The sequence below is a fragment of the Heterocephalus glaber genome, unplaced genomic scaffold (assembly GCF_053883595.1).
Source record: "Heterocephalus glaber isolate CG9 unplaced genomic scaffold, H.glaber_assembly_v1.0 deba00001444, whole genome shotgun sequence".
In the NCBI taxonomy this organism is placed as follows: domain Eukaryota; kingdom Metazoa; phylum Chordata; class Mammalia; order Rodentia; family Bathyergidae; genus Heterocephalus; species Heterocephalus glaber.
This window is the reverse complement of record NW_028258297.1, coordinates 4172089-4421767: the sequence shown is the minus strand read 5'-3', so window position 1 is coordinate 4421767 and position 249679 is coordinate 4172089. Positions and strand designations below refer to the sequence as shown.

The 249679-nt window shown below is 47.7% G+C and overlaps 5 protein-coding genes and 1 long non-coding RNA gene across 23 annotated transcripts; 4 read left to right on the top strand and 2 right to left on the bottom strand.

Annotated features, from left to right (window-relative positions):
- The first annotated feature begins 2625 nt into the window (after nt 1-2625).
- On the top strand, nt 2626-9216 carry Upk3a (uroplakin 3A). Its single transcript, XM_004845406.3, has 6 exons — nt 2626-2776; nt 3716-3871; nt 4916-5195; nt 7267-7349; nt 8348-8480; nt 8895-9216. The coding sequence occupies exons 1-6, from the start codon at nt 2725-2727 to the stop codon at nt 9052-9054; spliced, it is 864 nt and encodes a 287-aa protein (XP_004845463.1). The 5' UTR covers nt 2626-2724; the 3' UTR covers nt 9055-9216.
- Nucleotides 9217-18617: 9401 nt separating this feature from the next.
- Siral2 (SIR2 antiphage like 2) lies at nt 18618-63015 on the top strand. 10 transcript variants are annotated; one of them, XM_087213709.1, is made up of 9 exons: nt 18618-18810; nt 28963-29018; nt 29541-29796; nt 31720-31941; nt 34197-34325; nt 35383-35668; nt 37242-37274; nt 38087-38170; nt 62085-63015. In XM_087213709.1, the coding sequence occupies exons 2-9, from the start codon at nt 28972-28974 to the stop codon at nt 62282-62284; spliced, it is 1257 nt and encodes a 418-aa protein (XP_087069835.1). In that variant the 5' UTR covers nt 18618-18810; nt 28963-28971; the 3' UTR covers nt 62285-63015. The 10 variants fall into 10 exon arrangements, with proteins under 10 accessions (XP_087069835.1, XP_087069836.1, XP_004845461.1 ...); XM_087213710.1 differs by having other exon boundaries at nt 18619-18810; nt 29544-29796; XM_004845404.4 differs by lacking the exon at nt 62085-63015 and adding an exon at nt 40831-42077 and having other exon boundaries at nt 18623-18810; nt 29544-29796.
- Nucleotides 43891-107938, bottom strand: Smc1b (structural maintenance of chromosomes 1B). 2 transcript variants are annotated; one of them, XM_004845405.3, is made up of 25 exons: nt 107764-107938; nt 98529-98717; nt 96582-96694; nt 96288-96491; nt 93619-93857; nt 90890-91148; nt 89907-90047; nt 87832-87914; nt 87060-87267; nt 84026-84211; nt 83136-83315; nt 74526-74672; nt 70310-70447; nt 69923-70039; nt 67814-67920; nt 62655-62796; nt 61746-61891; nt 60278-60431; nt 54492-54590; nt 52133-52289; nt 51266-51420; nt 50121-50272; nt 48348-48417; nt 45386-45496; nt 43891-44453 (listed from the first exon to the last, which is right to left on the bottom strand). In XM_004845405.3, the coding sequence occupies exons 1-25, from the start codon at nt 107870-107872 to the stop codon at nt 44346-44348; spliced, it is 3714 nt and encodes a 1237-aa protein (XP_004845462.2). In that variant the 5' UTR covers nt 107873-107938; the 3' UTR covers nt 43891-44345. The 2 variants fall into 2 exon arrangements, with proteins under 2 accessions (XP_004845462.2, XP_021114465.2); XM_021258806.2 differs by having other exon boundaries at nt 50160-50272.
- A 58-nt stretch (nt 107939-107996) lies between these two features.
- Ribc2 (RIB43A domain with coiled-coils 2) lies at nt 107997-122104 on the top strand. 5 transcript variants are annotated; one of them, XM_087213711.1, is made up of 7 exons: nt 107997-108382; nt 109095-109176; nt 110185-110310; nt 114602-114720; nt 120490-120717; nt 121654-121835; nt 121980-122104. In XM_087213711.1, the coding sequence occupies exons 1-7, from the start codon at nt 108269-108271 to the stop codon at nt 122056-122058; spliced, it is 930 nt and encodes a 309-aa protein (XP_087069837.1). In that variant the 5' UTR covers nt 107997-108268; the 3' UTR covers nt 122059-122104. The 5 variants fall into 5 exon arrangements, 3 of the variants coding, with proteins under 3 accessions (XP_087069837.1, XP_021114467.1, XP_004845457.1); XM_021258808.2 differs by having other exon boundaries at nt 107999-108382; nt 110185-110529; XM_004845400.4 differs by having other exon boundaries at nt 108000-108382; nt 110185-110529; nt 121654-121820.
- Nucleotides 122105-164663: 42559 nt separating this feature from the next.
- Nucleotides 164664-173342, bottom strand: LOC110349346 (uncharacterized). The gene is made up of 3 exons (XR_002395216.2): nt 172974-173342; nt 167435-167569; nt 164664-165367 (listed from the first exon to the last, which is right to left on the bottom strand). It is a non-coding gene; the product is annotated as an uncharacterized LOC110349346 (long non-coding RNA).
- A 29-nt stretch (nt 173343-173371) lies between these two features.
- Fbln1 (fibulin 1) lies at nt 173372-248265 on the top strand. 4 transcript variants are annotated; one of them, XM_087213702.1, is made up of 18 exons: nt 173454-173617; nt 184202-184307; nt 191157-191292; nt 192223-192406; nt 194181-194240; nt 195357-195458; nt 195785-195922; nt 197009-197146; nt 201064-201207; nt 201847-201975; nt 202747-202872; nt 212918-213037; nt 213472-213507; nt 214654-214785; nt 216588-216711; nt 230828-230970; nt 232868-232999; nt 246656-248265. In XM_087213702.1, exons 1-18 carry the CDS (start codon nt 173548-173550, stop codon nt 246793-246795), a joined length of 2160 nt encoding a protein of 719 aa, XP_087069828.1. In that variant the 5' UTR covers nt 173454-173547; the 3' UTR covers nt 246796-248265. The 4 variants fall into 4 exon arrangements, with proteins under 4 accessions (XP_004845455.1, XP_087069828.1, XP_087069829.1 ...); XM_004845397.3 differs by lacking the exon at nt 213472-213507 and having other exon boundaries at nt 173455-173617; XM_087213703.1 differs by lacking the exons at nt 230828-230970; nt 232868-232999; nt 246656-248265 and adding an exon at nt 221908-222350.
- Nucleotides 248266-249679: the final 1414 nt, after the last annotated feature.

The following is a 249679-nucleotide window of genomic DNA, read 5'->3' as shown; positions in this document are numbered from 1 at the left end:
AAAAATTTAAAAAAAAATTTCCCCTAAAAACATTTTGCAGTGTTCACATAGAGCCCTGGGCTGCAGTTACGCGCGTTCTTTATGTGTGTGACGAGGCCAGCTCCCAGGGCCTCGTGCCTGTTAGTCAAGCACTCACCACTGATCTGGGCTGGAACTTGCCCTCCTCCTGCCTCAGCCTCCCAGAGGGCTGGGATTACAGGGGTGCACCACCAGGCCCAGGTTTAGAGGTCCTCTCCTGGCCCCCAGTTTCCCCTCCACTGATCCCACACTCTAAGCGAATGTGCCCTTTCCCAAACTTCTCTCCTCTTCAGAATATGCTAAAAAGTCAGTAAGCTTTGAAGTGGAGATTTGTTTAAAAATTCGAGATGTTTTTGTTTTGGAGCACATTTTTTGGTCACTTGCAGATTGTTATTTTAACATTTTCTCCCAAACTTTCTCTCCATATTGGGACAAAGCAAGAGATGAGAGGACTTTCTGTTTTTCTCATAAGAAACGGCAGTGTCTTGGGGCAGCACCTGGTTCCCAAGCCTGGTCCCACTTGCGAGTGACCCAACATCCCCTGCGATCAAGCTGGTGGCCTCGATAAAGCCCAGGGTCATAATGGTGGCTGGACAAGAAATGTCACTCCTTAAACACTTGCTGAGCCGCCCCTGGCAGGAGCCCCTTATCACTGTGTGCCTCAAAGAAGCACCTGAGCCACCCTCTGTGTGGAAGAGGAGACCAAACGCCCCACTTCAGCCCCACACACCAGGCAGTGAACTCAGGACCTTGCACTTGCCAGGCAGGTGCGGTGCCACTGAGCTACATCCTGGGCCCACCCCACCCCCATTTCACAGCGGGGACGCTCAGGCCCAGGGGGGGCGGAGCATAGAACCCCTCCCCTCAGGCTTTGATTTTTTAATTTCAGTGCTGGGAATCAATTTCAGAACCTCACGAATGCTAGGCAAGCAGTCTACCACTGAGCTACATCCCCAGTCCTCTTTTCAAAATTTTGAGACAGGGTCTCCTTAAATTGCCCAGGCTAGGCTTGAGTTGCCAGTCTTCCTGCCTCAGCCTCCCAGAGTACTGGGATTACAGGTGTGCACCACCATATTCTGGCTTGTTTCTCTTTCTCCATACATAAAGTGACACTTTGCCCAAGTGGCCCCAAGGGCACCCCCTTTTATCTAGCTGTACTACAACCACCATGCTCCCCAAATTAAACATCTAATCACCATTGCTATCCAGCACACATTCCACAGTTCAAATTTCTCTCATTGTCATACTAACCCTAATAGCGTACATTATAGGTTGCTCATTTTTATCTGAGACTTAATCAAAGTCCCTTGGTGCATTTAGTGGCCACAGCTGTTTCAGTCTTCTCCAATAAGCAGTTCTCACCCTTTGCTTCATTTGGGTGTTGTCTTTGTCTTTCTCAACATGGACATTTTCCAAGCAGCTGGGCTAGCTGCTTTTCAGAAAGCTGCTCAGTTTGAATCTGACTGCTTCCTGGTGAGGACACCCAGGTTACATGTTTTAGACAGGAAAGTACACAGGTGGCCTGGGGTGCTGGTGCCTCTAGGCCTTTTTCGTGGTCAGAGGTAAAAAGTTGGGTTTTTATCGTAAATGCCACAATTAAAAGTGAAAACAAACAAACACCAGCGAGCTCTTCCCCTCCCTCCTTCGTCTCCCCATTCTGTAGTGAGAACCTCTAGGTCCCGACCTTTGCTCCCATGAGTCTCTGGGACCTCGCTCAGGCCCCTCTGTCCTGGGAGTTTCCTCCCCACTGGAGTGGGCCAGAGAACCCGTTCCAAGGTCACCTTTCTTTAGTGTTGTGTCGTGCATGTTGTACACGGGCCACCCATCCTTGCTGGTTTTCCATTTCAGTTTCCCCTCATCCCTGATTTACTTTTATATCTTAAACATACAATTGACTTAAGGTGTCTTAGGAGATGTGGGAATTCCAAGTGAGGACCATGTCACTGTCTCCGAACTCCCCCTCCGGAAGCAGCCCTCTCCCATCCATTTTCCTTAACCTCCCTGGGGCTGAGGATCCAACCCAGGGCCTTCACACTGGCCTACCTCCCGAGCCCTTTTTTAGTTTATACTTTGAGACATGGTCACACTAGGTCACTAAGCTGCCCGGGCTGGGCTGGAACTTGCAGTGATCCTTCTGCCTCAGCCTCCCCTAGTTCTGGGATTACAGGAGCATGTCATCATACCCAGCTCTTCTTCCATCCCTTTGGAAGCAGCCCTGGGCTGGGCAGCAGGGCCTCTGGTTCCAGCGGCCCCGGTGTTACCAAGGAGGCCATGTGTGGCCTTGCAAGTCCCTGCCCCTTCAGGGCTCCCCTGGCCTTGCACTTGGAAACTAAAAGTCACACTAGCAGCGTCAGATAATTCACAGACCTAACACTTTATTTCTTCATGCTGGCAGTTTTCCAGGGTCTTGAATACAGCAGGGGCTCCCTAGCAGTAGGAATTAGTGTCCCTATTTTGCAGGGCTCCAAAAGGGGACGGGTCGCCCCCAAGGTCCCATTAAGGGGGACATCTCTCCCAGGGGTCTGCACCGCCTCTTCCAAGCGCAGAGTGGACGCTTTGGTTAATTTGCCGGGGCGGGGTTTATGCAAATAGCCTTTGGGCGAGGCCGCGGATTGGCCGGGGCGCGGGAGGGGTCGGGGCGTGAGGAAGACACAGGCCAGGCGAGCGCAAGGCTGAACCGCATTCCAGCCACTGCTGCCTCCGGCGATGCCTCCGCTCTGGACACTGCTGGCGCTTGGCTGCCTGCGGAGTGGCTCGAGTAAGCAGGGGATGGGAGATGGGAGGAGGCGCGACCCTGGCCCTGTCTCTTCCCGGGGAGGCCCGAGGGGAGCCTGGATAGGAAGCGGCACCGGGACGTCACTTAATCAGTCCAGGAATGGGCACGGATTCCCCGCGCTGGGTACTCATATCGTAGTAGCAGCCAACATTATGAGCTTCCTCTGTGGAATCCAAGGTCTCATGGGTGGCTTCTGCCCTGTGATGGGTTACGAGAGACCAAGATACAGGGGGCTGCGGGAGGGCAGAGAAGGGGCCGGACCAGACTCACGGGGACTGCTGGACCGGGAGAGATAGAGGACAGATCCAGCCAAGAGGCAGCCTGGGCGAGTTCAGGAGAGAGGCTGTGCACCCTGCGGCCAGAGCATGGAGTGGGGCGTTGGTGGGTGAGGTTGGAGGTCTGAGTGAAAGGCAGGAGGGGCACAGAAGGGCCCTAGTCGGGGGCACAGGATCAGGTTGGCATGGTACAGAGTAGAAGGCGCCTGTTACTTGGGTCCAGGTGAAGAAGGAGGGGTGGAGGGCACAAGAGCCCATGGGGCAGAGATACCCTGGGGAGTGGCAGTGGGGCTCTTGGTGACTGAATATCTGCAGGGGCAAGCCAGGCATGGTGGTCAAAGCCTGTAATACCAGCTCTGTAGGAGGCTGAGGCAGGAGGATTGCAAGTTCAAGATCTGAGACCCTGGGTTCAATTCCCAGTATCACCAAAGAAGAAGGAAAAAAGAAAAATTTGCAGAGGGAGAGGGTTTCTGGCCAGGATGACCAGCAGTGTGGGGCCAAGGGTGCCCCCTGTGTCTGAGACAAGTTCAGGAGGTGGCCCACGGCAGGGTGAAGCCCAGTGCCCAGCACAGGGCAGGTAATGGGTAGGGAGTGCCACAGTGTGGGCAGTCTGTCGGGTCAGCGCCCGTCTGTGTTCCTCCTCCAGCTGTTGACCTCCAGCCCCAGCTGGCCAGCATAACCTTTGCCACCAACAACCCCACGCTCACCACCGTGGCCCTGGAAAAGCCCCTCTGCATGTTTGACAGCACAGAGCCACTCACCGGTACCTACAAGGTCTACCTCTACGTCATGGTAGACTCGGGTAAGGATCCTGCTTCCCTCCCGCTGCTCCGAAAGGGGTCCGACCTGTCCCCAGAAGAGGAAGCAGGCAGAGAGGGGCACTCCATCCCCAAAGTCGCATCGCTAAACTCACCCATGCCCTTCTCCAACAGGCACTGGTGTCCGCTGTGGCAGCCTAGGGTGGCTGCAGGCACAGACCTGGCCCTGGCACCCAGCACCAACTACTGTGTACCCACCTAGCCCAGGTCCTTCCTGAGACTCCCCAGGGCTCAGGGTTGGGAGGCGAAGCCAAGCATTGGGACCTGCTGGGACCTGCCTGACCCTCGGCCCTTCGTGGGCAGAAGCCCTGGCTTTCCCAGGGAAGGGACCCAGGGACAGCCACTGTCATTTGTAGAAGCCAGTCATTTACAATAGCTCATGCGGGCAATCATTTTATTCTCTCAGCAAACATTTTCTGACTGCCGACCTGTGCCCAGTCTGTGGGCACCGTGGTGTATTTTGGGACCATTTCACTGAAGTCAGGCTGGGATCCAGAGAGGCAGAGTTGTCCAAGATCACTCAGCAGTGAGGAAGAGACTGCGGATCCCATGTGGGTCATCTGCCTCCATGTCCTGCGCTGTCCCACAGGACCCTCTTTCTTATTTCATGGAAGAGAGAATCCGGGGCTGTTGTGACAGGTGTACAGGTCTGCTGGGATGGGGATGGCAGGAGTGTTACAAGATAAGGTGGGGAAGCTGGGCTTGATGAAGCATGCCTGTGATCCCAGTACTCAGGAGGCTGAGGCAGGAGGATCACTGCAAACTCTAGGCCAGCCTCAACTGCACAGCGAGTTCCTGCCTTATAAAAGAAAAGAAAACAAAAAACAAATTAAAAAACAATAAGATAAGATAGGGAGAGTGGGATACAGCACCCAAAGCTGAGAGGTGCTCCTCGTCTTTCTCCCCTTCTGCAATGGGAGGGCCCAGCACACGGCTACAGCAGATCAGAGGCTCAGGCCAATTAATGACTGAGTGAGTGTGCTGAGCTACCATGGCCAGGATCCTCACTCCCGGCTCTGCCTCTTCAGCCAGCTCCAGGAATACTTCCGTGCAGGACAGCAACAAGAGCCCCCTGAGATCCACATTCTGGCAAACCATGGGCGGGAGGACGAGGCCCTACAGAGCTGCCGCCTTTGACCTGACCCCTTGTGGTGACTTGCCCAGCCTGGACACCGTCGGGGATGTGAACCAGGCTGCAGAGATCCTGGATGTGTACCTGGTCAGGGTGGGGGACAATGGGACCTGCCTGAGGGATCCCAACTTCCGGGGCCTCTGCAACCCCCCGCTGTCAGCTGCCACAGCATACAGGTGGGTGTGAGAAGCCACAGGAGGAGGCCTATTGGGGTGGGGACAGAATGGAGGAAGCCACATTCTCCAGAGTTTGGCTGCTTGGACCGCCCAGGTCTCAGGCAGGGCTGGCTTCCTGGGCCCACACAGAGCAGAGTCCAGGGCTCAGAAGGCCCCACTTGGCTCTGTGATCAGTCTCCCAAACTTCTTCATTTTGGAACAAGGGGCCACATTTTCATTGTGTGCCAGGCCCCACCAGTTACACACAGGTCTTGGCCCATCACAGAGAAACAAACTACAGTCCAGAGAGGTAAGGTTGCCTAGCAACCTGTCCTTCCATGTACCCCCCCCCATCCCCAAGAGCTAGAGCCAGGTGGGCTGCTTTCCCTCCACACCTCCCTCCTGCCTCCAAGCTCAGTCTTCACCCTCAGAGCTGGGGCTCTGACCTGTTGTCAAACCTCGGGATATGCCGACTTCGGTCACCATGGAGACACATAGGTTGGGGTCTCCAAAGCTGCTGAGCCTGTTTGGGACCCAGAGCACTGATCACCTGCCATCCTCACAGAGAACTTGGACCCTGCCTCTGCCTCCCTCGGTCCTCTTCCCCAGCCCAATCCCTCTTACCTGTATTTCCGATGGGAACACCTCTCCCTCCTCCACAGTCCCCTCTGACTGCCAGTGCAAGCCCATCCTGCCTCAGGGGCACAGGGCAGGCACACAGCCCTACCCAGGAATGCTCACCTTGAAACAGAGGCATGGGGTCTACCAAAACTCTGGATGAGCAGAGATTTTTTTGTTGTGGTTTGGTTTGGTTTTGTGAGACAGTGTCTCACTGTGTAGCCCAGACTGGCTTTGAACTCTCGGTGATCTTCCTGGCTCAGCCTCCAGGTGCTGGGATCACAGATGTATGCCACCCAGCTTCTCAGAGCCCCCCCCCCCCCCCCCGCATAACCAGGGATTGGATGCTGAACCTTACGCTTGCCAGGCAGGCATGGTGCCACTGAGCTGCATCCCCAGCCCCTCTCAGATCTTTTTTTTAAAAAAGTTTATTTTTCCTAATTTTGAGACAGGGTCTCACTAAATTACTAAATTGTCAGGCTGGGTTCAAACTTGCAATCCTTTTGCCTCTGCCTCCCAGAATGCATTTTTTTAAGTGTTAAAAACCACAGGCTATACACATCACAGTCCACAAACCATCCATCGCGTTTGACTGACTGTGTGTGAGCCCCAAAGTAGGCTGTGGATATCTGTACTCTTGCAACATTTCTTAGGGGTTCCTGAGCCTGGAATGCAGCTCCGACCCAAGGGCAGTGGGGTCAGCAATCAGTATTACCCCAGTTTGTTTTTCAGTTTCCCTTGTGATCCCAAGGAGTGGGCTTGAAGTAGCGGAGGGCACAGCTGCCAGAAGACGTGTGGGATATGCCTAGCATGTGTGCCCTGTGAGCAACACGAAGTAAACATGTGTCCTGTAGAGGGGGCACCAAGGCTTCCCAGAGGAAGCTTGGGAGGTGTCTTAGTAACTTTCTTGTTGCTGAGACAAAATACCCACAAGTTAAAGGAGGAAAAGTTTATTTTGGCTCACACTTTGCAGAGGTTTCAGTCCATAGTCGGCTGGCTCCAAGTCAGGACAGCATGGCAGAGGGGAAAGTCCATGGCAGGCCAGGCAGGAAGCGGCAGCAACAACCTGCCTTCTTCCTGTCCCTTAATGTTCCATCCGGGCTAAAAGCCCATTGATTGGTGCCACCCACACCCAGGGTAGAGCTTCCATTATCCACGCCCAGAAGTATGTTAATTCCAATCAGTGGACTAATTTAGTACCACACACCCTTAATCCCAGTATCACAAGCCCTAGATCCAGCCAGCTTTGAAAAGCCCCACCTACGAGCCCATGAGGCTTTAGGGGACATCTAGACACAAGTTATGACAGGAGGGTGTGGGGGTGACAGATGGCCAAGTCCTGCCCCCTCCTGTTGCCCTACACCTGCCCAGTGGCTGTCCCCTGGGAGTCCCCTCTGCAGCAATGCCCCTCCCTCTGGTTCCCTGCAGCTGGGACATACAGGATGCTGGAAATCACTCTGGCTGTGTCTCCTAGGTTCAAGTATGTCCTGGTCAACATGTCCACGGGCCTGGTGCAGGACGAGAGCCTGTGGTCGGGCCCCATCCACACTAACCAGCGTAAGTAGGGGTGATGCCCCAGGGCCAGGCTTGGGGTATCTCCCAGGCATACCAGCCAGCCAAGGGGCTGAGGAGTAACAGCCTCTTAAAAGTTTAACTTGAAGCCAGACATGGCTGTGCATGCCTGTAATCCCAGCACCTAGGAGGCTGAGGCAGGAGAATGGGCAGAAATTCAAGGTCAGCCTGAACTTCATAGTGAGTCCCTGTCTCAAAAAAACAAAAAACCAGTTTATCCTGCAATGTGCCCTCCCTGCCTTCTGCTCTCGAGGGCCAGGACAAGAGGGAGGGCTTGCTGAGGCTGGGGAGACCCGTGAAGCAGCTGAGGTCAAGGTCACAGTCTTTCTGGCCAGCAGTGTACTCTCCCTGGGCCCCTCGGGGACATCCCTGCACCAGGTCCCACTGAGCCAGCTGGTAGCCCTCACACTACCCTGCAGGACCCAGGTCTCCTTGGGGAGAAGAACCGAGGTTCACCTGGGAATCCCGACAGAAGCCCAGGCCCTGCACTTTTGGGCCAGACCCAAGCGCCAGGCTGCAGGGACAAGGTGCACCTGGGGCCACACATGGATCCCTGGTTGTCTGTGAGGGCTCAGACTCCCGGAGTTGAGGAGAGGTCTTCAGAGTGGGGGTCTCTGGGAACCTGGCTGGGACAAGCCCAGAGTGGCCAGAGCATGGGAGGACCCATGTGTAGACCCCAAAGGGTGACTGAAGCCAGAAGAGGGCGAGAACTGCAGCCCTCCTGGCCTCTTGCTCAGCACCCTTGCTCAGCTTTAGTTACAGTTTCTGCCCCATCTGCTCACTGTTAGACTTGAGTCAGTTTATAACAGAAAATCATGGAAGGAAGGAGAGGCCAGGAAGTTGGGAAATGGGAGGAGACCATCACTGTCTTCCTGTCCCGTTCACCTTTGGACCCTGGGCATCCAGGCAGGGGGGCACCTGCCTGTCCTTCGAGGAGACTGAGGTGTCCATTGTCTGGGGAGTAACCGGCCGGTCCTCCGCAGCCACCCCCTATACGGCCATCGACACGTGGCCCGGCAGGCGCAGCGGGGGCATGATTGTCATCACCTCCATCCTGGGCTCTCTGCCCTTCTTCTTGCTAGTGGGCTTCGCTAGCGCCATCGTCCTCAGCTTCGTGTGAGTACCCAGGACACCCCTGTGTGGGTTAGGACTGGAGGCCACCCCCGAGAGAGGGGGTTCCCGAGCAGTCACAGGCTGCGATGCACGCAAACCACCGGCAGAGGGCGCCCCCACGTTGTTGTTGTTGTTGAATTAACAAAGCAAGAACCGGCCTAATTCAGCCTCGGGATATGGGGACAGTGGGCTCTAATTGTCCAGCGGACAGTGAGACCGGAAACTGCTGGTTCACATGGTTCCCAGCGGGTGGCACTTTCCTCATTCCCGAGGAATGCTTCAGAAATAATGGGCGTGGAACAAAGGCTTGAGGCAACATCTGTGAACACAATGTCTACGTGTTAAAGCACCCTGACTGGCTGAGCTTGAGTTTGCTCTGCTCCCTAATCCTGACTCTTGTGCCATCCCCTTGTCCAGGGACATGGGCAGCTCTGATGGGGAGATGACCCACGACTCCCAGATCACACAGGAAGCTGTCCCCAAGTCCCTGGGGACCTCGGAGTCGTCCTACACGTCTGTGAACCTTGGGCCACCCCTGAACCGGGCGGAAGTGTTCTCCAGCAAGCTGCAGGACTGAGCTGGGCGGGCCGGGTCTGCGCTCTCCTCCTCCTCCTCCTCTCGGTGGGGGCTGGGGTCGGGCTGGAAGCAGGGCGGGTTGGTCCAGCCTTGCGGAAACCTAAGAGGCCCTGACATGTGAAGGCCAGAAACAGAGTACAGAATAAATGGGTAACTGAAGGGGTGGGTGAGTCGTGTCCTACTGAGGGCTTGGACTCTGTCCCTTACTGGTCAAAACTATGCTGGTGAAGGTGAGTCAGAACATGGAAGTTAAGAAGATATAGCCAGGCATGATGGCACAGGCCTGTAATGTAGGCACTCAGGAGTCTGTAGGCGGGAGGAACACAAGTCCAAACCCAGCCTGGGCAGTTGAAGGACTTAAGTGAGACTTTCGTTAATAAATAAATAAATGGCTGGCGTTCTAGCTCAGTGTGAAGGCCCTGGGGTCAATTCCCAGTACTACAATTTAAACAAATAAAAATAAAAGCTGTGCGTGGTGGCACATGCTGAGGCTGAAGTAGGAGGAATCTGAATCCAGCCTGGGCTACGTAGCAAGACCTTGTCTCAGAACCAAAACCAGAGCAAATAAACAAGAAGCAACATGGGCCAGGTGTGGTGGCACACACCTGTAGTCCCAGCACTCGGGAGGCTGAGCCGGGAGGACTGGAGCGAGTTTGAGGCCAGCCTGGCCTACATAGTGAGTTTAAGTCCACCCTGAACTACATTGTGAGAACCTGTCTCAGAAAGAAAGAAAGTGGAAGTTACTTGCCCCTGGCCCCTGAGCCTTGGCTGCAGTGAGCAAGCCTTCCTCAAGGGATGCCGTGTGAACCCCTGCAGCACCCCAGGTTCAGGTGTTGAAAGCCTAACAGTAGGTGGGGGCACACAGGCCTCCTAGCTGGAGTCTCAGGGCCGGGTGCTCCCTTGGGAGGCCGGAGCTCCCACCCTCCCCAGGTCCACGCCTGCGTTCTCCCCTGGTGCCGGCAGCCCCAGGAGCATAAGAGACGTCAGCTGCTGATCATGCGTCACCCACATCCATGGTACTGGAGGTGCAGACCCACAACCACAGCCAGTCTCTCAGAGGGAGAGGGAGGCCGGAGGGCAAGCAGGGACCTGGCTGGCCAGAGGCAAGAGGGGGAGCCATGGGTGTGGTTCCAAGAGGTCCCATCCCCCAACCCAACCTTCTGTCCCCTGAGGGTGGAGTCTCCACTTCCCTGTCCCTGTACCCTTTCCTGGAGCTGCCTCTTCCCCAGAGACTTCCTGCACGGCCCCGCAGGACCCCCAGCTACACCCTACAAGACACCGCTGTTACAGTTCCCGCTCTGTTGCATCCCATTCTGTCTGATCACAGGCCTGCATTTATTTTACTACCTAATTGAGGTGAAGTTCACACAACATAAATTAACCTTTCTTATTTCAAAAATAATAAAACAGTGCTGGGGATCGAACCCAGGGCCTCCTGCATCCTCAATACATGCCATACCCTCAGCTCCAAATTAACCTTTTCAGAGCACACAATGTAGCCAAGATTAATCCACTCACAACTTCCGGTTCCCAGACACTCCCCAAAGGAAACTCATGGCCTACTAAGCAGCCACGCCCCTCTCTGGCTCCCCAAGCCCTGGCAATCACCTATCCCATCCGCACTGGTCTGTTCTGGACATTTTACATAGAAGGAATTGGACAGTGCAGTGGTGCAGGCCTGTAATCCCAGCGCTCAGGAGGCTGAGTCAGGAGGACCACAAGTCCAGCACAGCCCGGGCACCTTAGTGCCTTAGTAAGACTATATCTCAAAATTAAAGAATAAAAAGGGGCTGATTCAATGCCAGGGTGGGGGGTGTAAAGTAACCAAATTGCTTGGCACAGATGAGCAAACCTGTCCCAGGCCGAGAGTTACAGCCCCTCCATCCCTCACCCTGGTGATGTGCCTTGGCCACCCCAGGGAGTCTGGTCCCCCTCCTTTGTGCCCAGTAAGAGAGAGGCTGCTGGTCTGGAGAGGAAAGCAGAGGTTGGATTGCACAAGTTTGACCAACACATTCACCATGGGCCTTAGGTGAGGACATTTGCCTCTGGATCCCTCAGTTTCCCTATGTGTATTTGATTTTTTGTTTGGCTTTTCTTTTTTTTTTGGTACCGGGGATGGAACTCAGGACCTTGTGCTTGTGAGGCAGCCTCGGCACCACTGGCTTTTGAGACAGGGTCTCGCTATATAGTTCAAACTGACCTCAAACACACTATGTAATCCAGGCAGACCTTGAACTCACAGTGATCCTCCTGCCTCAACCTCCCAAGTGCTGGGATTACAGGCATGCGCCACCACGCCCAGCCGTTTCCCTGTTTGTAAATCGGGGGCCATGAAGGGAACCCACCCACAGTGAATCTGGAGTGGAAGAGGATCTTTGTCTCTGTGTCTCCTTCATCCTAGCTTCCTGGCCTTGGCTCGTGGTGGCCCATGGCAGGCCTGGGGCCCTGGAGAGCAGGTGAAGGTTGGTCCCTTCCTGTGGGCCCCCCCCCTGCACTGCCTGGGGAGGGAGGGTCCAGCAGTGACCATTCCCAGAAGCATTTACTGTCCTCTTGCTAGGGCTCGTGCTTCATGGAGAGATGACACATGGGCAACGGCTGACCTTTGTCACATTCAAGGCCAATGAGAGGGTGCAGCCTGGTGCTGGGAAGACAGCTAGGGAGACAAGGTCAGGCATGGTGGAGCCTTGGGGCCACGGTGGGAGGCTGGCTTTGGTTCTGAGTAGAACGTGCAGCCTGCGGACAGCCCAGTGTGCTGGAAGGGACCGTGGTAGGGTCTGCCTGGCCACTGTGGGAAAGGCGAGCTGGGCTGGGGGCACTGCTGAATTGACTCAGGGCTCTGCAGTGGTCCAGGCCAGAGGTGGGGGAGGCGCAGCAGGGGTGGGGACAGCAGCTAGGAGGGTCGCTTTATGGGAAGCTAAAGAATGATGTCCAGCCACGGGAGAAGGAAGAGGACAGCTGGCCAGGGCCACTGCATGCGTGGTGGTGCCCTTGACCCAAAATGAGGCGAGCAGTTTGGGTTGGGGGCCATCAAGAATTTGGGGGAACAAACTGCGCACGGTGGTGCACACTTGTAATCCCAGCACTCCGGAGGCTGAGGCAGGTGGAACACTGCGTGTTTCAGGTCAGCCCGGGGTACATAGTGAGTTCAAGGCCAGCCTGTACTGCATAGCAAGAGTCAAAAAAAGAAAAAGAAAAAGAATTTGGGCTCCTTGGGAGCCCTGGATGGTTCCACTACTGCCTGCATCCTGCCACCAGGGGGCATTGCCCCTCATGGGGCTGCTCAGCAGGAAATAGACCTGGAGGTTCTAGGCCACTGAGCTCTTAGGGCTGCCAGCCAGGCCTGTGCTGGTGGCCTGGTGCCCTGGGACAGGTCCTTAGGGGCAGGATGGTGTCTTGCTTCTCAGATGGTGTCATCCAGCCTCTCATGTTTCAGGGTCACTCCCGAGGGGTGAAGGATGAAGGGAGGTGGCATCCTTGTTCATTTCTCTGTTGCTGACTCCAACAAGGACTCTTTGATTTTTATTATTTTGGCCTTTTGAGATAGAGTCTTGCTATGTAGCCCAGGCTGGCCTCAGACTCTCAGTGATCCTCCTGCCTCAGCCTCCCCAGTGCTAAGATTACAGATGTGCACCATCACGCCCAGCTCCAACAGGTGGCTCGAACCAGCAGAGATCACTCAGGAGCAGGGCTGGGGATACAGCAGAGGCGAGGGAGAGGGTGGGGGAGCCCAGGCCTGGCGGGAGACCAAGGAGCAGGGAGAAAACTCCCTGGAAAGCCGAGCCTGACCTCCAACATCCTCGGTGGCCGCCAGCAGCCTCCCTGCCACTGCAGCAGCCACGGTGCTGCTCTCGGTGTCCCTGACCCACACACTGCTCAGCACCCCCGGTCTGATTACCCTTGGAGGCTGTGGCCTACCCCAGGAAGAGAGTGTGGATGCTGGGTCAGACAGAGCTGCTCAGACAGCTTGCACCCAACCCCTCCACCGAGTTCCTCTGAGCAGAGCGACCCACGCAGTGGCCAGAGGATGGGTGCTGTCAAGCTTGGTGTGCAGGTTCCGGGCTGGATTTGGGCTTCTCTGACATTCCTAATAATAAATACAGCTCAGTGTGGTGGCACACACCTGTCATCCCAGCACTCAGGAGGCTGAGGCAGGAGGATCGCTGCAAGTTCGAGGTCAGCCTGGGCTACATAGTAAGTTCAAGGCCAGTGTGGACTACATAGTGAGACCCTGTCTCAAAAAATCAAAATAAAGAAAGAGTTGTCCCATCCACACAAAGTCCCCTTTACAGCCAACCCACACATCCCCCAACCCCCCAAACCTAAAACAGATCTGCGCTTCATTCCTCTGAATGTGTTATTTTAAAATCATTCTATAAATGGAATCCTGAAGTGTGCAACTTTCAAGATTGTTACTTTTCATGCAGCTTTATATCCTTGAGGCCTATCCCAGTCAACGCCCGTGCCCATAATGGTCTCCTTTTATTGCTGGGTCCCGTACCCTCTGTATCGATATGTCATGGCTGTTCACCCACGGAAGGACCTCAGGGCTTCTGGCTTTCAGCTGATTGATTATGATCCAGCTGCCAGGAGCGTTTGCAAACAGGTGTTTAAGTGAATGTAACTTTCGTTTCCCCAGGATAAAAACCCAAGGGTGGCCTTGCTTGGTTGTAGGCTAAGCAAGTGTCTGAGAAGAAATGCCAGAATGTTTTCCAGAAAGCTGCTCCAGTTCACGTTCCTACCAGCAAAGTCCGGGAGCTACACTTTGTATCCAGAGTGTCTCCCAAGCCCCATGGCTCGGCCCCCAGCTTGGTGTCATTGATTTTTGTTTTTTGTATTTTGAGACAGGGTCTCACTATGTAATTCAGGCTGGCCTTGAACTCGCAGTGATCCTCCTGCCTCAGCCTCCCAGGTGCTGGGATTACAGGCTACCATACCCAGCTAGTTTGGTGTGACTGGGGGCGGTGGGAACTCTAGGTGGTGAAATTTAGGAAGTCTGAAGGACACATCTGCACTGCATCAGACGAGCTGGCCAGGAACCCCTCTCTTTCCCCTTTCCCCTTTCACTTCTTCGCCCTGAGCTAACGGGTTTTGGTCATCACAGGCTCCCCCATGACCCTCTGGGCCTTCACCAGAACCTGAAAGGAGTTGGCTGCCTGGTCACCCACTGGCTCTGAGGTTGAGGGCTGAGACCACATCTTCGCTCCCTCCCCGTCAGACTTCCCCAGGAATCAGGCCAAGCAGGTTTTCTTTCAGTTCTGTGAGTTTGGTGGTCAGGGGCCTGGCTGCAACTGCTCCACCCTGAGCCTGGGGATACCTCAGGAATTGCAGGAATTGCACAGGGGAGCTAACCAAGGACAGCCCAGCTGAGGGCAGGGCAACCTTTGCCCTTGAGGTCTAGAGAACTGAAGGTCATCTCATGCATCAAAGTTGGCCTCGAACCTCCACTGGGAGCCCTCCTGAGTCTGGGGCTACCAGTGTCCTATGGAACCCAGTGTCCAAGATGGCCCTTGGGCTGCCATCTTCTGGGAGTCTAGAGCAGCCTACTGAAATTCTTCTCCACCACAACTGTGCCACTTCACTAATTGGCTTTGGTCAGGAGGTGAGCTGTGCACAGTAACATAACTGTTAACACTCTTGAGCCCCCAGGTGTGGTGGTGTATGCCTGCAATCCCAGCACTGGGAAGGCTGAGGCAGGAGGATTGCTTGGGGTACATAGTGAGTTCCAGGTGAGCCTGAACTACACAGGGAGACCCTGTCTCAACAACCAAAGAGAAAACAACAACAACAACCTCCTGAGCCACAATAAACTATCTTCAGAAGTTGATTATCTCAGGGATTTGTTACAGTAAAGAAACAACGAGCCATCAGAACAATGGAGAATGTGCCACACTCCGAGCCAGATTTGAGTCCATTTATTAATTAAAGCTGGCGGCCAAGGGGGGATAATGCCTGGAGAGTTCTCTCGGCAACAGGGGGTAGTTTGATTTCTCCTTTGAAATCATGCTTTCAGTTGGGGAGGGCTCAGGGGAGAGCAAGCTGAATCTTACAGAAGCAGAACCATGCCAGGTTAGTGGAGGACACAAGGAAGTTTCACACACTAGGTGAACTACAAAAACATCCTGCAACTGCAGCAAGTTTATTGCCAAACAGGATACGGGCATTTTGGGTGCTTTGTCCAAGCACAAGCACTTTGTCTAAGCACAGGTACAAGCTGATGTTGAGGCTCAAGACGGAGTTGGGTTGGCTATCACACATTCCCACCAGCGGTGGGTAAAAACCACTCTTCCACGTCCTCGCCAACACTTGGTGTGGTGAGTTTTTTGAATTTTGCCCACTCTAATGGTGTGTAGTGGTCTCTCCGTGTGGCCCTGATTTGTATTTCCCTAATGAATAATAATGTTGAGCACTGTTTCAGGTGCTCATTTGCCATTTGTATAACTTCTTGGAAGAAGCATTCCTTAAATCTTTTGCTCATGTTTAGAAGTTTTTTGTTTTTCTGCTGTAGTTCTTTTGGGTTTTTGTTCATTTTTGTGTTTTTGGTGCTGGGGATGGAACCTAGGGCCTATGCACATAGTAGGCAAGTACTGTAGCTTTGAGCTACATCTTCAGCCCTATTCTTTTAATTTTCTTTTACAGATATATTTTGATCAGCCATTTATTTATTGGTAATTTTGAGACAGAGTTTTGCTGTAGTCAGGTTGTCCTCGAACTCACTATGTAGCCAGGTTGGCCTCAAATTCCCAGAGATCCTCCTGCCTCAGCCTCCTGAGTGGTGGGACTGTAGGCATGCTTTGATTAGCTTTTAAAGTTGGGTTGTTTACCTTTATTATTGTGCTCCAGAGTTCCTTACATATTCTAGACTAGACCCTTTGTCCTGTATCTTTTACAAGTCTCCCCCAGTGTATGTCCCACCCCATACAACTGCTTTTCTCCATAGCTTGTCAGCCCTAATACTGGGATTTATTGTCTGTTTCTCTAACAAGGTGACCACACTGCTTTTCCCACTGTGACCTCAGCACCTAGGAGGGTGGTTGTAACGCATATTTGTTCAGTGGTTCTCTTGTCCCCATGTCACAGCTGCTGGAGACGAGATGTGGACAGGTGAGGGAACCTCAGTAGGAGCTGAGCGGGGCACAGCTGGGGTCTGGGTGAGGTGGGCAGAGCCCATGGTGAGGTCCAGAGAGCCTTTCGGAGGGGCCAGCGTGCTCCTCCCTCACAGGAGCAAAGCTATACCCACCTGCTGCTGTCCTTCCTGCTAGCCTTGGAGCAGCCAGGGGCTGGGAGCTCTGCGGCTGCGGCTGGGGGATGGGGTGATCCCAAATACGTAGCTCGCTTCTTTCCAGTGGTGTGCACAGCACATCTGCGACACACACGGCGTGAGGTTTAGCGTGCCGTAAGTGCACTGTCTGCATAGCGTTTGGTCCGAGGGCACAGGATCAGTGTCTGTCCAGCTGTACACCGTGCAGGGCATCAGGGCTCAGGGATACGAGTCCCTTCATGCAACACAGCAACAGCTTTGGGCCCAGGAGGGAAGGACTGGTATGTGGATCCCTTTATCTTTTCTGCCCCCTCTTTGGCCAGAGAGCCCGGAGCAGCAATTCCGAGGAGGTGCCCCCTTCAGGGGGGACCAGTTACCTTCCATCTTCTGAATCTGCTTTTCAGCGTGTGCACGGCTGAGTGCTCCAGGAGCTGTGCTTAAGAAGAGTTTAGCAGAGTGCAGCAGACAGAGCAGGTGCTCAGGGGACAGTGATACACGTACACGCACGCACTCGCGTCTCACTGGGCAGCCCTGCTGCTTCCCACAGAGCACTGTCAGTACAGAAGCAAATCAGGTCTGCTCTGCAGAATCTGGAGCTGAGACTCGTTTCACACACACGTTCACTCGTTTGTTCCACACACTTGAACGAGACCTGCTCCTGCTGGCCAGACACAGACGTGTGTAGTGCCAGTGACCTGTCACAGGCAGGCACCACACTGGGCCCTGGCCATGTCTCTCCCCTTATCTATGTGGAAGGGACACAATGGCCAATGGGCAGTGCCCCTCAGCAATGTGGATATGGGGGGCATTGTGCCAAATAATAAGGAAATAATGCACAGCAGGGTAGGCTTTGGACTGTTCCCATGCCCCTGCCCCATGTTTTGCCGTAAGATGTTCTGTTAAAGCAATGTAACTGTTGGAGTCAGAGGTTGTTTCTACCAGATGTTTGAAGAATGTTCTGTTAACTCCACCCTTCCACTTCTATGAGCATGCTCGCCCCACACATAGGCCCAGCCCTCTATATAAGGCTGCTTCCATCTCAGCTTGAGGCTCAGACTTTGGAGTACGGACTCCTCTGAGCCTGCTGGCGTAATACATATTCCTCCATCTCTCCGAGTGCCGGCCTTGGTTTCTTCTTCTCTGGAGACCTTCGAATAGCTGTAACACTGGGCTGTAACACTTGGCTATAACGCTGAGCTGTTGCACTTTGCTATAATACTAAGACACCCATCTGCCAGCTTGGTCCACCTACAGGAAGTATAGTTTGAAATGCGATGCAATTCTGGGGCCAGCCTGGTTCTTACAAAAGCCTCACCCGTCTGGTGTTATGGGCAGAGGGGCTGAGACTTCTGGCCTGTCCTCCACGTGGCTGGGCTGCAGGGATATGATAACCTGCCCCCTCTTCAACCTGGGGGATGCCCAAAGGGAACCCCTCTGCACACTCACTTAAGCCCCTGGGTCCCATTTGTCAAGCACAGAAGCAGGTGCTCAGAAACTGAGTTTCATCACATTTATGGAGCATTTTGGAGGGTGTTAAACTCTGTACTTTGCCTTATTTGCTGGGGAGCGAATTGAAGGCCTCACCTATGCCAGGCAACCTTTCTACTGAGCTACATGGCCAGCCCCAAAATTTCGTCACATTGAAATTGTACATCCACATCCAGTGGCTGGGGAGCCTGGTGTGCAGGTGGTCAAATGCAGCACTGAGATAACCGGGGTGACCTCCAGGGGCCTCAGTTTCCCCTTCTGTTAAACTGGAATGATAGTGATGGAGTCTTCCTGGTTGGGCTATTGAGGGCTGCCTGAGGGCTCAGGCAGGAGCCCTACCACAGGCCTTTTTCATTCCAGTGTTGGGACTCTGGTTTTTTTTGAGACAGGGTCTCACTATGTAGTTTAGGCTGAGGCTGGCGTTGAACTTGCAAGGATCCTCCTGTCTCGGCCTCTGAGTGCTGGGACTGCAGCCTTTAACAGCCAACTTTAAAATCAAACATAAAAAGGTGCTAAGGAGAGAGGAAGTAATAATTAACTGTGTTTTAGGCAGGGTGGGGAGGAGAGTTGGGGAAGCTTGGGACAAGGAAGTGGCTTCTGACCGGATTGGATTTCAGGGAAAGCAAAGACCTTCAACATACTGGATTAGCGGGGAAAGGGACTCAGGCTCCGGAGCCCGCGCTTCCCGCAAACTCGACTGCGCCTGCGCCGAGACTCCAAGCGGGGGTGGGGGTGGGGGGGATGACGGAGGGGCGTGGCAGGCGTCCTGACCCCTCCCTTCCTCGGGGCGGGACGTCGGGCCGCCGCGCGACCGTTGGTTTGGGGCGGAACCTTTGCGTGGTAAAGGCGCGCGCCGGGGAAGGTTTTGCCGGCAGTCGCAGGCGCGGCGTGCAGCGTCTTCGTACTGCGCCGGCCCCCGCGCACGGAGACCCTTTCTGCAGCCCGGCCCGGCCTGAGGGCTCGCGGCGAAGAGAGCGGATACGCTGTCGTCCGCGTGCGAGCTGGAGGCAGGTGAGGGGGCGGGGCGGGGCGGCTGCCAGAGCCCGGGACCGCTCCTCGGTCTCTAGCTCTTTCCCAGCATTTTCGGGCACCCTAGACCCCCAACCCCCCCCCCCCAAGACCTCTGGGTCCCCGGCACCCTTCGCCCCCGACGGCCTTCCGGACCCTGGGACCCCAGAGACCCCAAGATCCCTCGATCCCTCCCTTGACTCCCAAGGCTCCCTGAGGACCTCGGCGGCTCCAGGGCAGAGCCCCCATCTTCTGTTTCAGGAACCCTCAGCCTCTCAAGAGCCCTCAGGCCTCCTTGGGGCCGCCTCTGCCTGCCCTGTGGGCTCCGCCACTTCACCTGGGTGGAGGGTTCCCTGCCACCTCTCCTTTAGCCCCTGGAGATCCCCGGGATCTCCTCCCACCACCCTCGAGGTTCCTCCCTCCGCTGGTTTCTGCCACCTGCCCGAAGGCTTCTGTCCCCTGTGTCTCCCCTCTCTTCCTCTGTGAAACCTGAGGTCCGGGGAGCATCCAAGAAAGTATTCCCGAGGTTTGTAAAAATGATGTAAGAAGTAGAAACACATAACCAGTTACTTGAGGAGCACTTTAATTAGTTAACTAATTATTAATTTTTGGAGACAAGTTCTCACTATGTAGCCCAGGCTGGCCTTTAACTCCCAGCCATCCTCTTGGCTCAGCCTCGAAAGTGCTTAAGGACCACTTTATACCGAACAAGGGGTGTGCTCTGGGCCCCCCCGTGTGTGTTTTTCGTTGTTGCAGAGCCTAGAGCAGGCAGTGTTTATAACTTAATGTCGCCTTGGGACTCACAAGAGTGGAGGGGCACGGCACAGGGAGTTGGGCGAATCAGGGTACTTTACATGGTCTCCTTGCTTTGTATTGTAGAACTAGTATTGGTCTGGGTCGTGTGTGGTGTGTGTGTGTTTATCCCTGCCAGCTTTGATTTGAATTCCTAATGGGCTCTGTCAGCCTTACACGGGACTGAGGCAGGGTGGTGGTTGGAAAAGGACTTTATTATAGTGACTTTGCTGATGGAGAGATGCAGGCTAAAGCGCTGCCCTCTCCCCAGGAGGCTGATTTGAGGCGATTTACATAGCAGATAGGTGATCGCAAGCGGTTGACACCTCCCCACCAGTAGGCTTGTTGCCAAACGGTGCCCCTCGGATTCTCATAAAAAAAGGCCTTTCGAGTCTGCGATCTCAGGGACTAAGATCATCTTTTCTGTGGGCCTTTCCTGTTACTGACTATCTTGCCTGGAGCGGTTCCTGCCTGTTACACAATGGGCAGCCTAGAGGGAGCAGCTAGCTTCCTTGGGTGGCAAAAGAAGACAGACTTGCCTGATTGTTGTGTAGACCAGTGTCAGGTGAGGAGTGGGCGCACGCCCTGGCCTCTATGCTCTTGCCTCGCTGTCCTGGGCGGACGCAGTCCCTGTTGCAGGGCTGGGTTGGGGGGTGGCGATCCAGGCAGGTCCTTTTCCCATGCAGGTCAGGTGGGGTGGCTTGAGAGCAGCTTGGGTGGGGGTTAATGAAGGCAGATTTGGGACACCTGAGATGTGCCTGGGCCGGGCCCCATCCTGAGGGGTGGGTGCTGTGGTCGTGTTGGCTCCCTTTACTGGGTGGGTAGGGCCTCTGGTGTGAGAGGAAGGGGAAAGGGGAAAAGCAGTGCCCTTTCTGGAGTAGGTGATGATTCTGGAAGGAAGGTAGCCTGCGCTTGGTGGGGAGCGTGAGGATGGTGTCCCAGTAGCTGGAATGGGAGAGAATGGGAATTGTGCAGAGCACAGCATTGGAGTCAGGTGTGGCGGGGAAGGGGGTCTGAGAGCTACGCCATGACCTAGGCACAGGCGCCTCCGAGGCTGAGCACACGTTGGCACATGGGAGTGGGAGGTGAAGGGTCTGAGGATGAAGTGGCCTGTGTGTGTCTGAGTGGTCTCCCTGGTCTTAGTAAAGTCACCCCTGGACCAGGGTGGTGGCGGTGGTGACCACAGCCTCCTCATGAGGGTTTCAATGTGTCTGCTGTCCACACAGGAAGTGGATGCCGGGGGATTTAGCTCAGTGGTTCCACTGCCTGTCTCGAAAGCGCAAGGTCCCGAGTTTTATCCCCAGTACCAAAAAAAAAATCGTCAGTAAAGAAGTGCACACGTCACACTGTGGGGCAGGATGAAGGGGGCTGATGGGCAGGGGTCGGCCAGGTTCCTGCTGGGCTGTCAGCAACATCACTCTGAGACAGGGGGACCACACATAGGAGGCATCCGTGTCCAGGTAAACTGTGAGGGCTTCAAGGCAGCCGCAGATGGTATGCAGTAGAGAGATTATCAGGAGGATCTGCAAGGCTTCCTTTTGTGCAGAGGGGCTTCCATAGGGAAGGAAGAGGAGCCTGGGTGAGCCCTGTGCAGTACAACTTCCTGTGATGACGACAGTGGGCTGTATGTCTGCCGTCCAGCGCAGCAGCCCCACGTGACCAGTGTGACAGAGGAGCTGAAGTCTTTGTTTTAATGAGTCCTAAGAAGGCTCCCCCATCATACACCTGGGGTGTTGTGGGAGGCACACTGCTCCAGGATTTGTTCTTTTTTGTGTTTTTGAGACAAGGCCTCGCTACGTAGCCCAGCTTGGCCTGGAGCTTGTAGTGATCCTTCTGCCTCAGCCTTCTGAGTGCTGGAATTACAGGTACCACTGTGCTGTCTCAGGCTTTGTTCTTTTAAATGTTATCCAATTTAATGCTTCCAGCCACCTTTGGAGGTGATGGTATTGTTTCTTTTCACAGGGAAAGGGACCAGAGGCTCAGAAAGAGTTGCCCGGTCCCTGTTGGCAGGGCTTGGCTGGGCATTTCCTGCTGTACTCTGCTTCCTTCCCCCAAGGAGCCTAGAGTCCAGAAGATGTCATGATGGCATTGTTTCCTGGTTTAGCCCTACTTATGTGTTCCCTGCTAAAGTGAACATGGACAGTTGTGTGACAAGCCAGCAAAGACCAAACAGAAAACTTGTGAACTGCTGGCCTGCCCAGGCCTCCCAAGGGGCGGCCAGGGGTTGCAGGGGGCATTTCTGGGAAGGAGCACGGTGAGACATCAGGAGAAACCACAGAAGGCCAGGCCTGTGCCCTGCTGTGTGTGGAGGCATGGGTAGGAGGTGGAGCTCGTGCCTGAGATGGAGTTTTGGGGTCACAGTGGACCAGACAGTGCCTAGGAGAGCAGCGGGAGTCTGGGACATGAGCCAGAGGTGAGTTTATACCTTGCTGTACTCCTCAGACACTGGCCAGGTCACCAGCTCTCAAGAGTTTTGGTTTTCACTTCAGGAAAAAAAAAACAACCCCAAGGATATTTGGTGTCATAGACCTTTAAGATCCTTCCAGCTCTAAAATTCTGTGAGTTTCATCAGATTACTTTCTAGGATGTCTCTCTTTGTTATCGAAATGGAGTCTCACTGTGTAGCCCAGGCTGCCTTCGAACTTGTGGTGATCCTTCTGCCGCAGCCTCCTAAGTACTGGGATTATAGCCTAGAGCATGTTTTTTGGATCCTCAGCTTGGGTAAATGCCAGAGGTTCAGTGCTCTGGCCTCCTTTTTGGTGCTTTCCCATTACTGGCCTATCTGTAAGCAACGCAGCTTCTTGAGCTGCATGATGTGGCCCATCTAAGGGACATACTGTAAACAGCACATGCTTCAGTGCACCGCAGGGTCTTGGGACAACATCAGGTGGATCTGTTTGCCATTCCAGGCTGCACCAGGGTTAGAACAGGTGCAGCACTATACCACGCTGTTGGCTTCTTAAAGAACAAGGGGGTTAGTGTCATCCAGACCTGGTGGCGGTGAAAGCATTGTCCACTTCGCTGGGTTATTGAGAGGTTTGAATGAGACAACTCATGTAAAGTGCTTAGTGTTGTCCTTTGAATTGAATAAAGGCTGTACAAGTGCCAGTAATTAATGTTGGCTTGACTTTTTTTTTTTTTTTTTTGAGGTGCTGGTGATGCAACCCAGGCCTTTACCACTGAGCTGCATCCCCACCTCTTAAGGTTTTTTTTTTTTTTTTTTTTTTTTGTACCGGGGAATCGAACTCGGGTCCTTGCGCTTGTGCAGCAGGCGGCGAAACCACTGAGCTAAATCCCAGCCCCCTTAAGTTTTTTTAGCCTCCTCCTTCCTGGTAGCTTTAGCCGTTTTCCTGGTTTGTGCCCCTATGCCACACAGCTCTGTATGGGGCTCTGGTTTCAGGAAGCCAGTTAACACATTTGATCATTACAAGATGGGCAGTTTTTCTCTGCTGTACTTCATTCAGCTGAATAAAAATGGACTGATTGAGTAGGGTGTATTCATATTAAGGGTCTGTATTTTCTGCAAATTGAAGAAAGCAGTTCATCCTGAAGATCCTCATTATTGATAATGGCTGAGGTTAGGCTTTACCAGCACCATTGGTTAAATTTCGGCTTGGATGTGGGTCTGCCCTGGAAAAGCCGTGCTGAATTGAAGCCCTCGGATGCTGAGGCAGCTGTCTGTAATGGGTGAGCATCGTCCAGCTGATGAGTGTCTTCCAATTACTCCTCACTCCACTCTGCAGCAGGCCAGCCAGGCGAGTGGTGGCTCTCTCATTTAACGGGGGAAACCCAGGTCGGGAGAAGTGTCCTGGTGTGGAGTTGGCAGCCTCCCCTGACCCCAGGTCTGTTTTCTCTGCCAGGTCCCAGTGCAGCTTTGGTGCCTGAGCCTGTCCCCTGTGGCTCTGGAAGCTCGCATTTTTGGCCATTAGTGACTTGCTTTCCTTTCAGGAGGATCTAGCAGTGCTACCCAGAATTTCGAGACATGTCTGTCAGTGGGCCTGGATGTTTGCTTGTGGTTAGAAACGTGGCTTCTGGGTGGACTGGACACTTGCTCTTGTTGCCTCCCTACTCTAACCCACCTACTAAGGTCCACCCTGGAAGCCAGCTGCTGTGACAGAGGAAGACTGCAGGGATCAGGAAAGGGAGAGGGCGACATTAGTGCCAGCTGGTCCCGGCACCCAGGCAGCAGGCTGGAGGGCACTGACTTTCAGGCTCGTGGCTGCCCACACCTGCGCTGTCATGTTTGGAAGGTGACTGGCAGGTGTGGCTTCCTGGGAGGACGTGGCATGCCACAGGGTCCACCTCGGTTACACAGATTAAGCTCAGTTGTCCCAGCCTGCTGTCTCCTGAGTAACACATTTCTACGCCATTCTGTGTGGTGATTTTGCTAACAGTAGCAGTGGTGGCTATAGTGATACTTCTGGTCATTGCTTGCTCTGTTGCCTGGCTGTCTCTGCACGTTCTGGGACTGTCATACTCCCTCTCTTTTGGTATATGTGCCACCGAAGCAAGCACACCCCCTCTTTTGGGACCAGCTGCAGTTGAGTCAGAGGCTGGCACTTGGAAGTGCTGCTGGGTGTGTGCGGCACCTGTGTGACCCTGCCCTTCCAGCTATGTGCGCTTCTGCTGCCGGCCCTCTATACTGACAGGCGCTGTACAGCCTGTGGTGCCTCTCCCTGTTGTTTACACCGTGTAAAGCCATGTGACCCTGTTGCTTTTCAGGTACTGGAGAGTGGATGCAGGGATGCTCTGAGCTGTATACCCAGCTGCTTTTAATTATTTATTTTCTTGCGGTACTGGGCCTTCACACTGAGTTACATCCCCAGCCCATATTTTATTTTTTATTTTGAGAAAGGGCCTCACTAAGTTGCCCAGGTTTTGAGCTTGGGATCCGTCTCCTCAGCCTCCCAGGGTGCTGGGATTTCAGGCATGTGCTACCACTTCTGGCTGGGTTTTTTTTTGTTGTTGTTTTTTTCTTCAAGACAGGTCCTTGTTGAACTGCCCAGGCTGGCCTCAGACTTGCAATCCTCCTGCCTTAGCTTCTTCAGTAGTTGGGATTACAGGTATGTGTCATTGTACCCAGCTTATAATTAATTTATGGAAAGAAGTTGACATTTTTTAAAAATAATTTTTTTTTTGATACCTGAAGATTGAATTTGGGACCTTGCGCTTTCGAGGCAGGTGACGGCACTACTGAGCTAAATCTCCAGCCTTAAAATAATTTTTAAAGGCTCTTTCCCTTGAATTTTTCTAATTCACAGTACTTGTTAAGTGAAAGTGCAGCTTGTATAGTAATCGAAGGTGAACACTAGATTTTTGTTATACTACTTTTAATAATTATTGTTGGTAACAGACACTGGCCCCGTTGCCTTGGAATCTTTCTGGCCTTCTCATCTGTGGCAGTGTAGAGTGGTGGTGGCTGCAGTGAGCTGCTGCTTGGTACTGGGGTGCTTACACAGTGGCAGCCACCTGCCTGGGTAGGGCTGAGTGGCTGAAGGCAGCGTATGTGCGCCCCCTGTAGCTTTCTTTCTTCCAGGAGGCTGCACTGTCAGAGTGCAGACCAGCTTCAGCTGCGTCTCACTGCCTGATGGGTCGGTGTGCAGAGCAGTCACGTGGCAAAGGCCAGCGGCAGTTCTGAGGTTTGGCTACTAGGAGGCCTCACGGGACACCAGCAGTCTGCTGCAGCAGCCTAGTGACCAGGGGGAGGTTTGCTTTGCTAGCTCAATGAAGATAAGCTCATTTTTGAAGTTTATCATATTTGAATTACACTCTGTTTAATGAGCATTTATGTAGTACTGGGTGCTGAGTCTCAGAGCCAGAATAAAGTAGTGTTCAGCTGTCGTGTAGCTAGTTTATAAAACATTTGTGACTTTGTATTCTAAGCAGGAAACATCCTGCTAATACTTTTATTAGAGGCTTTGGATGAAAAGGAGAGGAAATGCTTATAAGAATCTGCATTGGGGCTGATTTTGTTTCCAGAAAATGCTGATAGATCTTTGTAATAGAGTGAGTTGCTGGATGACTTGGCTTTGGGCCAAAAACAGGTGACTAGACATGATCACCAAGGAGACCAAAAGATGCAGCCTGTAAGAGGCCTCCAAAGGGTTTTGTTCCTGTGATCTGGAATCCCATTGGCTCGGAGGTGTGGCAGTGGGCAGGAGCCCTGGTGTCAGGCTGGGTCCCCTTGGAAACTTCTGGGGTTGGGCTGTGCAGCTCTCCCCCTGGAGCTTGGTAGAAAACCAGGGGAGATTTGGGGGTAATCTCCAGGTTGTTGTGAGATTTGGCTCTGATCTTTATGCTGCTGCACAACAGGAAATGAGGCAATGTCTTTAAACACGCAGTGTTTATGCAGAACTGTAAATGCCTAAATATGGGTAGCTCTGCAGTTCGCCCTGCTGTGCTGAGGCCTGAGGCCAAGGCTCCTTCCTCTGTTGGCTCTTTGATGCTTAGAGGTCCGTGCTGATCTTAGCATTGGGAGCCCCTGTGCCTATCCAGTGGGGAGCTGTGTGACTGTTGGAAGGGCCCTTGGAGGAGCTGGCTGCATACCTTGCAGGGGGGCTGAGGACGGCTCAGAGCCAGGCCAGCAGCAGCCTGCCTGGAGTGCCAGCTCTCACCTGTTCTGGAAGTGTTGTGAGGAGACTTGGTCTCTCGGGGAAGTTGGAAATCACTTCATGACATGTTAAATACAGCCTGCAAATGTTTAATTTGTTCATGCCTTTTTGCAGGTATATAAATACAATATTTAGGTTTTGAATTTGTAACTATGATCTATCTATATGTGGAAAAACATAAGCAGTTGAACAGTAAAGGAATTGGAGACAGGGTCTTGCTGTGTAGTCCATCCTGGGCTTGAAAATGTGATCTTTTTGCTTTAGGCTCCCTAGTACTGGAGTTATGGGTGTGTGCCACCATCCCTGGGGATTAAACCCGGAGCCTTCAGATTGAGCTACACCCCACCCCCGGTTATTTTGAGACAGGGTCTCACTAAGTTTCTGTGTTGCCCAGGCTGGGCTCCAACTTTTAATCCTTCTGCCTCAGCCTCCCAGTGTACTGGGATTACAAGGATGTGCCACTATGCACTGCTTGAACTAGAGATGACATGTACCAGTGCCATGATGAATGTAATTATTATGTACTGCAAACATGTACTGAGAATAAAAAAAATTTTAAGAAAGCTCTTCCACAATAACAGTCATTTACTTCAGATTCTCTGCACCTCTCCGTCGGATTTAAAAAGCATCCCATAATGTGTGAAGAAGCTGAGACAACTCCTCCCCATGCGGTGAAGGAGCACTGATCCTGCAGTGGTGTGGGTAGTTTAGGGCTCAGGTGGTGTGTAGGATTAGTCAGCTGATGAGTATCTTGTATTACCCTGCAACTGGACTGAGCCCCAGAGGTCCAGAGTCCTGCAGAGAGGGTGGCAAAGGAAGGCTAGGGGAGCCTCAACCCCAGGTCCCTGCTGAACTCCCTGACCCAGGAGTCCGAACACATTGTGCACCTGCATTTTCGAGCACCAAGCCTTGGAGACACAGCCAGTTAGTAGGAAACTGTATTTTGTAGTCAGTACAGCTGAGGGTGAACAGTCAAGCCAGTCACTGAAAGCTCAGGGCTGAGACCCGAGGTTGCTCCTATTCTGCAGTGGAGGGATCATGTCATGTAGTGGAGAACATCAGCCTGTTACTTCTCCTTGGAAAAGTCCCCCAAGTGGACTTGACCTTGGATGACTACTGACTGCAAAGAGAAGAAGTAGGAGTCGGCAGTGGCAGGCTCATCCCTCTGGCAGGTGACTGCATCCCGTTGAGCCTCATGTTCTTGGCCCGTGGACTCAGGTGGAAGCTGGGACCTCTCCGCCAGGGAAGTGAGTTTGTGCATGCTCAGTGGTGACCTCAGGATGCCCGTTAGCTCTCCAGCCTCGAGGTACTTGTGTTCTTGCCCTGGAAAATTGGTCTTGGTGACCTGCTTCTAATTGAGGTAAGAAAAGATCACACATTCAGACAAGCGGCTTTCAGTCATGCTGCTTCGGCTGCAGCTAAGCCAGCACCTCCTGCTCTGCCCACAGTGGGTGTGGAGCAGTGGCTGGGTATGCAGCGTGTGGTGGTGCCTGTTCTTGAGTGCGGCAGCTCTGCTGCTCCGCAGCCTCTTCCAGGTGGACTGGTTTCAGTGATGTGGATCTGGGTGCTCGGCTTGTCATCAGTGTCACTCCACTGTGTGCAGCAGGGCATCAGTGGGGTACAGATGGCATAGGATGCTGGGGTTCTTTGTGTGGCTGTTGATCTCATGGGGGAACTGCTTTATCAGAGTGCAGGAGAAAGGACCCTCATGAACTTTGCTGTAAAAACTGTAAAGTTTAGACAGGAACATAAAGTAGGAATACCTGGTGCTCAGTGAGCGGGATGATCTGCCCCTTGTTTACAGTAAATAATTAGCTGTAGAATTGAGGGAAAAGGTGATCTGAGAAAAGTTGTGGAGTATGAGATAACCAGGTGGATAGAGACCTCACTGGGGTGAGGTTCTTGTTCTATGCAGTCAGGAGCCGACCTTGACTTTCTGGCTTCTCTGGATGGGGTTCAGTTAGCCGAGGATAGGCAGGGCCTGACACTTGAATGTGGTGCTGGCGAAAGAGCCCTGCCTCTCGGCCCCGGGAACCGTCCTGTGTGGAACTGCCCTCCTCCTGTGAGCAGTCATCGGGGATGCATCCACTGGGAGCCCTCTGGGGTGGTGTCTAAAAGAGACTCCATAGTGTGGAGCCCATGAGCTCACTGCACCCTCTGTGCTCCGTCCTTCCGTTCAGCTCAGTGACGACTGAGCAGCTGACCAATCTGATGAGCCACATGAGATAGCAGTAGTGGTTTAGGAAACATTTTGTGGGTGGTTTTGTTTTCAGGTACATAGGATCTCACTGTGTAGTTCAGGCTGGCCTTGAACTGCATTTGGTCTGCCTGCCTCAGCCACTTGAGTTTGGGTGTATGCTTTTTGTATATGGTGTTTTTCAAATATTCTACTTTAAATGGAGATCTGGGGCCTTTTTTTTTTGGTACTGGGGATTGAACTCAGGACTTTGTGCTTGCCAGGCAGGTGAGGTGCCACTGAGCTACATCCCCAGCCCTGGGGCCTTTAATTCTAGACTTAATTCTTGTCCAGGATACTAATAAAAACTTTTGAGCCAGGCATGGTGGCACATAGCTGTAATCTTGGCAGTTGGGAAGCTGAGGCAGGAGGAGGGCTGGGGCTGTAGCTTAGTGTGAAATCCTGGGTTCAGTCTCCAGTATTATGTGTGTATGCACATGCGTGCGCACACGCACACACACCATACAGCTTTTATCTGGGAAATATAAGTTGCTCCTGATTATTTTTTCTCTTTAGGATTCACAGATGGAGTCAGTGGAAAAGACGACAAATAAAAGTGAACAAAAATCAAGGTAAATAAACTCAGGTCTACCTTCAGGAGGGTTTTTTGTTCTCATGGAGAATCTGTCACGAGGCTGCAAAGACAAAAGTGAAATATGAAGTCGGGGCAGGCTGGACCCTTCCAAGCCTGGTTACACGGGCAGTCTGGGAGGGGAGAGCATGCCTGCGGGCGGGTGGGCCGCCAGGCTGTTGTAGAGTGGTGGGAGAAGGGCTGGCTACTCAGCAGGCAGTGGCGTCTTAGCTGTAGCTGCCAGCAGGGATTCTTTTGTTTTGATGAGCAGCTTGAGGAGGAAGGGAGGCCCAACTGCCCGAGTCCTTAGCCTCCTTAGCAGAGCGAGGGTAGAGCAGCAGAGTAAACCCCCAGAGCAGGAAACACACAGGCTTTGTCTGCTGCTAGGGTACAGAGAGGACAGAGGGGATGGATTGTGTGCATCAGGGCTGCTGGCTTTGACCTGAACATTACAACTGTTTCCAGACTTGGGGTCACAGTGCTTCTGTGTTGATTCTTAGTCTTCCTGTCCCTTATGTTGAAGCAGAAAGTTTTTAAAAAGCCTTGTCCGGAAGCAGCCCCAGGAGCTGCTGCTGGTCATTGGGACTGGTGTCAGCGCAGCAGTGGCCCCGGGCATCCCTGCCCTATGCTCGTGGCGCAGCTGCATCGAGGCCGTTATCGAGGCTGCAGAGCAACTGGAGGTGCTGCACCCTGGGGATGTCGCCGAGTTCCGGAGAAAGGTGATGAAGGACCGGGACCTGCTGGTTGTGGCCCATGATTTGATCCGGAAGATGTCACCTGTGAGTCTCAGACGAGGACTTTAGAGCCCATGGGAACAGCTTGGGTCTGGACCAGGCTGGGGGAACACATAGGGTTCATTCCACAGCATAGTTGGGCTGGTGCAGGATGTCACCGTTTTCCCATGTTGGTGTCAGGTGGCCCCTGTGGCTCCAAAGCAGCCCACAGTGAGTGGCACTCCGCTGGCTCAGGGTGCTGTCACACATGTGTGCTGAGATTTACTCAGCACCAGGTGTCCTGTGGCTGGTCACGTGTCAGGCCAGCCACATTTCTTCAGGTGGCAGCTGCTCGCTCAACATGGAGAAGGCAGCATCTGCCTCCTGAGCTGGCAGCAAGGAGTGCAGTTGGTGACACCGGGATAGTCACTGAGCGGTGTCCTTGAATTGGGTCTGGGCGGGGCGTGGGCTGGGCCTCAGGCCACAGTTGTCATGGGCCAGCCCTGGTGGCGGGAGGCAAGTGCTGGGAAGCCAGGCCATGTGTGTGTGGTAGAGGCTGGTGCCAGTGTCTCCTTATTGCCCGTGTCTGGCCGAGGAGCCTGTGGGTTGGGTAGATAGGGACAGGGACAGGGACAGGGATGGCTGGGGAGTGAGGGCTGCTGCATGGACCCCAGAGCTGTGGCTTCAGCGTGATAGCGATTCAGTTCTCACGTGGAAATTCAGGCAGCACGGGGGGTAGAGCCTGGTGGTGTTGGGGACCTAGGCTCCCCCTTGCTCTGCCGTCTTCAGCCTGAGCTCCCACCTTGTGCCCAAGGTTAGCTGCCCTGCCCCTGCCGTGCATGTGTGCGTGTTCCTGCCTGTGGGCAGGGAGGGTGACAGGGCTGTGGTGGGAGTCAGCCCCACCCATTTCCATCCCAGTCTAACCCTGCCCTTAACAGTCTGGGAAAGGCTGTCAGGTAACCAGGGCAAACACAGTGTCCTGTTACTCAGGGTTGACCACCGTCACTGGGCAGGGCTTGGCACGTACAGCTGGGGCCAAGCCTGGAGTGCCACCTGCTTTTGTGAAGCAGGTTCTGCTGGCACATGGCCACACCCTTCTGGTGACACTTTGTCTTGCCTGCTTTGGTGCCCAGTGGCAGAGCTGAGTAGCTGTAAGAGACTGCAGCTCATAGGCCTGATGTGTTTCCTCTCTGGTCCTTGGTAGACAGAGTGCTGGCCCTGATCACAGGAAGAGGAGGGAAACAGCTAATGGGCCAGGGCAGCTGGTGGGATGGCTGGGCATGAAAGGCCCTTGTCCTTCATCTGCAGAGAGGCCAGCTGCCTGCTATAGGGCAGGGATGGTGAACCTGTGGCACATGTGCTGTAGTGGCTGTCTGTATCACTGAAAGCTCTAAAAGGTTTGCCATCACTGCTCTAGGAGATGTTCTTTATGTTTTTGCAAACCTGTCAGGAAGAGTTAAGGTGTGGGTGGTCAGCAGGGTTGGGGACAGGCTGGAGGACTGGCTTCCTTGGGGAGTCGCAGTGACCTCAGTGAGCAGGAGAGGCGAGACTTGAGGGGTGAGCAGCGTGTGTGGGGTCCTGGTGTGTGGCCTCAGCGGGGTTTCCCGCCTTCCCAGCTAGAGGCACAGATTGAAGGGAGGCTGGCCAGAGGTTCCAGAAATGACCCTGCTCTAGTCCTGCTGAGGGCTGGTGTGGATGGCTGAGGCGGGTGCAGACATGTTGGGGAAGACCGATGGGAAGGAATTTCTGGGCCAAAGTGCAGAGCACATGCACATGGCCTCAGAGTCTCCAGGAATGAGGACAGAAGTGTGGCTGGGGAGACTCAGTGGGAGCCAGGGGCCATCCCGTCCTCCCTGCCCTCCAGTGTGTGGGGAGCACACCTAGGGAGGCCCCAGTTGTTATAAACTCTTTTTTGAACTACTGAGCCTGCAGCACCCAGTGTAGTTCCACCTGGTAGAAACAGTCATGACTCTGTTCCCTCTCCCGCAGCGCACAGGCGACACCAAGCCCACCTTCTTCCAGGACTGCCTGATGGAGGTGTTTGACAGCCTAGAGCAGCACATCCAGAACCCACTGGTGCTGCAGTCCATTCTCAGCCTCATGGACAGGGGCACCATGGTGCTCACCACCAACTACGACAACCTGCTGGAGCTCTTCGGGCAGCAGCAGAACAGGCCCATGGAGTCACTGGACCTGAAGGACAAGACAAAGGTGGGACAGGCAGCGAGAGGGCTGGCACCCAGCAGTGACTCTGGGATGAGGAAATGTCCCTGACGCCCACAGGGAACAAGACACCGAGTTTGTCCAGAAGGCCATGCCAGCCACCTCCGGCAGCCGGGCCAGGAGGGTTGTGCCCTTCACCTCTGCACTGCTCCACTCCTCTTCCTGCCAGCTCTCACTTTCTTTCATGCTCTGGCCTGGAGGGCTTTGAGGCCCACCTGCATGTTTTCATTACAGCCACCCTGGGAGATGTGGGGAATAAAGTAACTAATAAGGAAGAGCAAAACAACCCAGCCCTATTGCTGCAAAAGCAAAACACCCCAACTCTATTGCTGTCATTTTTTTTTTTTTTTTGGTGGTACTGGGGATTGAACCTAGGGTCTTCACACTGAACTACATCTCAGCCCTTTTTATTTTTTCATTTTGAGACAGGGTCTCACCAAGTCACTGAGTTGCCCAGGCTGGGCTCAAGTTTGCAATCCTCCTGCCTCAGCTTCCCAGAGTGCTGACATTATAGATGTGTGTCACCATGCCTGGTCATATTTTTTCTTTAACAATCTAGCATTTTTTCTTCAACAGTCCTGTAATCCCAGCACTTGGGAGGCTGAGGCAGGAGGATCACCATAAGTTCCAGGCCAGCCTAGGCTACACAGTGAGTTCAAGGCCAGCCTGAACTGCACAGCAAGACCCTGTCTGGAAAAAAAGAAAAAAGAAAAAAAACAAAGCCGAACAGAACAAATTTGGATTGCAATTTATGCAGTTTTTTAGTTCTAATTTTTTCCTTATTATACTGGGCATATTCCTGTCACTAAGCTGTTTTCAAAAGTGTGATTTTTAAATGGCAGTAGGAGTCTAAGACTAAATTATAATTGTTCCCCTTCCTTTGTTCTTGTTAGTATATTTTTTGCTGGTATAAATAACACTGCAATGGAAATCTTTAAATTTTTATGTTCCCAGGTTTATTTTTTCAGGATAAACTCCTAGTAGTGTTTCCTGGTCAAAGGGTATGGTGTTTTAGAGACTGCTGGTATGAATTACCTAGCTGTCTTCCAGGATTACCAGCTACACACCCACAGCTGTGTATGGGAGTGTCCATTTCCTGTCACTTGGTCAACATTCTGTATCATGAAAAAAGTGAAGGGCTGGGGATTTAGCTCAGTGGTTCCGCCACCTGCCTCGCAAGCGCAAGGTCCCAAGTTCAGTCCCTGGTACCAAAAAAAAAAAGTGAAATATTCTGCTGGGCACAGTGGCACATGCTTGCAATCCCAGCACTTGGGAGGCTGAGGCCGGAAGATCGACATGAGTTGGAGGCCAGCCTGGGCTACGTAAGAAGATCCTGTCTCAAAAATATTCTTCACCCATTTGATAGGTGGAAATCTAAAATTTTTCTTTTTACTACTGAGGTTGAACACAGTCTCATTGACCATTTTTTTTTTTTTCTTTTCTTTTTTTTCTGGTACTGGGGATCGAACTCGGGACCTTGTGCTTGCCAGGCAGGCGGTGGAGCCACTGAGCTAAATCCCCGGTCCTTATTGACAATTTTCTTTGTGGACATGTTTGAGTCCTTTGTGTATTTGCTTATTTTCTGTCATTGCCACTGGTGCTGTCTGTCACTCAGCTGCAGCTCCATGTGCTTCCCTTCACGGCAGCCTCTCCCAGAGTGGCCTTGGCCCCAGCTGCCCGTCGCAGAGGCATGCATGGGCCATGGCTCTGGCAGGAGCACTGTGGGGGTGTGGCCCTCTGGGGAAGTCAGTGGCTCCATGTGAATATCAGGCAGCGACACAAACGCCCACTACTCCTCTGCCTGTCCCTGTCCCCCAGCAGGCTGTGAAGTCCTCATGCCCAGAGAAGATCACACAGACCTGTGCATCTTGTAAAGTGCTTTGCTTTGTGTCTTGAACTGAGATGGATATAGTTGGCCATTTGCTGAATACGTTTCTGTCCATATATACTTGCCCTTGATGTAAAAAGAACACTTAAGCGAAATGAAAAGGCAGTATAGAACTTAGAGGGTTCCCACCCCTTTCCCAGCAAGCCCTCCTACCTGAGACAGCAGGCTGCCAGGAAGTTCTCACGTGCTGTGCCAGGAATAACGTGCCCACAGCGGAGTGTTGGGAAGATATACTTAGCATGGAGACATCTCACTCTCCAAGGTGGGCTGCAGAAGCTGAGTTAGATGTTCGCTTTTCCTGTCCATTTGAAGTAACACCAGGCAGTGTGTCTTCATCTTGGCTTGGCTTTGCTAGGTCCTCCAGTGGGCGAGAGGCCACATCAAGTATGGAGTTCTCCACATCCATGGCTTATACACTGATCCCTGCGGGATGGTGCTAGACCCATCAGGATACAAAGACGTCACTCAGGATCCGGAAGTCATGGTACGGCCCCTCTTCCTTAAGGCCTCCTTGCATCCACTGGGGAATCTGGTGGCCACCAGCCCTTTGGCTGCAATCTGCGTGGTTGCCTGGTCCTTGTAGCAGGCCCGCTCATGATTGGGGACAGGGCCGTGTCTCCTGTTCTGGCTGCATCTCTGCCCTGGTGAGGTGCCTGCGTGTAGAATGTGCTCTGTACACACTTGCTCAGGAAAGGAACGTGTGACTTGAGGGCCTGGGTCTGTCGCCCCTCAGTGCCATATGTCCACCCCTCTCTGTGTAGGCAGGCAGCCAGCTGTCAGGAATCCTCTGCTTAGGGTGCCTATCGGGCTCTTCAGCTTCTAGAACTGGCTTCAAAGCACCATTGTCTGTGAGGCTCTCTTGCTGCCTCCCCGGAACAGAGCGTATTAGAGCCATGTGTCTGGCTCCTTCCCAGTGCTTCCATCCTGCCACTTCACTTGGGCCTGTGGGCCTCCTTGGCGCTCCTCCAGTTGTGGCATGGGGACAGGCACATGTGGCACATGGGCGGCAGGCTGGGTAGGAAGCCCTGTGCTACAGCTGGAACCTCACCGAGATGTGTGGGGGCCTGAATCTGACTGTCCACTGCTCACAGAGCGAGCCCTCTGCTCTGTGCGTCCCTGTGCCACCCCTGGTGTCACAGGCACTGCTGCCCTCCTCAGCTCTCCTGCCCTACTTCCCCAAACCCTGTCCACTCTTCCCTAGGGACAGGTTCCCGTCTGATCACTGAGGCAGATGTAGTTTCCAGTGTAACTCTAGAGGAGTGGGGCCCGGTGGCTGGCCATGCTGTAAGGCGCATTCGGCAGCTGCTGATTGGTCACTGCCCTGGCTCGGCTGGGCAGAGGCCCCTAGTGCTCCGAGAACTGGTCACCACAGATGGCTGCCTGGGGTGTGTCTGAGTGCTGCGGCCAGAGTACACTCCTTTCTATCCCCATTCCTCAGGGTGGCCCTTACTGCCGAAAGCACCTATGTGTAACTTTGTGTCAGTCGGAAGTGCCCAGTCTCTCATCCCTCTCGTCACCCCATTTCCTTCCCGGCCTCACAGGAAGTCCTGCAGAACCTGTACTGCACCAAGTCCTTTCTGTTTGTGGGCTGTGGAGAGACCCTTCGAGACCAGATATTCCAGGCCCTCTTTCTTTACTCGGTGCCGAACAAGGTGGACTTGGAGCACTACATGGTGGTGCTCAAGGACAACGAGGACCACTTCTACAAGCACCAGGCAGACATGCTTTTGCACGGGATTAAAGTTGTGTCCTACGGGAACCACTTTGACCTCTTTCCGGGATATGTGCAAGACCTCGCCACTCAGATCTGCAAGCAGCACAGTCCTGGTATGGAGTTTGTCTGCACTTTCCAAGTTCAGAGTCACGGTGTCCTAGTCGTCTTTGAACATATCATCACCATACCCTAAATTCCTCAATCTTGTACTTACTGTGCTTTATAAGTGCCTCTGTGAAATTTAAAATTAGAAGGCTGGGCTACATGGTGTGATAGGAACAGAATTCAGAATTTAATTTTGTTTTTCATTTGAGACAGAGTCTCACTGTGTAGTTCAGGCTGCCCTTGATCTCATTGTGTAGCCCAGGTGGGCCTTGAACTTACAGCGATCTTCCTGCCTCAGCCTCCCGACTACTGGGATTACAGGTGTGGCCACCACAGCTGGCACAGAATTTAAAAGTTTATAGCTGTGGACACAAAACCTGTGCACACAATACATTTGTTCATGTGTCAGGTTACCTTAACAAAGAAAGGAAGCCTCCAGGCCAGTTTTATCAGTTGTGACTCTTCAAGCACAGATCTCTTATTACTTTAATCGTGTCACTGTGTCTTCAAGATTACAATTTGCAGAGTACAGAGTGATTTTCTGAAGACTGATTTGTCCATTTTCCCTGTTCCAAATTACACTCCCTGTCCTTTCACCTGGGGATTGTTCATCTGCCAGGAATACTTCGCAGACCCAGGTGTCTAGACAAGAGGGAGTTAATGGCTTTTGAGTTCGGGGTCATAAAACGTGGATATCAGCCAGCATGGAAAGTTGTCCTGCTTGTCCTTTCATGGCAACAGGAAACGGGATGGAGGAGGAGAGCCTGGAGACCAGTTGGGACAGGAAGACAAGTGCAGACATTGGTTTTACTGCAGGCATCTGCATCTCAGTGGCTAATGATAGCACAGGGCTGATTTCCATTGCCTAAGTTTTTGGGGGGCAGTTGTCAGTTCTTCCTGGGGTGGAAAAGGAGCCTTGCTCGTTGAGCTCCTGTGTGTCACATCCTTGCCCTTGCTGGGTTTCTGTTAGTAGCAGTAGCGGATGATTTAGAGATGGAGAGACAAGCTCAGGGAGGGGAAGAACTTGGCCCGTGGGTGCCCAGGCCCTACACAGAGCAAATGCACTGTTGAGTGTTCCCGGGTACCAGTCGGGGTGCAGCTCTGCAGAGAGGAAGGGAGTGGTCCTCACTTTTGCTTGCCACTGCCACCAATGCCTCTGTACCTGTGACCAGGAGCCCCTCTGATCCCTCACTGAGACCTTTTCCAGGCCCCTGTAGCTGAGTGCTTTCCAAAGCTGCATAGAACTGGAAGGCCACTGGGAGTTTTAGTCTGTTGCCATGTAGTATAGTCCCTCTCCTGGCAGGAAACACCTGGTGACCTTGACAGTGATGTTTGTGATGCTGGGTATGATGTGGTGTTCCTGTGTGCCACCTGGAGTCACCAAGTCCTCACATCAGCCCTGCGAGGTGGACAAGAGGGAAGTGACTGGCCCAGGGTGCCAGGGGAGTGCGTGCTTCAGCTGGCACGGAAGCCTGCTCAGCCCGTGGCTGACCTCAGAGCGGCCTCACCATGGTCCCCACTGGCTGGAGCAGGAGTGCTACTGAACCACTCTCGGTTCTGCTGACTTTTCTTTCTTCCCAGATGCCGAGCGAGTGGACAGCACCACATTACTGGGTAAGGAGATCTTCATTTTTGTCAGCCTGTTTTTGCTTCCGCATTCCCTTGTGTCTTCCTGCCCCTACTTATAAAATTGTGAAAGTGTTTGTCACATTAAATAAGAAGCCTGCACTGAACAGCCCTGATAGAGGATGCACTGTACAGCACAGCGGAGGGACCCACATCTACCCCTTCCTGGGGAAGCACAGCTTGGTTATGCAGGGTCTGTGTGCTGGCACCTGACAATAAGTTCCGTCCTAGAACCCAGAATCCAGGACTTGGAACGAGGCTCCGCTCAGCTTGGGCCATTCAACACAAGGCTCGGGAACCTCAAGTGACCTGGCCCTTTAGATATCCGAATTGCAAGGGTCCAAGCTTTCCTGTAAACATTTTCCAGTTGTGCTTGCTTGAAATGGGAATGTTTTTGGGGCTCAACTCTTGCCTATTCATAATTGAAGACTCAGCAGTCCTGGTGTCTCTTGGGGATGCTGGGCAGCAGGTATCTCCAGGTCCTACACCAGGGGTTGGGAGGGGCTCTGCACCCCTGCCCAGCCTGTGGGCAGCATCTGCACGCACATGTGTGTTTGGTTCAGCCCAGGAATCAAAGCAGCTGTGCTTGGCTTACCTTCTCCACCCTACTTCATGAGAAGGCTCTAGTTTTTCCTTAAATGTGGCTCAAAATATTTTTTTAAAGCAGTAACTCAATGGTTACAATCTGTAGTGTATGGCAGAGATCATTTGCCAGTGCTTCAGGAAGGTAGGATTTAGAAGTGGGCCCTTGGGGTGGATTCTAGAACAGAGTAGCTTTTTAATAAGTTGTTGCCTTTCAGGAAATGCATGTCAGGACTGTGCGAAGAGGAGGATGGAAAAGAATGGAATGGAAGCTCCCAAAAAACTCAGACAACCAGATACAGGTATTGGGTGGTGGTGTTTGGGAACCTGTCTCCAGTTTGTCTTGCTGGTCAGTGTTTTCAGTTACAAAGCTTCTCTTTAATGATCCTGGTCCCTTGATGGGAGGAATGGCACACACTGGGTCAGAATCAGTGCACAGGGAGGGTTGGAATGGATCCTGACCGCTCACACCAGATGCTGAGAGGCCCCTGGTGTCTGTGTTATCACAGGAGCATGCACTGAGAAAGTGAGGTTTGCGGGACAGGTTGGCGATTGTCACAAATGAAGATGCCCCAGGGTCACAGCCGCTTGCAGCACTGTCCACTTGTGTCCTTAGCTGCTAGAGAAAACCAGATCATTGAGACCGCTGTCACTAAGTTTTACTTCAACTATTTTCAATTTCTTTGAACTGTTTGCTTCAGCAGACTCCCTCTGCTGACACTAGGAAAGATGACCTGACTCCCTCCGGCTGTTCCCCTTCTGCTCTCCTCCTTCCTGGGCCGTGTGTTGTTCTGAGCCCCTCAGCACTGGGAGGTCCAGTTGCCCTGCCTTCCCACAGCGCCCCCTCTGCCACTTGCGGACCCTGGCCCATGCACTGTGTGTCCCTCACATGGTTACAGGACAGAGGAAGGAGGACGCCTTTCTGTCTGGAGGTCAATTGTGAATGTTGGAAAATAAGCACTTCCTTGGTTAGAGTGTGCATGTTCATCCCCGTGGGAGCTGTGTGTTGTGTTAGGGCCTGGCCAGGCCTCCGCCAGGTGCAGGATAACACTCAAGGTCAAGGTCAGCCGTGGCTTCTCCTTTACATTCCATTTTGCCATTCTTCATTGTTTGATGTGGAGACCTGGATTATCTCTTCGATCTTCAATGTTCTGTCTTCCAAGAATTCATAATAGAGTCTCCTGAGTTATTTCCACCATCTTTTTTTTCTTGACTCTTAATTTTCATTTTTCTCCCCTTTTTTTTTTTTTGGTACCGGTGACCGAACTCGGGTCCTGGCGCTTGCGCAGCAGGCGGCGAAACCACTGAGCTAAATCCCCGGCCCTAGACAGTGTGATTTTAAATGTGAGAGGCTTTGTTTTCTGATTAAATGTTTATCCCACTAGCATTTGTTGTTTAGAACTGCAGTGTCTTTCAGATCTCTGGAGAGCCAGAGACTACCCTGGTCACCTGACTCCATTCCTGAAAACACTGGCCAGAGGACCTTCAGAGAAGAGTTGTTCATGTTTTACCAATCAATTTTTGTAGGAAAACCTCAACAGGATGCCTTTCAACACTTGTATAACAAGCCACCAAGGATCCGTAGGGCTTTGAAACATTTAATGTTGTTGGTGGCTTACTTGAACATTCCAAGGTGCTCCTCCCAGGCTGTGTTCGAGGAGCACTGAGATAATGGTTGAAGATTCCTAATCTGAAGTCCTTCAGAATCTGAAACTTTGTAAGCATCAGATCAGAGTTCAGAGTTTGAGATTTTGGAACATTTTGGATTTCAGCTTTTCAGATTAGGGAGGTTCGTCTCCTTAAAGTCCGCAAATTTTCCAAAAGCTGAAAAAGTCAAACCTGAAACATTTCTGGTTCCAAGCATTTTGGATAAGGGCTACTCAGTCTGTACTACATTTCCCTTTTTTTTTTTTTTTCCTTTCGGTACCAGAGATCAAACTCAGGACCTTGCACTTTTGAGGCAGGTGCAGCATCTCTGAGCTAAATCCCTGGCCCACTACATTTCCCTTTTATGCCAGAAGGAGCACACACAATTGAGGTAACCTGTTAATAGAGCCAAAGTGAATGCAAATAACAGAGTGAAATAAAAGAAATGAGGTCATCTGTTAAAACAGTCCCCTGCAGCACGAGTTGTTGCTGGTGAGGGTTGGTGGCAGGCATCCAAGGCCGTAGTGTCCTGCTGTGCAATTATGAATGAAGTAAGGGTCTGAGGACACTGTGTAGACCTTATGTCCCTGGAGGGTGAATTCATTTTTTGATAGTATTTTGGATAAAATTCTTGGAAATCTTTTAGCAGATGTTTGGATTGTGCGTTCAGCTGGTAAGGACATCGGTAACTCGAGAGAAACTAATGCTCTTTGTGTCCTCAGGGCAGGTGGCTCTTTTTTTGCAGTCCCTTTCCTGTTGTTCTCATTGCCGGGGCTCCCCGTTGGCTGCTAAGGTGAACGGTGTGGGCAGAGGTTATTATACCACTGTAGCCTGTTCCTGAGCAGTGTGGCTTCAGATGGTGGGGCCTCTTGCCTGGCAAATGTTGCTATGGAGCAGTGGACAGGGATGCCCTTCGAAAATACCAGGACCCACACTCCCAGGCAGTTGTGCCTAGGGAAAGCCTTGGGCCTCTGTTGTGCAGGCCACACCTCAGCCTTCAAGGCAGGTGCAACACCACCTGTTTGGTGTGCTGCACAAGCCTTCATTCTTCCCCACCCTCCGGCCACCAGGAAAATAGCATCCATGTGTTAAAAGATTGCCACCGATTTTACACACCTGTGTCATTATTTTCAGGTCCTGATGGTATTTATAACACGCAGGCCCACTTCTGCACCATGGCTACTATTTCCATTAGGGAGGGTTTGCAGAATCTTTAGCTCATAAGACACATTGTGAACTGGTTTCTGATAGCAGTCTTCTTGCGAGTATAGTACTTTTTTAGCTGAATTTTAGCTTTTGGTATTTCTTTTAACAGACAATGCTGGAGGGTCTTGAGATCTTTAAGACCAGTTAAAACCTGCAGCTTGAGAACCAGCCTTCTGTAACCAGTGCCATGCCTAAGCAGTGAGGAGCATTCCAAGGCCTGCACCCAGATCGAGTCCTAAGCCGTCACGTGCCTCCAGAGCCACATGGATGCGTGGCCTTCAAGGCTGGGTGTAGAGCTGTGTGCTTAGCTGCTGGGAGGTGACATGGACACACTTCAGGTACACTCTAAGGACTGATGAATGGCTACCTCAGGGACCAACTTGTGGGAAGGGATGTACCTGACATCCAGTTCCCGTTTGATCTGCTGTCTGCATCAGGATGGTGTTTTTGCTGATATAGGGGAGAGTAAAGATCATCCAAGCAACAGTTGTTGCCAAAGAGAAAGGAAGAACTGCACAGACACCTCTATTTGACAAGTTTCCATGTGGAAAGATGTTACTACAGAAAGCATCTTAAACATGTTTGTTACATTGGTAATAGTAAAGAGGCACTGAATCTGTTGAAAATGGTTTTTAGCAGAATGACACAATCAGTAGGGCCCTGGAGTCACATCGTCTCGTACCACTGCTCCAGGGGAGGGCAGGCCTGGGATTGCTAAGGAGCCTGAGTGCAGAGCCAGGGCCTCTGCGGCAGCTGTCAGTGCTGTGCACTCCCACTGTGGAGCTGAGGCTGGGGAGGTGCAAGTGGGCACAGACAAGGTTTTAGATTTAGATTGTAGATTCTGAGCTTTCTGAGTCTTCATTTTTTGGGGCAAGGTCCCACCTTTTTGTTCTTCTCTCAACTTCTCTCCCTTCTCTTCCTCAAGCCAAGGGGATTTGCACAGAGCAAGGTAGGCAAGCCTTGTAAAGGGCCCGCCATGCTTGAGGCATCTTCAGGGCTCACCCTGGGGAGGCAGCTGTGCTGGGTGCTGCGGTTACGCAGGGAGGCCCCTGCTGGAGACCAGGCGGAGGCTCACATGGCACGCACACAGCAGGGCATTAAAGTGAAGCCTCTCTCGAAGTAAGCAAGCCCTACACAGGTTCTGTTGTCTGCTCATCTTCCCTGGCACACTCCCAGAGATGGCATGGTTGTTCCCACGGCCACCGGGAAAATGAAGAACAAGAAATGGGAGGTTGGGCCGTACAGAGGTGAGAGAAGCCAGAGACAAACCGGAGACCTTTCTCCCTCCTTCCCCTTTTGAAGCATGGAAAGAAATCTGTGTCACTCTGGTCATAAATACAATTTTAATGGAAACCCTGTTTGGTCAACTTTTTTTCAGTCATGACAAGGCTTGGCATACTGCAGTTAATGAGAACTTTAGCTGGAGTTGCCACTCAGTTATGAAGTTGAGTCAGTGATTACTTCTGAATATTTAAATTTTTAAAAAGCCAAACAGTTACTTTTTAAGACACATTTGCAAACTGCAGTCAGGGATAGAGATCTGAATTGGAAAGTTGGCACACACATGAAGGCGTTGTGCAGGGCAAGTGAAACTCAGAGAAGATGGCAGTGCCCAGCAGAGAAGCTCCGAGTGAGGGGCCTGGACCACTGCAGGGAATGAACAGATCCCGAGTCAGTTCTGGTGTCAGTGCGTGTTCTGAAGTGCAGGTTTATTCTAATACGGTTGATGGATTAGAACCACCCTGGGCTGGGGATGGAGCTCAGTGACTGCACGCTTGCCTTGGAAGCATGAGGCCCATGGCTTCAGTCCCCAGGACCATAATCAAGACAAATATCTGAGTACCACGGATTAATGTGTACTTTTGTCAGGGCCAAGTGCCATTTTACCAAAGCTCCTTGAAGCCTCATCAGCCAGAATGTTTAGCCTTGCCCTCCGACAAGTTGGCCGCTCCCTGTCATAGGTATGTGTTAAAGCCCACAAAGCTCACCAGCTCCTTGCTTCCCACACTTTCCGAGCCTCATCCCCGGGATACGTTCACAGAGATGGCAGGGCTTTTAAGATAAAGTGCTGTATTCGTAGTTGTATTTGTGTATTTCTTAACCATGTGATGTTTCTAAAACCAGCTTTTGTTTTTGTTTTTTAATCTTGTTTTTTTTTTTTTTTTTTTGGTACCAGCGATCGAACTCGGGTCCTTCCGCTTGCGAGGCAGGCGGCGGAACCACTGAGCTAAATCCCCAGCCCTATCAGGTTTTGTTTTTTGCCATACTAGTGACTGAACTCAGGCCTTCACACTGAATTATATCCCTGGCTCCCTGCCTGTTTTTTGGGTACCGGGGACCAAACTCGGGACCTTGCGCTTTTGAAGCAGGTGGTGGAACCACTGAGCTAAATCCCTGGCCCCCAGCCCCCTTTTTTGAGATAGTCTCCCTACATTGCCTAGGCTGGGCTTGAGTTTGTAATCTTCCTGCCTCAGCCTCCCAGAGGGCTGGGATTACAGGCTCTGCCCACTTTATTGATTATGGTACTCAGGCCCATACTTTCATAGCCCTGTGGTTTTGGCTGTGCTTTTGCACAGCATAGTAGGGCATGTTTTGACTGTACACAGAGGGACTGTTGATAGTAGGCATGGTGAATGGACAGCCCGAGGCAGAGGAGAGGAGCTGCACTGAGTTCATGCAGCACCGACATGGACGACTTGGCCTCAAGGGCTGTGGCTTTTGTGGCAGAGGAAGCAGCAGCTGACTGACTGGACCTAACGTCAGTGCCGAGAGGAGGGGCTCCTTGGGCTGGAGCTGGAGCCGCTCCTGGGACTCCTCAGAGTTCGTCCTGTGTTGAAGACAGGCATCTGCACTTCAGGAGGCTTCAGGGTCAGCACTGGCCCAAAGCAGGCTCACAGAGGAGCCCTAGGTTTGGCTGGTCTTGACTGGAGATGGGATGAATGAAGTGCAGGACTTTTGTTTCCACATGGAGCCCTGTATTTACACAAAGTCAGTGAAAGCCTGTGTTCTTCAGTACTTCCTTAACAGAAACTATATTCAGAAACATTCAGACTGCATTAAAACAGACATAATTCAGTTTCATCACAAATTTGTTTTGTTTTGTTTTGTTTTTGGCTTCTAAAACTACACTGAAGACATCTGAAATTAATTATTTTTATTTATATTTTCAAAAGTAACATACAGGCGGCTCTCTGAGGTGATTTTCCACAAGAGCTGAGCTCAAGTCACACCCGTTAACTCGTGTATCTGAAAACCCTGTGTTCCGGGCAGGGGTGCACTCAGCACACACCAGACCCGGGTTTGATCCCAGCACTGTGGACTAGAGCTAGTGTTTCCCTCACACATACCCTCAAAGTGCAGGGCGAGACCACAGTGAAGATGAAGCTTAGCTGAGCATTTTGATGACAAACTTATTTCAGAAGAGAAGTTAGGATTATGCTACTCGGTGCAACTTAAGAAAAACCAACACTAACTGTCCTAGGAAACTTGATGCCAGAGTGGGGCCGGTTTGGTCCTTAGTGGCAGTGGCTCACCCAGTGGGCAGCAGGGCCTGCTGACTCCAGAACTAGAGGAGGATAGTTGACAGATGGCTCCCACACCTGGGCTGTTCGCAGCACCCTCGTCCTACTGGGGCTGGGGCTCTCGGCGTCCTCTGCTGCCCTGTCCTTCTTCCTTGTCTGGGTAGGGACGCAGATCTAGGGTCAGCACTTGGCTGAACAAGACTCCGTCGTGCTGGAGGGGAGATAGGAATTTGAGTCAGTCTGCTGACGAGGGAAGAGTATGAAAGTAAAGGTGGTAGGCAAGTAGGTTTCAAAAGAAACCTGCTTAGGCTTGAAAGGGTGTCAGTTACCTGCTTTTGTACCAGTTTTGTATTTTAATTTTAATTTTCTGGTATGAGAATTATTTGGGGGGGGTAGTAGTTGCCATACTGGGGACTGAACCCAAGGCCTTGGTACTGACCTACATCCCCAGCACTTTTTATTTTGGGATGGCCTTGCTAAGTTGCCCAAGCTGGGCTTGAATTTGTAATCCTCCTGCTTCAGCCTCCCAGAGTGCTGGGATTATAGGCATGTACCACCATGCCTGGCTGGAATTTCCATTTCTCAGCGTATTTCTAGGTGATCTAATTTTCTGTGGGTACAGGAAGGTAAATTAACTCTTAAAGTTCAGGAAATAAAACCTAACCGTCCAAAGGCCAAATGTCTTGAATTAGTTGCTCTACTTTTAGCTCAGGTAGTATCTGAGTGGCTTGAAGGTATGTTCCACATCTAAGTTCCTGTACCACTGGGAGCTTCCAGTGGATTCCTTTGATTTACCTCAGGGATAGTGATACAGTACATTTGTTTTTGCTTAAAATAATCAGACATTACAGAAACATGAAATACAGGATAAGTCTGCTGTGCGTATGTTAACATCCACTATTTTATAAAATTCTCATTCTGCTCTGCAGTTTTTAATTTGCTTCTTTCACTTGAAATATCTGTGTACTATCACAGAAAAATATGAGTAGCTACTCTGACTCAAAAAATGACTTGGCCTGTGTTTATCATCTGTGGCCATCTAACAGCATCTCTGAATGCCTCCTGGAGCTGCTGACTGGAAGAAAGCTCCTTGGCTGTCATCGTGAGGGGCTTAGAGGGACCTCCCCCCGAAGCATGCTTTACCTCTGGGTAGACGCCTATCAATGCATCGGCTCTGGAATAGAGCTCTTCTTTTAGGGAGATGATTATCATCTGGAACTGTTCTTGAGTCTGCTCTCTGATGTAACTGGAGACCTGGCAGGAAATAAAAAGCACACATTCTCACCGGGAGGAAAGGCCTGGCTGGGGCTCTGGGGACTGGTTCTGCATGGCTGACTCTGCCACTGTAGGGGACAAGGCACTCACTTGCCTGTCTGGTAATCAGCAAATCCCCTCTCAACTGCAGCAACAGAAAGAACTTCTCCAGTAAGAGGGACGTAAGAAAAATCCATGCTACCTGTGATCTAAGCTTGAACAATTCTGTTTGTGGTGCTGGGGATATCGAACCACCAAGCTCCATCCTAGTCCTAAGAGTATTTTAAAGAATCAAGCTTGAACTTGACATACTATCATGGGAAAATGCACTGGGTCATTCAAATGAGAGGGTGGTCAGGTGTGTTGTGAGGGTGAAGAATGGCTGGTAGCGTCCTGCAGTGCAAGTCAAAGCCTGATGATGGGGGAAACACAGCTACTGTATTTGTGATCACAGTCAAGTCCTTCCCATAGAGGTGACCTTTGGCTCCTTTTGGAAGCTCAATTCCCAGGAAATGAACAACAAAACACTCTGGATAAAAATGAGTCTTGGTGAATGAACTACTCACAACTTGGAGATTGATGTTGAAGAACCTAACTCGAACCATCAAGAATTTAACAAGGTATTACTTGCTTATGCCCTATATTTTTGTGGACCCTGAGAGGGTCTCTGTATGTCTGGGTTGTGACTATGTGACTAACATCAGGCAGGAGCTATGGAAGCAGCAATGCCAGTTTCGGGTGAGGGATGGGTCAGGAAAATGCTCGTCTATGAGGCTGAATTTACAGAGCTCTGGCATCAGAGGCCATGGTGGCAGCCACTCTGATGCAGGACCAAGAGCCTTGGGGTAGTGATAGGAAAAGAAAGGCGATAGGAGAGTGATATGGTCTGTACATGAAATGTCCCCAAAGGCCCATCTGTTGAAGGCTTGGTCCCAAGCCTGTGGGACTACTGGGAGGTAAGGGAGCATTTAAGAAGTGGTGCCTCTCTGGGAGTTAGGTCACTGGGGTGAGCTTCTGAAAAGGCTGTCGGAGCCCTGGCCCCTTCCTGTCTTTGCTTCCTGGCTTCCATCATGATGAACAGCTCACCACAGGCCCCAGAGCAGTCAGCCAGTTGGGCATGGACTGAAACCTCCCACAGAGGGAGGCAGAATAAACCTTTCCTACTTTTAATAACAGCCAGCAGTTGCAAAGATGGACAGTGTGCTTTCTGCTCGGAAAGCTACCTGCTGTAAATTCTGGACACCCTGAGCCCGACAGGAAGTGGAGGCTCCTTCATGGTTATGCACTCCACACAGCACACTCAACATGGCAGTGATCTTGAAGGCATCATGGGAATTCTAAGTTTCTGATACACAGGCTGGATATTAACAGGAGTTTGAGACCTACTCCTTAGAATGCAGACATCAAGTACAATCAAGAAAACAGGTAGTCCACACAGACTGCCTCTGTGTCTGTCTGTCCTTCTGAGGGCAGATAGGTGCTGAGTGAGTCAGGCCCTGGAGTCCAGGCAGCTGGCCTAGGAGACAAAAGTCAAGGCTCTGTTTCTGTGTTTTCTTGTGCTTCCTCTGGCTGTGGTGCAGACTTTGTGGCTGGCAGCTGAGATGTTCTTGTGTATCCTGTGGCATGTTAAAAAGCAGGGGCCCTGAGAGACACCGGGAAGTGCTGAGAGACACCTTCGTGCCCCTAGGAGCCACCTCGGCCAAAGTTCCACAGCATCCCTGACTTGCCCTGGCATCAAACAAGAGGCTGAACTGAGAAATCAGGGAGGTCTGCTTCACAGGCACAGAACTGCCCAGCGGCACCCAAGTCTGAAAACATCTCTTAGGGTGGGCTCAGCCTACTCACAAAACTGGGTTATAAGCTGGAACGCCATTTACACATACATACTGAGAAGTGTATCTGTCGGCAGGAACAGAGCAACCTCCTATAAGCAGCCATGAATGCAAGGCGCAGCACCTCTGGAAGACAGGCTAAGATTCAGAACCAGAAGAGTTTGTCTCCAAAATGGGGAGACTGCAGGGTGTTGCTCTCCCTCCTCTGGGCAGGGACCAATTCTGCCATTGTCTGCTCTATCCCAGTTCATGTCCTGCAGCTGATCTGGGTCATGTCTGAGGTGTGGGTTGTGAGTGCCTCAAAGCCTCCTCCATGGACAAGTCCACTGACCTTGCTGACTGAAGTTAACTCAGAGTAAAACTGCTCTCCTAGTTCTCTCCTCTCAAATAATGCAAACAGAATTGTGCACAGTACAACAAAGGGTTGGATACATTTTGGTAAAATTGGGGAGGTACATTTTTTTTGTGTGTGTGATACTCGGGATTGAACTAAGGACCTTGCGCTTGTGAGGCAGGCCTAGCACCACTAAGCTAAATCCCCAGCCCCGGGGAGGTACATTTTTGAACTTTAGTTCCTTTGGAATGTTTTTTAGACATGTTATTCTTGGACTTTAGCAAACAACTCACTTGGAACAGGAAACCACAGCAATCTGCCTGGCCTAGTGCTGCTGCCAGGGGCATGCTCATTCCTAGTGCCTGGACTTGGGGAGCAGCGAGCTATGTTGGGAGTGGTGGTGCTCATAGAGAAGCAACAGCTCTCGGTGTTGCATTCCCTAAACCGAGAGTGGAAATCCTTGGAAGCGCCTTGTTTTAAGATATGTAACTTAGACTTTAAAAGTACTCCAGGTGGAGGCCGTGGGTCCAAGCCTCGGTACCACAAATAACAACAAACAAAAGCCGACTAATCAGCAACACCCGCTGGCCCCACCCTGTGTGTTGAGGTACGCTGTCTTCTGACCACACCATGAACCTGGAATTGCAGACATCAGAATGAAAACTAAAAGCAGAAAGCAGCTTACTTTGCCGATGTTAGTATTGTCCAGGGCTGCATCTATTTCATCCAGAACAAAGAATGGAGCAGGCCGGAAGCTGGAAAAAAAATATCCCCTATTGAGTTACAGCTTCCTATTTGTTTTGCAAGACTTGGGGTAGAAGATGAACAGTATTCAGGATGAACAGGATACTTCCTTCTGGAAACCCGTCTAGGACACTGGTGACCCCTGCGCTGCTGAGTCTGTACTCACCAGGCCACGGCCTGTGTGGTCTACACTGGGAGCACTGGGGCTCGTCACATCCACTGGGACCTTCTGGCACCTGTCGGGTGCATCCTCCCACCTGTTCCCTTCCTGAGGGGCTGTGGCCTCTCTGATCCTAACTCCTCACCACTTCAGTGCCTCTGGGCTGGTGCTCAGACGCCAGTGTCTCACTTGCTCCCCACGCCTCATTGTTAAGTTCCCTGCTTAACAATTCCTGACCTGCACCTAATGAGCACCTCAGAGCCCTCACTGTCCCCTTCCAACCTGTCCCCTCCTGTGTCTCAGGTACTGACATCTCTCATCTCTGTACTTGCTGAGGCTGAACTCAGAATCCTCCCGACTCTTCCTACCCCACATGCTATCTGTTAGCAACCCCTGGCTCTTAGCCTCCTCCAACTCACCAACATCTTTCACCTTGCTGTTATAGTAACTTGTAGTCCTGTGCCTGCCCATGTGTACTCTACAGATGCCTGGCTCACTCTGGCCTCAGGGCCTTTGCATTTGCTGCTCCTCACATCTAGAACATTCTTTCCTTGGCTAGCTGTTAATGTTCCCTGCTCCTACTTCAAGTCTTCAACTGGAATGGTAGCTTCTCAAACAGACCTCCTCAGTGACTCCTTAATGCTGCAAACTCTTCCCTGCCCCCACTGTCTTCAGTCCCTGCTTGAGTTTTTTCTTTATGACTGTCATTTTTGAACATCCTTTCACAGAATGAGTCTGCTAATATACCTTATTTCCCAACTAAAATGAAACATGGGAGGCGGATACTTTATTTTGTTCACAGCGCTCTCCCAGGGTGAACACACTGGTCCTGGCAGTTTTAGTATTTGCTGAGCAAATGGGTGGGTGCCACCTCATGCCAGTCTTCCTCAGCTGAGTGCTCCCCTCTCAGCTCTTCCTCTCCTGGTGGAGACAGCCCCCTTTCCAGCTGCCAGGCTCCGTGTGCTCAGGTCCTGGGCAGGAGTAGAGAGGCAGCAGCACTTACACCATGGATCCTCACCTGTGGCTTTCCATGTGGAAGCTGTTCACTGATTTAATTTTAGCTAACATTTTGTTCCTTGATTTACATTACAAAGAAACAGTGCCAAAGAGATGAGATTAAAGACTTTCTTTTAATAACCAGGAATCGAACTCAGGGCCTCGTGCTTGCCAGGCAGGTGCAGTGTTGCTGAGCTACATCCCTGGCAGATTAAAGGCTTTTTAAGGCAAAATACTTCACTTTTTAACATCCATTACTAATAGAGCTCTGAGGCAGAGACTAAGAAAATAATATGCAAGTTGAGTTTTCTTGTTTTTGGTATCTTGATGTCATCAAAATTTTTTTCTATAAAGCTGGAAATTTATTAGCTATTGATAATTAAATCTGTCAAAGACTGAACTCAGAGATGTGCTGTCTGAATTGCTGTAGTCCTAAAACATAAATTCTGTGGCTGAGGCAAACAGTTTTATATACATTTGCTAGGAATTCAGAAAAATGAAGAGTTCCAGCTCTTGTGTAGAGAGTCCCACTGGATTTCGCTGGACAGGAGCCCTCACCTGTGCACAGCAAACAGGAGGGCCAGGGCCGCCACGCACCTCTCTCCCCCTGACAGGTTGTCCATAGGCATGAACCGCTTGCCCGGGGCCACACAGTTGTAGCTAATTCCCTCCAAGTAAGGTTCTTCAGGGTTCTCTGGGCTAAGAAATGCCTGAAACACATGTTATTTATTTAGCAATATCAAAATACTAGTAAATTTCAATCCATGGTGGCGATAGTAAATGCAAAATATTCTACAGGTTGGGTGCTCCATTTGGATGGAAAAGTACCAGTGCCTGTAAATAACGTACTTACTTGTGCATCTAGTTACAGACAACAGGATTGTCTGGTCAAGGGGAGAAAGGAAGTAGGGCAACACATCCAGGGACCAGGACTAGACACCAGACTGCCAGTCCCATGGCAGCAGCAGGTGAGTGTCTCTCAACTCACCCATTTGCCCGAAACTCACTCAGCACTTCCTATGGTCAGGGACTGTGCAGAGAGGCGTTCTGCTCTCCAGGAGTCGGTGGGCGTGCTTTATCTTACTTTACTGAAAATAAGTCTTTTTCAGTTACATGCTAGAAATCTCATCAAGGATCCCTCAGTCAGGAAAGAACATGAACTGAGAGTAGAAGAGGGGTCCATGCCCAGGCCCATGTTTTTATTCCACACCCAGTCCAGAGTATTTGCTCTGGGCACTAATAATGGAGCAGGGGTGGTTTACAGACATAAGGCTGTCTGCACTTGGTCTGTGCCTTTAATTCTTCCCTTCTCCTCTGATATTCAGTCAACTCCATAGATGAGCTGGTTCCCCAGGATGCCCCACACTGACCCTCCCTTTCCCCAGAGTTCTACAAAGCCCGATTAGTGCCCGAGAGCAGCAGTTCAGCATTGAGGGGAACATGGAAACCAAATGGTCTAACCACTTGCTTCCAGTGGAGATCAGGACCGGAGCAGTGCTGAGGTGTGCAGGCTGTCAGTGTGGTCGTGAGTGGGATTAAGAACACAGGTCATTAGGTGGCCAGTCTGGCCCTGACTGAGTCACTCCAATAATATAGAGTGGTTAGTTAATCACAGACAGTAGAGCTGTCTGGGGCAGGTTTAGGAAAACCACCAGCAATATTTCCAAAGTTCCCATCAAGAGTCAGGGTTGACAAATACGTACTTGGGCACTGTGGTTTCGGCAGAGCTTCTTGTAGATGTGATCAATTGAGACTGAGACGTGCTCAAAACACTGGTTGAAAAGATCGTATCTCCTTTTTTTCACCTGTTCAAATTCTTGCCTACACATCCTGGCTTCCTTTCTGCTGGCCTCAAAAGCTAAGAGAGAATTAATGTTCTTTAATTTGGAGACCACTGAGGGACTTCCCTTGTTTAAAGTAAAAAAATTAGATTTTGAATTTGGTTGTTAAGTAAAAATTACCTTTAAGATACCTCAGTGTTATTAATTCCAAGGATATAGCTCTTACAATTTCCTGATAGAGCTAATTTCTAAATTTTATTTTGTTTTGTTTTGAGACAGGGTCTCCCTATGTAGTTCAGGCTGGCTTTCAACTCACTATGTAGCACAGGCTGGCCTTGAATTCACAGTGATTCTCTTGCCTCAGCCTCCCCAGTACTGGGATTACAGATGTGCACCACCACACCTGGCATAATCCCTAAATAACATTGACAGTTCTGACAGAGTAATTTTTTTTCTGGCATGAAAAATTAAATATTATCTAAAGTAACCAATAAGCTTGTTTTCAAATTAAAGCAGGACATTTTTCTTTTTTTTTTGGTACCGGGGATCGAACTTGGGTCCTTGCGCTTGCGCAGCAGGCAGCGAAACCACTGAGCTAAATCCCTGGCCCATCAGGACATTTTTCATAATGGAAGCAATTAGTGACTCAGTATTGACAGAATACATGAACATAAGACAACAGAGGAAAATGTGTTCTAAGAAAGGCATAATCCTGGGAGGATTGTGCACATATACCAGCAATGGGAACCCCATGCACCTGATCCTGCCAACAACTGAGCTCAGCCTCACCATCTGTGGACTCCTGGAACTTGTCCCTGACTGTCTTCAGTTTCTGTAGGGCTCGCAGGTTCGGGGCTGCTGTCTTTAGCAAGTTTTCTTCCTGGGATGCCACTTGCTGCACAAGGAGCACAAGGCGGGCCTCCACTTCCTTATCTGACAGCAGAGCCTGTGAGTGGCAAAGACAACACTGTCTGATGCACCTGTTGCTTCAAACACTGCAGTGAGGCCTAAGCCTAGGCCAGCACATCTGCCCCTGCTGCTGCCTCCCATCCCCTCAGAAGCCACTGAGCCTGGAGCTGCAGTCACCCATGGGCTCTGTGGCACCCCCAGCAGCTGCACCTTTGCGGCTCTAGTGCTGTATGTGATGCTCTGGGGACACATTTCCCTCCTTGGCCTATAATCTGGCTAAAAAACAACAACTCATATATCACCTTCATGTCCTCATTCATTAAAAACTACCGATCATCTACAAATTAAACAATGAGGATTCAATAATGGAAACTATTCAGTCTCTTTTTAAAGAGCTCACAGGGAAGTCAGAAATGTAAACACCTCCCAACAAGGCCCCCACAAGAGCTCCACAGCAGAGCAGGATCTGAGGCAGCTAGGTAAGTAGTACTTCCCCTGACCTGAGAGAGACAGAACTCACTTGAGTGAGAAGGAGGAAGGGGGCAAGTGGAGCCAGGCCCTTCCAGGAAAACTTTCTTGACTCCAGAGGGGGTGAATACATGATAGAAGTGATATTTTCATTCACTGCAAAAAGAACTATTTGTCAATGAAACAAGAAAGCTATAAACACCAAGACAGTACGTATAAACATTTACTGGGAAATGAGATGGAAAGGACTTGGTAAACACAAAAGCAAATAGAGAAAGCACTAAACAGAAAACCACAGAGAAGAAAAAAGGCTACTTTCTGACTGCCAAAAGATGGCACAAATAGAGTGCAAAAAATTTCAAGTCTGTTAACCACATATGAAATTCAAAGACATAGTGAGTGCTGGTACTCAGCACCCATCCCCGTTTCTTCCACCCTAATTCAGCCCACATGGGGTAAAAGGGTGCCCAGAGGTGTGGCCTTCCAAGCTCTGATGAAGTCCACACCTCCCTGCCCCGTGACCGGCTCCAGAATGAACAAGTGACCTCCACCCAGCCACTGTGATGCTGGACGGCTGCTGGGGCTCCGTAGGAAAACCCTCCTTCAATGTCCTCTGAAGGTGGTAGCTGTAGGCTGGAAAGCCCGGATGGCAAAGGTCACTATGTCCTCTTTGTGAGAGATGCAGCCTGATGACAATGCCTGAGAAGTGTGTGGCTTCAGGGCTGACTGAGCTAGTGCTTGAGCTGCAGTAAGAGGGAGGAGGTGCTACATTCCAGGCTGTAACCTGCAGCCTAGACCATCTGCCTCCCTCCGCTGGGAGAAGCCCAAGGCTACTGCAGGAACAGCACTGGGACACTGACATGGTAAACTCAGGCATGGGAGTAAGGGCCACATTTATTTATGCGGGAGTTTGCAAGACTTAAGTATTCAGTCTGACCTCACAAGAAGCAGAGTTAGCCCCAGAAACTGACTGGACATTCCACGGTACTGAATACAGTGATTAAACACACTAATAGAAATTTTTTTTGGAGACAGGGTCTCACTATGTAGTTTAGGCTGTCCTCAAACTATGTAGCCCCGACTGGCCACCATGCCCAGCTGATATAAACATTTTTTAGTAGCCTATTTACTGCTGTTTTGTGATATAAGAAATGTGTATGTGGCCTTCATCCTGGTTCCTGGTTCCTGGCCCAGAGATCCTAAAATCCTGAATGGGAGGGGTGAGAGAAGCATCTTTTGTTATTGAGAAGAAGCCTCTTCCACCCAACCTGAGTTCCTGCTCGTGGCTGACTTTTGAGAAGAGGACTGGTTGCCAGAGGCTTGGAACATTTAGCCTCTGCTCTCTAGGGAATGGACCGAGGCTAGAGATGGAGGTTTTAATCAGACACACCAGGGAGGGCATCTGGGTAGGTGAGCTCATGGAGCCCCTGGGAGGTGCTGCTCTGCATCTCTCCCACCTGGCTCTTCCTGAGTTGTATCCTTCATAACAAGCTAGTGAACATAAAGTGTTCCCCAGAGTCTCCAAGTGCAGCAGTGTGGACTGTGCCCTCAGCTTGTGCATCCCAGGAGCCTCAGGCAGCGTGCAGAGAGCTGAACTTCGTGGGAGGGAAGACCCACATGTCTGGTGTCAGTATTGTCGATATAGGAAAGTGTTTTTCCACTGTATGGTTCTTTTTAAAAAAACACTCTACCATCTAAAAATGTTTCTGCAGTGTCTGAATATTCAACATTGATGTGAGTTAGTAAAAATCAACAGAAATCTTTCCATTACCTTCAAATCCTCCTGTAGAGGGCTGTAGTCCACTTCCATAGCAGCTTCTTTTTCATAGATATCAGTTGTTGCCTGTGTACTTTCTGTCTCAGTTCCCAACTGAAAAACATGTAAAACTCTCTTATTGTCTCTGATGGTGACCCGTACTACCTGTACACACGAGGCCTCCAAGTGCCTGTCACCTCCTTCAGACAAGCCAGCAAGGCCACAGTAACCTGGCCTCGGCAACCCTCTCACAGCTGTCAGTGTTCTGAGGTCAGTCATTCTGCCGCAACTGTGCAGCCTCCATGACCACAGTGGGTGCCACTCTCCAGGCAGGCATGGCCCCCCAAAGTGTCTGACTTCACCCGTCACCTCCTCAGTCACCAGCCACCTTTGCTCTGGCCACCCCTCCATCACCACTTCTTCTCTTCTGCTTTACTGTTTTATTAGTGTGGGTCAACACCTCATGTAAGTATTTCGCCTACCTATGCCTGCTTGTCTCTATCCCACTAGGATGTAAAGAACACCTGATTTTTGGCTGTTGTATTCCCAGGGCCTCGTGGAATGACTGACTTACATTTCAATTTCAATGTGAAATGGTTGGCCTTTGGTATCATGCTGATCAAAACCAAGACACATATTAAGAAAAAAATGCCAAACTTGGGTGAGTGTGGTGGCAAACAATAATCCCAGCACTTGGGAGACTGAGGCAGGAGAATCACCAGGAGTTCCAAGCTACCTGGGCTACACAGTAAGTTCAGGACCAGCCTAACTACATACCAAGACCATGTCTCAAAAAAATGCCAAATTCTGCCTTTGTAGATGTTCTCAGCTGAACAAACTCAATCATACTACTTTCGGAATTAAGTTTTAATGTAATACATATGTGTTAAAACAGCTCAGAGAGAAATTGGACTTGAATAAAGTGTAATGCTGACACTAAATCTCATGATTCCTGCATGTGATTTGATAGCACTGCATTCAGCTTCTGTGTAAGTCATCTGCTGCTCGCTACTCCAGGTGTGGCCATGGGCCAGCAACAACAGGGAACACAGATGCTTAGGCAGTAGGATCCTCAGCTGCTTTCTCCACACATATGATCTGGGAAGCAATAATCTGGAAGTACCCACCCAAAGATTCGTTAAGAATTTTCCCAGAGAGCCCTGGCAGGCAGAGACAATTTACTGTACCTCTCTGAACAGCTGCCCTGGAAGGGAAGTCTCAGACTCCGCCTCACCAGTGTGGACAGTTACTGCCACAGCAAGAGGTGTGAAACAATTACTTCTACCCAGTAGCTCCTTTTCAACCCTCAGGAGAGAGATGACTCCTATAACCTTTTTTCTGTTGCCTTCTTTTCTTTTCTTTTTTGGTACCAGGAAGGGGATCAAACTCAGGACCCTGTGCTTTTGAGGCAGGCACAGTGCCATGAGCTAAATCCCTGGTCCATCTACTGCCTTTTCTATTCTGGGTTTTAGCACCACATTACCTGGTCACGACTAGATCTACTTATAAAATGCCAGCCAGGGACACACCCCCAGAGGCCAGCCCTCTTCCTCCTAGTGTTCTTTCACAAGAGACATTTGGCTCAGAGGCCTAGCATGCCCCATAGGACCAGAAAAGAGCATGCAAGCCATGTGAGCAACTGTCGTCTATTGCAAGAGAATGATCAGCATCCCCATGTTTTCCCCTCCCAGCATGACGTCGTCTGGGCCTTCTGGACTCTCTTGGACAATTTACTCTCAGGAAGGGTGATGCTTTAAAAAGTGAACGCAATATTCCAGTGTAGCCCGACTAGCACAAAATGAGGCATAAGCACCACTTTTTAAAAAAAGACTATTTTCTAGAGCAAACTGGGAGCGAGGTCCAGGGATTTCCCATGTGCTCCCCAATGAGTATCAACACCCCCCAGCGTGGTGCATCTGTTGCTGTTGATGAACCCACAGTGACACTTTGTAAGCAACAAGGCCATAGCTTCCCCTAGGGTGAGCGAGCTCTCAGTGCTGTACATTCTCGGGATTTGGACATGCATGATGCCATGTAACCACCTGTTCAGCACCAGGCAGACACTCACGGCTCCAAGTCCTCTGCACCACTGATGCATCCCTTGTCTCCCTGTGATTCCTGGAAACCACTCATCTTTTACTGCATGTATAGCTGTGGCCTTTCCAGAGTGTCATATTGTTGGACTCATCTCGTGTGTATCATAGATTTTCTGATTGTGTCTCATAAATATGCATTTCCTTTTTTTGTTGTGTGCTACTGAGGGTTTGCACTGAGCTATATCTCCAGCTCTTAAAATTTTTTTTTTTAATTTTGTTTTTGGGTTTTTTTGGGGGGTTTTTTTGGTACCAGGGATTGAACTTGGGACGTTGCACTTGTGAGGCAGGTGGTGGAACCATTGAGCTAAATCCCCGGCCCTCTTAAAAATTTTTAAAAAAAATTTTTTGAGACAAGGTCTTCCTATGCTGCTCAGGCTAGGTTTGAATTTGGCAATTTTCCTGACTCAGCCTTCCAGCGTCCTGGGATTACAGTTATGCGCCACCAGGCCTGGCTTTTTTCACATTTTTCATGGTTTAATATTTCATTTCTCTCTAGTGGTGAATTGTTAACACTGCATGGTCTGAATGTAGCAGTTTATTCACCAACTGGTGATATATGTTTTTAGTTTTTATTTTTTTGTGGTACTGGGGATTAAACCCAGGGCCTCATCAATTCTAGGTAAGTGCTGTACCACTGACCTATACTCTCAGGCCCTGATGGATATTTTGGTTGCTCCCAAGTTTTGGCAAGCTGCTATAAACATCGCATGCAGGTTTTTGTGTGGATGTTTTCAACTCTTAGGGTAAATACCAGGTAGTACAACAGCTGGACCACATGGTAAGAGTATGTTTAGTTTTATAAGAAACTGCCAAACGGCTTTCCCAACTGACTGTGTCATTTTGCATTTCCACCAGCAGTGAAAGACAGTTCCTGTCACTCAACATTCCTGCCAGCATATGGTGTCATCACTGTTTTGGATGTTGGTGCCATCTTGTTTTCATGGGTGTTTCCCCAATGACACATGGCATAGTGCCTCTCTTCGCACACTTACTTGCTGTCTGTCCATCTTATTTGGTGAGATGTCTTTTGAGGCCTTTGGCCCATATATTAGTAAAGTTATTTTCTTATTCTTGAATTTTAGGAGTTCTCTAAATATTTTACTTAGGTTTTTATCAGAGGTCTTTTGCAGATATTTTCTCCCAGACTGTAGCTTTTATTTTCACTCTCTTGACAGTGTTTCTCATGGAGCATTTTAATAAAGGCCAGCTTACCAATTATTTATTTCCTGGATAGTGCCTTTGGTATTATATCTAAAAAAATCAGCACACACCTGTTTGGTGTTGAGTTTTACAGAGCTGCCAAGTGGTGTCTGACATTAATTTGGGGAAATTTTCAGTTTGTATTTGAAATATTGCTTCTATTTCTTTCCCACTTTCTTCTTCTGGTATTCCTATTACATATAAACTACATCTTTTGTAGCTTTCCCACAGTTCCTGGAAGATCTGTTGTTTCTTTCATTCTTTTTTCTTTTTAGCTTTAGAGGTTTCTATAGAGATATCCTTAAGCTCAGAGTTCTTTCCTCTGTGTCTAATCTGCAATAAGCCCATCAAAAACACTATTTCTGTTATAATGGTTTTGACTTGTAGCATTTCTTTTTGATTCTTAGACTTTCCATCCTGCTTAAACTGCCTATCTGTTTTTTCATGTTATCTATTGATTAGAGTCCTTAGGTTATTAATCATGCTTGTTTTAAATTCTTGGTCTGCTAATTCCAAGGTCCTTACCATATGTAATTCTGGGTCTGATACTGGCTGTCTCTTCTGATGCTGGCTGTTCCTGCCTTTTGGCTTCCAAATCTTTCCTGATAGCCATACATGATGGCTGAGCGAAGAGAGGCTGTCAGAACAGCTAGTGATGTGGTGAGGCGTAGGGAAGGGGAGCACCTGTAGTCTTATCCTCAGGTCTCTGTCTTTTAGCAAGCTTCCTTCCCTGGACTGTGAACTTAATGTGTGCTTCCCACTTCGTTTTTTTGGATTCTACTGTAGGTGGGACACAATGGCTATAGCTGGCTGGAGTTGGGTACTTCCCTCCCCTAACTCAGACAAGCTCTGATAAACCCCAGAAGATGAGCCCCGGTGAAGCAGTTTCTCCTGAGGAGCCGCCCTGGTTAAGTGAAAACCCGACAGAGCTTTAGGAGGTGACACCAAAGTGTGGGAGCCCATGATTACTCCCCCATCCCATTCCAGCAATCAGTAGATCACAGGTTAGGTCTTCTTGGGGCTGTGCTCATCCCATGGGGCTTGGGCTGTGTAAGCTGTGATTTTGTGTTTGCCTGCCTGCCTCTCCACCCTTGGAGCACCAGTTTGCTCTGTGACCACCCTTCCTTTACAGATTAAGAAGTTACTGGTTTTTCAGTCTGTTCAACTTTTTACTTTTTAAGAGTCAAGCTTCTTATATGCTAGACTGGAAACTAAATGTCTTACTTTCTAGATAATGATTCAGTATGGATTCAGCTCAAGGTTTTAATATCTGCTTTGAAATACTTCGCACTGTAAATGTCTGTCATGTTTATAAAGCAAATATTTTCACACTCATGGTGAACAGGTTGAGGGTAATTCTGCAGATCTACTAAGTGAAAGGACAATGGGAACAAAGGAGCAACACCATTACTGACCAACAGTTACATAGATATCACTCAGGAAGACTGCTTCCTCTTCTCTTCCACTCTGTGACAAGACGCTTCTAAAATTAAGTTGCCTTTTCCAACAGTTTCTATTTCTTTGGTGGACAGTGAGTACAGCACTGTCTTCCAGCTCACACCTAGCTTAGCTATGACAGACCCCGTTCTGCTCCTTCCACACCCAAATGAGTGGGCACAGAAGCCAGGATGAACTTCCCCAGGATTTTTCCCCAGAGCTCATCCCCAGGATTTTTCTGAGGACAGGGGAGAGCTCTTTTCCCTCATGGTCAAAGCCAGTTGTAGCCTGGTGGGCAAAACTGATTTGAGAAGACAAAGCTAATACATACTGAGCAAGGAGTCTGGCAGCCTGAAAGTTCCTGGTAGGGGCCACACATGTGACTCTATCAATTCCCAGCCCTGTCCCTCCACTTCCCATTATTTTCTTCTCACTTTAAAGCCATCTGAGTTAGGCTTATTTCACTTGTGGCCAGGAAAGGGTTTGCTCTTTTCTTTACCTCTTATGCAGAATGTGATCTGTGCTAAAACAGAGAAAAGGCAGCAGAATTATACTATAAAGGGCCGGGTAATTTAGCTCAGTGGTTTCGCCCCCTGCCTTGCAAGTGCAAGGACCTGAGTTCAATCCCCAGTAGCCCCCCCCAAAAAGAATTATAGTATAAAAAGTCATTCATATTAGAAAGAAGTTCAGTTTTCTAGATACTTTATTCTGAAGAATCCAAAGGACTTAAAGCTCCCTCTGGAGCAGAAGACTGGATGGAAATAAGCAGATTCTGGAGGGTGTGGGGGCAGAACAAAAGGACAATAGCTTTAACCTCTGTTTTCTCCTGGGTATCTACTCTATAGGCATGAGACACTAGTCTATCCTAGTAAAATGAAGAGACACAGATTAACCAGAGATCAGAGAATTGCCTAAATTAATTAATTCAAAATGGAATGACAGTCAATTTGCCCCCTTTCCCTCCTCGGAGGAAATGATGTCTTCTCTATCCCCACAGGGGCCATGGAACCTGAGGAAGACTAAGCAGTCAAAGGGTATTGTGTTCAGCTCTGACAACTGCTAAATTACCTCCACTTCAATGATGTCATCCAGTGACCCCAACAAAAGAGTTATTTCAATATTTTGAACTTTGCAATCCAGCAGCATGTTATGCCTCTCTAGGCGTTTCTGTTCCAGAGAAGTCTGAATGATCACAACTTCTTTTTGCAATTTTCCTACTTCCCTGTAAATACACAGACATGAAAAAGTGATTTTACTTCCTCTATAAAGCTGCATCAAGGAAGGAGAATGTTACGTTATAAACTTCCGTGAAGAAGACCACTTTCTCTAAGAATACTGTAAATGCTGGGGTTTGTAACTTGCACACTGACGCTCCCGGGAAGGGTGTGGGTGTGACCTGGTTGTCCAAGGGAGCACTTCTCAGTGACAGGCAGCCCTGGGGGCAGACAGTGTATTCCCACTAGCTTTCTTTTTACATCTGTGCAATTTTTAAAGTTGCACCTCTCCCTCATCTGAACGCTCTATTTTAGAGCTTCAGATGAGGAGCAATCTTTGCAGAGAGATAGATACCTTCGCAGCAAAGTCACTGGGTCACAATCTGAAGCTTCTGTACCATACCACCACTATGGCAATGCCCCTTCCTGAAAATGAAACTGATGTCCACCAGCTGAGGCAACTCGGAATGAGAAAACCAAGAGTGAAGCAGGTAGGGCAGGTGGGAAAAAGGATGGATGGATGGATGGATTGATGGGAGGAAGGATGGACTACAAAGTTTTCAAGAATATGAAGAGAAACAGAAATAGTCCTATTTAAACAATACAAGAATAAAAAAATCAGTAAGCAGATTTAAATTTCACTCAATAAACTTCTGGACTGGGTCCTAAAAGCACTCACGGTCTTTGGACACTGAAGAAAACCAAAATGCCAAGAGACTAAGAAAAAGCCAGCTCATTTCATCTGACCACATACATTATGTCAATCAAACAGGAAAGCAAAGCAGATGACTTTTTTGCAAGTGCAAAGCATCATGGTCACATGGAAAATACACATTTATTAGGTGCCAGGTACTGTCTGAAGTGCTGTTCAGTAGTGATTCATTCAGTCTTTATGACTATTCTACAAAGTAGGTACTTTGTTATCCCCACTTTACTGATGAGGAAGTGAAGGTGCAGTGTATAAGGAGCAGAGCTGGGATGCACTGCCAGGCAGTGTGGTTTGATTCTCCTCCCCGTTACGTTCTGTGCTGTGGTGCAATGATAGGTAACTCTGGACGAGGGGAACACACCAGTGTCAAGGCTCTTAGGTAAGGGCCTCTCTTATACGTTTCTATTTTCATCACCAGAAGGAACATGCACTCTAACTGACTAGCTGCCCCTTTTGGTTTCTCCCCATATTAGAATATGTGAAAAGTGTTATGTGGGACCAGGAGCAATGAAGTGTACATATTCAAACACAACTTCATATACTACATTTCAAATCGAAAAGCACATGTTTAAAATGCTGGCTAGGACTTTCAAAATGAAGAATTTTTAATTACCTATCAACAGCCAAAAATTTCTTCCGTTCCTCCTCAAGCTGAGATTGAACTTTCTGAGCGCTGGAATTCTGAGTGACAAATATGTCCTTAAGTTGCTTCTGCTTTGCCATGAGTTCATCCACGACTTGCAGACAGTTGTCTTCAATCTGAACAGAGAGGGTTTGCACTGCAGATTTACCATCCTGTGTACTAGTAAGACCAGCAGGTTCTAGCATTATAAGTAGACCACCCCAGTCGTTCCCCTGTGTGTGGATTGAAGCTGCCACAGGCTGTGACCCACTATCATTCCACACCTTTTGGAAATTGGCAGTCACTGCCTGCCTTTGTCCTTCTTTTTAGATCCACACCTCAATTTGCTGACCTCACGTCCAGTGACAGTGTTCCTGCAACTGAACCAACCGCCATGCTGCCTCTGTAGCAAGACCTCCTCCTGCAGCACCAGGCTCCTGACCTCTCCGCTTTGGGCCTCCCCTCACCTGGCCAGCCATTCCCGGATCCCATCGCCCTGTAGTCCAGTGCACTCCATGGCACCTGTCTAGTGTCTCCACCTCTCACAAGGTTTCAGTTTACTCTTGATCACCAGCAAGTTCCCATCTGTGGCTCCAGCCCAACTTCTCTGCCACCTGCAGGCTCTTTACTTGATGGAGGCACCATCAGGGCCTGGCCCAGGCAGTCAGCTCCGGAGCCCAGTGACTCCCACCACTCAGGTCAGAGTTTAGGTGGAAGCCACCTCTGTGTTCCCTCCCACTGGATGTCCAGGGACCCACGGAGCTCTGGGATTTTACTGGGAGCAGTTCTCAAGTCCCTGCGGCCTCCCTGTCACTGAGGACCCTTTAGGAGCTCCACAAACAGCCCTCCACGAAGGTCACAAGCTCACAAAGAGGCCCTTCCACTGCCTGCATCTATTACCTTCTTCAGGCTGTCAATGTCTTCGCCACCTTTCTGGATAGTTTCTTTTAACGTGTTGATCTTACTCAGTTTCTTCTTGAGCAGACTGCGACTATATTCAAGCTGAATATTAAGCCGGGTTTTTTGTTTTTCAAATTCTAACCTAGTACAATAAGGTCAAGCATTACCAGAGGTAAGCAGATGGTTTTTGTTTTTAAAACTCTCACTCTTCATCAGCCCATTCCCTGCTCCCCCCCACCACTGGATTATCAGAAGCAAATTCCAGGCATTGTGCAATTTCATCTGTAAATATTTTTGTAAGTTTATCTAAAAGTGAAGTGACTTTCAATTAAAAAGCATAACCTGTTACAGCTTAAAAACACACTGTGCAATGGCCATTGACAAATTTCCTCATAGTCTCATTAATTAAATAAATAACTTTGTATCAGGATCCATACATTGCATATGGGGGGATGTGTTTCTTAAATCTTTTATAATCAATAGTTGCCTCCTCTCTTTTAAGTTACAACTTAGGTGCTTATTCCTATAAATTAATCAGTATTTTGAATAGCTATTCACACATAAACTTCAAACTTGGGACTCTGAATTATTTCTTTCCTGGTGCATCTTCTACTGTGCCAGCCTTCTACACCCTTCACAGAGAATCTCAACACCAACTGAGCTCCTGCTCTCCTCCCTCTTTCCAAACCTTTCTTTCAAGAAGCACTCTTAACACCAACTGTAGCAGACATGGTGTTGGGTACCCAGGTACAAAACAGCAATAAAAACAGAGAGCAATACTTAATGAAAGCTCACTCTATGCTTGACTGTTACCAAAGCTCCTCCATGAATTAACTCACATAAGCTGTAGGACCATGAGGTAAGTGACACTATCATCCCTACTTAGCAGACAAGAGATTAAGGTTGAGTTCAGACTTAAAAAGGGGTGGACCCTGGTGTGCCACACTCAGAGGCAACCGAATCCCCACTCATGGCCTCTGAACAGGTAGTAGAGAAAAAAAAAATCACAAGGGATCCTAGAAAATATTTCAGACAGGACAACAATGAAAATAACTCCAAACTTTGTGAGATGCAGCTTAAACAGAACTTCAGAGAGAAATAAATAGCTTGAAATGCTTATATTAGAAGTCTAAGATAATGTAAGATTCCATCTTAAGCTAGAAAAGAACAGTAAATTAACAGAAAATAAGAAGGAAGGAAAAAAAAATAACAGCAGAAATCAATAACAGAAACAAATTACAGAGAAAATCAATGACACTAAGAGCTAGTCTTAGGATCAGTGAAACTGACAGCTCTAGCTAGATGGCAAGAAGAATAGAGAAAAGGTAAGCTACCAACCTCATGAATGAAAGTATATCAATACGGACCCTACAGACTTTTAAAAAAGAACATAAATTCTAAGTAAATTTATGTTAAAAAACCTTGCAACTCAGATAAAATACATAAATTCCTTGAAAGATACAAATCAGGGCTGGGGATTTAGCTCAGTGGTCCCCACGCCTGCCTCGCAAGTACAAGGTCCCGAGTTCAATCCCCGGTACTAGGAAAAAAAAAAAAAGAAAGACACAAACCAAAGCTCACCCAAGAAAAGAGATACCCTGAATAGCCCTATACTGTATTAAACCAAACCTGTAATTAAAAGCTTTCTCACACACATTCCTGTCATCCCACAACTCTGGAAGGATGAGGCAGAGGACTGCTAGTTTGAGCCCAGCTAGGCAACTTGGTGGTCTAGCAAGACCATCTCAAAACAACAATTTGAAAAGGGCTGGCGATGCAGCACAGTAAAGAATGCCCTCAGATCAAACCCCAGGACCATAAAAAAAAAAATCACAAACTTTCCCACAAAGAAAAGCAGGTGGCCCACATGGTTTCCAAACATTTAGAAGCAATGCCAATTTTATGTGAACTGCAGAAAAATAAAGGAGAGAACAACTTTCAGTTCATTTTAGGGTTTAGCATACCAAAACATGACAATGACATTACAAGAAAAGAAACTTACAAATCATTACACTCAGAAAATAGCATCCTCAATACAATTTTAACAAATCAAATCTAAAAATACATGAAACCCTAACCTCCAAATATATGAAAAATAAGCTGGGTTAGGGTGCACAGGTAATGGGGGAAAAAAAATAAGAACCAAGATACATCATGTACAGGTACAAACACCCAATGATAAATGTAAACGAATTGTATACCTAAAATGTACCAATAAAAACTAAAAAAAAAAAAAAAGCTGGGTTTACCTCAGACATGCAAGGTGGTTTAGCAGTTTAAAATCAATATAACTAACTTTTTATTTACTAACTCTTAAAAATCCAACCATGCAAGCATCTCAATAGATACCAGAGAAAGTAACTGACAAAATTCAACATTCATTTATGATAAAAAGTATAGGATAAGACAGAAGAACTGTAAAGTAAGAACAGAAGGGAACTTCTTCAGTCTGATAAAGGGCACTCTGAGTGACAGGTGCCCTGACTGAGATCCCTGCCCAACTGAGGGAGAAAAAACCCCAACAGACACATTGCCTGCAAGAACAGTGATGACAGGAAGCCAGCTGCTGTCTCGCTCATTCACACCTGCAAGGAGACCGGTTCTCCAAAAAACCACAACGCACCTGCTGTACCTTGCTGTGTACCTGCCATCGCCCTGCCACCCTCACCCTGCCCTGTTCACCAGCCTCAAGCCTATCACTCAAGAGACCCCCCAATTTTCCACCCTCTGGGCTGACACCCCCTCCCCTACTTAAACTCCCCTATATAAACTGCATGCGCCCTCCTTCCTATGGCAACGGCCTTTTCACCCTTGGCCCATGTGCACCCAGATGGCAATAAACTCATCGCATGTTGCTTAGATTTTGCCTGCCTCGGTGGTCTCACTTGTGCTCCAGTCGAATCTTACACTGAATTTCTACACTTTACTGAGCAAGACCCAATGTTTTGCCCTTAAGCCTGGGAACAAGGCAGGATGTCTACTCTCTCTGTCTTAGTTTATCATTGTCCTAGCTAGCACAATAGGCAATAAAAAGAAATAAAAGATATATTAATCAGAAAGGAAAACAAAATTTTTTATTCACTGTCAATATAGTTATCTATGTGGAAACCCTAAGGAATCTACAAAAGAACTAAAAGAATTAGTAAGTTTCACTGGGAGGCCTGGGCGGGTGGATCTCCATGAGTTTGAGGTCAGCGTGGGCTACACAGTGAGTTCAAGGCCACCCTTAACTATATAGCAAGACCCTGCCTAAAAAAACAAACAAAAACAAAAAAGAACCAGTAAGTTTAGCAAGATTTCAGGATATAAGCTCAACTTAAAAAAACATTTTATTTCAATATACTACCAACAAATTTTATACTGAAATTTAAAAATAATTCCGCTTAAAATAGCATAGAGATATGAAGTGCTTAAGAACAAATCAATGAAATATGCACAAGACCAAATCTGTGCACTGAAAACTAAAGACTGCTAGTGAGAGAAATCAAGGATAACCTAAATAAACGGAGGTAAGTACCATGCCCATGAGTCAGCACTATTAACAGGTCAGTTGTTCCCAAATTGATCTACAGATTCAATATAATCCTTACCAAAGTCCCAGCAGGCTTTATACAGCAATTGAAAGCTGATCCTAACATGTACATGGAAATGCAAAGGACTGAGATTAGGTAAGGGCGTGACCCTTCTTGCCCCTTGCTGTATCCTCAGTGCCTGGATGGCGCCTGGCCCATGGGAGGTACACGGTAAATAACAAGTATGTGGTTAGATGAATGAATAGAGTATCAAAGAATTATAGAGAATAAACTGAAAGGAAGTGGGCCCAAACATTTTTAAGTTTTTATTTCAGGACAAAGAAAACTTTTCTCTATGTTCTCCAAGAGAGATATGTTACTTTTATGTTTAAACACTGTATTTGAATAGAGAATATGTGTGAAATGTAAAAGGTGGGGCCGGGGATTTAGCTCAGTGGTTTCGCCACCTGCTGCACAAGTGCAAGGACCGGAGTTCGATCCCCGGTACCAAAAAAAACCCAAAAAACAAAAAACTGTACATCACCCTTTGTGATTCAGTTGTAAATGAAATGTAAAAGGTGTATGAATGTACAAAAAGTGAATGTCTCTTTCATCCTCTCAGCCTCTCCAGAGGCAGCCACTGACCTTTTCTAGACACACCCATTGTGCACACCCCTTCAAGGTGTCCTTTGTCTTCAGATTTTATTCATGATGCTTCTGTCAGACGACTGAAAGTATTTCCTACACATTAACATCTTGTCAATCTTTTCTTTCATGACTCCTGGGATACATATCATACTGAAAAGACTTCCCTGAGATTGTTTTAAAAAGTTTTCTTATGACTTACTCTAATATTTTTGTCATTTCCTTTACATTAAAATTTTTGATTTAGCTGGAATTAAACACTAAGTGTAAGAAATGACAAAGGGATTGAAGTTGTTTTTTAAAAAAATCGTATCTATTTCAACATGATTTATTGAAAAGTGTAACTTTTCCCCACTGATATGAATTATCAAATACTCTTTACAGCTCTTACATTTCTGGACTCCTATGAGCCAGCTATATTTTAAATACGGTATTTTAAAATTTGAGAGTTCTAGTCCTTCTCATTGCTTTTTTTTGAGTACTGGGGATCGAACTTGGGACCTTCCGCTTGAGAAGCAGGAGGCGGTACCACTGAGCTCCATCCTTGGCCCTCTCATTACTTTTTGTCCCAGACTTTTCTTGGCTACTTCCATACGTGAACTCTAGAATCAGCTTACCTAGTTAAAACAAATCTTGTCCGTACATATACTGAGGTGAATTTAAACTGTAGATTAATTTAAAAAGAACCAACTTTTTTTTATAATATTGAATTTCCTTGTTTAAAAAAAACTAGTATGCCTTTCCTTTTTGTTCAAGTTTCTGTTTGATTTCTTTAAAGAAAATGAAATTTCACTATTTCTTGATGAATTAAACTAAGTCTACCTCAGACCTAACTCCTTTCCATGAGATTAGTTACTTTTATACACATGTAAACAGACTCCCAGTATCTTTTTTTTGTTTTTTTGGTACCAGGGATCAAACTCAGGACCTTGCACTTGTTAGGCTGGCACAGTGCCACTGAGCTAAATCCCCAGCCTGCCCAACATCTGTTAATATAATTACCTTTTTTGATCAATTTCTTGTTGCTGTTTAACATGTTTATTTTCAAATTCACGAATATTTTCCAGGCCAATTTCTTCACAGAAGTCATGGAAAATTTCATCTTCTACCTTTAAAATTATTTGAAAACAACTGGTTTAATAAATAATTTTTTTTATTTTTATTTTTTTTGATCCCCGGGATCAAACTCAGGACCTTGTGCTTGTGAGGCAGGAGCCGGAACCACTGAGCTAAATCCCCGGCCCAAGAGCTAATTTTAAGGAATACACAGACATACTTAAATTAAGTTTTTCACCCCAAAATTTTCCTAGATCAGAACAAAAACTAATCAGAGCAAGCATTCCTGTATTTTGCCAATGCTTTCTCTTTATCTACACGACCCTTTATCATCAAATTTCTTATTCAAAACCTAAATAAAAAGCTCATCAACTGTCCTTATTAAGTAGCTTGGGTTTACATACTGTTAAGATAAAGCTAGAAGGATTCCACTTACTTTAGTTACACCAAAATATAATACTCTAACCTTTTTTTATAATACTTTAACCTTTTTTGGGGGGAGGGATATTGGAAGTTGGACCCAGGGCCTCACTCATGCTAGGCATGTGCTCTATCACTGAGCTACATTCCTAGCTCTTTTTAGTTATTTTGAGACAGGGTCTCTTTACATTGCCCAGGCTGGCCTTAAACTTGTGATACTCCTGTCTCAGCCTTCTGAGTAGCTGGGATTAAGGGTGTGCATTATTGCATCCAGCTAAGAAATTGTTCATTTATGAGTAATACAACAGCACCCAAGGCAGTAAACAACAACAAAAAAGAGAATTAGAGCAAAGAATTAAGAATCAAAAATATTTTTAAACACTAGAATGAACTTAATCCAACAAAATAATGTTTAACCTCAATAGTTTTAAAGTCTTGCATTTATGTATAATTCTAGGATGAGAAAGAACTGTTTAACAGGAGGACATGTTAAAAGTGTTTGGATTTAGTTGAATTTACATTAATAGATATGTGATAAGACCATATTTTGACAGTTTTATTCTGGGCCTGGACAAACAACACAGCATCAGAGGACAGTTTTTAGACCTTGTCATAAATCCATAGTAATATGAAGCGATTAAAGACATCGGGGTTATTCTACCTGGAGATAATTAAGAAGCAATATAAGGGTGATTTCAAATTATGCAAAGAAGGCAGAACTAAAAGCAATAAGTGCAAGTTATAACAACTGTGGGACAAATAATTCCCTAAGGATTAGTGAAACCTAACTGTGTCTGTCACTTCACAGGCAGAGGCAGGATGCCCAGAGCCGAGCACTGTTCCTGACATGAAACAAATGTTAAAAAATGACTAGCTTGGCATGGTGACACCTGCCTGTAATCACAGTATGCTGGGAAGCCAATGGAGGAGATGACAAATTTGAGCCCAGTCTGGGCAACATAATGTTTCAGAATAAAAAATGAAAAGGGGTTGTAGATGTAGTTCAATGCAGAGGCTCTGGGTTCAATCCCCAGTATTCCAAAAATGAAAATAAAAACAAAAATAGAAAACCCAAGGGAAAGTTCTTTCCCTCTTGGTGTTAAGGGCAGTGGAAAAAGAAGGAAGCTGTAACTTCTACACTAGGCAAGGAGAAACTGGATAACAGAAGACAGTAACATTGGTCTTTGTCTCCTGAGAAGGGGTATAGTGATTATCAAACAATGTAAGGTAGGTGGGTGTGGTGCTGCACGCCTGTAACCCCAGCACTCAGGAGGCTGATGCAGGATTGCCGTGAGTTGGAGGTCAGCCTGGAGCTACACAGCAAGACCTTGTCTCAAAAAACAAAAACAAGGGGCTGGGGATTCAGCTCAGTGGTTCTGCCGCCTGCTGCGCAAGCACAAGGTCCCAAGTTCAATCCCCAGTACCAAACAACAACAACAACAACAACAACAACAACAACAACAAAGTATGCCAGGAAATTAATTTGGCAAATCTGTAGGACTTAGCTTACAAGTTGCTTCTGATAGGGCATTGCTGTCTAAGTCAACCCTAGCTTCAGCACATATTCAGGAAGCCCTCAACCTGGTATCTGGTCTGGAGCTATAGGCATTTAATAACAAACAGAACACGCATCACCTTATTTATCTTTTCTTGAAATCCTTCAATTCTTTGTTGTTGTTCTTTGATCCCTTCACTCAACATAGCACACTGAGACTCAATGTTTAGTAGTTCGCTTTGTAGTTGAGATTGCTCCTAATAACAAGAGAGAAAAGTTCCCTTTTTAACACAGTTACATAAGATTCACACAGAGAGGCCCAAAGCATATCTTTCAGTATAAGAGAGTTCGTGAGGTAAGATGATTCTGGTACAGCTGGGTTATAAGATTACATATAAGAATAATCAAAGGACTATAATATAATCTTAATCAGGGGATAAAATACATAAAAATTACATGCTGCTCTATAATTCCCACAATTCTGTTCTGGTTCTCATTTTCACCAAATTTTAATTAAGTCTACTTACCCTGTGAGCAGCAACAAGGTGCTTCTTTTTAATTATCTCCACTTCACTCTGTGAATATCTGAGTCGTGTATGAGTTCCCTGTGCTAAAGTCTGTATTTGTTTCAAGTCTGTTTCCTTGCGGAGTATCTTCATTAAATCCTAGAAAGGAAGTCAAATGTGAGAGGATTTTACTATTGAAAGGCACTTTCCCCTTTCAAAGTGCATTTGTATGGAACAGTTCATTGATTTTCACTCATAAGCAAACCCACACCCCACCTCCTATCCTCAGATAAGAGACTATCCCAGTCAGGTGTGCGCCACCACGCTTGGATTTTTGTTTTTTTGAGACAGGGTCTTTCTATGTTGCAGGGGCTGTATCCGACTGTCTCAGTTTCCTGAGTTGCTGGGACTCCAGGAACACACCATCAGACCCAGATTGTTACATATTATTTTTAATCTCAGAAAATTCTTGTAAGAGATCATTTTTTTCAATTAAAAAATCATTAGTGACATTTTAATTAGAATTGTATTCAAGTTATTATTAACTGAAGAAGTTTTAACTCAAATAGTTTTTCTTTTACTTGTATTTTTCTTTTAATAACATCAAGTTACTTTTATTTCTATTGTAAGCAGACTTTTTTCCATTTTTAGTTGCTGTTTTGCTTTGTTTTTGAGACAAAGTCTCGCTATGTATTCCAGACTACCCTTTAATTCAGTATGTACCCCTGGATGGCCTTGAACTTGAGATCCTCCTGCCTCAGCATTTTGAGTGCCTGGATTACAGGTATGTACCATGATTCCAGGCTATTTTTAGATGCTTTTTGATAGGATAGGGAGAAATTGGAGATTCTATTAGCCCTCCCATCATCTTGTTAAATCTAGTAGCTTTTAAAGTACACTCTTAGCCGGGCATGGTAGTGCACACCTGTAATCCCAGCACTCAGGAGGCTGAGGCAGGAGGATTGCTTCAAGTTCAAGGTCAGCCTTGGTGATAGCAGATATCTACTTCCAGATTTTAACTAAAATAATTTTAGTGTTTCACTAAAGTAACTTAAGTAATTATGTTAGTTTTTAGTACAAACTATTTTATTTACATAATGTCCACCAATTACTCTACTTAGTATATTCATTGGGATTAGCTGCTGAATTTTATCTAATGCCTTTTCTATATCTGATCATATGACTTTTGGCCTGCTTATAGTTCATTAATGTACAAAGTGTGATTAAAATACAGTGAATGTTTAAATTTTTTTTAATTATCAAAGTAAGAGACACATTCCCATTAACCTCCTCAAATTACTACATTCCAAATGCACTTATCCCATCACTGTTGCCCCTTTCAGTGGCAGTTCTGAAAGTCCTGTTTCTTGAGTGTTGTGTCTTCAATATTGCAAACCAAAACATTTACTTTTCAAGGTAATTTTGACTTTAGAGAAAAGACAGAATTTGATGGTGCCAGATGTGATGAATGAGATGGATGAGGACACACTGTGATGCTTATATTTGATATACCCTGCCATTAACATTTGATGAATGGGGGGATTAGAAATATAGTGTATTTTTTTGTTTGTTTTTTGGGGACAGGGTCTCGTTCTGTAGTTCAGACTGGTCTTGAACTCACTATGTAGCCCGGGCTGGCTTCAAACTCACAGTGATGCTCCTCCCTCTGCTTCTCAAGTGCTGGGATTATAGGCATGTGCCACCACACCAGACTTCAAATACTCTTATCTTACTGTTCTTCACATTGTGTCTTTTAATAATTTTTATAAATTTAAACATTCACCTTATTTTTCAGTCACCTTTTGTAATAGGTTATACAGTATTTGCCAAACATAATAACTTTTTTTTTTTTGGTACTAGGGATCGAACTTGGGTCCTTGCACTTGCGCAGCGGGTGGTGAAACCCACTCATGCCAAACATAATTTTGAAACACCCATTCATTTGTGTACAAATCTCATCTCCCAACAAACAATTCTTCATTCCTTTCTTCCCCAGCCCCTGGCAACCATCATTCAACTTTCTTGTCTCTGAATTTGACTCTCTAGGGACCTCTTATTAGTGCAATCTTATAAGAGTATTTGTTCTTTGTGACTGGTTTATTTTATTTAGTATAATTTCTTCAAGGTTCATCCATGTTGCAGCATGAGCCAGAACTTCCTTCCTTTTTGAGGCTGAGTAATGGTCCATTGTGTGGAGCCCAAGCTGTCATCAGGTTCAGGTGAGACACAGGGAACTCAGTATGGATGTAGACAAGAAGAAAGCCACATTTCAAGTTGCCCATCTTCTCAGAATTTCTCTGTGCCTAGGCCTAAATTTGTAAATTCTTTAAAAGTTGAACATATCTATACCTTAGACTAAAACATAAAATGTGGTCTTTTTCTTTTTGGTACCAGGATCAAACTCGGGACCTTGTGCTTGCAAGGCAGGTGGCGGCAACAATGAGCTAAATCCCTGGCCCATAAAATGTGGTCTTATACTTACAGAAAAGATTAAAATTAGTCAAGTAACCTTATCATAGTATCTCCTTGAATCAAAAATGAGTATCTTTGTATACAAAAAATGAAAGTTAGGGAAAATGAAAACATAATCTGAAAGCATTCTTTGGACTTGGTATGTATTAAAGTTGATGTTTTAAGTAAAGGGGACCATTACAGTCTTCAACAATTGAGACTTTCATAGGATGGCAAATCAACTCTAGATGGAAACATTAGTGAATTTCTCTTGTGATCTTCGGAGTTAGGTCTACACATGACATATTCTAAAATCCTAAAGTTATAAAAGATTTATAATTTGGCTACATAAAGATTATACATTCATCACACAAAGAACAAATGTCAAACATATTTGGCAATAAAAAGGAATAAATTTTTGATATACAGTATGGAGCAACACAAATCTCAAAACCAGGCTCAGCGGAGATGCAAATAATAACACTGAGATTCCATCTCACTCCAAAAAGAATGGCTGCTATCAAGAAATCAACCAATAACAAATGCTGGTGGGGCTGTGGAACCCTTCTACACTGTTGGTGGGAGTTTAGACTGGTGCAACCACTGTGGAAATCTGTGTGGAGATTCCTCAAAAAACTAGGATTAGAGGTCCCAGTTGACCCTGCTATGACCCTGCTATTCCCCTGCTGGGTATATTTCCAAAAGAATTAAAAGCATCATATCACAGCAACATATGCACACCTATGTTTATAGCGGTACAGTTTGTAATAGCTAAATCTTGGAAACAGCCCAAAAGCTTATTAACTGGTGAGTGGATAAAGAAGATGTTGGTTTTTTTTTTATAAAATGGAGTACTACTCAGCCATAAAGAAAGATAAACTTGAGACATTTATAGCTAAATGGATGCACCTTGAGGCCATACTCGTAAGTGAAATACACAGGACACACATGTGTAAATACTCAATCCTTTCTCTAATGTGAGAAACTGAAGATGTAAATGAGGACCAAAATGTAAAATAAATATTGTGAAATAGGAAGAAAATGTTCAAAGGGGAAGGGGAAATGAGGGAGGCAGGGTAAAGGAAAGAAAGGCAAGAAAAAAATTGAAAGTAAGAAAGAAAAACTGGAAACAAAGCTTATGTATATAGAGGGGGTGGAGGGATTTAAGGGAGGGAGGGAAATGGGAAAAAATAAGAATCAAGATATATCATGTACAGGTACAAATTCTCAATGGTGAATGTGATCATAAATATACCAATAAACTAAAAAAGCCCAAAACACAAAAAAACCAGGCTCGATGAAGAAATCATGACACACTCACTTAGTCACTCCATGATCCCACTCATATGGAGCCAGAAGAGGAGAAACCGTAAGGTCAGGAAGTGGACTGGGCTGGCCAGCCCAGGGGCCCAGGGACAGTGATGGGCTGTAAAGGAGCACAGTGGAGCTCTGTGTGGTGACAGTGATGCTCTGGATCATAATATGGTGATGGTGATGATCGACTACACACATTTGCCAAAACTTACTGACCTGTCATTGTATGCGAGATATATCCCAATAAAGCCAATTAAAATTGAGAAAAAATACAACTTACATGACTAAGGATTAATTTACTTATTATATAAATAATTCTTAAACTAGGTAATAAAATAACAATCCAATGCTAAACAACCACAGGAAATTAGCAGTTCACTTTTTACTTTTATTTTTACCTTAAAAAACCCAGCTAGTTTAAAAACACAATTATGCTCCTTAATAGTTTGAAACTTTTATAACATGGATTTACCTTTAGCTCTTGGACCAGCTGGTTTCTTCGGTCTCTTAGATTCTTTAACTCTTTTTCGTCCCAACATCTAGCCTTGTGTTTTAAGTCACTTGATCCTCCAGAGATGACCCCGGACTTTAAAAACAGTGTTCCATCAAGAGCTACTGTCTGTAAAATTAAAAATATTTTACCCTGGAGAAATGTACATAAAGAAGATGGAAAGGACATAATGTAGCAATTTTTGTAGCTGAGAATTTGTAAATAAGAAAAACATTTACTGGGCATTACTAATAAAATATCTAGTTTATGAAGGAATACCAATAAACCAACCATAGACAAAAGCCATTTAACTAAAACCCAAAGCAATTTTTGGCAACAAATTAGCAGTAATTATCAAGTTCAAAATGAATTGTGTATTAGTTCCAAACATTCAATATTGAGAAGCAAACACAAAGAATATTTACATTTAATATCAAATAGTTTGTTATGTAATCCTGTTTCAAAGAACCTGATGTGTATGTTAATGGCATACTATGAAAATGACCTTAATAACTTTGGGATACTCAAAATATCACATTCTCCAAAATGAATATAAAACTAAGATCAAGAAAAAGAATTTTAATGGAATTAAGAACTAGTAAAATAGCTGCAAGTTTTTTTAATTTTTAATTTTACTTGTATAAGTTTGCAGTTCATAGTTTACAGCTGCCTTGGGGAATGGTTACATGTACATGTTGAAGCATGTTTCTTTCTTTTTTTAAAATACTTTTCTCCTTCCCCCTCCTCTTGTTCCCCTATTCCCTATTTCATTTTTCATTCTTTTTTATATTATTGGTCTTAGATCATGTTATGACCTGAAACATTCACATTATTTTTTTGGGAGGGTACTGGGGATCAAACTTGGGACCTTGTGATTGCGAGGCAGGTGGCGGCACCACTGAGCTAAATCCCTGGCCCTATAACGTTTGCATTAATTGGGGTTATTAGGTTCCTGAAGATGGCATATCTTTATTTTACTTATTTACCCTTCTCCTCCTCCTCATCCTTCACTCTTGGTCCCTTGGACAACTTCCCCATTGCAAGAGATCCATCCTCTTTTCCTCTTCTGTCCATCCTTTATCATTTTCTTTGTTTGCAGTTTGCCTCACTCAAATGAGAGATACCATATGGTATTTAAGCTTGTGTGTCTGGTTTATTTCACTCAACATTATACTTGCTAAATGCAATCATTTTTCTACCAATGTCTCAAATTTGTCATTCTTTATATCTGAGTAGTATTCCATTATATATAGATACCACATTTTCTTTATCCAATCATTTGTTGATGGGTATACAGGCTGATTCCAGGATTTAGCTATTATGAATTGTGCTGCTATAAACACTGTTATACATGTGCTGCTGTAATATGATGACTTAGGCTCTTTGGAGAAGATATCTAGCAGGGGGATAGCTGGGTCATATGAAATTTCTAATTTCAGTTCTTTGAGAAACCTCCATACTGATTTCCATAATGGTTGTACTAGTTTGCATTTCTACCATCAATGAAGGAGGGTTCCATTTTCACCACAGCCATCCCAGCATGAGTTATTGCTTGATTTCTAAATGACTGCAATTCTTTCCAGAGTAAGATGGAATCTTAACGTTAATCTGCATTTCTCTAATGGCCAGAGATGTTGGACATTTTTTCATATATTTGTTGGCCATTTGTATTTCTTCCTCTGTGAAATGTCTGTTCATTGCTCTTACCCATTTCTTGACTGGGTGTTTAATTTTAGGTGGTTTAATTTTTTTGAGTTCTTAGTATATTCTAGATATTAGTACTCTTGAGGAGCTGGCAAAATTTTTTCCTATTCTGTAGGTATCTCTTCACTCTACTGATTAATTCTTTTGTTGTACAGCTTTTTAGTCTGATATAATCCCATTGTTTATTCTTGCTATTTCTTGTGCGACTGAGGAGCTTGGAGTTTATAGTCTTCTGAGTAAGCATATGCTTTATGGTATAAAAAAGAAATCAATTCTCAATGTTTTACAAAATTTTTAATTACTTTGCCAAAGTAGGAGTAGTTTAGTAGGGGCTAAAACAACATTTGAGCTGCCCCAAAGAAAAAAAAGGCAACAAATGGTCTGACTTGTTCCTTGACTGAAGACTCCCCTCACTCCCTGCAGGTGCTGTCTGACGCACCTCACTCCAGGAGTGGATCCAGTGAGTATGGTGCTGACTTGCAGGGAATTGTGCTTGTAGGGAAAAACACAAGTACATGAACCTCCCACTACAACAGGAAGTGAGAAGGAGAAAGCAGAAACAAGAGTCATGCGAAAGCCTAAAGCCAGGGGTTCCAATGTAGCCAGAAACTTCACAGAAGTCTCCCTGAGGAGGCAAAAGTGCCCACCCTATCTTAACTGAGGAACTAGTTACAATTAAATTAGTTACATTTAACAGAAAACTCACTTTCTCTCTCCTGAGAAGGCATTTACAGAGTCCCTAGTCCACAAGAAGCCAGGCTGCTTATTTCACACTGTTTCACCATCCTTAGTACCTGGATCACTCCTCAGGGAGACGAGGGAATTGCTTTCAGGCAGGACCTGGGGATGCCTGTCCCCCCAGGAATTAGCTCATTGCGTCTTTGAAGAGCACCACCACATTGCTACTGATGCCAGTGACAGTGGCCTGGAGCCTGACCTCCTATGGCTGAGCTCCGCCCTGTCAGGCAGTATCCCTCACCAGGAGGCCCACTGTTAACATACTCCGGCATCTTCTTCAACTGCCTCAGAAAGATATAAAGTTATGAGCAGGCTCTCCTGAGGATTTTCCAATCATGCTGCTTTTGTGTGGCCAAAGCACAACTCTCTGGAACAAAGCCAATGAGCCACAAAGCTCTACTGCTTGGTGGTTCTCAGTAAAGCTCTTTACAAGTCCACTCTGTATGTGTCTCTTCAAAGTCATCGTGTGGCCCAAGAGGTCTCCTACAGCCTCCAGCATATCCGTGTTTCAGGAAAGAAGACAATGAGAAACTTCCCCGACAGCCCTTCCACTGACTGCCATTTACATACAGTGGCCATTGCTAGATTGGCCATGATGAAGTCTAGGTTCTCTCGGAAAGGGAGGGGAAGAAGAAGCAGGCAGCTTTAGCCTCTGACACAGATGGGCAAGAGGCAGACAGGGAAAGGGCAGTGGCAGGCACTGGCAGGTGGCATGGACAAGTAACAGGGACTGAGTGAGCGAGCCTGTGTCACAGGGATGGCACAGGAAGAGCAGAAAAAGAGCAATAACTAAGAACTAACGCCAGCAGACAGGCCAGATCTGGAGCCCCTGGGAACCGTTACAGGAAGAACGTAGAATGGGCCCACTGAGGCCTGGTGGAGGTGGCGAGGGGCCGGGGGAGAGAAAGTCAGACGGGCACTTAGGCCACTCTGCTACCAATCTGGAAAATGGACAGTTATAAGCAATGCTAGAGAAGATGGTCTGAATTCAGCCAATAATACCTAGTGTGAAGAAAAGGGAAGAGATTTCAGAAGTTCTTGGCACATTATTAGGAAACCTGGAGACTGTCTGGAGTAGAGGTTCAGAATCTTTGGGGAAATAACAGAATTGCATTTGACTGGAAAACTGGTGCCAAGAACTGAGATGAAAAATACAAGGTAGAGATCAAGATTTAGGAAAAAAACAACATGAAAATAAGTTTTAGACATGCTGATTTTACAGTATCTGTGGGATGTTTTACTTATCTATAATGTGTACCTTGACTTCTGTAAGAATTGATCCTCAGAAACTGTTAATAATAATTGTAATATAAATATACAATATGGCAGCTACAAATACTAATAGAGGTAAGAAATTATACTAGGTGATAAAAGAAAGTATACAATTTAGACTATTAAAATGAGAAATTACTGAATTCAGTGAAGTAAGAGAAAGTTAAATTATTTAATATATTGGGACAAAGCTGGGCACAGTAGCACACACCCATACTCCCAGCGCCCTGGGAGGCTGAGGCAAGAGGATCAAAAGTTTGAGCCCAGTATAGACAACTTGGCAAGACTTTGTCTCAAAATAAAAAAGGAAAAAATGATTGGGGATGTAGCTCAGTGGTAAAGCCCTAGTTCAGTCCTCAGCACCTCATAAACAAGAAATATTGGGACAAATAATGACCATTTAGGGTAAAAAAGCTAATACATATCAAAATAAATTCTGCACATACTGGTACAAAAACAGACATGAGCATCAATGGAACAGAACAGGGAAATAACCCCCAGCACATTCAACTATTTGATCTTTGACAAAGGGGCCAAAAATATACACTGGAAGGAAGATAACCTCTTAATAAATGGTGATGGGAAAAGTGGCTATTCACATGCAGAAGACTGAATCTAGACCTATATCTCTCACCATATACTAAACTGCAATAAAAATGGACCAAAGAACTAAATGTTAAAATGGAAGCACTTAACCTGCTTGAAGATAAAACAGGTAAAACACTTGAACTCACCAGCGTACGCAAGGACTTTCTGAACAGACACTAGGTTGCACTACAGGAAATAGCACCAAAATCAACAAATGGGACCATATCAAGTTAAAAAGTTCCACATAGCAAAAGAAACAGAGTGAAAAGGCAACCTATGAATGGAAAGAAATTTTTTTGCCAGCTATTCCTCAGACAGAGGAATAATATCTAGAAATATAAAGAACTCAAGGGCTGGGGATTTAGCTCAGTGGTTCCACTGCCTGCCTCACAAGCGCAAGGACCCGAATTCAATCCCTGGTACAAAAAAAAAAAAAAAAAAAAAGAATTCGAAAAATTAGAACCTCCTCAAACAATAAAATGGGCAACTGCAATGAATATTCATTTCACAAAAGAAGTACAAAGGGCCAATAAATACATGAAATACTCAACATGACTGGCTGTTAGAGAAATGTAAATCAAAAGAACACCGAAGGCCGGAGATTTAGCTCAGTGGTTTCACCGCCTGCCTCGCAAGCTCAAGAACCCGAGTTCGATCCCAGGTACCAAAAAAAAAAAAGGACACCGAGATTCCATCTTACTCCCAAAAGAATGGCCATCATCAAGAAATCAAATAATGACCACAACTTCTCTTGAGTTACACACTAAGCTATACATGTTATTTTTTAAACTGACTATACTGTATCTTGGAGATTATCTCATACTTGTACATAGAGAACATAATTTTTTTTAGAAGTTGCACAGTATTCCACTGTATGGGCTTTACATTTTTATTTAACTAGTCTTATATAGATGAGTTGGTTCCAATTTTTCCTAGTAGACACATTGGTTCAGTGAACACACATCATTTCATAAAGCTGTAAATTCCCCTATATCTAAGTCCGTATAAAAACTACAATAGGTAGAGCTGCCTTTCACAGAGATGGTAAATTTATACTCCCACAGCTGTGAATAAAAGAGCTTCTCTCCCCATAAAATGTTACTGAACTTTTGATGTTGGTCTATCTGACAAGTAAAAATAATACCTCAGTGTAGTTGTTGTTTTGGTACCAGGGATCAAACTTGGGACCTTGTGCTTGTGAGGCAGGAGGTGGAACCAGTGAGCTAAATCCCCAGCCCTCCTCAGTGCAGTTTTAATTGGTATTTTCCATAGTATAAGTGAGGTAGAATTAGTGTATGTATTTCCTTTGATAAAAATAGTTTCTTCGTGTTTTATGTGGATGCATGTGAGTATGTGTTACTGGGGACTGAACCCAGGGCCCTTTTAAAATTTTTTAAAAATAGGGTCACATTAGGTTATTAAGTTGTGTAATCTGGGTTCAAATTTGGACTCTTCCTGCCTCAGCTTCCCACAGTGTTGGGATTACAGGTGTGTATCACCATGCCTGGCTGTTCATATTCTTTGTTCATTTCTTCTCTGTATTACTATTTTTTTCCTTATTGATTTGCAAGAAATTTTGCTCTTTACTACAAGTTGCAAATATGCTCCTCAATTTGGTGTATTTTTCCTTTGATTTTGCTTATGATTGTTTTTTGCATTGCTGGGGTCCAAATCCAGGGCCTCATGAATACTAGGTAAGTATTTTACCACTGAGCTATATCGCCAACTCTGCTTTTGATAGTTTTTGCCATGCAGAAATTCTTTTTTTTTTTGGTACTGGGGATCGAACTCAGGTCCTTGCGCTTGTGCAGCAGGAGGCAAAATATGCAGAAATTATTTATGTCAGTTTATCCAAGCTCTTGCCACAATGAAAAGGCTTTCCTATGTGAGATTAAGAAAAAATTTCTCATGGTTTCTCTAAAAACTTTTATGGTTTCATTTTTTTACATTTATAGTTCTAATCTACCTGGAACTTATTCTTAAATAAGGTGTGAAATTTAGAGTGCCCAGTAGTATAGTAACGGTTACTTTTATTCACTTTTTGTTTGGGATTTTTTTGGTGGAGTTTTGTTGCTGTTGTTCTGGGGACTGAACCCACGGTCACACATATAGTATTAAATACACTACCACTGAGTTATATCCCTGGTCCTGTTCAATTTTTGAAAAAATGATCTTTTTACAAATTACAGAGCTACTTAATGACATTTTTCTAGGTCTGTTTAAAAGGGGAATGTAGGGGCTGGGGATTTAGCTCAGTGGTTCCAGTGCCTGCCTCACAAGCCCAAGGTCTGTGTTTGATCCCTGGTACCAAAAAAAAAAAAAAAAAAAAAAAAGAGGGGGGGAATGTATAAAAACCTCTTTCTTTATATGTTTTAGAGTACCAATTAACTGGTCTCTGGATGGAGGAAGCAAGTAACTGTTTTATCTCTGGAATCAATGATAGAATCCATGGGATAGAATAATCACAGGCACATAAAGAGATTCTAGGTTTTAAAATATTAATATATAAATTTTTAAAATACTTAAAATTGAGATATCACAAAAATATGGCACCCAAAACACAGCTAGTGGAACTGCTGTGATTTATATTATGTAGTTTAAATGTACTATTGTTTATAATTAAGCCAAAATATTTTCTGATGTCACTTGCAATGTTCAAAGGAAGAAAAATTTAAAATATGATATCAAGTCTATGGAAAATCAAAAGCATAAATTGTGGACAATGACAATTTCTATGAAAATGTGAGATCTATCATTGTTTTTACCATCCCAAAACACAGGAAAAATACAAAGTCCCTCAAAATGTAGTTAAGATACAAATAAAACTGACTGATGCACAAGCTGTCGGTGTGGCAATACAAATGGCTCATAAACAATACAAAGTCTTGCTAGAGATCCAGGAAATGTAAATTAAAACTCCAATGATTTACTAAAACAAATAAACAAACAAACAAAACTGACTAAATTTTTCAAATACCAGTAAGAACAAGACACAACCTAAAGAAACTAAATACTTGCTACATGAGTAAATAAACAGCTTTATGTTCATATAACTTCTTTAAATTGACTGTATACATCTTTAAAAATCAATTTTACAATGTTTCACAAATACACAAGTCAATTTTAGTATAATTAGGTAGCAAAACAAGGAAGAGCTCTTTATATCTGACTTATTACTCCTAAGTTTAATATGTAGAAATCAATGACAGTGATTACTAAAAAAAGTGATCACATCATTAACAGCATTATTGACAAAGCACCAAAACAAATGAAGAGTTAAATTATGTGAGGTAAATGAATGATTTTAATGTTGAAAATCTTCATGTCTTCATAAGAATTGCTTGCTTTGTATTAATTTGCAATTTTGGACATTCCAGGTAAACAGGTTGACTAGTAAATAATAAAATGACTGCCACTTTTCTAGAGTTATTTACCAGGCACTATCAGTATTATGCCGGCTGTTACTTAATTTAACTCTCATAATCCTATGAGGGGTTTAGAAGCTTGCCTAATTACTAAACTACTAAGTAGCATCTTTGGTCTTATTTTATAGTTTATACCCCTAGACACTATTTATACTTCATCATAAATGTAATTTAAAAAAAACTTGTCAGATAATTTGAGGAATTTAACATTGCTTAACTAAATAAGACTATTCAGATGTAAATACAATACTGTTTATTTTTAAAACCAAAATTATTTCCTTGAAAGATCACCATTCAGGAATCTCATTTCAATTGTTCTATTATACATTCATCGGTGTTTAAAACTTTGATATAAAAAATAGTACCTCCATTAAATATGTAAGAACCCAGTATGTAAATCAAGCACCTAAAATCTCTCTTTCTGTTCAAAAACATATTTACTATTTAGGAAAATGCAGAGAAAATCTGGGGGTTAGCAAGAACATTTATTCCATATAAATTAAAAAGAAATCAACTACCTCGGCATATTATAGTAATTCTAATTTCTACCATATAATTCCTGTTGAGAAATGCTATAGAAGTTAATTTTTTAAAAACTGAAGGGCTGGGGATGTAGCTCAGTGGTGCCGTACCTGCCTCACACGCACAAGGTCCTGAGTTAGATCAAAAAAAAAGAGAGAAAGAAAAACTCAACATTATAAAAACTACTGAAGTGATAACCATCTTGGATTCTATGTTGATTTTTCTTATATATATGAAAGCAAAAATGCGTGTGTGTGTGTGTGCGCGCGCGCGTGTGTGTGTGTAGGGATGTCTTATAAATATAGCTTCAACTTAACAGTGCAACCCAAGTTTCCTTTCTTACTTTCCGTCTTTCAGGTCCACCGAATGCAATATGTCTGGCTTCTTCCACAGTCTCACAGACAAGACCATTTCCACACACAAATTGAATCACTTTCTTCAGCTGAGGAAACTGAGTCTTTATGACATCAATCATCATTTTACAGCCTTTAATCTCCCTTAGTCTTTCATTGATTGGTTTTATCTGAAAGATTTTAAAAATATTTCATACATTAGTTATACTAAATACAAATACAAATGCTCATTTCGTTCCCATAAAACACAGAAGCACAACAGCAAAAGAGGGGGGTCAAGCTCTAGCACATGTGCTCTTATCAGCTATGTATTCTGCCTGCGCTTCAGGGTTCTTGACTCCTGGACCAAAATGAATAATTTTCTTTACTAGGCAAAGAAAAAAATCACTGATAGATACCAATCATATGATAGAATTCTGGATTCTGGATATGGTAAAGTATCTCAATACATACCCTGAAGCTCAAAATTTAGCTTGCTCTACCAAGAGCTGACAGATTGGACCAAAAATTTATACTTGAGGCTGAGTGGGCATTTCACCAATAGACTACATATGTCTTAGCCATTTCCTCTAGTTTTCTATGGAATAAAATATATTGCTGGCCAGTAGGTAGAGTGGTACATAGAAAGAGTAATGGACTCAAAAACACTAAAGCAGAATTATGGCAAAACTGAACTAGGAAGAAATGATACAGTATCAAGAAAGACAGCAGCCATGAGATATTATTCTTCATCTAGCAACCCATTAACACCAGTCACCTGGATGACTGCTAACAGGAATCCATGCCACAATTTTTTCCCAAGTGGCCATAGTTTTATGCAAGAAAGATAAAGAAACAAGATTTAATGACTACTCAATAGCAAAAATTGCTACTTTCTTACATCAAGGTAATCTAGAGCAAGGAATGTCTCAGGTTCAGCTCTTTCCTCCTTCAGAAATCGAATACAGTCTTTTGCCACCTTTTCAGAGGTGACTACAATGGCAACCATGTAACGACCAAAGAGTTTAGTCACAGCCAGCTGGTACTTCTTGTGAATGGGGTGACACAGGTCAAGCAGCCTTCCAAACTTTGCAGGTTTCAAAAAAGAAGAGAAAAACAAATACATTAGTGAGAAACATAATTCTCTGCTTTTTAGTAATAAAGCAGCATAGGCAAAAACGACTGTAATTTTATGAAATTACACAAATATCAGTCTCACTGCAATGAAAGTATATGAAATGCTCACTTAGGTGTGTCACACTTCATTTAGCCCTACTAATGTATTATAATTTTTAAAATAAAAGTACTGTTATTAAATAATATTCATTCATTCCTTTATTCATTTGAAAAGAATCTATAAGCCACCTACTACATTCAGACACTGAACTAGATATTACTGAACAAAACAGGTAGTTTTAATCTCATAAAATTTTCAGCCTAGTAAGGGAGAAAGACAAAAATAATCAAAAGCAAGTAAAAAGCAGAGCTAGACAAGGTAATAAAGTTTAGTGTTTTGAGGGTACAATCAAGGACTAGGTTGGCCTAAGAAGTCAGAAGGAAGGTTTCTCCCAAAGAGGTGTTATTGGAGCTGAGGTTAGACGAGTGGCCAAAGCTGGGCATAGTGGCATAGGCCTGTAATCCCAGCACTCTGAAGAGGCTAAGGCAGGAGGGTTGCAAGTTTGAGCCCAGCCTGGGGAACTTAATGAGACCCTGTTTTAAATTAAAAAACAACAAAAAAGGGTGGGAGATATAGTTCAGTGTGAAGGCCCTGGGTTTAATCCTTAGTACCACAGTATTGCCAAAAAAAGTGAGTGAAATTAAAAAACTTTACTAGAAAATATCTGAGTATAAATCATCACGACCCAATTGCTCCTAGAATAACTAATGATTTAATTTTATATTTTTGGACGATTTGTTGTTTTATTTTAGGTATGCCAATTTTCTTATGATGATAAAGCATCATGTTCCAATGTTTTTTCCTTCTTTATTTAATCTCTTTGTCTTTTTCTTCCCCATTCACCTCTCATTATCTGAAGCCTCTATTTTGGGTCAATAATTTCATGTTTGGCTATGTATCCCACCCTTCAATATTTCTTATTAGTCTGTTATTAATTAAATGTGGATTGTTATCTATAATAATATTTGATCTTGCTTTTTTTTTGTACCGGGGATCGAACTTGGGACCTTGCACTTGTGAGGCAGGCAGCAGAACCACTGAGCTAATATTATTAGCTCTACATTTCTTTTTAATTTTGTTTTACCTCACATTTGAACCTGTTTTTAGGAATTCAAGCTCTTATTAAATTGTCTGTAACACAAAATACAGGAAATTTTGTCCTGTAACATTCTAAATTTGGCTTTTACTTCTAAACAGATTAAGATAACATTCTCTTTATTATTATATGTTCCTGTAGCTACTGTAGTAATTCTCCCCTCTTATGTTCAATGTGGCAAACCTTTTGTTTTCTGTTTAAACCTTTAAAAAGGTTTAAACCTTTTGTTTGCTGCGATATGCAACTTCTTAGCTCCTTTCCCACAGAACTAAGATGGATATCTCTGCTGAGCAACAGCTGAGCGAATGCATTCAGTATTTCCTGTTTTACCCACATTCCTATCAACCTAGACTCTTGGAGGGCAAGTTTATGTGAGAGCTCAGCCATAGCTCTATAAGAATATACTCTTGTTTGAGTATCTGGTTCTGCCCTTTCTTCTGAGCTTTTTATTAGTGTACCATACCAAGGTTCTTCTACTTCGAGGTAGGAGGACACACCTTACTTTGGAGAGAGGTCTTCAATATGACCCCTCAACTTATTGAGGTGCCAGAGATTCTTCATTTTCACCAGAGAACATTACTGGTTTGTTTACTGAGTTATCAATTTTTAAATCTAATTTTTCCCAGATAGAAGAGGAAAAGAAAACAAATACTGTATACAAGTTCCCTCTTTGGATAACAGGTGTGAATTCTCAGGGATTAGTCAATTCTTCAGTTTATCTTATGCAAAAGTTCAGAACTGCTGCCATTTCCTAGATTTTATGGGATTAGGTTGTTCGGCTGTTGAACTTTTTTGTTGTTGTTTTGTTTACTAGCTTTTGTCATTCTATTAGAAATTTAGGGAATGAGATTCTGTGACTCAGCCTTATTCCTGCATCATTATCCAGAAGTCAAAGCCAATATACGAGTTGGAAAGAAAAAAAAAAAGTTATAAAGGAGATGAATAGATGGATGGACAGAGAGGTAGGAAGTAAACCATGAGCGTGTTTACCATGGAGGCCAATCTCAGATGTTGTGAAATAGAGCAATGGTTAGAAGTGTCAACATTGAAAAGAGACCATCACAAAATAAGGAAAAGACAGGGCACACTGGTGGCCATGACAGGAATCAGATGCCAGACCCCTGATACTGAAGAAAGTAAGTGTGAGACTGACATTCCGACCACAGGATCACTGCATTCTGGCCAGTGAAATACATGTAGTAATCCAGAATGCAGCCTGACTTAGAGAATAAAAATATGCCAAAAATATCTGCTGAGAATATTTTTTAAGTAAATGAAACCACAAGGAACATGAGGTTTGATGCTGTCTGTGTAGGGGGGGCTCAGACTATTTCATCACACCAGAGTCCCTCAGGGATACCGGTGTGCACATGAGTCACTGGATACTGCCTTTGTGTCACGCTTCTCCCCCAGTAAGTACTCATCTACAAACATTGTAGAAAGTTGCTTCCATCTTACCCTAGTTATTACTGTAATATTTACACAGGCATAAACTGTCAAGTACAAAACACAGACGGTTTCTGAAATACCTCAGTACCACAAAAATAAAACAAAAAGAGATTTTTCTGATCTAAGACCTCATAGTGGTAATATTTCTAATCCTCAAAATTATTTTCCCCAAAGGAGAGAAAAGAGCCCTTCTGCTTTATTTATTCTACTTACCACGGAATCTGGGTACAGTCTTTTAAGATGCTCCAGCACTTCTGCTCTTTTCTGCTCACGTTTTCCCTCATGTTTATCAATTCCAGCATTCTGCAAGTCACTCATAATACGATTCAATTCTTCATTAACATCAGACATTCTTGATTTTGCTTTTCCAATTTCATCTACCAGGGTTTCTTCGTGCTGTCTTTTCTCATTTAAGAAGTCCCTACAAAACAACAACAAATTATACAGCAAAAAGATAAACCAAAACTTAGAGACTACCAAATGCAGCATACTCTTGTCTGATTTGCAGAAGAACATAGTGGTGCTCTACCAGTTTTTAAACACTAAAACATGCAATGCAATATATTTAACACCAAACATGGGCAAAAGACCTATTGATCATGCTACTGATTCAAAAAATACATTTTTCTAAATACTGAAAAAATAAAGACAGGTAACTTTAACCAGAACAATCATCATGAGCTTAATGATGAGGAAATGCCAATTAAAAAGAAATCCTTACTGGCAGAATTTCTAGGTTGTATTAGCTTTCACAACAAAATACCAATTTTAAAAGGGCTGTTAAGTTTCATCACTGTTATATATTTATATTTTCAAAATTTAAATATTTATTATGTAGTTAAGATTAATCTCTAATGATCTCTAATGAAATGAAAACAATGGTGTGAAAACATTGTTGAAACAGTGGGAACATTCATTGATAAATAGAAATATAATGGACTCCAGAGATATAAAACAGTTCCAAGGATTTTTTTCCTCTACTTACATGCATGTCTTTATGTATTCCTCCAACTTCTCTATTCGTTTTTTATGATCTTCTATTTGTTCTTTTATTTGTTTTAGATTTCCCTAAAAGAGGAAATGAAACCTAACGTCAATTAGCAATCCCAAACCAATAAAATCACACTTTGAACTTACTACACTGTAAACTGTTACGAGTTTGAACTATATCAAATATAGTTAAATGAAAATATTTATGAAAGCAAATTTTAATTTTGAAATTAAAATTGACAATCCAGCTAAACCGTCACAGCCATTTAAGGACTTTGACTTAAAATTTGTGTACTGGGAGCTAATAGAGAGTTTTAAAAGATTGGATTTTTCTGATTTGACTTATATAATAAAAGTATCATTTTGGTTGTTATGCTGTGACTTCTGAATAGGAGTCAAGCGTAAAAACAGAGAAACGAGTGGGCTACTACACTGATCTAAAACCCTCAAAATGGTGAACAAGACCAGGGTGGTAGCAGTAGAAATGGAGAGATTCTTGGTATATTTTGAAGGTGGAACCAACAGAAATTTGCTGAAAAAGTTAAAAGATAAGCTTTACATTTTGGCAACGTGAGCAACCAGGAAGACTGAACTGTCATCACTGGAGATGAGAAAGACTGGAGTGTGTGGAGTTGCTGGTACGGGTGGGAAGGTCAGAAGTTCAGTGTGAGATGCTGAGGAAGTAGCTGGATATATAGGTTGAAGGCTGAAGTTTTGAAGGTCTGAGCTAGAGACAAAAAAATTTCCAGTACGGTATTTAAAGCCTTGTGGCTATAGATCACCAAGGCAAAGAATGCAAGCAGGAGAAAAAACACAAATGGGAATGTAATACCATCCTCCGTATCAGGGTCTTTGAGGACAAATTGGGTTTACAGCAGTGCTTGGCACGAAGTATATACAAATAAGCACTACATTATAATGTCCCAATGGCCCAGAAACTCCATAATGAATTGTTCTTATCGTTGAATGTGCTATAATAATTTTGTAGCTGAGTTTGCAGTCTTGAGAAAGGTCATGATGCAACAAGACGGAGAACTGTCACAGTCATTCGCTTGGTGAATTCTCATAGTCATTCGCAACTATTCAATCTGCCCATCACTATAAGGCAGACAAGGCTATCCTCATTGTACAAATGAAGAAATCAAAATACAGAGGTGTGAAATAATTCTGTTATCTATTGAGATTAGAGACATTAAATAAAGATTAAGGTTGCTGAAAAGCCCACTGTGCCGCACTGAGGCAGATCATTGTTAGGCTGTCTTCATGGTTACTCCTGCTGTTGATTAACTAGCTGCTCTCGGGCTACAGTCATCCCCTCACTCCACGGGGGACTGATTCCAGAACGCTCTGTTACATGATCTGCAGAAGCTCGTGTTCCTTGTAGAAAACACAGTAGCATCTGAGTACAACCTACAACTACATACATCCTCCTGTGTCTAAACCCTACCTAGATTACTTATGATACCTACACAATGTAAATGCTGTGCAAATAGGCATAATACTGTACCTAAGAAATAATGACAGGAAAAAGTCTGTAACATGTATTTTTTTTCTCAAATATTTTCAATCCTTGATTGGTTAAATCCACAGAAGCAGAACCCAAGGATACAGAGGGAAAAGTATATTAGTCTTGAATGTTTTCAAATGACTTTGCACTCATCTCTACTAGGATACTTATTTTTTCCCTCTATCTATCCTCCTCCTAACCTTACTACACTAAACGACATATAAGAAAACAGACTGTATCTTATGAGCATACTTATCACTGTCTAGATAACACTGAAGCTATGAATTAAGGCACTGTCTTTTCCCACTGCAACCATAAAAAAGCATCTAAATAATACTAGGAGCAGAACACATAGTCTAGAAATCTTTTTCTATTTTTGCAATGATGGTGATTGAACCCAGGGCCTCAGCATTCTACCACTGAGCTAAACCCCAGCCCTCCAAAATTTAAAAAACTGTTTATATTTTGAAGTAAATCCATTTATATATTGAAAAGTTAATTACAAAGGGAATACAATTTCATCAACAATAATTCTAAATCATTGCCCGTATAACTGTAAGTACCTGAACTTCTCCATGCCTCCTCTTCTCCAATGCCAGTCTTTCTTTCTCTGCTTTCTGTTCCCATTGCAGCTTCTTCAGTTGTTGAGTCATTATAGCTACTTTCTTTCTTACTTGCTCCTTAAGTTCTTTATAATGATCCAGCTATATAAACAGCATTGAAACATTACTAACTCACTTAAAGAAGCATGAGATAAAATTTTCTGTATGAGATACTGGACTAACAGATAACTAATCTAATCAAAAGCTTGTTTTATAAAAACTAGATCATAATTAACCATTTTCTCCAGTAAAATATGTGAACATAATGTGAAAGCCTCCTTATCTTAACCTTTTTAGAGCAACCAGATCTTCAAAACAAATGCTATATAAAACTCTGTAAGAAAATCTTGAGAAAAGGAGAATCAAGGAAAATGACACATTTTTTCTATTTATACATTCACAATTATTTTGACAGGTCATAATGTAAGATTATCATAAAATTAAAAGTTAAATAATAAACTTTAGTCAAGAGGTTTGAAAAATTTCAACCACATATTTTTGATATTTACTATTAATTTATTATATCTATTATGTACTATACTAAATTGGATATTAATCTATCACTGAACATTTTAAATCACCTTAATCATTTTCCTTCCTGTCAAATCTCTTCAAAGCCACATATAAAGCCACACCTTTAAGTTTTTATAATATCAGAAAAAATAATTGTTTTACTTTAAAAATAACTTGGCTAATTATCTAACTTTCATTACAAAATTACACCAGGTAGTCTTTTCTAAGACTTTAATGTATAAATGTAATGCCCTCTATCATACAAAGAAAAAAATAGCTTAAAGACTAAATTGATTGAGTACAGATTAAGAAATTTAAATTCCAATAATTTACATTATGAGGATAATCTCTTAAATATCAGAGAACTCATCCTTTAAACTTTTTTAATTAAAAGGATAAACTGAAACAATCCCATTCGTTGACTTTTTTACCTGACTGGGTTCCAGTTCAATGCCTCGCTCTTTATGCAAGATTTCTTCTTCAATCTGTTTTTCAAAACTTTTCCATGCACTATCTAAATCAACCAGCTCTGCCTGCAGGGCTCTTATGTCATCTTCCTGCTTAGAACACTGTTTTTCACAATCCTTTATTGATTTCTTAGATATATCTAATTTCTTGAGGTGGTGAGAAGTATTTTCTTTGGCTTTAATGTACTGAGGCCTCTTCTGATTTAAAAGTGCTTCAAGAGATCTAAAAAGGAAAAAATATTTTTTGAAGAAAATGAATTTTGTTAATATGTAAGGGGAAGTTCTTTTGTTCAAATCACATTCAAAACTAAATTCTATGAATTTGCTCTAGAGATTGTTAAGATGATCAGTAGTTGGCAAAGGGTGGGCAAGTTCAGGGAGGGATGAGTAAATGAGGCATAGGGCATTTTAAAAGAGTAAACGATGATATTCCCAAAACTGTATAGAACTTCACACCACCAAGAGTGATTTTTGTGTGTGTGTGTGTGTGTGTACCAGGGATTGAACTTAGGTCCTTGCCCTTGTGGGTCAGGCGACGGCACCACTTAGCTAAATCCCTGACCCCCAAGAGTGAATTTTAATGTAGAGGATTTTTTTTTTTTTACAAACTCACATGAGACTGAGGGGTACCAGATGAAATGCAGAATGTGACAAAAGAATCTGTATTACAAATATATTAAACTTTAATAAAAGAGTGCAAAGAAAAACTGCTGGCTTAAGTAATTCTGGAGTCTGTAACAATACAAAAGGGACTTACACGAAAGCACTGTACTCTAGTTATAAAACTGCTTCCCTTATGAGTATGGGTTAACTATTCTGATACTGCTCTACCTGATTACTGGAACCGAACAATTAAGTAAATCAATGGTTGAAGGTGGAAGCCAGGTTTCTCACTGTTGAAAAGGGAGTTTCTAAATAAGAGCAGCTAGAGTGTTCCACGTGGTCATGGATTACAATTGGGAGACATCAGTATCAAGTCATAGTCAGCTTAATACAGACACAGATGGCCACATGTGGAAATCCTGATAAACAGGTATATATGAGTCAGCACATACACATACATGTCCTAGTTTTGTCAGCTAAGAAAGACTAGCAGCAAGCACACTCGCATGCAGTTGCTTCTAAAACCATTCATCAATAAAAGGAGCCAGAGGGCTGGGAATTTAGCTCAGTGGTGCTGCTGCCTGCCTTGCAAGTGCAAAGTCCTGAGTTCAATCCTCGGTACCAAACAAAAACAAAACTACACACTAACATTTAGAGCCGGGGATTTAGCTCAGTGGCACTGCACCTGCCTTGCAAGTGCAAGGTCCTGAGTTCGATCTCTGTACCAAATAAATAAACGGAGCCAGCACTCCTAGGAGAAATGCCTCGTCCCAGGCCTGGGGCATCTCACAGTACCATAAAGTACACTCATGGTGAAAAATCACAATGACAGGGCTATGTCAAAGGGAATCAGGAACCAACCTAAAGAGTTCTGAATGGCCACAGGTAGATGTCATGTTGTTATGACACAGGACACAAGATATATGTCAGAACACAGATAATATGTTGACACCCTGATATCATGTGATGAGAATGGCATTTTACTTTTGTAGACTTCCTCTCCAAAATCCATGACACCAATTTAATTATTAGAAAACTATCAGGCTAATTTCAAATGAGGGTCATTCTACAGAAAACCTAAACTAATACTCCCAAAAACTATCAAGCTCATCCAAACATGGAAGGCCTCAAAAATTGTCACAGGCCCGGAAAACAGATGCTTAAATGTACTATGATGTTCTGAGTCAGAAAAAGGACACGAGGTACACACTAAAATATAAAGAAAGTATGGGTTTTAATAATATATTGTTATATTAATTCTGAAAAATATGGCATACTAGATGTGGTTTTTTAATAAAATGGAGTACTACTCAGCCATAAAGAATGACAAACTAGAGACATTTATAGCTAAATGGATGCACACTGAGGCCATACTCTTAAGTGAAATAAATAGGACACACATGTGTAAATACCAAATAGTTTCTCTAGTGTGAGAAACTGAAAGTGTAAATAAGGATTAAAATGATTAAAATGAATAATTGATAATCTGAAATAGGAAGAAAAGGTCCAAAGGGATAGGGGAAATGGGAGGGGAAGGGGAAAGGAAAGAAGGGAAAGGAAAAATTATGAGAAAAGGAAAAATGGAAACGAAGTCTTTGTAAATAGGGAAGGGAGCACAGGGAATGGGGAAAAAATAAGAACCAAGATACATCATGTACAGGTACAAGCACCCAATGATAAATGTAAACGTATTATATACCTAAAATGTACCAATGAAAGAATTTAAGTAAAAAAAATGTGGCATACTAGTATAAGATGTTAATAAGATAAACAGCATGGGGGATATGGAACTCTATACTTTTTCTGAATACCTACAAATATTCCAAAGTAAGAAGGCTCATTTTGTTTTTGTTTTTTGAGACAGGGTCTCACTATGTAGTTCAGGCTGGACTTGAACTCACTATGTAGCCTAGGCTGGCCTCAAACTCATAAAGATCCTCCTGCCTCACCCTCCCAAGTGCTAGGATTACAGACATGGGCCACCATGCCTAGCCAAATGCTCATTTTAAAAAGTCAACTTTCCTACTGCTTACATTTTTCTCTCAATCTACATAAAATCCAAATGATAACACCTATCTTTAAAAACTCACTTCAATTCTTTCTCTGTTTGTTGTAGTTGTCTAGTTAGCATTCCATGCTCCTTTTTCTTGGCTTTAACTATGTTTTCATGATGAAAATGGGACTCTTTCATGACACTCAAATCCCTATTCACATGCTCTAACTCAACATTCAGGAAATGAATTTTTTTCTCATTATGATATAGTTGGAACAGCTGCAGTTGTATCTTGTTTGTCTTCAGTTCTTCAAGGAGACTTTGGTAACGGTCTGCCTATAAAACAATACAAGTCAACATAAGTTAAAATGGAGTATATTGAAGCTGAATTTCCACAAATTCCACCAATGTACAAACACACTGATCCATAATGAGTTTTTATTTATATTATTAAGAAACAGTATTCTTGCCAAACGTAGCATTATTTGGACAGTTTCTGGATACACTTCCTTTTTTTTTTTTGGTACTGGGATCAAACTCAGGTCCTTGTGCTTGTGGGGCAGGTGGCAGATTCTGGATACACTTCTAAAATAACCAGTGAATGATTGTGAATGAAGGCACTCAGTGTTAAAGCTAGTAAGAACAATGAAGTAGAACCTGCTCCCCAGGTCCCTATCCCAATTTCTGTCTTGGCAAGGCCATTAACGTTCTCAGCATCAGCTTTCTCATTTGTAAGCTGAAGAATGTTATATGGCTATACATTACCTAGCAACTTTAAATTCGATGATTTCAGATCAAAATTATACTATGGGAAGTAATTTTTCTACTGATAAAAACAATGGCACTACTGGAACCTGTTATGGCTTGTGTTTAGATGTTCCCCAAAGCCTTATGCATTCTCAGAGGTGGTTGAATATAGAGTGTGTGATTGATTCATGGTGGGGCTAGGCCCGAGGGCACTAGGATTAAGGGCATGAGTGCTATCCTCCCTAAGTAGTCTAAATATGGTAAAAGGGGCAGAAAGACACTGTTAAGGTCCCTTGTTGATGCTACTGTCAGTCTGCCATGAACTGTTACTGCTCTGCCACCCTGCCTTGGAGCCAGCAGATTATGGAATGAAACCTCTACCAACTATGAGCTAAACTCTTTCCTCTTTAACTTTGGGTGTCAAGTATTTTGTTTCAGCAACAAGAGAAAAGTAACTAACACAAGCTGTAATAATTTACTTGATTATCGTTTTATTTTGCATGAGAAAAGAAGAATTTCCTTAACATCGTGCTATTAACAAAGAAAGAAAGGACAGGGCCATTTCAAGAGGAGAGTTCCTAGTCAACGAAGTATTCCAGGTAACAGCTAAACAATCATCTGCTATCACTTCTCAGCCTTTTGGCTAAGATCAAGTGTAACAATCATTTGCCAAAGATGCTGCAAAAAAAGTAAGGAAGCTGGGCTATTGTAACTGTTTTTTTTTTTCGTATCAGGGATCAAACTCAGGACCTTGTGCTTGTGAGGCAGGCTTGGTGCCACTGAGCTAAATCCCCAGCCCAATTATAACTGTTGCTTTAAGTTCTGCAATTCAGTAAGCTATTTAAGTATAAAGGAGTATTACAGTCTGATATTTACTGCCCATCCCTTTCTACTAACAAAACCAAGAACGTACGTAGACATTCAAAATATGAGGGGACTGAGAAAATTTCACTAGTTAGGAACCTATCCACCCTTCATTTATTTCTTCAAATCTTTATTGTCTACTATGCACCAGGTCCTGCTCTATGTGCTGAGATAAGGCAGAGAACAAGAAAGACCATCTCTGCTCCTATAAAGCTTACATTCCAGTTATTGTAATGCAGGGGAGAGGAAAGAGGAGTCAAGAGAAGATAAAAGCAAATCAAAATGAAACAAAACAAAAGATACTTTCATACAGCAATATATGCTACAAAAGAAAGAAAATGGGGAATATGAAGCAGAAGGGAAGGGGTGCTCATTTAGATGGGGAAGTAGACAACAAATACATGCACGAGGAATTGGCTGTTGTGGAAAATTTGAATATGACAGTAGCTGCCATGCGACAATCATGTGTGGATGAGGATCTAGCTAGCTACTTCTATTAAGCCAAGTTTGAAGATTATAAAAATGTAAAACAAGCTGGGAGTGGTGATGCACTCTGGGAGGCTGAGGCAAGAGGATCAGGAGTATGAGCCAAGCCTGGGCAACTTAGCAAGACCCTGTCCCTAATAAAAAATTATAAAGGCATGGGAATGTAGCTTAGGGTGAAGGCCAGGGGTTCAATCCCAATACCACCATCACCACCAAAAAAAAAAAAAAAAAAAAAAAAAAAAAAAAAAAAAAGTAAAACAATGTTGCTCTTCTAATTAATTCATTTCGGAAAATATAGTTATTTCTCATAAAATATGTTATCATGTAATGAATTCAATAGCAATTTTTATATGGACCATCAAAAATTTTTTTTAAATTTCAAATACTACAAATACCAGTAAATATAACCCACATGAACAAAAACTCTTTAGGTCCTCAATAATTTTTAAAAGCTTAAAAGTGTTCAAGATACAAAACTGTCCTGGGAAGAAAAACCCAAATAGTGGAAGAGATCCCGTAAAGTTTATCTTTAATGAGTATCAGGCATTCTACTGTCTTCTACTATTAAAGCAATCTTCTTGGTAGCCTCAAGCCAACACCTGGCAACTTTCACAGTAAGTGTTTGCATCTAACACTTCCTTAATCTGTTACATCTTGAGGACATCTTACCTCTTCTTTCTCTAATTTTGCATGCTTACGCTCTGCAGCTGCATTCTTTTTCTTATTAAAATTAAATTGTGCATTTTCCTCAGCCTTTTGTAACTTTCTTTTCTTTTCCTCATACTCTTCCATAAGCTCTCCAGAAGTGCTGATCTCCTCAAAAAACCGGGTTCTTTCTTTGGGTTTTTTCATGGAAATCAACTCTACAGTTCCCTATTAAAAACAGAAAAGGGCAACATATAAAATGTAGTGATGCATTTCCAAAACGATGAATTAGATAAACCACTAACTATAGCCACTTACCTGAAAAACAAGACAGTTTCGTGCTTTGCCTATTATGCCTATCTTCTCCAACTCTGCTATGTAGGCAGAGCGAGTCACAGGGTTATCACCAAAATAGAATTCCGAGCATCCCCCTGATACAGAAGAACAGAGCTTGTTGCAGAATACTGTTTTTATTGGAATTCCCAATTATGCAACAATATACCTATTAATACACATATTTCATCAGTCAATAACAGTATCTATTAAATGCCAAAGACTATTCTCTGGTCGAAAACACCTTTAGGAGATTATATCTTTGTCAGGGAGACAAACAAAAATGAGGCATGGAAGTAAAATAAATAGCCTGTAAGTAAGAGAGACCTGGGAAGGAGGCAAAATAGACGTTTCTGCATAGGAGTGAAGGCACTGCGATTTAATAAGGCAGGCAAGGGAATCTGTACTGAGATGGTGATTTTTGAGTTAAAAATCCCAAGGAAGCACAGGTGTGGTGGCATGACCTGTAGTTCTAGCTTCTTGAAAGGCTAAGGCAGGAAGATCACTTGAGCTAGTAGTTTGAGTCCAATCTATGCAACACTACAAGACTCCAGCTCAATAAATAAATAAAAAATCCAAAAGAAAGTGAGAAAACTAGACAGTGAATATGTCCAGGTGATAAAGGAGTGAAATTATCCACTAAAGTACAAGTATATAATAGTTTTTCTAAAATCTTCTGTGACTGAACTTGAGGGAGGTCAATAAGACAGTATTTATAAATTGGAAATGTTCTAGGGAACAAGAATGAAAATAGCAATGATTTAAAACAATAAATCACGTAACTATGCAGGTACCATAAAATCCTAGCATTAAGAACTATATAAAGTTAATAATTAAAACAAATTAAAACATTTCACTCAATGTTGGTAGAAAAAACTGTCTATTGACGGTTGTGGTGGGACATATCTATAATCCCAGCACTTGGGAGGCCAAGGCAGGAGGATTACTATGAGTCTGAGGCCACCCTAGGCTATACACTGAGTTCAGGGCCCGCCTGAACTACACAGTGAGACCCTGTCTCAAAAGTAAATACATAAATGAATGAAAAGGAAAAAAAACTGTCTATAAAGACAAAAATATGCGTGCAATTAATTCATCAATAAGAAAAGAGACAGGGGCTGGGGATTTAGTTCAATGGTACCACACCTGCCTTGCAAGCTCAAGGTCCTGAGTTTGATCCCCGGTACCAAAAAAAAAAGAAAAGAAAAGAAAAGAAAAGAGACAAGCATCAAGAACCCCAAGAACAATTTTCATGACTTCTCTGTCTCAGATTCCCTCTTTTATCTCAACCAAATATCCACATATAAAAATGCTGCTTGACAGGAGAGTTGAAAAAATAAGTCCACTTAAGAGTCCTTTCTTTCATTCAAAAAAAAATTTTTTTTTTTTTTTTTTTTGGTACTGGGGATCGAACTCAGGTTCTTGCACTTGCAAGGCAGGCGGCGGAACCACTGAGCTAAATCTCCGGCCCTATTTTCCTGTCTTTTGAGACAGGGTCTTAAATCAGTTCAGGCTGGCCTTGAACTATGTAGCCCAGGCTGGCCTCCAACTTGCAGTGATTCTCCTGCCTCAGCCTCCTGGGATTACAGGCATGTGCCACTATGTCTCGCAGGAAGAATCTTAACGGAAAATAAAAAAGGTTCTATTGCTTGCTTCTGAGGAAAAAAAAAAAAAGAGCTTCTAATTCACCATGCCAATGGAATATAGTTAAGTCCCCAATTTACAAACATTTGAGTTTCAAACTTCCACAGATGTACTGTCTAAGAGTCACTTTGTCGGACTTAGGAACAAATCAGACCTCTGTTCTCCTGGAATGGAACCTGTTCAGAAGTCGGGGACTTACTGTAGTTCCACCCTTTAAACAAAGAAAAAGCAATCTGACTTACTCTTCAAAATCAAATGACTCATGAGCAAAATCTACAAAGAAAATACCTCGGATAATCCGTGCAAATGTTTTCTCTTCTCCACTTTCCTCCACATATACAATTCTTACACTTGCAGAAGAAGAAACAGGTTTTCCAACATGTGCACCATGAATAAGTTCTTGAATACTTTTCACTCTTAAATTAGTTATTTTCTCTCCCATGACAAAGCTAAGTGCATCCATTATATTAGATTTTCCTGGGGAAGAAAGCAGAAAGATTAATTCTTAATGATAAAAAGCCTTGTCCAGGGTCAAAGAAGTCACACCACCAATGGCAGTGAAATAGTAGATTAGTCCTGTCAGTGTTCAAAATGCACATGACTGAAAAATCTTAGGGCAATCACTTGTTTCTTCTATGTAGCTACAGCAGAATATTAAGAGATCTAGATTTAAGGACAGAAACCCATGGATCTAAATCCCAGATGTAAACCATAACACTTAGTGCCACATAATCAAACTAAAACTTTAAGGAAGCAGCAAATCCACATACATAAAACAGGAGATTCACAGCAGCCAACCAGAAAGAGCCATCTATCTGAGTTACGCATAATAAGAAAGTCCATGCTGCTGTAACCCTTACAAGAAAAGTAAACTGGGATACCCTGATACTAATCAATCCAGTTTGTTTTTATTGTTCTGTTTTCTTGTTCCTACCTGACAAACACTAACTGTTCTATCATGCCCAGTAGAATGCTCATTCTATTTTATACATTATAATGTTGCCTGATTCTAGAATCACAAATTAAAGCTATTAGGGCTGGGGATTTAGCTCAGGCTCAGTGGTTTCACCGCCTGCTGCGCAAGCTCAAGGACTCGAGTTCGATCCCCAGTACCAAAAACAAAACCAAAAAAACCCCCAAAACCCCCAAATTAAAGCCATTAGACCTTCAAGCTAAATTTGTTAATTTTGTCCTTTGATTCCTCCAAGGTGATTACAGTGAGTAATGTGAACAATGTTTACTGAACCTTGTGCCAGATTCCTTACACCTATTATTTTGTCTTTGCAACAATCCTATGAAATAGGTATTTAATTTGTATTTTACAAAGAAAGAAGAGTTAAACAACATGTTTTGGAGTGAAGCATCTGATTCCAAAGCGTATGTTCTTTCCATTAAATGTAGGACATTACACTGTTATGAACTGGATCAAATGTCCTCTACAAGGCTCATATGTTCAGAAGTGGGGTTTTGTGAAGGTAATTAGATCATGGGGTGCTAACATCATTAATAATCCATTGATGAGTTCATGGCAGAATGTGCTATTAAGAGGTGGCACCTGGCTGGAGGAAGTATGTCACTGAAGGCATGACCCGGAAGAATATATTTCTGTCTCCAGCCCCTTCCTCTCCCTCTGGTTCATTCTCTTTGCTTTCCAGCTGCCATGAGATGAGCAGCTTCCCACTGCCATGCCCTTTCACCATGATGTCTGCCTCGGAGCCAGACAACCATGGGTTGAAACCTCTGAAACAATGAGCCAAAATAAATTTTTCCTCCTCTAGACTGACTTTTCTGGGTACTAGGTCACAGCAATAAAAAGATGACTAGTACCCATACTGTAACAATTTATTCTAAGAGTAAATGAAAAGTGCAAGAGAAGCATTTAGGAGAAGCATGAGTGGATGGAGGCTGAGTTGGCTTTGCAGGGTATAATTCTGAATTAAGTTTAGAAGGATAATTAGAAGCTTGGAGATGTGGGAGCTCAAGGTAAATATACCATCCCAGAGAAAGATTAACTTGCTCATAAGTACAAAGGAGTGAAGGAGGACAGTACCATTTCAGTAAGAAAGCAAGTAATTTCAATATGGGTAGAGAGCTCATAAGGTTGGAACTGATGAGAGAAAGCTGGGAAACTCATATAAGAATTTCAAGGGCTGGGGATTTAGCTCAGTGGTTCTGGTGCCTGCCTCACAAGTGCAAGGTCCCGAGTTCAATCCTCGGTACCAAAAAAAAAAAAAAAGAATTTCAATATGCTACATCAAAGAATTTAAGCTTTGAGCTGAAGATTATGTGAAGCCATTAATCCAATAAAAAAGTGGGCACAGGACATAAAAGCCAATTCAGAGGGGGAAAAAAGGCTCTTAAATATCAAAAGAGGAATGTAAACTAAAACTGTACTAAAAAAAAGCCGTGTGTAGTGGCACGTGCCTGTAATCCCAGGACTTGGGAGGCTGAGGCAGGAGGATCACTGCGAGTTTGAGGGCAGCCTGAGCTACATAGTGAGTTCAGAGCCAGCCTGAACTACAAAGTGAGACTCTGTCTTTAAAAAAAAAAAAAAACAGAAAAGGAAAAAGAAAAAGCAAAAAACTGTACTGACTTCCAATTTTTACCTAGCAATGGATCCAAAACTTTCAAAATACATTCTTTTGGTTAGGCAAGAGGGAAACACAGCCTCTTGTAGATTGTACTTTAAAATTTAAAAGGATGCATCTTATGGTACATAAATCATAGCTCAATAAACCTGTTATACAAAAAAATAACAAACTTAAAAATGTACTTCATGTGTTTTCTAGCCTGTTCACTGAAATGACCCAGAATCAGTATCATCTGAATACACCAAGTACCTCTGGTTCCAAATGCTGTTCTGATACCTGTCCTAGTGACAGGAACCAGAAGTCACTGGAGAGCTAGCTAATTCAAGTCTGAGGCAGGGAAAAATGAAGATAAGCCTGGAACTAAAACATCGTACATCAGCGTGCAAGGAAGTTTTCCAATATTAACGATGTCATGAACAAAGCACATAGGCGGCAGCTTGAAGGAGCAGCCATGACTGAAAAATGACTGTAAGGGATTAAGACACACTTCCATCAGTGAAAATCTATGGATGCATATCAATGTCAACAAAAACAGAGAAAAAGTCATTTATACCACTTGGGGCACTATTAAAACTTCCTTTGAAAATATTAACTGAAAGAGATAAGCATTTATTCTGCTCTTTTGAATGCCAACTGTATGTTGATTCAAAAACACAGTTAACAAAGGAAAGCTCTTTTTACTGGGAAGAATCATTCAATGAATGTAGAAAGCATGACCAAATTAGAAATTTCAATTTTGCAAACCTTAACAAAATGCTGATTCAGGCAGATTACTCACTGTCATTAAGACAACCAGGTGAATGGTCAATAAAAAACATCTGTACAATGCCAAGGTAATACTATGCCAAGGTAATACTGACTATGCCAAGGTAATTTCTGACTGTATAGTCAGAAAGGGAAGAATCTAATTAAATACAATAATGAAATCATCACCCAGCATCATGAATGATAAAATATTATGTGATACAATGTACCATGTAGTATAATGTAGTTAGCCAAAAACATTTAATTTGAACCCATCAAGTCTTCAGATATACCTTCTAGTTTACAGAACCAAATGACACCATATGGAAGCAATCAGACAAATCTAAACTTTCTATAGAAAAACGTTTCCAATCTTTTCAACAAGTCAGTATTATAACTAAAAACACCATGGTAAAAATTAAGAGAGATTTAAAGTCTAACATGGTGGTGCATGTCTATAATCCCAACACTCTGGGAAGCTGAAGCAGGAGGATCACAAACTGAAGCCCAGCCTGGGTGACTTAGTGAGGCTGTCACAAAATAAAAATGGTCCAGAGGTCTAGCTCAGTGGGAAGGCCCTGGGTTCAATCCGAATTCGAGGAAGAGGTGAGATTTAAGTGATGTAGCCATCAGATGCAATCTGTGGTTCTGAGTTGGAAAATGGTCTGATTAAAGAACATTTGGAGTCAGCTGAGGAAGTCTGAATTTGAGCTGTGCATCAGATGAATGAAAAAAGCTGAAGATAATTACTGGAGAAGATTTAAGTTGGAAAACAATAAGTACTGTAAGATCTCATTTTCATTTTAAAGTGTTTGCATAGAAAAAAATCTGTATAGATACTTACCCAAAGGATTATTTTCTAATTGTTTACAATAAATATATACTGCTTTTATAATAATAAAACTTTTTAAAAAATTCAGTAGCCATTATGGATTATCTAAAACTGGCTTTTAAAATAACATTTTTGGGGGGCCGGGGATTTAGCTCAGTGGTTTCACCGCCTGCTGCACAGGTGCAAGGACCCCAGTTCGATCCCCGGTGCCAAAAAAAAAAAAAAAAATTTTTTTTTTCCCCAGCCCTAAAATAACATTTTTGTTCCTGCTCAGAAAAGTACCCAAACCATGTAGGAAATTGTGAAAATATAGGAAAAACATAATTTGAAAATCACACCATCCAGAGAAGAATCCCCTGAATGGAAATGGATTTTTGTCAGAATTTTCCTTGTCTATCATGAAGATAAAAAATCTTCTTTTTAGGAAGAAATGGAGATGTCTTTCATAGAAGTATGGCACATAGGTTTAAAACTGGATAAGACAGAACGTAGGGAACTCAGCTAAAAGGTTGCTACACTAATCCAGGGAGGAACCACAGCAATTCTGACCCAACCACAGTAAATGTAGAAGAGAAATTACAGAAGAGAAATATATAGGGAACAGAAGGGCTTTAAGGTTCATGGTAAGAGGGCCGGGGATTTAGCTCAGTGGTTTCACCGCCTGCTGTGCAAGTGGAAGGACCCAAGTTTGATCCCTGGTACCAAAAAAAAGGTTCATAGTAAGAAACATGGATTTTATTCTAAGTGCAAGGGGAAGCCACTGGAGAGTTTTAAACTGGGAAGTGCTTTGATTTGTTTTTTTTTTTTTTTAATGCTCACTGTGGTCACATTGAGGATGAATTACAGACAGACGAGAATGGGAGTAAAGACCTGTAAGGCCATGACAACAGTCAAAGTGACACATTTAGCAGCTCTGACTATGTTACAGCACTGGAAAAGGGCAAGAAGGAAAGAAGGAAGTTGAGTGCAGAAAAAGGAATCAAGAATTGCTCTTAGGCTTCTGGTCTGAATAAATGAGTAAATGGTGAATCTCACTGAACTAGTAAAGACTAGGAAAGAGCAGGCCTGTTTTTTGGTAAAGGTTGGAGAGAGGAAATAAATTAGGTTTTTTTTTAATTTTTAAAATTTTAGATGTCTCCTGGAAACAGCAAACAGCTGGCTATTAATCTGGCATGCAGGAAAATGGACTAAGCCTAGACGTAACTTTCAAAATCAGTCTAAGGGTTGTATTTGAAGCTGTGGGACTGGATAGCACTTTGGAAAAGAAAAACAAATGGACACAGGGCATGTTCCAGGGGTACTCTAATTCTTACACTTAGGGGAGAAGCAGCCAATAACTGAAGGGAAGCAGGGATTAAGAAAGTCCAGAGAGCAAAGTGTTTCAGGAGGGAGGGACAAATGTTACCTACTTTTCAACCTTAGGAGCCTTTCCCTTGGCTAATTTCTTTAAAAACACCTCCAGTAGGGCTGGGGATTTAGCTCAGTGGTTCCGGTGCCTGCCTCGCAAGCGCAAGGTCCCAAGTTCGATCCCCGGTACCAAAAAATAAATAAAAATAAAAACACCTCCAGTATTTCCTATTCTTCCTCCCAGTTTTGTTCCTTATAACATTGCTTTCTAACATTCTATATACTTTTCATACTTAGTTTTCTGTCTCTTTGCCATTAAACATAAGCTCTATACAAAGCAGTGGTCTTTACCTAGTCCACCTGTAAGACAGCCTAGAACAGCACGTGGCACTCAATTATTTTTAAGTGAATGAAACACTGCTAAAAGATCAACCAGGATAAAGACATAAAATTGACCACTGACTTTTTTTTTTTTTTCTGGTACCGGGGATTGAACTTGGAACCTTGCGCTTGCAAGGCAGGTGGTGGAACCACTGAGCTAAATCCTCGGCCCAACTACTGACTTTTACAAGATACAAATACCATTTCAGTGGAGTTTTGGTCTCAGAACTAAGTCAAGAGGTGTAGAAGACAAGTACAGAGTTTAGCTGTACTAATAAAAATGTAGGCTAACAGTCTGAGGAAACAAGTGATGTTCAAAGGACTCTTCTCTGAATATACTATAACATGTTCAAACTGTAAACAGAAAAGTTGGCAAAATCTTAGAAAACACCAAGTATTCATCACTAAAGTTTACAATTAACACTGTACTACCTGATTTCTGCAAGCAAGCCGTAAGATTTTACTAAAAAAATTAGTCTTAACAGAGCATTTACTTATGCCAATGAAAAAGAAAATTATTTACAAAAGCAAAGACTTGGAAGTGGGGATAGGATTACAGTGGAAATGACAGTCTGAGACTCAAGCACACTGTGGTATTTCCCCAGTAACATCTCTCATAGTCTAACCTTTTTGTTCTCACAAAGTTAAATTCAAACTCCTCACTCTGGTCAAGTATTTACCCAATAGGATCTCAACCTTGTATCTCATTGCTTCTTCAAATATGCACTACATTCTGGCCAATCTTGACTATTAACGTCCATAAACATACTTCACAAATCCCTGGGAACATTTTTTATTCTTTGAATAAGCTCAAATGCCATATCCTCTTGAAAATCTTTCCTGATACACATCTTCCTGTCCATACCTCCTCAAATCCAATGTTTTCTTTCCTTGTTTAAAGTTTTATAAAGTTGTAAATTAGCTTCTGTTTCAATTAGTGTTATTTTCTTACACTCCCTGTACCTCAGAAACAGGTGCCTTACTCTGTGTACCTTTTTCTGCTCCTTATATACACATACACCCATACCCACACCAACTATTTGTTGAAACTAACTGAATGAAAAACATCAAAGTTAAGATTAAAAAACCAGAACTATATTTACTAAAAACAAATAAATGGGAATATGTCAAGTCTGGGCAGGTGGTAACAACAAAAAATTATCTTTAAAATGAATAACCAACTAAATTAAAGTCTAATAACTGATCAATCAGCTTAACAAAATTTATCTGCATGTGCCAGTAATTCTGTGAGATTAAATTATGGTAAGTACCATATTGAGTTTTGGACTTCATATAACAAAAATGTGAACAGTCTAGACAAAATCCAGAAATAAGTCAGGCATGGTGGCTCTACACCTGTAATCCCAGCACTCAAGAGATTGAGGCAGGAGGATCTCAGCAAGTTTGAGGCCAGCCTGAACTATACTGTGAGACCCTGTGTCAAAAAAACAAAAACACACAATTTAGAAATAAGAAAACAGAAATTTTTGTCTAGATACAGAAGGCAAAGCTAAAGTAATGTATGACCTGTTTCATGCAGTTTCAAGTAGTCTCAAGAGGGGAACTGACCTAAATGTCCCAATAAACTTAATGAAAAAAAAAATAAAAAAGAGAGGAATTGAACTTTCAGGGCAGGTGGGTTCAGGCAGGAATCAGAAGAATTTGTAAAGACCTTCTGTAAATAAACTCAAAATATGTTTTTAATTAAAATGTTTTCTTTTCCCATACTGGGCCTTGTACACACTAGGCAAGTGCTGCACCCACACTCTTCAATATGTACTGTATTTTTGTTTTTGATACAACTTTTTTTTGAGACAGGGCCTCGCTTTGTAGTGCAGAATGGCCTTGAGCTCACCATGTAGCCCAGGCTGGCCTCAAACTCTCATCACTCCTCTTGCCTCAGCCTCCTCACTGGTGAGATTACAGGCACATGCCATCAAACCCAGCTTGCCCTATAGACTTCTACATTAAGAAAGTAATTATTTTTAAACTTAAGTTTGGCACTAGTTTAAAATGTTTAAAACACCACTCTAACCAGATTTTAATGGTAATAGATAATATAGTTTAGGCAGACTGGAGTTCAAAACTTTGCATTGGGCCGGGGATTTAGCTCAGTGTTACCGCCGCCTGCCTCACAAGTGCAAGGTCCCGAGTTCGATCCCCGGTACCAAAAAGACCCAAAACAACACCAAAGCTTTGCATACTTATTCTAAGCATCACGATTAGACTTACAAAGTATTACTAAGCAACCTTCACCTAATCATCAGCTAGAAGGTAAAAATGAACAGGTAAGGGGACCAGTGATCTTTGACAAGTCACAGAAGTCGGTTAGAGTAAGAATGCAAGAGTTTTTATGATTATCTTTTCAGTGTCTTCTTGATAACAGAATAAAGTGGACAAGGAAATACATTTTGCAGAAGAGGCAAGGAAACTTTCTCACATATGAAAATTTCCAAGCTCAGGTATATTTCCTATGTACTAGTGCAAAGGAAAACACTAAACAGCAATTACTCCTATAAAGCAACAGAAATTTCATACAAGTTCCATGATAAATTATACACTAGATTTTGTGTGCCAGGAAAGCACATACTTCAGTGTTCTATTCATATCTGTCAGTAATTTATTGAGGCAACAGTTAATTTTCAACTCAAGTCTAAAAAAAGAAATCTAAACTGAGAGCGCCAAAAGGGCACATGTTGGGATCCTCTTCAGGTGACTATCACTTTAGAACTGCTGTGGGTCATGACTCTTCCACCTCAGGGCCAGACAGGGAGTCCAGGCTCCGCCACTCACTGGCCCACTGTGGCCAAGTAACCTGGCCTCTCCGAAAGTCTGTGTCCTAACTACAACATGGGAATTAAACACGTTTGTTAGGGTTCAAAAAAACTGTGGAACCAGGAAGGTCCATCAACGGGGTCATTATCACTGTGTTCCTGAGGCAGTGGTTCCTTGGGTGGAATGGTTGTTCAGGCTCCCTGGAGCCAACAGCCTCCTCCAGAGCTCCTACTCCTTTACTCTTTACGTGCAGGGTGCCTAGGACTAGGGCAGGGGTCCAAGAAGAGCAGGAGGGGCCAGGGCAAAGGAGGAGAGGATGGTGTTGGGGAGCAGGGGTGAGCATGAGGACCCCGAGATGGGGCGTGAAGGCTGGGCCAAGGCGAGTGGAGGAGACGTCCGCTGGGCAGCCGGCGGGCGTCAGTGACGGAGCGTGGAGTGAGGGTGGGCCCGGAGGGAGGGGTGGAGGGGAAGGTTCGCGTCCTGCAAGCGGAGGGGAGGGGAGTGAGGGTCTCCTGGAAGGCGGGTGGGGGTCTCATGAGGACGAAGAAGGGGGAAGAGTCCCTGAGGTGGGGGGGCCACTCAGGCTGCGGGAGCAGGGAGGAGGTGGGTGGGAGGCACCGGGGAGAAGGGAGGAGGGTGAGGGTCCCTGAGGTGGAAAGAGGACGCCGAGGGTCCTCAAAGGGCGGGGAGGAGGGGAACCACCAGAGGAGGACGGCAGGGGTCGCTCAGGAGACGGACGAGGTGAGAGGAGTGGGTTTTGGTTTTGAAGGGAAGGCCCTGCCGCCAGCTGTGTGGCCGCCAAGACCCTAAAGCCAGGGCCGCCTGCCTCGAGCCCCGCCGCGGCGCCCGTTACCGGAGCCGTTGGGGCCGATGATACACGTAAACCTCTCGAAAGGCCCAATGACCTGGCGACCCCGCCAGGATTTGAAGTTCTCCACGAGCAACACCTTCAGGTAGCCCATGTCTGCCTTCACGCCTCGCCCGAGTCCTCACGAGGAGGCTCCAAAAGCGCGGGAGGCGCACGCCAAGTCTCGGCCAAATCTCGCGAGACAACAGCGGCAGGAGCGTACGCCGTTCCTTAGCAACCAGAGTTGGCGTTTCCTAGGAAGCGAGTCTTCACACAGCGGTAAATCCGCGAAGTCCCAGGCAGCCATCTTCTCCTGGGCTGCAGCTTGCTTTGTGCTGAGAGTTCTTACCTTGCTTGTTCTAAAAACCCCTTCCAGGGGCCGGGGATTTAGCTCAGTGGTTTCGCTGCCTGCTGCGCAAGCGCAAGGACCCGAGTTCGATCCCCGGTACCAAAAACAAAACAAAACAAATAAATAAAAACCCCTTCGAATTTGGAGTCGCTTTCTAGAGCCATGAAGGCAGTGCTGGCCAAGGACCTGGAGCAGGACGCCAAGCTGGCCAAGAGGACACATGCGGAGCTGTGCAAGCAGCAGCGGGTCTTCAACGCCAGGAACCGGATCATTGGGGTGAGGCCGGGAGCCTGAGGGGGAAGGGGAAGGGCCAAGGGGGTAGGTGGCGGGAGAGACCCGAGGAGAAGTCTGGGATGAGCCTTTGATTCGGGCAGAGTTGTACCGCACCGTGTTTTTCTGGGGTGCACAGAAAAATAGTTCGAAGGAAGAAGTTAAGAGAGCTTTAACAAGCCAAATAGTGTAGCCTCACCCCTGCCAGATGGCATATGGGGATGGGGATGGGGATGGGGGAAAGAGCCAGGAGTAGGTAGAGGAGCGAGAAAGTTATGTAGAATACGGTTTTCAGTCTCTGAGCCAGATTCACTACAGTGCCAGGGGCTCGTTCTTTCCAGCCCATTCATTTGATAAACGCCGTGGAGTTCCTGTTTGGTGGCAAGTCTGAGCCAGCCCCAGGGCATGAGGGATCAGGCATCCCTGAGCATGCAGAAGTCTTGGCCCAGGGAAGGAGGGTCAGTGCTGCGAGGGAGGAGCACCTGGCTAGGGACAGAAGAGTGAATGTTACCTAAGAAAGAGGAAAGGAGCTCTGGGGAAGGTGGGGAGCACAGGCTGAAGAACCAGCTATTAGCAAAGGCATCTGCACGTGGAAAGGCCTGAAAGTACACCTAAGACAGCTTATTTACAGGAGGACAAGGCTAAAAAGATGAGGCTTGTTAGCTACTTGATAATGTATGCGGGTTCTAACCACTCTTCCCCAATTTTTCATTCTCAGGGAGACACACAAGCCTGGGATATTCAGGTTCATGACCAGAGGATAAAAGAAGCAACTGAAAAAGCTAGGCATGAAACCTTTGGTGAGGATTTCCTGAACACCTGTCTGGGTTCAGGGATAGGTTCCATACCTCATTTCTTTATGGTATATTATATATATAAAGTTGTTAGGCTAGGATGTACCAGAGTGGTAAAGTACCCACTTAGCATGCAAAAGGCACTGGGTTCAATCTCTAGCACTTTAAAAAGGAAGGAAGACAGAAAAAGAGTCAGAGAGAAAGAGAAAGGGAAGGGCAAAGGGGAGGAAGTAGGGAGGGGCGAGAAGAGACCAGGGAAAGAGAGGAGGTCATTTTCATGCTTTCCCTCCTTTTAAAATTTCATAATTTCTTGTTCTCAGTTAACCTAATGAGCAAACTCTTCCTCTCTTAAAAGAAAAACAGCTATTGAATTCTAATGTAGGTCATAGAAGATATATTTTAAGGTTAAATTATTTTTCCCTCTGTTTCCTTTAAAAACTAGAAAAGCCTTAAACACACATTCTCTGCCCTGTTTACACCAAGTAACACACACACACACACACACACACACACACACACACACACCTGCGTTCCCACCCCTGAGCTGATGCACATGATTCAACCTGACAGACATGAGTCTAGTAATGGTGCTGTAGGTCTTAGATCAAAATTTGAAATAGAATTAATTTGCCCTCTTTTACGTCCAAAATAATAGTGAATGAGAGATCCTGTTTCCCCACATATAGCATAATAGATACTATTATTAGCATTTGAAGAATTTTACCTTCAGTTCATGGGATGTTTCCCATTTTGCAAGATGGGAAGATTAAGCATCCTTTCACAACTTTATTGAATGCTTATGTTTCTTTATACTGGTGTACCTGGTGCTATTCTTTGCTCACTTTTTGGTTAGGCTGTTTATTTTAAAACAATGTGTGGGTGTTCTTTGTATATTTAGAATAGTAATCCTTTAATGGGTGTTACCTTTTTTGGAAGGTTATAATACTTAAATATCATTCAAATTATTTAAAAATTTTTCCTCTTAAGCTTATGGATGTGCTATGTCTTTTCTAGCTGCCGAATTGAGGCAAAATGACAAGGTCATCTGCATATTAGACGACCGGGAGAAGAGAGATAGAAAATGTCTCTGCAGAGCTATCAGTGACTTCCAACAGAACTGTCAGAAGCCAGAAACTCGCCGTGAGTTTGATCTGTCTGACCCTCTAGCCCTTAAGAAAGAGCTTCCAGCCCGGCAGTCAGACAGTGACGTCCGGAACACAGTATCAGGGATGCAGAAGTTTATGGGCGAGGACCTAAACTTCCAGGAGAGGAAGAAATTCCAAGAAGAACAGATGAGAGAATGGTCCTTACAACAGCACAGGGAATGGGAGAGGGCCCGTGCTGACCAGAAATTTGCAGGTGATGAAAGAGAGATGAATTGATCTTAATGGTTTCTTCAACGAATCAACCCCTCCAGTTTTTGGATTTGTTTCAGTTTTGGTTTTTTGTTACTTGGGATTGAACCCAGAGCCTTTCACACTCAGCTACACCCCCCACCCCCTTTTTATTTTGTATTTTGAGACAGAGTTTCACTAAGTCACTAAATTGCCCATGCTGGGCTCAAACTTGAGGTCCTCCTGCCTCAGCTTCCCAAAACGCTGTGATCATAGGCCTGCACCACTATGCTCAGTTTTTGTGGGTATTTAAAAAATTTTTCTAATGTGCATAACCGTGTATTGCCTTGGCATATGGGGAAAGAAAAGTCAGATCCTGAGGTCCAGGAGAAGTCAGACATCTCCACTCATGCATGCACAGAAAACCCTTCTGAGCATGTAGGATGCTGCGGCTCAGTTCACCAGAGTTGGTCTCTGCCCTCATGATGTTCACATTCTGCTCAGAAGATGAACAGAAACACAGGTTCCCCCCAATCTGCCGGGTGCTGGGTGGAAGTCACATGATATCACCAGGACTCCGAACGCCTAGAGCACCTCTCAGGCCAAGGCTCCGAGGCATGAAACAGCCCAGTGACATCCTGCTGTCACTGGGGCCACTGGTACCCTGCCCTGCAGGCAGTCTCGGGAGTATCCGGTCCTCCTGGTCACTTCCTGTGCCAGGAACAGGACAACATCCCTGCTCTTGTGGGGCAGATCAGTGGGTGACAAAATAGTGAAGGGCTGTGGTGCAGATGGAAGGAGGTGCCAGGATGGGGAGCAGTGCCCTGCCCTCCCCAGCCCCTCTTCTCTGGTTGTTAATTTGGAGTCTCCTTGTTGAGCTTGACTTCTTCCAGCCTCCTCTTCCTACTCTGTTCTCCGTGAGAGATGTTTTCCCAGATCATCTCCTGTTCTCCTGAGTCTTCGCCCTCCACCAGGGATGCCCTCACCCACCTCACCAGTGACCTCCACATCACCTCATCGGCCTGTTGGCACCAGCTGACACCATTGGTCACCTCTTCCTCTGTGAAATAGCATAAAGTCTGGCCTCCGGCACAGCGCACCCACGCCTGTCCTCTTCCTGCCCAGCTCTCGTCTTCTGAGCCCCTGGATGTTGTCATACCAGTGCTCTCTGGGCCCGTCCTCTGTCAGTTTCGTGCATCCCAGGTGGTCTCATCTACAAACCAGGGTACAGGCTGTCCTTTCCCAGGCTTGCATGTCTGAGTAGGACTCTGCCCTGAATCCAGACTCATAAATCCATCTGACTGCGCTACCCAGGGCGTCTCACCAACATGTCACAGTCAGACAAGCCAAGTGACACGCTGGTCCTCCCAGGTAGCCTGACTGTGCATGTGCCACAGTGCAAGTCCATTCTTCCAATTGTCTCTGGTCCCCAAGTCCTCTGGATTCTTTCCTCTTAGAGGTCACATAGTCCACCAGCATATCATCAACTTGAGCTACTCTTGTCACCTCCCCATTGTCACTCTGGACCAAGCTATATCACTGTCTCTCAGCTCAGGTGTGGCGATGGCCCCTTGCTGGTCTCTGCTTTCACCTGTATCCCCGCAGTGTCCCCTCGAGCCAGCAGCCGGAGAAGAACTATGAAAGTGAAGTTAGATTCAGTAATCTTGCACATCATCACGAGTTCATCTCAGGGATCTACAAGCCCTTCATAGCTGGGCCTCATCCCTGGCCCACACCCTGCCGATCCTCCACACCACCTCTGTGCTGTTCCTAGGACGTGGGTGTGCCAGACACCTGCTGCTCCCTCTGCTTAGGGACATCTTTCTCCAGGTGTCTACCTTGCTTACCCCTCTGTCAGGTGTTGGCTAAAATGTCACCTTATCAGTGAGGTCTCCCTTGACCCACCCATTTTAAATCCTGTGCCTGACCCATCCCTACTTTCCCTATCACCTTCCTTGCTTAATTTTCTCCATAGCCTTTTGTCTGTCTGTCTGTCGAGACAGGGTCTCACGATATAGTTTAGGCTGGTCTTGAACTCACTGTGTAGCCCAGGCCGACCTCAAACTGCTAGCCATCCCACTCCTGGCTCCTCCATCACCTCAGTCACAACATACTGTATAGTTCATGTACTTGCCATCCCTCTCCCTCATGTCATATCCAAAGCTCAGTGAAGACCAAGGATTGCTGTGTGTTCTGTTCACTGCTAGATGCTTAGTTCTTAGCATGTAAATGTCTGTGGGAGCAGCCCCCTCTTGTTTGTCTCCCAGTTGCTCCAAACTTCTGTCTCTGGCCAAGAGCCTTGGTCCTGGACTTGAGTGGCCTCCTTGATATCTCCCCACACATTTCAGAGCACAGTGGAAACTAAGCTGAGCTCCTCTTCTGGGTCTGCCCTCTTCCATCCTCCTCCACTCAGTAATGGCTCCCCTGAGCCTCAGCACCCCAGAAACTTGAGAGTCCCTTGATCTCCCGTCTCCAGTCTTCAACTCCTGTCCCTTTCACCTCCTGCATGTATTTTGAACTGTGCACTTCTCTGCATTGGTCTTACCACCATTGTGATTGAGCCACCTTTTTTTTTTTTGGTACTGGGGATCGGAGTCGAGTCCTTGTGCTTGCGCAGCAGGCGGCAAAACCACTGAGCTAAATCCCCAGCCCTGAGCCACCTTCTTTTCTCACCGAGACAGACCACTGCGGTTAGCTTTCTAATTGCCTTCCACCCCCTTTTCTTCCCCTCCCCTGGTGATTCTGCTTAACAACGCCAAGCTGAACAGTGGCACACTGACTCCTTCCGTCCTAGCTCAGAGCCCCGTGATGGCTCCCGCGGCACATGGAATGGACTGTGGCCCCCCAAGGCTCTGCATGCTGGGTCACTGCCCCCCCCTCCCCATAGCAACTCTCGCCACCCACCCACTTCTGCTGTGCCGGCCATTTTGGCTCCTTCACTTCTAGATCCCAGATCCTGTCCACCTCAGAATCTTCAGCCTGTCCCCAGCCAGCTCCTTTTGCCATTCGGGTCTGAAAGTGCATGTCTTCCCAGAGAAGCATTCCCATGTCCCTATCAGTCACCTCAGCCGGGCGTTCCCAACACCTTCCCTTCACCTCCTGTTCTTTTCCCCTGCAGGCGGTCACATTTTGTTTCATACATATATTTGGGGGCTCACATATTGATTGTTGTCTCATCTTCTAGACAGGTTCCAGGAAGGCAGGAAAAACCCTTCTGGCTTTGCTCACACTGTGTCCCTGTCCCCAGCAATGTGGGTGGCTCGTGCTAGGCCCTCATTCACTATCTGCTTAGTGGCTGAATGAACAAAAGATGGGTCAGAGGAGACTGAAGGGGAGCAGAGGCCAGAAGTTCAAGGCTAAGAATCTGCTCCTTGTTTTTGGATGTAACAAGGAGAACTACAGGCACAAGTACAAAAATCAGAAATGACCAATCAATAACTTTAAAAACATAACAACCTCAGACAGAGTAGGTATCACACTGTCTCACAGGCAAGGCCATGGAGGATCTGAGAAGTTAAGAAATAGTCGTGTAAGAGAACAGGGAAGTGGCTGGGCCGGGAAGCAGCTGCTCTGTCTGACTTCTCCCCATCTTCCTCCTCATTATCATCATCTTGGCCTGGGAAAGTCCTCTTGCTACTTTACACACACCTGTGATCTAGCACCCTTTCCTCTTTGAGTCCTTCTAGTCTCTACAACCCCTTTTCGTGGGTTCCCACCACCCCTTGCCCACTTTAAGGAGGTTGCTGCCTCCTGATAGAGCTGGGATAGCAAGGGGAAGAGCACCGACCAGCCCAGCACCACAGCAGACATCACCAATCTATTGTAGACATTTCCAATCCATCATCGACATTACCAATCTGTAGATGTGATCCCAGCTCTCACTGAGTGCTAAGGTCTGAGATCTGTACTTGAATTAAATCATATAACTCTCACTGCCTTTGGAAGCAGATCCTTATTATTAGGCCCCTTGTCCTGCCCATAGTTGAGGTCATGGCAAGAGGTGAGCATGTGAGCAACCATGTTGCATGTGTTCCTCGCACCTGGGAGGGTGTTCTGGGTGGGCGTGCTTGCTCTGATGGGGGCTTGTGTCCTTGCAGAGGACCACTACACACAGACCAGGCTGAACTTTGATGAGACAGCCAGTCACCTGCAGAAGCTGGAAAGCATCACCAGGAAGGCTGTCTGTGCAGCTGTGAAGGAGTTCAACAGGAAGCAGGTATACCTAACATGGGCTTGGTGTTGGGGCAGGGACTGCACTGACGCCTGCTGCTTTCAGTTCTTCTTAACCAAGGACAGGCAGACACTTAACACGGTGATGATGATGATGATGATGATGATGATGATGATGATGATGATGATGATGATGATGATAGTGTAGCACTCAGCCTCTTGCTGAAGTAGCTTTAAATCTTTATTCCTTTTAGAAATTAGACCCTCTCCAGTCTTTCTTTTCAAATGCAGCTGTATTTTCTGCATGCAGTGGAGCTTGGTCTAGGTTATTTTATTGGCTTAACCATTTAACTAGAAATGTGGACTCCAAAGGAGGCTCTGCAAGATGATCCTTTGGACAGCAGTGTAGAGAACAGGGAAAGGGGGCGTTACTAGAACCTCTGCAGTTAAGTCCTAGTCTCCTGCGAGCCAGGGCAGCACAAGGCAAATTACAGGAAAGGTAGAAAAATGAGACTGAGAAGAAGCTGAGCTTTGGGTCTGATCAGTGCTGCTCTGGGCAGCAAAGACAAGAAGCCCTAGCTTGCAGCACCTTTTATTTAGTACATCGGGAGAAACAAATGTAACAAATGACTTGCAGGGAGTTCAGTACATCCTGCCTAAATAAGATGTAACAATCCAAGAACAAGGAGGAACTGAGTAGATGTTTGTTCCTCCCAGGATGTCTTCAGCTGGTGTAATCTTGTCCTGGAGCATCACAGCATCACCGGATCATGGCGGTCTCAGTTGTGACCGGAGGCCAAAATGGAATGATGTCTTGGAATTCCATAGCTGGGCTGTAGGCAGGAGAACTAAGCTAACCATATGATCTTCCCCTAAAATTATGTAGCATTGGTCCCGACACAGCAGTAAGAAAATAGCAGAATTTGCCTTCACACTTATGTTTCACATTGTCACCCTTAGTCTTTATGTTCTTGGGTATTTTAGAAGGGACATCCTATATTTATGTTATAATTAGTGCCACATTGTAAGCTAAATATATTAGAGATAGAAGCTCAAAATTGTTCTTTGCTGAAGCAAGCAATCAAAAATACTGGAGAGGCCACAACAGAGACCATAGAATGTAGGTTTTCAGCAGTGGGGAAGGAAACAAGGTGGGCTAACTGCTGGTGATGGTGAGGGCCTCAAACCATCCAGAGGCCCAAGTTGCCACCCAGAAAGCTGCAGGGCTTCTCGGAGATTATTCAGTCCTTGTCCTTCCTTTCACAGGGAGCCCAAAGGGGAGGCCTTTGGTGTAGGTTCCACAGCAAATTGGAGGTAAAATGTGACACTTCACAGTTAATCTACTATTGGCTGGTCATCCACCATCCATCTGTCTATCCGTCCACTTATTCATTATGTTTATTGTTCAAATGTTTATTGAGCCCCTCCTCCAGGACACTGGGATGGTTCCTGCGCAGCCACGTTACCTCAGCCATTGATCGAATTACTCATTTGTCCCATAGACTGTTACTGAGCACCTGCAGTGTGCCCAGTACATTCAGTCCCCGGCTCCTCAGTAGATACCACAAGGCAACACCATCACAAATGCTTCCCGTGCTGAGTGAAGCCGCCTTTTGGGTTTTTCAGTTCTGCTTCCTTTTCTTTTTCTTTTGGTACCGGGGATCCAACTCAGGACCTTGCGCTTGTGAGGCAGATGGCAGAACCACTGAGCTAAATCCCGGCCCTTGCAGTTCTGTTTCAGACTAGAATTGGGTTTGATGGTTAGACTTGGACATCAAGACAAGGTTCTAGACAAGTATCCTCAAAGGGGAGTTTGGGGCAACCCACTCTGCATCTGCAGGGAGGGTGTACTGGAGGCCCAGGTCTTGTTGAGGGTCACTCATTTCACCAGAGAGGTGTTGTGGTATCAGGCTTTACATGCAGGCTCGGGAGCTCAACTGCTAGGTGCAAGGCCAGGCCTTTCTTTTAGCTTTGGGCAAGCCACTCATGGCCTGAGTCTTTCTGTAGAATAAGGCTAATGATGACACCCACCTGTATCTGTCAGCACATGCTAACTCTTGCCTGTGTAAGAAATAGCCCTCAAACCTCAGCCTTAACACCCAAAGCTGATATCCCAGTGATGCCCTGTGTCTGTTGTGTGGGACACAGCAGCTGCCACGTAGAGGATTCCAGCAGCACAAAAGGGAAGCAGCATGGCCAGGCTCACCTCCCCCTAGGGGGTCCTCCCGGAAGTACACAGCCTTCTCTACTCGCACTTCATTGGCCAAAGTGAGTGCCATAGCCACACTAACCCCAGTGGGCAACAAGTCCAGCTCTTCCAGGTGCCCAAAAAGCACCCTGGCAAGATGTCACAGTCAGCAGTAACACCTGCCACACCTACTCGGAAAGTGGTTGTGAGCATTACATTTGGTAAAACACACCCGTGTTAGAAGGGTTTAGCAGACACCAGGACTCAGTAAATGACAGCCATTGTCCTTCACCCTGGCAGTAACTGCTCCTATCATTGGTTATTCTGTCCCACAGCCCAGCCAGCTTCTTGTGAGCTCTGTCTGGTGGAGCACGGTGTCCTTCCTTCCTGTGGAGAACCCTTCCCATAGGCAATCTCCTCATCTGTCTCTGAGCCTCATTGAGAATCAACTGTGGCCCAGAGAGGGGAAGTAACCTGCTGCAGGTTGTACAGCCACCTTAGGGATAAGAGCAGCGATTGGCAAGAGTTTATTTGTCCTGGGGCTGTGGCTCAGGCCATGAGGACCGCTGAGGTGGCAATAGATCTTCCACCTTTTAGAAGTCACCGCTCTGGTCACTCACTCTTTTTAGGAATTTTTTATTAGTATATGTTTGTGATACATTACTTATATTTTGGGCCTCTCATATTAGAGAAACCATTTATGTTCTCAAGATCCATCCATTTTATTTGAAATGATTCATGGTTATCCTCCTTCATGGCAGAGTACTATTCCATTGTGTGTAAATACCACATTTTCTTTACCCATTCTTCTGCTGATGGTTCAGCCATTACGAATTGTGCTATAAACATGGGCATGAATGTGTCCCTGTTAATATGACGTCTTTAACTCTTTTGGGAAGCTATCTAGAAGAAGGATACCTGGGTCAAATAGAATTTCTACTTTTAGTTTTTTGAAGAATCTCCATACTGATTTCTATAGTGGTTGTACTACTTTACACTCCCACCAGTGACGTACAAGGGTTCCTTTTTCCCCACAACCCCCCGCCCCAGCATTTATTGTTTTTTGTTTGTGATGATAGCCATTCTTTCTGGAGAAAAATAGACTCTCTGTGTTGTTTTGATTTGCATTTCTCTGATGGCCAAAGATACCAAGCATTTTTTCATGTATTTATTGGCCATTTGTACCTCTTCTTCTGCGTAGTGTCTATTCATTTCAATTGCCCATTTTTTATTAGGTTTTTTAATTTGAGGCATGTAATGTTTTGGAGATCTTTATGTATTATGGATATCAGTCCTCTCTCCAAGGAGTAGCTGGCAAAAGTTTTTCCCATTTTTTAGGTTGTCTCTTCACTATGTTGATTGTTTCCTTTGCTGTACAGAAGCTTTTTAATTTGATGTAATCTCAATTATTGATTCTTTTTTTTTTTTTTTTGGTACTGGGGATTGAACTCAGGTCCTTGCACTTGTGCAGCAGGCAGTGAAACCACTGAACTAAATCCCCAGCCCAATTATTGATTCTTGATATTATGCCTTGTGCAGCTGGAGCTCTGTTCACGAAGTCCTTGCCTATGCCTATGTCTTGAAGAGTTTTACAATTATTTTTTTCTAGCAGATTCAGTATTTCTGTTTTTATTTCTAGATCTTTGATTCATTTTGATTTGATTTTAGTACAGGGTGAGAGCTATGGATCTAGTTTCATCCTTCTGCACATCACCAGTTTTTGCAGCACTGTTTGTTAAATAGGCTGTCTTTTCTCCGGTGTATGTTTTTGGCTTCTTTGTCAAAAATCGAGTAACTGAAGGAGACTGGAGTTGTGTCTGCATTCTCTATTTTAGCCCATCAGTGAACATGTCTTTTTTTTCCCCAACGCCATGCTGTTTTTATCACTGTAGCTTTGTAGAATATCTTGCAGTCTGGATTGTAATGACTGCTGCTTTGCTCTTGTTGCTCAGGATGGCTTGCCTGTTATGGGTCTCTCCAGCTTCCATATAAATTTTAGCATTGTTTTTTTCTAGTTCCGTGCAAAATACTGTTGATACTTTGATCGGAATTCCATTAAATCTATGTAATATTTTGGTAACATGGCCATTTTGACAATATTGGTTCTGCCTACCCCAGAACAGGGGATGTCTTTCCATTTTCTAATGTCCTCTTCCATCTCTTTATTCAGAGTACTGTAGTTATAGAGGTCTTTCTAATTCCTAGGTATTTAATGTTTTTTGAAGTTATTGTGAATGGAATTATTTTCCTGATTTCTTTCTTGGTGAGCTCATTGTTGGTGTACAGGAACTTTCTTGATTTTCGTGTGCTGATTTTGTATCCTGCTGCTTTGCTGAATTTGTTTATTAGTCCTGAGAGTCTTCTGGTGGAGTTTTTTGGATCTTCTCTGTAAAGGATCATGTCATCTGCAAACGAGGATAGTTTGACTTCTTTCTTTCCTACTCAAATCGTTTTTATTCCTTTATTCCTGATGGCTCTGGCTAATGTTCCAAGAGCCATACTGAACAGGTGTGATGACAGTGGACACCCTTATCTTGGTCCTGATTTTAGAAAGAATGCTTTCAGCTTTTCCCCATTCAGTCTCATATTGGCTGTGGGTTTGTCATATTTATGGGAGTTTATATGGGTTTATCAGTTTAAGGTAAGGTCTGTCTGTTACAGGGAAGTAACTCACAACCTGATAGATGTGCTGAGTTCTTATCTCAGGATGCCAAGAATGGAGTCGAGGACAAAAGAAGTGAAGAGTAGGGAAAGTTTTATTAAAAGAAAGCTCCTGAGAGACAGGAGGGGCCTCAAAAGTGGGTTGCTGCTGAGGCTCTTTGTCTAGGGGGTTTTATACAGTAAAATCACATTATTATGGGATCAAACTGTGATCACCTGTACAAGGTGATTACACGGCCACTTGGCCAATATTGTTTAAGAAAGCAAGGTGTGTAGCAAGGGTGCATAGCATGGAGAAGAACAAAGGCATTTCTGAAGGGGTAGGAGTCAGGGTCAGAGCACTCTGGTCATCTATCGAGTGTCTGTGACGTTGTTCAGGCTCATCAGACCAGTGATGCTGAATACAGCACAGCTCCGAGCTGCTGTTCATCTCAGGGGAGGCTCGCAGGCTGAGCCCCCTGTCTCTGTCGTGGGGCCTTGTTTCTATCAGCTCTGCCCTCGACCATAGTCCCGGTGTGCCTCATCTCTGCTCTGATTCTACCTTGGGCCTGGGGCATTTCTAACTGTCGCTCAGTCTGTACCTTAACCATCTGTAGTACTTCTGTACCTATTTTTGTCAGGGTTTTTCTTGTCATGAATGGATGTTGGAGTGACCCACTCTCTGTAGCCCACATATGTCCCAAGGTTCCCAGAGTCTTGGAAGGGGCACAGAGCTCTGTCCCTGGGCAGAGCTGGATGGGGGGGAAGGAGGCCAGTATCACTGCACACATCTGCAGGGAGTGACCCCAGGCCCAGCCTGCCTGCCCGCAGTGCTCAGGCAGCCCAGGGCCACCTGCATCTGGCCCACCCAGCCCCTGCTGCCCAGCACAACCCTCCAGCCAGGGCCTGGTGGGGTTTGCCAACCTGTGACCTGGAGTCCCCGTGGAGTCACACCAAGTGTCCTCCCTAATGCCTTCCCCCGAACAGGCCATGGAGTCAGCGGAAAGGAAAAGACAAGAGAAAAGACAAGAACAGGAGGACAACATGGCTGAGATCTCCAGCCAGCTGCGGGGAGACCTGCTCTCAGAGAACCCTCAGCAGGCAGCCAGCTCCTTTGGGCCTCACCGTGTGGTGCCAGACCGCTGGAAGGGGATGAGCCGGGAGCAGCTAGAGGGCGTCCGTCTGGCCCAGAAGCAGCAGATCCAGGAGAAGCTGGTGCCTGGCCCCTGCCCTTACCCCAACCCGCAGCCCCAGCCTCTGCTCCCTGCTGCTCTCCATGCACAGTGGACCCAGCTTAGCCTGTCCAGAAGAGACGGAGGCCTGGAGGCTGGAGGGGATTAAGAGGGGAAGGCAGGTGCCCAAGCTCAGCGGTGGAGGCCTGAGGTCGTGGCCGGCCTGGGGAAGCCGGGCTTTTCTGGTGACCAGGTGGAGGCTTTGGAGGGCTTTGGACAGAGCCCTGCAGGGTCACTGAGGTTCAACAGGATCCCCTGGCTTTTGGGTAATCTAGGGAATAAGGAAGGAGCGGCCAGCTGGGGACACTGGCAGGGGTGGAGGGGAGGTTTTGGAGAAGTGGTAGGTTGTGGGCCTGTTCTGAAGGTGGTGCCCACAAGATCAGTTCAGGGGTCGGTGTCGCCTGTGGCAGAAAGAGAGATAAGGACAAGGCCTTAGGCCTGAGCGACAGGACAGCTGGTGTCGAAAGAGGTGCAAAGGTGGGCAGAGGTTGTGAGGAGAGGAAGTCACAAGGGCGCCCTGGGTGTGTGAAGGGTGTGATGTCCTTTGGCCGTCTGCACCAGGTAGGACTGGGTTTGCCTGCATGTGGCAGAAAGCCACAACAAGCAGCTTTTTAAGTGAACTAGAACCTTAGCTTTTGTGTGTTGACTGAACCTAGGCAAACATCTAGGCGGGGGTGGCAGCTCTGTCTGGTGAAATCGGCTCTGAAGCAAGTCGCCAACTAGTGGGGTCAAAGTCAGTGCTGCTGAGTGGTCGGAGGAGGGGTGAGGACGGGACAGGAAGGGGCGGAGGAGGCAGGGGAACCACAGGCACTTGCAGAGGGTCTCTGAGTGGGGTCTGGGCAGGCCGTTTCTTCCGGTCCTGGTCCCACAGTGGAGGGGGACGCCGACCTTAGGCGCTAAGTCACCTCTGACCCTGCAGCGGCTCCAGGAGGAAGCGCGCCAGCGGGACCTGGACTGGGACCGGCGGCGGGTACAGAAGGCCCGTGTTGCGCTGCTGGGTGAGCGGCGGCAGCATCGCCAGCAGTGCGAGGACCGGAGGGCTCTGGACCGAAGCAACCTCCGTCTGGCCGCGGAGCAGCGTCTGCAGTGCGCGGGGCATGGGTGGGCGAGGGGGCGGCAGAGAAGCAGTGCACCAATAAAACGGGGTCCAGGGCTTTTTCCTTTAAAAAGACTATTTATATTTATTTATATTTATATTTAGGAAGCACATGTGTTTGCTAATTTTTTTTCTCTTTTTGTTGTTAGAAAGAAATATATGGATGAAATCTGTGCAAATCAACCCACGGCCGATTATTTTGCTCAATTTAATACAAGAAGTCGATAATGCAAATGACAACCTCGGTTTATGAATAAAGCGTGGCCACCTTGAAGCATCTCTTTTCTTTTAAAAAGATGCATTCATTGGTCCCAAAGTGCCTCTGACACCCATTTAGGGACCCTCTCCCTTGTGTTTCAGTCCCGCTTAGCTCTGTGAAGTTCAACAATTGGGGCTGTGGACCTGGGGTGGGGGAGACAGGGCCCCTTAAGGGACCATTCCAGAGGGAAGTGGTATCGTGGGTGGAACTGGATGCTACTTGGACTCACCAGTAACCAAGCGCTAACTCTGCAAGCATCGATTGCAGACATCATTTCTAACATTTCACAAAGACTTAACTGCACCTGGTGGTGGTGCACACCTGTAATCCCAGCACTCTGGGAGGCTGAGGGAGGATTGCCAGTTCAAACTCAGGCTAAGCAATTTAGCGAGATCTTGTCTCAAAATAAATAAATAAAAATAAAAAGGGCCAGGGATTTAGCTCAGTGACACTGTGCCTGCCTCAAAAGTGCAAGGTCCCGAGTTCGATCCCTGGTACCAAAAAACAAAAACAAAAACAAAAAAACATGGGCTGGGGATGTACTGCAAAAAAATTTTTTATTTTTTAAAAAATTTATTTATTTTTTGGTACCGGGGATCAAACTCGGGACCTTGTGGTTGCAAGGCAGGCCGCGGCACCACTGAGCCAAATCCCCGGCCCATACCAAAAAAAAAAAATTTAACTAGTTTGAGTCTTATGACAGCCAGTATTTTTACCACCCACATTTTCTAGTTGGAGAACCTAAGTACAGACAGGTAGAGTGGCTTGTCCTTGATCCCACCTCTAGGAAGTGCCAGCTCGGGGGAGCCCAGGGGGTCTGCCACCGAAGCCACTTTACTCTCCGGACTCCAAGCAACAGTGGCTCCAATGAAGTGTAGCTTTATATTTCTTGCTCTTGGGAAAGCCCAAGCTGTCCTGGAAGCTGCAGAGCTGCCCCTCACCCAAAAGTGTGCCCATCTTGGGGTCCAGGCCACCACTGCTCCAGCCCCACCTTGTGCCGCTCCCTGAAGGCTCCTCCCCTTTCAGGGACCGGGCCCTCCGCTCACATCCCCACTCTGACTTGAGCTCCTGACAAAGGATAGGAGACTCTGCCTTCTTTGTCACCAGTGCATTTCCTAAGATGACACAGGTGCTACCACTGCTAACAGCTGCGGGGCTTTGTCCCCCTGCGGAGGAAACCAGGAAAGCCACACTGCTCTTGAAGGTGGAGATCACCAGAGAAGTTTGCGCATTGTTGCCATCACTGTGGGCACATGCAGAGAGGCACCCAGAGAGGCCTGCTCTGTGTGGAGCCCTGCCTGGGCTAGTCCAGTGGTAGAGCTGAAGTAGCCTAAGGTGTCTGGACAATCTCCAGGCCTCAGCCTCCTGCAGGTGTCTCCAGGGGTATGTGCTCATCCTCTGTCATGGGACTGCCCACGTGTGTGCAGTCTGGGACACATCCTAGGGGAGTCCCACGTCCCATGAATTATGCCAACCACGGGTGGACCAAGCCCCTCCTCTGTCCTTTGAGCATGGTGGAATCCTGCTGTGACATTTATCAAGATGTTGTTAAAGGTCCAGGGAAGCAAAGGACCCACATCCTAGAGGAGATCAGAGGCCCAGAGCCTCTTCCTGGGGCCACCTCTGCCTGCTGCATTCCACCTGGCTGGGCACAAGCGAAGGAGTCCCCATTTGCCACCAGGCTGGAGCAAGCACCCCCAGGGCCCTGGAACTTTGCCCTTGTTTCCTGAGTGGGGGCTGTGTGTTCCCACAGTGATTGAACTGTTTCTGTCGGGAAAGGGCATGAGACTGGCATATTCATTTCCTAAGGCAACTGTAAATAACAAAGAGCTACAAACTGGCTTCAACAGTAGACATTCACAGCACATCACGGTTCTGGAGGCTGGAAGTCTGAGGCCGGAAGTCTGGGATCAGGAGTCAGCAGGCTGGTTCCTGGAGACTGGGAAGGAGGTGACTGTGACTGGAGTTTGCTGGTGACCCTTGGGGTTTCTTGGCATGCGTCATCCCCTGATCTGCACCCTCTTCCGCCTGCAAGAATTTGTTTGTTTTTTTTTGTTGTTGTTTTTACAAGAGTTTGTTTCCACATTTCCCTTTTGTAAAGACACCAGTCATCCAGGGCCCACTGTAATTGAGGTAGGATAAAAGAAAGATAGAAAGGAGACGAGAAAGTCATGACAAAAAATTTTTACTTTTAAGAAAACTGCACCTTCCAGGAACCAGCTGAAGCTACCCAAGGCGATGCATATTAGCATTCTTTGATTAAATTTAGACTCCTTCCCTACCAACCCATCACACCCCAAATTTCTTAGGAACACTAAGTCTGTAAATTGGCTTCATTGAGAAAGTAAGAAAAAGGAGCAGGTTGAGCAAACTCAGAGAATGTTCAAATTACCTATTTTTTTTTGAAAAGCATACCTGAAGAATAGGCCAATACCTTTTGGGGGGACACCTTTTCCTGGGCTCTTCTACTCCTTCAAGAGAAATACAAATGTTTCCAGCTCCAAACTGCAGTGTGTCTCATTTCTCTGTACACCTTCATTTCACTCTCAAGCTCGTCCTAAATCCCTAATAAATCCTTCCAGAGCTGCTTCCTGACACATCCTAAAAATTCTTTTTCCACAGTGGAAGTCAGAGAACCTGCTGCAAAGGGTTGAGGTCCTTATTTCAGTCTCAGGGACCCTCAGACTCAGCCTGGTGGCATAATGACCCCATCTTACCTGTTGCCTCTGTAATGACCCCATTTCCCAGCAAGATTACATTCTGAGGTCCTGGGGATTAGGGTTGCAATATATTTTAGGGGAACACAATTCAGGCCATCACAGGGGGACATGCAGAGGGGTGCCTGGACCCATTACCTCCAGGATAGACCCCTTAGGAACCTTGGTGCCCGGGTTGCATGAAGCCTGCAGGGATGGATAATTGACAGCCAGGGCAGTTGCTTAACGCCCCTGCTTTTTGGGAGTGAGGGATACAGTGAGACGTGGAGGTGTTCTCAGTTCCCTCTGTGAGCAATGAGGGATCTTCAAGTCTAGGATCTCTAATGGGACACACAGGGACAGAAATAGGTCCATGAAAAGGAGAGTGGAATCTTACATGAGCACAGGCCACAGGGTGACACATCTAGGGGCCACTACAGCCATGGGCAGTACATTATGTCTTCAAGACCCTGGGCCCAACGTGGAGAGGGCTGCTCTACCTTTGGATTTTGCATTGTTATGAAAAATCCCCCAATAGCAGGCCAGGTCAGAAAACTGGACCTTTGCTTTACCATGGGCTTGCTTCACCTGCGCCCTCTGCTGGCGGCCTGGAGCACAGCCCACTCTCCGAGGTTCTCCAGGCAGGAAACTGCTGGGCTGGGCAGGTGATCGCAACACCAGCAACGCTGGATACTGTGTCACCCTGCCGAAAGAAAGCAGGATGGAAGAGGCTGGGTAATCTACTCTTGGGTGGAAGGCAGAGCCAGGGCCTGTTCGGCCTCCCCTGTTATCCTCTGAGTGGCCTGCTGGGGTTTTACATACATAGCACACACACTCCAGAGGGGTTTTTTTTTTAACTTTATACCCAACATTTTATTACAAAAACCTTTAAGCATGCAGAAAAGCTGAGAGACTTGCACAGGATATCCCTACAACCCACAGTCTACAATTAATATTTTGCTATATAGTATATTGCTTTTTTGCCTGTCACTATGGAGACTGAAACTTGCTATTTCATGGTGCTTATAAAAGACACAAACAGCTCAGGAAAGTTAAAGATAATGACCTTCAGAGGTCATTTAAATTTACCCAAATAACTTATGTCCACACAAAAACATACACAAGAATATCTACAGCACTTAATTAATTAATTAATTAATTTTTTGCGGCTCCAGGGATGGAACTCGGGGCCTTGGACTTGTGAGGCAGGAATGGTGCCACTGAGCTAAATCCCCAGACCTTATTTGATTTTTTTGAGACAAGGTCTCACTATTGTAGTTCAGGTTAGCCTTGAACTCACTATGTATCCTAGGCTGTCCTGGAACTCTGGGTGATGCTCCTGGCTCAGCATCCTGACTACTGGGATTGCAGGTGTACATCACCATGCCCAACTATAGCAGTTTTACTCTCAATTGCCAAATGTGGAAGCAAGCATGGTGTCCTTCTTCGGTAGGTGAGTGGGTGAACAAACTGTGGTCCACCAGACCATAGAATTCAGTGGTGGCGAACCTATAGCATGCATGCCGAAGCAGGCTATTTGTTATCATTGCGAGTTCTAAAAGGTCTGGCATCACTGCATAACCCAGCACTTAAAAGAAAACGCCTTGGGGGGAATCAAATGCATATTATTATAAGAAATAAGCCAAACCAAAAAGGCTGTGGGCTCCCAGCTGTAGGACATTCTGGAAAAGGGAAAACACTGGAGATGAGAAGGCCAATGCTTGTCAAGGGGTGGAGGAAAAAGGGATGAGCAGTCAGAGCCCAGGGGATTTTAGGGTAGGGCAACTCTTCTGCCTGACACTACAGGGGTGGACACAGGTCATTCCACACTTGTGCAAACCCACAGAATGTCCACCACCACGAGGGAACCCTAAGGTCAACTTTGAGCCATTGATATGTGATACCTCACTGATGACAAACATGCCCCACTGATGCATGCTGCTAACAGGGGAAACTGGGCAGGTGTGGGAAGGGAGTACCTAGGAACTGTGCACCTTCCCTGCAAGTATTCTGTAAACCTAAAAATACTCTTAAAAATAATGTCTAAATAAGTGAAGACATAAAATACCTAGAAGGAAAAAAGCCTTCCTCAGGTGGTTCTTTATCTTTATTCTAAGTTCAGGTTCTACTATTCAGAATAATAGGGCGGGGGGTGGGGGACTCAAAAATGAAGGATTTACCCTGAGCTACTTCAAAGATTCTCCTGTGGTATCCATGTGTCTCTCAGCCTCCTAGTGTGCTTTAATGAGCAGCATCTCAAATTCATGGTTTTTCAGCCTACATAGTTGCACAATGCTAAATACATGCAAGATAAATAAATGTGCAGGATTCTGGGCCTTGAAGGTACAACCCTAGAGCTGAAGTCCTTGTCTCTGGCCTCCTATGTATCCCAAAACCCCACCCTTAGTAACTTCTGCTATTTTCCTGCTGCATTGTTATAGACAAAGACATCCCACTGACGTCATACCATTGAGTCCTTGCAATGATCTCAGGAGAAAAACAGGCACTTATTTATTATCTGCTTTAATAAGGAGATCTAAGCTTAGTGGGACACTAGGATGTCATGGACTACAGAAGGCCAAGCAAGGATTCAGACCTGGGGTACGAACTCCACTTGTGTGCCCAAGCCGCCTGCCCACTGGGAGAGGCCAGGCCACGACATGGGGAGATGCCCCTGCTCTGGGCATGTGGCTGACCTAGGGTGGCATCAGTGATGAATGGAAGGAACAGACAGAGCCTTGCCCCGCAACTACTACATTTATGTTACCTCCTGCATCATAATGGACACAGCCTGCTGCTCTCTCTGAGTCAAGCCCATGCCAGGGTGTTTACTACATAGCACCATTCCTCCCAATGACCCTCAGAAGTCAGGATTATTCAGACGAAGGTGTGGGAGGGAGGAAATAGTCATGTTTATACACTAAAAACCAGTGAGGGGGGAGCAGGACAGTAAATAGTAACGAGAAAGCAGAGGGGGTGGGTAGGAAGGAGGCTGCTGGACACTGAGCCAGCAATTCCACTCCTAGGAAATACCACAAGGACTGAAAAGGTCCACACATGAACCTGTCACCAACCTGGGTCTCAGGGTCCCTAAAGCTGAAGTAAGAAACTTACCCTGCCCTTTTGTAGAATAAGCTTGCAGGTTCGCCGAGTCCCATTGTGGAAAAAGAAGTTTCTGTTTGCATCAGTAAGAGGCACAAGAAGGATTTATTAGGTAGAGATTTTAAAATGCACTCAGTGCAGAGCGGGCGCTCAGAGAAGTGAGATGCATCACAGTTTGGAACTGGGAACATTTATATTTCCCTGGAAGGGGAGGAAAAGCCTGGGAAGGGTATTAACCCCATTCTACAGGTATGGGTAGATTTTTTTAAATAGATAATTTGAACATTCTTTGGGCCTGTTCAACCTGCTCTTTTATCTTGGGATCAGGATCAGGCTCCTGTTTTGTTGGGGGTTTTTTTTGGTACCAGGGATCGGACTAAGGACCTTGAACTTTCGAGGCAGGCACAGTGCCACTAAGATAAATCCCCAGCCCTCAGGTTCCTATTCTTTACTTTCTCAATGAAGCCGATTTATGGACTTTCAGTATTCCTAAGAAATTTGGAGTGTGAGGTCTAGTAGGGAAGCAGTGTAAATTTAACCTGAGAAAAGCTGATACCCATCGCCTTGGGTGACTTCAGCTGGGTCCTGGAAGTTTCAGTCTTTGTAAAAGTACAATTTTTTAGTTATGATTTTCTTGTCTCCTTTTTACCTATATTATATTTTTTCTATTCTACCTCAAACCTACACATATGAATGGACATTCACAGCAGCATTACCCCTACCAGCCACAAATGACACCCCAACTACCCCAAATACCTGCCTGCTGATGAACAAATAAACTAAACATGATTCATCAAAATTGGAAACAGTATTCATCAAAAAAGAAGAGATACTGACATGTGCCACAGCACAGATGAACCTTGAGAATATGATGCTTTGGTGCCAGCCACAAAAGGCCACATATGGCATGACTTTGTTACTATGTAGGAAATGTCCAGGAGAGACAAAGGCATAGATCAGAAAGCAGGTTAGAGTTTTGATGGGGCAGCGGGATTAGCTAAAGGGCACAGGGTTTCTTCTGAGGACAATGAAAATGTTCTGAAATCAGGTAGTTGTGGTGGTGCACAGCTCTGTGAATATACACAAAATACTGAATTGTTAACTTTAAAAAGATGAGTGCTATAGTGTGTGCCTTATGCTGCAACTTTTAAACCCTGGAGGTATCACTGTAGAGCTGCTATATGGCTAAAATTTTTAAAACTGACAATACCAAACAATGGCCAAGATGAAAGTGGGAAAGAGGCGATTTTACAAGTTAAACAAACATTTTCTGTACAACCTAGAAATTAAAACACATGTCCACAAAAAGGCTGTACAGAAATGTTCATAGAATCTTTGTTCATAAGACCCCAAACTGCAATCAACCAAAATGTCTACCAACAGATAACCACATACACAAATGTCTTCTATTCATACCACTCCCCACTTACAAGAAACAAATCACCCAAGAGAATAGCTGAATAAGAAAACTAACCAGCAGAGCACGGTGGCACAGGTCTGTAACTCCCCATTTCTCAAGAAGCTGAGGCAGGAGGATCTGAAGTTATGAGACCTTGTCTCAAAACTGTTTTAAAAAAAGAGCTGGAAATGTAACATTGCTCTCTGGATTCAATCCCAAGTACAAAAAAAAAAAAAAAGTAAAGAAACCATAATCAGAAACACTGTGCCAGATACAAAATAGTATTCTGCGTATACAAATCTAAAATCAACAAAACTATGCTATCAGGTTCTCTTGGGACAGAGCCACGGGTGGCTGACTGTAGAGGGTATGAGGCTACTTGTTTGGATGGAAATGCACAATCGAAAATCATGCACACAAGTCTCACCGGGACTGCAAAGGGAGCGTCCTTCCAAACCCAACGCCAGCCCAGTAAACTCCGTCGCTCGCCACCGTTGCGATGTTCACCAGCAGGTGGCGTCGCGAGCGCGCCTGCTCCCGGCCCATACAGCTCCTGACCGGCTGGCTAGTTTCCACCTGTGCCTCTCTGGTCTCTCTTGGCAGAGAGTGGCTGGCCCGGAGGCAACTATCCAGCCACTCTGGAGTGTGAGTGCAGTGAGACACCTCGTGCCCTGACTGAGCAGCAGTCCCGATCCTGCTCACAGGGAGCAGGGCCTTCTGAGTACATCTTCTGCGAGAGGCGTCTCAGTGAACCTATGTAATGCATTCAAGTGATGTTAAAACAATGGTAGAAAGAAGATGGAAGCAAAGCCTGGTAGGAGCTGCATAAAAGCTGCAGGGTGGGGATCATCTCTGCTTTCCTCCACCAAACAAAGGCTCCTCCTTGCTGCCCCCGCCCCACCTGGTTCATGCTCCCTCTCATGGAGCCCAGATAGCCCTCTGCCCACGCCTACCAAAGTTACTTTTGCCTACTCTGTGCCTCACAGGGATGCTTTCTTTCTCTTCTTTAGAGACATGAAGGAGGACTTCAAGTCTCCTGGAGCCAGCCCCTAGTGTGGCAGCACCATGTGGATGCGGCTGGGATGTGGGCCAATGGGTTTTCTGGGACCAAGAAGTCTTTTCTTTTTACCAGACATTCTAGAGAGCTGCCCAATTGCTCTCGTTTTAACAGTGCCAGAAGAAAACTCCAACCCCATTGTCCAAATTTTGGGGGACAGAACATTCCTAAGCTTGTTGAAGAAAGTAGTAGCTAGGGCCATCTCCACACCGGGCTGGGCTCTGAATTAATCACCCCATGGTTTCCCATGGGGCTCGTGGACTCTCAATGCAGCTTTGATGACTGGATGTCCAGTAGGACTTGGCAGAGCCTGAGGGTAGGACTCACAGCCGTCTGGGTCTGCTGGGATAAAAACAGGAGCCAGGCAGCCACCATTCTCTCAGCCAAGGTCACTCAGTGTCCTTGGCGTGCTCATCTGGTAAGTGGCCCAGAATGGCATTTCAACACCAGGCCCACCAAACACTGGCCCACTCTCCTCATTTTCAATTCAAATTCATCACAAGGGAGTCTTAGGAGATGGGATCTATGCAGAAGGGCAGTCCATAGGTCAAGGTTCCACTCTTTCATAAGGAGGATCTTGTGGCCCAGAGTATAACCACAGGGCAAAAGGATGTCCTTGCAGGAGCAATAAACATGTCCAGCAAAATATGCTGCCAGTATTTACAGCTGATGATGTTGAACCCAGCACAGAGCTGACACAGCATGTATTATCTTATTAAAACCATGAGTCTATGAGGCATATTACCAGTTTCACATCCCAAATGGAAACTGAGGCTCAGAGGGGTGAATGAACTTTCCCAAGTTCCCAGGGCCAGTTAAAGCTGGAGAGAGGCATTGAGGTCAGTTCTGATTCCAAAGTCCCAGAGTACTTTCAACAGAGTGCCTACAATGTAATGGTCAGCAGAGCCCCAGATCCTGAAGCACTAAAGAAAAATCTGAGTTAAATTTAACAGGATTTATTTAAGCAAGAGAAAGTTTCTAGAACCAGGCACCATTAAGAGCCACAGTTAGCTTAGAATGCTCCAGCCAAGCAAAGTGTTTTTATATTTATAGCTAGAAAAAAAGGAAGTGATCTGAAGAAACAACCTGATTGGTTGCAGTCAGCATTTGCCTTCTTTGGGCATGGTTTGATCAGTTGGCAGGCTGTGATAGGCTGAAGTTCAACTGCTGTGATTGGCTGAGACTTAGCTGCTAAGTGACTGAAGCATACTCTTAGATTAGGTTACAGCGTGTTTGAATGTAAAGTTAGGGTATAGTTCACTATGTATGGAGGTCACTTTAGGCCAAACTTTATCACAAAAGTACAGAGGTGATAACTTTTTTTGGGTGACCGTTCTTTAATATGTTTCTCTAGCCCAACCTTTGCCTGAATTCCAGGCTCAACATCCTAATGTCTGTTTGATCATTTACTTGCATGTCTGACAGTCAGAATTGATGTGTCCACACCGATCTCTTTCCTGTCTCTCCAAAGTCTTCCCTCTCTCTCAGTGGCAACCCCATTCTTGTGACTGTTCAGACTGGGAAGTTTGGATTCATCACTGAGTCTGACTCCCACATCCAGTCCATCAGTAAATCCAGTTGGAAATACTTCTAAATACATATATCAAATTTGATCCCTTCTCATAGTGACTGCCTTATGATAGGTCTCCCACTACCTCAGCAGCTATTATTGTTGTGCCCAGATCGCGAGGTCCCCAAAGACCACCAAGGAACCAATTCGGATGCAAACACACGAGGGTTGTTTATTCAAGCTCGAGCAGGGACTCTCAATTGTCACCGAGGCAGCGGGTCAAGATTGAGAGCCCTGACTCTAAAACACCAGGGGTTTTTATAGAGGTTACAGCAGGGCGCGGGGTTTCGAAAAGGGCGTGGGGTTTCAAATCACACGCAAATCACACAATTGGCTAGCATTTAGCAAGTTTTGAAAGTTTAAGCCTAATTGGCTGGGCCTTGAGCGCTGAACTGCAAACGGCTGCTCAAGTCATCGAAAAGAACATCTGGGATACTGGGGCATTGGGGTAACTACTGATTAGCTGTTGTAGGCCATCGAGAAGAGCATCTGGGACATTGAGGCAGCTACCGATTAGCTGTCGCTAGGCTAGTTGCTAGGGGACTGCTGGACATTATCACAGGCAGGTGGCCAAAGTGCATCTTGTGGTTTTTCTCGGAACTAGAATTTATGTCCAGGCCACCTTTACTCTAAAATGAGGCCAAAACTTTAAAATGGAGTCACTCAGGTCTCACATTATGTATAGTAGCTGCCCTCTTCCTATGGTGCCTTGCCCCTTCCCTGTGTGACGTCATGCCAAGATGGTTGCTCCCACCAAAGAACAAACCCTTCTTCCCAGCATGCCCCTGTTCCCACCTAGAGAGTAACCTAATACTCGCTCACCTCCTACCACCTAATGACATCACCGGCTCCTCCATTCCCTAGTCACTACCTCACTCAACCCCACCTCAGCCCCTACAAACCCCACCCCAGTCTCTATAAAAGACTCTCCCTGCCCTGGCCATATTGCTTCTGTCTCTCCTTTGTTCAGAGACAGCCTGGCAGATCTATTCCTCTAATAAAGCCTTGCTGTGGCCTGGTCTGGTCTTGGTTTTTGACCTTTTTACCTGACACCTTGGTCCAAGGCATTGTCTCCAGCCTGGGTGATGTTATCAGCCTCCACACTGGTGTCCCTGCTTTGCCCCAGTTCACCTACATTCTTGCTCTACACAGTAGCACGGAGAGCCAGTTACAATGCAGATCAGATTATAGGGAAAGTTGGGGGATAGGCAGGGAAAGTTAAAAGGCCTCAGTGAGGTTTCTGGCAAATAGTTAAGCCCCTGCTAGAGCGAGAATGGCTAAAAAAACAAATAGGGCCAGCTGATCAGACCCTGGCCTCAATTCCCTCCTCTTTCCACCTCGAATTAAACACAAAAGAAGCAAAGTGTGTTTGTGGGGGGTATATTATCAAAAACTCAGTACGTAAATATACGCTAACACCTGGACACTCACACACCCACATAGAAGTACATATATATTTTACTATTCTGTTACCATCCTAATGCACTGAAATGCACATGTCGTCTGGAATGTAACTCTGCTGTCAATCTCACAAGATAAGCACCTGGACTGCACAAAGAGACCAGAGAAGTGCTCATCCGAGAATGTACACATAGGCAATGGAAGAGGCCAGGGCCAGATCAGGGGTCTCAGACCCCACAACAGCCAATCAGGTTCTAACAACTCTCAAGGGGGAGAGTTTCTTTCTTGCCATGTAATAAAGGAACAAAGATTCTCAAGTGCCAGCTCCAGACTCCCTACGTTACTCTGACAAGGTAGCTATCTATCTCCTTATTTCTCCCTTTTCCAATAAAGTGATTTTGGTTTTTTCCTTCTAAAACTTATGTCTCTAATTCTTTTATTGGTATAAAGTTTTACAAACCCTAGATAAGATTTACCTTGGCCAGGTGTGACAAGAGCCTCTCAACTCAGAGTATAGCCAAAGACCCTACAGTGGTCAGTAAGACCCATATAACCTTGTTCCTTCCTTTGGGTCTCTAATCTCCTCCCACTGCTCCAATCACACAGGCTTCCTGCTATTCGTTCCTGCCTCAGGGCTTTTGCACTTGCCACTCCCACAGCTTAAAATGCTCTTCCCCAGATACCTCTATGGCCAACTCTATCACTTCCTTGCAAACTCAATGCAAAAGTTCCACTCTCAGTGAGGCCTTTTCCTGATCCCTAGGTAAAATGGCAATACCCTTTCTTCACGGCACTTCCTACCCCTGCCATGCCACTTACTGTCTGATATGTACAGCTATCATTTGTCTTCCCCCTGCCAGAATGCAAGTTTCATGAAAACATGGACTTTGCTTTATTCACAGCTACTCCCAGACAACATCACATGGCATGTATGTATTGCATGGACTGTGAGTTCGGGTTCTCAGAGTCTGAGCTTACCCAACACATGTCTAAGGAGCAGAGAGGAGGGACCCTCGGAGACCTATTGGTGTGGTGATAGCAGTCCAGGGGGAAATAACAGGCACACAGTGGGCCTAATGGCAAAGGCTCATGTGAGGGTGGAGAGAGCTGTGGCTCAGCTCCAGGGGGGCCGGGAGTCCAAAGGCATGGGCACACCAGACAGAATGAGCCTGCAGTGACACCTGAGAGATGGCCCGAGGTGCAGGAGCTCGAGCAGCCCAGCCTGGTGTCAGGGAATAGGACAGCCACCTCTAGGGGCAGAGAGGCCTGGACAAGGCCCAGCACAGCACAGCTTGAGGCACATCTACCCCGCTGCTCAGGGCTCAGCTCTGGTAAGAAATGCATTAATGCTGCCTGGCTCTCTGAGTGGCTTCAGGGCGACTGGGTGTGGCTGCTGCTGGAAGGGGAGAGCCCTGCACTCTCTGGACACAGGTTTATGGAAAGTCAGGTGTGCAGACGGAGTGCGAGCCAATTAAGAAGATGCACTGCAAGGGGCGGGGATTTAGCTCAGTGGTTTTGCTGCCTGCTGCGCAAGTGCAAGGACCCGAGTTCGATCCCTTGTACCAAAAAAAAAAAAATGTGCTGCAGGCTGTGGGGTGAGGGGCAGAAGTAAATGAGCAGATAAATACATGGACAAGCTTTGCTTCAACACACAGTATTAGCGTAAGCTACCTCCTCAAATGGCTGGGAGAGCAATTTTGTTCTATATAACTTTTTTTTTTTCAGTACAGGATAATGAACTCAGGGCCTTTGCATTGATCTATATTCCCAGCCCTGTTTTTTATTTTGAGACAGAGTCTCACTAAGTCACTAAGTTGCCCAGGCTGGGCTTGAACTGGCAGTCCTCCTGCCTCTGTCTTTCAGAGTGCTGGGATTACAGGTGTGTACCACCATGCCCAGGTTTGTGCAACATTTTTATTGGTGATTTTGATGAAGCTCTAAAAAATATGCTCATTGGGTCTCCAGGTAATTAGAGCCAGAGGTGAAGATCCACACAATCTAGCAAGCAGAGAAACAGAATTTAACAGTGGTAGATCAAGAATCAGGTTCCCCAGGGCTGGGGATTTAGCTCAGTAGTTCTGGTGTCTGCCTCAAAAGCGCAAGGTCCCAAGTTCGATTCTCCCATACCAAAAAAAAAAAAAAAACCAAAGAAAAAACCCCAACGAATCAGGTTCCTCAAACCAGTTACAAAAATGTGGACTGTAAGAGTCCCAGATGACAAAAAAACGATTTGAAGGATCTTGTTAACCATTAAGTTCAGGCTGATGAGTCATGCATCCAACAAATTTTGACCAGATGCTCATAGCACTAGTTCTAGAAATGGAACTCAAAATCTAACCAAGGTGAACCTGTGTCTGTCCTCACGGAGTTCGTATTCTGGGGTGTTGCCATCTGAAGCGGGTGACAGGTGTTACTGTTTGGGTCCCATGGAGCAGACTCTGATTCAAAGATGAGAGTGGGGAGTGGCAATAGAATGAATGAGTTGTGAGAGAAGAGGGAAGGAAGATCAGAGGGGGAAACCGAGCTGTGACTCAGGCCTCAGGAGGGCCTCAACCCACCCCGGGGAGCTCTGGAGGAGGAGAAGCTCTCAGAATCATCTTGAATGGCACAGGGAGCTGGGCCTTTATATCCCTGCATTGATCAGTGATTGGCTGAGGCCACCCCTGGCGGCGGGGGTGGGGGGTGGGGGGGGTGACCCTCTCAGGAACACCTCCCTGCAGCCAGCACAGGAGTCCTTCCTTCATGCCAAAGAGGAGTTTGGGCCATGTGTCTCAGCACTCACCTCAAAAAGAGAGGCTTCCTGCAAGAAGGAGGCATTTCCGTAACATCTTGAGAGCACACAGGTAAAAACCTTTCTGGGCAGGGGGAGCAGCCCTGGGGAGAGAATGCGGTGCAGAATGAGGAGGGTCCTGTGGCTGGGGAGGGGAGCAGCGGGCACTGATCATGGGAGCCTTTGCAAGTGCTTGGCTTTTCCTGGGAGCCAGACTGGGCCCTTTGGAGGACTTGGGGCAAGGAGTGATTTGATTTGATTGTTGGCCCTGCCCTGCTGGCTTCTGTCATGAGGCTGGGGTGAGGTGAAGATGAAGCTGCGAGCAGAGGAGTCGCTGTGGCTCAATCCAGACAGAGCTGCAGAAAGGATCTATTGGACTGAGTCCACCAGGCAGGGCCTGCGATGGTCACGAGAGACCCCCTATGGCAGCCCCTTCCCCGCTCCAGTCTCCAGTGGTGGGGACAGTCGGTGGCAGGTGGCTAAGCTGACCTGGTGGGGCGAGGCCATCAGAACAGCAGGACCTCATGGGGGAGGAGCGGAAACTACCCAGCAAGGCCATTTCCTCTCTGGGACACCTCTTTCAGGAAGGGTGTTGATGAATGAATATACTAAGCGAGACCCAGTGACAAATCCAATAACTGTCTTCATTTGGAAGGCCAGATGGCCATCATTTCTTGGTGAATTGGTTGCAGGTGCTGCAGAGATCCCTCAGGCCGTTCTGTGCCTCTCTTAGGGAAGAAATGCTGTAGGCTGGCGGAAACAGAGGCAGCTTTTCCCGTTCTACTCCACAGTTCCCTCTCCATGCTCTCCAGGGACAGCTTGGGAATCTGGGGACCCAGGGTACAAACCCATATTTGCACCCAATTTGCTGATGAGGCTCAGGTAGGGGGAGGGATTTGCTCAAGTCTTGAGCAGGGATGGACATGAAAGTTGTGTCCCCAAAGCCCTCCCGAGACACCTGTCTCCATCTGTCATTGGAGCTAACTCTGCTCAGCTGGCAGGCAGACTGGAGAAATGCCTGTGCAAAGGCCCAGTCCCCGGGAGCAGATTTCTTCACAGTAACTCCTGGCACCCTGTGATCCACACTGAGTCACAGGACCCTGAGCCCAGGCTCCCCCGCTGGCCCTGCTGCTGTCAGTGTCCTGGATGACATGCGGCTGCTTTCTTGCAGCCTGGCCCTTGCTCAGGGGCTGCAGGCTGGCAAAGTGAGCCCTGGGCTGGGCTGAATGGGCAGGAGCTGGCCAGCCAGTGAGGCACCAAGCAGAGAGGCAGAGGGAGGTTTCCCCAACCTTGACTCAAACCTGCAAGGGGAAGGAAGAACCAGCTTAGCCTCTCCACTGTTGTCCTTGGGAGCATGCATAGCTAAATGGCGTGGGAGATGTCAAGATGTCCATTCACAGAGGAGTGGGTAAAGGAAATGTGGTATTTACACGTGGTGAAGTACTACTCTGCCATGAAGAAGGATAAACTTGAGTCATTTGTAGAAAAATGGATGCACCTTGAGACCATAATGTTAAGTGACGTAAATCAGACACATGGGCTTAAATATCGCATGATTTCTCTAATAGGAGGAAGCCAAAATATAAATAAAATAAGAGCAAAATGAAAGATAGACAATAGGAAACAAGGAAATAGATCTTTCTCAAATGGAAAGAGGACCAAGAGATGAACAGAGGGGGAAGGGAGGGGAAGAGGAAGTAAAAAGAATTAAGATGTGCTATGTACATGTTCCAGCTCCCCATGAGGAACGTAACCATTATGTACTGTGCACATGTAGGAATAAAAATTAAAAATTAACGTTTAAAAAAACGAAGACAGTCCTCCGGCCTGAGCTTCCTTTGTGCAACATTAGCTGCTCAGTCCACCGCTTCCTTGTCTACAGGGTTCTTTGAGCTGTGCCTAGGGCAGCCATGACTCTGCTGAGGCCCCGAGGGTCCAAGTGTTCCCAGGACGGAGCCCGCCCTCTCTGGGCCTTGATGGCACCCTGCTGTCCGAAGGACACTGTGTGGTCCTCATGCAACAGTGGATGCCAGGGCTGCACCGAGAGGAGCGGCATCCTGGAGCGACAAGGAGACGAGGGAGCAGCTGGCACATCTGGTCCCAGACTCCTCTCCTTCCTGTGACTCCCACAAGCCCTTTATCTCTGTGATGATGAGTCTTCCGCTGTAAATCAGGGACTTTTACACTGAGGAGGAAGTAGATGGAATACACGAAGAAATGCATCCCACCCAGCCCCGTCGCTGGGCCCTCAGAGGGACTCAGAAAAGTTGGGGACCCTGTAGGTTGTGGAGTCACAGTCCTGTACTCACCTGCCTGTCCCTGGCCATCTTACCCTGGAAAATTGACCTGTATTTCTCAAGGCCCAAATCCTACCTCATCATCCCACAATTATTCTTCAAATTAAATGAGATAATTTATAATTAAAGTGCTTGTTCTATGGAGTGAACTTAATAAGTTATTACATCAAAACTATGCCTCAAGATGTCCAAGGCTTATGTACGTAGGATGCCATGCTGGTAATATTATTTGTAAGGAGCCAAAATCACTAATACCAAACTTAACAGGGAGAGGGATAAAGTTCTCCATTAAACTTCAAAACATGAGTTCCGTATAAATATTTTTCCATTTCTGTCTTAGAGAAATCACCCCTCCCCTTAGTAATAAGCCCTTGGAACCTTTGAAAAGCAACATCAAATGAGAACATTTACCACATGATGCCTTGTGGCATTTGCCTGTTTCTTTTCTCAGTCAACAAACCCTTATTATCCCAGTCTGGGTGCCCCATGCGTGAAGCTGGGGGGGGCCAAGGCTCAATGCCAGGCCCTCCTTCTTATGGGGCTCATCTTCTAAGGCCATTTGGCCTTCCTAGTTCAAGGTCCAGATGACATCGTGACCTTCACCAAGTGGCTGGCCTTTTTCCACCCAGAAACACTTTGGAAAGTAGATACGCTAAAGGAGTTATCCAACAACTATTTCTTGGAATCGTAAACGTCTGAGGGTTGCTGCAATACTTGGGATTATCTTGTTTTCTTTATCCATGGAAGCCAAGATTTTTAATGCTCCATATGTGTGAGTATCTTCTGATAATAAGAACCAAATGTTGTCGGTGGAAATGACTGGAAATTATGCTGAGGATCAGAATGTGGGGTTTTAGATTCCCTCTTGGAAGGCAGCACTGAGAAACAAACACACAAGACATTTCCCCTATAAATCAGCTCAGGATGTTGCAACCCTAGGGTTCCTGCCTCCCTCCCTCCCGCCCCACCTCCAGGCACCAGCAGGCCTGGATCGAGCATCCTGGATCCCATTGCTCAAATTAAACCTCCGGCTCCTGCTTCTCCTCTGAGCTCCTTCTTTGGCTGCTTCTAGAAATCTCCACCAGGGTATTCCACAGAGAGTCTTCTATTCAGACTCAATATTGATGAGAGACACCTGGGGTCTGGGACAGAAACCTAGTAATCACTCCTAATCTCTACATCACCCCCACCTCAACCAACTGAGATTTGATTATCCACCTCCTCGACCCAGTCATGGATTGTCTTCCCGAACCTCCTCCCTGAGAGCCTGGACTATTGCACCAGCTTCCTGTCACTGTCCCCAACAGCCTGTCCCCGGCCCCTCCTGTCCCACTTCCTCCAGATTGTACTTGGCCGTAGCCCAAAGTGACTCGGAACTCAAGTCTCTCAGTTTCTTCCTCTTGAACTCCTTCCACCTTTGAAGAAAAGTATAAAGGATACCAAGAGAAAGGGATATCCAGGATCTAAAGGGAGCAGCTTCCAGGAACAGCCCTGGGCCAGGATACGTGGTGTGCAGACTGCCCCTTCCTTCTGACCTCCCACGTTCTGGATAATGGAGTGGATGGTCGGGTAGCAGGGAGACTTGAGATGACTCCCAGGCAGTCCCTGCCCATGGACAGGCAGTACAGGGCTTCCGGGGATATGGCTAAAGGCCACGAGCCCCCAGTGCTTCTTTCCAAATCTCTTCAGCCTTCACTTGGGCTTTGCACTTGGGATGGGGGAAAAGAGACAGCCTGGGTCCCACCACCCCTCCCCAAGCACTGCTTCTTGGGCCAGGGCCAGTGTCTCCATGGTGCTGGGAGCCTGCCTGTTGCAGTCCCAGGGGCTTCTGATTAATAACAGATTTCCTGCACAGTTGCTTCGGTTTGCTTTGTTTTTAGGAGGTGACCAGGAAGTGATTATTTGTTGGGTGGATGAATTGTCTTCGTTTCGCTAAGTACCCCACCAGTCTGCCCTCAGAGACCCAAAGGCCAAGGCTTTCGAGGGCTTAGGGAAGCCTCTGTCACCTTGTAGTTGTCCTTAGCAGCACAGTAATCACAGCCCATCTTGTCAGACCCCCCTGTGCCCTAAGCGTGTTGCCTGAGTCATTGCATGTCCTGCCAACAGCACCCCTGAGGGCCTCTCTGATCACTCTCATGGGGAGGTGAGGATGGCCTCATGTGGCACATTCTCCTACTGTCCCACACCACCACCTGCTATAAGCCCAGGGGCAACTCCAGCCCAGAGTCTGGGAGCCTGGCTTCACCAGATGCCTTTTCCCTGCCCACTCGAGGCGAGCTCCTCTTGGATTCCGGTCCTAAAGGCCCTGGGGAGCTGTAGTTGGTATCGGGGGTGAAGTCCTCACTTCGTCATTCATTTAGTAGAATCAGACCCGTCTGGGACCACTGGTCCCTACCATTCATCATCTCTGCAGTCAACAGCATCTGCCAAACACCAACTGATTGCCCAATGTTTCAGTGAATGAATGAATTCACGATCAGTCAGCATGCGGTTTTGCTCTGGGATGGCAGGCCTGGCTTTGGGTAGGACAGGGTCTGGAACTGACAGCAGGGTGGCCCCGGCTCAGAGGAGACATCACGCTAAGGGGCCCCCTTGCAGCCACCCAAACCGCAGCAGGGCCCCTCTGTGGGGCGCCGCATAATTGGTTCTGCATGGTGTTAGGGTTTACATAGAGAAATCAGAGCAGAAGGAGCCGGTGGGGAAGGCCCTTGTCAAAGGCCACACGGCCGACTCCTGCTCTATCCTGGTCACAGTTAGGGATCTGCAGGGCTTGGAGCCTCAAGTTTATTTGCAAAGCTCTTTGACGAAATTCTGCCTCCTTGGAGTAATGTTTATTTATTACAATGCACGGTGTTCTTTGGGGTTTTTTTGGTTTGGGCTTTGGTTTGGGTTTTTTTTTTTTTTTTGAGACAAGGTCTCGCTATGTAGTTCAGGGTGCCCTTGAATTCGCTATGTGGCCCAGGCTAGCCTCAGACTTTCAGCAATTCTTCTGCCTTGGGCTTGCAAGTGCTGGGGTCACAGGTGTGGTCACCATACCCGCTACAATGTAGATTTTTAAAAGCCCTGTGTAAGTGAGGGAAAGCTAGATCTTGCCACCGGGCAGGATGGGAACATTGATCTTGTCCTTCTGTGCCAGGCAGCGGCCAGCACCAGGTTTATGGGGCTGACACTCAGGCCACTGGACGGTTCCAGACATCACCGGGCACCTCAATCCAAGATTGAACTAGATGGAAACTTGGGAAGAGGCCTTATTGTCCTCCAGGGCCAGGGCATCATTTTTACCATCTACAAAAATGCCCTTTGCTATATTTAGGCCGTACTGTGACCCCCCCTCCCCCAACTATTTTCCCTGCTCAAGAATGTTTCTCAGTTTGTTTTTGTCATTTAATATTTTTTTTCCTACCACCTGGAGAAATCATCAAGCACTCACATTCCTGAACCCACTTTGCCTGCTGCTTGCTAATTAAAATAAACCCCTGGCCAAATTACGACTTTCTAACAGAATTCAGGCGTCTGTGGAAAGTACTGGTGGGAGTTTTCACCACCTCCTGAAGCGTGTTGCTGTATCTCTGGGCACCTGCTTCGTGGCTAGCCCCGCATCAGTGGCACATGCACCTTGGCACATCTCAGGCTCCTGTCCACCCTGCCTTTCCTTAAGTTCGATGCAGCGTCAAGCCAGGTCTGAGGCAGAAATCCAGTTCTGGATGACAAACTGCTGGCTCAGGGTGAGGGAAGCCATAGTCCCAAATGGGTTTGTTTGACTCAATTCTGGGTCTAGCATGAGTCTAGACAGCCTCCGATGTGGTCCTCAGGATGCAATAGAGAAAAAACACCTTGGGACATTGACTTCTGAGGGCTGGCAGTTTTACTCTCATGGCAGGAGTTCCCCAGATGATGCCTGATCAGGGGCTCAGAGAGAGGACCTCTCTCCTAATATCCCCTTCCCTCTCCAACTCCACACTGGGACATCGCTTAGCTTCCAGCCCCCGCTCAAAATGGAGGTTGACAGTGAAGTTCTGCTCACTGCTCCAGGGAGCCCCAGAACTTTAGTTGTATTAGGAAGAGCACCCTAAACTGCCCCTCACCCCATGCCTGGCACACAGGTGGGTGTTGCCCTTTGCCCAGGTACATGGCTCTCTAGGCTGCTGTCTGTCTGTCCCTCAGCTTGTCATCCAAGTGGCACTAACACTTGCCCCTGGGCAGGTTCTGACTTCCCCAGGAGGCTCCATTGTGGATGCCCAGGTGCATTTCCTGACCCTGCTATTCAGCTTTCAGGCCTGGTAATCAAGAACAACACCCAGGGAGGGTGACATAAGGTGACACAGCAGTATCACAGGCGAGACCGAAGGAATATGGAGCATGGGGAAGGTACTGTTCTGGCATTTCTGCACAGTAACCTGTGGCTTTATCGTTACCCCATTTAACAGATGAGGAAGCTGTGGTTGTCCTTTGAGAAAACTTGGAAGAACCAGGGTTCCAAGAAACAAATCTGTCACACCCCTCTCCTGAATGCTGCTGGGCATCCTTGGTCCCAAAGCCCCATGGCCCACAGTCTTGTTGCTGCTCCAGCTCAACAGCTCCAGGATCCCTAGCTGTACCCCAAAATCCCCTGCCCCTCTGGGCTTTGCAAGTCTGTTTGTCCCCTGGACTGTCCTTGACTGCTGGGCCTGCATGGCAAATGCCTCTTCTTTCTCATCTACACTTCCTGGAGCATGAGTGGCTTGAGACCCTTTTCTTTTTTTTGGTGGTACCGGAGATTGAACTCAGGACCTTGTACTTATGAGGCAGGCGCAGCACCACTGAGCTAAATAAATCCCCGGGGCCCCTTGAGGCCCTTTTAAGAGCAGCTCCTTTTCCTCCTTCTGGGACTGGCTGTTTTGTCCTGGGACACATTGCTGCTTTCCACTGTCCATTTCCTGTAGCAGACACTGGGCTGCTACAGGTGTTGATATCCTCGAATGCTGCAGTCTGATCCATGCTAACTGCTGAGTGAGTTTTGGAGAGAACCCTGTCCCCCAGCCCCTTCCCAAGCCAGCCTCCTGTCACAGCTCTGCCCCACCTGATGCCCAGGTCACCCCTAGTTAGGATCCTGGCTGGGGACTCAAGCTACCATCTTAGTATTTTGCCAAAACTAAAATAGCGTCTTTCTAGACCCAGTGGATGCAAAATCCTGAATGATGTCACTTACCTTGCTCTTTTCTTACACTTGTCCACTGTCCCTGGTCTGCTGGAGCCCCAGGTGTGTGTGAAAATCCAGAGGCCATGACCATCTTGGGAATTGCCTGGCCAAGGACATAGTGAGTCGAGATGCTCAGCTCTCAGCTCCTCCAGGGAATTAATGGTGACAGCATTTTGCTAGTCCAGGCTGAGGCGATTCTAGGCTGCAAAGAACCTGCAGTGTTGTGCCCTAGCCCCAGAAACAGCTCATCCTGAAGGTGCAGCATAATTTTTTGTGTGATTTCAAGAAGTACCTTGAGTGAGTGATGTCATCTTGGACAAACGCCCAAGCTCCTCATGCAATTTCTCAATACTATGATAGCTTGGTGCCATCTTGGTGCATGGCCCACAGACCATGGAGTAAGGTCTAGGTGATGCCCACAGACAGGCCCCCTGAAGCCAGGAAATGATGACCCATCTGGAGCCAGACAGCCTGAGCAACGCTGAGCTTGGCACTTCTGCTTGTTGGGTGGCCAGTCAGCCTGGGGGTGAGGGAAGGGGCTTTAGGGATGGAAAGAAGTGAATAGACTGAAGAGCTATTTAGGAAACCCAACTGTGAGGAGACCTATGGACGGCTGGGGTAGTGATGCAGAGGAGGAGGCATGGCTCCCAATCTTCTCGCTGTCATGGGCAGCTGGCTAGTGGGTGACTACTAGCCACAGAGGTGGGAAACACAGGGGCAGCCATGTGTGTTAGTTTTCTTGGACCTCCATAACAAAACATCACAGAGCAGATGGTTTAAGCAACAGAAATTTAATTTCCCATAGTTCTGGAGGTCAGAAGTCCAGATCAAGGTATCGGCAAGAAGCTGAGCCCTCTCTCTTTGCCTTATTTATAGACTACCATTTCTATAACTATCTTTTTGTGTCTTGATCTCCTTTTCTTTCTTTTTTTTTTTTTTTTTGGTACTGGGGATCAAACTCAGGTCCTTACGCTTGCACAGCAGGCGGGAAAACCACCGAGCTAAAATCCCCGGCCCTTGATCTCCTTTGCTTATAAGGAAAAAGATTCATATTGGAATTGGGGCACACCATAATGATAATGATCCAACTTAAAACCTGGTTTCCAAGACATATTCTGATCCTGGGCATTATGACCTCAACAGAGGGAGTTTTGGGGGATGTGATTCAGTGTCCACCTTTGAACAGGCTGAGCTCGGAGAACCCCAGAACTGCCCCAGGGGCAAGACTGGGTGTGCATCTGAGCTCAGAGAGAGGCTTGGCTGGGGTTGTAAATGCAGGTGTGAGCAGCAAAGAGACATCGACCAGAGTCTGGGGAAGGAGGACTGAGGGGGCAGGAGAAGGACCCAGGACCTAGAGTCCAGGAACCCACTATGGAAAGTGCAGTGGAAAGCATGCCCAACAGGGCAGGAGGAGGCCCGGGGGTAGGTGGAGCCACAGGAGGGACCCGAGGGAGGGATCCTTCAAGGGAGAGGGTGAGGTTCTCATCCCCATCTTGCTCATCCCATTGCGCAGCTTCCAAAATGGCAGATGACTTGAGGCGGAAGCGGGGTCTAACCCAAGTACCCAGCTTTTGCCCTAGGGGGCCTGGTTCAGGAGTAGAATAAAAATTAAAATACTGTTTCTAGAAAATATTGTTTCTAGTTTTCTTCAGGCAAGTCTGACTTTCTGTTTTCGTACAATCAGCCACTTTCTGGGAGTAACAGATGAGTAAATGTGTCCTTTGATGTGATCGTAAGAGGCTCACACCCTTCTCACAAAATGAACGCCCCAGATGGGCTGTTCAGAGATCTGGCCGACCCCGCCTGCACTCGCTGGGGCTTTGTTTGGCCTTTCCACTTTGATTGGTGAAGGGAATGATGCTTTCCAGATGCGGACTTCTCCCAGCCTTGGGTCCAGCTGGCCAGCAGGGCCCCACGGCGGGCCTCCCGCCAGACGGCCTTCCTCAGCCGGCTCCATCCTGCCTGCTCCAGCTGTGGTTGCAGCCTTGCTTCCTGCAGTGGGGGAGTCTGGGCCAATGGTCCCCAAGGACCCTTCCGGATCTCACAGTGGTGTCTCCTGGGCTTGAGACTGCCTCGATCACCTCGGGATCAAAGTCAGGCAGTCGAGGAGCCCTGGGGTTAGCAGTCACTACGTCTTTGATTTCAGAAATTCTTCCTAATTCTCAGAGTCACCTCTACACTGCACCCAGGATTGGCTGCCCTGCAGGTGCTGTACACAGTCCTGCCACCTGCAGAGGTGAGGGGAGGTCCCTCTCCCAGCTTGGCCTAGGAGCCCCCATCCTGGGACTGTACTTAGAATTTGTCATACACTGGCTTGAATCAACAGGCAGCTTTCTTCTCTTAGGATGAGTGTCTTTTTTTGTATTCTGATACTCAAATAAATTAGACACCAACATTAAAGTTTCTTTTTAACTTTTTATTTTTGAAATAATTCTAGATTCACCTAAAATTGCAATAACAAGCCCACAGAGGCTTCAATTTCTGGGAAGATGGAGAAGATACACTTGTCCTTGTTCCATTCACGAAGCACAACTAAAAAACCTGAAAGATTCTGAAAACAGGGATGGGGGAGGGAAGTGGACAGGGGACCTCAGGACCCAAGGATCAATACAGCAGTGTGATCCCTGAGTTTCCCTTTGCCTCATGTGTTGCAGGCCTGAGTGGGGGAAGTGCACCTACACAACCACAGACCTAAAAATATCCCAAGAAAAGCCTGCTTGGGAAAGGAGCAGTCAGGTAATACAAAGAACATCACACAGCAACTGCCACAAGAAAGAACCCCTTGCCCCCAACACCCCCAACCTGATGAGGACCGAATGACACAGCCACACATTCCCCCTGGGCTGGGACTGGAGAAGGCTGAGGAGTGAGAACTTTCACTCCCACCAGCTGATAATCAGGTCCCTTGTACCTCAGGGTCAGCAGATCAGAGACGTGCGCTACCACGCCTGGCACAAAGCGTTTTCATCCCTCCTTCCCAGGGAAGTATCAGGTTCAATAGGAAGCTGCCACTCCACCTCCACCTGGCAGTGATAAAGAGCATCTGTTCAGGAGCCAACCTACCAAGGCTAGGTGGGAAAATGGGACTTCTACTTCTACCTGGCAGTCCTAAGGCAGTGTTCCCATCCTCCGAGCTCCTGCCAATACAATGTCAGAGAATGCCAGATAAAACAGAAGGTTTAAATAAGATCCAGAATCTCCTATGTAATAGGAGAATGCCCAAATTTCATTCAAAAATCACTCACCATCCCAAGAACCAGAAAGGTCTCAGACTGAATGAAAAAAGATAATAAATAGATGTAACTCCAAGATAACAGAGATTTTGGGTCATCTGACAGGAATTTTAACAAGCAATTATAACTCTGCTCAAAACAAATGAAAAATAGCATCAACAAAGAAATACAAGATAAAAAGGAAACAACCTGAACAGAAAGCTAGAATAACAGACATTGCCTAGTATGAACAATAGAGACTAACCCTAAAAAAAGTAAATAGTGCCACAGGGATCTGAGACCCATAACAAAGAATCTAGCACTGTGGCATTGGAGTCCTGAAAGAAGAGGGGAAGGAGAGTAGGACTCGAATAATAACTGAAAAGTCCTCGAATTTGGGGAGATACAATAACCTATAAACCCAAGAGCTTTAGTAACCTCCAAGCAGGATAAGGCTGAAGCCATCCACACCAAGACACCTCATAGTCAAACTTTCACAAACAAAAAGCAAACAAATTTTGAAAGCAGCACATTGCTGCCCTACAGAAAACATTTTAACTACTGCAGATTTCTCATCAAAACCATGAAGGTCAGAAGAAAATGTCTTGACATTTTATAAGAATGAAAGAAAAAATTCAGAATCCTATTTCCATAGGACATATCCTTTAGAAATGAAAGGAAAACCAATATATTATCAGATAGATGCCACCTAAGAAGACTATTTGCCATCCAACCTACCCTAAAAGAATGGCTGAAAGAAATTTTCTTAATGGAAAGAAAGAAAAAAAAGAAGAAATCTTGGAACATCAGGAAGATAGGCAAAAGTATGGGAAAATACAATGCATTTTCCAACTCCTTTTGAATTTCCTAAATTATTTTTACAGTTGAAACAAAAATTATAACACGACATGATGTGGCTTTAAAAATATGTGGGGAGGAGATAAATGAAATTAAAGAGAGATAAGTTTTTTCCTTTCCTTTTCTTTTTTTTAATACTAGAGATTGAGCACTGTACACATGCTAAGCAAGAAATCTACCACTGAACTACATCCTTACCCTTTTTAAAACAAGTTTTGAAACAAGGTCTTGATAAGTTGCCCACAATGGCCTTGCACTTGTTTGTGATCTTCCTGCCTAAGCCTCCCATGTAGTTGGGATTATAGGCATATGCTACCACACCCATCTGGAAGATAAAATTTCTATACTTCACTCTAACTAGCAAATGACAACACCTATAGACTTGTACATATAATGTAATATCTATAGCAACTACTAAAATTTCTATACAAAGTGAGAGATTCAAAGACACTATAAATAAAATTGTTAAAAGATTTCAAGCGACCCACAGAATGATAGAGAAAACCAGAGAAATAAAAAATAGGACAAATATTAAAAAAGACAAGGGCTGGGGATTTAGCTCAGTGGCACAGTGCCTGCCTGGCAAGCACAAGGTCCTGAGTTTCCCAGTACCTAAATAAATAAATAAATAAATAAATAAATAAAGACAACATGGTAGATTTAAGCTCTAGGGTATCAGTAATTACATTAAATCAGGCATAGTGGGACATGCCTGTAATCCCAGGACTAGAGGAGGCTGAAACAGGAGGATTGTAAATTCAAGCCCACCTGGGGCAACTTAGTAAAACCCTGTCTCAAAATAAAAAATAAGCCAGGAGTGTAGCTCAGTGCAAAGACCCTAGGTTCAATCCCCAATACCAAAAAATTACATTGAATAAAATGATCTAAATATACCAATTAAAGGGCATATGTTGGCAGAGTGTATTAAAAATAGCCCAACTATATGCTGTCTATAAGAAACTCACAACTATAAAAGGCAAGCTCACAGCAAAAAAAGATATGTCATGTAAATACTAATCAAAGGAAAGCAAGTGGCTGTGTTAATATCAGATAAAGTGCGAGGACTTCAGAGAAAAGAAAATCACCAGAGAAAGAAAGGAACTCTATGCTGAAAGGGCCAAGCCACCAAAAAGAGATAGCAGTCATAAAAAACCAGAGCTGCACAATATGTGAAACAAAACTGATAAAACAGAAAAGAGCAATAGGGCAATCTACAATTATATCTGCCGTCTTCAATAGCCCTCTTACAAAAATTTATAGAACTAGACAGTAAGCATATGGAAGAACTCAATAACACTATCAACCAACAGAACCTACAGAATATTGATACAACTCTCCACCCAACAAAAGCAGAACACACATCCCATTCGTTTGTTGGGGAACACACCAAGGTCAACTACAACCTGCACCAGAAAGTAAACCTCAGCCAATTTTAAAGAATGGAAGTCATACAGGATATATTCTACAATCACGATGGAATCCAACAAGAAATTTATAACAAAAAGATAACAGGAAAATTTCCAAACATGTAGAAACTAAACAACCTACTTCTAAAGGATCCATGGGCCAAAGAGGAAGTCTCGAGGAAGGTAAAGAAAATAAATTAAACTGAATAAGAATATAGGATGCCAAAATTGGTGAGACACAACTCAAGCACTGTGAGGGAAACTCACAGGAGGAAATGCACACATTAGAAAGGAGGAAGAGCCTCAAGTGAAAAGTCAGATTCTACCCCAAGATCTAGAAGAGGGAGAACAAAATAAACCCCGAAGCAAGCAGAAGGAAGGAAATAATAAAGAGCACAAGTCAATAAATTTGAAAATAAAAAAAACCTATGAAACAAAGAGCTAAATCTTTAAAGGGATAAAATGGATCAACCTAGCAAGACTGACAAAAAAAAAATGGAGAAAATATACAAATTTCCAAACTCTGAAAGAAGCAACGTTTACAGATCCTACAGAAATCTAAAGATAAGGGAAGACTATGAGCTACTCCACCCACTAACTTGAACATAGACAAAATGGAACAATTTTTTTAAAAACTCAGAACATATCCAATCTGAAACACATCTTTTGACAGCTCTGTAGCCCTTAATAAAATTGGTTGCATAATTTCAAAACTCCTCAAAAGAAAGTGTCAAGGCCCAGATGGTCTAACTGAAAAATTCTACCAAATGTTTGAAGAAGAATGAGTTCTACACAATCTTTTCCAGAAAACAGAAAAATAAGGAATATTTTTCCAATTCATTTTATGAACATAGGGTTATCCTGATACCAAAACCAGACAGAGAGAGAGAGAGAGAGAGAGAGAGAGAGAGAGAGAGAGAGAGAGAGGCAAACAAAAAACTACAGACTAAAATTCTTCATAAATATAGATGAAAAAATTCTTAACAAAACACTAGTGAAGTAGGGTTTAGCAAAGTACAGTGGACTCTCGTGTTATGATTGGCCTGACATATGAACAACTTGGGTTACCACAGGAATTTTAGTTTTAACTTATGAATAAAGTCTTGAGTTACAACCTGAATGCTGGCTGCTTGTGCTTCCGGATGGTCTCAGACACAGATTTACCCCTTAAAGAGTTCTGGAAGGTGCTCGGTTCGGCAGCACATATATTAAAGAGTTCTGGAAGAAACATGACAACATCCTTTCCTATGTGGGGTTAATTGAGAAATCCTGGGCCAATATCTCTCTAAGGACACTGAGATCTGCCTGTATACAGGAGAGAGACTTTGAAGGCTGTGTAGAGGAGCCTGAGCCTTCAATCGACCAACTTGAGTTTACAACCAGCCCTCGAGATCAAATTGAGTTTGTAAGTTAAGGGTCCACTGTGTAAAAAGAATTATATATCATGGCTGTGTAGATTTGTGCCAGGGAGAAAAACACAGTTCAATATTTGAAAATCAATCTACCATACTGATGGACTAAAAAGAAAAATTGTATATCAACAGTTGCAGAAAAAGCATTGGACAAAATTCAACTGTGTGCATGAAAAAATTCTCAGAAAATAGGAATAGACAGGAAATTCCAAAACTTGATAAAGAACATCTACCCCCCCAAAACACTTTATGGTTAGAGAGAACCTTATATTTTCTTTTAAAATCAAGAACAACTCAAGGATGTCCCATTCTTGTTCAGAATAGTGCTGTTAGTTCTAGCCAGTGCAATGAAGTATAAAGAGGAAATAGAAAGCCTACAGATTGGAAAGGAAGAAATAAAACTATCCCTATTTGCAAATGATTTAATTTTCTTTGCAGAAAACCCCAAGAATTCAGCAGCAAAAAAAAACCTTTTAGAACTAATGAGTTCAGCAAAGTTACAGAATAAAAGATAAACATACAGAAATCTATTTTATTTCCATATACTGCAATGAACATGTGGATACCCAAATTTAAAATACAGTATCATTTACAATCACTCATCAAAATGAAAATCATGTTAATCTAAGAAAATGTACAGAACTTGTGCACTGAAAATTATACCATGCTGAGGGAAGAAGTCAAAAGAGGTCCATGTAAATGAAGAGAAGCCCTTTTTCATGGTTTGTAAGAACAGCAGCTGGGTCAGTTCTTTCCAAACTGATATTCATGTTTAATATAATTCATATCAAAACCCAGCAAGAAATAGACAATATATAGATTTATTTTAAAAAGAAAAGGCAAAGGAGTGAAAATAGCTTAAGCAAATTTTAAAAGAAGAATAAAGTGGGAAGAAGGAATCAGTTCACTCAATTTGAAAACGTATTGTATTGCTACTTCAGTCAAGACTGTGATGTTAGAATGGCAGATGCCCGGATGGATAGGACAGAGCAGATGGCCTCAATGCAGACCTCCATGAACACACCCCGCTGATTTTGACCAAGGTGCACAACAATCTGATGGCAAAAAGGCAGCCTTTTCCGCAAATAGTGCTATAGCAATTGGACATCTATGTTGGCCAAATCAATAAAATAAATACAAAAAACCTCTATCCTGATTCTCACCCCTTAAAAAAACCCCAAAATGTACAACAAACTCAAGTGTAAAACACAAAATGATGAAACTTTGAGGAGAAAATCTTTGGGATCTAGGACTAGGCAAAGAGTACTCAGAGTTGACACTAACAGCATTATTCAGGAAAAGCAAAAATTTATAAATTCAACTCATTAAAAGTTTTTAAAATTTGCACTGCAAAAGACTATTTGAAGAGGCTGAGCTGTGCGTAGTAGCACATGCCTGTAATTTCAGCACTCTGGGAGGCTGAAGCAGGAAGATTGCAATTTGAGTCCAGCTTTGGCAACTTAGCAACTCAGTAGGACCTTGACTCAAAATTTTAAAAATTTTAAAAGGGCTGGGAATATAGCTTAGCACAAAGGTCCTGGGTTCAATCCCCAGTATCATATACGACACACACTCACACTCACACTCACACAGAGGATAAAAAAAACCAAGCTATAAACTGGGAGAAAATACTTTTAAACCACATATCCACCAAACTACTAATACCTAGACTATATCAAGAATGCTCAGAACTCAGTAGTAAAGAAGCAAAAAATAAACAACAATAAGAAAAGAACAAATGACATGAACAGGTATTTCATAAAAGAGAACAGATGGCAAATAAGTGTAGGAAAAGAGTATCTACTAGGAAGATGCAAATTAAGACCACAGTGAGGATGGCTCGCTGCACACCTAATAGAAAGAATAAGAATTAAAGAAATAAGGCAGGCTCCAAATGGTGGTGAGGATGGAGAGAAATAGAATCACTCATACTTTGTTCCCTTGCTGGGAATGTAAAATGGTCCAGCCTCTCTGGAAAACAATGTGGCAGTTTCTTTAAAAGAACAAAAATATTCAAGGACTACCCACTGTCCTCCTGGGCATTTATCAAGATTTATTTTTACACAAAAACTTGTACATCAATACCGAACCACTGATTGATTGATTTTTGCAGTACTGAGGATGGAACACAGGGCTTCCCACTGAGCTACATCCCCAGCCCTTTTAACAATTCTTAAATTTTGAGACGGGATCTTGCTAAGTCACTAAGTTGCCCAGGGTATGTGGGAACTTGGCGAGCTTCCTGCTTCAGCCTTCCTGAGCAGAAGACGAGGGCATGGCAGTGTGGGTGGGACCTGTCATTATGGAGACTTATTTAACCATGGGTGCAGAGCAGCAGCTCCTGAGCCAAGCAACAGATAGCAGTCGTCTAGCGTGGGTTTTTGATGGGATGGCCTGATCTACTGTCAGAGAGAAGATATAAAAGACCGCAGCCATTGACTTCGCTGCCACCACCCTCTTGTTCTTGCAGTGTTCTGTCCTGTATGCAGCAGGTATCTTCTCTCTTCCCTTCACAGCACTTCTTCTCCTTGGGCAATTCTTTAGCACCCAATGCTTGCATCTTTATTTCCTCAACTGGGAGCGACCCAGCTATTCTACAGCGTCCAATGTCAGACTATGAGGCCCCCTTCATCAGTATGAGGAGTTCCTTTCTCTTCCTCATTCGCTGAGCCTTTTTTTTTTTTTTTTTGGTACCAAGGTTTGAACTTAGGACGTTGTGGTTGTGAGGCAGGCATGGTGCCACTGTGCTAAATCCCAGCTCTTGGTGAGCCTTTTCATCACGCACGGATGTTGGATTTTGTTGAATGCTTTTTCTACATTTATTGAAATGATTATGAAAAAACCCCATATCTTCTATATCCACTCACCAGTTGATGGGTTTTTGGGCTGTTTCCAAGATTTAGCTATTACAAACTGTGCCACTATATACATGGGTGCACATACGTTGCTGTGGTATGATGCTTTTAATTCTTTTGTGAACATACCCAGCAGGGGAATAACAGAGTCAAATGGGACCGCTAGTCCTAATTCTTTGAGGAATCTCCAAACTGATTTCCACAGTGGTTGCACCAGTCTACACTCCCACCAACAATGGAGAAGTGTTCCTCTTTGCCCACGGACCTGCCAGCATTTGTTATTGGTTATTTTCTTGATAGCAGACATTCCTCTGGAGTGAAATGGGATCTCATCTGCATGTCTTGAATGACCAGTGATGTTAAACATTTTTTCATATGTTTATTTGCTGCTTCTACTTCTTTGTCTGAGAAATGTCTGTTCATTTCAGATGCCCATTTTTGGATTGGGTCTTTAAATTTGGGGGGGGTCCTGATTTTTAAAGTTCTTTATGTATTTTAGATAGTAGTCCTTTGTCTGAGGAACAGCTGGTAAAAAATTTTTTTCCCACATTGTAGGTTGTCTCTTTACTCTGTTGGTGGTTTCTCTTTCTGTGCAGAAGCGTTTTAATAAGATGAGATCCCAGTTGTTGATTCTTTGTGCTAGTTCCTGTGCTATTTCTTTATAAAATGGAGTACTACTCAGCCATAAACAAAGATAAACTTGAGACATTTATAGCTAAATGGATGCACCTGAGGCCATACTCTTAAGTGAAATAAATAGGACACACGTGTAAATATTGAATCATTTCTCTGGTGTGAGAAACTGAAAGTGTAAATGAGGACCAAAATATATAATAGATATTGTGAAATAGGAAGAAAATGTTCAAAGGGGAAAGGGAACTTGGGGAGGGGGGCAGGGGAAAGAAAAGAAGGGAAAGGAAAATAATTGAAGGTAAGAAGGAAAAAACGGAAACAAAGCTTATGTATATGGGGGTGGAGGGGTTGAAGGGAGGGAGGGGAAATGGGAGCAGAATCAAGATATAGTGTGTACAGGTACAAATTCTCAACGATGAATGTGATCATAAGGTATACCTAAATGTACCAATACACTCAATAAAAACGAAATGACTATGATATATGTCTACATGGTGAGTGACACTGATTTTCAAATGTTAATCCTACCTGAATTTCTGTGGCAAGGCCCAGTGGCGCATGATTATATATATTTTTTTACATATCACAGATTTGATTTGATAATATCTCATTAAATACTCTTTCATCTGTATTCATGGATATAGAACTGCAATTTCCTTTTCTTATAGAGTTCCTGTTTGGTTTCGATTAGGAGGGAAATGCTGGCCTTTAAAAATCGATTGGGAAGTAGTCCCTCCTCTATTTCTGAAAGAATTTGTATAAAACTGGTGTTATTTTTTGCCTTAAATGATTGACATAGTCATGCCTTCATCTCTGAATCTTCCTCTTACCCTCAATCCCTTCCCCGACACAACAAGTGCTTGGTGTGTGCCTTAGTCACTTTCCTCATTGCTGGGACTCAATACCCAACATCTACAATTTAAAGGAGGAGAGGTTTATTTGGGCTCATGGTTTTAAAGGTTTCAGTCCATAGTCAGCGGCCTCCAGGCAGAAGTGTCATGGTGGAAGGGGCTGGTGGAGGTGAGCTGTTCATGTCATGGTGGCCAGGAAGCAGAGAGAAGGAAGGAACCAGGGACAGAGGTATATTCTTCCAGGCTATACCCGCAGTGACCCACCTCCTCTGGTCAGATCCCGCCTCCTAACAGCAAGTCAGCTATAGCATCCCCACAATTCAATCACTTTCCAAAAGCTCTTCCTCTGGATGCATGAGAGTTTGGGTGTCATCTAGATCTAAACCATATCAATGTGTATGGAAGGAATGAGTCAGTATTTCTGGGCCAAACACTGCCAATCCAAATGGCTTCCAAGCTGTGCCTGTAACAAAAGCAGGGAAAACGCAGAGTCTACAGTAGGGGGTGGTGAGGCTTGTGGCTACAGAAAAAGCATTCAGATTTGAATTTTTAAAAAGTTAGTTGTGATTCTGCCTGGAGCCCTTTGGTGTGGCTCTCCTAGAACCAATTCTGATCCCATACTTTGGGGGACAACAGTATAGGAATCTTTATAAACCTGAAACAGAGGGAACCTAAATAAACCCTTCAGACTCAACTTGCTTCATTTGTTCTTAATAACTTGTGTTTAATTGATCTTAAAAAATCATCAATTTTAGGGCTGGAGATGTGGCTTACTGTAGAGTGCATGTGCAGCATGCACAGGCCCTGAGTTTGATCTCAGAAAAAAAAAATCACCAATTTTTGAGGTGTAGACAATCCTTCTGACAGGTGGGTCGTATGGTAAAAGTTGGAGTTTGCCATAGCAAATCACTGACTACTTTCTAGCCTCCAATTGCCTTTCCCCATGCAGCAGCCTGTGAATCAAACTGTTTCCTGGGGAAGCAGATTTGAGACTCACCCTCCCATCTCCATGCACCACGTCCCTGTGAATAAATTCTTTTGCAAAACTCATTGTTTCAGTGATCAGTATACTGCATGGTGGGGAAAATGGGCCTGTACCGGTAACAACCCCTACCTTGCCTGGATTCAGCTTCCCTCTCTGTTTGACTTTCTCCTCTGTCTTACAGCCCGGGGGTCCCACACTCCCAGGAAGGCATCAGGATGTTAACCAAGAAGGGGAGGTGCTATGCACAGGCAGCCACGGCCCAGGGAAGTGGTAGATATTTACCTGCAGGTGCAAGTCTCGGGCCCAGTTGTGATTCTGGCTGGCAGCTCCCAGGATTTAGGCAGCATTTTCTGGCTAGCAGCTGAGATGTGTGCACAGGTTGGAATTCTCTTTCTGGGTTGTGGCCTGGTGTTTGGGGCACAGACTCATTAAGAGGTCACAAAGAATTATAAAGCACTTGTAGTCATTCATCGTGGATGCCTGGGGACCATCTCCTTCTCCTTCTCCTCCAAGTCTCCCTCCTGCACAGGGCCAGTCTTCAGAGCTTGTCTGTGTTTGTGTCCTGGGCTGGGCTCTGCGCTGGCCATCGAGGGGGAGCCAGATGAAGCCCAGCCTTTGACGGCTCACACTTGTGTCCCAGCAACATAATGAGCAGAAGCCACTTAGGAAAAAGAAATGATATGACCCATACAGTTTCTAACAGCAGGGAAATATATTCTGCATTTTGGAAATCTTTCCATTTAAAACTGTCAGAATGAAAAAGCAAAGGCTCATCCCGGGAAGGGCTAAGCTCAATATCAGGGCGAACTTGATTTTGGGGAGCTGCCTCTTTTCCAGACACGTAGTCAGGGTCTCAGTGGGGCAGTATTTGCAGAGGGACCAGAAACATTATCCAAAGACTGAAGCACTGGGTGACCTGGGCAGCAGAGCCCTCGTCGCAAGCCCTGGGTGTGACTTCAGTGTTTAAAAAGAGTATCTTCTGGCTGAGCTCCAAGGTATTATGTAACTGTGGACCAATCCTTAACTTGTTTTTTTAAAGTAGGTCTCATATCTTTATGGTCTGTTTCATTTTCCATTAAGCTTTGAAAAATAAATTTTGAATTTTCTCTGGCATCAGGATGAAGTCATAAGACCTCAGAATCGCCAACAGATGGTCTCTTTCTAGAATGTGAGCAAGGGGGGAGGTTTTATGAAAGTGAGTTTCGTGTGCAGAGAGAAATTAGGTGCAAAGGGAGGCTGCCAGAAAAACTGCATGTGTTCCCTGGGGGGTGTCTCAGTTTTGATTTGAGGGTTCAGTCTTCGCTGGCTGATGATCATCTTTAACACATACGCTTTCCTTTTTAAGTTTGGTCTTGTTTTGTGTTTCTTTGGCCTAAATCCCCATCATAAATCTAACTTGCCAAAATTTAAACTTGGAAAATTAGCATTTGAGATTAGGCATAAAAGGATGAGGTTTTATATATATATGTATTCCAAATTATTTTCATGCATTTTGAGTAGTTTTGGGATTCTTTAATGCCAGTAATGAATGTGTGGCATAATGCAGGGCTGGCTGGAAAAATGCCTGTGACAGTACTTCTAAACCTAATTCTATTAGGGGGACAGAACCCCAGATTTACAGAATATTGGCTCAAAAGCACTTTACCCACTGCTTGCCCTTCAAATGTTTCTCATTAAGAATCTTCCTTCCCTGAGGGCAGGCCTGAAACTCATCCCTTCCTTATTTTTTAGCCCCCAGCTCCGAGCCTGGCAGTGTGAGGTCCTCAGCAGATATCAGCTAAGTGCATTGTTCGAACATGTTTGCCCCTACAAGGTGGCACAGGGGGTCCCCAGGAGGGAGGCCCATACCCAGGACAAAGGGTGCTGTTCTGACTTTTTCTCCCAAACTGGACTTTAGAAACGAAGAGCAGAACCTCTCTGGAGATGTGAGAAGCTGCTCCCTCTGGAGAGAGGAACTTCCAAGAAGCGAGAAGAGGGCTTGGGCTTAGACACCCCCCTCGCCCAGCTGGGGCCTATTCTGCTCTGGTCCATCGGTCCTCAGCACAGCGGGACCTGCGCATAGCAGGCAAGGGCTGGGGCAGAGGGTGGTGCGGGGAGAATCAGCTGATGGCTTCTGTTCCAATTTAATAATTTTCTATTGGTTTCCTTTGAGTTCACTTTTCTTGGGTTCTGCTATGTCTAAATTGTTAAACTCTCCCAATAAGCTGTAGTTTTAAAAAGTTCTAAAATGTTGATTTGGTCCTTTCTCTTCAAAGAGTCCAATTTCCAGCAGGGAGTGGTAGGGCAGGCCTACAATCCCAGCACTCTGGGAGGCTGAGGCAGGAGGATCACAAGTTTGAGCCCAGGCTGGGCAACTTAGCAAGACCATCTAAAAATAAAAAAGGGGGTGAGGATGTAGCTCAAGACAAATGCTCTGGGTTCAATCCCCAGTCTCACACACACACACACACACACACACACACACACACACACACTCCAATTTCCTATTGAAAATCTCATTTCTTCTGTTTTCTTTGACATATTCATCATTATTTAAAAATCCCTGTCCACTGATAATTCTGTCTCTGCATCTTTTGCCTGTCTTTTTACTACTTGTCATATTTTCTTAAGTCTTCATGTCTAGTAATTTTTATGGCATGTGGGACTTTATGTATAAAAATCAAACTGTTCTGGGTGCTGTCATTCTATCTCCTCACCTCCTAAAAATATTCACACTTAAGTGAAAAAAGCTAACTACAAAACTATCCCTGTTGGTCAAGAGTATGAGAGCGTGTTGACCTGATCCAATCAGAAATGGAACAATCAGGGGGCTGGGTTGCCATCACAGTCCTATTCCAGCCTTTCTCTGGGTGTCCCTGACCCCAGATCATTCCACACTGAGAGCCTGGTGGGGCTTTGCCTCACTGGCCCTGAATACTTCAAGACAGTCAGCTCTGTCCTCAGTTCTGCCCAAGCAGAACTCCGCAAACAAACCAACAGGGAAAACAGTCAGCCCTGAGCCCCTTCCCTTTCCTCTGAATGTATGCTCTCCCAAGTATATGTCGGTGCCAGGTGTGGTGGCATACGTCTACAATCCCAGGATGTAGGAGGCTGGGGGAGGAGGATTGCTGTGAGTTTGAGGCCAGCCTGGGCTACATAGTGAGTTCAGGGCCATCCTGAGCTACATAGGGACACCCTGTCTCAAAACAAACACACAAATAAACACCAAGTATATGTGGGTACTAGGCATGGTGGTGCATGCCTGTAATCCCAGCATTCCAGGAGGCTGAGATAGGACGATGGAAGTTCAAGCCCAGCATGGGCAATTTAGTGTCTTAGGGAGACCCTGTCTCAAAATAAAAAGAAAAACAAATAGGAAACAACCATAAAAAGGCTGGAGATATATCTCAGCACTGAGACTGTGGGTCCAATTCCCAGCGCTGAAAAAAAAAGTTGTTTTTTGTTTCCCCCTGGAAGAGGCTCTGCAGGAGAGTCCCCAGTCCTCAGCTCACAGAAAAGCTGCTGGTGGAGGCATCAGTTTATGTTTTCCACTGCTAGATTTCAGTCTAATCCTCACCCATCCCCATTGTTTCCACTGCTCTTTGACGCATACCGAAGTCTGATTTGTGTCATTTATCCAGCTTTTCGCAGTTGTTGCAGTGACAACATTGGCCCAGGACTATCCACTATTTACTCTTTTTTAAAAATTAGAGAAAGTGTCTCTCTGGATCTGCTCCTCATGCACCATCGTATGCACAAGTGTGTCCACACCACCAAGAGTGTTGGAGAAATACTCACTGCTGGCCAAAGGAACCTGGGGAGGAATGTGGGAAAATTAAGCCTGGTGTGTTGAGGTGGTAGGATTTCAGGTTAGAGATTTTTTTTTTCTGCATTTTTAATACAGTTAAAATGTGGTTCATATAATTTTCCAAAACATTTTGGAAATCCAGGCTTGGCTTTTGAGACTTCACTTGCAGTCAGCTTGCCAGACAGTGTCCAGGGTTCCTGTACACAGGCACTGCTCCACTCCTCTGCCTGCTTTGAGTCAGCCCAGGTGAGTCCCAAAATTTCCATAGCTCCTCTGTTTTGTTTTTGTTTTTTATGGCACCAAGGATTGAACTCAGGGCCTTTGCAGGGCCTTGAGCTACATCCCCAGCACTTTTTCTATGTTTTATTTTGAGACAGGATCTTGCTAAATTGCCCAGACTGGGCTCAAACATGTGATCCTCCTGCCTCTAGAGTGCTGAGATTATAGGTGTGCACCACCATATCCGGCTACAAGAGACTCATCAGGACCCTTGACAAGGCCAAGGTTGGGGAGGATTAACCATGTGGATTCCTTGAGCCCCCCGCCCATTCCTCTCATGTTTTAGTGGTTTGAGTTCTGGGCTGGAGCCAGAGCTGGGGAGGGGAGGGTACCAGCCTCAACTTCTCACTGGCCTTGCTGTGCCTCAATTTCCCCATTTGTTGAGTGGACAAGATACACTCGTCTGTCAGGGCCATGACCAGACCTTGGCAGAGTCTGGTGTCCAGCTGGGCAGCCTCCATGGCTCATGGATGTGAGCCCTAGAGCTCCAGAGGCCTAGGGTCACCAGGGGAGGGACGTGTGCAGAGCCCAGGGGTCTGGGACCATGTGATCCAGTGCATCCTCAGGCCAGGCCTCCCGTGCTGTCCGGGATGCTGAATGCTGGTGCATGCCATACAAACATGTCAAGATCCTGGCAGGCCTGGCAGGCCACTCAGCCAGTGCCCCATGTGTGACACAGGTACACATTGCCCCTGAGGCCAGAGATCCCGGGGGCAGTGAAAGGCGCTTGAGGGTCTGAACATGAGAACCAGTCCCAAGGGGCTCTACACAGTCAGCCTTGTGAACTGAGTTCCAGACGCAGGCTGGCTTGGGACTGGCTCAGGGGAAACATGGCATGTTTCCCTCAGGAGGGAAAGGAAAGCCCCTCCTCCTCCTCTTCTTCCTCCTGCTCCTTTTCTTCTTCCTCCTCTTCCTTCTCCGTCACAGCTAACATTTAATAGGTTCCTAGGGCCCAGCACAGGGCTAATCCCTCCAACACCAATGTGATGGTTATGTCATTGTCCCTTTCCAGGCCAGTGGCTGAAGATCATCCAACCAGTGGGAGGCAGAGGCTGCACCCCAAGGTGAGTCTGGAGGGCAAAGCTTGATCTTAACCATCAGACCACGCTGCCAGCTGGGAGGGGAAATGTGGACTCCAACACTGTCCCATGCTGCTTGCCCTGATCCTTTTCCTTTAGGGTCTGTCGTCTCAAGCAAGTCCCTCCTCCCATTCGTTTTCTCACCTGCAGGAAGGGGACGTTTGGAGGGAGAGGAGTGGAAAGACTTAACTCATGAACTGAGTTTAGTTGTGGGTGGGAGGCAGCAATTCAAGCCCAGGCCCTGGGAAGAAGGGGCCTGGGGCCGCTCCTTGCTAAGCTGAATGGGTACTTTTTTTCTTTTTCAGTACTGGGTATTGAGCCCACAAGTGCTGTATCACTGTGCTACATCCTCAGCTCTTTTCTATTTTTTATCTTGAGACAGGGTCTTCCTAAGTTGCCCAGTCTGGGCTTGAATTTGGGATATTCCTGCCTCAGCCTCCCAGAATTCTGGGATTACTGCTGTGTACCATTCCATCCAGCCCAAGTGGGAAATTTTAAGCCTCAGAGCTATCATAGATTTTCCTAAAACAAGCCAATACAAAAGATTGTTGAGGGTTGGGGATTTAGCTCAGTGACACTGTGCCTGCCTTGAAAGGGCAAGGTCCTGAGTTTGATTCCCCCCCGCAAAAAAGATTGTTGACTTCCTTTGGAAAAATACTACAACGGAGATTCCCTGCACCGACAGTTTAACTTAGCAAGTTTGCTCTGTTCTACAGACCCCAGGGCTCCCCTGTACCTGTAGCTGGAACCCATGAGGAAACTCCAGGCCATTAATTGGAACCATGTGTCCTTCCAGTGAACAGCAGGTGGCTGAGCTGGCTTAGAAAGAGATGCTCATTAGAGTAGTACGTGTCCTTTGACTCCTTCATCTGACTTCTGGGAATCTGTCCTAGAGAAACAACCCCAAATATGGGAAGGCTTATGAACAAATAAATGATCTTTGCAGTATTACTTATAACAGCAGAGAGGCTGGAGTTAACCTGAATATTGGCGGGTGGGGGGGGCATTAACATTTCTCCAACTTGCTGGCATTTTAGGGGCCACTGAAAAGGAAAGGCCACAAGGGCTCTGTAGCAACAGAGAAGCTGTGTAAAGAAATCACATTTCAAAATTATGGACCCTGAGATGAGCCATCTAAGCTATGCACATAAAACACTGGAAATGAATAGACTGAAAGTCTAACTTTGTCTAGAGAATGGGATTATGAGTAATTTGGGGGATTATGGGTAATTTTTGTTTCTATTTTTCTAAATTTTCTGAAATTTGGTTATGGTTAAAAGTGTATTATAAATTTTAAAAAATTAAAAATAAAGAAACAATAGCTCATTTTCCTGGGGCAGAGACAGAACTTCTGATTTGATAAAAACAAGTTCTATAGAACCACTAGGATGGCCCATTGTAGATTTCTTTGTTTTTAATGGAGAAATATAATACATGTTCAGAGTAAAAAAAATGTTAAATGCAGAAAGATATGCAAATACCACTATCCTAATGGGGTTGCCTTTTTATTCCAATGTTTATGTATACTTCCATATTTATGTATACTTTTTAAAAGCCTAGAATGTGTGTAATTTTGAGTTCTGCTTTTATTTTTATTTTTAATTTTTAAATTTTTTAATTTTTGGTACGAGGGATCAAACTCGGGACCTTGCACTTGTGAGGCAGGCGCTGGAAACACTGAGCTAAATCTCCGGCCCCTTTTTATTTTATTTTAGAAACAAAGACTTTGGTTATAACAATCTTCCTGATTACAAATGTAAAGAGTTATACAATATTCCATAGTGGGGATGTATTATATTTACTTAACTATTCCTCTATATCAAACATTAGCTGTTAAGTTTCTATTTATGATTATGTTTCTATTATAAATCTCATGGCAATAAATATGGTTGTACATAATGTACACCATAATGTAGTTGAATATAAGGAATACGTAAAATCTTACAGCTTTCCTTTATATCAGCAATACATTAGAAAACATGATGGAAAAAATATTCCACTCAGAATAGTGATAAAGATATAAAGTGCTTAGAATGACAGAAGTAAAGCTGCAGCTGGGAGCGTGGCTCAGTGCTAGAGGATATGCTTGGTGTGTCCGAGGCCCTGAGTGTTATCCCAGTAAGCATCCAGCGCACGTGCGCGCACACACACACACACACACACACACACAAACACAAACAAGGTGCCCACACAGGGGTGAACCTGGAGGCTATTCTGCTAAGTGAAATAAGGCAGAACTGGAAAGAAAAATACCTCATGATCCCACTTATATATGGGATCTGAAAAAATAAAAATATCAAATATATAGAAACAGAAAAGATGATGGTTTCCAGGGGCAGGGGCCAGGGGAGGAAGTGGGGAGATTTAAGTCAAAGAATACCAAGTTGCAGATAAGCAGCATGAATAGGTCTGGGGATCAAATGTATAACATGAGGACTGTACTTAATGATATTATTCTATATTGAGGATTTTTGCTGCAGAATAGATTTTAGGGGATCTTACCACACACACATAAATGGTAACTGCTGCATACAGTGGCTCGAGCCTGTAATCCTAGCACTTTGAAAGGCTAAGGCAGGAGGATCACAAGTTTGAGCCCAGCCTGGGCAACTTAGTGAGACCCTGTCTCAAAATAAAACTTGCAGCACAATTCTGTGGGAGACTGCCCTATTGATTATGCCCAAAGAGGGCTATAAGCAGTGCAGGCTGTAAAGAGTCAACCTTGCAATTGGCTTGTTTGTAGAAGTGAGTCTGGCCAAAGCCTATGTGCTGAGGTCAGAGTGACTGGTACCCAAAATCTGTTCCCAGAGTTAAAACTCTTTACTAAAAAGACAAGGTTAATTATTAACCACAACCTATATTTTGTTTGTTCTGTTCCTATTTCAAGAATTGTCTTTTCCTTTACAAGCCTTGCCTGCATCAACAACATATACATAGCAACTCCATGTAGTTGTTCCATGTAGCCCCTTTACCTCAGTTTAACTATGATGTCACCAATAAATATCAACAGCTCTGGGTCCTCAGGGCCTTTGCCTATTTAAGCCTTTGACTGCTCAAACACTAGTCATCCTGGCACCCTGTATCTGTCTCTTTAACTCCTTCTCTATGTCTTTCTTCTCGACATGCATTGTAGCACCAAGCAAGAGATCAGAACCCACTGCAGGGGCCTTCGGTACAATTCGTAATAGCTAAAACTTGGAAGCAGCCTGAATGTCTACCAATAGCATAAAGAAAAGGTAATATTTAAACATGGAGTATTATGCTATCATTAAGAAAGATAAACTTGAGTCATTTTTAGGGAAATGGATGCACAAATTGAAAAATTTGAGACCACAATGTTAAATTGAAAAATTGAGACCACAACGTTAAGTGAAATAAATCAATACACAAGCTTAGATATGGCACAGTTTCTCTTACATGAGAAATCCAAGTTATAAATCAATAACAAAATAAAAGATAGATGATAGGAGGTAGGGAGAGAGCTCTTTCTCAAATTGGAAGAGGATCAAATGATGCAAGAGATGGAGGGGCAGGGGAGAGAATGGAGATGTAAAAAAGAGTTAAGATGTGCTATGCACATGCACCAACTCCTCCCCATGAGGGCTGTGATCTTTATGTATTGCAATCATTTACTAATAAAACATTGATAAACTTTAAAGAACAAAAAGAGCTAAGGATATAGCTCAGCGTAAAGACCCTGGGTTCAATCAGTATCGGAAAACAAAAAAGAACCATGTGAGATTTTGAGTATGTTAATTTATTTTTACTAGAGCAGTTATTTCACAAAGTATACATACATTCAAACATCACATTGTACACCTTAAATATTGTAGTCAGGGTTTGCAAGGGAATAAATTTAATACAGGACACATAATTCACGGGATTATTTTATAATTTTCACCCAAAAAGTCAAATGCAGAGGAGTACATGAGATCTAGCTGAGCACCAGGGACCCAAAGAATCCAGCCAAGGGCCTGGATCCCAAAGCAATGTCCCAGACAAGTCCAGCTGAAGGCCTAGAGTCCAAGGCAGTGTCCTCCTCGAGTCCACCTGGAGGCCTAGAGCCCACAGCAGTGTCTCATGCAAATCTGTACTGAGGCTCTGCCCTGGGAAAGCCCAAAGGCCAGTGGTAGAAGCTAGAAAACCTGTGCCAGCAGGGTGAAGGAATTGTGTCACCAGGCTGAGAGATCTGCACTGGAGCCAGGAAGCGATGCTCAAGGCGAAGACCAGAGCTCCTCTGATGAGAAGAGCAGCCATCCTCAGTGACAGCAAGGACCCGAGCTCCTCTGATGAGGAGAACAGCCGAGTTCATATCAGGGAAACCAGCTGTGGCAAGCTTCTCTGAGAAAATCAATAGCAAACGATCTTCCCCTGCAGTTCTCTTTTTATGCTGTTGGCAACAATCCTCAGGTGGGTCTTCCATACCCAGAACCAGGCTGACTCAGTTCAGCTGGGTGTTCCAAGTTGACCATTCATTAATCCACCACAAATATATACAATAAAATAAACAAATAAATTAAAAGTCAGTACTGGGTGCAGTGATGCATACCTATAATCTTAGCTACTCAGGAGGCTGAGGCAGGAAGATGGCAAGCTCAAGGACAGCCTGGGCACCTTAGCAAGAACTTGTCTCAAAATAAAATAAAATTTAAGAAGTTCTGGGGATGTAGCTCAGTGTTTCCTGGGATCAATCCCAGTGCCACACACACACACACACACACACACACACACACACAAAGTGTGAGGTCTATACTTTAAAAAACTAATTGAAAGTGTAAATAAAGATTAAAATGATTAAAATGAATAACTGATACTTTGAAAGAGGAAAAGGTCCAAAGGTGGAGGGGTGGTGGGAGGGGAAGGGGAAAGGAAAGAAGGGAAAGGAAAAATTATGAGAAAAGAAGAAAACGGAAATGAAATCTATGTAAATAGGGAAGGGTGGAGGGGGTGAAGGGCGGACAGGGAATGGGGAAAAGAGTAAGAATCGAGATACATCATGTGCAGGTACAAACACCCAATGATAAATGTAAATGTATTGCATACCTAAAATTTACCAATAAAAGAATTTTAAAAACTGCAAAATTTTAATAAATACATAAAAAAGATCATTTTAATAATTGGGGAGACTATTTTGGCACTGATAAAATCAATGGTTAAAAAAATGCCATTCCAGCCAGATGTCCTTTGATGGTAATGAACAGAAAACTGCTGGCAGCAGGAAGGAGGATTATTGGAAGCCGTTTACACAGCAGGAGTGTCAACCCTGGCTTCATCCTGGAATCCCCTGGGGAGACCTGGTACCCACTCCTGAAGATTCTAATCGCCAGGCACAGACTGGTCATCAGGATTGTTTCAAGCTCCCTGGGTTATTCCAGTGTGCAGTACACACAGTGGCTTGAGACACAGTGGAGGGTTTCATGGAGGCCAGGGGTCTAATGAGCTGGACCTGCTGGTAGGGGCAGAGGTCACCAAGGGCCATGCAACTTAAACACTTCTTCCACGGACTGACACTGTGGTCAGTAAGAATAATTCTCAACCAACAGGAAGTTGTGGGCTGGGCACAAATCTCCAAAGATGCCCCAGCCCCACCCCATGGCTGTCCAGGACCCACATTGTCCCCATTTGTGTCAACTTCTTTTTTTTTTTTTTGGTACCGGGAATCGAACTCGGGTCCTTGCGCTTGCGCAGCAGGAGGCGAGACCACTGAGCTAAATCCCCGGCCCCATTTGTGTCAACTTCTAATTGTTGACCCAGCCCAACTGTCGCTCAACTCCACAGTTTTTAACTTTCTCTCAGCAGAGGTAACCAAAGTCACGATACTGGAAGCAGTGACATTAAGGCCATCATTCTGTGTCTGCTGTCTTTAAGGGCTGAGGGTCCTCATCTATTTCTGTAACCATCCCTGCATCTATAGGGACTCTTAGTTTCAGGCTCTAGAAACCCACCCTGGTTTGGCAGCTCAGAAAATTATCAGGAATACGGCACGCTGGGCCTGGGAGCAGAGCTAAGACAGGGACATCAGGAGTACAGCTAGGGCCCTGGGTCACTGCCACTCAGCCTTGGGTGCCACAGCTTGCTCTGCTGCCTCTGTGGATCCTGGGAAGTCCTCATCCTTCCTGCTGCTGTGAGTGACCAGCAAAATGGCACTGACACCAACCCTGCAGGCTCCTGCTACTGGCTGTCATTACAGAGTCAGGGATACCACACTGGCAGGCTGGCCCTAGTTACAGGCCAGCTCCCCTGCTTTAATGGAAGGTAAAGAGAAGAGACAAGATGTCATCTCTACGTGGGAAGAGAGACAGGGGAAGTCCTTGACATGGGGAAGAAAGACAGATTTCCACCTCCAACAGGAAATATGCCACCTCCTTCCTGAGCACCAGATGTGGCTAACAGATCCAGAAGAAACTCGAATCTGTCCCAAAACAAAGAGAAGCCTAAATAGGACTCAGCCATGGGATGATTTTGCTTCCTATTATTACCACACAAGCACCAATGTTCTTCATTTTCAGATGTTCACCTTTTGGTTCCATCTAACTTGGAGTACCGTATCCCTCCGAAGCCTCAAGTGTCTCCTGGGCTTCACTGCTCTCTGGACCTTTGCTCCTTTGAGTCTTCAAAGCTGAGCACATCACATCAGGAATGGGATTTTAACCTAAAAACAAATGGAAGAGGTGTTTGAACTTGCTTTCAGAGTCTTGTGGTCTATAGAAGCTTCCATTGAAGGTTCCAGAAAGCCCTGGAATGTGGGTTCTTCTCCTCTTTCTTCCTCTCCTGGTTCTAACAGGTCATAGGTCCAGGTCACAGACAGGAAGCTACTTCTTCACCCCTCTCCTTCCAACTGTGTGTGCTTCTCAGGCCATCACGACAAAGTACCAGCAATGGGACAGAGTGAGCAACACAAATGTATTATTGTCTCATAGTGCTGAGGACCAGAAGTCCAAGGTTAAGGTACCATCAGCAGGATTTGCTCCTTCTCAGTGCTCACTCTGTGGTGTGTGAATGCTGACCTCTCCCCATGTCTCCACATGGTCCCCTTCTGTGTACCTGTGTCCCACTCTTCTTAAGGACAGCAGGCCTAACACTACCTCTTTAATGCCCCTGCCTCCAGATACACTTACATCTAGATGGACTGGGATTAGGATGGCAAGACAGGAGTTGAGGAGGGTCACAGGTCAGCTGGGAACACTCATCAATGCTGGTGCCGTGCTTGGCAGGAGCTATGGGGTGAGAAACAGCTCAGGACCCGGTTCTGCCAGGCCTGCATCCTGGCCCTGGACCATTTGAATCTGGCAGGTGCCCTGATGATCCTGTCTCCCTTTCTGTGATCTGGGAGAGGCACCTTCCTTGTGGGCTGCCGAGATCAAAGGCCTGGTTCAGGCCAGGCACTGGGCACAGGGCAACTCACATCCTCAGCCTGAAGCCTAAGGTAGCCTGGTCAGAGAACTGACCACACAGCTGGCTTCTGCCAAACGGTTAAGCTCTCTTCAAACCTTTGGGACAAGCACCACCATCCACAGGCCAACCTGTCTGGGGTGGCCCTGCCCACCTCTCAGACCCTTGTCTGGCCTCCCCTGTCCCCAGCCCATGCTGAACCCAATACTCTTCCTCTGGATCTGGACACCACATGCTCCTGCCTTACCTGGACCAACCCTGAAGCCCTGGACCTGCTTCATTTCTGCTCACTCCTCAGTGCCAGTGTTGGGTCACCTCTTCAGGAAGCCCTCTTTGACTACCTCGTGCTGCTTCCTCAGACCCCAGAGCCTCCTCTTGTCATCGGATGCTATGGGGTTATCCTTGGATGTAGAGGATCCCCAGGAAGGCAAGGGTGACCTACACAGGCCCACTATGGAGTGGCCACCCATGCCACTTACTGTGACAAGGAACATGAGCCTTTCTAGGCACTGCTGTGTGGGGGTCCACATGCCAGGTGGGAGGCTTGAGGTGGGACCAGCTTCAGAGGCTCAAGAGAGCCGGCCGGTGGTCTCAGATGGTGCATGGGTGGGACAGGTAGAATCTGTTTTGGCAGCCCTGGGGAGGCGTGGAAGAGGGGCTGGGAAGGAACCGCAGAGGGTGTGACTGAGGGACCAGTCTTCACAGTGGCAGAGATGTCACATAAGGCTCCTATAGGAAGCTGGGTGTCCTCCCGCACAGTGTGGCTGGCTGCTAGAAAGCAGCTTGCTCATTTGAACTCTCAAGCAGGAAGTGTGTACTCAGGTCCCTGTCCTCAGGGAGCCACCACATTGGTTCTTTTTGTTTTTTGGTTTTTTTTTTTTTGGTACTGGGGATCAAACTCGGGTCCTTGCGCTTGTGAGGCAGGTGGCGACACCACTGAGCTAAATTCCCGGCCCACCACATTGATTCTTAAAAGTCAACACATGAACAAAGAAATAATAAACACGCCGGGGGAGGGGCGGTGTCACAAGGATGTGCATGGCAGGGACTTGGTCAGCACGGTGGGCAGGATACACCTTCTCAGAGGGGCTTTGGCTGAGAATGAAGGCAAGGAAGGAGTCACAGCTCAGACAGACGTCACACAGATGGCCTTGAAGAGGGCTTCAGCATTTGGGGGCATCAGGGAAGGGAGGCAGGGGATTGGGGTCTTTAGAGGTCATGCAAAGGCCAGGGGCAGTGGCCACTGAGCCAGGAGGGTAATGGGCTTGAGGCTGAGATGTGCTGGAGGGGTGCACAGGGGTCAGGGCAGGTGACTGCTCTCAAATGTCCCCTGGTGAATGCCGCACTGCGTGCAAAATTTGCACCCCAGAGGCTGGGCTGCACTGAAGCCTTTCCTCTCCTAACCTGGGGAGAAACAGCCCCAGAGGGCCCGCTAGGAGCTTCCAAACAAACAAAGAGTGATCTGCTGCCTGCCCCTCAGAGATGGGAGAAGCTGGACTGTCACTGTGGGCCGTAATGAATGACTTCCTGCTCAGAGCAGATTCCAAGGGTGTGCGTCATCTCACCCAGGACCTGTCACAGGCTGGGGGCCTTCTGCTCCTGATCCCCCACATGGAGCTCCTCCGAATACCAGTCCCCCACCCCAAGCTGTGAGCAAATGTGCTACTCAGCAAGTCTCTCTCCTCTTACATAAAGACCCAGAAGGAAAATGATCAGAATTCAGCGCCATGCACAGCCCTGTCTCTCCCGATAACACGGTTCACTTTCTTTGGTCAGGAAACAGGAACCATAGAGTGATGATAATTTGATTTTTGCTTTGGTTGCCAAGAAACCTGGGGTTAAGCTTAGGTATTGTAATTATATCACCCTAGGTTTCCTGCACATTTATTGCCATCTCAACTGCTTCCTGAAAATATTAAATGACATTTTAAGAAATTAAAAACAAAAATTTCAGTAATCAAACACAATACCTGCTTTCATTTTTCTTTCTAATCCTTAGCCACATGAATACCGCTTTCACGTAGTTGGAATTACACACTCACTGAGTTTTGTTTTCTCTATTTTCACATGATTTTAGTTCAAAGACACAGTATTTCTTCTGTGACACTCTAGTCAGCCTGTTCAACAACAGTGGTGTGCCATCAAATCACTTAACATTGGTACACCATGAACGAGCTAGTGCTAAACATTACATTACATTTTTTTCTCTAGATTTTCTCTTATGAAAATTCTGCTGTGATAATAAATGAGTAAAAGTTATGAAACACGTCACACAAAGAGAAATACAAATGGCTCATGGTATAGGAGAAATGCTCAGCATCGCTGATGATTAAGGACATACACGGAAGCAAGACTTCATGAAAATGGCCCACACTAAACAATGTTACCCAGGGCTGGAGGAGAGGAGAGACACCTCATAACTTCTTGAACTGGAATTTGGCCATTTCTAGCTGCAGAATTCCTCTTTCAGGGCATCCCTGCTAGGAGTGATGTGATACGGCCCAGCCAGAGAAGTACACAGCTTCCACTGCACCATGATTTCTAACGGCAGAATGGAAATGACTCCAGTGTCCGCAGGGCCATGGGTAAGTAGAAATGCATGCAACCTTCATAGGGTCCGTTCACGAGGTGCACACAGGAGCTCTCGTGAGACAAGACCTCAGTGAGAAACAGAAGCTTAGATACAAAGCAGCTTTCAGATAATTCTGGGGGTGGGAGTCACAGGAAGTCGATTCCTGATTCAGAGACAAGGGACTTGGTTACTCCCTCTAAGAGCAGGAGCAGGAGCTTCAGCGCCACAAGGACGGTACCAGCTCTCTGCATCTCAGGGAGTCCCAGGGCGCTGCGGCCAAGGGCCATCGTGGTGCCTACACACATGACAGATTGCATTACTCAGGGAACTCAGGGCTTGAAGATGTGGCCTAAATAACAAGGACAGATCCCAAAGCCAGAGTCCATTCAGGAGTGGCACTGCAGTGGGAACACGAATACCATGGTAAACTAGGAGCATATTTAAGGAGCAGGAGGCAAGGAGTTTTTAAAGGTAAAATGAGAAGGATTACACACATTATTTGAAACGATAATCCCTGGCTACAAGGATCAGTGACAGGAGTGGGACAGGCATTGTTGCCGATGTCCTTGCAGAAGTATTTTCTGTGCATGACTATGGTAGCCTCTGTGAAAGGCTGTAGCTGTGGCACAGTTTTCTGTGACGGTTACTGGTATCACACAGGCACAGGCAAGATCGCCTCCTCTGTACTGTCAGCCATGTCTGTTATTTTTCCCAGGATCTGACATGAGTGACTCCATTTGGATTCTGACAACTTTCACAGAGAATTTACCACATTTTGGGTAAACTTCAGCCCCCAAGGTTGCTTGCTGCAGACACAACCAGGAGATGTGGCGGGACAGAGGGGTCAGTACTTTACATTTTGGCCACAATGGGCAAAAATGTACGGGGACACACAGGGCCGGGGCAGATCGCCTCTCCTACACCCAGTGTAGCTCCTCCAAACTGCAAGAGTCTCAGGCCTTTGATGTTCCCCTGTGACCTTAGAGCCGAGGTCCACCCAGAACTGGAGAAGGGGTCTCATGTCAGCCTGGAATGTGTGGTCTGAGGATTCCCTGAAAGCAGCCCGGTCCATCCCCTGCATTTTGCAGATAGGGAAACTGAGGCCCAGAAAGGGACTTGCCCATGGCCAAGCAGAGATCGAGAAGGAGATCAGGACACTCTCATCCCCATCATAGTGGCTGACAGTGAGCAGACATCTGCGTTCCCTTGGGGGACCCTGCCACATGTATTAAGGTGTCCTTCCAGGCTAGCAGCCAAGTACAGTCCCACCTCTAGCCTCACCTGCAGGGAGGACAGGAGGCAGTGCTGCCTTTCCCACCCTCTGCTTGGCCAGGCGCCCAGAGGCCTCCTTATGGAGTAGGCAGCCAGCCAGCCAGCTGGCCCCCCTCTCAGCAGCATTACTGGGCTCTCTGTAAACCTAAGACCTTGAGGGGTCTTGTGGGAGAAATTAGGATGTCATCTTTTCAATTTAAATTTGACCTTCACTCAGAAACGGACAGCTGGGCACAGTGACACACCTGTAGTCCCAGCTACTGGGACTACAGGCAGGAGGCTGAGACAGAAGGATTACTCAAGCCCAGGAGTTTGAAGCCAGCCAGAGCAGAGAGACTCCATCTCGATTGAAAGAAGGGAGGAGAAAAAGGAACCTTTCATAGGCAAATAGCCTGATACATTTACTTAAACTGAGCCCAATCTTGTAAGGAGTTGTGGATTCTGACCCTTTCAGAGCCCACACTGGTCCACTGATGACTGTGGGCAGGTTCCACTTGGAAGCTGTGACCAACAGAGCCACTAGGGACATGGTGTCTTTGGCTGCACATGCATGTGCATTTCTGCAGGCACAGTCCTAGGAGTGGAAGTGCTCTCTCACAACCCCTTCATTCAGGGAAATGGAGTTTCCTGTGGATTGGCCCAGGGCTCCCCTATCTCTCCCTGCAGTGGGTATTGTGGGTTCTTGTTTTTAAGTGAATCTCGGTGGTCTCCAGACTTATCCTTTGTGCCCCGGGCTGGCTACAGCCTGCATCCCTGCACCAAGCAGCTCCGCGACCTCCGGGGGCAAAGCTGTTTCAGGCCTGGGCTTCAGGGTCCCTACCGGTGTTGGGGTGTCAGTTTCGGCCATTGCCTCGCCTGCCTGGCAGCCCTGAAAGGCGGTGCCCCGACTCCAGCTGGGAAATCCTGGGTCAGCGCAGAGCTGCCCGGCCTGGCCACGCGGACGCGGAGGGTGCGGGGCGTGCCAGCCCGGGCCCTCGAGCAGGACTGTCGAGGCCAGGCTCCGCAGGGGCGCTGGGTCGCGCGCGGATCCGGGTCCTTTCCGCAGGCCGAGCGGAGCTAGTCCCGGGTCTTGAGACCAGCCGCGCGCCTCAGCCAGGGAGAGGATCGGGTTCGAGGGCCTGGGGCGGGGTCGGGGCGCGTCCGGCCCGAAGGCGCCCCCTTCTGCGCAGCCCTGCAGGGAGTCTGCGTCCGCCCAGCTGCGGGGCGCCCCCAGTGGCTGGGCGCGGGAGGGCGGGTCCCTGAGACGGGGAGGGGGAGAGGGTGGAGGCCCCGCCCCCGCCGCGCCCCCCGGGCGGGATACTTGAACAGCGAGGCCCGGCCCAGCCGACCTCGGCGGTTCTCTGAACTCGGCACCCTGCGCCTTTGTCCCCTTCGCCGCCGCCGCCGCCGGCCCCATGGAGCGCGTGGGCCCGGCACTGCTGTCGCTTCTGCTGCTCTGCGGCCTGTCGCTGCTGGTGGCCCGAGGTAGGGCTTCCTCCCGGCGCGGGGTCCCCGGATCTCTGGGTGGCCGGGATCCCTTCTGGATCGACCACAATACCATGGGACACCCACTTCCCAAACATCCTCCAGGGGGCCTTCGCTCGGCCACCGGCCCACCCAGGCCCGGACGCGGACTCCCCCGGGTGAGGGAGGCGGGAGCGCTCTGCACTGGAAGTCCCCGGGTCTTTTCTCCTTCTGCCCCCACCCTTGTCCCCACGTGGGCCCTTGTACCCCTCTTGCTGATGAGCAAGCTGAGGCGGGAGAGTGGGGACAGTAGTTTGTCCAGTCATAGGGTAGGGGGTGGACTGGAAGAAATGGGGTGATAGCTGAGGGGTGCAGTGTGGGGCTGGGACCTAGCCACCTCCTCCTTGCCTTCTGGGATGCAGGGCCCAGGACGGTGTTTCTGACAGGCTCCATGTCCAGCGGGGACAGGGAACAGGCCACTTCCAAATCCACCACCCTGTGGCAAGGGGGACGAGCTGTTCTCTAGCAGATCTATGGGCCAGAGCCCCTCCCAGCCCAGGAGCCCCCCGGATCATGGCCACCCAGGCAGTGCCCTTCTCCTCCCTAATCATCTAGGCCTGACTGGGGTGGGGGTTGGGATGGCCACCCGCTGTGGGTCACAGCAGGGGGGGGCAGTAGAGCCAGGACCTCTGACCTCTCTGCTGACCCCTGGCTTCTCAGGGCCCTTAGCCAGGCCTGACCCTCCGGGAGTCTTTTTTTCTCCAGGGCCTCAGGTCCAGACCACTTTAGTTTCTCGAGTTCTTTATCCCTGGTTTGGTGTAGTTTCTTTTGAGTTCTCTGATGACCACCCTCCTCCTTAGTCAAAAAGTCACTTGACCAGCTAAGGCCTGCAGGGATTTAAGGAGAGGCTGCAGGGTCGGGGAGGGAGAGGCCTTGCAGAAACTTCCTGCTCTTTGCTGCGGCCCATCTCCCCCGCCGAGGGGCTTGGGTTGTTCGGGCACTGGCTCCCTCCTGGGCATGTCCTGGGTCCCTCCTCTGGCAAGGGGAGGCACAGGGCTCAGTGTGGGCACCGTGAGCCATGCCAGTCCCTGGGAGATCTCGGGGGTTCTTGGAGGAGGTGGTGTTTGGCCAGGAGCTTGCAAGGGGGCATGGGCAGAAGGGGATTCCAGTCGGGGGCAGGCAGGGTGAAACCGAGGGGCCTTGAGCTGGGGGACAGGGATATGCAGGGCTCGGAAACGGAAGAGACCTTGGAGACCCTGCCTTTTACGGGAACAGGTCCAGAGAGAGGGCGTCGTTCGGCTCTTGGCGGACCAGGTTGCCCCAAGTCCCCCACCGCTCTTCTTTCCAGTCTGGAGTTGGAGAAAAGTTATTCCCTGTGCATATTTGACTTTGCGTGTGCAGCCCGGGCTTGCCAGGCTGGAGCAGCTCACTGCTTGAGCCGGGAGGGTTTGGAGAGCCCCTTTCCTGCACTGTGATAAAGGAGCCACATCTGCAGCCTGCAGCCCTCTAAGGCTGTGGCTTCTATGACTCCTGGGTCCCCAAGAACTGTGAGGTCCACGAGGGAGGCTGTAGTTTTCAGTAGCAAGAGAAAAGGCAGTCAGGGAGGGGGCCCTTTGGCTGATCTGCCACAACTCATTTGGCAACAGGCCGCGTGGCCACTGACACAGAGAAGGATCCAGCTCTTTCTTGCTGAGGCAGAGATCATCTAGCGCCTGCCTTGTGTCTGTCTGTCCTGTTGGGCTTTGCCGAGGGTGGGCGGGGAAAGAGTGGAGGCTGGTGTTGGAGAGAAGGTTGTGTTTCTCCAAGGCTTTCTTGGCCTCTGGCTCTGGCGGCGGGGCGACGGGCAGAGTTCCCCACTGATTAAAAGAAAGCCGGGTTGGGAGGGAGAACAAAGGGGAGAGAGGACTTGGCTTAGGAACATGTGGCCCGCGCCGCTCCGGGAAGTTTCTCAGTTGGGAGGTGGGGCTGGGCGCAGGAGGAAGGAAGGGATACCCTGGGGGAGACTCTGGGGCCTGTCCCGCGTGTGTACAGGGGAAGCTCCCAGCTCCAGGTGTGTGCCCCTCCCCCGCTGGGCTCTAGGAGCTGGAGGGGGGCGTGCTGATTGCAGGGTGCGCGGGCCCCTGGGAGTGGAAACCAGTTCTCCCATCCTCCTCCTACAAAAAGCCCTCAGGATGCAGGCAGGACAGTCTGGTGGTTTTCTCAGTTGCTAAATGGAGATAACAAAAGCCCACTTCTTGAGTCACCTTGAGGTTTATGCTAGGACTGGCTGCCATGGTAGCTGTTATCACTAGCTATGATTTGTGTTGTCCCCTTTCCTCCTAGTGTCATTTTCCCCACAACTGCTCTACTATTTATTTATCTGTTTGTTTTGAGCTGCTATCTTGCTAGGTAGTTTAGGCTGGAATGAACTGAGTATGTGGCCTTAAATTTGCAGCTGTCCACTCTCGGCCTCCCAAATGCTAGGATTACAGGCTTATGCCACCTCTTCTAATACTGAATTTCCTAGCCTTGGGCCTTGAAGGAGGCTCTGCAGGGTCACACAAACCATTCACTCATTCCTTAAATACCTGCCAGGGGATACAGCTGGGAAGGAGAGAAATCCGGTCCTTTGACTCCACGTGACTCACCCCCACCCCCAGAGCATGCACTAGGAACTTGCTAGAGTTCTGTGCCCTCCTCATGACTGGGGGAGACCCTTGCCTGAGACTTCCTGAGGGCTGGGGCTGGGAGCAAGGGGCACAGGGGCAGGCATCTGTGCGGGTGAACTTCTACGCTGATGGTTCTAACGTTGCATTTTGGACAATAGAAGATTTTCCTTTTGCAAGATATCAAGCCATAACAATTTGATGTATACTTCTGGCTTCTTTGATCTTAGCGGTGGCCACGTAACCAAGCAGGATTGGAGGGGCCACCTCTGTTCCTAACTTTCCAGGACCGGAGACCCTCAGGCTAGAGGGCAGCTGGAGGGGAGGTTGAGGTTAGGTATCTTCCCAGCTCATCCCACTGGAGGCTGGCTGGGGCAGGAGGTCCAGCCTGGGAAGCCGGATACATGTTTGTGATACATAATGGTGATGTTCTTTGTGGGGAATGAGTTCATGTGCAGGACACATCTTAATTCTTTTCATGCCCCCTTTCCCTTTCTCCCCTCCCTCCATCCCACGGTCCTCTTCCCTTTTGCAAGAGCTCTATCTATCTTCCTGTTTGCTATTGTCTATTATTTTGCTCTTTATTTCTACTTTGGGTTTCTCATACAGGACAAACCATGCGATATTTAAGCTGTGAGTCTGATTTATCTCTCTTAACATGGTGCTCTCCAGGTGCATCTGTTTTCCTACAAATGACTCAAATTTATTTTTCTTATAGTAGATTAGCATTCCATTGTGTGTAAACATCACTGTGGAAATCAGTATGGAGATTTTGAAAAAAACTAAAAGAAATTCCCTTCTGGGTAATTATTGTTCCCGTCGTATGTGGTCAGTAACTCACAGACCCCTCTCAACGGCCCTATGAAGTAGGTGACCCAGTATTTTCCCTGAACCTCTTTTGCCTTTTGCCTTTTGTTACCTGTGGAACGGAAAGAGACTATGTTTTGCTCCCTACAAGTCTTGCTTTAAATCCTCCCAGGGCCAGCTCACTTTGGTTCCTGGGGCCAGTGCCACCCGAGGCTGGAGGGTGGGCACTAGGCACCTGCCCCAGGATCCTCTCCCCACACAGCTTGGAGAGTCCAACCCCTTCTCACCCCCAGCCCTGCTGCACCCAAGTAACCTCTGCACTCTCACACTGATGGCTCAGAGGAGACCCTCTTTGTCCTCACTGTCCAGGGGTGACAGGGAGGCAGGGAGTGTGTCCCAGCACACAGCTGCCCAGGGTGCCAGGCAGCCTGGCTGCAGCATCACACTGCTGACCAGGTCCCTGCAGCCTTTGTGGAGTCCTCAAGTCAGCTTGGGGGAATGTAGTTTCCTTCAGAGCTTTATGGAGAGCCAGGGCTGGGTTTGTGTTCCTCTGCTATGTTTGCGGGGCCTCAGGCCACTTCCTGGATCTCACCTCAGCCTCATGAAGCAGCTAGGATCACATGATGTCATCTGTTCATTCATTCACAGACACTGATTCAGTGTCGGTTGGTGCAGCATGGGGAAGAGTATGGAATGAGACTCGGCCTGTCCCCTTCCTCCTGGTACTAGTAACAGGAGTAGTCATTTTGTGCTTAGTGCTGGGAGTTCAGGAAAGAGATCATGCAAGAAATGAAACAGATCTGCCCTGCAGGTGTGCGTGTTCCTGAGGACTACCTGGAGGAAGGGGCCATTGAGCTGGTATTGCAGGAATCCCTAGCCTTGGAAGAGGAGGGGACCCAGGACCACCTGGCCTTCTGAGCCCCAGCTTCCCAGAGCCATGTGCAGAGGATGCCTGCCAGGTGCCTGAGAGGTGAAGGCAGCAACCAGCCAGGAGTGCTCCTGCCCTAGGCACTCAAGGGCCGGGCACCTGGCACACTGTCCCTGCCAATGTCACTGGTTTGTGGGTGGCCCGAGCTATGGGTCACCAGGCTGTGCACAGTGGCTCTTCCCTGTCCCCTGGCCTCCTTGAGGTCCTCCGATCTGAACAGGCACACGTGGGCATGTGCTTTATGGTGACCTCTGCGTCCAGAGACCGAGAGGGGTGCACTGGCTGTCACTGGTGCTGTCTGCTTCCACTTCCAGCAGGAAGAGTGACATAAGAGTGGAGGGAGACCTGGCTTCTTCCCACGTGGAGGGCGATGCCTCTGGCTCATCCTCACCTGGGAGGTGCACTCTTGCCTCCATCTCTGCAGGTGGACAACCTGCCGCAGAAGTCTAGGACATGCAATTGACTTCATTGAAACTCAGGACACTGGAGTTAGAACTGGACTCCAGGCCTGGGGGCCCCAGCAATGCCTGGCACAGTGAGCAGCCTTTGGCTCCTAGATCCTTGTGGCTCACAGGCCACTTGGAAATGTGACCGGGCATTGTCCACAGCCCCTGCAGATGGACCAGCAGGCTGACATTCTGGAAGCTTCCACCTGAAGAGTGGAAGCTCTTCCACCTCCAGCCACCAGCCCAGCATCTGTAGTCTTGGAAAGACCTGATGTCTTATGTTCTCACTGTGCTCTGAGGGCTGGCTCTGTGTGCCCCTAAACCACTAGCCTCCGCTGCCTGGGAACTGCTGCCTTGGCACCTACCATAATTAACAGCATCTGTGGGTGGGGCCACGAGCTTTAGGAAGGTTCCAGTCACCTGGAGGAAACAGCATTAATTGCAGTCTCCAGGGACAAGTGGTGTTTGGTGGCTGTGAATGAACCCTGGACATTCGAGGCTTCAAGATTTGGCTGGTGGGTGAGGTGGCAGTGGCAGTGCACGGTGCCGTCTCATTCTGAGGATTCTGTTCTTTCCTGTGGGCAAGGTAGTGGCTGAAGCACTGTTCCTGGTGACCTTGTTCATCTTCCCAGCTGCATGCAGAGGTGATCCCCAACACACTGAACCCCAAAGGAAACCAGGCCTGGTGAGGGCTAGAGAGAGGTGCAGGTGGACCGAGGCCAGGCAGTGCTTTTCTTTCCTTTTCTTTTCTTTCCTTTTCTCTCTCAATACTAGAGATTGAACCCAGGGCCTTCACACTGAGCTACCTCCCCAACATCTTAAAAAAAATTTTGTGATATGGTCTTGATAAATTGCCGAGATAGGGCTCCAACTTGCATCCTCCTGCCTCAGCCTCCTAGAATGCTGGGATTACCGGTGTGTGCCATAACCACACCCGGTGAACGCAGCTGGCTGTGTCGCCTTCCCTCGGGACTGTGATTGAAAGTTTATTATACTTTGTAAGAGTTTATTCTTGGTTTATACTGAATGTTACCTGTTGGAGATCTTGTCACACAGACAGATGGGACCTCATAGTTACCTTTGAGCACCAAAACTGTCTTCCTGACCTTATCTGAGTTTAACCTCAGAGGGTCCCGACTTTTATGATGGGGTCACAAACCTCACATTTTCAAAGTGGCAGGAGGTAACAGCAGGTCAGTTCCTTGTCCTCTACCTGACTCCGATACTGGGTGCCTCATTAGAACCCAGGGGACACAGCTCCCTAGGAGCACGTTTTTGTCTTTATAAATTCTTACAATCACCTTTATTCTGCCTGCAGGGCTACGGTTTATAGTGGACCCTTGACTTATGAACTCAATTTGTTCCTGAGGGCTGGTTAACTCAAGTTGGTCTATTGAAGGCTTAGGCTCCTCTACACAGCCTTCAAAGTCTCTCTCCTGTACACAGGCGGATCTCAGTGTCCTTAGAGAGACACTGGCCCAGGATTGCTCAGTGAACCCCACACAGGAAAGGATGTTGTCATGTTGCTTCCAGAACTCTTTAAGGGTTAAATCTGTATCTGAGACCATCTGGAAGCACAAGTGGCCAGCATTTGAGTCATAACTCAAGACTTTGGTCATAAGTTAAAACTAAAATTCCGGTCATAACCTAAGTTGTTTTTATGTATGTCAGGCCAGTTGTAGCTGGAAGGTCCTCTGTACTTAGTTATTGAGCATTGTCACTTCCTGTTCGGAGTCCCATAGCTTTGCCCCAGAATCTGTTGTGTCTGCTACCCACCTCCTGCTCCACAGGAACACTGTAAAACAGGACGGACCCAATCAGTCTCTTTACATTGTTCAGAATCATGCATAAAACAGCATGGGTAGAAAAAGGTGAGTGATTTCATGGCAGAATATCCAATTCCTTTCCTTATGAAGGATGGGACAAAATGGCCCACAAACACTAATTTCTTTAAAATGTACTTTTAAAAAATTGTGGTTAAAGATACATTACACAAAATGTGCCCTCTTGAATCAGTCAGTGTGCAGTTCAGCCACTACCACCATTATCTCCAGAAGTTTCTGTGCTTCCCAAACAGAAACCCCATGGACCTGGTTAAGACCAGCTCCCCCCTCCCCTGCTCCCCAGCTTCTGCTGTCTATGAATCTCACCCCTCCAGGGCCCTCACAGGTACCTTGTCCTGGGCCACCAAACCTTCCTGACCTCATTTGACTTTCTTTTTTTTGAGACAGGGTTTTGCTATGTAGTTCAGGCTGGTCTTGAACTCACAGCAGTCTTCCTGCCTCAGCTGGGATTACAGGCATGGACCACCATGCCCGGATCATTTGATTTTCTTGCCTGGAGTAAAGCTTATTTATTTAAAAGGGAGACAGATCTGAAAACTGCAGTTTGCCTTTCTAACTGCTGCAGGGTGGGTGTGCCATTGGCTTCTGTGCTTCCTGGCCTGGCCCTGTCTCACAAAATACTTGGAAAGATATGGGTGGCTTTACTTTGGTTAATAACAGACCTTGTCTTGTGTGGAACACACACGTCTTTTAAAGACTTTCCCATTTGAGCTGTGATGATGGGTTCTTCAGGCTGTCCCCCTCCAACCACTGGACCCCACCTCTCCCTGCAGCTCAGTTTTCCTCTAAGGGCTTGAAGGCTGCCAGGATTGAGCTCACCAAGGAAGTGAGGCCACCTCCAGGAGGAGGAAGTGGCAGTTCTGTGGTCATTTGCTGGACTCCCACCCAGCCCCATACTTGGCCTTGGTGGCCCCTGCCTAGGATTTCCCTCAGGGTCACTTCCTCTTCACCAGGAAGACGAGGGAAGGGAAGGGCATCCCACCCAAGCAGCCTGTTTGCTTTGAGGGTGCTCGTGCCCCTCAGTTTGTGCCCCTGGTCTTGTGCAGCTAATATTTCGTGAGCCTCTGTGAGTGCGCTGGGAGAACAGAGCGGCTTCAGAGGTGGCCAGAACCGAACCTGGTGCCACAGCCAGGGTGGAAATGCAGGCAAGTGCCAGGGATGTTATGTGCATGGAGCACTGGGCAGAGCTGGCCGTGTGTAGGAGGGATCCAGGCAGCCCTCTGTGCAACAGGCACACCCTGACACCCAGAGGTGGGGTGGTGCGCGCCCGTTTCCAGCTGAGGCAGCCGAGGCTCAGCGGGCTGCAGGAATCTGCTCTCCTGCCTGGGAAGGAGGAGCTCAGACCCAGCTGGGCCCAGAAGTTTTCTGTTTACCTGGAGCAGCTTCAGGCCCTTTCCAAGGTGCATTCTCTTTTGGCCCAGTGCTCCTTGCATGCCCCTGGGCAAATCGCTACAGGGCAGCCTGGTGGGCAAGCCCTAGGGCTGTGCAGTGCCCTGCAGACAGGATGCCCTGCAGGCAGTCTGGGGTGTGTAGAAAGCTTAAAAATATCCCTATTCCTCTGCCCTCCCTCCATCTGGCCTAAGCAAATGATTGTGACTATAGGAATAAAGGTTTCAATTACAGTGTTCTACTCAGAGCCGTTTGTTCCTTCTTGATAGCGAAACATTGAGAGTGACCTATATTCCCAGGCAGGGTAGATGGGGTAGGAGGAGGTGCTCTTCTCAGTCCTGTGCCCAGCACAGGATAGCAGGATGTATTTCAGGGCTGGGGGGTGGGGACTGGTGAGTGAGCGGGGCCTCCTCTGCAGGGCCCCTCAAGCCGCAGGGTCTGGTACTGAAGGGGGACGCTGGCTCCTGAGCCTGGCTGTTGTCCCTGCTGGGTTCTTCTCAGTCTCTCTGAGGGCCACGCCCCAGCTGATGGGACATCTCATACCCAGGAAGGGTGAGCTGGGAGCTGGTCACGGGCAGCTGTGGCTGGTCCTTCATGAGGCCCCAGACAGCCCTGTGCTACTCAGAACACAGGAGCCTCATTCCCTGACTGTCCGGATCTCAGGCCGTCAGAACAGCTGATTGCCCTGCTCAAGGGTAAGGTTCGGAGCGTCCCAGGCTCCCCAGTAGGAATCTTTTCCAGACATTTTCAGTCTTCTCTGCCACTCCAGTCACACAGTTCTGGCCCTGCACTGTCTGTCCTTACCTTCCTTTGCCTTTGTGTCCGAGGGAGACGGGGGACTTCAGTTCCATTGGGGTGGTGGCTCCCCTTTCTCAAAGGGCGACAGCAAGTCAGCCCCTGTCGATCCTTGGACACAGCATCAAGGCACCACTTCCTGCGAGTTTACTGTGTGTTTGGAGTTTTGTAAACGGTACCCCCCACCCCCACCCTGCAGCTCTGCGGGGGTCCAGTGAGTCCCATTTTACCTCCAAAGAAGCTGCGAGTGGCTCAGAGGGAAGAGGTGGCCTGGACAGACAGTCACAGAGCCAAGGTGCTGAGGTAGCGGTGGGGGCCGAGTCTGTCTGGCTCCAAAGCCGATGGACATTTTCTTCGCTCTGTGGTTGCTGCAGCCAGGTTTTATGCTGAGGTGAGAGGATAACAGAGGCCTGCTCACAGGGCCCCTGAGGCTGGGAGGCAAAGCTGAACACAGGACGTTAGAGAATGGCGGAAGTGCAGAGCCCCTATGGCGGGACGGGTGGCCAGGGCTGGGGAGGGATTCGGTGGAGATGTGAGGCCGAGACTGTAGCAGGAGTCCCATGGCCTGGGGTGAAGGGGCTCCCGGGGCACAGGGACGGCTGCATGGGGGACAGCAGCTTTGATGTCAGGCCACCAGGCCCGGGCACGTCACTGTCATTTTACCTATAACAGATAATGTCTTGGGTTTTGTGAATGCTTTAAAAAACCAAATTGGAGCAAGAATAAATATGTGAATGGATGAATGGGAACCTTCAGGGGCATCGCATAATAGTGACCGTCTTCATGCTTTGGTTCTGGGAGGCCCAGGACTCTGGGCCGTCTTACCTGAGTGCCAGCCTGGGAAAACTTCATTGTCACTGAGCAGCATCATTGGGGACTAGGAAGAGGGACCGAGGTGGGGGTGGGCGGAGTGGCCAGGTCACAGTAGACTGGAAGGAACCTGGATTTCACCAGTCTGGGATGAGGCCAGGAGCCTGGCTGGCAGACAGAGCTGGGCTTGTGGCTCAGCCTGGCGCTGAGGGTGTGGGACAGCTGCTTGGCCAGGCGGCTGGTACTTCTGAGACCAGTGCTCTCTGCCTGGCCAGGTGCATCCTCAGCAACCTCTTTTAAGTCTCCCTTTCTGCAGGAGAGAGGGCCTGTGGCGACAAGGCAGGAACATCACCATCCTTGATCCCCTTCTGTACATAACTGGACTGAGGCCCTGCCACAAGTTGCTGCAAGATTAAGAGAAAGAACTTGGATGGTGGTCTAGAGATGTGGGTCTCTCCTGCCTGCCCGTCTTGGCTGGGGGTCTTCTGAGACCCCTTTTGGTCTCCTATGAAGGGAGTCAGGCTGGTTGTGCCCTGGATGCTCCCCAACCGCTGGGCTGGACAGTGCCCACCCAGCCAGGCCTCTGTCAGCAGAATGCACTTTGTCTGCCTGCTGGGCCAAGAAGGCAGGGACCACATCTGTGTCTCCAGTGTGTGGCAGGACCAGATGTGCTTGGATCCCAGGTGCTGAGCTACACCTGTCAGGGCTGGGCTCGGGTCTTTCTGGGAAGGACTCAGGTGTGTGCTCCTGGGAGGCTCTTAGTACTCGTTTGCAGAATGACTAAAGGACTGTGCTCTTGTGCCCACTGTCCTTGCCAGACCCAATCTGGTGTGCCAGTCAGGACCTAAGCAAGCAGGTGTCCAGATGGTGCTCCTGGTGGGTGGAGGTCCTTGCAGGGCATATGGTGAGCCACATGTCAGTTTGTTCTCTTTCTTGCACAGTGAACGCAGATGTCCCCATGGAGGCCTGCTGTGCAGATGGACAGCAGATGGCCATTCAGCACAGGGACTGCTCGCTGCCATATGCCTCGGAATCCAAGGAATGCAGGTACGTTTGCTGCTGGCCACTATTGGACCTGAGCAGTGTTCCTTGAGGAGAGAGCGGGAGAGGGAGGAACAGTGGGCATTGGGTCCTGGGGAGGCTGGGTGCACCCCTCCCTCCACCTGCTGCTCCTTCCTCTGTGCTAGCACAAGACTTTGCTCACCATCCTGGCCACCCTGGGCTTGTTGGGATGTCTGTCCTCTTTGTTGGGCTGGAAGCAAGACCTGGGTTTACAGCCCAGCTACCACAGCCAGGCCAGATTCCTCCAGAGAAAGAGGGTTTGTTGTGGGGGGTTGGGTGTCACTAAGTGACTGCAGGTGCTTTTCAGGTAGACCTGTGGTCCCCACTCCACTCTCCCTGAAGAGCCTGGGCATTCAGATGAGCCAGGCAGGTGCTGTGTTGCTGAGCTAAATCCCTGGCCCAGTTGTTCAACTTTTATAATGGCCTTTAATGATAGCCAACACCTGGATTGACTATTTGCCTTCTTGTCTCCCTAAATTCACTCAAGCACCTTCAGCACTTGGGACAATATAAACAGTACGGGATGAAAAGAGGTAACGTTGACCATCATTGTGAAAAACATAGCTGCCTGTACGGAGCACCTGCTGTGCGCTCTGTGTTTGACACGTGCTCTCTCGTTTCACATAATCCCGTTTTATAGACCAGGAAATGGGGCTTTCCCATGTGCATAGCTGGTAAGCAGTGGTGTTAGGGTTTGAGCTCGTGATTTGGCTGTTATGAGCTGTGCTGCTGTAATCATGGGTGTGCACGTGTCCCCGTGATATGATGACTTTAACTCTTCCGGGAAGATACCTAGAAGGGGAATAGCTGAGTCAGATGGAGTTCCTAGTCTTAGGTTTTTGAGGAATCTCCATACTGATTTCCATAGGGATTGTACTAGTTTACGTTCCCGCCACAGTGCAGAAGAGGCCCTCCCTACCTCACCCCCAGTCTTGTCAGCAGCTGCCTCTATGTCCAATGACAGATGGATCAAGAAAACGCGGTATTTACACGCAGTGTAAATAAGATAAGCTTGAGTCATGTGTAGAGAATGGATGCACTGTGAGACCATAATGTTAAGTGAAATCAGACACACGTGCTCAAATATCAGATAATTCCTCTAATCTGAGAAACCCAAACTATAAATAAATTAGAAAGCAAAATAAAAGACAGATAACAGGAGACAGAGAAATACATCTTTTGCAAAAGGGAAAGGGACCAAGAAATGCAGGGAGGGGTAGTGAAAGAGGGGGAAGCGTATAAAAGAAGAATTACAGGGTGTTATGCACCTGCACCAACTCCCCGTGGTGATTGTAATCACTGTGTACTACAAACATACACTAAGAAAATAAAGATTGGAGCTCACACCTGTTGGCGCCAGGGAGCAGCTGAGAGGCAAGGTGACGGTGGGAAAGCGTCCAGCCTTCTGCATCCATTTGTTTCTTCTGTCTCTAACCTGCATCGACACTCTCAGACCCTTTGTGCTTCAGGATGCTGGATGGTGGGAGAGCTGTTGCAGGAGGAATGAGGGGAAGTTGCTTTCACCTCCTCCTTGGGAGGCTTGCGTTTGTGTTGGCCTCCAGCAGCCTCGGCTACCTGCTAGTGATGATGGGTGATGTCAGTCTCGATTGAAGAAACTCTTGAAGAGTCAAAAGCATTAGTGCCCAAATAAAGGAAGAGAAAGCAGAAAACTCCAACTGCTTGAGTGGACTGGAGGTCCTGGCAGTCAAGAGTCAGGGAGGAGCAAAAGTCATGATATTGGTGTGAGGTGCAGCCTAGCACTGCTGATGTTGGAGAGGCAGCCGCGATTCTGTGTCGAATCCGGGCATTTGGCCCTGTCCCCGACTTCACCGGCTGCATGTAGCCTGAGCCCTGAGCCAGCTTGGATCCTCGGTTCCCCCAAACTGGAGGCTGTGTTACCTCCTTTTCAGAGTTGTTGAAGTGTTTACAGGAAACCAGCAGCACCAAGCCACGAGGTGGGACAGCTGTGTTGAGGCCCCAGAATGGGCAGCTCAAAGACAGATTTATTTCCAACCGGTTGTGGAGGCCAGAAGTCCAAGATCAAGGTGTCTGTGGGGCTGGTCCCTCCTGAGGCCTCACTCCATGTCTCCCTGTGTGTGGCTGTGTCCTCTTCCCCTCTTCTTGTGAGGATTAGGGCCCAGCCTAGTGACCTTGTTTTACATCAAGGACCTCTTTAAAGCCCCTGTCTCCCATCAGTACAGATACACCCTGAGATACTACAGGTTAGGGCCTCAGCAGATGAAGTCTGGGCTGCCATTGTGATTACAGCTTATTGAAATCCGTGACTCTGCAAGTGTGACACTAGCCAGCTGAGCCCCTCAGTGTGAAGACAGAGAGCCTGGCCCAAAGACCTGGCAGCCTGAATGCTGGCTGTGAATTTGGATTTTAGTCCCTGCTGACTTTACTCACCAATATCTGGTAGGTTTTGAAGCTATCTTCAATCCCCCATGGGTCCCATGAAATACTTTCATATCTGGTTCAGCAGAGGTAAATTTTAGATGCTTCCTAAGGGTGAGAAGTACCCTCTGAGTGTCGGAGTGAGGCTTCCTCTCTGCTGGAAGTGGGGCTACACATCTAGGCTCTAAGATGACGCCCCCAGCTCATTTCTGGTGGCATTCACTTTGTCCTGCACAGCCTGGGGAGATCCTGACTGGATATTGTGAGTTTCCTTACTACCATGTCCCCTAAACATTTCCCTAAATATCATGACACCACTCGTGGGTCAGCAAATACAAGTGGCTGGCTTTTTGTTTCACTGAGGCCCACGGAGGCCAGTTCATTTGTTCCAGGCAGGAGACAGCATGTTTCTGAGGCCTCTTAGTGAGTTAGTCACTGAGGGCCAGCAGCTCTAACCGGGCACTGTCCTGCTGCCAAAGAGCTGCCCCCCCCCCCAACCGACATGGTTCCCCTGTGTCCTGTTCATGTGGGGTCTGAACCTCACGCAGTATGCAGAGATCAGGCTCCAGAGGAGATGGTACTGGGTGAGAATTCAACAGGCAGGCCTGGGGCACTGCTGTGGGGATCCTCTCCCAGTCCCCCGGGAGTCTGTGAGTCCCCAAGTCAGAGCGAGGTCCAGGATGAGGGAAGAATGGGGCCTGTGCTGTGACCGAAACACAGAACACAGGGGTGCCCCATGGTAGGGATTTTCCCAAAGACCTACGGTTAGTATTTTCCCTACACATGGCAGGGAAGGGAGAGAGTGGACCAGACCTCAACACTCATGAGGATCTGCTCCTAGGAATATTCAAAAGATGCAGGAGATGGGCGTCAACGACCAGTTGGGTCATCTGTTACTTTTGCATCATTTCTCTTGCTTCAAGGCATTCTGTAAGGCTTGCCAGTTTTAAATTTTCGGCTTTCATTCATTCACCCAATCTTTTTTGATCCTATTGCCATTTTGAGTTCGGGACCAGAAGGGATGAGCTAACAGAATGGGTGTTGCCCTGGGCAGGAGTTGAGGGTGGGAGGCACCCAGGGGGTCTGTAGGGCCCGTGACAGGTTCAGCTTGCCTGGTGGGTGAGGGGCTCAGTGGGCACCATCGAGAGAAGCTGGCCCAGCCGCCTGCAGCTTTAACAGTGACCCCTGGGGTGACCAGGACACAGTGCCTCTTCTGTGCCCTGGTTCTGCCTCACTTTGCCTTCTGGGCCCTGAATCCAAATCCACATTTGCTTACAACCATGTATTAGATGGACCCTTTGAGCCTTTATCCTCTTCTGAAGGAATTGGAAACCCATGGAGCTGAAACCTACCGCAGTTAGGGCTGATGTTTTCAAACAGCCCTCAGAGCCCATTCATGTATTTACGTATTCAGCATCATGCAGGGTATGGTTCTGGATGGGCTCAGGCAAATCAGGTACAAACTAGAACCCCCACCCTGGCCTTAATGAGCTTACATTCCATGGGGCAATGGTAACTGTTACGGTTTGTACAAAGGCAGTGTGTGCGGAGGGTAGGAAGTGCTGTCTTCGGTCGGGCTGAGGTTACAGCTGTTGGAGACAGGACAGCTTCTGTGGAGGGGACATCTAGGCCAGGCCTGAAGGAGGCAGGCAGTTGTGCAAGTTGACAGGACAGCAGTCAGGGGCCAGGGTGGCCAGATGGATTTGGGGGATGGGGTGGGGGCTGAGCCAGGCAGGACGACACAAGGGAGAGGGAAACCAGGACGGCTGAGGGGGATGCAGGGCCGAGTGGCCACTCTAGAGGCCGGATTGGCGCGGGCCCTGACGGGGACGGGCTGGGGTGTATCCGTCTGAACCTGTCTTTCAAAGGCCCCTGTGTGGCAGGTGAGGGAGGGAGGTGGTGGCCCAGGGATGACTGGCTGCTCCGACAATCCAGGGGGAGAAGCCAGCGGTTTGGGGACAGGTGGGTGCCTGGGAGGTGTGGGAGCGTGGGGACTGCCAGGGTACCAGGCTGTGGGCTGGAGAGGCAGCGAGGTGGCAGACAAAGCCCAGAGGTGAGGTGAGACTGTAGGGTGGGGGCCGGCACCCTGGGGTCCTGCCCCCCATATCAGCTTCTCTGGGACAGAAAGCCTCCCCCTCTTCAGGAATCCATCCAGAGCGGGTTTAGGATGAGGGGCAGAGGCAGAGTGGCAGAATGATCAGCTTCCCCTCTCTTCCCCTAGAATGGCCACTGGCATAGCTTGTGTTTTGGTTTTCAGACTGGGTTTCCTGGTGCCTTTGTGCTCCCTAGAACCCTGCAGGGGAGGCTGCAGCTCTGCTCTCCCCGGTACCTTTGGAGGTTCAGAACTGGAAACGAGTTAGCGCTCCCTCTTGGCTATTGTCATACGTGACAGTATGTCCTGACGTTGAGCCATCCTTTGCCAAGCCACTAACTCTTCCGGGTCAGCTGTACCAAGGCAAGGATCGGCTGCTGGGGGGAGAGGAGACCCAGCTGCAGGAGGAGCACAGCCTGGACGCTGTGCACATGGCTTAACCTCCAGGGGACCGCTGCACCTGTGGGCTCTGGGACCATTGCAGCAACTGGACGGTGCAGGGTGACGTTGCCTGCCCAGCACTTGGACCAGTTGACCAAGCAGCGAGGGGAAAGCAGGGATTTGGGAACAGCTCTCCAGATGCCCAGTGCTGCTCCTTCCCATTCAGGGCAAAGTTTAGTACCTGCTGCCCCATGAGGAGAGGGTACTGGTCTCCCGTCTTATCTCCAGAGCCTCTGAACCTAACCAGTACACAGTAGGACCACAGCTGATGCTTTAAAAAACTTATGGTAAAAAGTGGGGCATGGTGGTGGGACCCTTGTAATCCCAGCGCATGGGAGGCTGAGGCAGGAATATCACTGTGAGGCTAGCCTGGGCTACATCATGAGATCCTGTCTCAAAAACTAAAAAACCCAAAGAAGGTAAAACACGTGCTATAAAGTGCACCATCTTAACCACTTTTGAATGTACACTTCAGCGGTATTAAGCCCACTCACATTGTTGTGCCGCCATCACCATCACCCATCTGTACAGCTGTTTGATCTTGCAAAACTGAAATTCTAACCCTTAAACAGGATGTTCCCCCAAATGCCCTCTCTCTCCAGCCCGGGCAGCTCCATTCAACTTCCTGTCTCTGAATTCAATGGGTCTAGGGACCTCCTATGGTTGAACTCACACAGGATGTGCCCTTTTGAGACTGGCTTCCACCACTTATCATCTGAACCTGAAGGTTCACCCAAGTTATAGCATGGGTTAGGTTTTTTTTTTTTCCGTTTAAGGCTAAATACCATTCCCCTCTGGCTGCACCACCTTTGTTTATCCATTCTTCCATCAGTAGACACTTGGATGGCTGCCACCTCCTGGCTACTGTGAATAACGCTGCTGTCAACATGGGTGGGCAAACATCTCTGAGGACCTGCTCTGAGTTCTCTTGGATATGTACCCAGTAGCGGGATTGCTGCATCCTGTTGTAATTCTATTTTTATGTTTTTGAGAAATTCTATGCTGTTTTCCATAGCAGCTGTGCCATTCTATATTCCTGCCAGCAATGCACGAGGCTTCCAGTTTCACCACACCCTTGCCAATGTTTCTTACTTTCTGTTTGGCAGAGAGTTTTTGAATGAATGCATGCATATGTGGTAAGGATGCAGGAACATCGCTCTGACAATTTAGTGAAATGCCATCCTCAAGTCCACTGTAAGCCTGAGTGAAATGTGTAATAGCACAGGGCAGACAGATGCATCCTGGACCCCGAGGAGAGTTCTGCAGACACAGAGAGCCTGGGGCTGACTTCTGGCTCCAAAGCATGGGGGTAGAGGTGGCCTGGCTGGCAGCACAGGGAGGCTGGGTGGACCTCGCCCTCCCTTCCAGTTGGCACATGTAGGGTGGCTCCTCCTTCCCCTGCTGGCTGTGGCCTGGAGCTGGGGCTAATTTGGGTGCAGATTAAGCCACCTGGGATAACACACCTCGTGCTGCAGGGCCTGCTTTCTGGCCTCTGAGCTGTCACGGGCTCACAGCTGTGTCTGAGGAAGCCACTCTGGCTGGTCCTCCTTCTCCCCTGAGCTCTCAGTGTCTGCAGGAGATATGGGACATGGCCAGGCACCGTCTCTCCCCCTACCCCCCAGCTCTATCTCAAGGACACTACGTCACAGAGCATCCAAGGCTGCTTCCTCTGAGCCCAGAAAGTGGAAGTGAGCATTGAAAGTTCAGTGCCAGATAAAAATGAGCTTGTATGGGCAGTCTCAGGGTGCAGCTGAGTATTGGTTCGTAAACAGGTAGGAGAGAGTCTCCTTGCTGAGACCCGGCTTCGCACTCAGCCCCAGAGGACAGAGTCCCATGGAGGGCATCTGCTCCTGAGCCCCAGGAGCTGGCCCCTGCCAGCCCTGCCCACCCCCCTCTGCCCGCAGGATGATCCAGGAGCAGTGCTGTCACAGCCAGCTGGAAGAGCTGCACTGCACCATTGGCATCAACCTGGCCAACGAGCAGGACGGCTGTGCCATGCCCCAAGGCAACAGCACCAGCCTCAAGACCCTGTTTGTGAAGGTGAGGACCAGGCCCCCACCCTCCTGTACTACCTGCCCCTAGTCAGCATCAGACCTGGGCCCGGTAGAATAAGAAGCCGCTTGGTGTCGCCTCATCCTTTAGTGGAGCAGGTAAAGCTTAGTAACCGTCACCTTCCAGGTAAGGCTGGGACTCTGCCTGGTAGACAGCTGTGCCTGTGTCCCCAGACTTGAGGGAAGGGAGGTGTGGGAGTGGCCAGGGACATTCTAGTGGGCTCTTTCTGCAGCAGAGTGGATAGAATAGCCCAGGAAGACCCTGAAAGCTGCTCAGATGCTGAAGCCAAGCCACATCTCCTGCTACCACTTTGGGCTTTCTGGAAAGTTCTGGAAAGTTCTGGAAAGCACTGCAGTGGGGCTTTACATGAGTCAGGGAAATGTGCACCCCAGGGCTCAGGAGTGAGCACTCAGGAGTGATTTTTGAGAACTGAGGTCCAGGTGATAGGCAGTAACCCTGTTTTTTTGTCCTGCCTGATGCCTTGAGGTCCATAGAGGGCCTGAACCTCCAAACTTAAGAGGGAAGAGGCATGTGTATGTCCATTCCTTGGGACATAGTGGAGAGGAACAGACCCTTTGGGACTCCTGGGTCTCCCTGCTTCCTGGAGTGGGGGAGGGGGAGGGGGAGGGGTGGCTGGGCAGGGCAAGGATTTAGGGGAACAGCCCTGTATCAGGGGTGGAAAAGAGATATGGAACTCGGGCTGGGTGCCAGGCCCTGGGAATTCCTTGCCAGGCCCAGGCTGAGGAGACTTGGGGAGCTCTGCGTGCGGTGCTTTTTGCTGTGAATGTTTAGCCAAAGTAAGCACCTGCTCAGACAACCTCCTCGCTGTCCAGGGCCCAAAGACAAGAGAGTATCAGAGAGGCTTTGGGGTCCCACTCAGCCCCTGGGGCACCCAACCTGACTTTGCCCTGTCCACAGAGGTGCTGCCACTGCTGCCTGCTGGGCCGTGCGGCCCAGGCCCAGCCCCAGGCCCAGGTCCAGAGCTGCGAGCCCAGCCTCATGCTTGGCTACCAGTGCGGGCTGGTGTTCCGTGCCTGCTGCGTCCGGGGCCAGGAGAGTGCAGACATCACCCCCGAGGATGTCAGAGACCCCCAGGAAAATGGTAACTCCAACCTTCCTCTTGGGCAGTGTATTAGTCAGGCTTCTCAGGATGTGTGTCTGTCTGTACGCATGTATGTTTTGTGTGCATACATTTGTGTGTGTGCACACACAGCTGGCTCTCCCTATCCATGGTTTCCTATCCATGGATTTGAGCACCCATGCATTGAAAATATTGAGGAAAAATTGCATCCGTGCTGGACATATGCAGACATTTCTCCTGGCCATTATTCCCAAAACAATGCAGCATGCTGCCTGTTGGCATGGGATTTGCATCGTATTAGGTAGTGAGAGCATTGCTCTCGTGTTGGAGTCACGGAGTCACTTCCTCCCTGGAAAGATGCAGGAGGCCACCCCATCCCACACACTGGCTTGAGGCTTTGGGTCCCTCCCCTCCCCTTCTGACCTTTGCACTCTTTCTGTTAAGAAGAGGGAAGGTGGCTGGTGTTGGTGGACCACACCTGTGATCCCAGCCCTCAGGAAGCTGAGGCAGGCAGATGGCCATGAGTTTGAGGCTGGCCTGGACTACATAGTGAGACCTTGTCTCAAAAAAACAAAGAATAAATAAAAAACAAAGGTGGAAGTTACAGGCTGGGGTTGACAGTACCAACAAATTTGTGGTCTCTAAGTTAGGCTATCCATTGCTGTGGCTCTGGGGCCCTGGGTCAGATGGACCTGTCCTTGACTTCTGACTTTGGTTTTGATTGGTTTTTTTTGAGACAGGGTCTCGCTTTGTAGTTCAGGCTGGCCCTGAATTCACTATGTAGCCCAGGCTAGCCTTGAACTCATGGTGATCCTCCTGCTTCTGCCTCCTGAGTGCTGGGATTACAGGCATGAGCCACCATGCCTGGCCCTCTGCCTTTGATGGTTAAAGTCCAGGGCCACATGGAAATATACCTTTGAGTTGGTTTGAGGCATCACAGTCATAAAGGGGGTTGGGACCGCATTCCCTCTCTCTCCTTGTTTTTTGAAGCCAGAGATGACATTTAGACTGGAAAGAAACTCAAACCGTCATCCTAGCGGGAGGTTTCTCCTGCATCTGGGGGAGGATTTTGAGTTTCTCATGGGTTTGGGGAAGGATTTTGGGTGACTTGTGCCTTGTGGCATTAACCATCTCCGCCCTTTTTGGTCCCTGGGATGATTTCTGTGTCCTCCACCTCTGATCGGCCTGGATACTGGCTGCAGCCCTTCTTCCTCCAGAGCCACCTCTCCGAGGGCTGCTTCCCCCTCACCCAGCCCTGGGCACTTCCCTCCCTCCTGCTGCCATCTGTGGTGGCCTCCTGTGTGCCGCCGGGGCCGTAGAGGTGCACAGACTGTTGTGGCCTGCAGCAAAATGAGTGCAGAAGTGGAGAGGACCCTGGAGAGGGGGATGGGAGCCCTCAGGAGGGCCTGTTGGGGTGCACAGTTCACCCCGCACCCGTAGACTTTACCCTGGATACTGCTGTCGGCTTGAGAGTCTGATTTATAGTGGGGCTTTGTAAGCATTTACTGAAATATTTTAGTAATTTGGACTCTCACCCCGTGGGTTTGAAGTTAATGATTACAGGCAGTAGTTCCTGAGCCCTTTCTTTTATAATGGATCTTTGGGAGATTCAGCTACCTTTAGGAGTAAGATTCTATTTGAACAAGGATAAAATGAATACTTAGTTGTTTTTAAGATTTACAAGTGGGCATTCATTCATTCTTGCCTGATACTGATAAGAGGGACTGCCCGGCTTCTCTGAAATCAGATGGGAACTGTGTTTGCATAATCTTTCCCTGGCCTCTCCTCTCTTTAGCTAAGATTACAGTGGTTGAGGAGGAACAAGAAGACCCCTACCTGAATGACCGCTGTCGAGGTGAGACCCCAGAGCCCCCCAGGAGCCGCGGGCCCAGCCTCCCTCCCCTCTGCCTCCCATTGCTCTCTCTCGAGCTGGGGCCTGGTTTGGGGGGGCGGTGCTGTGGAGGAGGCCGAGGTGAGAACTGGTGTTCAAAGACTCCCCCTGCAGCCACAGCCTAAGCCACCATGCTCATAGGCTCTGAGGATCATGACCACCAGCTTCCTTGGGGCTGGAAGGCCCGTGGGTGTTTCTTGGTTAGGGTTCCTGGAGCCCCAGGCAGGGCACCCTGAAAACATTCATTGATCTCCTAGGGAGACTTTGCAGTCTTAAAGTAGGCAGGGCCTTGCAGGTTTGTGTGTCCTGTGCTGTGACTTTATTTCTCCTTCGTGAACATCTGGCCTGTGTGGACTGGCAGTCTGCTCCCCAGCTTCACCTGCTGCCAAGGAGCCAGCTGAGTCACTGAGTGATGTGGTCAGCTCATGGTGACCATGGGCACCAAGGTCAGGAGGGAGGGACAGAGAGACCTGGAAAGCCTGAGCATCCTGTCTGGAGGCCATGGGAGGGTCCTCCTGGGAGAGGGAGAGGGAGAGGGAGAGGGAGAGCTGCTTTGCAGCAGATGAGGAGCGATTAGCTAACACAACTGAGCTGTGGCCTGTGCAGGACCCTGCAGCCAGGGCTGGTGAGCAGCAGCATAGGAGGGGGTGGAGGAACTGAGGAAGAGGAGGAGGAGCAGGCAGTGCCCTGCAAACCTTTTGCACTCTGAGCGTCTCTTGGGCTGCCCTTCAGGGAGTGTGGGTTGCAGGGATGGAACCAGGGATCCTTGGAGAAACCAAGCCCATAGAACTGCAGCCACAGTGGAGCTGGGGCAGCGGGAGCCAGAACAGAACAGTGAGGCTGGCATTAGAATTATGCAGGGGGTAGGTGGGGCCTGCCCCACCCTGAGGAGCCTGCCGCTCCCCTTCCAGCTCCACTATAGCCTCAGATTGTCAGGGCCTGCAAAGGATCCCCCAGGGTACCCAGAGCCAGAGCCAGGGAGTCTCCCTGGGTCAGCTTTCTCTGACCCCACTCCAACAGTCCTGGGGAACCAAAAGCTGTCCAGTGCTCCAGCCTGGTTCACAGGTGCTCTGATTCCAGGTGGTGGGCCCTGCAAGCAGCAGTGTCGTGACACGGGGGATGAGGTGGTCTGCTCGTGCTTCGTGGGCTATCAGCTGATGCCCGATGGCGTCTCCTGCGAAGGTAAAGGTCCCTGGGGAAGTGGGTGCACTCGAAAGCCTGCCTGGAGGTCTGAGTGGGGCTGTGCCAGCTGTCCTCACTCACACCCTGGAGTCTGCAGCACAGTGGACCCTGGGCAGGGAGGGAATTGTGGGTTTGCTTTGATGACGGATACCCTGACCCCACTCCGGGGTACAGTCCAATGTGCACATGGTGAGACTCAGCTCAGTTTGAGCAAACAACTTGGTAGATGCAGGAAAGCAGTTCCATGTGGCTTCTGTACCTTTCCTTCTGATAAAGTGTAAGGATCTGTTCTTGCTGGTCACCCCTGTGTCACCTTAATTTCCTAGACGTCAATGAATGCATCACAGGCAGCCACAATTGCCGGCTTGGAGAGACCTGCATCAATACCGTGGGCTCTTTCCGCTGCCAGCGCGAGAGCAGCTGCGGGACTGGCTATGAGCTCACAGAGGACAATGACTGCAAAGGTACAGCACCCATGGTGTGTGCTCGACTGCAGTTGTGGGTGTGGTGCTGCCCCCATGTGGCTGCCTGAGCCAGATCTGTGATTAGCAGAGATGTTCCTTCTCAAGGTGCCGAGTTCATGGTAGCAGCACATTTGGATTTAAAGGCTCAGTGCTCGGTCATTTAAAATCATGCCAGGGATGAACTTTAGGTGCTCCCATGTGCTTTCTACAAAAACAGACATAGAGCCCTCCCAGAAACACAACTGTTTTTGCACAACAGCTGCTTTCCTTCTGATCCCAAGCTTCTTTGAAGTTCAAAGCATATCCCTTTCTGTTACATAAAAGCTCAACATTTCTGGCTGCTTGATTTTCTCCACCAAGCCCTGGTTTTGGTATTTGGCATATGAGGCTCTCATGAGGACCTTTTAGAACATAATTTTCTGCACAGGGCTTCAAGCCTTTCAGAACAAAGCCACTTGTATAAAAATCTTGATGTTGAATCATGAGAGTGACTCAAAACCAAGGCACACCCTCCTGACATCCAGCGGCCTTTGAGCAAGTTCAGGCCACCCCACCCTTGCACACAGCCGGGGCCTTTGACCCCAAAGCTCAGGGGCCAGCCAGCTGAGCAGACACATTTGGATGTCTGGCAGCTGTGAACTTCAAGACCAGACAGCCCACTGTGTCCTCCTACCCTGATGTAACCATTGCTAATATGTGGAATATTCTGCAGACTTCAGAATGGATATGATTATAGAAGTTATGTTTATTTCCACAAAGATAACTGCTTTCTGATCTAAACTAAACATACACTTTGCCCAAATGACTAATATTAAATACATCTGCCAGGAAAATGCCTGGGTTATTTATTACATAACAGAAAGCTTGCCCTGTAAGAGTCTCTCGGACTGGGGTGGGGCAGGGGGAAGGTAGCATTTTAAATCCTCAACAGCTTGGGCATGGTTTGGCTGTGCCCTCCATGGAATGGTTTGGGTTTAGTCTGAATAATGAGCATTTTTTTAAAAACCTGTCTTGTGATGTTAAAGTGTTGTGAGATGTTTCTGGCAGGACTCTTGCTAACAATCTCCTTTTTTTATGATGCACCAGATATTGACGAGTGTGAGAATGGTATTCATAACTGCCCCCCCGATTTTATCTGTCAGAATACTCTGGGATCCTTCCGTTGCAGACCCAAGCTGCACTGCAAGAGCGGCTTTATACAAGATGCTCTAGGCAGCTGTATTGGTAAGACATGCTGCCGCCAGGGGGGATACCACCAGGGGGCACCACACAGCTGTGGCCACACCTTGGCACCTGAGGGGCTTCGGGTACCATATAGACCACAGGTTAGCAAACGTTTTCTGTAAAGAGGCAGGCAGCAAATATTTTAGGCATCACAGCCCATATGGTCTCTGTCACAGTGACCTCTGCTGTTACAGCTCAAAGCCATAAACTGTGTAGATGGGCTGGACCATGTTCCATTAAAACTTTATTTATAGGCCGGGGATTTAGTTCAGTGGTTTCGCCATCTGATGCGCAAGCGCAAGGACCCGAGTTCGATCTCTGGTACCAAAAAAAAAAAAACAACTTTATTTATAAAAACTGCTGGCAGGCTGGGTTTAGCCCAGAGGTAGTTGTTTGCTGAGCTTTGTTTTAGATGAAAGTACTTGGGTTTTGCAGTCAGGGACATCCCGTTTTAGACAGAATGGCCCAAGAACCTTGCCTTCCTTCCTCTGAGCCTCAGTCTCCACCCCTCTAAAAGGGATTCACAGGGTGCCTGGGTCCCAGGCTGCAGGCAAGGATAAGCGAGTGCTTTTGAAGTGACCGGGATATGGGAGGCACTCAGTAAGTCCCCCCTCCCTGCTGCAGCCACAGTGTCTGTTGAGACTTGTTTTACAAAATGCTGGGTGTTAGCGGTCCGACTGAGAGAGTCAAAAAGTGGAATGGCATTTGCCCATGACTGGGAGGAGGGAAATGTGTGTGATGGGTACAAAGTTTCTGCCTGGAAAGAGGAAAAGGTTCTGGAGGTGGATGGTGGTGACAGTGGCCTCACGGTGTGAATGTGCGTAATGCTGCTGAACTGTGTGCTTGACATTATACATTTATTTATTCACTTTACCACAACAAAAAGTACTCTGCGGATATCAGAGAAAGGCCACTGTGAAAGGAGAGAAAATCCTATATGAATTTACTGTTAAAACAGGAAGTCGAGTGGGACAGGTGAAATTGGAGGAGCCATGTCAGGTGGGACTGGCTGGTATCTCATCCACGAGGGCAGGTGGTGACTCTGCTTCCCCAGGTGTTGCCCAGGGAACCCCCCTGACTCCATCCCTGTTTAAGTTCAAAGAGATTTTCTCCTGACCTAGCTGCAGGTGCCACTAGTCAGAGCTCAGCCCATCTAGGGTGGCTGAACCCCCCTCGCCTCAAGAGGCGGGCACTACTGTGCAGTTTCTGTCTTGGTTCTTCCCTAACTTTTCTTAGATCAACCTGCACTGATTTTTTTTTTTTTTTTTTGGCATGGGGATCGAACTTGGGACCTTGTGCTTTCAAGGCACGTACTGATCTTTTGTTTGCAGTGGGATTGCAGGCTCCTTTCCCTTGCCTCTACTTTTACCACCCAAGATACTGCAAGGCAAGAGAAGAGTGACCCTTTGGGAAGGGGACTCATCTGGGCTGTGAGTTGGCCCCTTGCCAGCCTCCTGCCAACAGGACAGCTGTCACTCAGCACATGCAGGGCCAGGAGGGAGGAGGGTCAGACTTTCGTTCTGCTCCCAGGGGATCCGTGGAGGGGGCCCTGCCTGTGCTAAGAATGGAAACTCTCTCTAGTGGCAGAATTGGCCCTGATTTCCATCCAGAAGACCCTGGAGGGCTCAGTAGAGCCTGGCATTCTGTTTTCGGGTGTACTGCTAGGCAGGGACCAAGCCACAGGAGCAGTGGGAAGAAGGGACTGTCCCTCTCTGCCCTGCTGAACCAGGGGAGAGCCCTGGCCTGGGTGGTGGGGATCCCGGAGGCTGCCTGAAGCCTAGCCTGGTGGCACTCGGCTCTCCTGTGATGTCCCTCTGGGTCCGCAATGACAGCATCACAAGCCAGACACTCAACTCTGAAGTCTCCATAACTTGTTGCCCTGGGAGGGTGAGCGCAGTCTCCTCCAACTCCTTGCACCAAACTCAGGATCTGTTCTTTTAGGAAGTTATCTTTTTATTGCAAAATTCCCACACGTGTTCATTTACAAAGAAGCAAACAAAACCAAAGGGTGGAAAAGAAGCACTCTGCCCTGCCCAGTCCCGCCCCAGCCAGGCAGGTCTGTGCATCCTCCTCTGTTCTCCCCCATCCAGGCATTTTGTTTATTTTATAAAACAGGAACAGGCTGTTCTGACACTTGCTCGTTTCCTCACTTGACAATGTATTGAGGAATCATTTTATGTCAGCACCTTTATTCAAATTTAGAATAATAACTGCATCAGCAGAAATGGTTCTCTATAAAGAGAGAGCCCATTGGAATAGAGGGGTGCTGTAGGCTGCCTGTGGCTCTCAGCCTGGAACCATTTTCCTGAGCCCCAGAGCATCCCCAGGGTCCTCATCCCGCATGCAGCCTGTAGCAGAAGAGCCCACTGCACAGGAGCACTGGGTGGTCAGGGTCTGGACAGCAGAGGCCACCTTGTTCTTCCATTCATTGAGTCATGGCGCTCTCAGGCCAGGGGACCCCTGTCTGTGGCCACTCAGTGTCTCCAGGGACACCAGTGTTCCATGGAACAGTTTGGAAAATGCTGATCTGAGGAGAGTTCACAAAGCTTTCAGGGAAGCAGTGATCACTTTACAAAGTGCTGTATCTAGTCTCAATAGGCCACTTGGCTCTTTCTGTAAAGGGCGAGAGAATAAATACCAGCTTTTCGGTCAGGTGTATTACAAGAACAGCTGTAGACCATGTGTAAAGGAGCAGGCCTGGCTGTGTGCCAATAAAACTTTATTTACAAACACAAATGGAGGTCCAAGATTGGTGACCCTGATTTAAGGGTCACACTGGCTGTGCTCTGTTATCCCAACTCCCTGATGTGATCCTGGGGAGTCGCTTAGTCTCCCTGGGTTCTGGTTTCCTGGTGTAGTGCAGACACTAACACCTGCCCAGTGGAAGGTAGCTATGGTGGTCAGGGTGATAAAGGAGAGCAGAGCTCATATAAACTGTGACGGGCTCTGGTGTCAGTGTGGCCCTGGGGATGGGAGAGAGGTGGAGCTGACTTGATTCTCTGTCTGGGGAGGGGAGGGCTGGCAGGGACCAGCCTCTCTTTCTAACTTAAGCTCAGGGTCTCCTACTATCAGTCTCTTCTTGTCCCTCCACCCATGCTTGGGAAGCATCTGAACCAGAAGGTCCTCAGAGGAGATTTTGCAAAGTGCAGGTGCTTTTAGAAGACCACCTGTGTATGTGTGTGGGGGGGCGCTGGTCTGTGCCTTTTTGCATTGAATTTGAGCATAAGGAGCAAACCCACGTGTAACTCAGTCCTATGTGGTTATTTATGGGTCCGCACTTCCTGTGTCTGCCATGGGAAGATGTCCACTGGTCCCCACATTGAGACATGGAAACCCCGCCATGCAGGGAGTTCAGGGAGCAGAGGGGTCCCCTGCTGGCCTGAGTTGGCACAGGCCCCCTGGACAGATGGGGGACACAGGAGATGGGAAAGTGTCTTGTGGATGTGACTCACAGAGGCGTGGCTGCCAGGCAGATGGGGACTCTGAGTGGCCGACCCAGGAGCTGAGGCCGTGCCACTGGGGCTCAGAGGACCAGCTGGGGAGCGTGGGGTGGGGGCCAGAGCCTTGCTGAAGTCTAGAGTGGGTGCAAAGTGGACAGGGAAGGGGCTCGGAAGGGCTGGTCCCCTGGCATGGGCTACCTTGACAAAGGAAGGCAGGCAAGCAGCTCCGGTTGGTGCATCAGAGATGGATGTATCAGAGGCTCAGTGGCAGCAAGGGGACCAAGGAGGGACATTTGAGGCTGTGTGCACTGGTAGCACTTGGGGCCGGTGGGGGAGTTAGGGGCTGCTGCAGGTCCAGGGTCTATGGTTTTGTGGAGGAGGGCAGTGGTTTCTTTTGAGCTCCAGTCGCTGGATTCCCGGACGCCCCCCCGCCCCCCGTCCCGTTTAACCATGGCATCCCCATCTTTTCCCTCACAGATATCAATGAGTGTTTAAGTATTAGTGCCCCGTGCCCTGTCGGGCAGACATGCATCAATACGGAGGGGTCCTACACATGCCAGAAGAATGTGCCCAACTGTGGCCGTGGCTACCATCTCAACGAGGAGGGGACTCGCTGTGTTGGTTGGTATCAAAAAGGGAAACCAGTCTGAAATTGACACGCTCCCTTCTTTAGAAGGGGAGTCGAGCCCAAAGTGAAGCCATTTCTGTCTGTCCATCAATTGTGGCTGCCCAGCACAGACCTTTAGCATCCTGCCTGGACAACTGCAGTAGCACATCAGCCTGTCCTCTTATCTCCAACCTGCCTCACCCTCCAGGCTTGCAGCCCTTTGGCAGCTCCCCTCTCGTGATAAAAGACAGGTGTTGACAGTCCAGTGCTATTGAGCGGACCCGGCTTCACGAGTCTGCAATCCATATGGAACATTCCTAAAACTGCACTGGTTTGGGTCTTAGTCCTCTACCCACCTGCCCTGTGCTCCTTGGTACCTGGGACAGGTGGCAGCCCAGATCCCTGGCAGGGAGGGTGTCTTCCTCCCCAGCACTCCCAGGACTAGGCCATTGTTGTCCCCCACACTCCCAGGCATAATGTCATTGCTGGGTGCCAGAGAGGCCTCCCTGGGGTGGGGCTGGGCCTCCCGAACGGCTCCGGAGGACGGGGTGGGCACTGCCACTTCAGCATCCCACATCTGAGCTTGTTCCTTGGGAGGTGGGTTAGGGATTGGCCCTAGAGGTTCTTCAATGTGCATTCTTCCTCCTTTCAAGACTTGGATGAGTGTGCCCCGCCTGCTGAGCCCTGCGGGCAGGGACACCGCTGCCTTAACACCCCCGGCAGCTTCCGCTGTGACTGCAAGGCTGGGTACTACTTTGACAGCATCAGCAGGACATGTGTGGGTACGTGGTGGCTTTCGAGACTTGGAGGTCCTGGGCTGACCACGGCCGATCCTCATCTCAGGAAGTTCCAAGTACAGGTAGCCAGGGGACCCTGTGGTAGCTGCTCCTCTGCTGCTACCTGCACTGGGCAGCCGCCAGCCAGGCCCCCATGTGAGCCTGTTTCCTGCTTGTCGAGCGGGTGCTCTGCCTGCCCCTATACCTGAGTGCCCGTGAGATGTGAGCCTAGGTCTCCAAATGGCAAGTGTTACAGCCGGGCGTGGTGGTGTGAATCTATAATCCCAGCTGCTCAGGAGGTTGAGGCAGGAGGATCTCAGGTTTGAGGCCAGCATGGGCAATTTAGTGAGTGAGACTCTGTCTCAAAATAGAATAAAAAGTGCTGGGGCTGACCCTCGGTGGCAGAGTGCTTGCCTAGCATGTGTGAGGCTCTAGGTTCAGTCCCTAGGACTGCAAAAAAGTGTTAGTAATTTCCCAAAGCTGCACTGTGGCTTCAGCACCACAGGGCAAGTGCCACGGGGATGAGAGCCAGAGATGAACAGGGGTGGGCTCGGAGCTGGGCCAGCCTGCTTCACTGTTGCCCACCGATGTCCCCTGTGGCAGGTCTCAGTGGCCCCTCCTCTCGGGCACTGGGTAGAGCCGGAAAAGGTTACTGTCACTGTGCCCTCTGTGTTTGGGACAAGTCACTCTTCCTCTTGTCTGAGGAGCCGAGGAGCCGAGGGTTGGGGGTGGCACCGCAGTGCGGGTGGCGCTCTGAGCCGAGGGCCTCCGTTTCAGACATCAATGAATGCCAGCGCTACCCCAGGCACCTGTGTGGCCACAAGTGCGAGAACACACCGGGCTCATACCGCTGCAGCTGCTCTGCGGGCTTCCGGCTGTCTGTGGATGGCCGGTCTTGTGAAGGTGAGTGGGGTGAGGGCAGGGCTGGGGGTCAGCCTGTGGGGGGTGGGCGGAGTCTGTTTCCCAGCTCATATTAAATGGCCTGGCAGTGGGGGACCGGCCTGTAAAATGTGGCCCTTTAGGGACTGCCCCACCCCCATGGCTCCTGATAACACCGTCTCTGAGGTCATGTGGGCTGTGGAGGCAGAGGCCGCTGCGTTGGTGACCTTGGGGAAAACTGACCTTAGTTCCTCACTGTCCTCATGGCAAGTGTGGCTTGATGTGTCAAAGGGAAACTAAAGCCTGCTCTTGTAGAGGAGGTGTGACTGATTTTGTTCAGACCTGGTGGCCTCCAGGCCATGGTGTAACCTGGTGTCAAGACAACCAAGCGAGGCCCAAGGTGGGGGCTTCACAGATGCTGGACACAGTGGGCAGAGCGATGGACACTCAGGGCACAGTCACGGCCATTGGCAGCTGTGGCTGCTCATGGGTCCTTCTGGACTTTGGGCACATCCCCTCCCAGAGACCGGGAGGCGGGTTCCTCACCTTCCTATGGTGAAATTCCAAGGCAGGGGCCCCAAGTGCTTGAGAAAGACGCTCCTGCGCTGTTGAAGCGACAGCATGAGCTTTCTCAGGCTGACGTCTTAAGGGGATGGGGGTCCTCATCTGGGAATGCTACCTTAGACCAATACTGGCCAGACCCCAGTTGGTCCGGCCTTGTGGGATGTGAGCTTTTACATATGCGCCTTCTGTCTGCGGAGCTGTGGAGCTGCAGGCCTGGCAGGTCTCAGGTGTTCCAAGTATGTCACATCTTACACGGGCACGGGGTGAGCACTTTGAATCAGCCTCGGCAATCCCCCGCACTGCCTGTCGTATCCTGTCCTATGCCATGCTGATGCCATGCCCAGAGGGCAGATTCAGAACACAGAGGGTCTTTGGTCTCAGTATTAAGAAGGTGCCTTGCCAGTGAGCCAGTGCAGGAGTAGACCTCAGCTCACCTGGAAGGTAGATGGCATGGTGGGGTCACGGGCCCTGGGCTGCCGTGGGAACTCGACAACCAGACCCAACAAGTGTATTTGACAAGGAACAAGATCCCCATACTGCGACCCTCTCAGGTCTGGGTTCAAATCCCAGTTCTGCTGTTTTTATGGCCTTTTGTGAAGAAGCAACTCACATTCCTGGCAATTTAGAGAACACTGGTATTATTTATTTATTGCTTAAATTCTTTTATTGGTACATTTTAGGTATACATTTGTTACATTTATCTTTGGAAACTTGTACCTGTACATGATATATCTTGGTTCTTATTTCTGCCCATTCCCTGTCCTCCTTTCACCCCCTCCACCCTTCCCTGTTTACAAAGATTTGTTTCCATTTTTTCCTTTTCTCATAGTTTTTCCTTCCCCCTTCCCCTCCCACTTCCCCTAACCCTTTGGGCCTTTTCTTCCTATTTCAAATAATCAATTATTCATTTTAATCCTTATTTACACTTTCAGTTTCTCACAGTAGAGAAACTATTCAGTATTTACACATGTGTGTCCTATTTATTTCACTTAAGAGGATGGCCTCAATATGCATCCATTTAGCTATAAATGTCTAGTTTCTCATTCCTTAAGGCTGAGTAGTACTCCATTTTATAAAAAACCACATCTTCTTTATCCAGTTTCTAGTTGATGGGCACTTGGGCTGTTTCCAAGCTTTAGCTATTACAAACTGTGCCACTATAAACATGGGTGCACATATATTGCTGTGGTATGATTGTTTTAATTCCTTTGGGAAGATACCCAGCAGGGGACTAACTGGGTCAAATGGAACCTCTACCCCTAGTTCTTTGAGGAATCTCTATACTGATTTCCATAGTGGTCACACCAGTCTGCACTCCCACCAACAATGGAGAAGGGTTCCTTTCTCCCCACACCCCCCGCCAGCATTTGTTATTGGCTGATTTCTTGATAGCAGCCATTCTTTCTGGGGTGAGGTGGAATCTCAGTGTTGTTTTCATCTGCATCTCTTGAATGACCAGTGATGTTGAACATTTTTTCATATGTTTATTTGCTGCTTTTACTTCTTTGAGAAATGTCTGTTCATTTCAGATGCCCAGTTTTTAATTGGGTCTTTAAATTTGGGGGGTCTGATTTTTTTCAGTTCTTTATATATTCTAGATAGTAATCCTTTGTCTGAGGTACAGCTGCTAAAAAATTTTTCCCACATTGTAGGTTGTCTCTTAGCTCTGTTGGTGGTTTCTCTTGCAGTGCAGAAGCTTTTGAATAAGATGAGATCCCAGTTGTTGATTCTTTCTGCTAGTTCCTGGGCTACTGACGTTTTGTTCATAAGTCTTTTCCTATGCCAACGTCTTCAAGAGTTTTACCTAACTTATCTTCCAGCAAGTTTAGTGTTTCTGTGTTAATATTTAGATCTTTAATCCACTTTGATCTTAGTTTAGTGCATGGTGATAGATATGGATCTAGTTTTAATCTCTGGCAGGTTGAAATCCAGTTTTTCCAACACCATTTATTGAAAAGGCTATCTTTCCTCCAATGAGGGTGTTTGGCTCCTTTTTCAAAGATGAGGTGGCTGAGTATGTCTGGAGTTGTTTCTGCATCTTCTAATCTATTCCACTGGTCCTCAGGTCTGTTTCTTTGCCAGTACCATGCTGTTTTTATCACAGTAGCTTTGTAGTATAGTTTCAAGTTGGGGATTGTGATACCCTGCCATGTCTCTGTTGCCTAGAATTGCTTTTGTTATTCTAGGCCTCTTCTGGTTCCAAATGAATGTTTGGATTGTTTTCTCTAGTTCTGTGAAATATATTGTTGGAATTTCAATTAGCATTGCATTAAATCTATGTAGCAGTTTTGGAAGTATGGCCATTTTCACTATATTAGTTCTTCCTACCCAGGAACAAGGGATGTCTTTCCATTTTATTATATCCTTTTCGATCTCTTTTTTCAGAGTGCTGTAGTCTTCAGTGTAGAGGTCTTTTGCTTCTTTTGTTAGATTGATTCCTAGATATTTCATTTTTTTGGATGCTATTGTAAAAGGTATTATTTCCCTAATTTCTCTCTCAGTGAGTCTGTTATTTGTGTACAAGAAGGCTATTTTTTTTTAGTGTTGACCTTATATCCAGCTACTCTACTGAATCTGTCAGTTAAGTCTAGAAGTCTTTTGACAGAGTTTTTTGGGCCTTCTATGTAAAGTATCGTATCATCAGCAAATAATGACAGTTTAACTTCTTCCTTTCCTGTCTTTATTCCTTTTACTTCTTTCTCATTTCTAATTGCTGTGGCTAATGTTTCCAGAACTATACTGAACAGGAGTGGTGATAGTGGACATCCTTGTCTTTTTCCTGATTTTAGCGTGAAAGTTTTCAGTTTTTGACCATTTAGTATGATGTTGACTGTTGGTTTCTCATAGATAGCCTTAATCAGGTTGAGATAAAGATCTTCTATTCCAATTTTCTGTAGGGTTTTTTATCATGAATGGGTGTTAGATTTTGTTGAATGCTTTTTCTGCATCTATTGAGATGATCATATGATTTTTGTCCTTCACTCTGTTAATATAGTGTATTACATTTATTGATTTACTTATGTTGAACCATCCTTGCATCCTTGGGATAAATCTGACTTGGTCAGGGTGTATGATCTTCTTAATGGCTCCCTATATTCTGTTTGCCAGTATCTTGTTGAGGATTTTTGCATCTATGTTCATTAGGGAGATTCGCCTGTAGTTCTCTTTTCCGGTTGAGTCTTTCCCTGGTTTTGGAATCAAAGTAACATTTGCTTCCAGGAATGAATTTGGAAGACTTGCTTCCTTTTCAATTTCCTTGATGAGTTTAAAGAGTAATGGTGATAGTTCTTCTTTAAATGTCTTGTAGAATTCAGCAGTGAAGCCATCAGGACCTGGGCTTTTGTTTGTTGATAAATTTTTAATTACGTTTTCAATTTCACTGATTGTAATTGGGGTATTTAGAATTTCTATATTTTCTTCATTTAACTTTGGCAATTCGTATGTATCTAGTAATCTGTCCATTTCTTCTGTGTTTTCCATTTTATTAGAGTACAGGTTCTCGAAGTAGGTATTGATGATCCCCTGGATTTCTGCTGGATTTGTTGTGACTTCACTTTTTCATTCTTAATTGCATAGATTTGAGCCTTTTCTTTCCTCTTTTTGATAAGGTTGGCTAAAGATTTATTGATTTTATTTATTCTTTCAAAAAACCACCTCTTTGATTCATTGATTTTTTTTTTTTTGTATCATTCTCTTAGTCTCCATTGCATTGATTTTGGCTCTGATCTTTATAATTTCCTCTCTTCTACAAGCTTTGGGTTTGTTATGCTCTTCTTTTTCTAGGAGCTTGAGGTTCTGCATTAGGTTGTTTATTTGAGTTCTCTCTGTTTTCCTAATATGAGTATTCACTGCTATGATTTTCCCTCGTAGAACTGCTTTCATTGTTTCCCATAGATTCCTGTATGTTGTACTGGCATTATCATGTACTTGTAGAAACTGTCTAATTTCTTCTGTGACTCACTGGTTGTTCAGGAGGATGTTATTCAATTTCCATGTGGTTGTGGGGGTTTTGCAGTTTCTTACGTTATTGATCTCCAATTTTATTGCACTATCATGTGATAATATACAGGAGGTAACGTCAATTCTTTTACATTTACTTAAACATGTCCTGTGAGCTAGCATGTGGTCTATTTTGGAGATGTGCAGCCAAAAAGAATGTATATTCTGGTTTTGTGGGGTTGTACACTCTGTAAACATCTATTAAGTCCATTTGTTCAATAGCTTGGTTCAGTTCTAGAATTTCGTTGTTGATGTTTTGTCTAGATGATCTGTCTGTTTGTGATAGTGGGGTATTAAGGTCCCTCACTACAATTGTATTGGTGCTTATTTGGTTTTTCATATCCATTAATATTTGTTTTGTATAGTTGGGGGCATTCGTAGTATAGTATACAACTATATTGTATAGTTTGGTGCATATGTATTTAGGATTGTCATCTCTTCCTCTGGGATTGTTCCCTTTACAAGGATGTAGTGACCATCTTTGTCTCCCTTAATTAGTTTTGGTTTGAAATCTACTTTGTCTGCAAATAAGATTGCTACTCCTGCTTTTTTCCAGGTTCCTGTCATGTGGAGAACTGTTTTCCATCATTTTACTTTCAGTCCGTGAATATCTTTTTGAGTTACATGTGTTTCTTGTATACAGCATATTGCTGGATTTTGCTTCTTAATCCATTCTGCCAGTCTATTTCTTTTGATTGGTGAATTGAGGCCATTAACATTGATGGTTATAATTGATAGATATTGACTCATCCTTGTCGTGATGTTTTACTGTTGTTGGTTCTTTTATATTTTATGTTTCCCCCTTTCCCTTTAGTTTCTTGCCTTGCCTAGTGGCTTCCCTCTGTTGGGCCTCATGGAGTTGTGACCTTCATTGTCTTTTTCTAGGATATTGTTTAGAATTGTTTGGAGTGCTGGTTTGGTGTTCATGAAATTTCTCAGGTGTTCTTTGTCGTGGAAGTATCTAATTTCCCCATCGATTTTGAAAGATAATTTTGCAGGATGCAACAGTCTAGATTGGAAGTTACTTTATTTTAGGGCTTGAAATACTTCACTCCAGGGTCTCCTTGACTTGACGGTTTGTATTGAGAAGTCTGCCGTGATTCTGATGGGCTTTCCTTTGTAGATGATTTATTTCTTTTCTCTAACTGCTTGTAGGATTTTGTTCTTCTGTTGTGTTTATGGGATCTTGACTATTATATGTCTAGGTGTAGATTTTTTTTTGATCAAGGCTAGTTGGAGTTCTATATGCCTCACTTATCTGTATGTCCAATTCTCTGCCTCTGTCTGGGAAGTTTTCTACTATTACTTCTGTGAACAGTTTTTTTATGTCAATTGTACTTTCTCCTGTTTTTTCGTGGACTCCTATCAGTCTTATGTTATTCTTCTTTGCCTCATCTAGCAGCTGCTGGATTGATTTCACGTGGTCCCTTACTATTTTTAAGAAATCTCTGTTTTCATGGTCCTTAACTGCAATCCTGTCTTCTGTATCTGATATTCTATCTTCACATTACCTTAATCTGCTATGAATACATTCAGTGGAGTTTTTAATCTCCTGGACATCTGTTTGAATCTGTTTCATGGATTCCATTTCTTTCTCATGTTGGTCAATCATGGTTTCCATTTCTTTCTTATGCTGGGTATTCATGGCTTCCAGCCTGTTTCTGAGCTCATCTATTTTATTTATTTGTTTCTGTTCTAGAGCCTGTAATCACGTCTTTCACTCTGCCTACCATCTCTGTAGTTATCTGGGAGAGTATTTCTGTTTTGAATTTTTCTAGAGCCTCATTCATCTGTTTTGTTACTTCCTGTGGCATCAGTCCAGTTTGTCCAGGTGGTTGAGTATCAGACTTTTCCACCTCATTTCCACCAGAATTTGCCTTTGGTGAAGTAGAAGTCTGAGTTCGTGCCTTGCTTAAATGTCTTCTCATTTTTGTTTTTGGTACTGTCCTTGGTTTAATTCCTGGGTTGATACTTTGAAATTGCTTATTGTAAGTATCTTTGTTGCTTATATTTAGAACCCTTATGGAATGATTGCTTCTTAGAGGTGTCTTCCAGATATAGCTGGTCTTTAGGTTTTAAGTCTCTAATGACTCTGAGGCTATCTCATTATATACCAGGAAGGACAACTGATTAGATCAACCACAACACCTCAGCCCAAGTGATACAATTAGCCGCACCATAGCATCAAGCACAGCTTAGAAAATGACAATTTGTGGTAGTTACTAGTCTATCACCTTTAACTGTGTGAATTAAATCAAAATTGAGGACCAACCCAACATATGTTTATAGTGAATAAACTCCTCAATACAGTAACTTTACCCCTCGGGATGGAGAGTTAGAAGGAGTTGGGGAGGGAGGGATGGGTAGGTAGAAGGATAGGAGTAGGTTAGCAGTGAGGCCAGAGGACATGGGAAGATCATGCAAAAGAAACTGTTAAAGACAAGAGAAAAAAAAAAAAAAGACAAGAGGAAAAGACAGAATGAAAAATAAAGATGAGAACAGAACAACCTAACAGCAATAGGGAGACTAGAAACTGTATTTACTTTCTTTTAAAACTTATGACAATCGAGAAAAGAAAAAAAAGAAGAAAAGAAAAATAAAGAAGAAATCTGAATTAGGGCCAGAATAGGAACAAAAAGGGAGATGAAGAACAATGTGGGACAATGAGAGAGTGCATGAGAGAGAGAGAGAGAGAGAGAGAGAGAGAGAGAGAGAGAGAAGAGAAAAGAGAAAAATAAAACTTTGAAAAGAGTAGAAAAAGAAAAAAGTAAAAATATTAAAAATAAGAGCAAAAAAAATTAAAAGAATAATAATTTGGGGGCTGGGGATTTCTCTCGGTGGTTCCGCCGCCTGCCTTGCAAACTCAAGGACCCGAGTTCGATCCTTGGTACCAAAAAAAATAAAAGAAAGAAAGAATAATAATTTTGAAAATAACAAATAAAAATAAAAATGAAGGGGTTCCTTCAGGGTATGCCTCTGCTGTCACAATAGACAACATGGGCAGCAGTGTGCAGATATAAGTCAATGAGTCTCAGCAAGCCAGTAGAATACCTGTGAGATTCCGGCAGATTTCTGGCTGCAAGTCCCAAGTTGAGCTCCCTGTCCTCCTGCAGGGTTGCACTCTGCAAGGTTCTACTTCAGATTCCAGCTGCCCTTCCCCCTGAAGATAGTCCAGGTTCCGATGAGAGGTGGTGATCCCTCCAACTTACCAAGTACAGTGGTCTGGTGTGCCTTTACCGCAGAGATTCTCTTCACTTTTTCCAGTGGGCTTCAGTTTTCATCAAGGAGCCTGAGAAAGGCCCTGGTATTAATTATTATACTAGTTCTGGCCCATGCTTTCCCTGGCCACTCACAGACATTTGAACCTGTGGACACGCCTGGACTGGCCGGGCATGTCACGTCACTCCTATAAGCATTTATTAAACACCTGCCCTGGGTGTGTAGCAGTACTCAGTTCCCACGTCAAGGAGCCCATCTAGGATGTGACGGGAACCATGCTGGGCACAGGTGAACAGGGAGACCAGGACAGCAGTGGGCGCCCCCCCCACCCCGTCCTGTCAAGGAGCAAATTTGTAAATGAGCAAATTTGTGAGCAAAGTTGTAAATGAGAGAAGAGACTCTGGTCCAGGGAGTGGCAAGCTTCCTCTCTGCAAGCTGCACAGGAACTGTTAGTCCTTCTGATGAGTCTGCTGACCCTACACCCTGCTGTGGTAGGACAAAAGCAGCCATAGGCCATGGCAAAAGAATGTTCATGGCTGTGTTCCAATAAAACTTTATTTATTTAAAAAAACAAGTGGTGGGCTCAGTGGTAGAGCTCCCTGGTTTCGATCTCCAAAGATAAATAAATAAATAAAAATAAATAAATAAATAAATACTGTAGCCATTAAACTGTAACTCCCCATTCCCTCCTCTCAGCCCCAGTAAACACCCCCATGGGTTTCTATTTTCTGTGTCTATGAGTTTGACAATTCTAGGTACCTCATGTAAGAGGAATCACACACACGTGTCCTTTTGTGACTGGTTCATTTCACTTAGCATAATCTCATCAAGGTTTCTCTATGTTATAGCATGTTTCAGAACTATATTAAAGTTGAATGATATGTTTAAGACCACATAATATCTCATTGGATGAATCTACCACATTCTGTACATCCATTCATCCAGCACGTTCAGGTTGTTTTCACCTTTTGGCTATTATGAATAACGCTGCTGTGAACACTGGTGATCATTGCTTCCAGTTCTTTTAGGCACATACCCAGAGGTGGAATTGCTGGTAGTATATCTGACTCATAGATCTGTTGATCTGGCCATATATATATATATAATAAGAGTACATCTAACTTTATTGTTGTTGTTATTATTATTATTATTATTTGGTTATACATGCTTGGATTTGGACCAATGCCTTTGCACTGAGCTACATCCCCAGTTGCCTCTCACCCTTTAAGACAAGATCTTGCTAAGTTGCTAAATTCCCCAAGATGGGCTTAAAAGTTCAGTCCTCCTGCCTCACCCTCCCAGACATGCGCCACCCGGTCTGGCTTTTTTTTAAAAAAAAAACAGAGCCCTCTGTCTCATTTCTATGGATCTGATGTCATGGCAATTGGTTTTGATTAAACTTATTGGGAAACTGACATTCCTTCTCACATCTCACATACGGGAGTTTTAAAAAATCTTCTTGGTGCACATTCATTAGACATTTCTTCAGCAAAGAATCTGTTGTTGGTAAACTCAGTTTTCGATTATTTTCAAATGTCTTTTTTTCTTGAAAAACATAATTTTACTGGGCATATAATCTCACGTTTGCAAATTATTCTCCAGGCATTGAGCACACCAGTGTGTTCTGAACGTTGTAGATGTTCTGAAGCATTCCAGTGTGTTCTGGTGCCTATTGAGGCTGTTGAGAAGTGCTACCAGTTCAGTTGCTGGACTGCAGACACAGCTCAGTGCCATTCCTTTGTAAATGAACCATTCTGTCTCTTAAAACAAACAAACAAAAAACATTTGGCCTATTGTGGACTGACCTCTGCTCTAGGCAAAGGGAATTGGTGAGCCACTGCCCAGAGTTGCCAAGGAGCCTCCTGAGATCAGAGCATCAGTAATTTCCCATGGGCTGGGTCATGAGCTGTCATCTGTGTTGGATGACATCTAGAAAGTGAAGCAGGGAGGACAGGATCAGATTGCCATGGAGAAGTAGAACAGATGCTGGTGCCCTGTGGGGCTGGATCAGAGGGAGCTAAGCTGGAGGCTTATGTCACCCTGTCCAGAGATGGTGTGGCTTGTGGCAGGGACAGAGAGATTCCACATTCACCAGCCATGAGGGCTGGAGTGGGGGCCTCTCACTTGAGGGTCCCTGGCAGATCTGGCCCTGCACCCCAAGACTTCTGCCTGTGTGCATGTGAGAGGTGGAGAGAGTTCTGTTTGCTGTCCCTACTGCCATCAACAAAGTTAGGTGTGGAAGCGGGGATTCCCCAAGTCTGAACAGGACTCTGACCCTGTCTTTCAGATGTCAACGAGTGCCTTAGCAGCCCCTGCAGCCAGGAGTGCGCCAACGTCTATGGCTCCTATCAGTGCTACTGCCGCCGTGGCTACCAGCTCAGTGACTTGGACGGCGTCACCTGTGAAGGTGAGGGCGCCCCCTGTTGCTGGGGGAGGCACTGGGTTGTGCCCATGCTGGCAGCTGTGGACTACATTTCAGAATCCTCAGCAAACAGCTGCCAGGGTTCATTCCTGTGCCCCTCAGGGTGGGCTGTTGCTTTGCCTCCAGCTGGGATTTACTTGAAGACACCTCACTTGCATTAAGAGTGTCCTTTAGGTAGTGGCCACTAAGGACACCGAGACCTTGAGCCACAGGGCACAGGGCACGAGGCTGGGCAGTGAGGAAGGTCTCCAGCCACCACATCCTTGGATTCCCGCTCTGCCTCTGGCCTCTGCAGAGCTCCTCCCTCACTGGGCCCAGTCTGAGACTTCTGTTCCATGGGGCTTCCCCAGGCTGACGGAGGGTTGAACTGGACACTGATTCAGTCGTACCTAGTTTCTTTGTTTTGTTTGTTTCTGCAGTGCTGGGAATGGAACCCAGGGCCTCACACATGCTAGGCAAGCACTCACCTCTGAGCGGTACTCCACACCCTGTAGATGCCTAAGCACAACGATTATCATGGTTGTTACTATAGTGTGAGCAGCCCTAATTTAAAGCTTCACAATTTGAAATGCTCCAAAATCCAAAACTTTTTGAGTATCAATGTGGCATGCCACAAGTGGGAAATTCTACACCCGACCTGCAGTCAAAACAGGTACTCAGTATAAAAATGAAGGCACAGGGGCGGGGGGTGTGGCTCAGCGGTAGAGTGCCTGGCTAACATGTGCAAGGCCCTGGGCTCAAGACCCAGCACCAGGAAAAACAAAATTCCGGCAGGGAACGAAGGACAATGAATGGCCTTGAAGTGGTGGTGCCACACACCTGTTGTTCCAGCACTCTGGGAGGCTGAGGTAGGAGGATGGAGAGTTCCAGCCCCACCCGGACAACTTAGCCACTTAGTGAGGCTCTGCCTCCAAATAAAAAATTGTAAAAGTGCTGGGGATATAGGTCAGTGTGAAGGCCCTGGGTTCAAATTCCCAGTACCAGAAAAAACAAAGAATGTAGACAAACTAAAAATATCACCAGCGAGGTGGCACACACTTGTAATCCCAGCACTTGGGAAGCTGAGTTAGGATTGCTGTGAACCTGAAGTACATAGTGAGACCTTGTCCCAAAAACAAAACAATAAACAAACAAAAAACCAGACACCTATACACACCTTCAGGTTCTTTGTATGAGGGGAATATGTAACATAAATAAATTTTATGGTTAGATTTGAGACCCATCCCTAAGATATCTTGTTATGTACAGGCAAATATTCCAAAATGCAAAAAAATCAGAATCACACCTGGCCCTAAGTATTTTGGCTGAGGGTCACAGCCTGAGTTTTCCTGTGAGAGGTAGCTTTTAATCTGTGACTCCTTCTCCATCTTCCCCTCCTCTTTCCCTTGCAAACTTCACACCCTGAACTTGCTGTGTGATCTAGGCTAGTCCCATCCCCCCTCTGGACCCCTCTTGTGCCATGGTGGACTCCAAGGCCACCCCCAGCACCCTGAGCCCTCTGTCTGCCCTCCCGCCCACCTTGGCCCCCGGGGGACGTAGCTGCATGGTACCCACTGCTATGGCCTAGGGAAGGGATGCTGAGGGAGGCTGTGCCGTTGCAGACATCGACGAGTGCGCCCTGCCCACCGGGGGCCATATCTGCTCTTACCGCTGTATCAACATCCCCGGAAGCTTCCAGTGCAGCTGCCCCTCGGCCGGCTACCGGCTGGCACCCAATGGCCGAAACTGCCAAGGTGAGTGTGTCGGACTGCAGTCACCCTGGTGTGCTTGGGTTCTGCAGCATAGGGGGCTGTGGCCAGGCTGGGGGAAGCTGATCCCCAGAGCACGTCAGGCGGATCCTGGGCGAGACTTGTACCCTGTGTCCCACACCTAGTTCCCAGCACCCTTGTCCCTAGCATCTTGCCCAGCCTGGAATAGATAGGGCCCTGGAGGATAAAATGGGGGTCAGGGCCTGGAAGACCCCACCCAAAAAGGTGCTCGCTTGGACAGCTCATCTGTAACAAATTATAGCTGTGTGCCAGCCCCTGGAGCAATGCAGTGAGCAATTCCCCGAGGCCTCAGTCTCAAGCTCCCTGCCAGCGTCACAGCAAGGGGCTGGCTGTGGTACAGTAGTTCTCTGTAGCTGTGGATGCGTGTGTGGGGCTGGCTTGGCTCCCACATGTGCTCCATGATGGGGCCCGTGGATCCACGAAAAGTGGGATCCCCCTTTTCTAAGAACTGGCTGGGGTCCTCCTGTGTCCTCAGACCATCCACTTGGTAACCAAGAGAGGGTGCCACATAGGTCCTTGTGAATGCACGTTCCTCACGGGGTTGTCCTTCCTGGGCTCTGTGGGTGTTGTATCTGGTTGTGTGGAGTGCGGCAGATCGAAGGCAGCAGGGGCTGGCCCGGGACTGGACAGCATCTCTGTTTTCCTGTCCTCCTGGCTGGGCTCTCTCACCACAGCCAGGGGCCCTGCTCAGAGAAAGCACAAACACATTCCTGCATCCAGGCCTTTGAGATCCAGGAGTGGTGTTTTTACCTCCAACCATCAGGCATTTAGCATCTCTCAACAGAACCGCGCCCCCCCAGACTTGGTGACATCCTGAGCCCATCATTGGGCTGCTCTGGAGTGTCTGGGGTGGGGTCCTCACCTCTGGGTGAACTGTAGGCCCCAGAGCAGGAGTCCTAGGCCTGGTCCCCTTTCAGACCCAAGAGTCACCACCCCTGTAACACGGGGCAAGACACACCACCCTGTAGGCTATAAAATGGGGCTGGAGTTCTGCCCTTTCTTCTTTTTTATTTTTATTTTTATTCCTATATGTCCATCAACAGATGAATAAAGAAAGTGTGGTATTTACACACAGTGGAGTACTGCTCTGCCATAAGGAAGGATACGTTTGAGTCATTGGTAGACAAATGGATGCACCTTGAGACCACAGTGTTAAGTGAAATAATTCAGACACACAGGCTTGAATATCGGATGGTTACTCTTATATGAGAAACTCGGAGTATAAATAAAGAGCAAAAGGAAAGATAGGTAACAGGAAACAGGGACATAGATCTTTTGCAAGGAGGAAGAGGTTCTGCCCTTTCCCTCCTAGGATATAACGCATGGCACGTGAACCGAAGAGAGGTGCCAGGTCGTTAACAGTCGACTTCAGTGCCCGCCTGCCTGGGTGCAAAGCGCAGCTCTGCTACTTACAGTCGGGTGGCCATGGCCAGGTCCCTTGGTCTCCGTGGCTCTCATTGACGCCCCTGGCCTGGTGGAGGGAGGAGGACAGGGCACCTGCGTCCGGGTGGGGCGGCCATTGATTGATTGATTGATCGGTACATGCTTTCAGTGTGTAATGAATATACTCATTGTGAGGAGCTGGTACCTATACACATCCCATCTTAATCTTTTTTATTTCCCCTTCCTCTCTCCACCCGCCCCTCTCTCCATCCCTAGATTCCATAGCCATCTGCAGACCCCTCCTCGTTTCCTACCATCCATCTTTTATTCTGCTTTTTACATTAATATTTACACTCTGGGTTTCTCCTGCTGTGTTCTCACAGATATTGACGAGTGTGTGACTGGCATCCACGACTGCTCTGGCAATGAGACCTGCTTCAACATCCAGGGCGGCTTCCGCTGCCTGGCCTTCGAGTGCCCGGAGAACTACCGCCGCTCCGGAGACACGTAAGTCCCTCCCTTGGCCACTGCCGCCACTTGTCTGTGACACCCTTCCCGGGTGCTCAGGGCCAGGGCAGGCCTTAAGTGAGAGCCACCTCTGCTCCTCGCTCCTCGGGGTCCTCGAGGGTCACCTGAGCCTGGGTCGCAGGCCGCTGGCGGAAGGCGCTGCTGGTCTCCGGGGCCAGGGGCGTGGCTGCAAGTGCATCTGGGGCCAGTGCACGTGCTCTCAGGTCCCACTCATGTCCTGTTGTGTCCTCCTGTGTACTTGAGCAAGCTTTCTGTGCCTCAGTTTCCTCATCTGTAGATACCAAAACATGCTCTGACTCAGATAAGCAGGTGGCGGTGACTGTGTTGGCTGAGAGCCAGGAGCCCAGGCGACTCGGGATTTGTTATTAGGCACAGCCCTCCTCACTGCCCCAGCACTGCTCAAAAGCCAGATTCCATCCTGCCGAGTGACTGGGGATGGCACAGAAGATCTTGTGTCCTAAACTCGGGACTATATGGCCACATGCTGCTGTCAGCTCACTCTCTCCCTGGCCACCAGGTGTCCTTGGCGTCTCCGGGAACTCCTGCCTGGGTTTGCCTTCCCGGTCACCTGACCTGAACAGGGCTTCCTGGGGCCCGCTGTTCTCAGCTATAGGATGGGGCAGTGATGTCCTCTTCCATGTCCTCCTAGGGCCCCTGTGACCTCGAGCAGAGCCTCCTTCTGCTTGTTCTCCATAAACCTCACCCTGGGCTCAGCCACAGTGTGATTGAGTGGGCACCCTGAGATGTGCCCCTCTGCCAGGATTACTTGGTAGAGGGATGGTGAGTCTTTGGCAGCCTCTGGTGTCCCGGTCTGAGAGGCTGTGTGAAAGGGAGGGCCTGGGCTGGGTTGTAGGATGAGTGAGCTTCTGGTCCTGGCCCTTCCAAGTGCTGGGCCTTGGGTGCATCTCTGAGCCACCAGGGTCCCTTTCTGTATCTGTAAGGTGGCACCAATCTTACCTGCGTGGGCAGATGCCGAAGATGAGAAGTACCAGGCCATCGGTTCTTAGAGAAGTGGTGGTGCTGATGAGGGCAGTGAGCCACTTGTTCCTCTCCTCGGAGCTCCCAAGTTAGAAGACAGAGGTCCCTTGGAACAGCGTTGCCAACTTTGCCCTGCTGCTGGCCAGCGTGAGACTGGGGCTGCAGCTGAGGCTCAGCCCTCAGACCTGACAATCGGAGGCAGCTCGTGAAGGGCTTGAGGTCATGGCGCCGTCCCTGGGTATAATTTTCTCCTTTGTTGACCCCTGGTGGGGAGGCACGAGCCAGCCAGGCCCCACGGGGACTGGGCCTGGAACCTCCAATTGGGGGCCACAGAGGGTTTTACCCCTGGCCTAGTCGGGCACTGCTCAGGACCACAGGAGCACCATTGATATTGGAGGAGCTGCAGGGAGGTAAAGCAAATGTGCAGGACACCCACCAAGGGGCCAGGCAAGGGGAGGCCAACCTTCTCCCGGCTCCATGGACCTCCAGACTGGAGGTTTCTCTTTCACGGCACCTGTTCCTCATTGAAAAGCCAGGCCTTCTCGAGGACTTACTGTTTGACCTTGAGAACGCGGTGTTTAAAATCTAGAAGAGCTGAGTGTTACATTAGTGCTCAGTGAGGGAAGCCCATTCTAGGGCCTCCAAGGGAAAGATGAGAAAGTTGCTCCCTGCCTCTCTGTGTCTTTCTGGCTCCCTCCATCTCTCTGTGTGGCCTGCTTCTGTCCAGGTAGTGTCCCCAGCAGTTAAGGGGTGAGAACCGGAGCGTGTGCAGCCAAACCAGGCGGCAAACCACAGGGCTGAGCTGGGTGCCAGGCTGTGAAGCTACCAGCCACACAGTGCCCTGCTACCCGTGGGTGGAAGTATCAGGGCTGTCCAGAGCCTGCGGTGGGGCTGGGGACATGGGACATTCTCTTCATCCCCTCAGTGGGGCCCACCCTGATGACACAGGGTCATGAATGCTGCCACCTCCACGGGGAAAGGGCCGTGAGTGACCAGCTCTGGGAGCAGAGGGCAAAGTCCTTGATGGCTTCTGTCCAGGTCCTCCCCAGAATGAGAAGCCTGTGACAGTCAGGGAACTGCTCAGGAATGGCTTCGAGCCTCAGACAGCCTGTGTGTCTGAGCCGCCTGTCCCCAAGGCTCTAATCAGAGGTCGCTCTCAATGATCTTCACAGAACTTGGGGTGCTGTGGTCAGTTGTATCGAACTGGAAAATGGGGTCACATTGTCCTGGAATGCACGGTGCTATGAGGGGACTCAGCAGTGGAAGTGGGAGCCTGGCCCCGGGGGTGCTCTGTCTCAGGTTCAGTGGTGACAGCCCGGCTCTAATCTAGGCACACTCATGACACAAGCTTCAGCACCGTTCCCAAGCTGACAGCAGTTATGATTTGGGGGTTGTTTCAGTAAGCCTGGGGCACAGTAGGCCAAGGTCACTGATGTTGGGACTGACCAGGAAAATCCAGGGCAAGCTTATCTGCACAGCGACCTTTTATAGCCCACACAGTAGGGGTGCAGTCCCGGAGATAAAGCTGGGACCTGCTACCTGCCCCCTGGGAGAGAGCGAATGCTTGTGTCAGTGGACGGGCTGGGTGCTCTGCAGTGTGGGCCACCGGGGAGGAAGGGGTGTCCAGCCTCTGCTGTGGGATGGCTGTCGCCACTACTGTACCAGCACCTGGCACACGCCTCCTGGTCCCTGCCTTCCACGTACGCTGGCGTGTTCCATAACATTGGGCAAATCCAAAGCCTCCGTGGGCAGGACTGGCCTCACCTGTGGGGAGTGAAGTCCTGCAGGAGGGAGACTTTAGTGCCACCTGCTGGCCAGGGCCACCCAGGCCATTTCGGAGGCAATAGGGCAGGAGTGTATGTGCAGTGTGCACGTGTGCATGTGCATGTGTTTGTGTGTGTGAAGGCTTTGAAGGGAGATGGATTGGCTTTGAAACCCAAACTTGCTACTGGCCACAGGCCATGGAGCTATGGACAAGACATGGACCTTCTGTCGTCCCATCAGTAGTCCAGGAGCAACACTAGGGACGGTGAAATGAGCTAGGGAAAGGCAGCCTCAGGGTGCACACAATGTCACGCAGCTCCTAAGAGGGCACAGTCCGTGGACCCCAGCTGTTCACACCAGTTCCCCATGGTGATCCCCAGCTTCCAGCCCTTCAGAGGCCTCTCTCTTAGGTCGGGAGGCTTCCTGGCACAGGAACACTCCCGTTTGGTCTGAACCTGAGCGTCTTGCAGGTGGCTGTCCCTCAGCAGTTCTGTGCCCACTTACCTCCCCAGGCACCCTCCCATGAGGGATTCGCCTCTTGATGTCCCCGGTGCCACGGACCTCATTCCCAGGGCTGTCCGATCTAGGAGCCAGAATGGTACTCGGCCAAGTAAATGAAAGGCTTCTTGTCAATCCTCTGAACAGCCTGGAAATAGGATGGAAACAGACCCACTCACAGTGTGTGCCAACCATAAAATAAGTAACCCAACTGAGGCCTGGAAACTTAAAAAGCCAGAAAGGAAATACGATGGAAGACCAGGAGAGAGGACGCCCCTAAGCGGAGAATCCAAACACAGTTAAGATGCAAAGCTTCCAGGGGCGTGCTTGGCCATGTATGTGGCTCCATACCTTGCCTTTGGTTCTTAAATTCCTGTCACACTGCCTTCAGAATATTATGGGCCTGCAGTTCTGGACGCAGAAGATACGTACTTCCTGTCACCATCTTGCCACAGGAAATTAGAACCTGTAACAGGAAGTTAGAACCAATCCTTATTTTGTTAAAAATAACTTTATTATCAAACACACACACATACAGAAATTAAAAACATTCAAAGAAAAATAATGCAAGGGAAAAAAGACTACCGTAATATTCAAATACAGTAGAACTCAACCAAAACAAAACTGAAAAGCACTTAAACATTTTTCCATATAACTTAATAAAACATCTCAAGCACCAACAAGACACCAGAGGATGTATTTGTTTCAGAAAGATCCCCAAAACCAACATTGAACAAATAGTGGTCTGGAAAAAAAACTCCAGTTAGCTAGCAGACTCCACATAAGCCAAACTTCTGCCTAATTTAAATTTCGATATAGTCATATGACACGCGATGGACACATAATCCAAGAAATATGTTATTAGGCCATTACATCCGTGTGTATCCTTAATTACACTATCAGTTTCTCACATTAGAGAAACTATTTGGTATTTACACATGTGTGTCCTATTTATTTCACTTAAGAGGATGGCCTCAGTATGCATCCATTTAGCTATAAATGTCTCTAGTTTCTGGTTCTTCATGGCTGAGTAGTACTCCATTTTATAAAAAACCGGCATCTTCTTTATCCAGTCTCCAGTTGATGGCCACTTGGGTTGAGAACCAATCCTTATCTTATCACAAGACGATAGTTGCTGTCCCCGTCCTTATAAAGAAGTTAGATCCTGTTTTCCATCCTGTCTGCCATCTCTACTATAGGAAGTTAGGTCCTATCTCCTCCTGATAGAAGGTTAGATCCTGTCTCCGTCTTGTCACAGGAAGTTAAAACCTGTCTCTACCCTGTCACAGGAAATTAGAACCTGTCTCCACTCTGTCACAGGAAGTTAGCACCTGCCTTCATCTCCATTCTGAGCCCTGAGCTGGCTCTGTGGACAGAGACAGGAAATGGCCTGGAGCCCAAAGCTTAGTGACAAGGAATGAGGGAGCCGGCCGCACTACCTACACCCAGACCTGCATCCCTCCCTCACTTTGTGACCTTGGGAACTCACTTTCTCTCTGAGGCTCAGTGTCCTTGTCTGAAAACTGGCACTCAAGCCACCATGATGAGCACTTGTAGTGATCACACCAGAGAATGCCAGGCCAGGCATAGCCTGGCATGCGGTCAGTGGGCTGCTAGTGGTTGACCCCTTCAGCAGTCATCAGTGAGACCCACCAGGGGCCATTGATAGGGGCACTGCTTAGAGGGCAGGATGTGCCTGCCGGCTGAGCCTGGGGTGGGACACACCTCACCCTGGGCATAGCCCTTGGCGCCCAGCCACCAGCGCCCCCTGAGGGTGTGGGAAGAGGCTGGTCCCTGAGTCAGCAGTCTGGAGGTCCCCAGCGCCTCCCCCAGGTGAGTGAGGGGTGCTTGCCCCCGCTTGCCCGCTCTGTGGTTTCTCCGCTTGCTGGATTCACCCTAATGCTCGTCTTGTCTCTCTGTCCACTTGTCTTGCAGCCGCTGCGAGCGCTTGCCTTGCCATGAGAACCCGGAGTGCCCCAAGCTGCCTCTGAGAATAACCTACTACCACCTCTCTTTCCCCACCAACATCCAAGTGCCCGCGGTGGTTTTCCGCATGGGCCCCTCCAGTACCGTCCCTGGGGACAGCATGCACCTGGCCATCACCAGTGGCAATGAGGAGGGCTTTTTCACCACCCGGAAGGTGAGCCCCCTCAGTGGGGTGGTGGCCCTCACCAAGCCTGTCCCCGAGCCCAGGGACTTGCTCCTGACCGTCAAGATGGATCTCCATCGCCACGGCACCGTCAGCTCCTTTGTGGCCAAGCTTTACATCTTTGTGTCTGCAGAGCTCTGAGCACTTGCTTGGCCGTGGGGTCCCAGCTGTCGCTTTCCTGTCCCTGCCTTGGGACTCTAATAAAGTCGCCACAGCATCCCGCACAGCATGCTCGCGTGCCTTGGTTTTATTTGGTGTGCTCGGAGGTGTCTGTGTTTTCAGTCTCCCAGGGGTGAGTGGAGCCCTTCCTGGCCAGCACATGGAGCCCAGTGCGTGGGCCTCTGGAAGCCTGGAGAGGGGAGCGACTTTGGGTGGCTCGTAGTCAGTGACCTCTGTCCTCTGCATTGTCCCCTTAACCCAAAGGAGAAAGGTGATCAGAGGCGACTGAGTTCAGCGCCTCTCATTTTTCAGATGTGCACACTGAGGCTCTGAGAAGTGGGAGGGCTTGGCCAAGGTGACCAAGGTGGCTGTGGTGCCAGGCCAAGGAATCCTGTGGCCCGTGCTTGGTCCCTGGCTCTGTCACCCAGACTAAGCATTTAACCAAGGCATGAAAGCCACAGATAGACTAAGGCTCTGGAAAAGCCCTGACCCCGCTGCTGCCTCCTGGGTGAAGCCCTTGTCTGAGGGGGGTCAGTTGTCTCTGGGGGGGTCCCGGCGCCATGCCAGCAGGAGGCAGAGCCATGCTCCTGGGGTCGTGGGATCGGAACCTTCATGTGCCACTTCCAGTCCTCCCGGGCAGGCATCATCCCCGCAGACAATCCGAGGGGGCGTGTGACTTGCCTAAGATCATACCGCTGTACCCAACCTCCGGTGACTGACCGCACAGCTCTACCTCTTTCAGACCCTCCATCCAGGGCCTTGACCCACCTGCCTCTGTGTGTCTCCATGGCTCACTCTGCTCAGTAACCAGTGATCTTTCAAGCCTCCGCCTAAAACTTGTCATGGCTTCCTTTGCATTTAGGCTGGGCCCCCAAATCCTTAAGGCTGGGCATAATTTTGCCCCTGCAAGCCATCTTCAGCCTGACCTCAAACTATTCTCCTCTTGCTCATTTCCTTCCACCCACACGGCCCAGCTCTTTGCGACCTCAGGCCCTTTGCACATACTTTATACCCTTGGCCTGAGTCCTACTTAAACCTCAGCTTACGGGTCCCTTCCTTTAAGAAGCTGAATCAGGGCTGGGGATTTAGCTCAGTGGTTCTGCCGCCTGCCTCACAAGCACAAGATCCCGAGTTTGATCCTTGGTACAAAAAAAAACAATGCTGAACTTGTCCAATTTTCCTTACTGTAATACACTTCCTGAAGCTGGGTATCTTTAAAAGGAAAAGAGGCTTTTTGGCTCATCATTCTGGAAGTCAAAGGAGCATGTCTGGTGATGGGAGATCTCTTGGGCAGAGTCTCCATGTGGCATGGAGCATCACAAGGCAGACAGGGAGCATGTGTGTTGCATCTGTGTCTCCCTGGTCTCTCCCCCTCTTCTTAGGAAGCCTCCAGGATTCAGGCAGGAGGCTCCACCCTGATCACATTATGTGAGCCCAAGGCACCTCCTGTAGGCACCTCACCTACCTCAGTGAGGACTGAAGTTCAACACATGAGCCATGGGAGGCTCAGGCCACACCCAGTGCACTCAGAGGCTTTGCTGGACACCCCCGGGTTGTGTTCTTGCTGTCGGTCTTTCTCAAAACCCTTTCCTTCATGGTACCAGGCTGCAAGACCCGTTTATCTGTGTTTGCTGAATCTTTCCTCTCCGCCATCCAGAAGGCTTGGTGAAGGCAGGGATCAGGTCCATCTCCAGTGTGTGTTCCCGTCTCCTAGCAAGGTGCTGCACACAGTGGCACCCGTCCCTGTGCACTGAGGGAAGGGCTCTGCCAGCATTGGCTTGCGGCTCCAGAGCTCCTGTGGCTTTGGCTGCTGATGCTGTTTCTAAGCAAATGCCAGAAGAGGGGAGGCAGGATGCCTCGGCGCGGTGGAGTAAAGGCCATTGCTGGGTCCTGCGGTCCTTCCCACCATGACATCTCACGGGGTACATGGGGCTCCAGTGAGTCAGCTACAATTGTCCTGCTCTGTCTCCAGCAGTGTCCGCTCCAGGCTGGCCTCCAACCTCCTGTCTCAGTGCATGCGGGGGACCTCTGAAGTACTAGCTGTCATGACTGCTGTGGTCCTCTGTGGAGCCTTCCCTTGCTCTTTCCTGGTCTGCAATGTGGAGTTAGACTCCCACCTTTCCTGCTCCAGCTCCAGCTTCCACTTACACCATTTGCTTGTGTCTGACCTCCCAGGGTGGCTTATGTTTTCTTGAATGTGCCTTCTGATGTCTGAGCATGAGCCTTGCCATCCTGCAAACTGCCATTGTCCTTGCAGACTTAGGCCAAAAGTCACTGCCTCAGTAAGGCCTTCCTCAGTCTGTGCTTTCTGGCCCCAGGCCTCCTCCACCAGAGCCTTCACCCCAGTGTCTGTGATTGTTATTTATTGTCCACACTGGGCTGTGCGCTTTTTGAAGGCAGAGATTGTGTCTGGTAAATATCTGTATCTTCAGTGCCTTTGGAATGTTTGGCCTGAAAAAGGAGCTCACTAGGTATCGGAATGGACATATGCATGGATGGATGGATGGATTGGTGGATGGTGGATGGAGGGTGGGAGAATGGAGGGATAGATGACAGATGGGTGGATAGGGGAGTGGAGGATGGGTAGGTGGATACACGATTGGCTGGCTGGATGGGTGGGCGGATGGATAGCATTTTCAAGGCTTAGTTCAAGGACAGCCTCTTCTGTGAAGCCTGTGAGGCCCAGGAGGTACTCGGTTGTTCTGTTTCATCCTTCGTTGTCGTCATGGTTCAGATTATTCCGGCCAAGAGGAGCACTTTTGCTTTTGTGTGCATAGGAGGGTTAAGATGGGGGAGGGCCCTCAGGGGTCCCAGAGGCACCCAGTGCCACAGAGCTGGCCAGAGTCCCCTCCACAGCACTGCCCCAAATGAGTCTCAGCTCTGCTTGAACTTGCCTGTGTGTTGTACTCCCTCCTCTCAGGGTGGCCTATTCTGTTTTAGGACAGCTGAGGTTTTTCTGTGAGGCACTGAGTGTGCATGTAGGGGATGATTTCTGAGTGACTCGGCTGCTCTCTTCTGCCTTGCAGCTCCTTGGAGTTACAGAGCTGTGTTTCTAGGTTGGACGACTGAGAAACCAAACTGTGTACAGAAAACCAGGCGAGCAGGAGTTTCACTCTCCTCTGTGCCACTGACCAGCTCTGGGCCACCAACAGGCCACCTTCCAGAGCTTCCAGCCCACCTCATGCAGGTGCCGTGAAGTAACACCCTGGGTGGTGTGGTGTCAGTGAGTGCGGCTGTCAGTTTCTCATTCTTAGGAAGGTCCCTGGATGCTTCTTTGGTTCTGGGTTTAACTGGGGGATGCAGGCTCTGAAAGTCTGGGTACATTCAAGGTCACAGACGTGCCTAGCTACCTCCACTTCTGGCTCCTAGACTTGTGCTTTTCTGGCTGTCACTGGAGTAAATCAAGCCCCCAAGGGAAAAAGATAAAAACAATGCTTGGTCCAACTGTAATGATAATAGTAGTAATCATGACAGCTAACATTTACAAGGTGTGCAGTGTGAAGTTGCTTATCCTAGCGGGAGCCTTGGGAAGAAAAGTGCCATTTCCCCACTTCACAGCCAGGACATGGAGGCACAGAGAGGTTAAGTGAGTTGCCCCGAATTCTGTCGCTGTATCTGATGAGGTCAGTGTCCAAGCCCCTGTAGCCTGGCCCCTGAACCCTGTCCTGTGCTGTGCAAGTGGGCAGGAAGAGGGCAGCATTCCTGGGATTGGATTGTTACCTCTGGATACAAGCCCCCATCCTGCCACTCCCTGGCCCAGAGCAGGATATTTCATCAGCTAGTGGGGGCGGGGGGAGTGGCAGGATGGCAGAGGGAGATCTGAGGGAGACAGGAAATGGTGTGTGAACTCTGCAGCCTTGACCCTGGGAGATACAGTGGCTCCCTGAATCATGACCTCAAACACGTGGAACACTTAGAAAGTAAACATCCACAGAAAACATTTCCAGGTGAACAAAGGCTTCCCCATGAATCCCCAAGAGACAACTCAGACCCACCCACAGGTGGAGAGCAGAGAACCCAAAACAACCCAAGGGCACCCCAAAGGGCAGGGGCCCGTTCAGGAATAGCCACTGAACTGAGAAGCATCCTGCTCCTTCCAGGCACCAGAGATGCAAGAGCCTGTGTAAGGACTGAGGGGCTGGAGCGGTGTCACCCTTGGGAACTTAGAGCCACCAGGGCTTCCCTTAAGGTCAGGATCTCACTCTAGGAAGAGCTCCCAGAAATAAAAGAGAAGGTTGAGCAGGAAAGAGACAATAGACACTCTGGAAGAGGACGGCCCCAGAAACAGTAGAGAAATACCAGAAAGTGAGCTAGCAAAGGCGGCAGACTGGGGAGCTCCACCAGGTCAGAATGACCACTGCGAACTCTACTGTTTTTAAAATTCCAGGAAAACTAAGTTTCCCAGGAAGATGATGGACCCCAAAGCATCAAAGTCAAGTTCTCTTAGTCTCTGTAGTGAAGTCCCACAAACTGCGTGGCTTAAAAATAGTAGAAGACCACTGTGTCACAGTGCTAGAGGCCAGAAGTCCAAAACCAAGGTGTTGGCAGGACTGTGCTCCCTCAAACCTATCAGAGAAATCCCTTCCTACTGTTGGGTAACTCCCTTCCTGTCAGGGCACCCCATTCCTCTCAGGGAACCCCCTTCCTGTCCGTGATACCTCTGGCATTCCTTAACTTTAGAGGTGCCGCTCCCATCCCTGCCTTTGTCATCACATAGCAATCCCCCATGTGTCCTTGTCTCCATATGGCCCTCTTCTGAGAAGGACAACCATGGTACTAGATTAGGCCCTGCTCCATTGTGAGCTCCTTTTAACTAATCAGATCTGCAATGACCCTACTTCTAAATAAGTTCCATTCAGAGATCATGGAGGCAGCAACTTTGCCATATCTTTTTCAAAAGGACACAATTCAATCCCTAGCATTAGTACAAAGTGCATTGACGTCCTAACCCCAGTAACTCTGAGTATGACTGTGTGATTGGGCCTTAGAAGAAGGAAGTAAGGTTAAAAAATGAGGTCATCATAGTGGACTCTAATCCAGCTTGACCGGAGACTTTATCTGAAAGAGGACTCTGGGAAAACACATGAGAAGACAGACAGAGGGGCAAGAAAGGCGAGCCAAGCAGGGGCCTCCCAACACCATGATCTTGGACTTCCAGTCTCCAGAACCGTGAGATAGTACGTGTGTTATTTAAGCCCAACCCAACTGTGCTGTTCTGTTATGGCAGCCGTAGCAAACCAATGGATAGAACTATAACAAGAAAAAAAGAATAAGGGCCAGAATAGTATCCCTCTGGATAATGAAAGCACATCTGAAAAACACGCTCATAGACAGATCAATATTCTACTATTCTATCTGGAAACAACCACAAGTGTTAAGAAAATGATCCAGACATGGAAGAAAATGTAAGTTAGGATTAGGAAAAACCAAGACATGAGACAGAGGACTCAAATCATTTCAGAAATAAAGAGTAAACTAGAAGGATATAAAAGTTGATAAGTGCTTAAGAGAAATAGAAGCTGCAAGGAACAATTTAAAAAATTAAAATAGGAATAACAAAAGAGATGAAAGGCTTGAAGAAAAAATGACAACTATTCAAAATACGCAAAGCAGACCCAACATACAGATAATAGGCATCCCTGAAGAGGAAACTCAAAACACGGGGTCGGGGAAAGGGTGGCAGGGACTGTAAATGATAACTCAAGAAAACTTCCTATTCACTAAAAAAAAAAAAGTTTGGAAATTCCATATTGCAAGAATACGCCACATACCCGAAAATATTTGTCAGCCCACAACCAACACCAAGACATATTCCTGTAAATTATTGGACTTTAAAGAAAAAGAGGGAAAACAAATTATGGACATCAAGACAAAAAACAGGGGTGACTTTAAGGGAAAAATATATTGTCATCAGACTTTCTGACAATACTTTCTGCTAAAAGCATGATAAAACATACTTAGGATACTCAAAAAACGAAGTATAAGCCAATGATTTTATATCCAGCAAAACTGACTTTTATGTAGAAAGAGCACAGCAATTATGAACATGCAGGCACTGACCATAGAGTTCCTTGTGGAATTACAACCAAATGACTGTAATAAGGGAGATATAGTATGAATTGCCAGATAGCTCAGATGATAGAGATACAGTATTGAGTGAAAAGTATCAAAGAAATTATTTTAACCAATTATGTTAGTGATGGTAATTTTATTTTATTTTAGTTTTTTGAGACAGAATCTTGCCATGTAGTTCAGGTTGGCCTTGAACTCATTGTGTACCTCAGGCTGGCCTTGAACTCGCAGTGATCCTCCTGCTTCACCCTCCTGAGTGCTGGGATTACAGTCAGGTACCACCATGCCTGGCTAGTGATGGTAATTTTAGTATTGCTGTTATGAGACTACATGTGTGAAGTGTGGGATAAACTAAATGAGTAATTATGAGATGCTCTACCAGCCCCTGTGTCCTCCCGAGCCAGGATTCGAACAGGAAACAAAGGTAATTTCTTTGTAATATGGAAAAGATTAAGTAAAAAACCATGGCATCCTTGTTTTGAATTGGAAATATCAGCATGAACTCATGATGTATTTTTAAAATGTCTACAGAAGAGGCCTAGAAACAAGACTGTTTCTAGCACTCAGCATCACTTGTATCCAGATTGTGATCTTAAAATATCATTTAAAAATTCACACACACAGGAAAAAATCAAATCTAGGACTTCTGGGAGAAATGAATGATTCTAATTCTAGGGCAAAAAAAGATTAAGAGGAAGCCAAACATCTTGTCCATCAAATAACCCAAAGCTATGAAGGACTGTGAGCCTCAGAGCTAACTATATTTTCTCTCTGGCCAAAAAATGGGAAAAAAATCAAACTGAGTTTCAACAAAGAATAGTAACAACAATGGATGAAACCTCTTCAAATTGGTTTCAGTTATGAACTCATACTGATATTCTTTAAAAGATCATTTGGAAGCCAGATACGGTGACACATGCCTATAATTGTACCACTCAGGGGCTGGGGGTTTAGCTCAGTGGTTCTGCTGCCTGCCTCGCAAGTGCAAGGTCCCAAGTTCGATCCCCAGTACCAAAAAAAAAAAAATGTAGCACTCAGGAGGCTGAGGCAGAAGGATCACCATGAGTTTGAGGCCAGCTTGGGCTACACAGTGAGTTCAAGGCCAGCCTGGACTACACAGCAAGACCTCGTCTCCAGACAAACAAACAAACAATCATTTGGAGAGAATGACAGTAATTTAGGTAGCTCACTGCCTGGAAAATTGGTAAATACAATGAGCGGTACCTCTTGGTAACCACATAGCAGGAGCATGTGAGAAGAGGCATCTCTTTACTGAAATGTCCCAACCTGGAAATGTGAAAACTAGAGACCTTCAGCATTTTGCAATCCCCAGTGAGTTAGTGCAGGCATCATAGAAAGACGCCAGGCACCGGGTCCCAGGGGAAGATGCACCCCACTGTCTTCCCAAAGGGACAGGGCCTGTGTCCGACCCAGCGGCCAATGTGCAGGAATCAGAGGCCAGAGGAGCACCCTGAGCCACACCACAGGGACACAGCGGTCACATCCAGACCTCGGGAGACTCCACAGCTCCAAGAAGCTGGGAGCTTTAGCAGATACACTGCACGGACGCTGATGGGTGGAGAGGAGGGTGTGACTGGGCTAGAGATGTGCACGTGTGGTAAAGCTGTGAAGAAACCAGGCAGGGCCAGCTGGAGGCTCACACTAGGGCTCATGGTGGGGCGAAGGAGGGTTGGTCACTGGTCTGGTGGTCTCAGCTGGCTCTCAAAGCCTCTTTTTCAACATGGGTGGTGATTAGAAAGAGGTTCACCTTATGACAACTCACTAAACTAGACTCATTTTTGTTGCTTTGGCATTTGTGTTTTATGATAAAGAGATTTGAAGAAATGCAAGCACGGTGCTGGAATCCAGGCCTGGAATAGACGCCAGCCTCTCCTCCTCCTGCTCCACCTCCTCCTCCTCCTCCTCCTCCTCCTCCTGCTCCTCCTCCTGCTCCTCCTCCTCCTCCTCCTGCTCCTCCTCCTCCTCCTCCTGCTCCTCCTCCTCCTCCTGCTCCTCCTCCTCCTCAAATGGTGGTGTGGACTTGGCTCTGAGCTCTGGGTGCTGAGCTCAGCACTCTGTGTGTGCATCCTCACCACGACCCTCGCTGCCCACCTCCTACCCAGTGTCTGCAGCACCTGCCAGCCCAGTGGCACTCAGGGCACATCTGTTGAGCAAGCAATGAGTGAATGTATTTGGCACTCCTAGCGCCTGACTCTCAGTTGGTACAGTTGGCAAATCTCCAAGCTGTGCCTACCCACACCCAGGCAGGGTGGAAACCAGAGGGCATCTCCTGGGTTTGGTCCAGGTCATCTGTAGGAAGGGCCGTGTGGTGTCCCTGTGGAGCAGCCGAGCTACAGAAGTCACCACTGTGGCCTGGTGGCACTGTTTCACTTGCTGCTGTCCCTGGGCCTTGACCTCAAAGGGAGCTGGGGTCTTGGCTCTCCCTTCAGCCTCATGTGCAGTGGTTTCCCGCAGGCTCCGCCAGGAGAAGACAGACACCGTCCGCTGCATCAAGTCCTGCCGCCCCAGTGACTCAGCCTGTGTGCGGGACCCTGTGCACACCATTTCACACACTGTCATCTCGCTGCCCACCTTCCGAGAGTTCTCCCACCCTGAAGGTGAGCAGACTGAGGGGGGGTCCTGGGGCCCCTGGGAGGGGGCTCTCTCTGCTCAAGCTGTGGGCGTGGCCTTCAGGAGCCCGTCTTTGCTAGATGTGGTTGGGGGCTGATGGCTGGCGGGGCCTCTCCGCGTTCCCAGGCTGCACAGTGCCGTTCCACCTCACCCCTACCCTCGGTTGAGCTGGACAGTCACTGTGCAAAACTGTGTAGTGCTGATTCTGTGTCAGGCCCTGGGGAGTGAGAGTGGGCTTCTGGGAGGAAGTGACATTCACGGTGGCACTTGAATAGGGGGTGAGCCAGTGAAAGGGGAGGAGGGAGGAGGTTGCCCAAACCGTGGAGGTCACAGCTGTCGAGGTCCCGAGGTGAGGGGGCCAGGGTGGGCGCCAGAGGACCAAGCCACATTGCTCTGGCGGGAGTGGCAGCTGCTTGGCAAAGGGTGGGTTGGAAAGATTGGAAAGAGCCTGGGCTTGGAGTTGGGGCCCCACTCACGGCTTTGAGGGATCCTCGAAAGGTTGCAGCTGGTGAGATTTGCACATTGAAACTTCGTTCTGGGGATCTGGGACTGGAAGCAGGGTGCCTGCAGTTTCACGGTCAGCATTCTCACCCTGCCTGGCTCTCCGAGGAGCTCCTGGGGTGCTGTGTAGGCTTACTGTCACTACACACTTCCCAGGACAGAGGTGGGGCTGTGTGCTTCCAGTGGCCTGCAGCAGCTGTGGATGGAGCCCCGCTCGGTACACCTCACCGCTGGGGTGTGCAGGGCAGGGTGGACCCCAGCCATGCTCTTCCACTGTGGAGTCCCCTCTCTGGCCTTCGCAGGGGCTCCCCGTCACTAGGCCACTCAGCAGCCCTAAACCCTGTATGTCAGGCCATGGGGACACAGTGGCAAGAAAGACTCTCTCAGGGAAGAAATGCAATTGAACTAGCCAAGGAAAACCACCCAGGACAGCACACTGTGCTGACACTGACAGGGCCACCTGGCAGCGGTAGAGAGGGCAGAGAGACCCCCAAGATGCAGTAGCCCCGGCCCTGACTCTGTCCTCCTGGCTCATTCCTCCAGAGAAGGAAGAGCCCAGAATCTCCCAAGGGGCCACAAGCTTGGGTTGGAGGAGATCACTGACTGGTATTTGTCTTGTGTGCAAAGTGATGGGGTTTCACCAAACCACAGCAAATCCCTCGCAAATCCCTCATGGCAGGCCCTGTGGCCTCTCCGGCCAGGGCTGGTATGGCAGTTGGTCACTCACAGGAAGTTGGGCACAGACCGAGACACCTCTTAGCGTCTTGGGTCCAAGAAATCCAGACCCTGACCTTTAGCCCCGAAAGGTCAGCCAGGTTCCTCCTTCTCTTTACTGGTGAAGGAACTGAGGCCCAGGGGAGTCTCCCCCAAGATGGCCCTGAGCCAGGGTGGAATCTGGGCTCCATGGCTCCCAGAGCAGAGTGGCTTGGTCTGCTTCATGTCAGGGGTCTGCAAGATGCGTGGTCTCAGCTGCCCACAGCCCACCCGAGCGAGGAGTGGCTGACGGAGCCGGGTCACTGAGCCAGGGGGAGCCGGTCTGGTCCTAGCACTCTCTCCCACCTCTGTCCCTGCTGCCAGCTTCATAAATATTCATAACTAATCTCTAAGTGCTTCTCAGCCCAGGCCCTGCTGCTGACTGGCTCTGTTACCTCAGGGATGACCTCAAATCTCTCCAGACCTGTTTCCCCTGATAAAACAGGAATGGGCTGCACTGTGATGCCCAGGTTCCCTCCTTCCCCATCCCTGAAGTCCCAGGGGTCCATGGCTTCAGCGACATTGCCTTGAGAAGGACACCTCCCACCCTGTGTCGACACCCCCCACCCGGGGCAAGTTCCGGGTGGGCTGGGCCGTGCCCCACTGCTCCATGACCCACCTCTCCCGCAGAGATCGTCTTCTTGCGGGCTGTCACGCCGCTGTACCCGGCCAACCAGGCCGACATCATCTTCGACATCACAGAGGGGAACCTTCGGGACTCCTTTGACATCATCAAACGCTACATGGATGGCATGACTGTGGGTGAGTGGCCCCTCCACCATCACCGAGCCCAAAGCTTAGCCGAGGCCTGCAGGCTTGTGCTGAGGAGTCTGAGTCCCCTTCCCAAATCCAGTCCCTCCTGTCATTCAGGGGCCACCAGCACCACAGCCCCCCCCCCCCCGCCGCCCCATCTCAGGTGGAGCCTGGCTGGTGTCCATCCTGGCTGTGCTGCTGGCTTTGTGTGAACCTCGGTGGCCTCAGTCTCTCCCTCGGTGAGGACGGTGGGTTGAATCCATCCACATCCCACAGATGTGATTTCGAACGTTCACACGAGTGAGCATTTGTCACAGGGCTCATAGGATTTTTCTTTTTGTGGTGGAGTAGGGGTGGGGAGCAAGGGAGTCAGAGAACCTGAGTGCTAGTCTCAGCCACAGATTTACTGTGACTTGCTGTGTGACCTTGAGCGGGTCACGGTGCCTGTCATTGGTAATAAGAGGACCCAGGCCTGGTCTTTGCTCGAAGTCCCTCTGAGTGTGGACCCCACTGCTTTCCTCCCCGAAGATTTGGTGTCTGAGGAACACAGAGGCGGCTGTGACTGGATGGTTAGAGGACACTTCTGTGCAGGGGCACTGGGTGGAGCACTTGGGTGCAGAGGAAGGAGAACAGGTGGCCCAGGCACAGGGAGTGGCCCATGTGCATGGGAACTAAGGGTGAGGCCACGGTGACGGGGGAGCCTTAGAAGTCCGATGGCAGCTGACAGCTGTGACAGGGACCTCCCTGGCTTTCAGTGTGACCTGCACACTTAAAAGATACTCAGACCCGCCGTGCTCTGTACACAGGTTTCTTTCACAGAGCTTCGCCCGAACTATCACTGTGTAAAGAATTTTTACTCATGGGGAAAGAAAAGTCACATCTGCCACTTTGGAATTTGATTTATACTCTGAATACTTCCAAAGCAGTGGAGCAGCGAAGGGACAGTCCCTGCCCTCCCCTGGCCCTCAGTGTCGCCATTGTGAGTCCCAGGTAGAGGCTGGGCCCTGGATTCTGCTCAGCCAGAGCAGAGCCATTTGGAACATGGCCTCCAGGTGGCGCTGTTGGACCTCAGAACTTCCATCCCTGATGCCCCAAGCCTGACGGTTGTTAACACTGGCAGCTGGAGAAAGGGGATCGTTATTCCCATGTTGCCAAAGAACCATTTATAGTGACTTTACAAACTCTTAAATGGGTTTGCAAGTTGTAAACACGGCTGAGTCATTGGGGGGGCTCCCTGCCGCCAGCCACCTCCTCCGCTAGTTGGCAGCAGGAATAATTAGTTAATTACAATTAATGGTGCATCAGCTCTCGCTGCGATCCCAGGGGAGGGCACACGTTCAGTGCCAGCAGCCATAAAACTTGCTGCTTGCCCTTGAGTCAGTACCCACGCTGGGGCTCAGTTTCTCCTATTGTAAAATGAGAGTTTAGAGAAAGGGATGTTAAGGGGTCCTTTGCCATGCCTGAGGACCAAGACGGGGGAGAAGGGCTAAAGGTTTCTGCTGCTTTGCTGGCCTGTAGAAGCCCACTGTGCGCCTGCCCTGGGCCTGGCCTGCAGGTGTGGCTGTGACTGGCCCTGACCCTGGCCCCCAAAATCCTAGGACCTTCCGATTTGCTCCTTCATCCTTCTAGTTTCTGCACCCCTCCCGGCCCCATCTGTACCTGCCTAGCCCTAGGTGGGTTTTGTACACCCAGAGATGTACAAACACCCAACAGCCCTGCCTTCAGCCTAGGAGAGCACAAGGACACTGTGGCCCTCAGCTCTCTTGGGGGCGGGTCGTTTGCTATTTTTGCACCTTTCATTCCCTGCTAAATCCTTCCTAGGGTGAACCGAGCAGAAGGCCCAGGCCCAGAGCAGCAGCCCGCAGCTGCACTGCAGGCAGAACCTCTCCCTGAGAGCTTCTATTTCTCGGCTTCCCATCCACTGGGGCAGAAAATCCTGCCGTCTCCCAGCTCTTGCTTCTTGCAGATAGGGAAGCTGAGGCCCAAAGAAAGAAGGGGTCTTCTCCAGTGACTCTCGGGCACAGTGGGCCATGGAGCCCCGAAGGTGTGAGAGGTGACCACAGGTGCTGTCCCTGGGAGGGACTTCCTGGCAGTGAAATGTGGGTCACCCCTGCCACCATCCCTGGCCTGGTGCTGTGGTCTTCGGAATGCTGGGCTGGGGCTGCCAAGGGACCCTGCTGGCCCTCGCCCGTTCCTCTTACCCACAGGTGGGCCAGCCCCTTGCACTCCTCAGGGTGCTCACAGGATGACCCACCCAGTCCCTTTGTCTTCTCCCAGTGGAGCTGGGGACCAGGCCAGGCAGATCCTTTGGGGAGGGGACAAGGGCATGTGTTTCTGGCTGTGTTCTCTTCTCTGAACCCGTGGTTGTGACCTCATTCTCTGTCCCCAGCTGTCTCCCTTCCTGCATCCTCCCCTCTCTCCTTCCACCCACGGCTCTGGCCCTGTCCACCTGGCCATGGAGGCTTCTCTCACTGGACCTGAGCCCAGGGTGAAGCGGCCCTGGGCACTACGGACTTGAACCCTTGCGGCTTCCCACTCCTCCTCACTCACCCCCACATTCCTGGGCATCCTTGCAAAGCCACCCGGGATGAGGCCCGAGCCCTGCCTTGGGCAAAGGAAAGAACGGAATGAAGTGACCACAACTGCAGAACTGCAGAGCTGGGGTTGTGTTTGTTTCAGGCCTGTCCTGGGCAGGCTTGTCACGTCAGGCACTGGCTTAGGCTGCAGGGAGGGAGGAAGTGTTTCTGGGGTGGTGCAGGCTACTCTCCACTGCAGCCTGGGAGGCTCAGGAGCCCCATCGCATCTCTGGGCCACTGGTAGCACTTCTAAAGGGGCACCTGCTAGCTGGGGGTGCTCACTGAACACTGCCTGCTCTGGGCCATGGTTTGGGCAGACACTGGCACCAGGCTGAAGTTCTTTTTCTGGCCTGCGGCTGATTTTGCCTATGGCCCTTGGGATCCTGGGGCTTTGGGGCTGTGTTCCTGGGCAGAGTTGATCTCAGCTGTTTGCAAGCCAGCTGGGACATCACTGCCTGACAACTGTACAGTCAGCAGAGGTTCTCAGAGGAGGGGACACCAGTGCTAGCACCATGGCCAAGCAGCCACAGATGTGTGAGGACCATAGTTAGACCTGGGCCTCTGTCCCTGTGAAGCCCCGTTGGCCTCTGGTCTGTACTGGCTGGTGTCTACACCTCCGGCGTCTGTCTATAGCAGTAAAGACCTCTGCATTCATGAGGTCAAGAGGGAGTTTCAAAATGCTGCCATGCCTGGGAAGGGGCAGGGTTCTGGACACCGCCTACTGGAGGCTGCTGCCTGGGGTCTCCCTGCCACCTCCTTAGGGTCCCTAGGAGCCCTAAGCCCAACCCTTTTCCTAGGTGGCAGATGCTGGGCTGCGATGTAGGAGGTGGTCTGCAGGCGGGGCAGTCAGTGAAGGCCGGAATTGGGCTTTAATGATAGGCAGCACAAAGACTCAAGCCCATGCTGTTTTGCACATTCATTTCTGAGTGAGCCCTGCCATCTGATTTAGCTGACTGTGGGGGTGTGTGAGGGAGTGTAAGTGGGCTTATGGAACATGTGGGGGTATGGGTGGGGTGGGCACATGTTATCTGATCTCTGAGCTGCTTGGGTAGAGGATGGCCTTGCAGTATCAAGGCCAGGCCTCGTATCTCTAGCCCAAGGATTCCCTAGGCCCAGGGCTGGGATTTGGTTTCTGCTGAGTTTTGCTCTGGATTTGCCTCGTGCTGCGCCACCCCTGAGCATTCGCTCAGAATCCTTTCACAAGGGACAGGAATTTAGGTCCTCATGCAGCCTTGTGGGACAGCCACCTGGGCTGGCATCACCATTTGCAGGGGAAAAAACAAAGTGCCTAGCTGGACATGGTGGTGCACACCTGTAATCCCAGCACTGGGAGGCTGAGGCAGGAGGATTGCAAGTTCAAGCCCAGCCTGGGCAACTTAATGACTTAGTGAGACTCTGTCTCAAAATGAAAAATAGAAGAGAGCTGGGGATACAGCTCAGTGCAAAAGCCCTTGATTTAATCCCCATGACTGGGGGAGGGGAGAAGGAAGAGAAGGTGGAGGAAGAAAAGGAAAAACAAAAAGAAAAAAAGGCCACAGAAACTTCAGGAAGGGGGACTCAACAGCTCATGTACTGGACACTGCTGGTGCCTGACATGGAGCCTGAACTTGACCCTGTGTGGACACGCTGGGCAGTACCCCACACCCTCTTCAAGTTGCCAGCACATTTTACATTGTGAGATTGCTTTACATCCCCCTGTGAGCGCACAGGGACTGTTGCCTAAATCAGTGCGATGCTTGGCTGAGCCTCCACAGCCATGGACACAGGACCAGAGGCGTCCAGTTGGGAGGTGGAGGCTGGGCAGAGCTCAGAGCCTGCTAGGCGAGGGCAGGCTAGAGCGATACAGTGGGCAGGCTGGCACGAGCAGTGACAGGGTGCTGGGCCTGGCGGGGATGGTGGAGGTCCCATCCCCAAGTCCATGCACCTCACATTATCTTATTCATTCAGCACGCACACACTGGGTTCCCACTCCACCCACGCACTGCATTGGGTGCCGAGAAACAAACCGACATCTGAGCTACAAGTCCTGCCTTCGGGAAGCCGCTTCCCAGTTTCCCTAGCATCCTGCCTCTGAGTTCCCGAAACTCACAGTGCTTGTTTTTCAGGGTTGGCTGCTTCCCCATTAATGTCTCAGAGGGACAGGAAAGGTGGGTGGCATGGACAGTTGAACATGTCATATACTACAAAACCCAAAGGTCCCAGCTAGCAGGGTCTGAATCACTTCTTTAAAATCGTTCCCTTGTAAGGGGTTAAACAGGTGCTGCTGACCCATCCTGAAGTCTGATTTAGCAAGCTTGGCCCGGGCTCAGTGCACATTACAAATGACATTCAGAAATTCCACCTAAAAACAACAGCGCAGCCATCCCTGCCCACCGATGAGTGATCGGCCCTGTCCTGGCTTTCACAGCAAATCTCAGGATTAGGCACCTTCTCTTCTCTGGGAGGCACAGCCCTGTCACCCCAGGCCGCACCCTGGCCAGCTGCCAAGTCCTCCCCTCGATGGGCCAGGAGGGCCTGAGGTGGGCCAGGCCTGGCTCCCCCTGGAGGCTTCGGGTGGAAGAGGGTGGAGCTGCAGGGTCCCTGGCAGGGGCAAGGCAGGGACAGAAGAGACCCCCCCCCTCACCCGAGCAGAGACCGGCTGTCTGATGGCGGCTATTGTGTCCTGGAGCACGCGAGGGCATCCTCCACCCTGGGGTCATAGACGTCCCTCACCGCTGTTGACCCTGTGGCCTTGGTGGGGTTGGCTTCTGCCGGGAGCTGGATGGAGCCAGGTGACAGGGCCAGGGGTGTGCCAGTGAGGACACTGCCCAGCCCAGACCCTGGCAGAGAGGGCATGGGTGGGGCCTGTCCCTGTGCACAGAACCTTGGGGCGCAGCCCCTGTGACCTGCTGCAGCCACAGAGCCTGGCAGCTGACGCTGCTCTGCACTGAAGGTGCCACCGTGTCTGGGCAGCAACAGCCCCGAGGAAGACAGGGTCAGAAAAACTCACCGTGCCTGCCTGGGCCAGGCTGGGAGACTTCTGGGCTGGCAGGCCTTGGAAACCGTCAAGGCCCACGCTGTGGGGTCCCTGCAGCCACATGCCCTAGTCCCTGGGGACTCTGTGGCAGGGGTGGAATCAGACTGTGCTGGACAGGGCCACGGTGTGGGGTCCTGAGCAGGAGCCTGGGGCTCAGGGAGGACAGAAGGGGATGGGGTGGGAGGAGCACAGTGCCCAGGTGTCAGGGGCCAGGGCCGAGGTGGGCAAGGGGGCCCCTCGGGTGCCTGCCAGGCCCTGTGTCTGCCGGTCCCGTCATGCTCACTGGTGGCCGCTGTGTGGACTGCACAGCCTGGACCTTCGCTGCTTCCTGCCCCACTCCTGCCCTCTGGAATAGGAAGCATGGGAGGCAGGGATTCTGTCTGTCTGTCCTGGTCACTGACATGTTCCTGGGCCCTGGGTGCTCAGCACTAGGGGCAGGGCGGGGCGGGGCGGGGGGCTTCCAGGCCGAGGCTAAGCAGCCAGGTCTCCCCCTGACTCTCCCAAGTCTGCCTGTCTTCTCCCTTCCTCCGCCTTCTCCTCTGCCCCACCCATCAGCCACACCCAGACCTGGCTCTTTATTCTTGCTTCAACAGAACCTGGATGAGCCAGGGATGCCTCCCCTACCTTTTCTAACTGTGTGTCCCAGTCAGGGACTCCTCTAGGAGACCCGCAGAGATCAAGACAGGGGCACAGATGTGGGTCCCTGTGTCAGAGCCTTTTTATTCCAGATGCAAGGACAGCATGAGCAAAGGCCCTGGGGTAGGTGAGCTTGTGGTGCTGGATCTGGAGCGGAACCACAGGAAGGTGGCAGTGAGGACAGGGTCCAGAGGCCATCAGAATTCCACACCTCTGCCTCTGGCTTTTCCACTGAGCAGCCAGGTGGGAGGTTTCAAGATAAGGAGCAAATTGATCTAATGGTTATAGGGGCCACTCTGAGTGTAAACGGCCACTGTGGCCATCCGGGCCAGGGTGACAGTGACTCCCACCAGGCAGGGCCAGCAGAAAGAGTTCTTGGGAAAGGGATGGGCAGGGATGGATGCGAAGGTGGTGCCAGGCTCTGCCCATGGTCGGACGTGTGGGCACACACAGCCAGGAGGCTGAGACAGGGAGGTGTGGCGGGGAAGGTTTGGAGGAGGTGACGAGTCTGCTTTGGGCTTGTGAGAAGCCACAGAGATGCTGGCTGGCATCAGCAAGGCTGGCAGGCTTCCGCCCGTGGATGGTGGCAGAGTGCAGTGGCAGTCATGCTTGCCACCCTGGGGAGAGGGGCGAGGGTCAATGGTCAGGGATGGGAGGAGCTGGCCAAAGAGGGGCAGGGGGGCTGGCAGCCAGGGGGACACCACGTGTCCAACGCCACGGGCAGCTGAACCTGGCCGCTGTGCTGAGTCAAGTCGGATGGGCTCAGAGGATCCACCAACAGTCTCAGCAAAGCTGAGCTGCTGCTGACCTTGGTGAGGCTGTTTCCATGGCAACAGGTAGAGGGATCTCTCTCTCTCTCTCTCTCTCTCGCACACACACACACGTATGCACAGACCAGATGTGCCCACTAGCAGGTCACCAAGCCCGTCTCCTGGCTGCCTCCAGAACCCCTCAGCCTCCACCTGCTAACTTCCAAGGCCCCCGAGGGGTTAAAAGGAGTCGACTACAGCCTTCTGAGTCTCCCGCACACCTCCTGGGATGGTCTGTGTCCCACAGAATGATTTGTGAGTTTCTCCTGCTTTGGTATCACCACCCACCTTCCTAAATTACTCTTGTTTTCAAACAAAGTGCTTCAGCCAAATGGCAGTAGAAGCGGGTTGTGCAAAATAAGGTTGGGGGAGTGATGGCAACCGCACAGGAGACTCTCCAGGGAGGAAAAGGAGGCACGGGGTTGGGGGAGTTCAGGGCGATAATGTGAGTTAGGCACCTCCTGCGCACATGGGAACTTGATGTGGGCTCCTGCTGGTGTGACCTTCCCAGCTGACCTTGAGTAGCAGAGTTCCATGCAGTCTGGACCAATCCTGAAATCTCAGAGTTGTCACCTCTGTGTCCCACACCAGCAGTGAACACAGTCCTCAGAGTAGGCACCTAAGTGTTCAGTCGATGGCTGAGGATTCTGGGTCTCTCACCTGTGCCAGAAGCATCTGTGTAGGACACCAGCTTGGAAAAAGGGACACTGAAGAGGGGCCTTGCTTTGGCCAGCAGAAGCATTTCCTGTCCTCATGGAAGGGCTGGTTCATGGTGCTGCTCAGAAGAACGGAGTGAAGGGGACATCTCTTCAAGCCTTGGTGTGACCCAGACCACTGAAATGCATCAGTGCTGCTGTCCATGAAAGATCATGATATCTAGTCAGAACCCTGCACCTTCCTTCCGTGTTCCCGTCTCCCAGGGAGGGTGAAGGCACCCAGCTGCCCTGCCCACACGCTCACACTGGTGTCCACGCCCAGAGCCACCCCAGCCCCTCACAGCTCAGTCCCCTCCTGGGCTGGCAGGGGCAGGAAAGAGGTGATGGCCATGGATGAGCTGCCAAAAGCCTCATGCACTGCCTACACTTCTCTCCACATTGCCCTGGGCTTTCTGTCTCTCCTTCGGCTGGTGACAGCAGTCTCCCCCGAAGCGTCTGCTCTACCACTCAGGAGGCCTGGGGTGGGGGAGCACATTTACAATAATCAAGAAATCCGGGCAATGAGTTTCTCTGAGACATGTTGAGTGACATTTGGTATTTTAAATATGCAGCCCGGACACCTGTCCTCTTTCCTTCCCAGCCATGGCTCCAGGCAGGCAGCTCTGGAGCTCCGGCCCTTTAGCTGTGATTACTCTGGGGCTCGTGCTTCCTTCCTGTCACACTTGTGTGGGTTTGTGACTCAGCTCGGGCAGTACTTTCTGGGAGTGTCTTGCCTGACATGTCGCAGTGAGGTGTCAGTGGGTTGGAAGGGGCTGGGCTTTAAGGTCAATCCCAGCTGGAGTGCAGTTCACTGCCCCATTAGCTTGGCATATGGGACACTCTACTTTCAGAGCCTCTCTTTGTCCCTCACAAAGGAAGGTGACTGTCTCTTCTTTGTCCACGGCATGGAGACCATGTGAGACAGGAACAAGCGTGGACATCAACATCTGCTCCCCTTCCCTGGCAGTGGAGCCCATCTGCACCCTCATGTGAAGCTTTGAAGGTTCAAATTGAGCATCCCTGGTCCAGAAATTTAAAAATCCAAAATGCTCCAAAATCTGAAACTTTTTAAATGCTGAGATGACACCATGAGTGGAAAATTCCACAACATGAAACTTTGCTTCATGCACAAAATTATGAAAAATAGTGGAGAAATTATTTCTAGGCTGTGTGAATAGGTGCATGGAAGCATAAATGAATTTCCTGTTTAACCTGGTTCAGTCTTCAAGACAGCTGGTTATGTAGATGCAAATATTCCCAAATCCAGAATGCTGGTCCCAAGCATTTCAGAAAAGGTGTCCTCAACCTGGGCCCCAGCATTTCTTCTTGTTCTTGCCTTGGTTTACGGGTTCACTCAGACTGCCGGGACTATGACTCCTACCCAGGACCTTCACTGTTGGCTTCTTTCCAGTCATGTGACAGTCATTGTGTGACGGCCAAGACCTCGTGGGGTCCTCTGACCCCCTTATCATACATTCTTCGCCTCACTCCCTGCTACAGCTGGTGGCCACCAAGTCAGGACAGTGAGGCCTGGTCCTCTTTTGTTGCCCGTTCTCCTTTTGAGAGGTCAATATCTGAACTCTCAATGGCGTTGGCTGTTGGCAGTGATTTCCCAATACTTTCATTTGTGTGTGATCATTTTCAATTAGAAATTGTCTTCCTTGGCCCAGGGATTTAGCTCAATGGTTCTGCCACCTGCCTCGCAAGCGCAAGGACCCAAGTTCGATCCCGGTACCAAAAAAAAAAGAAAAGAAAAGAAAAAGAAAAAGAAACTGTGCTCCTTACTGGATCTTTAGTTCATCCATTCATTCAACAACCATGTATTGAGTGCATCTGGGACAGAATAGACCTAAAGACCCACTATGTTCTGAGAACCAGGGATGCAAGAGCTGCCAAGAAAGACAGTGCTCTGGGCAGAGAGAAGGCTCCTCATCCGATTTCAGATGGGAAGGCTTCTCATTCTCTTCTCAAAGCCTGGCCTCTGCCTTTTTGTGCTCAGTTGCTGTCTTTTGAAAGCCCCTGGTGATTTCTGCGGGTTCAAGGGAGTTGCAGGTCTGGGTTCATCACCTTGTTTATTGGCGCTCTGACAACCCACTCACTCCATCCCACCCGTCAGTTAGGATCCCAGGGCTCCTGGCTGAAGGCGGAGCTTCAGGATGGATGGCACTTTGTGCGAGGTCACCCTGCTGGTCAGTGTCGAGGCTGCGACTCAGGTGTCTTTACAGATCAGTGTCTCGAGTGGAGTCAGAGACCTAGACCCATGCACAGAGCCCTGGGGCTGACCTTTATCATTTCACAATCAGAGACAGAAGCAGGGAGATGGCTTCAGGGGCCAGGCGCAGGGACCACAGGAGCGATAGCATTCTCCCTAAGGGAGGGAACGGCGGGCTTCGCACTCAGGATCCTGCATCAGCTGCAGTTTCAAAGTGGAGCCAAGACATGAAGAGAATGCCCCAGGGGGCCTGCATTTTTCAATGGGGAAAAAAGGCTTAATTATATCTTTAAGAGGCACAGACATGCTGAGGAATACCAGCCGCGTCTGAGACCCGGAGCAGAAATGCCACGGACGAGGATTGGGAAGATTAACACAGTTGAACTCAGCACCATGTCCTCTTTTTTCCCCTGAGCCCTTGCAAAGGTGGGAAGGTAAACACTCCAGCAGGAAGGCTGGGCCAGCCGGGCGTGGTGGAAATGTGCCTCTCTCTTTGTCCTGCATTTTGCGGCTAGAAGGGCTGATCCAGCCAAAACCACCCTCACCCTGGGCCTTCTGTGGATCCCTCTTTCCTTCAGGACAAAGTTTTGTCTTCTTCCCATCCAGTAATCACTGCCAAACTCCTGCCATGTGTCTGCCCAGGCACTGGCTAGGAGCAGGGAGATAGCCATAGCATGATGCAGACTCTACCCCAAACAGGAAGCCCGTTGTGGGAGACCTTGCAAGAGGCAGGTGCAGCATCACAGCTGAAAAACCAGGGATCATGTGACAAAGAGAAGGCTAGGGAAGACTTCATGCCTCAGTGTCCAGCTGGCCCCAGTGCCTGGCACCTGACAGATGCCCATAGGATCAAGTGGGTGGATGGGACTGGACCCTGGGTTGGGCTTTGTAACATCTGCAAAGCCACATATGAGTGAATGTCCTTGCTTCCTTTCCTCCCTTGCTTTCCTGCAGTGGGAAATTAGCAAAAGATCTGAGCTAACAGTTGTCTGGAGCCCAGGGTGGGGAGAAAGACAGGAGATGGCATAGCCCCCTAGTTCCATGAGTCAAATGAGGTGAGGTCCCTGAGCACCCTTTACCACCACTCCAGTCTCATCCCAAGACTGACAGTACCCCCAGGACTGGCCTGAGCTCTCACATCTTTGGGCTTTGCTCATGTCCTTCCTGCTTTCTTGGATCTTATTTATTCTTCAAAACTCAACTTTAGTGTCATTTCCTCAGAGGAATCACCCTTAAAACTCCCTGTGCAGAGTAGTCTCCATTGGATGCATGGATGGGAAGATAGATAGATGTGTGTGGATGGATGGATGGATGGATGGATGGATGGATGGATGGATCTGTCAATCAGTAGGTGGATGGGTGGGTGAACAGATGGACGAATAGATAGATGGATGGATGGACGGATGGGAAGATGGATAGATGGATGGGAAGATAGATAAATGGGTGGATCAATCAGTTGATTGGGGGGTGGATGGATAGATGAGTGGATGGATAAAAGGAAAGATGACGATAGGTATGAAGCTGTGAAGAAGTAGCACCAACCACTTGATCCTATAGACATTTACCTGGCATCCATCATGTGCCAGGCACCAGAGACCAGCTGGACTGTTTCTGTCCTCTTTCATGAAGCAACCTGGCTTCTGGCCTTGGCTCAGTCAAGATGAGGGCAAGGAGGGGAAAGTCATGCCTGAAGTCTCATGGGGATGGAGGAGGCACATTCCTCTGAGACAGCACTCTGGGGAAACGTGCCCAGGCTGGAGACGTGGTGGTCTGGTCCACTGAACGAGCATGTTGGGGAAACAAGCCCAGGCCGAGTGGGCTGTGAAGAGAGTGAGAGATGAACCTGGACTTCCAGGCAGATGGGGCTGGAGGAGATGATTCTGGAAGGACCGAAAGGGATACACCCCTTGCAGACCTGCTGTGTGCACCTAGGCGGCTTCTTGCTTAACACGCACAGCATCCCTGTCTGTTCTGACTGATGGGTCATCTCGCTAAATGCAAAGATCCTGAGAAAATCCAAACCTGGGCACGGTGGCACATGCCTAGAATCCCAACACTCTGGGAGGCTGAGGCAGGAAAATGGTAAGTTTAAGTCCAGCCTGGGAAACTTATAAATTTAGCAAGTCCTTGTCTTAAAATTAAAAATTTCAAGAGAGCAGGAGATGTAGCTCAGTAAGAAGGCCCTGTGTTCAACCCCCAGTTAAAAAAGAGAAAGAAAGAAAGGAAAGAAAAAAGCTCTGGCCCTGAATGTGACCTACATGGGTAATTCAGCCTGACCCCCATTCCCTAACAGTGCCAGCCGCTACAGACCCTAAAGCTTGCGAAGGGCCCACAATGATGGATTTAGGTGTGGATAATGATGTGTTTAGCTGTGAACATTTCCAGCCTATTGAGGGCTTTCCTTTCAAATAAGATTTAAAACTCAGCCCCAGAGAAATGTGTCTGCCTTGCTGTTTCAGGAGTGCACAAGTCCAGCCATACTGAACTGGGCTTCACATCCCATTGAGACACCAGAATCTTTTGGGATGGCAGCAGCCATTTCTGAATGACCTTGTTTGCTTTGCTTCTTGTTAAAGGTTGATTTGTTCCCCTCAATATTGGGGATAGAACCCAGGCCTCATGCATGCTAAGCAAGTACTGTATCACTGAGCTACATCCCCCAGAACCTTTTTATTTTTATTCTGAGACCAATCTTACTGTGTACACTAGGCTTTGAATTTGCAATACTCCTGCCTCAGCCTCCCCCACAGCTGGAATCATAGTGCACGCCACCATGCCTGGTTTAAGGTTGCTATGTAAAAAAAAAAATCCTTGTTCACAGAAGAGGAAATCAAGACTCAGAATGGTTAAGAAACTTGAATAACCCAAGTGGGTAGACTCAAACTCTGTGTCCAAAAGTCCCAAGAATTCCCATGACACGCACAGAGCTATAGAGGGCCCTGCACGTGTGTGGGTTCAGCATACCCACCCCGCCCCCACAGAGCCCGTGTGGACTCTCTGGAGCCTGACCCGAAGCCTTTGCTGCCCAAGCCCTCTCCACCAGCTTTGAAACCAGAGCTCTGTCAGTTTGTCTGTGACACTGTGGATGGGTCCTGGTGCCTACTGAGGGAGAATTGCTGGGCAGGAAGGTCAGCGATGTATGCTGGGGGCGATGCTATGGCAGACACTGTGCTGGGCACCGGAGTGTGTGTTACAGAAGACCCAGGTCATGTCCTGCAGGGAATCAGGACCACCCCTGCTTGGAAAAGGAATCCAGGACCCTCTGTGATCCTCAGCTACCACCGGGAAAGATCATGGCTCCCCCGCCACCCCGGGGTGGGGCACAAGGCAGGGCAGGATCCTATTGGGCACCTGCTCCATGCCAGGCCTTTGTGAGGCTCTTCTAAGTCCTGCCTGGTAGCAGGTAGTAGGGCAGAAACTTGGGCTCTGAGACGTCAGGAACTGGCATGGCCCCTGGAGCCCACTCACTGCTTCCCACATTGTGTACGCTGTGTGTGATGGACAGGAAGTAGTAAGCTTCCTGTCAGAGGTCCCCGGAGGTGTGTGCAGAAGCCAAAATGACCACTGAGAGGGGGATGTTTTGCTGGAGTCTCAAACAACTGGCCCTGGCTATGCCCCATGAAATTTAAGACCCCTCTCAGCCCTGAGGGTCCTTGGGAGAAATCAGTCCATGTGGCCCTGGTCCCTGCTAACCCCCAGCACACCTTCTGCTCTCTCTCAGGTGTCGTACGCCAAGTGCGGCCCATCGTGGGCCCATTCCACGCTGTCCTGAAGCTGGAGATGAACTACGTGGTCGGGGGTGTGGTCTCCCACCGAAACGTCGTCAACGTCCACATCTTTGTCTCGGAGTACTGGTTCTGAGGGCAGGGCCACAGCACAGCCAAGGGCACCCAGGCCAAATCCCAGCTCCCAAGGACTTCTCTGTACCTGGCTGTTCTGCTCAGGCAGTTCTTATGTCATGTATTGGTTTGTAGTGTTAGGCTCAGGTGTATTACACTGAGCCGGGTGAATCCATCCATCTAATGTATCTGATGTTTAAATAATGTATACAGTTGCTCAGCTATTTAGATGAAAACCTTGCTTATATTTTTTTAATGCAAAGGCTAAATTTTGCTCCTTCTCTGCCTGTGGGATGGGCCTTGCCCACAGGATCAAGCAAAGAAAGACATTTTTCAAAGGGACAACCAGGCATCCAAAGGCCAAGAGAAGGCCAGTTCTTTGCCCTAATTATATGAAGTTTGACATTTTAATACCTTTTTTTGCCAGTCAGATATACATGCTCCAAGTTCAGGGCTGGGAACAGTAGCACCTACACATACACCCCATTTTGCCCAGAAGCAGCATGGCAGTGATAGCCCTGGCTCTTAGATGGCAAACTGCAGTTCTGTTGACAGGCAGAAAAATCTCTTGAGAAAGACACAGGACGCTGGGTTGGGTTTGGCCTCAGTGTACACAGTGACCTGGCTGGGTTCCTCTGCACCCTGCACCCACCTTTCCTACAGATGAAAAATAAACAACTTTGTGATCTCCAGATGCCCTGTGCATGGGAGTCTTTCAAGAATGAGCTCCCAGCTGGTCATGGTGGTGTGAATCTGTAATCCCAGCACTGGGGAGGCTGAGGCAGGAGGATTGCAATGATTGTGAGGCCATTTTGGGCTACATAACAAGTTCGAAGCCAGCCTGAACTATCGAGTGTGACCCTGTCTAAAAAAAAAGTCTCAGTTACTTTTCTTGTTACTGAAACAAAATACCTGATACCCTGAAGTTAAAGGAGGAAAGGTTTATATCAGCTCACAGTTTGTAGAGGTTTCAGTCCATAGTCAGCTGGCTCCAAGGCAGAGTGGCATTGCAGAGGGGCATCACAGAGGACAAACAGTCCATGGTGTGGCAGGCAGAAGGCAGCAAGCAGCAGCAGCAGCCACCACCACAGCCTTTCGTTTTTCCCTTTTATTCCATTCAGGCTACCAGCCTTTTGGGTGGTGCCATCCACACCCAGGGTAGGGCTTCAATTATCCACACCCTTAATCCCAGTATCATCCTAGATCCAGCCAGCTCTGAAAAGCCCCACCTATGAGCCCATAAGTCTTTGGGGAGACATCTAGACACAAGCCATAAGAAAAAAGAAAAGAAAGGAAAAGAAGAATAGGCTTCTGCTAGGTCAGTCCTCTAATAGCAAAGAGACTAGGAATCTCCATTTCAAAAGCCATTCCAAAGCCCTTTCTGCCCAGCTTGTATATTGGAAAAACTTCTTTGCACCTCATTTCCAACACCATGTTGCCTTGTTTTCTATTGCTGTAATAAAATACCCAAGACCAGGTAATTTATAAAGAATTGAAGTTATTTGGTTCATGGTTCTGGAGGCCGAGAAGTCCAAGGGCATGGTCCCGCATCTGCTCAGCATCTGGCAAGGGCCTTGTGCTGCATCACAGTATGGCAGGGGACATCACATGGAAAGACAGAGCAAGTGCACTAGCTTCTGTGTCTCTTCCTCTTCCTATAAAGTCACTAAGGGCATCATGGAGACCCTGTCCTCATGACTCCGTGGACCCTGGCCACCTCTCAAAGGCCCCACCTCCAAATCCCATTAACATATGAGTCTGGGAATTCAGTTTCCAAACGTGAACTTCTGGGGGACACAAAGCCCTGCACATGCCCCACCTCAAGAAGTGTGGCAAGTCTGCTGCACACCCCACATCCGGCCCTGCTAGGCAGATCACATGGCTGTGGCATCTCCATGACCTCCGGGGTGTCCATCAGGCCCTCTGATCCTCTCTGGGAATCACTGTGGAGACAGGGGCTCTTCAGTAAGGAGTGAGGGCTGCTGTCCACACAGTCCCTGCTATATGCTGTGCTCATGCCAGGCACTTGGCCAAAGTGCCCAGTGATATGGACATGACTAGGCCCAACATCTAGAGAGGAAAACTGGGACTCACAGAGGAGAATTCAATTGCCAAAAGTCACATAGCTTTATAGGGACAAAGGTGCTAAAATGGGGATTCAAATTCAGGTTGTGTGACTAAACCAGTGACGGTGAACCTTTGAGAGTTTCCAATGATAGAAACAGCCCGCTGCAACATGCTTGCCATAGGTTCACCACCACTACTTCTAACTGTGTCAGAACAGACATGGATGCACTGAGCTTCCTGGGTGAGCTGACACCACCATTGGCCTGAGTTGAAGGCCTGGAGTTTCCAACACCCCAAGGCTACTGAGACCTGCAAGACTCAGTATCCAGGCGCCATCTTCCCACAGTGCTCTCCTCCAGACCCTCCCCTGGTGAATCTCTTGCCAGGCATAGACTTCACCACACTCTCTCGGCCTGGGCCTAAGTGCCACTCAGCAGTCTGGATGCTGGACCTGGCTCAGATCACAGCCCATGCCTGGACTTCACTGTCACTGTAGTTTTGCTGTGGGTGATGTTGGGTAACACCACTCAGTACCACTCTGAAGGGCATGGTCTTGGCCACCTTTGGGAGCCCCAGAGTTTCTGAGGTCATTCATTTCAGGCAGTGGTCAGTCCAAGCCAGGCTGAACCAGCCAGGCACAGGACTTCTGAGGCCTTGGGAGCATGAGTAGTGGGAAGGAATAAACCTTGTGAGGGGCCGGAAGGTATAGGAAGCCACATCCAGTATCTAAACTGCTCTCCCGGCCTAGGAACTGGAGTGCTGGCAGAGAAGCAGAAATGGAAACCTCAAAGGCTAGGGGTAGGACATGGGAAGCATGTGTGGCCCAAAAGCCTAGCAGC

Excerpts from the sequence above, each read along its gene's own strand:
- Upk3a (XM_004845406.3), top strand. The coding sequence starts at position 2,725 with ATGCCTCCGCTCTGGACACTGCTGGCGCTTGGCTGCCTGCGGAGTGGC. Across the intron at positions 5,196-7,266 it reads TCAGCTGCCACAGCATACAG|GTTCAAGTATGTCCTGGTCA; the intron begins GTGGGTGTGAGA and ends TGTGTCTCCTAG. Across the intron at positions 7,350-8,347 it reads CCCCATCCACACTAACCAGC|CCACCCCCTATACGGCCATC; the intron begins GTAAGTAGGGGT and ends GGTCCTCCGCAG.
- Siral2 (XM_087213709.1), top strand. The coding sequence starts at position 28,972 with ATGGAGTCAGTGGAAAAGACGACAAATAAAAGTGAACAAAAATCAAG. Across the intron at positions 29,019-29,540 it reads AAAAGTGAACAAAAATCAAG|CAGAAAGTTTTTAAAAAGCC; the intron begins GTAAATAAACTC and ends CTTATGTTGAAG. Across the intron at positions 38,171-62,084 it reads ACTCAGACAACCAGATACAG|ATCCACACCTCAATTTGCTG; the intron begins GTATTGGGTGGT and ends CCTTCTTTTTAG.
- Smc1b (XM_004845405.3), bottom strand. The coding sequence starts at position 107,872 with ATGGGCTACCTGAAGGTGTTGCTCGTGGAGAACTTCAAATCCTGGCGG. Across the intron at positions 54,591-60,277 it reads ATGACATCATTGAAGTGGAG|TTGGGAACTGAGACAGAAAG; the intron begins GTAATTTAGCAG and ends CATGTTTTTCAG. Across the intron at positions 52,290-54,491 it reads CTCTACAGGAGGATTTGAAG|GCTCTGCTGTCAGATAAGGA; the intron begins GTAATGGAAAGA and ends TGCCACTCACAG.
- Ribc2 (XM_021258808.2), top strand. The coding sequence starts at position 108,269 with ATGAAGGCAGTGCTGGCCAAGGACCTGGAGCAGGACGCCAAGCTGGCC. Across the intron at positions 109,177-110,184 it reads AGCTAGGCATGAAACCTTTG|CTGCCGAATTGAGGCAAAAT; the intron begins GTGAGGATTTCC and ends TGTCTTTTCTAG. Across the intron at positions 121,836-121,979 it reads CTGCAGTGCGCGGGGCATGG|AAAGAAATATATGGATGAAA; the intron begins GTGGGCGAGGGG and ends TTTTGTTGTTAG.
- Fbln1 (XM_087213702.1), top strand. The coding sequence starts at position 173,548 with ATGGAGCGCGTGGGCCCGGCACTGCTGTCGCTTCTGCTGCTCTGCGGC. Across the intron at positions 194,241-195,356 it reads CCTGAATGACCGCTGTCGAG|GTGGTGGGCCCTGCAAGCAG; the intron begins GTGAGACCCCAG and ends CTCTGATTCCAG. Across the intron at positions 195,923-197,008 it reads AGAGGACAATGACTGCAAAG|ATATTGACGAGTGTGAGAAT; the intron begins GTACAGCACCCA and ends ATGATGCACCAG.